This window comes from Dendrobates tinctorius, unplaced genomic scaffold (genome assembly GCF_039654945.1).
Source record: "Dendrobates tinctorius isolate UK_male_01 unplaced genomic scaffold, ASM3965494v1 ptg000030l, whole genome shotgun sequence".
Taxonomy (NCBI): domain Eukaryota; kingdom Metazoa; phylum Chordata; class Amphibia; order Anura; family Dendrobatidae; genus Dendrobates; species Dendrobates tinctorius.
In genome coordinates this window covers 9,370,414-9,658,771 of record NW_027361698.1, presented here as the reverse complement: position 1 = coordinate 9,658,771, position 288,358 = coordinate 9,370,414, and the positions used below count along the sequence as shown (strand labels likewise).

Genomic DNA, 288,358 nt, shown 5'->3' with positions numbered 1-288,358 from the left:
CCAAGGATTGTCTGTCTGCTGTCTCTAACATCATGTCCTCCCTCTATCTGAAACTAAATCTCTCCAAAACTGAACTTCTTGTGTTCCTCCCCTCTACTAACCTCACTCTACCTAACATCGAAATAACTCTGGAGAGTTCAACCATAACTCCCAAGCAGCATGCCCGCTGTCTTGGGGTCATATTCGACACCAAACTGTCCTTTACTCCCTATATCCGATCACTCACTCGCTCTTGTCACCTGCATCTTAGAAACATCTCCAGAATCTGACCTTTTCTCACCTTTGAAACTGCTAAGACTCTTATTGTCGCTCTTATTCATTCTCGTCTGGACTACTGCAGCTCTCTTCTGATCAGTCTCCCTCTTACCAAACTTTCAACTCTCCAATCCATCTTGAATGCGGCAGCCAGGGTCATATTTCTGTCCAGCCGCTTCACCGATGCCTCCATCTTGTGCCATTCATTACACTGGCTACCTATTCGCTACAGGGTCCAGTATAAACTCATCTCTCTCACCCACAAAGCTCTCCACTGTTCTGCACCACCTTATACCTCCTCTCTCATTTCTGTCTATCGCCCTACACGTGCCCTCAGTTCTACAAATGACCTAAGACTAACATCCCCCGTAATCTGAACCTCGCAACTCCGTCTCCAAGACTTCTCTCGTGCTGCGCCAGTTCTCAGGAATGCACTTCCCCAGATGATCAGATTGATACCTAGCCCCGACCTATTCAAGCGCGCTTTGAAAACCCATCTCTTCAAACAAGCCTACCACATCAACTACTCAGTAAACTAACTTTGCCCTGTTCCCTCCTTCCAAATATTATTCTGAATCTGCACACTACTATTCATCTGTCTCCACACCCTCCATGCACACGATAACTGCACTTGATACTTGACTATTGCACTTAAACACATGGGCTGATGACCAGATCATGCAGCTTTATATGACAATCCCTATTTATTATAATTGCCAGACCTGAAATAACAAGCACTTTTCACCTACTGTGTCCCCCCCATTTCCTTGTAGATTGTAAGCTTGCGAGCAGGGACCTCACTCCTAATGTCACTGTTTAAATTGTCTTAACTTGTATTGAATTTATTGTCTGTACATGTCCCCACTTAATTGTAAAGTGCTGCAGAATATATTGGCGCTATATAAATAAAAATTATTATTATTATTAGTCCAGGCAGAACAGCAAAAGAAGCCCACTCTCCTCAGGCATCTATCCAACCAGCAGCTTCTCTCCACCACTTTCATACAGTCCCTTTCTGACATGTCTCGACATTGACCTGAATTTTCAGCATGGAGATGCACGATTCACACAGGCACCAGCTCAAATGCCCAAGTGTCTCTTAAACATCCATATTTATAAAAAAATAAGCCACTCCTGCCATAAGCAGCACACTTAAATGACTTGAGAAGACTCTAACCTAGTCATGAAATCATAGTTCCTACACACAATCAACAGAACAAACCACACAACACAAATAATTAGATATGCTTGGACCTCTGGATATTCAGGTTCTGCGGGTTAACAAAAGTTAAAAAAAAGTTTGGGTTCGGGTACCAGAACGGTATCTAGACCTGAACATGGACCCCATTCACTTGAATGGAGGGCCTGAATATTGCATGACAGTGTGTCAAACACTGCTTCTGATAGGCGGTAAAATCATTACAGCCGGATAGACAGCCGCAGTTCCCACACTGTCAAATCAAGTGTGAGCTCAAAGCTGTGATCAGAGGTATAAAGTTTACCTCCCGTCACTGGTGTCAGCTAATGGGACTACTGCTCCCATCAGCCGACGCCTGCTGCCGCCAATAACAGTGAATGCAGGAGTGCCTGATGGGAGTATTCATCAGCCAGCGCCTGCTCTCTAAATAAATAATTAAAAAAAAAACGGCATGGGTTCCCCTGTATTTTTGATAACCAGTCAAGCAAAACTGACACCTGGGCCCGGAGCAGAATGCTGGACATGATGGGGCAGATTGCTGGACATGATGGCAGAATGCTGGACATGATGGGGCAGATTGCTGGACATGATGGGGCAGAATGCTGGACATGATGGGGCAGAATGCTGGACATGATGGGGCAGATTGCTGGACATGATGGGGCAGATTGCTGGACATAATGGAGGCAGAATGCTGGACATGATGGGGCAGATTGCTTGACATGATGGGGCAGAATGCTGGACATGATGGGGCAGATTGCTGGACATGATGGGGCAGATTTCTGGACATGATGGGGGCAGATTGCTGGACATGATGGGGCAGAATGCTGGACATGATGGGGGCAGAATGCTGGACATGATGGGGGTAGAATGCTGGACATGATGGGGGTAGAATGCTGGACATGATGGGGGTAGAATGCTGGACATGATGGGGGTAGAATGCTGGACATGATGGGGGTAGAATGCTGGACATGATGGGGGTAGAATGCTGGACATGATGGGGGCAGAATGCTGGACATGATGGGGGCAAAATGCTGGACATGATGGGGCAGAATGTGACAGTGAGACATAGGAGGGGCAGAATGGACACGGGGCAGAATGCGACAGTGAGACACAGGAGGTGGTAGAATGTGAGGCACTGGGGCAGAATGTGGCAGTAAGACACAGGAGGGGGTAGAATGTGGCAGTAAGACACAGGAAGGGTGCAGGATCATGGGGCAGGATGGATACAATGGAGACAGATGGGGAGATCATATGGGGCACAATGGATACTCATGAGGGCGGGATGGGAGAACATATGGCTGAAGCCAGGAATGAGACACACGGGAGCCAGGATGGGGAATATTATTACCATAGGGGCTAATTAAGGTATATTATTACTGCAGTGATGTCTTTATTTTATTTTTTGAGTATACTGTTTTAATTGGGGGGATGGTCCTGTTACTGTGTAGAGTGACACTATGTTGCCTTTTTTTCTTCATGTGATGTAATGTAGAAGTTGGGAAAAAAATAAATAATGTGTTCTGCAAGCAGAGCTCTAGATAACTGTGTTATTTCCTGCAGAGACGAGTCCTGGCTGGAAGACATGATGGCGGTCTGTGCTGGATGAAAGATGAAAAGCAAAGATGAAGGACTTCACCTAGATACATCACTGGTGAGTTAGTGTGTTACCTATACACTGACACTATATACTGTATACTATATACAGAGGTCCTGTGTATAATGTCACCAGTGATCACTGTATTACCTGTACATTATATACAGAGCTCCTGTGTATAATGTCATTGATCACTGTTTTACCTGTACACAGACACTGCATACTAAGTATAGATCTCCTGTGTATAATGGCACTTATGGTGATGGTATTGTGTTTTTTTATTACTGATCAGCATTGTAGTATTCAGTCACTATGTGGTGGTAATATGTGGTCTGGACATGGTGTTGTGGTATTTGCCCCCTGTATGTGCTATTATTTGTCACTTTTTGGTGGTAATATGTGGTCTGGTCATGGTGCGGTGGTATTTGTTCCTTGTATGTGATATTCTGTCACTATGGTAGTAAAATGTGGTCTGGTCATGGTGTGGTGGTATTTGTTCCTTGCATGTGGTATTATAGGTTGCTATGTGGTGGTAATATGTGGTCTGGACATGGAGCTTTTGTCCTTTATATTTGTCCTTTGTATGTGATATTATTGGTCATTTTAAAAATTTAAAAATAAATAAAAATATACTGTACCTAAATTGTATTGCATATTTTAACAGCTATTTAATAGGTTATAGTAGAGTAGGGCTCGGCCAAAAGAGTCTACAGTGTTGTGATGGCAGCTTAAAAAATCTTTTGTCCAAAGCAAAAGCTGCCGGCTATATGTGTGATCTGGTGATGGGAACAGTTAATGTGTGATTGGTGAGAAATGGAGTTTTTCCAAGAGAGAGGTGGGACTGTGGACAGTTTGAGGAGTGAAGGCGGGGCTGGGGAGGAGCCTGGGTGGAGTCTAAAGGGGTCCCGAAAATTTTGCCAGTATGGGGCCCCGAAATTCCAAGTGGCAACCCTGCTGAGGTCCAAAGCACACTTAACAGAATCCAAGAAAGAACATCATCTACATTTTGGAAAGTTCAGTGTCAAAAGTTGGAGAAGTACAGACTAAGGGAAAGGAATGAAGCTGGGGACCTTCTTGCACAGTTCTGTCATGTGAACAAGCTTAGAGTCATCAGCATCTTCACCCAGCAGACCCAGCACGTCTTCTAAACCTTTACATCTATTTATATAATTGCCTTGTAACGTTTTCATTTCATGTTCTGCCCAGATGTCACCGTATTCCAGAATTCCAAGCAGAGGAAGTTCACCGACCGCCATATTGGGACACCCAAGTGATGGGTGTCTCAATATGGAAACTGCTGCTGGTACCAACCTATTGCGCGGTACCACCAGCGGAACACAGTCGCACCACACACACACACTCTATACGCCATACGCACCACACACACACACACTCTCACACACATACTCACACACTCAGTTACACACTCACAGTCACACACTCAGTCACACACACTCACACTCATACTCACTCACATTCACGCACTCACACTGTCTCTTGCATGGTACCACCAGCAGAACACTGTGGCATTGCACCTGCACGAATTCCACGCAGGCGCAGTGAATCATTCAGCTGATCCCGGCGGCAATGCACGACGTGCCTACAGGCAGAGGAAGCCAGTCACATTAAATGGGTTTTCCCATGAACAAAAGTTCATTTTAAAAATTGTCTGTCTGACTGTGTACAGAGCATACCACATCTCCTGGGCAGGGGAGGAAGCAAAAGACAATACTGACATTACAGCAGGGGATTACAGAGGATTTATTTTGTGAGGTAAAATATTTCACTGATTGTTTTTAAACAATATTTTGCCTCACAAAATAAATCCTCTGCGATCTCCTGCTGTAATGTCAGTATTGTCAGACACAGACAATTTTTAAAATGAACTTTCGTTCATGGGAAAACCCCTTTAAATAGAAATTCCTCCTGACATGCTGTGCACTGACTGTATAGTGATGAGGTACACACGTCAAACAAAAGATGACATGAGAGGAGAAGACAGCAGATGGGGGAGAGAGAAAGCACACAGAGGTGAGACAGACAGAGCACAGGGGGAGACAGCTCAAACGGGACAGCACATGAGGGGAGAACACAGCATAGGAAGGAGAGAGACAGCAGACAAGGGGATAGCACCTGGGGTAGACAGGTCAAAGAAGAGAGCAGAGATGGAGAAGTCAGCACATGGGGAAAGAGAGAGTGGATAGGTGGGTGAGCACATGGGGGGGGATTCTCAACCCTGCAAAGCCTGCCCCCATCGTGACATTACCGCCCTATCGCAATGGGCCTCCATTCAGTACTAATATAATTGGGTGTTAATTTTGCTATTTTGCCTATTAGCACAATGCTAATATTTTTGGTCTAAGCATAAACTTATAAATTAGGTATGCCCTAGAGATACTATTAGACAATATCTAGAAAAATTTCATTTGTGTCAACAAAAAATGCCGATCTAAGCATGCCTAGCTATGCAAAGCTAGTGACCTATTTCTCTTCAAAGTTAAGAGCCTGAAGCAAACTCAGTGAGATCATTATTGTCATGTTATTTTACAATATCAATAAAGACTTGAGGGCGCTTATCAAATTTGTGTTCTACTTTTAATCTGATAATTATTTGGTATATAGGGAATGTGTTTGTATTTTCTATTATTCTGGATAATTTTGAAAGTTTTAACTTTGCAAAAAACATAAAAAATTTTAACAGCCAAAAACACTTCATACGCTGCTTCACTATTTAGGGCACACGTTTGATGTAAAGAAAATTTTTCGATTAAAATGACATAGTAAGATACTAATTAACATAGGAGAAGAATGCTAGGTCACCGTAGTAGCCTAATTTGGTCCATAACATAGCTGAGCGTTACTGCCGAGGACGGAGATAGCCGTAGAGTAATTTAAAGGAATCTAGTTTCACGGTTTTAAAATCTTCAACTCTATCAGTAAAATTATAATATAAATACTAATAAGTTAATTGGGTAAAAAAGATGTAGAAGGTAAATGTAAAAAGACAATGAAAAAGTGATTAATAAAAATTAATAGAATAAAATAGATTTCTTAATATGTAGTGACCCGGACCAGACTGGGTATGTCCCTTTAAGTAACCCTGGACTGTGAGTAGCTTTTGTACACTTCAGCTCACCCCTAAGTTATCCTTTTACTGTTATACGGTTTAAATGAATCTATTACTCACTAATCTCATATATTCATGATTTATATATTAATCTCACAATGTGAAGTCTGACACAAGAATTGTGAGTTATCCGATTGGTCGGTGACCCTGTCACCAAAGCTTAATGGAAGGAGCTACCTCCAGTCTCTGTAGAGACAAGACAGGGTTCTGGAAGGTTCCCTGATGAGTCTGGTTCAAGATGTAACCCAGAGCAGACCTCATGTGAGGGGTCTCCTGACCCCCTCCAGGCTACAAGCCTGGAAGATCATCTTACTCTTCATCTCAAGACTTACAGCCAGGCCTAACGACTTGGATCTTCCTCTGATTCCTACAGCCAAGATGGCTGAAGACTTTTAACCTTTATTTCAACCCTGGATCCCTGCTGTGCAGTTTAAGGCGTGTTTCTACAGCATTAGGTCGCACTAAATGTGTACAGAAGAACTTATTGCTCTGTGTGTTGAGGAAATTGAGAGTCCCCCACCTCACCGCAAATTATCCGCTATTTACTTCAAGTATATTTCTGCACGCACCGTGACCAGCTGAGAAAATGAATGCGAGATTTCAGGTCTGTACATATTGCCATATATTCCCTCTTCTGCCTTTATGCCACCAAGAGACTTTGAACCTCTTATAATTACCTGCAAGTACTGCTACTAACTAATACAGGTTCTTAAAGCTCCAGAACCTCAATTCTGTGTCAGAATCCAATCCTGAACTGTATTGGTCGTGGATTCCCCACGTGAACTGTTACCATAACTCCATGTTATATCTCTCCGTTCTGCTGAAGTAAAGCAGCTGTTATCCCCGAGACTAGTGTTGAGCATTCCGATACTGCAAATATCGCGTATCGGCCGATATTTGCGGTATCGGAGTTCCGATACTGAGTTCCGATATTTTTACAATATCGAATACCGGAATCGGAAGTTCCCATAATGCAATGAGCCAGTTGAGGATCCTAAGAAGTGTGGGCACATCCTGTTAGGCATGCTGAAATGATGTCATCATGATGCGTTATAATGGAGTGTGGGCGGTGCGTGGGCGGAGACTGCGTGTCTGTGTGTGCGGGCGGGTTCTGTGCGTGACCGTGGGGGGTCTGTATGGGCTTGCCGGGGGTCTGTGTGGGCTGCCGGGGGTCTGTGCACGCCTGCTGGGGGTCTGAACGGGCCTGCTGGGGGTCTGTGCAGGCCTGCCGGGGGACTGCACAGACCCCGGGCAAAATTGATTAATAAAAATTATTAGAATAAAATAGATTTCTTAAAACATGATTTGCATAAAAACAAAAAAATGCACATTTAGTATCACCAGGATAAACAATATAAGGGTATTCAAAAATATACATAGCAACAGAGAAATTGCCCCTTTAAAAATTAGTAAATCTTTATTAGGTAGACTCTTTAAAAACACCCAAAATAACACTATAAAACTAAAATTGAAATAATAATTAGAAATCAAGTATCATTTCCTTTCCAATTCACAAATAGTTGCTACTTTGTGTTGGTATATCACATAAAGTTCCAATATTACACATTGAAAAGTTTTAAGTGCAAGATGAAAAAATGTTGACGGGGTATGAATACGTTTTCAAGGCACTGTACCTCGATAATATCATAATATGAAAAGGAGCATATTTATGGCTTAGCCTATGTTAGGAGATGGCACCATTATGCAGTTTTAAGGTGCCAACCTTCATGGCTCAGAGTAGGGGCAGCTGGTATTAGAGACTTACCTGGATTCTGTAGCTGTTATTTCCCCTTCCTAACCTATTGTTTTTTGAGGGAATTCTTTTGTTTACCTTCTATATACATTTGAAACCAGAAGTTTACATACACTATATAAAAAAACACATATGCATGTTTTTCTCAATATTTGACATGAAATCAGAATAAAAATTTCCCATTTTAGGTCAATTAGGATTACCATAATCTATTAATACAGTATAATTACCTTGTAATGTCTTCACATCCTGTTCCGTCCAAATGTCTGCGGATCCCAGAATTCCAAGCGGCGGAAGTTCACCGACCGACCATACTGGGACACCCAAGTGATGGGTGTCTCAGTATGGAAACTGCTGGTGGTACCAGCCTCTTGCTCGGTACCACCAGCAGAACACCATCGCACCACACACACTCACACACACTGTATGTGCCGTGAGTAATGTATACTCTGCGATCTCCTGCTGTAATGTCAGTATTGTCTTTTGCTTCCTCCCCTGCCCAGGAGCTGGGGTATGTTCTGTACACAGTCAGACACAGACAATTTTTAAAATTAACTTTTTTAATATGGGGGAGGGGTGAGAGCACATAGGGAAGAGGACACACAGGGGGGAAACAGCTCAAACGACAGAACACTTGAGGGAAGAAGACAGCACAGTGGTAGAGAGACAGAGTACAGACAAGGGGAGAGCACATGGGGTACACAGGTCAAAGAAGAGATGACATGACAGGAGAAGACAGCAGATGGGGAAGAGAGAAAGTGCAAAGGGGTGAGAGAGACAGAGCACAGGGGGAGACAGCTCAACCAGCACATGAAGAGGGAACACAGCACAGGAAGGAGAGAGACAGCAGACAAGGGGGATAGCACATGGGGTAGACAGGTCAAAGAAGAGAGCATAGACAGGAGAAGTCAGCACATGGGGAAAGAGAGAGTGGATAGTTGGGTAAGCATATGGGGGGAGAGATTCTCAACGCTGCAAAGCCTGCCCCCATCATGACATTACCGCCCTCCCGATGCGAAAGCATCAGGCCTCCATCTAGTATCATCATAATGATCTGGCTTTTGCAAATATGTTTTCTGTTGAAAGAAAAAAAAATAGAATATGTTATAATGCCATTCACATAAAATTAATCGTAGCATCGACAGTTGTAAATAGGAAAATAATTCAAATCACTGCAAGGAGCATTACAACATGGACATAAACTTTTATGAGCCAGCCAGAGTTTTTATGACTAAAGGAAAGAGGTTATCTATAGACAATCCTATAAAATATCCTAAATATACTTTACTAGAAGTACATTTTGGAATTCATCCAGCTTTAACTTTTTCTGTAAACATACCAGTGCAGTGTCTCTGTGTGAGCCTTCCTGGCTGGTGTGAGAACAAGCACCATCAAAGATTCTAATCCTTTATGATCTTATAGATAAATGATATCCTGCTATATCATACTATAATACTATTTATTAAAAAAAAGGAACAAGGTTTTTGTTATAAATGTATAGTAAACATATAAACTGCTGAGTACTTACTGCAATATCCAGTAACAGTATAATTGTGTTGTAATTTGTCTTCTCTTAAACTGTTTTTATATAAGCGACGGTGTGTAAAATGAATGTGCACATATTTACCCAATATTGTGTTTGACTCCTCCCCAATAAGGCAATTTTTTTTAATTTTTGAGCTTTTGTTTTCTCTTCCCCTTTTCCCAAGAGCCATTATTTTTTTTCCTTGACATATAAGGACTTGTTTTTCCCTGGATGAGTTGTACGTTTGAATTAAGCCATTCATGGTATCATACGCATAACTGAAAAGCGAGGAAAAAACTTCAACTTCTATAATGGTTTTCTCCACCTCCTACATCAGGTCCTGTATCCCCTCCTCCTACTCCTCATCCTCCATCTCTGACGTGCTATCATAGGGCACACAATGAAGCAGCAACAGGCTCTAGTAAAGCCATTCTGTCTAGGAGGAAAAAAATGCACTCCACAGCACAGTTATTGAAAGGAATAACAGACCAGACAGGACAGATCTGTGGCTCTCACCACTGAACCTACAAACTGGCATGGTCGTGTGTGATAATGGGCGTAAATTGGTGGTGGCTGTGAAGCTTGGCAAACTCACACATGTGCCATGCTTAGTCCACGTGCTAAACTTGGTAGTTCAGCAGTTTCTGAAAATCTACCCAGATTTGCCAAAGCTTCTGGTAAAGGTACACCATGTCAGCGGCCATTTCTGCAAGTTAGCTACAGCTGCCGCCATTGTTGGCAAGGCAAGGCAAGTAGTGAAATACCAGCTTCAACACGCCTATCGGTATTCTGCTCAGCCTCCGCACATAACAACTGAAGAGTTGGCATGGATGTCTGACATTTGTGAAGTTCTCAAGCCTTGAGTACTCCACAAAGATGGTGAGCAGCGATGACGCCATCATCAGGGCAACGATCCCGCTTCTGTGCCTACTTAAACAGTCGCTGCTGACAATTAAACATGAAGATTTGACTGCGGACCAGGTGGAGATGGAGGAAGACATAAGACAGGGAGATACTACCCAGCCCAGTCTCATCTCATCTGCTTAGTGTGGATTGGATAACAATGAGGACATGAAGGCTGAAGACGAAGAGTAGGAACAGGAGCCACGAAACAGAGACTAGTACCCACACAGGCTTCATCTTGTCTCTCCTATGTGGATGTGCTCAGAAGGGTGATGAGGAGGAGATGGAGAGTAGTCCTCATGACAGAGACAGGGAAGTGTTGGTTGTCAGGACCTTGGCACATAAGGCAGACTTTATGTACCACTGACTTTCCGGTGACCCCCGAGATACATTCATTTTTGCCAAAAAAACAGTAATGGTTGTTCACCCTACAAGATCATGCTACGATTAGAACCTTGCATTTCTCCTTCCTGAAGTGAAGAGGTCTATACCAGAAGGCCATTGTGAAAAATATGTATGAAAACTTCCCATCTGACAATGCTAGTGTCAAGGGGCAAGCTTCCTCGCCCAACCAAGGTAGACTGGCGAAGGAGGCACACAGCAGAGGTAGGGGTACACTGTCAAAGGCCTGGTCCAATTTCATGACACCATCTCAGAGTCCAAAAAAAGAAAAAAAAAGTTTTTAAAGATGGTCAAGCAAATCCTGGAGAATAAAACCAGCAAACCATATGGATGTATATATTGTAAGCTTCTGAGTAGGGCCATCGCTTCTCTTAATATCTGTTGATCTATGTGATTATTGTTATTCTGTAATGTCTTTTATTGTCTGTACAAGTCCCCTCTAAAATGCAAAGTGTTGCGGTATATGTTGGTGCTATAAAACTAAAATTATTTTTATTTTAATTTTTATGGATGACCCCACTTGTAATTTTTGGCCGACTTTGCACTTAATACATAGCTTTATGAGTCTAGGAGTACCACTTCATGACAATTTGAACCAAATGTGCATGAGGCCCTCTAATACTGAGTGTATCTGAGTTCCTCTTCCATCACATTTTTGGCAGTTCTTGCTTTCTTCTTCTTCATAATAATAATAATAATAATAATAATAATAATTTTATTTCTATAGCGCCATCATATTCCACAGCACTTTACACTATAGAGGGGACTTCTACAGACAATAGACATTACAGCATAGCAATAAACACATAGATCAAAACAGGACCCAATAGGAATGAGGGCCCTGCTTGCAAGCTTACAATCTATAAGGGAAAAGAGGAGCCACGAAAGGTGGATGGTAACAATTGCTTTTATTGTTTGGACCATCCCTAGTGTAAGAATCGGGTGTTTCTGCATGAACCAGTTAACAGTCTAAATATGTAACAGTACAGACACAGAGGGCTATTAAATACAAAAAGCATGTGAGAACATGATGCGAGGAACCTGGATATGGTAAAAAAATTTGAAATGAGCCACACAGGGATATTTAGGTTAGTGCATTGAGGCCATAGGCCAGTCTGAATAAATACGTTTTTAAGGCATGCTTAAAAATGTGGGGATTGGGGGTTAATCGTATTTGCCTGGGTAGTGCATTCCAAAGAATCGGCGTGGCACGTGAAAAATCTTGGAGATGGGAGTGGGAGGTTCTGCTTAATGAAGATGTTAACCTCAGGTCATTAGCAGAACGGAGGGCACGGGTAGGGTGGTAGGCTGAGAAGAGGAAGGAGATGTAGGGTGGTGCTGAGCCATAGAGTGCTTTGTGGGTGAGGGTAATAAGTTTATGCTAAATTCTGGAGTGGATGGGTAGACAGTGTAAGGACTGGCACAAGATAGAGGCATCGGTATAATGATTGGTGAGGAATATGATCCTGGCTGCAGCATTCAGGACGGATTGGAGAGGGGAGAGCTTGGTAAGAGGGAGACCGATTAGTAGAGAGTTACAATAGTCCAGACAAGAATGAATAAGAGAAACAGTAAGAGTTTTTGCAGAGTCGAAAGAAAGGGTCGAATTCTAGAAAAATTTTTGAGGCGCAGATAACAAGAGTGAGCCAGTAATTGGATGTGGGGGGTGAATGAAAGCTCGGAATCAAGTATGATCCCAAGATAGTGGGCATGTTGCTGGGGAGTAATGGTGGAACCACACACAGAAATGGCAATGTCAGGCATAGGTAGGTTATTATAGAGGGAGGAAACACGAGGAGTTCAATTTTTGACAGGTTCAGTTTCAGATGTTAGAGACAGCGGTAAGACAATCACTGGTGTTTTCCAAAAAGGCAGGCATGATATCAGGAGAAGAAGTGTATAATTGAGTGTCATCAGCACAGAGATGGTACTGGAACAAAAATCTACTGATTGCTTGACCAATAGGGGCAGTATACAAAGAGAAGAGGAGGGGGCCTAGAACCGATCCTTGAGGAACCCCAACAGTAAGGGGAAGATGAGAGGAAGAGGAGCCAGCAAAAGATACAGTAAAGGAGCGGACAGAGAGATAGGAGGAGAAACAAGAGAGAATGGTGTCCTTGAGGCCAATGGAACGGAGCATAGTGAGGAGGACCTGATGATCCACAGTGTCGAATGCTGCGGAGAGATCCAAGAGAATTAGCATGGAGTAGTGACCATTAGATTTAACTGTTAGAAGATCATTAGAGACAATAGTGAGGGCAGTTTCAGTAGAGTGTAGAGAGCGGAAACCAGATTGTAGAGGGTCGAGGAGTTACCTGAGAGAAAGCGGATAAGACATGTGTGGACCAGGCGTTCCAGGAGTTTAGAGATGAAGGGAAGATTATAGACAGGTGTATAGTTAGCGGCACAGTTTTGGTCGAGAGATGGTTTTTTAAGTAATGTCTGTATGATGGCATACTTAAACAAGGAAGGAAAGATACCAGAAGAGAGAGAGGGAGGTTAAATATTTTAGTTAGGTGAGTGGTGACAGCAGGGGAAAGGGACAGGAGGAGATGTGATGTAATGGGGTCACTGGTGCAAGTGGTAGGGCGGGAAGATGCAATGAGCCTGATTGCTACTTCTGTTACTGGTTCAAAATCAGAGAGTGAGCTAGATGCAGTGGGGGAGGGAGGACAGTGCATGGTATGAGGGGATTGGGAGATAATTTCCTGTCGGATATGAAATAGTTAACCAGATCGTCAGCATGGAGATCCGCGGTTGGGGCCTGCACTCTTGGGTTAAGTAGGGAATGAAAAGTGTCAAAGAGACGTTTCGGGTTATTGGATAGTGAGGTGATGAGGGTGTTGAAATAGGTTTGTTTTGAGTAGAGTTGAGCGAAACGGGTCGGTCAAATTCAAAAGTCGCCGACTTTAGCTAAAGTCGGGTTTCGCCGATCGAAACCCGACCATAGCGTGAGGTCGGCCATGAGGTCGCCGACCCAAGAGCCAAAGTCGCATTTCAAATAATGCTTCCAGCGCCTTTTCTCAGCCAATGATGGAGGATGCACACTGTGGGCAACACGATGACATAGGCAGCGGCCACCACCATCTTAGAGAAGGGCATTGAAGTGATTGGCTGGCTTTGTGTGGCGTCACATTGGCTATAAAAGGCCGTGACCGCCGCCCGCCATCTTACTTCTGCCAATCTTAGAATAGGGAGAGGTGCTGCTGGTGAATCTGATTAGGCAGAGAATTAGGCAGAGAAGAAGAAAAAAAAATTGCTTCTGCTGATAGCGCTTTTCACTGTACAGTTAGTGTGCAGTGAAAGGGGAGGATTTTTGCTGTGTGCTGCAGCGCTTGTGGTGATTAGGCTGCTTTTTAAGGCTACCTGATAGCTGCATTGCTGTGTGCACACTACTGTTCAAACTGCTATTTTCAAAGCACTCCAACTTTTATTATTTTTTTCTGGTCAGTTACCGAGCGTTCATTTTTTCACACACCGTATAGCGGTGTACGCTCCTCACATGCTACTGGGTACCAGCTGGTATCACGGACAAATACAAGCTATCTGTGCGTGACTCTGGAAAAACAAAAAGAGGAGATTTTCCATTTTTCCAGACCTACACCGTATAGAGCTGTCCGCTTTTCAAACAGTTTCGTATATCTGCTGTTTGATAACGGTCAAAACTATACAGAGACAGCGTGTGTCACTCCGTATAAAAATAGACGGAGATTTAAAATTTTCCATACATACATCGTATAGCGGTGTACGCTCCTCACACACTACCGTGTACCGGCTGGTATCAAGGACAAATACAAGCTGTGTGTGACTCTGGAAAAACAAAAAGAGGAGATTTTCCATTTTTCCAGACCTACACCGTATAGAGCTGTCCGCTTTTCAAACAGTTTCGTATATTTGCTGTTTGATAACGGTCAAAACTATACAGAGACAGCGTGTGTCACTCCGTATAAAAATAGAGGGAGATTTACAATTTTCCATACAGACACCGTATAGAGCTGTCCTATTCTCAAACAGTATTGTATATCTGCCATTCGCATTACGGTCACATCTATACAGAGTCAGCGTGTGTGTGTGTGTGTGTGAGACACTCCGTAAATACATATATGGACATTTCCATTTCTCCATACACCGTATTGAGCTGTCCGATTCTCAAACAGTATTGTATATCTGCTGTTCGCATTACAGTCACATCTATACAGAGTCAGCGTGTGTGACACTCCGTAAATACATATACGGAGATTGTTATTTACACAAAAAACGAATACAGCTGTACACTTCTGATACAGTACTGTTGTGAGCTCATTTTTGGGTTTGCCTCTGGCTTCTGGTGAGGGTTATGGAACTGGCTGTGCTGACAGAGGAGTAGTGAGTTCTCTATCTGGACTCCCTCTGTTGGTGAAGGGAGGTAATGAAGCTGATCTAAATGGCAGAGACCGGCCACCTGAGGAAGAGGACTGCGATTGGACATCAGGAGTTTCTGATTGGATTTAAGGCAGCCGACTCCCTAGTTTCTTGCTGGTGATTTTTCCTGACTGTGGCTCCTGGTTTCCAGTTTGGTTCCTGCCTTCCTAAAGCTAGGTTTTCTCTGCTATTGTTCATATGAGATTTGTCTGGTTTACTTAGTTTTTATGTTCAGCCAGCCCTGGCTGGGACTGGGCTGAATCCCCATTTTGTCTCTGATCAGTTGATCTCTTTTGCTCTGTCTTCAGAATATACCTGAGTGCTGATATAGTGATTTGAAGTCTAGCGACATCAGTGCCTTTTTCTATCAGACGTGTTGGACATTTTTTTTGGCAGGGGTTTTTTGTGTGATTGCAGACAGCAGCTTTTCTTTCCTGTCCTTTCTAGTTAGCGAGGGCCCCATCGTTTGCTCAGCCTATCTTTCTATCTGTGTCTGTGTTTTCATCTTGTTTCACCGACAATACATGTTGGAGGCTGTCTATTGCTTTGGAGTCTGCTCTGGGGCAGTTTAGATTTTCTCTTTTTTTTACTCTTATTTAGTTCTCCGGCTGTGACGAGGCATCTAGGACCACTGTAGGCACGCTCCACGGCTACTGCTAGTTGTTGTGGATAGGATCAGGGGGTCTGCAATCCGCTAGTTACCAACCTCTCCGGTTTTCTGAGCTTAGCTTGCTTTTTGTTTTTTTCCTCCTCGGTGACTCATTCATAACACAGTACCGTATATCTGCTTGTTGGATTACGGTCAAATACATACTGGGAGAGCGTCTGTGACTAACAAAATATATATGTAGATTTAATTTTTTTAATACACCTTACACAGCTGGACGCTCCTCATACAGTACCATCTCTCTGCTGGTATTTTTGGTACATTTTCCCAAACATGAGGAAGTATGGTGGAAGAGGCCGCGGACGTGGGCAGGAGGCGCAGCTGGTACTGATGGTGGTGGTGCATCGGCTGGTTCTGGCAAAAGCACAATAGCAGCTAAGGCAGGAGGTGTTCAGCCTGCGTCATCATCTGGCACAAGAAGGCCTGTAAGGTTCCCTTTTCTTGGAGTAGGAAAACAGCTTTTAAAGCCGGAGAATCAGAAACAGGTTTACGCGTACATTGCCGAAACAGCCACCAGCTCTATTGCCTCCTCTTCTGAACGTTCAAAACCTGTAAGCACGGAGTCATCAGTGCAGGGTTCTGGTCAGAAGAAACACCTTTCCTTGTGTCCTTCACCCCCACCAAAAGTTAAGGATGCGGCAGGACACACTTCAGATTACTCTAAGGAGCTCTTTTCACATACCATGCCTGGGTTATCCAGTCAAATACTGAATTCCCCTGTTCAAGATGAATCTGACATGGAGTGCACTGATGCACAGCCACTGCTAGATGATTCTGCTGGTACATTGACCCAGAGCACTACATTGCCCTCGCAGTCTACTGAGCCAGAATCTGACCCTGATGAAACTCAGGTGCCCCTTCCCGCATACTATACCACCTTACACGGTGACACAGAGGAAAGTAAAGAGGAAGGTGCAGATGACTTTGAAGAGGAGGTGATGGATGACCCAGTTCTTCAACCGGATTGGCATCCATTGGGGGAGGAGGGTGCACTGGCAATAGTTCAGATAAGGAGAAGGATCCACAGCAGGCATTGACATAGCAACAGCAGCAGTTATCTGGCAGACTCGTAGCTGTACAAAAACGTGGACCAAAACCTAAGAGTTGCAGGACAGCTTGGCCAGACGGTCAACTTAGCACAGCGTGCAAGGTCAGAAAATGTATACCATAGTAGGAAGAATGCAGTGTGGCACTTCTTTGTCCAAAATCCTACTGATGAGGCAAAGGTTACCTGTAAGAAGTGCGGAAGAACCTTTAGCCGAGGTAAACAACTCAGAAATTTGAATACCAGTTGCATGCTTAGACATTTAATCAACATGCACTTACAAGCGTGGACAGACTACAAAACCTCAGGTAGCACATGTGCACCTGCTCCGACTGAAGGTAGCCAGCAACGCTCCATCGCTTCCCCCACTGTAAGACCACCGCCACCGTTAAGCACACCACCAGCACTAAATGTTGAGGTGTCGTCGCAAGGCCAAAGCACTCAGGGAAACACAATGGTTTTGCAACACAAGACTGAATCTAGGCCATCACCACCAATACCATCACCAACCCCCTCTCACTCCGTCTGGTCCACGGCTACTTCCCCCATATGCAGCTCTCCAGTCCAGCTCACCCAACCAGACACTCTGAGTAGGACAAGAAAGTACTCATCCTCTCATCCACGTACACTGTGTTTGAATGCCTACATTGCCAAATTAATCCCATTAGAGATGATGCCCTACCGTTTGGTTGAAAGCAAAGCTTTCCGTGAGCTCATGGCCTACGCAGTCCCACGCTATGACCTACCCAGTCGGCACTTTTTGCTCAAAAAGCCATCCCAGCCCTTCACTTGCAAGTGAAAGACCGCATTGTCCATGCACTGAAGCAATCAGTGAGAGGAAAGGTGCACCTCACAACAGATGCATGGTCCAGTAGGCATGGCCAGGGCCATTACGTGTCCATCACTGCGCACCGGGTTAATGTGGTGGATGCAGGCTCCACAGGGGACAGCGGCGGTGGAACAGTGCTGCCTAGCCCACGGTATAGGAAACAGTTGGCTGTAGGCTTTCGACCCTCCTCCTCCTCCATAAGCGAAAGCTCGTCCACAGAGCGCAGTCGCACGAGCAATCCATCCGCAGATGGCAGTGTTGCACACGAGATGTCCCACTATCGAACAGCTAGTGGTAAGCGTCAGCAGGCTGTGTTAAAGATGATGTCTTTGGGCGACAACAGACACACCGCGGAGGTACTAGCCGACTACTCGCAGCGACAAACTGATTCATGGCTGGGCAGTCTACATCTTGAGCCAGGAAAGGTAGTCAGTGATAACGGCCGTAATTTTGTGGCAGCCATAGCCCTTGCAAAACTCACACGCATACCTTGCCTGGCTCACACTTTGAACCTGATGGTGCAGTGCTTCCTTAAAAGGGTTGTCCGGGCTTTTCACATAATCTCAGTGCATATCTGGGCTGCTGAATGCTGACAATAAGTAATTTACCCTCTGTGGCTAGTCTGCACGGTTTCCAAGATATCACTCTCTTGCTTCTGAAAAACGTCTAAGGGGGGTGTGTTCTGGCATTGAAATGAGAACTGGTCATTTCCTCCTACTCTACTAAAAACATGCCCTCTATAGCAACAACCCCACCCTCCATAGCAACAGGCCCTCCCCGACCACATGAACAAGCCTATCCCTCCTCACACCGTAACAAATCCTCACGCTCTAGCAGCTTCAGTGCAGAGAACGGAACCACCCAGCTGCTCCTCCCCCAGACACACGCTGAACAGTGATCTATGGAAAGTGAAACTAGTGAGGAGGAAATGACCAGTTCTCATTTCAATGCCAGATAACACACCCCCGGACGTTTATCTTAGAAGCAAGAGATGATATCTTGGAAACCGTGCAGACTGGCCACAGAAGGTAAATTACTTATTGTCAGCATTCTGCAGCCCAGATATGCACTGAGATTATGTGAAAAACCCGGACAACCCCTTTAATAATTATCCGGAGTTAACATCCCTGCTCCATAAGGTGCGAAGACTGTGCTCGCACATCCATCGCTCAGCCGTACACTCCAGTCATATGCTGAAGCTGCAGCGATTGCTCCACTTCCCCAAGCACTGCCTAATCATAGACGTTGCAACAAGGTGGAACGCCACCCTGCACATGGTTGAGAGGCTGTGCGAACAGAGGCAGGCTGTAATGCATTTGTGGGAGGATACACAGGCAGGCAGTTTGAGGGAAGACATGGAATTGTCGGGTGTGCAGTGGTCAAAGCTGAAAGACCTCTGTAAAGTCCTTCATTGTTCTTAGGAATGCACATGGCTGGTAAGCGCAGACGACGCCATCATAAGCATGAGCATCCCACTAATGCGTCTGCTCATGCAAAGTTTGACGCACATTAAGGATCTGGCGTCTGCAGCAGAGGAGGAGAAACAGGAGGAGGAGGAGGGAACCCTTGCTGACAGTCAGCCATTGTTGATTATCTATCCTTCATTAAAATGAACCATGCATGGGTTTCAAAGGATTTTGTCCCACCTTCCCCTGATGACACATAGGTTGCCAGAAAACTGCCTCGCTTTTGTCCTCCTCTTCCTCGGACTTGCCCAATTCCACCATTTGCAGCTGCTGAATGTCCAGCCTACACATCAACATATGCCATTTTTTAAACCTCCCTAACTGGGCCGCCCACCCCCCCAAGGCTGGGGTCAACACCTGGCGCACCCGGGCAAGTGCCGTTGCTCTGAACAGGTGGATGGACCCACTGATGGCCAACAGCACTGGCACTGGGCCCCTCATAGTACAATACAGTGTCTCTGACGGTGGGGGGGCCTACTCGCCGTCAGACACAACAGCGTACTATGAGGAGCCCTGTGCCAATACTGTCGCCCATGAGTGTGCACCCCCTGCTTGGTCATGGCCACAGCACTTGCAAGTTGCAATACTTACCTCTCCATGCTCCACCGCTGTGTAGTCTGGACAGTTAAATCCTTCACAGGGACGGCCACTAGAAATTTGGTGTATTGATCAATGATGGTTAAGATGAAGCTATGGCCTGTCCTGCTGGTCTCTACCTTCAGATGATCAATGGCTACCATTTGTAATGGACGTCATCTTACAAGCGGATGCAGTGGTGCTTTATGATCACCTTTCACAGTTGTGATAGTCACAGACGTGTGACATTCCTGCCACCATTTTTCAAAGTCTCCTCTCATGCCACTCCAATAGAATCGCCTATAGCCTGTGGCTTCTGTCTTTTGCACTCCAAAATGACCAGACACATCATGATAGGCAGTGATGACTATGTCTACATCTCTTCCTGTGATCACAATTTGATGGAGGCGAGTAACGGTGATGTGATCCACGCTACTGCGATAAAGGAATCCTTTCTTCACAAAGAACCATTTTCGCTGTCTCCACAGACACAGTAATTGAGGGTCTGCATCGCCTCTGCAACATCTACCGGGAGGTTTTCTCGCAATGAGTAATTCCCAAATTTCTGCAAAACACCACTCGACCTTCCGTCTGTACTTGTATCCATGTAGTTTCCAGTAGCGGAGAGTCTGGACTGGCTTACTGAGATTGAAATATATACGAAGATTTAAAAGTACCACAACACTGCATACTGTGTATGCTTTGAATACCTTTCTATTTTTCTACTTTTTAAATTCTGGTGTAATACATACTTAGCCTGTGAGTGTCTGTGTCTGACTCCGGAAGTATAGACGGAAATTTACAATTACCCCTAGACTGGATACACCAGGTATGTGCTGATACAGTACCTTTGTCCAAAATTTGTTATTACGGTATCATCCTTAGTGAGAGAGCGTGTGTGATTTACGCCTTCTATATATACGGTGAATCGGAGATACCAATTTTTACCCTATACTCGATACAGCTTGTAACTTGTTATACAGTACCTTTGTTCGACATTTAGTATTACGGTCAAATCCATACTGGGCAAGCACCTAAGAGTGACTGCGGGACTATATATACGGGGATTTCAATTGTACCCTATAATATATATACTTGCTATCTTGTTATCCAGTACCTTTTTTACAACATTTTTTATTATGGTCAATCCCAGACTGAGTGAGCGTCTGAGGGTGACTCCGGAAATATATACCAAGATTTCAAATTTGGCCAACACTGTATACAGCTGTACGCTTCTGATACAGTAACCTTTTTTGCTATTTAGATTCTGGTGCAATCCGTAATGAGCCTGTGAACGTCTGTTTGTTACTCCGGAAATATATTTGGAGATTTAAGATTACCCTAACACTGTATACAGCTATACGTGTTGTGAGTTCATTTTTCCCTTCACCAGTGAGGTCTGATGAACTCCCTCTTCTGGCGAAGGAAGGTAGTGAGGCTGATTACCAAACAGCTGAGCAGGCAGATGATGACTGGGTAACAGGAACTGATGACTGGATATAAGGCAGCCGACGCCCTGCTGCCTTGCTGGTGATTTTCCTGCTGGATTCTTGGAGACCAGTCTGATTTCTGCTTCTCAAAGCTAAGTTTGCTCTGCTTTTTGTACACTTTGGTTCTGGTTTTGTTTGCCTTGTTGTTTGGAGTTCAGCCATCCACGGCCGGAGGTGAGCTGAATTCCATTTTTGTCTCTGATCTGTTGATCTCTGGCTCTGTCTTTAGAATATACCTGAGTGCTGATATAGTCTTTTTGAAGACTAGCGACTTCAGGGCCTGTTTTTCCTATCAGTCTGTTGGTACATTTTTGGATAGGGTTTTTGCGGATTGTAGACAGCAGCTTTTCTATCCTGTCCTATTTAGTTAGCTTGGGCCCCATCATTTGCTCAACCTATCTTTCTATCTGTGTTAGTGTTTTTCATCTTGCTTCACAGTCATTATATGTTGGGGGCTGCCTATTGCTTTGGGGTCTGCTCTGGGACAGTTTAGATTTCCCCTTTCTGTGTTTAGGCTAATTTAGTTCTCTGGCTGTGATCGAGGGGTCTAGGGCACTGTAGGAACCCCCACGGCTACTGCTAGTTGTTGTGGATAGGTTCAGGGGTCTGCAATCCGATAGCTGCCAACTTCTCTGGTTTTCTGGACTTAGCTATTATTTTTGTTTTTTCCTCCTTCGGTGACTCATCCATAACAGAATCACCAGCCATACCGCAGATCCTAGGGTACTCAATAGCAGGAAAGAATTGTAAAAAAGTAAAAAAAAAAAAAGGTGTCAGAATTTCTTTGTGTATATTTTTTCCTCTATATCTCTGGGGCCGTAGGGGAAATTTTTTCTCTCAATGGAGATGAAGCAATTGTCTGATCGTGTGGAGCAGCTCGCTGCGGAAGTTCGGGGAATTTCCGCCTATCTTACTCATTCACATGCTGCTGAACCAAAGATCCCTACTCCTGATGTGTTTTTTGGGGATCGGTCTAAATTTTTGAATTTCAAGAATAATTGTAAATTGTTTTTTGCCTTGAAGCCTAACTCGTCGGGGAGCTCCGCGCAGCGGGTTAAAATTGTCATCTCTTTGCTGCGCAGCGATCCCCAGGATTGGGCGTTTTCTTTAAAACCTGATGATCCTATTCTAAATCATGTGGATGCATTTTTTCAAGCCTTGGGGTTGTTGTATGATGAACCTAATGCTATTGATCAGGCTGAAAAGGCCCTGTTGGCATTGAGCCAAGGTCGGGATTCTGCAGAGTTGTACTGTCAAAAATTCCGAAAGCAGGCGGTCCTTACTACCTGGAATGATGATGCCTTGGCAGCTCTCTTTAGGATAGGAAAGGTTTGTCAGATACTGTAAAAGATAGTATGGTGGGATTTCCTGTTCCCTCTGGTCTTGACGAATCTATGTCATTAGCCATTCAGGTTGATCTGTGTTTGCGTGAACTCAAGACCGCACGAGAGGTGTTGCCACCTGTTGAACCTATGCAATGTGATAGAGTTTTGTCCAGGGCGCAACGTCAAGAGTTCAGAAGGCATAATAAGCTGTGTTTTTTTTTGTGGAGATGCCTCGCATATTATTTCTGTCTGCCCTAAACGAGAGAAACGTTGTGCTCACACGTTTTCTGTGGGTGGTGTTCAACCTAAGTTTCTTCTGGCAATTACTCTGATCTGCTCCCTGTCCTCATTTTCCGCCAAGGCTTTTGTGGATTCGGGAGCAGCTTTGAACCTGATGGACTTGGATTTTGTTAAACGTTGTGGATTTCCTATGACGCCTTTGCGGACGCCTATCCCTTTGAGGGGTATTGATGCGACTCCTTTGGCAAAAAATAAACCTCAGTTTTGGACCCAGGTGGTAATGCGGGTCGCCCCAGACCATCAAGAAAATTGCAGATTTTTGGTGTTGCATAATTTGCATGATACCATTGTTCTGGGGTTTCCCTGGTTGCAAATCCATAATCCAGTTTTGGATTGGAAATCTGTGTCTGTGGTGAGTTGGGGTTGTCAGTGTGCCCTTAGTGATGCTCCTGTTTTCTCCACCTCTCCCCAGTCGCATGATGTTCCTGACTATTTGGCTGACTTTTATGATGTATTTAGTGAGAATGATTCTGCGTCTTTGCCTCCTCATAGGAGTTATGACTGTGCAATTGAGCTGAGCCCGGGGTGTAAATTTCCCAAGGGTCGGCTTTTCAATTTATCTGTACCCGAGCACGAGGCTATGCGATCCTATATTAAGGAGTCGTTGGAGAAGGGTCATATTAGACCATCCTCTTCACCCTTAGGTGCTGGGGCTTTTTTCGTGGCTAAAAAAGATGGTTCATTAAGGCCTTGTATTGACTATCGTGCCCTCAACAAAATTACTGTTAAATATCAGTATCCGTTACCCCTGATTTCTGATCTATTCTCCAGAGTTAAAGGTGCTTGCTGGTTTACCAAGCTTGACCTCAGGGGGGCGTATAATTTTATTCGCATTAAGCATGGGGATGAATGGAAGACGGCGTTTAATACTCCGGAGGGACATTTTGAGTACCTGGTGATGCCTTTTGGGCTCACTAATGCCCCTTCTGTCTTCCAATCTTTCATGAACGATATTTTCCGAGACTTTGTGGATAAATTTTTGATTATCTATCTGGATGATATTTTGATCTTTTCCAAGGATTGGGACTCTCATGTGGAACATGTTCGGACTGTGTTCCGGATTTTGAGGGAGAATTCCCTGTATGTCAAGGGATCCAAATGCCTTTTTGGGGTACAGAGGATTTCATTTTTGGGATTCATTTTGTCTCCGTCAACTATTGAAATGGACCCGGCCAAGGTACAGGCCATTTATGATTGGGTTCAGCCCACTTCTTTGAAGGCCCTCCAGAAGTTTTTGGGTTTTGCTAATTTTTATCGGAAATTTATAGCTAATTTTTCTAGTATTGCCAAGCCATTGACTGATTTGACTAAGAAGGGTGCTGATGTGCTGAATGGGTCTCCGGAGGCTGTTTCTTCCTTTCAGGAGCTGAAGTGAAGATTCACTTCTGCTCCGGTTCTGCGGCAACCTGATGTCTCACTCCCGTTTCAGGTAGAGGTGGACGCCTCTGAGATTGGTGCAGGAGCTGTTTTGACCCAAAAAGATCATGTGACATCTAAAATGAATCCCTGTGCTTTCTTTTCCCGAAAGTTCTCCCCATCCGAACGTAACTATGATGTGGGGAATCGGGAACTGTTAGCCCTGAAATGGGCATTTGAGGAGTGGAGACATTGGTTGGAGGGAGCTAAACACCAGGTCATGGTCCTTATTGACCACAAGAATTTGATTTACCTGGAGTCGGCCAAACGCTTGAATCCTAGACAGGCTAGGTGGGCCTTGTTTTTCACACGTTTTGATTTTGTGGTCTCTTTTCTTCCTGGCACTAAGAATGTCAAGGCAGACGCCCTCTCTAGGAGTTTCTTTGCTGATTCTCCTGTTGTGACCAAGCCTACTACCATCTTAGGCGAGGGGGTAGTTCTTTCTGCCATCTCGCCCGATTTGAGACGTGCTCTGGAAGAGTTTCAGGAGGACAAACCTGAGCGTTGTCCCAGTGGAAAGTTGTATGTTCCTGACCAGTGGAGGAAGAGAGTGATGTCTGAAGTTCATTGCTCTGCATTGGCTGGTCATCCAGGTATTTTTGGTACTAGAGATCTGGTGAGTCTGTCTTTTTGGTGGCCCGCCTTGTCTCGTGATGTCAGGAATTTTGTTCAGTCCTGTGGGACTTGCTCCTGGTCTAAACCTTGTTCTCGCTCTAGTGGGTTGTTGATGCCTTTGCCGGTGCCCAAGAGGCCATGGACCCATATTTCAATGGATTTTATCTCTGATATGCCTGTCTCTCAGAGAATGACTGTTATTTGGGTGATTTGTGATAGATTCTCTAAGATGGTCCATCTTGTACCACTCCCTAAGTTGCCATCTTCCTCTGAGTTGGTGCCCTTGTTTTTGCAACAGGTAGTTCGCTTGCACGGGATTCCTGAGAACATTGTGTCTGACAGAGGAGTTCAGTTTGTGTCTAGATTTTGGAGGACTTTCTGTTCCAAGCTGGGAATTCAGTTGTCCTTCTCCTCTGTGTTTCACCCTCAGACCAATGGGCAGACGGAGAGAACAAACCAGACTTTGGAGTCATATTTGAGATGTTTTATTTCGGCTGATCAGGATGATTGGGTTTCATTTTTGCCCTTGGCCGAATTTGCTTTAAATAATAGAGCTAGTTCTGCCACTTTGAGGTCACCTTTTTTTTGTAACTTTGGGTTTCATCCTCGATTTTCTTCAGGGCAGGTGGAGCCTTCTGCCTGCCCAGGTGTTGACACTGTGGTGGAGAGAATGCACCAGATCTGGGACCAAGTGGTGGATAAGTTGTCTCTCTCCCAGGAAAAGGCCCAGCGGCTTTCCAACCGGCATTGGACCATTGGTCCCCAGTTTAAGGTGGGTGATATGGTTTGGTTGTCATCAAAAAATATCGCTATGAAGGTGGCTTCTCCTAAGTTTAAGCCTAGATTTATTGGACCTTACTAGATTTTGGAGATTATTAATCCAGTCTCTTTTCGGTTGGCTCTTCCTGTCACATTTAAGATTCATAATGTGTTCCATAAGTCCTTGTTGAAGAGGTTTTTTGAACCAGTAGTTCCTGGGGTGGCACCTCCTGACCCTGCATTGGTTGAAGGTAACATGGAATATGAGGTAGAGAAGATACTGGATTCCCATCTGGCTAGACGGAGACTCCAGTATTTGGTTAAGTGGAAGGGTTATGGTCAGAGGATAATTCCTGGGTCTCTGCCTCTGATATTCATGCCGAAAGATTTGTGCGTGCCTTTCATCGGGCTCACCCTGATCGCCCTGGTGGCATGGATGAGGGTTCTGTGACCCCTCCTCAAGGGGGAGGTACTGTTGTGAGTTCATTTTTCCCTTCACCAGTGAGGTCTGATGAACTCCCTCTTCTGGCGAAGGAAGGTAGTGAGGCTGATTACCAAACAGCTGAGCAGGTAGATGATGACTGGGTCACAGGAACTGATGACTGGATTTAAGGCAGCCGACGCCCTGCTGCCTTGCTGGTGATTTTCCTGCTGGATTCTTGGAGACCAGTCTGATTTCTGCTTCTCAAAGCTAAGTTTGCTCTGCTTTTTGTACACTTTGGTTCTGGTTTTGTTTGCCTTGTTTTTTGGAGTTCAGCCATCCCCGGCCGGGGGTGAGATGAATTCCATTTTTGTCTCTGATCTGTTGATCTCTGGCTCTGTCTTCAGAATAAACCTGAGTGCTCATATAGTCTTTTTGAAGCCTAGTGACTTCAGGGCCTGTTTTTCCTATCAGTCTGTTGGTACATTTTTGGATAGGGTTTTTGCGGATTGCAGACAGCAGCTTTTCTATCCTGTCCTATTTAGTTAGCTTGGGCCCCATCATTTGCTCAACCTATCTTTCTATCTGTGTTAGTGTTTTTCATCTTGCTTCACAGTCATTATATGTTGGGGGCTGCCTATTGCTTTGGGGTCTGCTCTGGGGCAGTTTAGATTTCCCCTTTCTGTCTTTAGGCTAATTTAGTTCTCCGGCTGTGATCGAGGGGTCTAGGGCACCGTAGGAACCCCCCACGGCTACTGCTAGTTGTTGTGGATAGGTTCAGGGGTCTGCAATCCAATAGCTGCCAACTTCTCTGGTTTTCTGGATTTAGCTATTATTTTTGTTTTTTCCTCCTTCGGTGACTCATCCATAACATGTACGCTTGTGTTTCATTACCCATTTACAGCTTTTCATTTTCTTGTGTAATCCATTCTGGGCCTGAGAGCATTTGCATCTGCCTCCTGAAATATATATGGAGATTCAGAATGTTTACACTATACTATATATACCTAGTATCTGGTGATACTGTACCTTTTTTCAACTTTTTATTTTATTGTGTAATCCATACTGAGCCTGTGAGCATCTGTGTATGACTCATGAAATATATACGGAGATTTACTGTTATCCGTAGACTGTATAGATCTGTACACTTCTGATACAGTACCATATATCTGCTGGTATTTTGGGTCAATTTTCTTAAACATGAGGAAGTATGGTGGAAGAGGACGCGGACATGGGCGTGGGGGGCCACCTGGTACTGATGGTGGTGGAGGTGCATCTGCTGGTAGTGCCAAAAACACAATACCAGCTAAGGCAGAAGGTGTTGAGCCTGCGTCATGGTGTAACTCCAGAAGGCCTGTAAGGCTTCCTTTTCTGGTAGTAGGTAGACTGCTTTTAAAGCTGGAGCATCAGGAACTGTTTTTGGTTTACATTGCTGAAACAGCCTCCAGCTCTATCGCCTCCTCTTCTGAAGTTTCAAAAAATGCAAGCACTGTGTCGTCAGTGCAGGCTTCTGGTCAGGAGCAACCCCTTTTCTTGTGTCCTTCACCCACACCAAAAGTGAAGGATGCAGCAGCACACACTTAAGATTACTCCATGGAGCTCTTTTCACATACCATGCCTGGGTTCATTAAAAATGGGGCCCATCATATACTGGAGCATTCCAAATGGGGGACATCAGACACTGGAGCAGCATTTACAGGGCCCATTATATACTGGAGCATTAGAAATGGAGCCCAATATATATGGAGCATTATTAGGGCCCATTATACACTAGAGCATCATCCATGAGGCCCATCATATACTGGAGCATTCCAAATGGGGGACATCAGACACTGGAGCAGCATTTACGGGGCCCATGATACACTGGAGCATTAGAAATGGTGCCCATTATATATGGAGCATTATTTGGGCCCATAAGACACTGGAGCATCGTCCATGGGGACCATCATATACTGGAGCATTCTAAATGGGGCAGATCAGACACTGGAGCAGCATCTATGCGGCACATTATACACTGGAGCATTAGAAATGGGGCCCATTATATATGGAGCAATATTTGGGTCCATAACACACTGGAGCATCGTCCATGGGGACCATCATATACTGTAGCATTATGCGGAGCTCATCATATACTGTACGGAACATTATATGTGACCAATAATTCTGTATGGAGAAATATACGGGGCTCATTATTCTGTATGGCGCACAATGTGGTGGCCATAATACTGTATGGAGTAATATACTGTCCTTTTTTTGAGCTATTGTACAATTTAAAATAGATCAGTCATGTCATGTAAGCAGTGAATTATTTGTCATTGTACTATACCTATATTTCTGTGCCGTATCTGAGCATCATGAGTTGTGGTATGGGTTAAAGGGGCGTACTGACACTCTTTGGCCCAGGGCACACAAAAACCTGGAGCCAGCCCAACCCCCCCCACAACTTTAGCCAAATAACCCCCAGTTTTCAATGCCTAACTATTATTATGAAGTAAATTAAGGTTGACAAGCTTCAGTAATAAGAATTGATGTTTTTGGCATTGAAATGGGCACTGTAGGTGTGTTTACTGTCCTCCACTCCCTGCTGACTTTGCTTCCCCATTGACTTGCATTGGGTTTCGTGTTTCAGTCGGCCTCCTACTTTTCCCTATAGTTGGCCGATTTCGTTCGACCCGACTTTTGCGAAAGTCGGGTTTCATGAAACCCGACTCGACCCTAAAAAAGGCAAAGTCTCTCATCTCTAGTTTTGAGAGGTGAAGGGCAGTGTTGTATGTTTTAAGCATGAACTTATAATGGATGAAATCTTTGGGTAGATTGGATTTTCTCCACAGACATTCGGCGCACCAGGAGCACCGCTGTAGGAAACGTGTTTGCAGCGTGTGCCAGGGTTGTCGCCATCTGTGCCTAGTTGATCTATGTATAGGAGGTGCAATTTCATCCAGGGCACTTTGAAGTGTTTCATTGTAATGCTTCAGTGCAGAATCAGGACATGAGAGAGAGGAGATGGGTGCCAATGATGACTGCAAGTTTTTCATAAGATTCTGGGTGTTAATGGCCTGTATGTTTCTAAAAGTGGGGAAAGAGGGGGTGACCAGGGCGGGATGGCAGTTCTTGATAGAGAATGATAGAAAGTTGTTGGTCAGAGAGTGAGAGAGGGGAGTTTGTGAAATCATCCACTGAGCAAAGCCGGGAGAAGTCGAGGGAGTTTCCGTCTTCATGCGTGGGGGAGTTAGTATGCTGCGAAAGGCCAAAAGAGGTTAGAGATAAAAGGTGAGAAGCAGATGGTGAGAGGGGAAGGGCAATGGGAACATTGAAGTCTTCCATGATGAGGGTGGGGATGTCACAGGAGAGATAGTGTGGAAGCCAGGTGGCAAAGTGATCCAGAAACTGATGGGAAGGGCCTGGAGGATGATACACCACTGCTACTCGCATGGAGAAGGGGACGTAGTCTGACAGCATGGACCTCGAAAGAAGGGAAGACAAGTGACTGTACTTGAGGGATAACCTGTAAGTTTTCAATTTTTTAGTACAAATATCAGTTTAGGTTTACGTAAATTTTTATTATATTTTAAATCCTTTTAAATTTAGCCTTATACACAGGTCATTATACAGGAAGGAATATTTCTTAACTTTTTTTCCTGTAAACTCCAATTTCTCGTTAATTTTGAATGTTTTATTTCCAGTCATTAAAGTGAAGTGTGTGACACTATTTTACTCAGCAGAGATCTGCCTCAGAAATGCTTTTAGGGGTCTTCCCCATGTTTTTCTCCTTCTGTTCAGCACTTTTTCCATTCATTTTAATATTTTCACTGCCCCCCAGACCTCCTCGTAGGGTGTGCTGGAAAATTGCTTGGATTTCCCATTGACTCCCATTATACTCGTTACTCAAAATGAGCATTAGGAATTGATCAGGTCGAGTAACGAGCATCCGAACATTTTCGTGCTCGCTCAGCTCTAGTAAATTTTATTAAAAAAATGATAAGTTGCTGCTACATTTTTAAACTTTATCACATTCTTACAAAATAAGACAATTTTTACAAATGGTGAAGATGTAAGGTTCACATAATGTACCCGTTTTCCTAAGAGGGGCCTGCAGACCCTCAAAATAAGATTTATCTTAATGTAAGGCATGAAAAGACCGGACCAACCTGATTGCATGAACATCAGACCCTGATATGCACATTCTCTTCTCTGTACCATAACCTTTCCAATGTACCATATATTGAAGAGACCGGCATATCAAGTGAGAATAGACAATCTTAGCTATCTGGAATTCTAGATTCCCATTAAAAATGACTGGGGATTGTGGTGGTGGAGATGATTTAGAGGAAGCAATATATTTTTTGGGAAGTGATCGGGGAAACACATTATGAATCTTGAAAGTGGGTGGCAAAGAAAGGAGAAATGCTACTGGATTGATGACAACAACTATCTTGTAGGAGCCGAAGAACCTGGGCTTCAGTTTCCAAGAAGGAATCTTCAACCCAAAAATAGGGACGTACCACTAGATTCATGACCAGTAGAGATGGGCGAACCCGAATGGTAAAGTTTGGGGTCTGTACCGGACACCTAGTGTCCATGCATGGATCACAAACAAGGACTTCTTCCAGACATCAATGTTATTGTTCAGGTTCAGCAACCCTAACAAAGTTTTATGAGAGGCTCCAGTGCAGCCAATTAACAAGTCCTTCCTGTGTGGGCTCAATAACAGCAATGTCAAGTATTGGCATGGCTGTGATTGGCCAGCGAGTCATGTAAAAAAGAAATAAATAATAATAAAAAAGTGACATGGGGCCTCCACTGTTCTTGATAACCAGCACAGGTAAAGCTGACAGCTGCGGAATGCAGCCTTCAGCTGTTAGCTTTATCTTGGCTTGTTATCAAAAATAGAGGGGACTCCATGCTGTTTTTTTAAAAAATTATTTAAAAAATAATTTAAAAAAAAGCCTGAGGTCATCCATTTTGGTTAACCAGCAAAGCTAAAGCAGACAGCTAGGGGGGTGGTATTCTCAGACTGGAGAGCCATGGATATTGGGCCTCACTAGCAGTAAAATAGCAGCCCACAGCCATCCCAGAAATTGTGCATCCATTAGATGCACCAATTCTGGCACTTTGCCCGAGTCTTCCCACTTGCCCTTATGCGGTGGCAAATTAGAAGACAAAACTGCAGACACAACTCCAAGTGCAGAGGGGACTGGGTATCAGTGGGGCCATGGCCATGCTACTGTAAATGTTATACCCAACATTGGCACAAGTGGTTTTGTTGACCCACTGTGCCACAGGGCAGGCCTGCCTAGGAAGAGGAGTAGCTAAGCGGCTATCAGGTGATCACTGGAGCTCCTGATGGTGAAGACAGACTTGGCTGAAGATAGCTGACAGGTACCACTGCAACAGGACCAGGGGACAACATTTAGGCATGGCTGCACTGGGACGAGGGAACTTTGGGAACAAGACTGGCTGTACCAGGACCAGGGGACAACATTTAGGCACTGGCTGCACTGGGACCTGGAAACTTTGGGAACAAGACTGGCTGCACCAGGACAAGAGGGCAATGTTCAGACAGTGGCTGCACTGGAACCAGGGGACTTCAGGAACAGGACTGGCTGCACCAGGACTAGGGGACAATATTCAGGCACTGGCTGTACCAGCACCAGGGATTTAAGTTCAGGACAATAGCCACACCTCATGAGTATCCATTCTGCCCCATATGTTCTCCTCATCCTGCCCCATCTGTCCCATGATCCTGCCCCATCTGTCTCCATCGTATCCATCCTGCCCCATGATCCTGCATGATCTGTCTCTATCCTGCCCCATGATCCTGCCCAATCTGTCTCTATCCTGCCCCATATTCCTGCCCCCATCTGTCTCCAATCCTGCCCCATGTGTCTCCAATCCTGCCCCCTGTGTCACCAATCCTGCCCCCTGTGTCACCAATCATGCTCCCTGTCTCCAATCCTGCCCCCTGTGTCTCCAATCCTGCCCCCTGTGTCTCCAATCCTGCCCCCTGTGTCTCCAATCCTGCCCCCTGTGTCTCCAATCCTGCCCCCTGTGTCTCCAATCCTGCCCCCTGTGTCTCCAATCCTGCCCCCGTGTCTCCAAACCTGCCCCCGTGTCTCCAATCCTTTCCCCTGTCTCCATTGTGCCCCCTGCCTCCATTCTGCCCACGGCAGGATGGACACATGTCTCCATTCTGCCGGCCTGCCGCTTTCAATAAAAATAAAAAAACCCTTTCTCCTTACCTTGTCACGCTCCTGCGGCAAGCTATCTTCTCTTCAGGCTGAGAGCGTGCACTCGCCGGTGAATGACAATGATGTCAAAAGGCAGCGACGTGCGCGCTGACTTCAGCTGCCAGCCTCCTATTGGCTGGTGGCTTTAACTAGTTCCTTACGGACTCGCACAGCAATAGAGTAACTAAACATGCGACTTGGACGTGGGTTCAGTTACTTGATCAGCAGAATCCTGCCACTGGGGCTGTGGGGCCCGATGGGCAGAAGTAACAAATATGAACCTAGCACTCAACTTAAAGGTATTTGTAAGGCGGTTTATTGTAGTACACGAAAAAAGACGTTTCGGTCAATGTGACCTTCTTCAGTTACGTGTGGTATATAGATTGTGTAGAGCTTATAGGCATCTATCAGAAAGGACGATGGTGCTTTAGGCATTGAGGAGAATGATCTCTCTAAGGTAATGAGCTTGTCAGTATATAGGAGAGGGGCAAATGTGCCTCCAGATGCGGTCGACAATAAACCGCCTTACAAATATCTTTAAGTTGAGTGCTAGGTTCATATTTGTTGCTTTAACGGATTGGAAACCTAACCTTAGCACCATCTTGAGTTGTGCTCACGGTGTTCTTTCTATACGATGGGCAGAAGTGACGGGGCCCGATGCAGGCCCTCTCTGCTGATTGGGCCCCAAATGCCAGTCAGGGCAATAATGCCCTGATGGCTGCCCTGAATAGATGCAGCTTTTTTGTAACCAGACACCGTGATCTTCTGGACCCTCTCTGTCACGGTATCCTCATGAATGTCTAACTAGCAGCACAAGGTTCCCTCACTGTTATAATCTTAGTCAGTCTGCAAATAAAGTTTAAAATACACAAAAGGGCAGAGTTTGGTGCATCTTATACAGTGTTCAGATGTCAATTATCATTTCCACCTGTCTTAACAGCTCGCAGGGCAGAGAATATGTTGTGCTTCTGACAGGACTAATGGAAAACAAATTTACATTCTAAATTATCACTTTTCAATTTGCTATAAAAACTAAGATCTTCAACATCTTTTACTTTTACTCGTCGAAAAACTGATTAAAGTAATTATACTCCCTGATGAATTATGAAAATACATTGGGCCAAACTGGATCTCGTACCATATTGAGTCAGTGCCTGTTTAATTACATTTGTTAACCAACCGGTAACCTGAAGATAGACCCATCTGCCACCATTAGAATACAGTTTGGTATAGAGCATTTAGGGAAAACAGACAATCTCTGACACCAACTTATTCAAAATGCAGCACTGATGACACAGCCATTTTATTATTTTTTTTTACTTTTAAATATATTAGCTTATCCTGCTAAGATTACAAATTAGTTTACAACATGCAATCATCCGCAGACACAAAATCTTCTATTATTACACACAACCCTGCTCAAAGATCTTAGGTTGGGGAAATGTTAGCAAATTGGCACAAGAGTACCGAAAAGGATTTTCTACCAGAAACATTTGGATGAGCTCCTGGTTCTCTCCGAGCATTGCAGCCTGTTTATGTGATCATCATATTTGTACTACGGTATATTTAAGGGGGGGTGTCCATGCCTGTAGCTGTATTACAGCAAAGTGTTTGAGATCTTCAATAAAAATATACAGTACCATATACTATTCCGATTTAAAAAGGAATCTGGTTTGTGCTATATAATCTGAAAGCAGCATAATATAGGGGCAGAGAGCTTGATTCCAGGGATGTGTCACTTACCAGGCTGTGTGTTGTAGTTTCAATACAATCAGTGTTTTATCAGCACATTATCAATGCAGACTAATCTGTGCATGCTAGCCCCAATCACTGATTGACTGCTAGCTGACAATCTACAATGGACAGAGAAAGTTGACGATCAGGCAACAAACAGCACAGTAAGTGATACATCGCTGAAATCCAACGCTTTGCCCCTGCATCATGCTATTCTCAGATTACACATCAAAAACCCGCTGACAGTTTAAATAGCATAGTTTCATGAGCAGACTCTATAGCATTTGGCACACACTCAGGATGCATTTAGGCCGGTTGCATGATGCGCTTCATGCTGGCGCATGTGAATTCCTGCAATCTGTGATTGGCAGTGGGATGTAGCTGGTTAATAGCCGTGGGCGACTGTTAAATTCACATGATGACTGATCAAAGGTGTGGGCTTAGCGTGAGAGCCTTCATCAAAGGCAGGGACATGACCTTTGATGTAAGTCTACGTCAAAGGTCATGAAGGGTTAAAAGTGATTTTTCCGTCTCTAACTACACCATCTAACTGCTTATCTTTTTTCACTTCATTTTTGATGACGCTTTGTTTGAGTACCCCAGCTTGCAACCAACATCAAGAAAAGTGTAGTTAGGGAACGATAGGGACGTTTTCATTCATGGATAGTAGAAAATAGTTTGATTATGGCACAAAATACATAGGGATTTAGGATGAAAATGACTTTGCACTTTGGACAACCCCTTTAGGAACATATACACTGCAGACTATGGCAACATCTGTACACTTCTAAGCTTACTTTACTGCAACAGCTATAAACTTTACAAAGTAACATTTCGGTATAGTTGCGATACGCTGTAGCCAAGCATAATAGAGAGGAAGTGATGGTCACAGCCGCTCATGTCACTGCGTGGGAAAAAATAAACACGTCCCCTCAAACAACAGCATGACTTGTTATTAAAGACAGCACGCCACTAATGCTATTGACCTTACGGGATAAAAAGTAGGAAACATCGGGATATGGTTCAAACGGTCACATGGATTACATGGCCTGGGTTTCGCATTGCATTACAAAGAACATCTTTTGCAATTCTGTGTGAAATAGTCTTATGTTTTAGTGCCATGAAGGGAACAGCCTTAAAATCAAGACTCTGCAAACACATAATTAAATGACTTTGACTAATGAGAAAATTTCTCTTTACACTGAAGCTATTAATGTCCATTATTACAGCTACTTTTCCCTTAGTTCACTGTTATACCTCTGCACCTATGTTTCTTTTTTGCTAGATTTCTACATCCTAACCAAAAATGCATCTAAATCAAATATAAAAAGTGCAGCAAATACCCGAGGAATATACTTAGCAGCTCCCTTGGAAGATACTATTCCTCTTTTATACTGCAACTCGGAATGTCAACAAGTGATTGTTTTTGAAAAGGACAAGCAGCCTCATGAAGACGGCATGGTATACTGAAATGTGTCTTACTAATGATAATAATAATAATAATAATAATAATTTTATTTCTATAGCACCGACATATTCTGCAGCACTTTACTACAGTGTGTATTACCATTAATCTCATTATTCATTTTTGGAGTTGTATATGACATCAATAGGTTCGACCAATGATCAGAGGAGAATTAAGAAACCATCAATTCTGCTTTTGGAATGCTGATCCTTTTCTTCTTCCTGTCAGAGATGTCTGGAAGTGGCTCTTTCATAGAATAGTTCTGTGTATGGTAGAGATGGCCAACAGCCATCTCAGATATATGGGGGGGCTTAAAAGTGTTGTCCAGTACTCAGACAACCCCTTCTCAATCCTTGTTTTCCCCCCAGTAAAATAGTAAATTATTCCCACTGCCGATGCCTTTCCAGTGGTCTTGGCACTGGCTCTCTTGTGGCTCGCAATCAGCGCTGGCTTCACTCTCCCCTTCTTCGCACAAATCAAAACATCTGGAGGACGTGAGAGTAGCCATAGCTCTCCCTTCATCCAGATGTCAATTACTAGCTGCCACCATCAACTGTTTATTACAGGCCTATTTTACTTACTGGCAACTTAGAACCTCATGACGCTTTAGCGGTGCGGTTTATAGAGCAAGAGGAACTAAGATATTACATTTTAGATATGTAATCCAACAATTAGGTAGTGCTTATAAAAACAAGCAAAATACGTTGAAAAGAATGTAGGACAATACAGTGTATATCTTTACATAGCAATAAAAGGAACATATAATGAACACTGTTGCAGAAGTCTGCACACATGTTCCAGGGAAACCAGTAGGTCCTAAAGTGTGTGGGGAGAGAGGCAGTGAGCGTACCTGTTGGTGTGAAGGACCTGAAGCACATGACCGCTGGGGGAGTGGCCGGGGCCAGACACCGAGTAGTGATGGTGACCAGCGAAGACAGAGAGTATTCAGGACATGCCAAAGTCAAGCCAGGAGGTCGGAGTAGTGCCAAAGGATCAGACACAAAGAGTTGTCAGGACGTAGCCAGAAGTCAGGGAACCAAAGATATCAGAGAAATACCAATGGGTCAGACAGGAGGTAGGTTAGAATATATAGCTGGGCTCAGAACCAGAAAACAGACGATCAGCACAGAATCACAAAGCAATACTCAGAATGGAAGGACGGATCGGGTCAAACACTTGAAGGCAGAAACAGAGAATGCAGTATGCAAGCACACCAGGGGTCAGCTACTCAGCCAGGAATGAATGTATCACTGACAAGGAACTCCTGGGAGGGCCGGTTTCTTATAGCCCTCCCGTAATCAAAGGGAGGCCACACAAAATTAACCCTCTAAGGATGGAAAAGGAGATCCCATCCTCAAACATGAGAGTACCCTCCTTAATGGGAGGCCACTAGACCCCCAGGCTTTCCAGGATGCCCGGCATGGAATGCTTGCACCAACCGATCGGCATGTACCAAATCGGCCAGGACCCAAGATCAATCCTCAGGCCCATACCCCTTCCAGTGAACCAGGTACTGCATCTTACGGCGCACCCACCGAGAATCCACAATGCGACCCACCTCATATTCCAAATGACCTTCCACCAACACTGGAGGGGCAATGGCCGAGGAATCCTCCTCAATGGCACCCAGCAGTTTAAAAAGGGACCTATGGAAAACATTGGAAATTTTGAAGGAGGCTGGAATCTGCAACCTGTAGGCTACCGGGTTAACCACCTCCAAAATTTCATATGGACCAATGAATTTAGGATCCAACTTGGCAGAGGTAATCTTGAGTTTAACATTGTGTGTAGACAACCACACCTTCTCCCCTACTTGGAAGGCAGGACCCGACACCCTCTTTTTGTCTGCAAAGAATTTATACCTAACCTGAGCCTTAGTGATGTTCCGTTGGACCTTCCCCCACAGGACCCTCAGACGCTGCACCGTACCTTCTGCCCCGGGCAGCCAGATTCAATTCATGAAAACTCCCCAAAGTGTGGGTTAAACCCATAGTAGACCAGAAAAGGAGACAATCCCGTGGACTGACTCACCTGACCATTGAAGGGAATTCCCCCAGAGGCAACGCATCACACCAGTTATCCTGTCTGGAAGATGCCAGACAGCGCAGAATTTGCTCCAGGGACTGGTTGGTACGTTCAGTCTGGCCATTAGACTCAGGGTGATATGCAGACAAAAAAGACAGTGTGATTCCCAATTTTTTACAGAATGCCCTCCAGAACTTAGCTACAAATTGCACTTCTCTGTTGGACACCACATTCAATGGCACACCATGCAAGTGGACCACATGCTGCACAAACAACTTAGCCAAAGTTTCAGCAGACGGCAGAGCGGGTAGAGGTATAAAATGAACATGCTTAGAGAACCTGTCCACCACCACTCATATCACAGAGTTACCCCTGGAAGGAGGGAGATTAGTGATAAAATCCATGGACAGGTGAATCCATGGTCTAGCCAGAATTTGGCAAAGGCACCAACTCCCTTGCTGGGCGGCAATGAGAACTTTTAGAACAGGCACAAACTCCACATGCAGACACAAACTTTCTGACATCCGAAACCAGAGAGGGCCACCAAAAAACCCTTGTAACTGCTTCCCGGGTGGCCCAGATTCCCGGATGAGCGCTCAGCACAGACTCATGAAACACCCGCAGAAGTCCAAGACGAAGTTGTTCTGGGGCAAACAATTTACCCGCAGGTTTATTATTAGGAGCCAGGGCCTGTGCCTCAAATATTTCTCTTTCCAAGTCTGAAGAAATCTCGGCCACCAGGTTGAAGAATGGAGGTTCAGGGGGAGACACCGGATCAAAACTTCGGGATAATGCATTTGTCTTAACATTCTTAGATCCCGGGTGGAACGTAATGGAAAATTGAAACCTGGAAAAAAAAAGCAACCACTGGGCCTGTCTGGGAGTCAATCTTTTGGCGGATTCAATATAAGCTAAATTCTTATGATCAGTGATCACGATGACAGGATGGACAGTCCCCTCCAAAAAATGCCTCCATTCCTCAAAGGACAATTTGACTGCCAGAAGCTCTCTATTACCCACGTCATAATTTCTCTCGGCAGAAGAGAACTTTCTGGAAAAAAAAGCACAAGGTCTGAGGTTGGTCAAAGTGGCGGGACCTTGAGACAACACTGCCCCCACTCCAACCTCAGAAGCATCAACTTCCCCAATAAAAGGTTTAGACGGATCAGGCTGAACCAATACCGGGGCGGAGATAAAACACTTCTTTAAAGTTAGAAAAGCATCCTTAGCGAAGTAGGCCAATTCTTAACGTCTGCACCTTTGATTGTGAGGTCAGTCAGAGGTTTGACTACCTGCGAAAATCCCCTGATAAATTTTCGATAATAGTTTACAAACCCTTTAAATCATGAGTTTGAACCCAATCAACAATGGCTTGAATTTTTTTAGGATCCATACAAAACCCCTCACAAGAAACAATCAAACCAAAAAAGACAATTCCTGAACAAAGCATGAACACTTCTCTAGCTTGGCTTACAGATGATTTTCTCTGAGTCTCAGGAGAACGGATCGTAGGTGATGTAAATGGGTATAAATATCAGGGGAGTACACCAGAATGTCATCAAGATAAATGACCACAAAGCGGCCAATAAGATCCGAAAACACAACATTGATAAAATTTTGAAAAACCGTGCGTGAATTAGTCAGACCAAAGAGCATGACTAGGTTTTCAAACAGTCCCTCTGAGGTGAGAAATGCCGTTTTCCACTCATCCCCCTCACGGACCCTTATAAGATTATAGGCCCCCCCGCAAATCAAGTTTGGAAAACCACTTGGCCCCAGAAAGGTTACACAGATCAGGAATGAGGGGGAGTAGGTATGTGTTTCTCACAGTGATCTTGTTAAGTTCCCAAAAGTCGAGGCATGGGCGCAAACCACCATCTTTTTTTAATGAAAAAAAATGGCAGCTACGGGCAAGACAGAAGGGCGAATATGCCCCCTACGGAGACTCTCCGCAATATATTCTTTCATGGCTTGATGCTCAGATCCCGACAAATTAAATAAACGAGCCTTGGGTAGCTTGGGCCTGGGAACTGTCAATGGTACAATCAGGAGGTCTATGTGGTGGTAAGGCTTCAGCCTCGCTTTCAGAAAACACATCTTCAAAGTCCTTTAGGTACTCCGGAATACCCTCCAGACTGACAGATGACACAGATATAGATTTCAACGGGGTGAGCAATGGCACAGAATTGCAACATACATTAGTACAGTTGGAACCCCATTGCACAATTTCCCCAGTTACCCAATCAATTGCAGGGTTATGGCATTGAAACCAAGGCATACCTAGAACCAGGCCCGCAGGCAAATTATTCAAAACAAAACAACTTATGTTTCCACATGAGCGGGGCCCACTCTTAGTGGGAAAACCTCGGTGACAAAACAGATGCCCTCTCGGGTGAGAGGGGAAGAGTCAATGGCCACCACCTTGACTGGAGATGCAAGCCCAACTGTCCCTATCTTATACAGAGTCACCACACTAGAGTCAATTAAATTTATAGTGGATCCACAATCAACAAAGGTGGTAGTCAAAAATGGGCCGCCAGTCACCTCCAAGTCCACCTGGAGGATTTTAGCAAAATAAGAAAATTGTACCTGGGGGTTTGGGCAACCTCCTCGATCACTACCCAGAACTAGAAGTTTTGTCGCCATCTTGGATGAGGAGGAACAGGAAAGACAGTCTTTTTTACCAGTGTCCCCAGGGCAACACAGTAAAAACACAGCTGATTATCTCTGCGGCGTCTTCTCTCACTTTGACCAAGACAGCTCCCACCTCCATGGGTTCGGTGGTTGAAGAAATATCCCCCATACTGGGGTATTAAGGGGTTTCTTGCTGCATCACCCCTCTGGCATGGAGCCTACGGTCCATACGGACAGCCTGGGTCATCGTTTCCGGGGGAGGATGCAAGGCCAGTGCATCCTGCAAATGATTGGACAGGCCTCTGCGGAACAACCCTCTCAAAGCAGCGTCGTTCCAGGATATCTCAGATGCCCATCGTCTGAACTCGGAACAAAACCACTACGCTGAGTGCTTCCCCTGTGTCACACTGTTTGAGCACGAGCACTTTATTAATTCATGTATTATGAATAGAATAAAGGTTAGATTTTAGATATTTGCACAGGGAGACCCTCCTAGCTAATCTCCAAATAATTCTGAGGATATAAATAGTTTTTAAAGGAATATTAGCATTATAGCTGTATTTGTAGGTTGTATTGCAGCCAATAGCACAGGGAACATTTCACTAGTAGAGAGAATGGATCCAATGAAATTTCAGCAATTTGTTGATGCAAACATAACACCATCTGTAAAAAAGCTGAAGTTGAAAAGGGGTTGGCTTCTACAAATGGATAATGATCCTAAACACAAGTCAACATCAGCAATAAACTACCTTAGAAGGCACAAGCTAAAGATTTTACAATGGCCCTCACAGTCCTCTGATCTGAGCATAATTGAAAATCTATGGCTAGACATCAAAATAGCAGTGCATACAAGAAAACCCAGGAATCTCACAAAACTGGAAGAATTTTCCAAGGTAGAATGGATGAAAATCCCTCAAGCAAAAAGCATTTAACTACAAATAGTATTTAAAAAGCTGTCTTTCTAAAAGGGGGTTCAACTAGGTACTAACAATGCAGGGTGCCCAAACGTTGCATTTTCCTTCCTGTAATTTTTAAAATGTAAAAGATGAAAATATATTTTCTTTGCCTAAAATACAAAGGAAATATGTAGTTTTTAATGTGAGCTGATTAACCTTATAGGGACCGAACTGACACTACTTGGATTGTCCTGTCCTCATAAAGCGTGCATATTGTTGGCAGCATATTGTGTTTGCACTTGGAGATTTGCTGTTGACAACAAAGGCCTATAGGTCTCCATGAACCATTCATATATCCAATGAACGAGACATTTAAAGAAGTAAAGGATCATTTCTATGCATTCTTCTTTGCCTTTAGATTCTTCCATCTGAATGAATGTCCTATCAATGAAGGACTGCCACACCAATACTAGGTGCATGAACTCCCTTTGTAATCACACTTTCTGGATCTACGTAGCTTAATGTAAACCTATTACCAATTGTAACATAACCTCATATAAACATAATAGACAGGGTCCCTCTTAACCAACCAAGTCCTAAGCAATGTTTGAAGATAAAGTCTCGCAGCAAAGCACCTGGAACACATCTCCTAAACACAACATCTGATTTACGTCCCCGTGTTTATAATAAAGCCCAGTCACTGGGTGGCCCGTTCCAGTTTGGAAGGTTTGCAGAGTTTGCTTCTGGCAGGAAAAATAATCCTCAATGGGTGTTTTTTTTTTTTTTTTTTTTAATGAAAATGTTGTAAAGATGTCAACAAGATAAAATAAATTCTTAAGGGCAATGTATATCTCATTGAAAATAGTGAAACTGCATAAAGGTAAATACAACAGCACTGTTAAGAAAATCCAAAGTTTACTAAAGCATATCAAAAGGCAAATCAGCCTGTATGATGGAGCAGTGAAAGCCATCCCAAATCAAAACTGCTTTATGTCAAGGACTTGGTGTTTAAGAGTATTTTCTCACTATTTTGATATGTTTGGGTCAGTTTGCTTTGGGTACAAAGTTTAAAGGGCACTAAGGCTTTACAAATGTATAATACATATTTTTAAAAATGTTGTTTTACTTTAGGCTGGTTGTAGGTTACCTCCAGTACTTAGAAGCATGATAATTTATTGAGTTTATTTATTCTGCAGCATCCCCATATGAACCCATTGTTGTGTGCCTGTGTTTAAAGGGATTGTATCACTGAGGCCAACTTCTGTATATGATGCTTGTGGGCATAACATCGCTCATTAAAGTTTCCCTCCCCTCTGGCCCCAGTATAAGTATTTTTCCCACTCAACTCATGGGAGACAAGGTATTTTTTTCATTTTCTTTGGTGTTAGGACTATAGGAAAATGCAAATGAAAAAAACGGTGTTATGTTTAATGCATAATCTGAGAGGGCAATTCATAGCACAGTGGTTCCCCTTCTGGTGTTCTTTACATCCCTATGTCCTTCATCACAATTATGCCCTAATACATAACACAATGGATTCTTTGCCCACGGTGTTAGTTTAGCTTCAGTCCTATGGGAACGCTTACTGCTACAGATGTTCCATACCTTTTTAAAGAACGATTTTATACTCTTAATAAATTGCAATCATCATGTCATATAGCACTGTGTAATTACAATTCCTCATTTTGATCTTCTACCCAGTTTATTTGTCTGATTTCCTTTAGGTCTATGACGATGTATGATTAAAAACTGACTAGCTGTATCCTTCTAAGGTCTATGTAGAGATAGAAAGTCAATTTTCCCTGAATGAGTCATCACTTCAAAAGCCCCTGGTGGGGAGGAGCGGAGCAGCGGGGTCAGGAGTTGAAGAGGGGAATGATTTTTGCAGGGAAAACAGACTTTCCGTTTCTACATGTAGCAGAGAAAATAGAAGAATTTACTTGGTAGAAAGGAGCAATTGTAAGTACACAGTGCTATATAATATGATGACTGCAATATATTAAGAGGATAAAAACTTTCGCGGGAGGGCCTCTTTAATCTAATGTACCAGATTGAGATACAATGAAAAGGAAGTTTTACTACTAATAATGCAATGTGTCCATGACTGAGTATTAGGGTGCTTGGGCTTTCTCGTTACTCAGCCCAGTATTGGAGGTGCTTGTTCCTCATGTTTGTCAGCTGATATACAGCCGATCAACATGTGGGGATTGCCTGCCATACACATTTAATGCAGTAACCATGTTGGCTACTGGGATTACTGTGATTGGTCGTCAGCAACACGTCATCGGGTCTATCTAAGATCCTGGGACCCGATGCTCAACCCACTGACCTCTGAAATCAGAGGATAAAATGAATATTCACTGCTTCCCCCAGCCCATCTCTCGATGCTGAGACATGTGCGAGTGAAGCAGTGAATATTTATTAATCATTTACTTCTGCTTAACTGTCAGAGTTATTTAAAAAAATTAAACACACATAAAAGGGTTTTATTTATAAAAAAAAAACTCCCCGATAATTCCCATCATTTACCAATTTATTAGGAAGTAAAGGTCTGGCGCAGGTCTGACATAGTCCACTGCATCATAATCATCGCTTTGACATCGTCACCTTATGAAGACTCATGCACAGAACGAAGTTGATATGTTGTAGCAGCTGCTGTCAGTTCTCACCCTGAGGGTAACATGAGAGCCGGATGCTGTGATGAGCGGTGACGTCAGGAAGGTTACTGCCAGTCACAGACACTGTGTGACAGCATGGAAAGCAGCATCTGAGACCGGCATTAACCTTAGTAAAATAACCGCCGGTCACATACACTGCTATCGCAGACCACTGTGAGATCCAGCCTATGAAGCCCTGTTTTCTGAATGGGGCTCATCATGGGGCAGCAATGTGGATTATGTCAAATCCATTGCACTACAGCAGTCCAGTGTGGGAATTTTGGGGGGAAATAAATTGGTGAAACAGGGTGTCTAGGTTTTTTTGTTAAAATAAAGGACTTTTCTGTGCGTTTGTGTGTGTGTTGATTTTTACTTACAGGGTTAGTAATGCTGATGTCTGAATGACACCTCTCCATTACTAACCCAAGGGCATGGTATCAGTGCCAGCTGCTGGCATCAACCCCTAATTCTATTACTCCAATTGCCTCCACTCCAGGGCAATCAGGAAAAGCTGAGACAGGGCATCAGAATTGACGCATCTAATATGATGTGTCAGTTCTGGGGTGGCTGAGGGCTGGTATTTTAGGCTAGGAAGGAGCCAATGATCATGGCCCTTCCTTGTCTAATAATATCAGCACACAGCTTTCTGCTTTGCCTTTGCTGGTTATTAAAAATAAGGGGGACTTTTTTTAATTTATTGATTCCTAGAAAGCTGCCATATATTTCTCTATCTCTCTGTATGTATCTATCTATATACATCTAATCTAATCTTACCTACAAGTGCTTCTCACTAAATTAGAATATCATATCAGCAAAAAGTTAATTCATTTCAGTTCTTCAATGCAAAAAGTGAAACTCATATTATATAGAGTCATTACAAACAAAGTGATCTATTTCAAGTGTTTATTTCTGTTAATGTTTATGATTATGGCTTACAGCCAATGAAAACCCAAAAGTAATTATCTCAGTAAATTAGAATAATTAACAAAAATACCTGCAAAAGGCATCCTAAGCATTTAAAAAGGTCCTTTAGTCTGTTTCAGTAGGCTCCACAATCATGGGGAAGACTGCTGACTTGACAGATGTCCAGATCGCAGTCATTGACACACTCCACAAGGAGGGTAAACCACAAAAGGTCATTATTATTATGCTTTTGCTTGCATAGCGCTAATTTTGCAATTTATTTTGAATCAAGCTCTCAGAGTCTGGAGAGCAAGCTGCTTGAGGTCTAGTATGTAGTTTCCACATTCAGTGATTGTTTGGGGAGCCATGTCTTCTGTTGGTGTAGGTCCACTGTGTTTTATCAAGACAAAAGTCAGCGCAGCCATCTACCAGGAAATTTTAGAGCACTCCATGCTTCTGCCTACTGACAAGGTTTTTGGAAATTGAAATTTAATTCTCCAGCAGGACTTGGCACCTGTCCACACTGCCAAAAGTACCAATACCTGGTTTACAAAAAACAGTATCACTGTTCTTGATTGGCCAGAAAGCTCGCCTGACCTTATTCCCATAGAGAATCTATGGGGTATTGTCAAGAGGAAGAAGAGAGACACCAGATCCAACAATGCAGACGAGCTGAAGGCTGCTATCAAAGCAACCTGGGCTTCCATAACACCTCAGCTATGCCACAGGCTGATTGCCTCCATGTCAGGCCGCATTGATGCAGTAATTGATGCAAAAGGAGCCCCAAACAAGTATTGAGTGCATTTACTAAACATATATTTCAGTAGGCCAACATTTCAGACTTTAAAATCATTTTTTAAGCTGGTGTTATAAAGTATTCTAATTTACTGAGATATTGACTTTTGGGTTTTCATTTGCTGTAAGTCATAATCATCAACACTAACAGAAATAAACACGTGAAATAGATCACTCTGTTTGTAATGACTCTATATAGTAAATGAGTCTCACTTTTTGTACTGAAGAACTGAAATAAATTAACTTTTTGATGATAATCTTATTTAGTGAGAAGCACTTGTATCTTTCTATTTATCCGTCCCTCTGTCTCTTTAATTAAACGTTTTTCCCTTTGTTTTTGCTTTAAACAGCATTTATTGCTGTACAAAAGCACAGGTAAAAAAACGCAATAAACAAAGCAGTAAAAACGCACACAGCTGTGAGACTTTAAGGTTAATGGATGTGCAGTGAATACGGGTGGAAGTTAATGAGCGGCCCAGGAAGCAGATGCGGCTGGGAGACAGCAGGACGGGAGGACACGTTGCTGGACAGGTAAGTATAATTATAATGTTTATTATTAATTTTCTGCTTTCTTTTACAGCCCCCCTGCCCCATCCCACATCTGTAAAGTCCGAGCTCAGGGTCCGGACGCAAGTTCGCGTCATCTGCGGCCCCGAACTCGAATTTTACAAAAAAATTTGGGCGAACCCACTGATCCCGAACATCGGGGGGTTTGCCCATCAATATTTATTACTTGAAATAAGCACCCGAGCATTCCAATATGCTCGATTTAAGTAATGAGCACCTGAATATTTCAGTGCTCGCCCATCACTAATCATTACCTGTCCCTTGTAAAAGAGAATTCATGGTGACAAAAATTAACCGTCTTCATTTTACCTGTCTATTCAGGTGCAGCTAAAGTCCTTTACATTCTTTTGTTTAAAAGTGATAGACCTGACTCTTCAAACGACTAACCCATTTTTACTTAGTTCAGATTTTATGATATTCAAATTTAGGCTGTCCAATAAGATATTTTGTTTCGAGGAACAGACAAATCAAGTTAACATCCAAAATGGATTTGTTGCAAAAGCTAATGTAAATAGAAGGATGGCAGCAGAGGGACCACATCGAGTACTGTCGGGACCGTCTGTGTTCCGTTATGTTTGGCTTGTTTTAATAACAGAAGAAAAAGTTTGACGCTTTTTTTTCCATTCTAAAAACTTTCCCATTACAGAATCCAGATGGAATCCATAATAATCAGTGGGGCTCCTCTGCTACAGTTTGCATCAGTTATAACTGATACAGTTTGGACATTAATGCCTTTTGTCTGTTCCTTAAAACAGAACAGTCAAACAGAATTTCCTATTTGAAATGTGAACATTGCCTTTCCTGAAGGCAGAATGTAGCCAAAGTTTATGTACGAGATAATGATGTCAGGCATAGCCGAGTGAGCTTTCCCATAATGCTTTGCATCTATCACATTACATAGTATAACACAGCCATTATAAAAGATGTGGGCAGACTAAGGAGTACTATTTTAGGATTTTACAGCTTAAAAATAGGAGGGCAAAATGCATTACATAGGAATAAAGGATTTAATCTCATTGTGATGTACTGATGCAGTGCTGAAATGCATTGAAAATGTGAATAATAATCCTAAAATACAAGTAATAGGGAGGTGCTGGACCGCAGTCTGGGTGACTGTGAATTGATTGATCTGTGATATATAGCAGTAACAACACTTTTATAACAGCCTTTTTTATTATATACACAGTGCAAACAAGAAGGGCAGTGAAAATAGCACGCTATCCTAATTTTGTTTCTGAAGAAAAATCCTGAAACCAAGGCTTGTGTGTCTGAGAAAGTGTGACTGTTGGCTTGTCTAAGCGAAAGGAAAAATCTCCACTTTCCAGAAATCCAAACACGTCTGTCCCACCTCCCAAAACTATTTTTTTGCAAACTTCTTTGCTGCAATAATCCAATATTAGAGCTGTACATACCCCACCTGTTAGGTAGGCATCTGCCCACAAAAAGAAATATTTTTTAGGCAATTTTAACAATTGAAGTAGTCTAAACAGTGTGATACTACAGTGTGTTGTTAAGTAGGCTGGTACCACCGGTATGTTGAGGTCACGTAGAGATTACTAAAACTGTGATTTCGTTATTGAGCTTAAAAAGGGTTCAATACAATACTAGGAGACTTCCAAGTGTTATCGAAGTCTTTCTCAGGGTAATTAGAGGTTTTGCAATATTAAGATTTATGGCAAATTTATTAGCTGCAAATCAGATTTTTGGGGAAATATGACAAAGCTAGTGAATTATAATTTCAAAACTACTAAATACTGATGGGCTTCTTTATTTCTGCTACTGTGCTGCAACACAAATAAGAAACACTATAAGACAATAAAACATGTTTTGAATAGGTACAAATTGACAGTATTTTTGTGTTTACCATTCCAGGAACATGACATTTACAAATTCTGTGCACAAGTCCTCTACAAATCTATCTTCTACAATTACATAATAACACCAAGGGTGTGCAGATTGCATCCCCCCGAGCTCCACATTCACAATTATTGAAATATCTATTTTTAGCCAGGAATCAATGGCATTTCCGAATGCAGGGTATCTGCTCTCTCACTGCTTGCAAATAAGAAACAGAAATTAAAGCTGAGTTTGGCTTGTAAGGAGCCAGCATACTTTACCTTGACATTTAGATCTTCTCTTTCTAACAAACTAGAAAAACTCCATCACAACCGAGCCAAATCTCGCATACCTTGTGTAATATGTTTACTTTATACAACTCATCACATCAAGGTTTGTTTGAAAAATGGATAAACTAAGGCCATTCATTTCCTTGTTATACAGCTTTTTTATTTTTAGGACTAAAGAATCAGTGTACTTTTGGTGAACCCTCACTAAAAAAATGAAAGTGGGTGAGATTGGAGATTTTTAAACTGATCGCAGAGGATCCTGCTGTTGCGAGTCCGCATGATCAGCTGCTATTTCTAGATGTTTTTCTGTATGATCAGCTGCTATTTCTAGATGTTTTTCTGTATGATCAGTTGTTATTTCTAGATATTTTTCTGTATCAACCTTTATTTCTATTTTTCTGTACAATCAACTTTTATTTCTAGATGTTTTTCTGTATGATCAGCTGTCATTTCTAGCATTTTCTGTTTGATCAGCTGTTATTTCTAGATATTTTTCTGTACGATCAGCTGCTATTTCTAGATATTTTTCTGTACGATCAGCTGTTATTTCTAGATATTTTTTCTGTACGATCAGCTTTTATTTCTAGATATTTTTCTGTACGATCAGCTTTTATTTCTAGATGTTTTTCTGTACGATCAGCTTTTATTTCTAGATGTTTTTCTGTATGATCAGCTGTCATTTCTAGCATTTTCTGTTTGATCAGCTGTTATTTCTAGATATTTTTCTGTACGATCAGCTGCTATTTCTAGATATTTTTCTGTACGATCAGCTTTTATTTCTAGATGTTTTTCTGTACGATCAGCTTTTATTTCTAGATGTTTTTCTGTACGATCAGCTTTTATTTCTAGATGTTTTTCTATACGATCAGCTTTTATTTCTAGATGTTTTTCTGTACGGTCAGCTTTTATTTCTAGATGTTTTTCTGTACGGTCAGCTTTTATTTCTAGATGTTTTTCTGTACGGTCAGCTGTCATTTCTAGATGGTTTTTTTGTATGATCAGCTGTTATTTCTAGATGCTTTTCTGATCATATTATCATTGCATTAAAACTGTTATGAACATAGATACTAATAAACTCAAAACTGTTCTGTGAGAGAGACTTAGTATTTAAGTGAACTGATCAACAGGCAGTGAAGAACAATGACATTTTTTGTAAGGTCTAGCAAACATGATTGTCATAAAGCCTTTGGTGGCATCTAGTGGACATTTAAAGATAATACAGCTGGCCTGTTTACTCTCACAAACCTTATTTCACTTGTGTCTTTGCATGTTTTTCCTGGTTTTGGAAAACCCTTGGCTAAGTATGTTTTAATTTTTTTTGCAATTTTCAAACTATTAATATTTATACTCTTGTTCTAAGTAGTTATGCTGCACATCAGTTAATTAATAACAATTACCATATGTCTACTTTACATCAGCATCAGTTTTCAGATGTCGTTTTGTTTTGCTGCATACACTATTTGTCAGAACACTATGTTTAATGAATACATGGATGCCAATATTGACCTCATTTTGGATGGTCTTTATCCCTAATGTCCTACCTCTCCATGTTCCAAGCTGGACCTCATGTCAACTGGGAAGGTAAAACTAAATCAGGCATAGATCTTAATTAAAATCTTGTTTGGAAAAGATGTGTGGACAAGGGTGCTTGGCCCTATAGGGGCTATATCCTCCAAAGTGTACTACAAAAAAGAAAAAAAAATAGGGCCCAAACACCTTTGGTGTTAAAATTTCGTACATGTGGTCAAATGCAATATATGAAATGTGTGTAGAGAACAAAGAAAAACTGTCTCTCAGCACGAGCTGCAGTAAAACAGTCATTTATTCCAGCATATGTGCCCATAGAAGCACAAGCTGTAGCACGGAACGGTTGTCATCCATTTTTCTCTCTCTCGCACACCACTCACCAACCGCTCCTCCAGGCACGTACAGTACAGACCAAAAGTTTGGACACACCTTCTCAAAGAGTTTTCTTTATTTTCAAGACTATGAGAATTCTAGATTCACTCTGAAGGCATCAAAACTATGAATTAACACATGAGGAATTTATATAATTAACAAAAAAGTGTGAAACAACTGAAAATATGTCTTATATTCTAGGTTCTTCAAAGTAGCCACCTTTTGCTTTGATTACTGCTTTGCACACTTTTGGCATTCCTAGTACTTTATCTCAATATCCATCACTATCAGAAAGGTGCCATCAAACACTGAGGCTCTGATGGACAATGGAAAAGCCATGCGGTATCCGCCATAGGAATTCAAGTGTAGGTACGTTCAATTCACCATAAAAACTACTGCTATTTAAAAGGGGTGGTCAGTGTTTTTTCTCTAGTCACCTTTAACAGTATATGGAGGTTGTCTCTTTGTCCTGATGGGGGACAGGAAACACAGAGAGGTTAAAAGGCCCTCCCACTTGCCAGTTTCTTTCCTGTTCCCCATGGGGCAGGGAGAGGTCCGTATACTGTGGTGGTCAGCAACTGCAGTAGCGTGGCAGGCTTGTTACCTGCATGAATGCCGGGCAGCTGGTGGTCTCGCTATGCCTCCTCCTGTAACGTTGCTCCCATTGTCCCCTCTGGCCTTCCCGCGCCCACGATAGGGCAAAGCAGGCCGGGGATCCCCAACCGGGGGCCTCCCGGAGCTCTCTGGTCTTCTCCTCCTCCATGCGCGGTGTCTGGGCATCCCGGAAGTGATGTCAGTGGAACGCACGCATCACTTCCGGTATCGGCGTTCCAGTTGGAGACCGCTGATTTCCGGCTATGCCGGGCCCTACAGCGCATGGTGCCTGCAACTATCGCCGGCACATGGACCCAGGAGGGGGAAAAACCGGAACGCTGGGGGCAGGTGCTGGCTCACCACAGCATAAAAATCCTGCCAAAGTCACATTGAGGCAAGACTGATCCCTCAACATGGATAGCACTTCAAGCCCTGCATCTGCAGAGCCCAACGCTGCCCCTGCCACAGTGAGTGTATGCAGGGAATGGGTCTGGGGGGGTGGTTATAATTAGGGGGCACCTTTCTCCTGACGTATCTCTCCCTCTCATAAACATGTAACATAAAATTGCCCTCATTATGGGATAAAAAAAACTCTGCCAGTCTTGCACCAACAAAGTAGTCAGAGCGGAGCAGCCATTCCTTTTAGAGGAAATCTGCTCACTGATGAGGCAAGAGGTGCAGTCTTCCCCTCCGCCGCCACCACCACCACCACCCCATTCTCCAGGGAAGAAAAAAAAAGATACAGGTTGAGGACTATGATTCCGAGTCCGATCTGTCTCATACATTGTCCTCTGGTAGATGGGAGGAACCCATATCGCCCAGGGCCTCCAAAATCCGGAAGTACCTCTTCTTCTCTGACTATATTGAGGAGCTGGTATCTGCAATATGCAGCACTATGGGGTTAGAAGAGGAATCAGAGCCTCAGTTCATTCAGGATCAAATGTTTGGCAGGCTAAAAATGGAAAAGCGTGTAGGGTTGCACGCCAACATACTTGATTTGATTTCGCAGGAGTGGGAACTGCCAGAAAAACGCCTCAGCACACCCTCAGAGATGAAACATAGATTTCCCCTGGAAGGTGATTCTGTGAAATGGGATATTCCCAAAGTCGACGTTCAGGTGGCAAGAGTCGCAAAAAGAACAGCGCTTACAATTGAAGGACCCTATGGACAGAAAAATAGTCTCCCAAAAAACATCTTGGGAGAAGTCTACCTCCACCTTGAAGGCTAATATCAACTCCACATGCATAGCTAGAGTTCTCTTCCATTGGCTTGAGGAATTAGAAACCCATATATCTCAGGGTACCTCCAGGGGTGTTATTAGACTCCCTACCCATTCTTCATAAAGCTACTGGGTTCTTAGATGCCTCCATGGAGTCTATTAGAGTTGCCGCTAGGTCTGTGGTGCAATCCAACTTCGCTAGGAGAGCACTCTGGCTCAAAATATGGAGCTGAGACATCACCTCCAAGGCCAGATTATGTTCCATACCCTTTAAGGGGGAATATGTTTTCGGACCAGCCCTAGATGAGATCCTAGAAAAGGTCACTGACAAGAAGAAAGCCCTCCCGGAACAAAAGCCTCCTAAAAAAAGGTTTTCTCGTGCCCCAGTCTCAAACTTCCCAAGCGAGAGGTAAGGGCAAGAAAGGGAGATGGAGCCACGCAAAAGGTAGAGGAAAAAATTTCTCATCCCACAGCAGCAGCAGGCCCAACTGGAGAAGCAATGACTCTGACCTGGTGGGGGGGGGGGGGAGACTCTCAAAATATGCACTTCAGTGGGAAAACATCACCAGTTCTCACTGGGTCCTCAATGTCATCAAGGAGGGCCTATTGATAGAGTTTATCTCCTCCCCTCCACAGGGTCTAAAATTCACTTGCCTTCCGGCTCCAAAAGATCAGACAACACTGCAATTAGGTCTCAGAGACCTTGTGGAGTCAAATGCAATCTCCCTGGTTCTGGAATCGGAGTGGGGTTGGGGCCATTACTCTCGGTTATTTCTGGTAACCAAACCATCAGGCGAGGCCCGTATTATTATAAATTTAAAGGCATTGAACCAGCACATAAAATATCGCAAGTTCAAGATGGAATCCGTAAGATCAGCCCCTGATCGGGCCACACTTCCTTATGTCGATGATCAACTAAAAGAATGCCTATTTTCATATTCCAATCCACCCAAGTCACAGAAAATACCTCAGGTTTGCGGTTCAGGGGAGTCATCAGGTGGGACACTATCAGTTCAACATCCTTCTGTTTGCCAACTCCTCAGCGCCAAGAGTTTTCTCCAAGATAATGGCAGAAGCAGTGTCATTCAACCGGAGTAAGGGCATCTGCATAGTGCCCTACCTGGATGACCTACTGATAATAGTTTCCACCGAGACAATCCTGGAAGCCCAGGTATCAAAGATGCTAGATACGTTGAGATCTCTGGGATGGATCCCAAATTTGAAAAAGTCTCAGTTGCGGCCCTCCAAGACCAGAAAAGTTCTGGGGGTACATTTGGACTATGTAAAATATTTGTCCTTCCTTCCAGACGACCACCGTCTTACCCTAGTATCAAAGATCAGGAAGTTCAGGGACATGAGGTCCCCTACAATTCGGGATGGCATGTCGGTCTTGGGCTCTATGACAGCGTCTATACAATCGGTAGCCTGAGCTCAAGCCCATTCCAGAGTCATTTTGCTACCCTGTAAAAATCCAGGAAGCCAGTAACCAACGCTATCTACAATAAAATTTGGAAATTTTCATCCTTCTGTCTACCTAACTTACCGGATCCGTTTAGCCCGAATGTCACAAATTCTGAATTTTTTACAAAAGGGCTTAGAGATCAGCCTTAGGCCTAGCACCCTGAAGGTCCAGGTCTCAGCTCTCATCTCTGTTTTTGACAAGGATCTAGCAGGTCACCGCTGGATCAAGAGGTTCATGACTTCGGCCATCAGAATGAACCCCAACAAACAGTTGATAGTTCCCCCATGGGATCTGAACTTGGTGCTCCAGGGACTCACGGGTCCACCCCTTGAACCATTATCTTCCTGCTCTCCTCAAATCCTCGCATACAAGGTAGCCTTCTTGGTAGCCATAACCACGGCTAGTAGAGTAGGAGAATTATAAGCCCTATCAATAAGAGAGCCTTATTTGCTTATTAGAGACGACTCAATAATCCTTCGTCTCTATCCTTCCTTCCTTCAAAAGGTAGTCTCTGAATTTCACCATTCCCAGGAAATCATCCTACCATCGTTTTGCCAAATTTCATACTCTCGACGTCCGACGCATTGTCCTGCATTACCTGGAGCAAACCAGTCCTTGCAGAGTTGATCACAACCTGTTTGTCCATCCATCAGGACAAAACAAAGGGAAAAAGGTGGCAAAGAGCACTATCGCCAATTGGACAAAAAAAAGCGATAGCGGAAGCATATACTGTATCGCTCAAAATATGTCACCCCCAGCTGGGGTCAAGGCTCATTCAACCAGGTCCACATCAGTGTCCTGGGCAGAAAAAGCAGGAGCATCCGCAGAGCAGATCTGCAGAGCAGCAACGTAGTCCTCACTGCATACTTTCTCTAAACATTATAGACTGGACGCATCATCCAGTAGGGATCTAGTCTTCGGCCGTAAAGTACTCCAGGCCGCTGTCCCTCCCTAGTATCAAATTAGTTGGAATTCCTCAGTATACCATCATGGAAGGTGACTAGCGAAAATAGGAACCGAATTACCGGTAAGTCTAATTCTAGGAACCTTCCATGACGACACTAATTCCCCCCTATACTCCTGGAAAAAATCTGGGAATCTGAAGGTAAACCGGTGCTATGGTCTGTTATAAGTCACTGGCAAGTGGGAGGGCCTTTTAACCTGTGTTTCCTGTCCCCCATCAGGGCAAAGAGGTAACCTCCGTATACCGTCGTGGAAGGTCCCTAGAAACCAAATTACCGGTAAGTCTAATTCTATTTTTTAAATGTTATTCTTTAACCCCTTACCTACAATTGACGTAATATTCCGTCCATGTGACCATAGACCCAATTACCATGGACGGAATATTACGTCATCGCGATCAGCGGCGCCCACGTGGTGAGCGCCGCTGATCGCGGCCGAGTGTCAGCTAATTATCATAGCTGACACCCCGCACAATGTGTCAGGGGCGGTCACGAACCGCCCCTGACACGTTAACCCCTTGCACACCGCGATCAAACACAATCGCGGTGTACCGGGGGTTAAAGGGAAGCATCGGCAGGGAGGGGGCTCCCTCCGTGCTTCCCTGAGCCCCCCACGGCAGCGCAATGTGCAGCGCTGCTGCCGGGGGCTCCTTTCCTGCAGGTCCCCGGATCCAATATGGCGACGGGGACCTTCGGGGGCCTGCAGGAAGCTGGCTTCCTCAGTGCCTGCAAAGCGCAGGCATGAGGAAGCCTGTGCCGTGCCTGTGACAGATCGCTGATCTGTCACAGTGATCTGTGATGTGACAGATCAGCGATCTGTCACAGGACAGTTATGTCCCCCCTGGGACATTGTAATAAAGTAAAAAAAATAAATAAATTAAAAAAAGTGTAAAAATAATTCAAAAAAAAAAATATCGCCAAATAAATTAAAAAAAAAAAAAAAAAAAATTATTCCCCAATAAATTTATTTTTTGGAAATAAAAAAAAAAAATAAAATAAAAGTACACATATTTGGTATCGCCGCGTCCGTAACGACCCGCCCTATAAAACTGTCCCAATAGTTAACCCCTTAAGCGAACCCCTTAAAAAATAAAAATAAAAAACGAAGCAAAAAATAATGATTTATTATCATAACGCCGAACAAAAAGTGTAATAACGTGCGATCAAAAAGACGCATATAAATATCCATGGTACCGCTGAAAACGTCATCTTGTCCTGCAAAAAACGAGCTGCCATACAGCATCATCAGCGAAAAAATAAAAAAAAGTTATAGCTCGCAGAATAAAGTGATGCAAAAATAATTATTTTTTATATAAAATTGTTTTCATTGCATAAAAGCGCCAAAACATTAAAAAACGACCTAAATGAGGTATCGCTGTAACCAGGGCTGTGGAGTCGGTAAGCCACAGTTGCGACTCCGACTCCTGGATTTTATCAGGCTCCGACTCCGACTCTTTCATAAATGGCCAATTCATAACAACAAATTTACTGTTGTAAAATATTAAACATCGTGCTTATTCAGTTTCTCACCATCATATAAGTAATCAGTCCACTTAGAGCAAAAACTTCATTTATTAGAATACAATTAGAATATAGCAAATAACTTTTATAAACTGTAAGTAATATGCAATAAACACTTTTATGCAGTTAATAAGAAGAAATCTATAAATTTGTCCTCAGAAAAAGTATTGCCTCTGTCAGATCCTCCTTCATGGATGCCCTCAAATCTGATCTAATTATTTTGAGAGCAGAGAACAACCTCTCTACACTAACTTGTGTTGGTGGCAAAGCAGTAACCACTCGGGCAACATCTCTGACAATGTCAGGATACAGAGGAATCGCTTGTTGCACTGTTATTTTTGATGAACGGTCAAATTTCTCAATTTCTTTTAGTGCACATGAAAAATTCTGCTGAAATGTACTGGCTGTGTTCCTTGATGGGGATGACTCTTCTTCTATGCGGGAACGCTTTGCATGGTCCTTGTGATCCAAATATTTTTCGAAATTAAATTCTTCATCAGTTGATGATGAGGGTGAAAATGTGGCAGGACGACCAAATTCTTCTTGTTCCTCCTGACTGTTCTGCAACCCTTTCATCCTTACTATTTCAAACAGAGCTTCTTTTCCTTTACTTAGCTGTTGATCATCTAGAAGAATCCGATGCATTGGGTCTACATAAACAGCTGCCAAAAGAATGTTATTTTGTAATAGTAGCTCCTCTCTCCATTTCATTGATGTAGCAATGCCACTTGCAATTAACCCTCCTCTTTGGGACAGGCGAAACATCAGGTTCTTCCACTCCTTTAAGAAAATACCTGGAGTTAAGTCCTCTGCTTGTAATTTTGTAGTCACTGTAAATGGGTGCTCTAGCAATTTTTCCAGCTCAGTCACCTGATTCCACTGACTTTCATTTAGCGTCAGTTGAGGGTTAGCCATGTCTACAAGAAAGGTTTTCAGTTCAACCAAGCGCTGAATCATTAAGTAAGTACTGCCCCATCGTGTGGCTTGATCAATAATTGCCCCTTTTCCAGCACGTCTCTTCAAAATTGAGTCAACTTTAGGGGTTCTGGCAACAGTAGCCAATTTTCTCACCTTGCCAATCAGTGCAGCAGCATGTCCTTCTTGCAGACTGTCTCTTATAGCCAGCTGTAGCGTATGCACAACACAGCGCATGTGATGAAAGAACATATTGACACAGTTTCAACAAGATCATCTAAACTATCATGTTGCTGTTCATCTGAAGCAACTTCAGTTTGCTCCTCAGTTACAATACTGTGTTCCTTTATTTCAAACATTTCTGTGTCTGTGGACCCAGAATGTTCTTCTAGCTGCTGGTCACCATCATTACTCTCATTCATTAGCTTAATAGTACTTATCATATTTGAAGCATTGTCAGTTACGACAGAAAGAACTTGCTCTTTTTTAAGTTCATAGTCTTGCAGAACCTTTTCCACCAAGACCTGGAGAAACTCACTGGTGTGATGAGCTTTGGTGTCTTTTACTGCCAATGTCTTGGTAACTATTTCATTTTTGTCACAAACAAATCGGACATTGATGGCAAAATAGTTCACTCTGTGACGTGTGCAGGCATCCATTTTAAGAAACAGAAAGCGTCCCTTGAGAGTTTTTTTAAGTTCTTCCTTTTGTTTAAAAGCTTCTTCGATTACTAATTTTCTAATACTCTCTCTCTCCAGAGAAACACCAAGCTTGCGGGCCATTTCCCCATTCAGACACATAAAAGCTGGTCGTGAAAATAATGAAATAGGCACACTATCCTTTACAACAAGCTCTATGATCTGTTTTTTAAATGTATCTACTGTCATTGTCACAGTAACTTTGTCACTGACAAAATATCTTGCAACTGATGGCTGCAAAGTTCTCTGCTCCTTTGTTTGGCTGGAAGAGCTGGGCACTGGTTCATTGGTTTGGATGCAGTCTTTCTCATCCACTGCTTTCAGTACTTCTGGATGAAAGCGCTGTAAATGTCTCTTTAGATTTTTTCCTAAAAACAATTGTACAAAATTATTGCCAGGTCGTACAACTGATATAGTGGTCAGTAATACTGTTATTATTCCTCATGTACTCACAGTTAACTGATGCAAAGTTTGTTGAAAGGATAATACTTCTTAGTCTTCCTCTTCTGAGTAGCAGGCAGCTGTGAGATGCTTGGAAGACGCACACCTAGTATGATCTAGTCTAGAGGAGGAGCTTTACTACTAAGAATTTGCAACACATTTTCACTTTCAGTTTCATACATTGTAAGTAGGGGGGTTGGGGCAGCATGAGGTTAACCAAGTATAAGATTAGATAAGGGCAGTGGAGAACAGTGACACACAAGAAGTAAGAAATGTCTATCTCCAGCAGAACTGCTTATCACTGTTGTTCATAGTTTGATAGAACATATATTTGAGTAACATTTATAAAATTCATATGAAAGTTCAATTATGAAATATTAATACATTTTTTTTAAAGCTGGAGTCAGAGTCGGTACATTTCTACCGACTCGGACCAAAACTAACTCCGACTCCGACTCCACGACTCCGACTCCACAGCCCTGGCTGTAACCGTACTGACCCGAAGAATAAAACCGCCTTATAAATTTTACCGCACCCGGAACGGCGTAAACGCACCACCCAAAAGAAAATCATGAAACGCTGGTTTTTGTAAATTCTGCGTCCCAAAAAACTAAATAAAAAGCGATCAAAAAATGTCACATGCCCGAGCATGATACCAATAAAAGCGTCAACTCGTCCCGCAAAAAATAAGACCTCACATGACTCGGTGGGTCAAAATATGGAAAAATTATAGCTCTCAATATGTGGTGATGCAAAAACTATTTTTACAATAAAAAAGCGTCTTTTAGCGTGCGACAGCCGCCAAACATAAAAACCGCCATAAATAGTAAATCAAACCCCCCGTTATCACCCCCTTAGTTAGGGAAAAATATTAAAATTAAAAAAATGTATTTATTTCCATTTTCCCATTAGGGTTAGGGTTAGGGTTAGAATTGGGGGTTTCCACTATTTGCGCACATCAGGTGCTCTCCAAACGCAACATGGCGTCTGATCTCAATTCCAGCCAATTCTGCGTTGAAAAAGTCAAATGGTGCTCCTTCCCTTCCAAGCTCTGCCATGCACCCAAACAGTGTTTTACCCCCTCATATGGGGTATCAGCCTACTCAGGACAATTTGCAAAACAACTTTTGGGGTCCTATTTCTCCTGTTGCCCTTAGGAAAATAAAAATTTTAGGGCAAAAATATCATTTTTGTGGAAAAAAATTTTTTTATTTTCACGCCCGGGCGTTAGAAACTTCTGTGAAGCACTGGGGGGTTCAAAGTTCTGACCACACATCTAGATAAGTTCCTTGGGGGGTCTAGTTTCCAAAATGGGGTCATTTGTGGGGGGTTTCCACTGTTTTGGTACATCAGGGGCTTTCCAAACGCGACATGGTGTCCGATCTCAATTCCAGCCAAAAAAGTCAAATGGTGCTGCTTCCCTTCCGAGCTCTGCCATGCGCCCAAATAGTCATTTACACCCACATATGGGGTATCAGCGTACTCAGGACAAATTGCACAATAACTTTTAGGGTCCTGTTACCCATGGGAAAATAAAAATTGGGGGTGAAAAGATCATTTTGTGGAAAAAATATGATTTTTTAATTGTACCGCTGTACATTATAAACTTCTGTGCAGCCCTTGTGGGTTCAAAGTTCTCACCACATATCTAGATAAGTTCCTTAGGGGGTCTAGTTTCAAAAATAGGGTTACTTGTGGGGGGTTTCCACTGTTTAGGTACATCAGGGGCTCTCCAAACGCGACATGGCGTCCGATCAGAATTCCAGCCAATTTTGCATTGAAAAAGTCAAACGGCGCTCCTTCCCTTCTGAGCTCTGCCATGCGCCGAAACAGTGGTTCCCCCCACATATCAGGTATCAGCGTGCTCAAGTCAAATTGCACAATAATTTTTGCAGTCCAATTTCTCCTGTTACACTTGGTAAAATAAAAAAAATTGAACCTGAAGTAATTTTTTTTGTGAAAAAAAGTTAAATGTTAATTTTTTTTAAATATTCAAAAAATTCCTGTGAAGCACCTGAAGGGTTAATAAACTCCTTGAATGTGGTTTTAAGCACCTTAAGGGGTGCAGTTTTTAGAATGGTGCCACGTTTGGGTATTTTCTATCATATAGACCCCTCAAAGTGGCTTCAAATGTGATGTGGTCCGTAAAAATAAAATGGTGTTGCAAAAATGAGAGATCGCTGGTCAACTTTTAACCCTTATATCTTACTAATAAAAATTTTGGTTCCAAAATTGTGCTGATGTAAAGTAAACATGTGGCAAATGTTACTTATTAACTTTTTTGTGTGCCATATCTCTGTGATTTAAGGGCATAAAAATTCAAAGTTGGAAAATTGCGGAATTTTCAAAATTTTCGCCAAATTTCCGTTTTTCTCACAAATAAACGCAAGATATATGAATGAAATTTTACCACTAACATGAAGTACAACATGTCACGAGAAAACATTGTCAGAATCACCGGGATCCATGGAAGCGTTTCAGAGTTATTACCTCATAAAGGGACAGTGGTCAGAATTGTAAAAATTGGCCCGGTAGTTAACGTGCAAACCACCCTTGGTAGTGAAGGGGTTAATACTGATTGATAGTTACAGATAGCATAGAATAAAATGTGTAATGTAGTTTAAAATAGGTATTAATTAAACCCATTATATTGGAATCATGAAAAATATTGTAATTGAAATCATAAAAAATACATAATATGGTAAAAAAAAATTTAGATATATTTATAAAAATGTATTTTGTTTAAAATGAATGGTTTTGATCCGTGATCAGATTATTAATAGAAATACTTCTGATATCCCGTTGAGTCCATGTGGTTTTAGAATATTTAGTCAGTACAACCAATATACTTCTTTTCTGTAAGTTTTTGTATGCAATTAGGTGTATCAGCAGAAATATGTTCTATAGCGCTAATTTTCAGTTTCTCATATTCTTTACTGTGTTCCAAAGTATAGTGTTTTGAAAGCCAATGTTGAAGGAAAACCCCTACGGATGTGGTATCTATGTGAATTTATTCTAATGTGAAGAGGTTAGGTGGTGCTGCCAACATATTGTTTATGGCATGCACATTCAATGACAAATTACAAACTCAGTAATACAATTCAGATATCGATTAATCGGCAATTTTTCAATACTAGAGGATGAGAAAATTGTCTACACCATGATTTATGGAGTGGCAGCATAAAGTTTCTTGAACCACATTTGAAAATCTCATTGGTTTATTAATCTGTGTACAGTTATTATTTGCTGGAAGTGATCTGAGATGGCTAGGAGCCAAAATATTTTTAATTGTGGAGGCTCTTCGAAAAGTAATTCCACAGTGGTGTTATTAAGTAGCAGGTGACAATGTTGTTGGAAGACATTGCGTGTTTCTCTATGGCTCGAATTAAATTGTGTGATAAAATTTAACTCATATTTATTATGTTTCTGATTTATCTTTTTTCTTTAATAGAGTTTCTTGGTTAGTTTTTATTGAATTGCAATACGCCCGTTTTATCAGTTCACTTGGGTATTTCTGAGCCAAGAATCTTTCTTGGAGGACATATGCCTGGGTCTTGAAATCATTGTCCAAGCTGCAGTTCAGAATTCTTTTAAACTGATTATTTGGAATATTGTTTAACTATTTAATGTAGGGTCTACTCTTAGGCTGTGTGCACACGATGCGGATATATAGCGGATCCGCAGCGGATTTTTCCGCACAGAAACGCTGCATATCCGCATTGTGATATACAGTAGCCTTAAATTCAATGAAAAAAAAAAAAAAACCCGCTGTGCAGACGCTGTGGATTTTTCCGCGCGGTTTTCCTGCGGTACAAAATCCGCAGCATGTTACTTCTTTTGTGCGGTTTTCCACCTCCCCTGTCTCCAAATCCACAGGGGGGAATCCGCAGTGGAAAACCACACAAAAACTGCAGGAAAACCGCATTAAAAATGTAAGAAATCCGCAGGAAAAATGCAGGTCATTTGACCTGCGGATTTCTTCCATTCTGCGCGGAAAAATCCGCAGGGCAAAAAGTCCGTCTGCACTCAGCCTTATAGTGTATTTAGCTGTCCGTGTCTGCCTTTTTGAAATAGGTTTTTGTGAGGATGGAGTTCTCCTTAATAAAAACAATGATGTCGAAAAAGTTGATACATATAGGGTTATGAAGGGGTGAAAAGGATAATCCCCAGTTATTTCCATTTATATGACTAAAAAAAGTTTCCGAGTTTTTTTTAGTATCATCCCAGATAAAAAATAGGTCATCTATAATTCTTTTATATAGGATTATGTGTTTATTCCGAGTACTATATAAGATGAAGATCTCCTCGAAGATACCCATAAAGAGATTTGCGTGCGCAGGTGTGACTTTGGAATTCATCGCCATATCTTTTGGTAGTGTGTCCCTTCAAAAGTGAAATAGTTATTTTCCAAAATAAGATAACCCTTTTTCCAAAAAGGTTTTCCATTCTAAAGACAATTTTTTGTCCGAGCATAGGTATTTTCCAAAACATATTAAACTGATTTCATGCGGTATATTAAAATAAAGTGACAATACATCCACTGTAAGGAAGGTGTAGTTAGTTTCCCAATTAACTTCTCGTAGGAGTTGAATGAGATGTGTTGAATTCTTTAGATGATTGGTTAATTTTGATACACGGTCCATCATTATCTTATCAATGTACTCCGATAAATTACTGGTCAAAGAGCTGATACCTGATATGATAAATTACTGGTCAAGGAGCTGATCCTTGATATGATGTCTTCCAGGTGGGTTTGTGGAGTCCTTGTGGATTTTTGGGAGATGTTAAAATAAAGCAATAGTGGGATTCTTAATTGACAAAAATTTATTTGCTAGTGTTAAGGATGTTTTCTTCCATTGCTTTCTTGATTAGATCTTTATATAGTGGTATTATTTGAGGTAGGGGGTCTGAACAGGTCTTTCTGTAGGATTCATTATCGAACAGAATTCTGTGTGCCTCAATACAGTAATCTGTGAGGTTTTGAATGACTATTCCTCTTCCTTTATCCGCAGCCTTAATGACTATTTCGGTGTTATTGGATAAAGAGTTTAGGGCTTCATTCTCCTTCAGTGATAAATTATTTTTAATTTTATGTTTTTGTTTCCTCTCTGTTTTAGTGGCGAGTTCCTTTGTTTGAGGACTATGTCATGAAAGGTGCTAATGTGATGTCCTTTACTCTCTAGGGGGTAAAAATTAGATTTAATGCTTACATTCAAGTGAAAAAACTTGTCAGGTGGTGGGGTTGTATGAGAGGACTTCTCATTGATAATAAAGTGTTTTTTTAGTGTAGTTTTTCTTGCAAAAACTTGTAAATCCAAGAAAAGATCAAAATCCTTAGTTTTAATGGTGGTACAAAATGACGATTCCTTTCCTCTGGTTGATTCTTTTTCCTGGGTTGGGTGAGAAATATGGAAAATGATGCAATAATAAGAAAATCCACGAAGTTACAACTGGATAGAGATGATTACTGGAACATGAAAAAGAAGGAAATAACAAACACACTCAGTAATTTTAAAGGACACCTCAATCCCACACACACTTGAACTAATAATAGTATTGAAACTCTAAATGATGAAAACAATAAGAAAAACTTTTGATGCTAAAAAGCATCAGGAAAACATTAGGATTCAAATAAACCGGATCAATGAAAGGAAAAAGGTCTCCATCTAATATATTCCTTATATACTCGAGTATAAGCCGACCCGAGTATAAGCCGAGGCCCCTAATTTTGCCATGGAAAACTGGGTAAGCTTATTGACCCGAGTATAAGCCGGGTATGCATTGTCTCCTCATCCCTGTCCTGCTCTGTGTGGCTCTCCCCCCTCCCAGTATGCATGGCTTGGCTCCCCCGTCCCATCCTTCTATGTATGGCTCAGCTCCTTGTCCTCCCCCGTCCTCCTCCATGCTTCCCTCATCCTGCTCCTTGCTCTTCTGTGCTCCACCAGACCTCTTCCGTGCCCTTCTGTGCTCCCCAGTCCCCCGAGCTCTTCTGTGCTCCTCCATCCTCCTACTTGCTCTTCTGTGCTCCCCGAGCTCCCCCAGTCCTCCTCCGAGCTCTTTTGTGCTCCCCAGTCCTCCGTGCTTCCCAGTCCTCCTCTTTCATACTCACCCTCCTGTGCCGTCGCTAAATGTCCCTGCACCCTCCATTGTCCCAAGGCTGTCAGCTTCTTCCTGTCTTCAGCGGCCACATGGTACCGCTCATTAAGGTCATGAATATGCTTCCACGCCCATAGGAGTGGAGTTGCGTCTATATTCATGACCTTAATGAGCGGTACCATGTGGCCGCTGAAGACAGGAAGAAGCTGTCAGCCCTGGGACAATGGAGGATGCAGGGGACATTCAGCGACGGCACAGGAGGGTGAGTATGTCGTCCCAGCCACCTTCTCCTGCCATCGCTCCCCCTCCCCCGCTGGCTTTCTTCACAATGACTCGTGTATAAGCCGAGGGGGCATTTTCAGCAGAAAAAAATGTGCTGAAAATCTCGGCTTATACACGAGTATATATGGTAATTGCCAATCGGCTCTGTCACCGTTTCCGGCGATTGTGTCGCTATCCCACAATCCACCGCGGCCGGAAGCTGTGACAAAAATGGCACCGCTATTCCGTCAGGAGATCAGCGGCACTTGGTTTGGCGGGGGATTCAAATCCCTCACGGCACCACTCATTGGCTCAGCCGGCGGGGCAGGGGATTACATACTTACCTGACCGGGAGGAGCATTGCCACGGCGCTTCTCTTCCCACCGGAGACCGGAGTAGGAGTGCGGTGTCGGAATCACGCATGCGCATAGTGCTGTCTGGCGCCATTTTACTGAAGACACATTTGCAGTGTGCCTTCAGCAATATGGGGACCATGCATACCAGGAAAGGGGGTGAGAGGACCATGCATACCAGGATAGGGGGTGAGAAGACCATACATACCAGGATGGGGGGTGAGAAGACCATACATACCAGGATGGGGGGTGAGAGGACCATGCATACTGCTCATTGGTTCAGCCGGCGGGGCGGGGGATTCAAATCCTCATTGGCTGAGCCGCCCACCGGCGGATGTTCATTTCACCGCACTCCCGATGCAATAATATCGGGCCTATTTCTAGTATACAATAAAATTGTCAGCTCTAGCGCCAATAAAATTGACACTACACCCATACTCCTCCCCATGTGCTGCACGTCACCCCCATAGAATAAACATGTGCTGCACGTCACCCCCATAAAATCCCCATGTGCTGCACGTCACCCAGATAAAATCCCCTTGTGCTGCACGTCACCCCCATAGAATGTCCATGTGCTGTCATCCCCATAGAATCCCCATGTGCTGTCACTCCCATAGAATCCCCATGTGCTGTCACTCCCATAGAATCCCCATGTGCTGTCACTCCCATAGAATCCCCATGTGCTGTCACTCCCATAGAATCCCCATGTGCTGTCACTCCCATAGAATCCCCATGTGCTGTCACTCCCATAGAATCCCCATGTTCACCCCCATAGAATTCCCATGTGCTGCATGTCACTCCCATAGAATCCCCATGCTCACCCCCATAGAATCCACATGTTGACCCCCATAGAAACTCCATGTTGACCCCCATAGACTCCCCATGTGCTGTCACCCCCATATAATCCCTATGTTCACCCCCATAAAATCCCCATGTGCTGCACGTCACCCCCATAGAATCCCCTTGTGCTGCACGTCACCCCCATAGAATCCCCATGTGCTGTCACCCCCATAGAATTCCCTTGTGCTGCATGTCCCTCCCATAGAATCCCCATGTTCACCCTCCCCATAGAATCACCATGTTCACTCACATAAAATCCCCATGTTGACCCCCATAGAAACTCCATGGTCACCTCCATAGACTCCCCATGTGCTGTCACCCCCATAGAATCCCCATGTTCAGCCCCATAGAATCCCCATGTTCACCCCCATATTCATACACATGAAAAAAAACAAAAAACCACCACATACTCACCTCGGTCCCGTTCCCAGGCATCCTGCTTCTGCCTCCGGTGCGCTGACTCTCCGGCGGTACACAGCTGACACGTTGACATGTCGTCATCGCGTCAGCTGTTTCACACGCTGATTGGTGGAAGTGGCCGGAGGCCCCTCCTCCAGCAATGCTGACAGCGGGAGATAGGGGGCGGGATTGCATGGTGTGGCCTGCGGACCTCAGGCTTCCAGCCCAACGGCAGTCATAGTCCACGGCCGGATGCAGACCCTCCCCCATTCCACTCAAACAGCGGTGGGCGCTCTCCTCCGAAGCCGGGATGTGAGTGTCCATGGCTATGCGTCCGTAGTGTTGCGTTAGATGGGGGAGTGGGCCAGTCATGTGGGACTCTGAGCCGCCTAACGTCACTCCCAGCTACTATGGAGCGAGCACCATTACATACTGCTGCCGCGGTGCCTTATGGGATTTGGGGACAGCGGCCACTGGTGATTATATATTTAGATAGCTACATAGTGGGCCACAAGAATGGTTTTCTGTGATAGGTACTTCAGTATGATGCTGCAGCTATATACTTCTGGGTCCTGATCTTCCCCACCTCCACCCTCCTCCATATCATTGGCCACAGCCAGCGCATGCTCTGTGAGCTCTAATCTCCTCTCCAGGATTGCAATGCTCCTGTGTTATGAATAGGTCACCGAGGAGGAACAACAAAAAGCTAAGTCCCAGAAAACCAGAGAGGTTGGTCACTATGCAGATTGCAGATTCCTGATCTTAACCACACAACTAACAGTAGCAGTGGAGCGTTCCTACGTTGTTCCTAGACGCCTCGTCAACACCGGAGGACTACATAAACCTAAAGCAAGAAAAGGGGAAAACTAACTGCCCCAGAGCAGACCCCAAAGGAAAAGACAGTGCCCACACATGTATTGACGGTGAAGCAAGATGAAAACACAAACACAGGCAGGAAAATAGGCTGAGCAAACGATGGGGCCCGACTAACTAGAAAGGACAGGAAAGGAAAGCCACTGTCTGCAATCTGCCAAAAAACCCTACCAAAAATAATGTCCAACACGTCTGATAGCAAAATTAACCCTGAAGTCACTAAACTTCTCCCACTATATCAGCACTCTGAAATATTATGAAACAGAGCAAAAAGAGGCCAATCTAATAAGGGACAAAAAGGCAAATTGGCAAATACAGATAAATAGGAGTGGAAGTTCAGCATAGCCCCAGCAGGGGCAAGCTGTCCACACAAGAAACTGAATTGACCAACAAGCGCAAGTGTGAACATTAGCAAAAAACAAACTTAAGAAAACTGGAAGGAGAACTCTCAACTGGAGGAGCAGAAAATGAGCTCATAACAGTACCCCCCCCTTGAGGAGGGGTCACCGAATCCTCATCCATGCCACCAGGCCGATCAGGATGGGCCCGGTGAAAAGCACAAACCAATTTATTGGCATGAATATCAGAGGCAGAGACCAAAGAATTATCCTCCTGGCCATAACCCTTCCATTTGACCAAATACTGGAGTCTCCGTCTAACCAAACGAGAATCCAATATTTTCTCTACCTCATATTCCACATTGCCTTTAACCAATACAGAGTCAGGAGGTGCCGCCACAGAAACTACTGGCTCAACAAACCTCTTCAACAGTGACTTGTGAAATATGTTATGGATTTTGAACGTAACTGGAAGAGCCAATCGAAAAGAAACAGGATTAAGAATCTCCAAAATCTTATAAGGTCCAATAAATCTGGGCTTAAATTTTGGAGAGGCAACCTTCATAGGAATATTCTTAGACGACAACCAAACCATATCACCCACTTTAAACGGGGGACCAATGGTCCTATGCCGGTTGGAAAAACGCTGGGCCTTTTCCTGAGAGAGTGACAACTTATCCACCACTTGGTCCCATATCTGCTGCAATCTCACAACCACAGTGTCCACGCCTGGGCAGGACGAAGATTCCACTTGCCCTGAAGAGAATCGAGGATGAAACCCAAAATTACAGAAAAAGGGTGACATCAAAGTGGCAGAACTAGCTCTACTGTTCAGCGCAAATTCGGCCAAGGGCAAAAATGAGACCCAATCATCTTGATCAGCAGATATAAAACATCTTAAATAAGACTCCAGGGTCTGGTTTGTTCTCTCAGTCTGCCCATTGGTCTGGGGATGAAACGCGGAGGAGAAGGATAACTGAATTCCCAGAATGGAACAAAAGGCTTTCCAGAATCTGGAAACCAACTGCACCCCTCTATCAGACACAATGTTCTCAGGAATCCCATGTAACCGAACCACCTGCTGTAAAAACAAGGGTACCAACTCAGCGGAAGATGGCAACTTTGGGAGTGGTACAAGATGGACCATCTTAGAAAATCTATCACAAATCACCCAGATAAGAGTCATTCTCTGAGAGACAGGAAGATCAGAAATAAAATCCATTGAGATATGGGTCCATGGCCTCTTGGGCACCGGCAGGGGCATCAGCAACCCAATAGAACGAGAACAGGGTTTAGACCGAGAACACGTCCCACAGGACTGTACAAAATTCCTGACATCACGAGATAAGGCAGGCCACCAAAACGACCGACTCACCAAATCTCTGGTACCAAAAATACCCGGATGACCAGCCAATGCGGAGCAATGGACTTCAGACATCACTCTCTTTCTCCACTGGTCAGGAACATACAATCTTCCAATAGGGCAACGCTCAGGTTTATCCTCCTGAAATTCCTCCAGGGCGCGTCTCAAATTGGGCGAAATGGCAGAAAGAACTACCCCCTCACCTAGGATAGTAGTAGGCTTGGTCACATTAAGAGAATCAGCAAAGAAACTCCTAGAAAGGGCGTCTGCCTTAACATTCTTAGTGCCCAGAAGAAAAGAGACCACAAAATTAAAACGCGTGAAAAACAAGGCCCATCTAGCCTGTCTAGGATTCAAGCGTTTGGCCGACTCCAGATAAATGAGATTCTTGTGATCGGTGAGGACCACAAATTGATGTCTAGCTCCCTCCAACCAATGTCTCCACTCCTCAAATGCCCATTTCATGGCCAACAATTCCCAATTCCCCACGTCATAGTTGCGTTCAGATGGGGAGAACTTTCGAGAAAAGAAGGCACAGGGATTCATCTTAGAAGTCACAGGGTCTTTTTGGGACAAAACAGCTCCTGCACCAATCTCAGAAGCGTCTACCTCCACTTGAAATGGAAGTGAGACATCAGGTTGCCGTAAAACTGGAGCTGAAGTAAATCTCCGCTTAAGCTCCTGAAATGCTGAGACAGCCTCAGGAGACCAATTCAGCACATCAGCTCCCTTCTTGGTTAGATCAGTCAGTGGTTTGACAATACTAGAAAAATTACCTATAAATTTACGATAGAAATTAGAAAAACCCAAAAACTTCTGGAGAGCCTTCAAAGAAGTAGGCTGAACCCAATCATAAATGGCCTGTACCTTGGCCGGGTCCATTTCAATAGTCGATGGAGACAAAATAAATCCCTAAAATGAAATCCTCTGTACACCAAAGAGGCACTTCGATCCCTTAACAAACAGGGATTTCTCCCTCAAAATCCGGAACACAGTCCGAACATGTTCCACATGGGAATCCCAATCACTAGAAAAGATCAAAATATCATCCAGATAGATGATCAAAAACTTATCCACAAAGTCTCGGAAAATATCATTCATAAAGGACTGGAAGACAGAAGGGGCATTAGAGAGCCCAAAAGGCATCACCAGGAATTCAAAATGTCCCTCCGGAGTATTAAACGCCGTCTTCCATTCATCCCTGTGCTTGATGCGAATATGGTTATACGCCCCCTGAGGTCAAGCTTAGTAAACCAGCAGGCACTCTTAACTCTGGAGAATAAATCAGACATCAGAGGTAACGGGTATTGATATTTAACCGTCATCTTGTTAAGGGAACGATAAACAATACACGGTCCTAATAAATCATCTTTCTTGGCCACAAAAAAAACCCCAGCACCTAAAGGTGACGAGAATGGTCTAATATGACCCTTCTCCAACGACTCCTTAATATAGGATCGCATAGCATCATGTTCGGGTACAGATAAGTTGAAAAGCCGACCCTTGGGAAATTTACACCCAGGCATCAAGTCAATTGCACAGTTATAACTCCTATGAGGAGGCAAAGACGCAGACTTACTCTCACTAAATACATCAGAGGAATCAGCCAGATAATCCGGAACATCATGAGACTGAGGAGAGGTGGAGAAAACAGGAACGTCCCTAAGAACACACTGACAACCCCAACTCACTACAGAGCCAGATTTCCAATCCAAAACTGGCTTATGAGTTTGCAACCAGGGGAACCCCAGAACAATAGTATTGTGCAAATTATGCAGTACCAAAAATTTACAATTTTCTTGGTGGTCTGGGGCAACTCGCATTATCACCTGGGTCCAAAACTGAGGTTTATTCTCTGCCAAAGGAGTGGCATCAATACCCCTCAAAGGAATAGGCGTCTGCAGAGGCGTCATGGACAAACCACAACGTTTAGCAAAGTCCAAATCCATCAGATTCAGAGCTGCTCCTGAACCCACAAAAGCCTTAGGCTAGTTTCACATTAGCGTTTTTTTGCGCAACGCATCGTGCGCATAAAAAACGCAAAGAAAAACGCACGCAAAACAATCGCGCGTTTTTTAGCGTCATGCGTACGCTGATGCGTCAAAAAACCGCAGCGTTGCTTGCGTTTTACATGCGTTTGCGTTTTTTATGCGCATGTGTTTTTAGTGTGACATTTTTTCCATTGTCTAGACCACATTCCAGACTTGTTTACCTCAAAAATGCATGTGCAAAAAAACGCAAGCGTGCGCAAGACCATGCGCACGCATGCGTTCCCATAGACTTCAATGTGTTGTTTTTGCACATTCCGTGCGCAAGCGTGCGCATTCGTTTTTTTGACGAGACAGAGCGGACCAAAAAATGCAACATGTTGCGTCTGGCGCGCCTGGCGCAAAAGACAAAAAAACGCATGCGCACGAAAACGCAAGTGTGCGCAAGACCATGCGCACGTCATGTTAAACATAGGTGCGCAGTGCGCATGCGCACAAAAGCGCTAATGTGAAACCAGCCTTAGTGGAAAATGTGGACAAGGAGCAGATCAGAGTAATTGCCAAAAGGAACTTACGTTGTATACTGCCCACAGCAAATGTGTGTGCAAAACGTTTCTCTCATTTAGGGCAGACAGAAATAGTATGAGAGGCGTCTCCACAGAAAAAACACAGCTTATTACGCCTTCTAAACTCCCAACGTTACGCCCTAGACAAAACCCCATCACATTGTATACGTTCAGACATTTGTTCAAAAGGTGGCAGCGCCTCCCGTGTAGTTTTACGTTCACGTAAACGCCGATCAACTTGAATTGCTAATGACATAGAGCCATCCAGACCAGAAGGAACAGGAAATCCCAACATAACATCTTTTGCGGTCTCTGACAAACCTTTCCGAAAGAGAGCCGCCAATGCACTATCATTCCATGTAGTAAGGACCGCCCACTTTCGGAATTTTTGACAGTACAACTCTGCAGGATCCTGACCCTGGTCTAATACCAACAGGGTTCTCTCAGCTTGATCAACAGCATTAGGTTCATCATACAACAACCCCAAGGCTTGAAAAAAATGCATCCACATTAGTCAAAATAGGATTTTCAGGTGTCAGAGAAAAAGCCCAATCCTGGGGATCGTCGCGCAGCAAGGAGATGACAATTTTAACAATTTTAACCTGCTGCACAGAGCTCCCCGATGAATTAGGCTTCAAGGCAAGAAATAATTTACAATTATTCTTAAAATTCAGAAATTTAGACCGATCCCCAGAAAACACATCAGGAGTAGGAATCTTAGGTTCAGCAGCATGTGACTGAATGAGGTAGGTAGAAATTCCCTGCACTTCAGCAGCAAGTTACTCCACACGATCAGACAATTGCTTAATCTCCATTAGAAAAAAAAATAAATCCTCCTACGGCCCCAGAAAAAAGAGAGGAAAAAAAAATTCTGACACTTTTTTTTTTCTTTTCCCTTAAACAATCTTTCCCTGCTTTTGAGTACCCTAGAATCTGCGGTATGGCTGGTGATTCTGTTATGAATAGGTCACCGAGGAGGAACAACAAAAAGCTAAGTCCCAGAAAACCAGAGAGGTTGGTCACTATGCAGATCCCTGATCTTAACCACACAACTAACAGTAGCAGTGGAGCGTTCCTACGTTGTTCCTAGACGCCTCGTCAACACCGGAGGACTACATAAACCTAAAGCAAGAAAAGGGAAAACTAACTGCCCCAGAGTAGACCCCAAAGGAAAAGAAAGCCCCCACACATGTATTGACGGTGAAGCAAGATGAAAACACAAACACAGGCAGGAAAATAGGCTGAGCAAACGATGGGGCCCGACTAACTAGAAAGGACAGGAAAGGAAAGCCACTGTCTGCAATCTGCCCAAAAAACCCTACCAAAAATAATGTCCAATACGTCTGATAGCAAAATTAACCCTGAAGTCACTAGACTTCTCCCACTATATCAGCACTCTGAAACAGAGCAAAAAGAGGCCAATCTAATAAGGGACAAAAAGGCAAATTGGCAAATACAGATTAATAGGAGTGGAAGTTCAGCATAGCCCCAGCATGGGCAAGCTGACCACACAAAAAACTGAATTGAACAACAAGCGCAAGTGTGAACATTAGCAAAAAACAAACTTAACTTAAGAAGACTGGAAGAGAGCTGAAGTCCAAGACCTGAGAAGCAGACTGAATCACCAGCAGCAGGATAGGGCGTCGGTTGTCTTATATCCAGTCTGATACTCCAGAGATCCAATCGTTATCCTTCTCATCAGGTGGCAGATCACTACCACTTAAACCAACCTCACTACCTCCTGTCACCACCAGAGGGAGAACGGAAGGAGAACTCTCAACTGGAGGAGCAGAATGAGAGCTCATAACACTCCTGAGTTTTACAAGCTGTATATTTAGATCCATTACTTGGGCTTCTAAATATGTAAGGCTACGCTCACATGTCCAGTAGTGATCAGCTACAATGGATTCAGCAGCAATCCATTGACAAAAAAGTTGTGCAAACACTACTTTTTAGTCCAGTTTTAAAAAACAGCTCTCTCCTTGATCCATTTTTTTTTTTTTTTTTAACATTGAAGTCTATGGAAAACGGGTCAAACACCCATCCGTTATTTGCTTAAAAAGTAGCGTCTGCACATCTTTTTGTCAACGGATTGCTGCTGGATCTGTTGTAAAGAATCATTACTGGACATGTGAACATAGCCTAAAGGCCCCGTCTCACACAGTGAGATCGCTGAAACGTGACAGATTTTGTGACGCAACAGTGTCCTTGCTATGTGTGACATATAGCGGCGACCGGGCCCCGCTGTGATCTCGCTGATCGTGCTCGAATGTCCTGGGCCATTTTTTGAGCGCTGGTGTCTGGCTGGCCAGAATGCATTTTTGTGTTTGACGCTGACGAGCGACTATCAGGCACGTGCAGCCATTAAACACAGCGCTCACTTGCTGTCAGGAAGACAGCCCCATCTCTCTCAGACGGGACCTTTCAAAACGGACCAACCGGGTCCCTGCATTCACTCTCTGTGACCTACCCTGGCCACCTTATATGGTCCGTAGCCACGCCCACCGGGTCACATGGCTATGACAGGTTCTTCAACCACTCATTCACACTTTACAATAGCGTTCTTAAACAGACCCCCTGGGTGGGTTTGTAGGTAACTGGCCCTGCCCGTCTCACCAGCTACCTGGAGACTTCTCCCTGACACAATGGAACAAAAGATCAGCTCTGCTGATCACCACATAAGCAAGCCTCCATCCCAAGGCCACCCACCTTGAGATACATAACGATCCTTTAGCACCCTGCTCCTGTTACCACTCTGGACAAGGCTGTTCGTCCTGGGACACCCACACAGCGCCCCCTAGCGGACAAAGGTCACTACACCACATACCTCCCCCCTCTGTTCAAACTTGTGGGGTTGAACACACAACATTACACCAGGATCTCGAGACCGGGCACTCATTACATCCTGCTCCACAGATCGAGAGAACGTCTCCATCTGTCATACGGCCTCATCCCTATGTTAGGCCTCCCCTGCCCCCAGCGGTCAGAATGTCGGTTGTCGTCTTTGACCCTCCAGTAACGGTCTGTCTGCGTCGTCAGACACTGTTTAGTCACCATCCTTTATCTAAGCGTCTTGTAACAAAAGGTACCCCACCACGTCTAAGTTTGCTTTTCAGTGCATTAACCTCACGGCTCATTGCACCTGCTGTCTCTGTAACATCCTCCAGTTCACACTGTAATCTACGGTGCAATGTATTGGCACGTTGAGCCTCTTTCTCTGCTTCTTCCACCTGGCGTTTCAGCTGTTTCAGACGCACATCATTTCCCTCCGCCAGATCTTTGTACTGCTCAGAACTAAGCCTTTCATCATCCATTTGCCTTAGTACAACCTTCAGTTTTTTCTCCGTACGACGTACTTGTTTGCTTGCAGATTGTCGCACTTTAATTTCCGCATCAAGCTGTTCCTCCAGTAGTGCAACCTTTGCTTCTAGCTCCTTATTCTGGCGAACTAATTGCTGACGGGCACTCTCATTCTACCGAGCATTACTACGTTCTGTCTTCAGATCAGCATTCATCTGGTCAACCTGAAGTGTGGCCTTTCTCAGCCTGTCATTGGCTAATTCAACGTTGCCGTGTTCTTCCTCCACTTCTTCAAGCTGAACAATGCGAGACTCTAACCGCCTTTTTTCTTCCAAAGCCAGAGCATCACATCAGCCAGTTCATCTCTTTCCTGCTGTGCTTGCTTTTTAGCATGCTCTGCTGCAGCAAGCTTCTCTTGCATATGGATCATCTCTGCTTCCATACTCTCCAGTTTCTTCTTGTCTTCACTCCGTTCATCACTCAGGCCTGGCCGCTGTAAGTCTTTGTCCCACTTCTCCCGCAGAAGACACCTTACAGTTTCTGTGAGTACTCCTACCTCTTTTCTGAGGGACTTATTCAGACCTTGCCACAATGCCAGGTGACCTTTGAGCTCGAACACTTCTTTCTCTAGCTCATCTAGTCTGTGCTCCCTCTCTCTCTCAAAGCCACAGTCACCCCTAGAGTCTGAGTCACGCCGATCAGCCAAGAGAACCCCCCAGTTACCCTCTGACCATGTGTCCACTCCAGTCGTCTCATCTCCCAGCCCACCATCCGTCATGTCACGAGACGTCAGGTCCGTAAGTTGGGCAGACGTACCCCTTCTTCCAGTCACTTCTACAACTGACCTGTCCAGCTTGGCAGGCGTCACCATGTCTGCTAACCCAACAGTAGGAACGTCTCCATCCTCCTGCCACATATCAAACAAGACAAAGTCCCGACCCCTCTCAAAGGGATGCACTAAGTTTGGTGGCATACTACCACCTTGACAGTTAATCCCCTTTGTCATGTCAATCAGGACTCTGTCCACCGTTTAATTCACAATGACCCCGTGGTCGCAGCGAACCCTGACGTTTTTCTCGGTCAGAGATAAAACGAGCGGAGTTCCTGTCAGAGTCACCTGACTCTTTGAGTCCAGCCTACCAGAGACTCCTTCTCAGTGCAGCATCACGGTACACACCTGTGGCCCATCGTTATCTGGAAAATTGCCGCACTCCTCAAAAGACATACACACTGCGGTTCCCCAGACTTTCCCACTGAGGTACCCAGTGCTGCCCCTTTTGCAAACTCGACCCCTTTCTGGACCACCATCCCAATTTGGGCCACCGCCTCCCTCTGGGACTCCACCCCTTTTTGAGTTACCACCCCAATTTGGGTCACCGCCCCCTTCTAGGACTCCACCCCCTTTTGGGCTACCACCCTGATTTGGGCCACCGCCCCCTTTCGGGATTTCCCGATGTCCATTTTACTGGTCTCCTTAGACCGCAGTTCACACAACACAGTTTATGTCTCTTACGATACCACACAAGTCCTTGCTGGCACCACCACAGCTCCTGCTGTCACCGATCACCGACACCACTGGCTGCCGTTCACACACAGCTACTGGTGTCACCTTCGTAACCCCGCTGAGTTACCGGAAGCCGCTTGTCCCCTTCGTAACCCCACCGAGTTACAGCAAGCCACTTGTCACCTTCGTAACCCCGCCGAGTTACAGCAAGCCACTTGTCACCTTCTTGACTCCCACTGAACCACTGCAGGCTGAGTTGAGAAAAGAAAACACCCCACATAACTCACGTGTCCTGTCTGTGTGCTATTCAGGACGCCCCGTCTCCACCTGAGACCGTCCAACACACAGGGCGCACCGGGTGCTATTCAGGGAGCCGACCCTCCTCCCAGGGTTTCCCAACACACCGGCCTCACCAGGTCCAGGGGCTCAGCGGGTGCTCTTCAGGACATCCGTCTCCGCCTGAGACTGCCCAACACTCACGCCTCACCAGGTCCAAGGTCATACCACGTGCTCCAGGGATCCGATTCTTCTCCCAGAACCTCCCAACACTGACCCTCCAGGACCTTGCTCACTAAACCCTCCAGGTACACAGTCTCTCACTGACCCAGGTCGGTACAACACGAACACGTGTCCATTACCTGTGTCGGCCACACAGGTCCTCGGGTACCTCATATCCGCAGAGGCACCCTAGCAATCACCAGTCTCTTTATCTGACCCTGGTCAGTACAACACGGCTTTCATGAGCGTCACCTGCTGGCCGTGCAGGTTCTTGGACCCCTCTACCGCAGAGGAGTCCCATAAGTTTTTTCCACTGACCCCGGTGAGCAGCACATCACATGGCTTTCAAGACCGTCAACCCTCCTGGCTCAGCGTTGCCAGCACTCCACCAATGTGCCTTTGAAAACCGTTGCCCTTAGCAACCGAATTTTGCAGTCCTCTTCCGTTGCTCCTAGCAACAAGGCTACAACGCTGCCCATAGCATTCTCCACCAATTGTAAGGTAGCGCTGTCATTCGGGTAGGGGATACTCGCTTGGCAGCCAAATAACCACATCCGGCACGGGTTTTCCATAAACCAATCACAGTCCATGTGGTTTATTTAGGCATAATAAACCATGACCGGCAACATAAAGTTCATATTAACAGCATAGCGTCCGTTACAGAGCTTCACTCTGTTATCCCTATAGTCACACAGGTTGTGCCATGTCCAGCACACAGGCTCTCTTAGCCTCACAGTTGTATCCCCTCTCTGGGTTTACCTCATGGCTGCTTCTCCATACTGCAGACATTCATTCCCTCCAGGGAACTATCAGGCACGTGCAGCCATTAATACAGCGTTCACTTGCTGTCAGGAAGACAGCCCCATCTCTCTCAGACGGGACCTTCCAAAACGGACCAACCGGGTCCCTGCATTCACTCTCTGTGACCTACCCTGGCCACCTTATATGGTCCGTAGCCACGCCCACGGGTCACATGGCTATGACCTCATCACAGGTCCTTCAACCACTCATTCACACTTTACAATAGCGTTCTTAAACAGACCCCCTGGGTGGGTTTGTAGGTAACTGGTTCTGCCCGTCTCACCAGCTACCTGGAGACTTCTCCCTGACACATTGGAACAAAAGATCAGCTCTGCTGATCAGCACATAAGCAAGCCTCCATCCTAAGGCCACCCACCTTGAGATACATAACGATCCTTTAGCACCCTGCTCCTGTTACCACTCTGGACAAGGCTATCCGTTCATCCTGGGACACCCACACAGCGCCCCCTAGCGGACACAGTGGTCATTACACCACACAGCTTACCAGCGACCATTTAGCGACATACCAGCGATCCTTACCACGTCGCATCGTTGTCGGGATCGCTGGTGCGTCGCTAAGTGTAACGGTACCATTACACTCACACAGATGTGTTCACCCTGAAACGGCATCACATCCCAGACGCACACCTGGTAGCATTGTCCACGGGGCACATGTTAAATGGGGATAAACAGCACAGATTAAAGCAGAAAAACACCAAACTATGCTTCAGTGTTATACTATAATATTGTATTTAACTCAGCCCTTATCTGCAGCCCCCGCTCCGCTCCCCTTAATTGGAGTCTCTGGGAGTTGTTGTGCATCAACCAGCAAGGAACAGGTGTGGCTACTAGCAAAGACTTAAATGTTCTTATAAAAAGGGAAATGGTGACGTATGATTTGTTACTTCTGTTTTGTCTGTGTGGTTCTATGATAGAACTGCGACAAAGGCAGGACAGAAAAATAAGTGGTTACAGAAGCGGGCAATACAAAACATTGTTCTACAAGAGTCTATTTTTTTAGCTCACAAATTATTTTTATCATTTCATTAATCTTTGGTTTATTATGATCACAGTCGCATTGACCTTGAGAAGAATATTCCCCGGTCTATTCCACAGCACCAAGAACACAGCAAACATGAACAAGTGAAAATCTCATATACATAGTGCTGGAAACGTAAGACAATGTGACTTTGTAACAAAGGGGAGGAGAAAAACCTACGAAAGAGCAAAAGCAAAAACTGGCCAGGTCTTCACAGGGTTAATATACCTCACGACTGATTTCACACTATCCAAGTTTCCTGACTACAATTAGTGTATTGGAGAGATGAATGTGGCGGGACAGTGACTCCTCACAGCAAGCAGCCGCCCGCCCGGACAGGGGAGCGTGACGCGGACCCGGGGGGCTGTGCTGAGTCTCCCACCCTCTCAGCTCGCGGACCACTTCCTGCAGCCGGCCGCCTGCCTGCGTGCTCACAATTGCCTCATTTCCGAGGCTTGGCGCAGGCGCACTACGGCCGCTCGGTAGCTGAGCTCCGGCACGACTGTGGGGGCGGAATCCTCGCAGACACGCCCCTGTCCTCGGGTAGCGCTGCTGGTGCCTGCATCCTGCTGCCGGTACCTGACGCGGCCTGAAGACGCCGAGCACCATGGAGATATCGGAGAACAGGAGCAAGAAGGTGAAGCTGAGCAGCAAGCTGCAGAACTGGGTGAGTGGCGGCCACGGACCGGGCTGTTTCCCCCGTAGTTTGGCCGCGGAGGACTCTGGGTGTCTGGTTACTTCTCCTGTGCCTTCATGTATGGAGTGCGGCGGCAGAGCAGCCAGGGTGACCCGGGAGGGCGGCACACGTACAGCCTCATTCATTGGCAGTGCCCCTGTGCAGACCCTCCATGTCTTATGCCACGTACCCTGTGACATTGGCTGATCTATATCTGGGGTCAGTACACATTCAGCCTCATTCATTGGCAGTGCCCCTGTGCAGACCCTCCATGTCTTATGCCACGTACCCTGTGGCATTGGCTGATCTATATCTGGGGTGAGTACACATTCAGCCTCATTCATTGGCAGTGCCCCTGTGCAGACCCTCCATGTCTTATGCCACGTACCCTGTGACATTGGCTGATCTATATCTGGGGTCAGTACACATTCAGCCTCATTCATTGGCAGTGCCCCTGTGCAGACCCTCCATGTCTTATGCCACGTACCCTGTGGCATTGGCTGATCTATATCTGGGGTGAGTACACATTCAGCCTCATTCATTGGCAGTGCCCCTGTGCAGACCCTCCATGTCTTATGCCACGTACCCTGTGGCATTGGCTGATCTATATCTGGGGTCAGTACACATTCAGTCTCATTCATTGGCAGTGCCCCTGTGCAGACCCTCCATGTCTTATGCCACGTACCCTGTGGCATTGGCTGATCTATATCTGGGGTCAGTACACATTCAGCCTCATTCATTGGCAGTGCCCCTGTGCAGACCCTCCATGTCTTATGCCACGTACCCTGTGGCATTGGCTGATCTATATCTGGGGTCAGTACACATTCAGCCTCATTCATTGGCAGTGCCCCTGTGCAGACCCTCCATGTCTTATGCCACGTACCCTGTGGCATTGGCTGATCTATATCTGGGGTCAGTACACATTCAGCCTCATTCATTGGCAGTGCCCCTGTGCAGACCCTCCATGTCTTATGCCACGTACCCTGTGACATTGGCTGATCTATATCTGGGGTCAGTACACATTCAGCCTCATTCATTGGCAGTGCCCCTGTGCAGACCCTCCATGTCTTATGCCACGTACCCTGTGGCATTGGCTGATCTATATCTGGGGTCAGTACACATTCAGTCTCATTCATTGGCAGTGCCCATGCTCAATCCACTCCTGTCTTATGCCACGTACCCTGTGCCACTGGCTGGTAGATACCCTGGGGGACTTATACAGCCTCATTCATTGGCAGTGCCCCTGTGCAGACCCTCCATGTCTTATGCCACGTACCGTGTGGCATTGGCTGATCTATATCTGGGGTCAGTACACATTCAGCCTCATTCATTGGCAGTGCCCATGCTCAGACCACTCCTGTCTTATGCCACGTACTGTGTGCCACTGGCTGGTAGATACCCTGGGGGACTTATACAGCCTCAATCATTGGCAGTGCCCCTGTGCAGACCCTCCATGTCTTATGCCACGTACCCTGTGACATTGGCTGATCTATATCTGGGGTCAGTACACATTCAGCCTCATTCATTGGCTGTGCCCCTGTGCAGACCCTCCATGTCTTATGCCACGTACCCTGTGACATTGGCTGATCTATATCTGGGGTCAGTACACATTCAGCCTCATTCATTGGCAGTGCCCCTGTGCAGACCCTCCATGTCTTATGCCACGTACCCTGTGACATTGGCTAATCTATATCTGGGGTCAGTACACATTCAGCCTCATTCATTGGCAGTGCCCCTGTGCAGACCCTCCATGTCTTATGCCACGTACCCTGTGACATTGGCTGATCTATATCTGGGGTCAGTACACATTCAGCCTCAATCATTGGCAGTGCCCCTGTGCAGACCCTCCATGTCTTATGCCACGTACCCTGTGACATTGGCTGATCTATATCTGGGGTCAGTACACATTCAGCCTCATTCATTGGCAGTGCCCATGCCCAGACCACTCCTGTCTTATGCCACGTACCCTGTGACATTGGCTGATCTATATCTGGGGTCAGTACACATTTAGCCTCATTCATTGGTAGTGCCCATGCCCAGACCACTCCTGTCTTATGCCACGTACCCTGTGGCATTGGCTGATCTATATCTGGGGTCAGTACACATTCAGCCTTATTCATTGGTAGTGCCCATGCCCAGACCACTCATGTCTTATGCCACGTTCCCCAAGAATCATATAGTAATGAAATGCGCTGTCAGTAATGGATAAAATCGATCTGTTTAGGGCCGAGAGTGGAGCTTTGATCTATGGGGCATTCAGGGGTGAACCTAGCCTATCTGCTGCCTGAGGCGAACAGCAAAATGACGCCCCCCCCCCCCCCCCACAAAGTAAATTTTCATATCTAGCCTGTAAAACTGAGTACAATAACGGACATTTTGATTTAGATAACTAGAGAAAAAAGGTGTCCAAACACAAAGATGTCAGCGGCATCGCAGGCACATAGAAGAACAACACAGAAGTATCCAGGACAAGGGTCAATAATGGCAATGGTAGGCCTGGCACAAAAATGCAGCCCTGCCACACAAACCCCACCAGCCCACAAACTATAGCACTCCTCACCCCGATCAGTGAATTTTTGCTATACTTTGTCATGCCCCTCACCACTCTCTTATAGGAGTTATTTGAAGAGCCACATGTGAATGGCACCACAGTGCTTATGACTGACCACAGCTCCATTTACATGGTGCTCTTCAAAACTACGTTTCCCAGGATCATGGGGGTCCCAGCGGTCAGATCCACAACAAACAGAAAGTCATCCCCTATCCCCACATAATGCTCCACACAGTATTATGGGCCCCATATATTACTGCATACAGTTTATTGGGCCCCAAATATTATTTCATACAGCATAATGGGCCCCATATATTACTTCATACAGTATAATGGGCCCAATATATTCATACAGTATTAATGGGCCCAATATATTACTTCATACAGTATAATGGGCCCAATATATTACTTTATACAGCATAATGGGCCCCATATATTACTTCATACAGTATAATGGGCCCAATATATTACTTCACATAGTATAATTGGCCCTATATATTACTTTATACAGTATAATGGGCCCAATATATTACTTTATACAGTATAATGGGCCCCATATATTACTTCATACAGTATAATGGGCCCCATATATTACTTCATACAGTATAATTGGCCCCATATATTACTTCATACAGTATAATGGGCCCCATATATTACTTCATACAGTATAATGGGCCCAATATATTACTTCATACAGTATAATGGGCCCAATATATTACTTCATACAGTATAATGGGCCCATTATATTACTTCATACAGTATAATGGGCCCCATATATTATGTCATACAGTATAATGGGCCCCATATATTACTTCATACAGTATAATGGGCCCAATATATTACTTCATACAGTATAATGGGCCCAATATATTCATACAGCATAATAGGCACCATATATGACTTCATACAGTATAATGGGCCCCATATATGACTTCATACAGTATAATGGGCCCAATATATTACTTCATCCAGTATAATGGGCCCAATATATTACTTAATACAGCATAATAGGCACCATATATTACTTAATACAGCATAATAGGCACCATATATTACTTCATACAGAATAATAGGCACCATATATTACTTCAAACTGAATAATGGGCACCATATATTACTTCGTACAGCATAATGGGCCCCATATATTACTGCGTACAGTATAATGGGCGCCATATATTAATAAAGTGTAATGGGCCCCATATATTACTTCATACAGTATAATGGGCCCCATGTATTACTTCGTACAGCATAATGGGCCCCATGTATTACTTCGTACAGCATAATGGGCCCCATGTATTACTTCATACAGTATAATGGGCCCCATATATTACTTCATACAGTATAATGGGCCCCATATATTACTTCATACAGTATAATGGGCCCCATATATTACTTCATACAGCATACCTCAGGACTGTTAGGGTATGTGTACATGATCCGGAACTGGCAGCGCTTTGGCTTGTGGGGTAGGATGGGGAGAAGCCGCCTCACCGGAGTTAGGTTTTTTCTTAAACACTGCTACATTTCAGAGTAAAACCTACCTGGCTGCAATTACGTGCACAGTTATCCAGGCTGCCTGTAGTGTGGTATTTAGCTGTATTTATGATATGATTTTTTTGTATGGGTGTAACGGGAAAAGTGGGAATTTGGTACTAGACAGAATTCTTCCATAAAGATACGTTAAACTTATCGAACATTGTGCAATGACTACACAGACAGAAGCAAATCAAACCTACAAAATTGCTCCTAATTTACCACCATAAACTGTCTCATAGCAAGACAGACTTTATGGCCAATGTTCCTTTTCTTGCAGTCAGAGATAAAGGGGTCTGGGAAAGCTAGGTGTGACGATCACAGTTACACATCCACAGAGATCTTCAAGTTTTAATTCCTGTTTATTTCTATGAATTATATATTACTTTTTGTGACCTATGAAATATATCCGGTATTTGCAATCTATACCTGTAATACACCCAGTTAATTCTAGTTATACAGTACTGTGCAAAAAATACTACAAAGTAAGAATGCTTTAAAAATAGAAGTGTTCATAGTTTCTTTTTATCAATTTATGCAATGGGAATGAAGAAAAGATAAATCAAAATCAAATCAATATTTGATGTGGCCACCCTTTGACTTCAACACAGCATCAAAGTATCATTTCTTCTAGATACATGGAGAACTAACCACTTATTTTCTGGGATGTAGGCTTTGTACAAATCCTTCTCTTCATTTTCTCCTAGAAAGAGTTGATGTTGACATCAGGGCTAGGAGGGGGCCATAGCATCTCTTCTAGAACGCCTTGTCCTCCTTTACGCTGAAGATGGTTCTTAATGACAATGCCTGTATGTTTGTATTTCCCAGCATTAAGGAATTAATTATTAAGCATTAATCCTGAGCCACATGCCCATCTCCTTTGTTAAAATGCAGCTCAGAACTTTCAAGGTCCCTCCATCATGCACCCTCATTATTGTTATCCTGCCCTTCAGTGAACTACTTTTCTTATGTTACAGCTAAATATTACACATTTTGACCCATTAGTCCAGAGTACCTGCTGTCATTTTTCTGCACCCCATAGCTTTTGGCTGCAATTCTTCCGTGAAGACCACCATAATGTGAATAGTACATGGGTGCTACTGGTTCCCCTTAGTTTCTGGTAGTTCTGAGCTGATAGGAGTGCAGGACGTCTTCCGATTTTTAAGGGTAGTAAAGCATGACTTGGCTTTAATTTACTGTGCTAAGTTTCCTTGATAAACTACTGTGTCTCTGCTCCACAATGTTGCTCATGTCTTGGTTCTTCTTCAAAAGAACTTGGAAAGTACATTTCTTTCAACGATAAAAAATAAACTGTTAGCACTTCTATTTCTGAAAGCACTCTTACTTTGCAAATTTTTTGCTCACCTGCCTAAAACTTTTGCACAGTACTCTATGTATAATATACTATCGTGTGTGTATATGTATACATCATAAAATTTACAAAGTGTAATTGTATACATTATTTATAGGTTCATACTGTACTTGTGAATTTTATATATAGGTCTGTTAATTTGTTTGTCTGTACAACTGCATCATCTTTGCCGGGTACTGTGCTTTTGTGTGCACCTAAGAAAATACAGACATTGCCTTAACAGAGGACAGAGTACAGATTGTTTCTGTCTGAATCCAAGGTATTTAGATGGAAACTGATGCAAGTAGTGAGCGTAGAGCGGTGTATGAATGCAACCTAAGGCGTTAATCTAGCTCAAATTTAGTGAAAACGTTGCAGCAGCTCATGATGGCTTTCTCATTCCCATCACTCGGTGTCTGGGCTCATGCACACATACAGTTTTCTTGTACGAACCCTGTCCGAATGTTGGATCAAAAATGGCAATGGGTCCGTGAAAAAAATTGGACCGAACTTGGATGACATCCGAGTGCGGTACGTTATTCGTGGACTGACATAATGGAGAACTACATCTAAGAAAAACTGATGCCACTCTGATCAAGCTCTGATAAGAATAATCGGACCATTGTTCTCGGATGTAGTGAAAACAGTCGTGCAGCTCTACCCTTAAAGGGAAGGTGCCGTCCAAAAATTTTTTTTTCAGCAATTGAAAAAATGTAAAGAAATAATGTTTACATTTTCTTAAAAAATATTATCGTTTGTTTTTAATTTTGCAAAATATGAAAAATAATTTTAATAAGTTTGGCATTTCCACTTGTTAACACTAGGGGGAGCAGCTACTGATATTTGGCACAAAAACCTAGTGTACAACTAGCTCACATTACTGCCCTGCAGTAATTATGGGCGGAATCTGCTGACATGGGTGTGGTGTCACTCCTCTCCTCCCCTTCTGGATGTTTGCTAAGGGAAAATAGAGGATGACATCTAGGAACACAGTGAGCTGCCATTTTGATGGGGCCTGCAAAGTTACTTACTGTCTTTGCATGCAAAGTCTGGATCAGAACAGGTCATCAATCAGCAGAAATGTGTCCTGGATTTCTGTGGAGCAGACAGTCTATCCATGTGTATAAAACACAGCACTCTATGTACAATCCCTGGCACCGAACAGGGTGCCCCCCATAGACCAGCACACTGCACTCCTAAAATACTCTGTGCTGCTGTCACCCTGCTCCTTCCACCATACATCAGGCTCCTGTCGCCTCGCTTTCACACATCGCCAGGACAGGCTCTGAGGAGAGGAATGGGGTCTTTGGTCACTGAGCATGGCAGGCAGCAAGGATTCTGGGAGCAGGGTGACAGCAGCACAGAGTATTTCAGGAGAGCAGTGTGCTGGTCTATGGGGGGCACAGAGGGAGATATATGGGGAGGAGCAGGGTGACAACACCACAGAAATCCAGGAAACATTTCTGCTGATTGATGGCCTGTTCTGATCCAGACTTTGCATGCAAAGACCACATTCCCCTCCTCAGATCCTGTTCTGGCGATGTGTGAAAGCGAGGCAATAGGCACAGTCTGGGGTGACGCTGGGAAGCAGGATGGGGGGAAATGTAGCCATTCAGTAGCGATAAAAATGAGACCCCTCTCTTCAGCTGCCTCACCAGCCCTCCCCTGACTGCACCTAACTATTACCCCTGACCCGTGTGCAGGTGCTCAGTCAGAACCACCCTAGAATGGGTCCCCTTTTAGCAGATAATACTGCCATAGTGTTCTCACATAATACCGCCATATAGATCATACACAATACCACCATGTAGATCACACATAAGACCAGCAGGGTGACAGCAGCACAGAGTATTTCAGGAGAGCAGAATCACACTGGATAGGATTAGATACACGGCTCAGCAGTCAGTATCACACGGGATAGGATTAGATACACGGCTCAGCAGACAGTATCACACGAGAGGACTAGATACACGGCTCAGCAGTCAGCATCACACAGGATAGGATTAGATACACGGATCAGCAGACAGTATCATACAGGAGAGGATTAGACACATGGCTCAGCAGTCAGTAACACACATGATAGGATTAGACACACGGCTCAGCAGTCAGTAACACACATGATAGGATTAGATACACGGCTCAGCAGTCAGTATCACACAGGAGAGGATTAGATACACGGCTCAGCAGTCAGTATCACACAGGATAGGATTAGATACACGGATCAGCAGACAGTATCACACAGGAGAGGATTAGACACATGGCTCAGCAGTCAGTATCACACAGGAGAGGATTAGACACATGGCTCAGCAGTCAGTAACACACATGATAGGATTAGATACACGGCTCAGCAGTCAGTATCACACAGGAGAGGATTAGATACACGGCTCAGCAGTCAGTATCACACAGGATAGGATTAGATACACGGATCAGCAGACAGTATCACACAGGAGAGGATTAGACACATGGCTCAGCAGTTAGTATCACACAGGATAGGATTAGATACACGGCTCAGCAGTCAGTATCACACAGGAGAGGATTAGATACACGGCTCAGCTGTCAGTATCATACATGATAGGATTAGATACACGGATCAGCAGACAGTATCACACAGGAGAGGATTAGATACACAGCTCAGCAATCAGTATCACACAGGAGAGGATTAGATGTCCAGCAGATGGCCAAGTGTTTTGAAACAGCAGGGAGAAGGTCCTCCTATGTTTTGCAGGGGCAGCAGCTGGTCAGGTGTTTTGGAAAGAGCAGCTCGGTCTCCAGCAGCTCGTCCTGGTTCTTCTGCAGCTGGTATGTGCAGAGTGAACATCCAAGCCGTTATGCTGGAATAGTACAGCATCCAGGGCTTGCAATGGAGTGTAAATGGAGCTAAAAGGAACGCACTGGGCTCTAATAAGATGGCACCTGGCCACACCTACAGCTGTGAATTGAGCTGCCCACAGAGGCGTGCCCAGTTCACTCCTGATGCTGCTGCAATGAAAGAGATAGGGTCGGGAGCCGGCTGTTATGTCTTATGCCCAGGGACTGCCGTAAATAAGCATGGAAAGTGTCGTTCAGCAGCCAGCAAGGTAAGATGGCAGCCCCCAGTGGCTGCATTAATACCGTACAAAAAACAAACCATACACACCACTGAGTCAAGCTTAGGGGACAATATCTTTTTATACTATTTTCTTTTTTACATTAAATTATGAAAAAACACGGCACCTTCCCTTTAAGCTGGAGTGACATATAGCGACTCATCAGCGATCCCGACAATGATATCAACGTGTTAGGATCGCTGGTGAGCTGTCAAACAGACAGCTTCACCAGTGATCAGCACAGCGACGCCGAGCGCGCGGCATCGCTGTGTACGTTAGTTACCAGCGCGCTGATGCAGGGAGCTGGTAGCTAAGGTACACATCGGGTATCTAAGGGACGTGCGAAACTTAGATACCCGATGTGTACCTTAGTTACCAGCTCCCTGCATCAGCGCGCTGGTAACTAACGTACACATCAGGTTTCTAAGGGACGCACGTCCCTTGGATACCCGATGTGTACATTAGTTACCAGCTGATCGCTGGTCTCCCGCCTGTCACGCGCAGCGATGCGTGCTGGCCAGCGGGAGACCAGCGATGGAAGAAATGTCCAGGGCTTTCCAAGAGCGATCAGCGATACCGGCAGGGGGGGCCGATCGCTGTCACACACAGCTATCTCGCTGGTGAGATCGCTGTTGTGTCACAAAACTTGTGACTCAGCAGTGATCTTGCTAGCGAGATCACTATGTGTGACGGGGCCTTTAGAGATGGGAGCAGGGAGGGTGAGGGTTTGTACACAGATATTCATGGCTTGGGCAGGGAAGACCGCAAACATGTACAGTGTCAGGGATGGCAGGCTGTAGAAAAGGAAGCTAGCATTTGAAAAGCAATGTAGATGTAGCAATGCAGTGTAGATGCTCCGCTGATATGGCCACCGCCATCAGGGGCTTATCTACAGTATTCTATAATGCTGTAGATAAGCCCCCGATGTAACCTGAAAGAGAAGAAAAACAAGTTATTTTATACTCACCCAGTAGCGGTGTCGCGGTCTGGGTCCGGCGCCTCCCATCTTCTAGAGATAACGTCCTCTTCTTGGCTTCCCGTCGTGAATCTGGCGCAGGCCCTGTTGAGGGCAGAGCAGAGTACTGCAGTGCGCAAGCGCCAGACCTCTCTGACCTTTCCCTGCGCACTGCAGTACTTTACTCTGCCCTCAACAGGGCAGAGAAAGTACGCCTGCACAGGAGCCGCGGCAGAAGTGAGGAGGACGTCATCCCTAGAAGATGGGAGGCGCCGGACTGGACCGCCACATCCACCACAGCGGACCGCACCCCAGTGAGTATAATCTAACTCGTTTTTCTTATCTTTCAGGTTACATCAGGGGCTTATCTACAGCATTACAGAATACTGTAGATAAGCCCCTGATGGCGGTGCCGGCAGCTTATAGCCCGAAAATGAGGTGACAGATTCCCTTTAAACTAGGAGTAGTTTACAAACTGCATATCATGGGATCTGGACATAAATGAAGGTATGAAAGTTCAGAATGAAACTGCAATTTCGGTTAACTAAAGGTGGTCAGTAACGTATGGAACTTCATTTTTTTTCCATGTCTGACATCTCAACATGTCACTTGCTTTCTCAATTGTAAAGTCCTGCCATAAGTCTGTTTCTAGTGAAGGTAATAAATTGTTATAAATACCTACTGTATATTGCGGTCTGTTGACACTGTGTATGTTATACAGGCAGGTCACTGTAACTTGCCATAGTGATTTCTTGTTTTTCTTTGGTTATGAGGCAGGTGACCTTGAGCATAAAGGTGGAGATGTAATGGTGCAGACCATGTTCCTTGCGCTTTCATAGCTATTTTGTGGTTCTGTTTGTCAGGTCAGTAGATAATTTATATATTTGGCGTTTCTCTATGAACAATCATTCTATTCATGAGTCTGGAATAATAAATCTGTAAAAGTTCAGTGCACTTGTGGGCATGACCTATTTAGTTCATTGCATAGTTGGCAATTGTTTTACTTCACAGTTGAATGGGTTATATCTTCTGATGATATTTTGTTCTTGACATATTTATATTCTCTTGTTTGCTACATGAAAAACTGATTTACAAATACTTGTTCATGGAAAGATAAGATATTGCTTTGAAATGAGGCTTAGCACATTGTTTGGAGCAAAAATTAATATAAGACCCTATCTAATTTTCGAGGAAACACATTATTAGCAGAACTATAAAGCTCACCACAAGTTCTACTGTAACACATACATGTAAACGGATTTCACTGTCTTTACACATAGAGATAACAAGGCATTTAACCCCTTCCGACCGTTGACGCCACATAGTCGTCATGAAAAGTTTTGCCAATACGACCCATGACGTGTGCCCAAACAGTGGTTCCCCCCACATATGGGGTACCAGCGTACTGAGGACAAACTGGACAACAACTTTTGGGGTCCAATTTCTCCTGTTACCCTTGTGAAAATAAAAAATAGCGGGCTGAAAAATCATTTTTGAGGAAAAAAATATTTTTTATTTTTATGGCTCTGCGTTATAAACTTCTGTGAAGCACTTGGGGGTTCAAAGTGCTCAATACATATCTAGATAAGCTCCTTGGGGGGTCTAGTTTCCAAAATGGGGTCACTTGTGGGGGGTTTCTACTGTTTAGGCACATCAGGGGCTCTGCAAACGCAACATGATGCCCGCAGAACATTCCATCAAAGTCTGCATTCCAAAATCGCGCTCCTTCCCTTCTGAGCTCTCCCATGCGCCCAAACAGTGGTCCCCCCCCCCCCCCCCCCACATATAGGGTATCAGCGTACTCTGGACAAATTGAACAACAACTTTTATGGTCCAGTTTCTCCTGTTAGCCTTGTGAAAATAAAAAATAGTAGGCTAAAAAAATCATTTTTGAGGGAAAAAAAACTTTTTTATTTTCACTGCTCTGCGTTATAAACTTCTGTGAAGCACTTGGGGGTTAAAAGTGCCCACCACACATCTTGATAAGTTCCTTGGGGGGTCTAGTTTCCAAAATGGGGTCACTTGTAGGGGAGCTCCAATGTTTAGGCACACAGGGGCTCTCCAAACGCTACATGGTGTCCGCTAACGATTGGAGCTAATTTTTCCATTCAAAAAGTCAAATGGTGCCCCTTTTCTTCGGGGCTCTGCTGTGCGCCCAAACAGTGGTTTATGAACACATATGAGGTATCGGTGTACTCAGGAGAAATTGCCCAACAAATTTTATGATCCATTTTATCCTGTTGCCCATGTGAAAAAGAAAAAACTGAGGCTAAAAGAAAATTTTTGTGAAAAAAAAAAAAAAAAAAAAAAGTACTTTTTTTTTTTTTACCGATCAATTTGTGAAGCACCTGGAGGTTCAAAGTGCTCACTATAAATCTAGATAAGTTCCTCAGAGGGTCTAGTTTCTAAAATGGGGTCATTTGTGGGGAAGCTCCAATGTTTAGGCACACAGGGACTCTCCAAACGCGACATGGCAACCGCTAAATATTCCAGCATATTTTCCATTGAAAAAGTCAAATGGCGCTCCTTCCCTTCTGAGCCCTGCCGTGCGCCCAAACAGTGGTTTATAACCACATATGAGGTATCGTTATACTCAGGAGAAATTGCCCAACAAATTTTATAATCCATTTTATCCTGTTACCCATGTGAAAATCAAAAAATTGATGCTAAAAGAAAATTTTAGTTGGAAAAATTAAAATGTCCATTTTTTCCTTCCACGTTGCTTTAGTTCCTGTGAAGCACCTGAAGGGTTAATCTTCTTGAATGTAGTTTTGAGTAGCTTGAGGGGTGCAGTTTTTAGAATGGTGTCACTTTTGGGTATTTTCTGCCATATAGACCCCTGAAAGTGACTTCAAATGTGACGTGGTCCCTAAAAAAATGGTTTTGTAAATTTTGTTGTAAAAATGAGAAATCGCTGGGCAACTTTTAACCCTTAACTTCCTAACAAAAACAAATTTTGTTTCCAAAATTGTGCTGATATAAAGTAGATGTGGGAAATGTTATTTATTAAATATTTCTTGTCACATAACTCTCTGGTTTAACAGAATAAAAATTCAAAATCTGAAAATTGCAAAATTTTCAAAATTTTCAACCTAATTTCCGTTGTTTTCACAAATAAACGCAAAAATTATTGGCCTAAATTTACCACTAACATTAAGCCCAATATGTCACGAAGAAACAGTCTCAGAATCACTAGGATGCATTGAAGCGTTCCAGAGTTATTACCTCATAAAGGGACACTGGTCAGAATTGCAAAAAATGGCCAGGTCATTTGGGTCAAAATAGGCTGGGTCATGAAGGGGTTAAACAAAATCATAGCTCAGTATGAGCCATGATTGGGAAACCTGCTTTAAAAGCAGCTGATGGTGGGGGTCATGATTTTGCAAGATTTATATCTGTAGCTTGTCACAAGTTGAGAGAGGGAGCATAAATGCTGTATAGAAATCAATAAGCTGGCTAGTATGATAGGAGTTAACTTATCACCTGGAATGTAACTACTGCACATACTTTACCAGGGTCTGTACAGACATTAGTGGCCAAGCTCCTTAGATAACAACTAGCTCTACACTATGAAAGATAAAAGTTCTCATTTCAGGAGAAATACAGTAGATAGAAAAAACAAGTCACTTGCAAACTTATTTTCATTCTAACTAAATAAAGCAATTTTAATAACTAGAGAATACTCTTTTAAGACCCAACAAAACCATGATATAAGTGGGTGTTGTGAAGGATGACACCAGCGAGATCATGCAGAATCCCTCCGCTCCCACCACATGTCACAAACCCACACCTCGCTACCCCACCTGATATCACTATTCAGCGAAATTACATGGTATGGTCTCTTCACTTGCACCAGTGTGATGTTCCGCACCCCCTGGGGACACGTAAGGTCAGCTTGTTGCAGTTTTATTCACACAGGTCCAGGGAGGAACAGGGAGTGAGAGTATGTGGCCCACACAGTCACTGACATGGTTCCACACTCACAACCCTGACAGGCTGAGAGGTCACATTTCACTAGCACCAGTGAAACAGAGCGCTGCCAGCCCGGTAGAACTGCCACCAGTTCCTTGTTAGATATAAGCCCGGTCCATTAACAGGATTATATTGGGCTAGAAATCAGCCCCGTTAGCATGGCATGTTAAACCCCGAAAAATTGATGTGTGGATTCTTGGATTGAGATAAGCGCAAGTTCGCAACCCAATATTAAATTATGTATTAAATCACCTTAAGGGCACGCTAGACAATACACTATATATGTGATGGTTACACATATACAATGGGCCGATATGCAAATACAGCTAGTGGTAGGGCAAAAGATATAAGCAGAATATCTGTCAATTACTGGGTGATGTTAGATTATGGGTGCGCTGAACCACATGTAGCATGTGATGGCAGCTGTCTCCTTGGGCTCTTCTTAACACGTTACTCGGTGCAGCCCCCCCTTCCAAAGTGGACCCCATGTATAAAAGAGAGAGCAACAACACGTCCTTACACTAGGCTTTTTTCCCTTTTGGTCATTTTCCTGCCCTGTGGGCTGAACCTAAATCCCTTCCTCTTGCCTCTGCAGCTAAAAAGCTACAAAACCTATGAAAGATCATGACTCTTTAATAAACAGTCCTAGGGAGCCTGTTTTGGCACCATTGGATGTGGCCGGGCCCCTACTATGCTTGAAGACCAAACACAGCTTTGCTATCTGGTTTCTTCAACTGGTTGTTCTATGTATCTCCATACCCCTTGGTGCTAGAACTGGGTCGAGCCGTAGCTAGGCGTTCACCTTGTTCTGGTGATCTCGGAAATAAACATTGTGAAGACACAGCATTGTATCTTAATTAACCAGACTACTATTATTTCAGTTGGCCCAGGGACATGAGCTAGAGTTCATGTGCGAATGACCATTGACCCTTATTAGTGATACTATTGAAGAGAAATAGCGCAATAGTGCATTATCCAGTGTAGGTATATCAATTTAAAAATAATACACTCACCAGATGGAGCTTGTAATAAGCATGGAGGATTTGCTGCTGCAGATCCACAAAGGACCGACGTAGAAAATGCAGGATAGGATAAAAAGGGGTCAGACAAACCGCTCTGCGTATCACTGTAAACGATTATTATTACAGTGGTCTTTATATAAAACTTTCCTGAGGAAGGAGTTCTGTGAAACTTCGAAATGCTTTGAATAAAGACCACTGTAATAATAATCGTTTATAGTGATTCGCAGCGCGGATTGTCTGACTACTTTTTTTCCTATCCTGCATCTTCTACGTTGACCCTTTTTGTCATTGATTTAATGTTCAAAAGCTGTCATTTGTTGACTGGCTGCTGATTAGCTATGGTATCTGTCCTTGTATTGCAGTCCTAGTTTTGTTCTACTATCTTTGGGAAACAAAGGCACAATGCTTCAATGTTTGTTAATATGTTGATGACCTATTCATTCTCTGCAATATGAAGGATAATCTATGCATGTTGTTTGAACGCTCCAGCAGTGAGGGATGGTCCCGTACCCCACCTTCCCCCAAGCCTGTGGTGGAATGCCTAAATGAAAAGTTGTGAACTATAAAAAGAAGCATCTGCTTGTGTTAAGAGAGACACAGAGAGAGAGACAGCCAGAGATTCTGCCAAGACATCCAAACATCCAGGGGACCCTACAGGACTGCTTTCAATACATCATGGCTCCATCACAATGAACACAGATCTATCATTCTACAGGAAACATCCTAGGGGACCCGGCCCCGTTTGGAAGAATACAGATCTGGTCCATTCGCCATCGCTGAACCATGTATACGTTTGGAGTAAGACAGGATTGGGACCCGCCGGTCACCTGGCTCCATGGAGATGTTCGGAGAAGTCAGGTTGTGGCCCTTGGGTCAACTGGCCTTGTACTTCAATGGACTGTCTTCTTTCTAAACTTGTCTTTACCTCCTCTGTGTTCGTGCCACAGGTGGGGTAATTAATCCTAGAAGATGAAGTCAGGTTGTGACCCTCCGGTCAACTGGCCCTTGTACCTGAATGGACTGTCATCTTCCTACACTTGTGCATGCCACAGGTGGGTTAATCGACCCTTGAAGCTCTGAAGTAACAGCTACCATTATCCAGGCGAGTCAGCGGAACAGTGAGACTATAATGTGCACCATCTTGGGGCATTTTGCTGGGACTTTTTTACATGTTATCTGCCTGTTTGTGATTCAATAAAGCATTGCCATGCTGTTTTACCCTCACCCTGTGTTGTTTGCAGGGTCGCCATCTGGGCATTACTGCCCTGACTGGCGTATTGGGGCCTGCATCGGGCCCGGTCTCCTCTGCTCACCGGGCCCCTACCGGCAGGTAAACCGGGCCCTTAGCGTGGCGCTGCGGGCGGCAGCTAAACGCTATTGACATGCGGGCCCGCCGGCCCGCACGTCAATTTTTTAACAGCCGCCAGTCAATCAGAGGCTGGCAGCTGACATCAGCCACAGCGCGCACCTCGCCAGCGTCTGACGTCAGTGTCAGTCGCCGGCTAGAGCGAACTTCAGCAGCTTGGAGGGACCGAGCCTTGCCCGCCGCTGGAGCGCGGCCAGGTAAAAGGAACATGTTTTTTTTGTTTGTTTTTTTTGACAGCTTCGATCCGGGGGGCCGGGGGCAGAATGCTGGGGGCCGGGGGCAGAATGCTGGAGGCCGGGGGCAGAATGCTGGAGGCCGATCGCACAGGATCATGGGGCAGGATGGATACGATGGAGATCATATGGGGAAGAATGGATACGATGGAGATCATATGGGGAAGAATGGATACGATGGAGATCATATGGGGAAGAATGGATACTCATGAAGGTGGGATGGGAGAACATATGGCTAAAGCCAGGAATGAGACACACGGGGGTCAGGATGGGGGATATTATTACCATAGGGGCTAATTAAGGAATATTATTACTGCAATGATGTATTTAATTTTTTGAGGATACTGTTTTAAATGGGGTGGCGGTCTTGTTACTGTGCAGAGCGACACTCGCCTTTTTTTCTTCATGTGGTGTAATGTAGAAGTTGGGAAAAAATAAGTAATGTGTTCTGCAAGCGGAGCTCCATATAACTGTGTTATTTCCTGCAGAGACTAGCCCTGCCTGGAAGACGTGATGACGGTCTGTGCTGGATGAATGAAAAACAAGGATGAAGACATCACTGGTGAGTTAGTGTGTTACCTGTACACTGACACTGTACATTGTATACTATATATACAGAGGTCCTGTGTATAATGTCACCAGTGATCACTGTGTTACCTGTACATTATATACAGAGCTCCTGTGTATAATGTCCTTGATCACTATATTACCTGTACACAGACACTGCATACTAAATACAAATCTCCTGTGTATAATGCCACTTATGGTGATAGTATTATGTTTTTTTTTTTATTAATGATCAGTATTGCAGTATTCAGTCACCAAGTGGTGGTAATATGTGGTCTGGGCATGGTGCAGTGGTATTTGTCCCTTGTATGTGCTATTATTTGGTCACTTTGTGGTGGTAATATTTGGTCTGGTCATGGTGCGGTGGTATTCCTTGTATGTGATATTATTCGGTCACTATGGTAGTAATATGTGGTCTGGTCATGATGTGGTTGTATTTGTTCCTTGTATATGGTATTATAGGTCACCATGTGGTGGTAATATGTGGTCTGGACATGGTGTAGCGGTATTTGTTCCTTGTTTGTGATATTATTGGTCATTTTAAAAATTGAAAAATAATTAAAAATATACCTAAAGTGTATTGCATATTTTAAGAAATATTTAATAGGTTACAGTAGAGTAGAGCTCGGGCAAAAGTGTCTACCCTGTTATGGTGGGGGCTTAAAAAAATCTTTTGTCCAAAGCAAAAGCTGCCGGCTATATGTGTGATCTGGTGATAGGAACTGTTAATGTGTGATAGGTGAGAAGTGGAGTTTTTCCAAGAGAGAGCGGTGGAACTGTGGACAGTTTGAGAGGTGGAGGTGGAGCAGGGTGGAGCCTGGGCGGAGTCTCAAGGGGGCCCCAAAAATTATGCCAGTATGGGGCCCCGAAATTCCTAGTGGCAGCCCTGGTTGTTTGAGTAGTGTTTTATCCACATTAAAGGGAGAGCAGGCGTTTGGGGGGACTATCCCTGGTCCATGCGGTTTCGGCTAGTGGACCTAGAGTGCCCGCTGACCTCTCCCCGTGTCTCCGCAAACACAGTGTACGGCTAGGGCGTGTAGTATCTCAATAACTCCTTATGGAATCATAGCGGACTCAACAAAGCAGTAAAGACCACATGGTATCCACATGGCAAGTCAGCCTTTTGTTCTGCTCTGAGCTGACTCAAGGTGTGAGATCTGTCACTCATAAGCCCCCGTTACACACTGCGATATCGCTAGCAATATTGCTGTAAAGTCACCGATTTTGTGACGTTGCAGCGATATTGCTAGCGATATCACTGCATGTGATACTTACCTCCGACCGGCTCCCCCGCTGGTAATCGCTGATCGCGCGAGAAGCTGCTGGACCATTCCTCGTCGGCCACTTCCTGCGGCGCTTCCTGCTGTGACGACGAGCGACGCGTGGAGCCGGGCGGGAGGACACAGGATCGCCGCGTCTGACAGGTAAGTAGCGATCCCCGTCCCCAGAGATGTCACTGGTGAGATCTGCCTGAGTGGTAGCTCACTAGCGACCACCTAGCGATGCACCAGCGATCCTGACCGCGTCATATCGCTAGTCTGGATCGCTGGTGCATCGCTAGGTGTAACTGTACCCATAGCCTTTGAGGCTTAACCACTCTGCTGAGCTAGCTGCACACTGAAGAGTGTTTTATAATCCCATGTCACATAGGATACAAACGATTAGCATGAAATTATGTCTCCAATATTCTTCGCAGGTGTCTTTTGTGGAACTCTTATCTAGTAATCACTGTACCCTAGTATAAAATGACTACACAATACAGTGTTCCTCTTTTTATTTGTTTTACTCATTTATATAGCGCCATTACACAGCGCTTTACAGACAATATTGGCACTGTCCCGGATGGGGCTCTCAATATAAATTCCCTATTGTCTTTGGAGTGTGGGAGGAAACCGGAGGAAACCCATGCAATCATGGGGAGAACATACAAACTCATGGCAGATTTATCCTTGGCGGGATTTGAACCCAGGACTCCAGTGCTGCAAGGCTGCACACCTAACCACTGAACCACCGTACCGCCCATCAGCTTTAAAGGGCTATTCTCATCATATTAAATGGTTAAAATGGCAAACTACTTGTAAAAACTAACAACTTTGCAATTTACTTGTTATTTAAAATAATCTCCATCCTCCAAAGGGGTTTACTATTATTTTTTTTACTGCTCATTGCCTATGTAACCTGCTACTACTGAAGTCTTAACAGCTGTGGTCAGCCTTTTAGGCAAGGACTGCAGCACTTACAAGTTCTTCGAATAGGGTTTTTGTAAATGCTGCTCTGAAGTACGTTGGATCTGTTCAGTGTCACAAGTGCTGCAGAGTAAGGCTATGTGCACACGATGCAGATTTCTGGATCCGCAGCGGATTTTTCCGCACAGAAACGCTGCAGATCCGCACTATGATTTACAGTACAATGTAAGTCAATGATAAAAAAAAAAACGCTGTGCACACGCTGCGGTTTTTTCTGCGCGTTTTTTGTGCGGTCCGAAAAAAGCAGCATGTCACTTCTTTTGTGCGGTTTTCCACCTGCTCCATTCTCCAAATACGCAGGGGGAAAACCGCACAAAAACCGCTGGAAAACCGCAATAAAAAAGTAAGAAATCCGCAGGAAAAATGCAGGTCATTTGACCTGCGGATTTCTTAAAATCTGCGCGGAAAAATCGGCAGGACGAAAATCTACGTGTGCACATAGCCTAAAGGAAACAGAGCAATATAGTTGATAGGGAGCCACTTGAATGCTGTGGCCAGTTATTTTTCTCTCACTATAATTTGTAAGTCAAGTTAACCATCAAATAGGAATTTTGCCTTTTCTGTACCAATAATATTTTCTTTTGGAGTTGTCAGAATGTAATAAGAATGGATTTAATTCAGTAATGCTAGTTTCCTCTTTCTTTAATTCATACTCTAAACTTATCTGGAAGCAAACATATACATATACCGTATTTTTCGGACTATGTAAGACAAACTTTTTCTCCTCCAAAAATGTGGAGGAAAATGGGAGATGCTGCATCTTATAGTCCATATGTACCTGCTCTGGATGGAGAGGTGGGGGAGTGGCAGAGGAGGTACAGTGGGTCAGAAGGAGACAGGAGCCGGCTGGTGCTGCTATCTCTTGTGCCCGCTGCTAAAGAGAAATTAATATTCAGTTCTGTCCACACCAGTGTGAGTGGAGAGCAGTAAATATTCATTCCCTTTAGTAGCGGGCACACGTGAATGCCCGGCAGCTGTAGGAAGCCGGAGGCTGCTGCTAACACATACTCGCTGCTCCCCATGCCGTGACTATTCCAGTATCTGTCCTCTGCTTGTAGGCAGCACACAATGTCAATGCCATGCCATTCTTACAAGCATAAATCAGCTGCTGGCATCGGAATAGGAAGCTGCAAGGGAGCAAAGGAAGGTAAGTAGAATGATTTATGTTCTTTTTAATGTTTTTCTGATGGGGGGCCTGGCATACCGGGATGGAGATGGGGGCCATGCCTACCAGGATGTGGATGAGGGGGCCATGCCTACCAGGATAAGGATGAGGAGGCCATGCCTACCAGGAAAAGGAGGAGGAGGCCATGCATACCCAGGATAAAGATGAGGGGAGGCCTTGCCTACTGGGATGAGGGGAGGCCGTGGTTACCGGGGTAAGGATGAGGGGAGGCTGTGCCTGCCGGGGTAAGGATGAGGGGAGGCCGTGCCTGCCGGGGTAAGGATGAGGGGAGGCCGTGCCTGCCGGGGTAAGGATGAGGGGAGGCCGTGCCTGCCGGGGTAAGGATGAGGGGAGGCCGTGCCTGCCGGGGTAAGGATGAGGGGAGGCCGTGCCTGCCGGGGTAAGGATGAGGGGAGGCCGTGCCTGCCGGGGTAAGGATGAGGGGAGGCCGTGCCTGCCGGGGTAAGGATGAGGGGAGGCCGTGCCTGCCGGGCTAAGGATGAGGGGAGGCCGTGCCTGCCGGGCTAAGGATGAGGGGAGGCCGTGCCTGCCGGGGTAAGGATGAGGGGAGGCCGTGCCTGCCGGGGTAAGGATGAGGGGAGGCCGTGCCTGCCGGGGTAAGGATGAGGGGAGGCCGTGCCTGCCGGGGTAAGGATGAGGGGAGGCCGTGCCTGCCGGGGTAAGGATGAGGGGAGGCCGTGCCTGCCGGGGTAAGGATGAGGGGAGGCCGTGCCTGCCGGGGTAAGGATGAGGGGAGGCCGTGCCTGCCGGGGTAAGGATGAGGGGAGGCCGTGCCTGCCGGGGTAAGGATGAGGGGAGGCCGTGCCTGCCGGGGTAAGGATGAGGGGAGGCCGTGTATACCTGGATTAGAGAGATATATATACCAGGAGAGGGGATATTTGTTCAGAATTTACCACATTTCTTGTTTCAACTTTTTTTTTTCTAATCTCCTCCAAATCCTAGGTGGCTCTTATAGTCCGAAAAATATGGTAATTACTAGGTAACATGAACTATATACTTCCTTTCCTTCATTAGGGGCCTGTGTTGAACTGCCTGGCTACCCATAGGTATGGTTTAGGAGTTGCTATGATTTACTTAACTTTCTCAGAATCAGGAACATGCTGTTTTTATGAAAATATGACTTCCTGAAATCTAATATGTGGGGGCCTAATACAGTGAAGCTTAGTATGGTGCAGTAAATTCTTTGTTTCATCCAAGCCAACAATTGGATGGAACGTTGCACCACTGGTACAAGTTAAAATTTTGAAGAGTGTCAGTGACAATAGGTTTAAAGAGGTATTCCTATATGAAATGTTGCAGATTATAGTGATACACCTTTTAGATAGTTGAAAACACAGTCAAAGTGAGGGGGGTTTGTGTTGTGGTTCCTTGATATTTCATTTAAGGATTTGTGTGAGTTCCTACAGTTTGACCCACCCCCCCCCAATGATCTGTCTGTAATGGCTTATCCAGGTCTCAGCATTGGGGTAAGTGAGATGTCTTGTGACTTGGTAAGACATCTAATTGCTTTCTGCTGCTGCAAATCAGAAGCAATTAGGCATTGAACTCATTTTTCCATTTGCTGTGTGTACTTATGCAATTTTCAGTTTGAGACCTATTTTTATTGGGCTAATTTAGCCCCTAGTTCATCAACATATCAGGGTCTGGAATAAGCCTTGTGCTGAAGCCCAAGTCTTTAATAAAGAGAACTAGGTACTCCATGAGGTAATTTGCATAATTAAATTCCCCGATCAGATGCCTGTCAGACAGCCAAACTAGATCCATACTTTGTACTGATGAGGGGCAGCACACCGAAATACCATGTCTCCAAAATGAGATTCTGGTTTGGCTTTTATCCGAAGTCATGTGGCAAGGGTCAATATTGACTTTTAGGATTACTACTTGTAATCGGTGGCACTAGAGTTCTAGTTGTCTTCCTCTCTGAAGAGGTCATTTGCATTCTCAATTTCCCAGAGGATCATTGTAAGGCTTAAGTCTCCTCACCTTGGCATGCCAGGCTTGACATGTCGCTCTCCACAAGGAGAAACGTTACCACTTGGCATGCGGTCAGACGCATCTCACCCAAAGTGAGATTCTGGTTGGGTTTTTATCTTAAGTCATGGGGCAAGGTTCATTAAAGGGTCGATATCTTTAACATTGCTACTTCCAATAGTTGGCACTAGAGTTCTAGTCCTCTTCTCTGAAGAGACAATTACATACTTATTGTGTCTATGTGGCAACACAGCGTAGCAGAGATACCTACCCCTAGAAATGTGTAATATAGAATCTGATAGAGCATGGCATCCCAGTGCTTACCTCTGCATTTGTCTTTTCCTAGACTGGAACAGGCAAAGGGAATTTATGTCCAAAATGGGTTAGTTGAGTGAGGCATATGAAAGTTGAAAATTATTATGGGATCTGTATGTTGTCAATTATTAAAACAAAAAAAAGCAGATCATGCCAAACTGTTTGCTTCTGCGCCAAACAGAAACTCGGATGGACCCCACAATAATTAAAGGGATGCTTCTGTTTGCATCAGCAACGCAACCATTTTGAACATTAAATTCTGCTTGTCTGTTCTTAGAATGATCAGACATAACGTTTTCCCGCATGTAGATATGAACCCCGCCTAAAGACATCCTTTAGGAACATGTAGCCATGAGGAGGCAGATTAAACCAACACAGACTTTTGTGGGAGCTGCAGCTCTGTTGCAGATGAGCCTTTTAAGGTAATTTACCACAAAACGATTATAAGTTGTCACATATAATAGTAAATGACACCCCATCTGCTTCTCCATATACAGAGACTCTAATGACAGGTGCGTCTACATATACTGCGATTGGGATTTCCAGCTGTCATGGTCTCCTAGTAGAATAGATTTATTGTTATCGTATCCGGATAAGTAATGAGGAAGTTTTGTTTCACAATTCAGGTTGTAGTTTCTGCTACACAGAGGAAACCTGATATAGAATCTTCCCCCAAACTGAAGTAAAGTGAAATCTTAAAAATGCAGAAAAATTAAATTTACAAATCACACTAAGGGTGTGTTCTTTTATTGCGTTTTTTTCCAGCCAAACCTGCAGCATTTTACTGTATCTGCAAAATGAATAACATTTCTGAAACCTAATGCAATTTCTGCAGATTTGAAGCAGTTGTAAATCTAGAACAACCAGTCAATTCTTTCAGCTTTTGTGCAGCGTTTTTCACCCATTCCAATGAAAATCGCATATTTTACAGTGTTTTTCATCACGTATTTTCAGCAGAAATGTCCATTTCTCTCAAATACTGAACGTGTGCACATAACATTATTCTTTAGGGACACAATGTTTTCTGGACCAAATAGATTTTAAAAAAACAAAACAAGCTTCCAGCAAACCTAATACACTGTCCCTGCCACCTATTCTGTAACCTCATATCTCCTTGTCCTGTTATATACACAAGACTTTAGGCCCCTTTCACATATCAGTTTTTGCCATCAGTCACAATCCGTCGTTTTTTGAAAAAAAAAAAAAAAAAAACGGATCCGGCGACTGATCCGTATTTTTTTCATAGACTTGTATTAGCAACGGATTGCCTCATGCTTCGTCCGTCAATCGCCAGATCCGTTGACATTTTTTTGTCCGGCGGCCAGATACAATGCACAAAGCAATGTTTTTTGTGTCCGTCGAAAAATCGGACAGCGAAGGATCTGTCGCTGTCCGCCGTTTGCTAGAATGAAAGCCTATGGGCGCACGATCCGCTGTCATTGAGACACATATGTATATATATTTATAGATCATAGAGTTCTACATAGCCTAATGGCCGCTAAATCAATTGCCGGCTTCAACTAAATTATTCCCGAACCCGGCATGATATGATACATGGTTTACCTATAGTAAACCATGTCATATCAAAATTATTTATGTATGTCATTGCTTAATCAATTTAGTAGTTTGTGTTATGAAAAATTTGGAACTCTAGGGGTTACATATAAAGCTAATTTCGCGGAAAAAAATTGCGTGGGTTCCCATGCAATTTTTCTGTGCCAGTGAGTGAGGGCAGATATTAAAAGCCTAGAGAGGGACCATTGTTTTTGGCCTCCCCTTGGCTAAAAAAATCTGCCCCCAGCCACCCCAGAAAAGTCCTATTTATAAGATGCGCCTTTTCTGGCACTTAGCCTCTCTATTCCCATGGACTTTAGCGGTGGCTCATGGGTTAATAATAATGGGTTAATGTCACCTTCCTATTGAAAGGTGACATTAAGCCGGGTTAATAATGGAAGTGTCAATAAGACACCTATCCATTATTAACCCTAGAATAGTAAAGGGTTAAAGACACACACACACACACACACACACACACACACACACACACACACATTAATTAAAAAATCTTTTAATGAAATACATACACAAAGTTTTTGACTAAATTTATTATTCTGCTAATCCAAAATAGCCCTTGTTCTGTAAAAAAAAAAATAAAAAAAACAATATATATATGGTACCTCTCCGCCGTTCAGTCAGGTCCCCCGCTGCAATCTATCACAAGGGGTTAACTAGTTTACAACGGGGACCGGTGTTAATGCTACCGGCCCCCCTGTAAACCACTGCAGAATGAATGAATTCATCTCCGTGCAGGTGCCCCGGGTGACCGGAGATGAACTTATTAGCATGGGAAAGTTTCTGAACTTTTTCCCATGCTGTCAGTTCACCTCAGGTCAGCCGGGAACTCCACGCAGCCTCTTTGACTACCGCTGACGTCACTGAGGCGGTGATCTGACAGCGTGGGAAAAAGTTCAGAAACTTACCCATGCTATCGTGTTCACTTCAGGTCAGCCAGGGACTCCGCGCAGCCTCACTGATGTCAGCGGTAGTCGGTGAGGCTGCGCGGAGTTCCCGGCTGACCTGAGGTGAACTGACAGCATGGGAAAAAGTTAAGAAACTTTCCCACGCTAATCAGTTCTGTTTAAGTATTCCCTTTACTAGCCGTTAATTCATTTGTTGGCTTCTGTAAAATCATTGTAGAACCCGACAGGATAGGAGACGTGGTTTACATACAGTAAACCATTGCATATCAGTTATATTTATATATGTTAGTCACTAATAATGTTAGTAGTATCTGTGTGTAAAATCTTGTAGGTGTTTAATAAAAGAATGTATTCACGGGACAAACTGGCGTGGGCTCCCGTGCAATTTTCTGTGCCAGAGAGGGATTTCGAGCCAGTTACTGAGGGCAGATAGTAATAGCCTAGAGAGGGTCCATGGTTATTGCCCCTCCCCCCTGGCTAAAAACTTCTGCCCCCAGCCACCCCAGAAAAGGCGCATTTAACCTCTCTCTTCCCACTGCCATGTAGTGGTGGCATATGGGGTAATAAGGTGTTAATGTCACCTTTGTATTGTAAGGTGACATTAAGCCCAGTTAATAGTGGAGAGGTGTCACCTGTCCATTATTAATCCAATAGTATGAAAGGGTTAAAAAAAAAAAAAAAAAAAGCACACACACACTCACTCACTCTAAGAATAAAGTCTTTCAATGAAAGAATTAAACACACAGGTTTTCCATCTTTATTAAACTCCCAATCCAAGTGAAGCCCTTGTTCTGCTTTAAAAATCAAAACATAAAGCAACAATATCCCATACCTGTCCGCCGTACAGTCAAGTCCCACGCTGCAATCCACCTCAAAGGGTTAAATAGTTTACAACCGGGAGCGGTGCTAATGCTACCACCCCGGCTGTAAACCACTGCGGCATGAATGAAAAGCTGCCTGTGCAGCCTCCCCGCCTGACCGTACATGAAATCTGTAGCATGGGAAAGTTTCTGAACTTTTTCCCACGCCGCCGAGTTCACCTCAGGTCAGGCAGGGCTGCTGCGCAGCCTCACTGACTACCGCTGAGGTCAATGTTAACTCTTTTTTTTTTTTCTCCTTCGTCTCATTGGGGGACACAGAGACTGTGGGTGTGTGCTTCTGCCGTCTGGAGGCCGACACTAAGTGTACAAAAAAAGAGTTAGCTCCTCCTCCGCCGCATACACCCTCGCCCCTAGGCCGGGCGTAACTCAGTTTTTGCTTAGTGTCTGATGGAGGCACACGCAGTCTGGAGCTCCAGACTAGATTTTTTTTTTTTTTTTTTTTCCCTTTTTTTCTATGAAGATAAGACAGGGGCGACGGATCCTATAGAGAGGATCCGATCTCCCCAAATCATCAACGGGCGACCACGTGTGAGTAACCCTCCACGTGTCCTCTCCCGCACCGAGGGACACATCTGGGACTTTTTGCCAGACAACTATTTTTTAAAAGAGGGGCAACGCGTCCTGATAAGAGGATTCGGTTTCCCCATAACTTCATCAGGCGAGCACGTGTGAGCAGAACCAGGGGTCAGCCTCCACGTTGTTCCTCTCCTACAACAACAATGTATGGAGGCCCCTTCCACCCCTTGGTAGTGAGTCCAGGGGCTGAATTGGAGGCGCAGGTGAGCCGATCTAGTTTGTGGACGTGGCGAGTACAGGGGGAAGAAACCGGTACCAGAAGTCCCCCCCCCCCCCCCTGCCGGGGATGGAGCCCACGGCGGATGGCCCTGCTCACCTTTAATATTTGGGGGATCCGCTCCTGGAGCGCACCGCAAGTTTGCCCCGGTGAGTAACGGTAGCCAGAGTGGCGTTGCACCCGGACGCCGCACACCGCGTGTACCGGAGTGCGGCCGGAAGCCCGCCGGCGGCCGCGGCCCCGCTGCAGGAGGAGGTCCGTGAGTATCGCGCGAGGCCGCGCGCCGACTTCCGGTGGTAGCCGGAAGTCCCGCCCACTGACGTCGGGGAGACACGCTGTATAGGAGCAGGAGGCCTGGAGGTCAAGGGGTGGAAAACGGCGGGCGCACAGGTCCCGGAGAGGAGACTTCCGCCCTACCACCTCGCGTCCACGCATCCGGAGCTTCCCGGGGTACTTCAAACAGGAGTGGGACCCTGCCGGTGGGTGAGTGTAACTCCGTTTGGAGAACCGCACTGGTTGTCAGGGAAGGGGTTACCCTCCTCCTCCTTCTACCCTGCCTTCAGCCTGTGCAAGTATGTCTGCCAAAGGGAAAGCTCACTCTTTCCTTTACGCGGTTTGCGTGTCCTGTGGGGTCAGGCTGCCAAAGGCACAGGCGGGTAAATATTGTGAAGCCTGCGAGTCGGAGCGCGCCCAGGAGCCCCCCACTGTTTCTGAACCCAGGGGTCAGGACCCCCCGGAATGGGCGGTGTCCTTATCGCATTCTATGCTGTCCCTTACAAGGGCAATTGAATCCCTTCAAGGCCCGGGTAGGAACAAGGATGGTGGTCTGCCAGCGGAAGAGAGCTCGTCCTCGTCTCAGGACCCTCCAACCATTAGAGGTCGCTCCAGTACCAGGCAAGCTCATATCAAAAGGGCTCGTTCCCCGTCGGCCGGGCCCTCCGGGGCTTCGGCGGCGGGTATTAGGGCATCCCGTTCCCCGTCGCTGAGCTCAGGGAGCGATCAGGATGAAGGAGAGGAGGAGGAGGCCTGGAATCTAGAAAGCCTGGGGTTCCAGGACTCGGTGGACAGTCTCATTGAGGCAGTCAACCAGACATTAGAGATCGAGGACGATGTGCCCACAGCCTCAGGTCACAAGGTCTCTTTCAAGAAATCCAGGCGACCACATAGGTTTGCCACGCATCCGGAGTTTGAGGAGCTAGTCCAGAAACATAGAGAACACCCGGATAAGCGTTTTGCAATGCAAAAAGCGCTGCAAGCAAAGTATCCGTTTCCTCCTGAGCTCCATAAGGGTTGGGTAGAGTCGCCAGTAGTGGACCCACCGGTATCACGTTTAGCATCAAGATCGCTATTGTCGATACCCAGTGTTTCTTCTATAAAGGACCCAACTGATCGCCTCATGGACGGGCTTGCCCGCTCGGTATATGAGGCAGCAGGGTCGGCTCTGGCCCCCTCCTTTGCGGCAACTTGGGTGGCTAAAGCCATGGTTTCGTGGGGGGACGCTCTGTATAAGGCCCTCCAAGACAGGGATCTGCCCGCGGAGGTCTTGGAGGTGGCAAATCAGATATCAGGAGCGAGTGATTATCTTGTCAGCGCCTCACTGGACGCGGCCGAGTGTTCGGCTGTGGCGGAAACGAATGCGATCGCCATTAGGCGTGCATTATGGCTGAGGCTGTGGAAAGCGGATTCTATCTCTAAAAAATCCTTAACCTCATTGCCTTTTCAGGGCAATCGGCTGTTCGGTGAGAAGCTGGATAGGCTTATCTCAGAAGCCACAGGGGGGAGAAGTAGTTTCCTCCCGCAGCAGAGAAGTTGCCCGGCATTCAGGCAAACGCAGAGGCGTTTTCGACCCTTTCGTAGCCCCTGGGGGGGGACTTCAGCCAGGGCATACTCCTCCGCAAACGATGGCCAGAGTAGGGAAAAGCAAGCCTCTTACAGGGCCAATCCGCTGGGTAGAGGCCGAGGCCGTTTGCCCAGAGCGAGGGGGGCCAGGTCCCAAAAACCTCCAGCTAAATGACTGGAGGCGCTCCGTACCTACGGACGACAGAGTGGGCGGACGCCTACTAGGGTTCAGCCACGTTTGGGTCGCAGTGACACGCGACACTTGGGTGGCAGAACTAATATCGTCCGGGTACAAGATAGAGTTTGTCGGACGGCCACCACAGCGATTCTTCCGTTCCCGACTTTCCAAGACAGATTCGCAGGCGGAAAGTTTGTTACAGGCTATAATGACGCTACAGCGCAAAGGGGTCATCGCCCCAGTGCCGCAGGGCGAAGAGTCGCAGGGGTTTTACTCCAATCTGTTTTCGGTCCCCAAAAAAGACGGGACTGTGAGGCCAGTACTGGATCTAAAGATCCTGAACAGATTCATCAGGGTCAGGCGATTCCGGATGGAGTCCCTCCGCTCGGTCATTGCAGCCATGGATCCAGGGGAATTCCTGGCCTCGATCGATGTGCAGGATGCATATCTGCATATTCCGATATTTCCCCCACACCAGAGGTTCCTGCGATTTGCGATCGGAGGACGTCATTTCCAATTTGTGGCTCTGCCCTTCGGCTTAGCCACTGCCCCCAGAGTCTTTACAAAGATAATGGCGGTGGTTATGGCCATCCTGCATGCACGGGGCATAACGGTGTTACCTTACCTGGACGACCTTTTGGTAAAGGGGCCGTCGTTTCAGGAGTGCCAGGACAATGTCAGTATCACTCTGGATACCCTGGCCCGTCTGGGCTGGTTGATCAATCGGAGCAAGTCGTCCTTGGTTCCAGCCCAAAGAATCGTGTTCCTAGGCATGATTTTCGACACCTCCCGGGGGCTGGTGATCCTCCCTCAGGACAAGGCGCAAAAAATCAAGCAAGGGGTACGGAACCTTCTACAGCCGGGCACCAGATCCATCCGGTACGGCATGAGTGTGTTGGGCAGAATGGTGGCGGCGATGGAAGCAATCCCGTTTGCCCAGTTCCATCTCCGTCCGCTTCAGCATGCGCTCTTGACAGCATGGGACCGGAGGCTGCTGTCTCTCAGTCATCGGTGCAAGTTGTCTCCGCTGGTACGAGGTTCACTCCGGTGGTGGACTCGCGACTCGTCTCTGGTCCAGGGGAAACCCTTTCCCCCGGAACAATGGTTGGTGGTGACGACCGATGCAAGCCTGCAAGGTTGGGGAGCAGTTTTCCAGAGTCACATAGCCCAGGGGCGGTGGTCCGTTCAGGAGATAGTTCTCCCGATCAACATTCTGGAGATACGGGCAATACGATTGGCCCTGCAACATTTCCAGTGTTTCCTGAGACACCGGCCGGTGCGCATCCAGTCGGACAATGCTACAGCAGTAGCATATGTCAACCATCAAGGGGGCACGCGCAGCCAGGCAGCCATGCGCGAGGTCGGACTGGTACTGCGTTGGGCAGAGAAAAACCGCGTGGTAATTTCAGCGGTGCACATTCCAGGAGTCGAAAACTGGGCGGCAGATTTTCTCAGCCGACAGGGGGTCGCGGCAGGGGAATGGTCCCTGCACCCCGAGATCTTTCAGCAGATCTGCCAACAGTGGGGGACACCAGACGTGGACCTTATGGCATCCAGAGAGAATGCCAAAGTACAAAGGTTTGTCGCTCGATCCCTCGATCCGCAGGCAATCGCAGCAGACGCTCTGGTGCTCCCGTGGAGCCAGTTTCGTCTCCCGTACTTGTTCCCCCCGCTGCCGCTGCTTCCAAGAGTTATCAGGAAAATAAGGAGAGAGAAGGTTCCAGCAATTCTGCTGGCCCCAGACTGGCCCCGGCGGGCCTGGTATGCAGATCTGGTCCAACTAGTGGTGGACGTACCCTGGCGTCTTCCAGATCGGCCGGACTTACTGTCCCAGGGGCCGATCTGCCATCCGAACTTAGGGGCCCTGTGTTTGACGGCATGGCCATTGAATCTTGGCTGTTAACACAGGCAGGATTCAGGCGCGATGTGGCGGCCACGATGGTGAGTGCCCGAAAGCCTTCCTCGGCGAGAGTATATCATCGAACTTGGGAAGTTTTTTTCCATTGGTGTAGGGATCGTGAAGTGGCTCCTCTGGTTTTTTCGATCCCCAACGTACTGGCTTTTCTACAGGCAGGGCTGGACGCAGGGTTGGCTCCGAGTTTGCTCAGAACGCAAATCTCGGCCCTGTCGGTGCTTTTCCAACGAAAAGTCGCTTCCGTCTGGCAGGTTAGGACGTTTATGCAAGGGGTCGCACATTTAGTACCCCCCTATAAGGCGCCGACGGAATCATGGGACCTGAACTTGGTGCTCAGGGCCCTTCAGGAGGCTCCTTTCGAACCATTGCAAGAGGTCTCCTTGCCTTACCTGTCCAGAAAGGTCGTTTTTCTAGTAGCTATAACGTCTATTAGGCGGGTTTCGGAATTGGCGGCCTTATCTTGTAAACCGCCGTTCCTGACCTTTTATAAAGATAAGGTAGTTTTAAGGCCAGCTCCTCCCTTCTTGCCGAAGGTTGTGTCTGCATTTCATATCAACGAAGACATTGTCTTACCCTCGTTTTGCCCGGCACCGGTGCACAGGGTAGAGAAGGCTTTGCACACCCTGGATCTGGTAAGAGCTCTTAGAAGGTATGTGACAAGGACAGCGCCATTCCGCCAGACAGACTCTCTATTCGTGGTTCCAGAGGGGCGGCGGAAGGGGCTCGCTGCGTCCAGAGCGACTTTGGCCAGATGGGTTCGCCTGACGGTCCAAGAAGCTTATCAAATCAGTGGCACGCCGGTTCCGGCAGGGATCAAGGCTCACTCGGCACGGGCAGTGGGTGCCTCATGGGCACTGCGACACCAGGCTTCAGCGGAGCAGGTATGCAAAGCAGCTACCTGGTCCAGTTTGCATACGTTTGTCAAACATTATAACGTACATACCCAGGCATCCTCGGATGCAAGCCTGGGAAGAAAGATTCTCCAGGCAGCAGTTGCGCACCTCTAATCAGGGGCGCAAATTAGCATGGATTGGATGAGCTAAGATCCCGCCCAGAGGACTGCTTTAGAACGTCCCACAGTCTCTGTGTCCCCCAATGAGACGAAGGAGAAACATGGATTTTTGTGAGTACTCACCGTAAAATCCTTTTCTCCGAGACGCTCATTGGGGGACACAGCACCCACCCTATCAGCCAGTTGGCATTTACTTATTTTGAGTTATACAAATCCTTGTACAAGGTTTAGGGTGGCCCCCTTTTTCAGACATATAGTTTCTTGCCTGAGTTTAAGGCGCGTTCTCCTACTGCTTATGCACTAAACTGAGTTACGCCCGGCCTAGGGGCGAGGGTGTATGCGGCGGAGGAGGAGCTAACTCTTTTTTTGTACACTTAGTGTCGGCCTCCAGACGGCAGAAGCACACACCCACAGTCTCTGTGTCCCCCAATGAGCGTCTCGGAGAAAAGGATTTTACGGTGAGTACTCACAAAAATCCATGTTTTTGCATTTTGTTTGTAGAATAGTTTGCTTTTATTTTTCACTTCCCATGTACAGTATACATAGTGGGCATCCTTTCTGAAACTTTTTTTCCCCTTTTATAGGGAATGCAGCGGGCAACCAATGTTACCTACCAAGCTCACCATGTCAGCAGGAACAAGAGAGGACAAGTTCTTGGAACAAGAAGTGGCTTTCGGGGTTGCACAGTGTGGCTAACCGGTACAGTATTAATTGGTTATACATTCTAAAGATGGGCAGTAGCTGTGACATCAATATGGACGACAATGCATGTTTATGAGCACTAAATGCTGATTATTGTATAGCATCTGCTAAATTAGTGGTAAAATGGAATTGGCTGTAAGTAGCAATAATTCAGGAATTTTTCTATCTACAACTAAAAGTACTGCTGTGAGCACACTACAGTATTGTGCTCTACAACAGATCTCTTATTAGATCCTCTAGCAGGAAATGAATAATATTCCATTGTGTGGATGTGTCCACCCTTACTTTTTCTTGAATTTAGTTAACAACTTTAGTTCCTCACAAAATAGTCCATACATTATCACCACATGACATAAAAAAATACTAGGATAACCCCTTCTTCATCTAAATGTTTGACCCTGATAAAATAAAAAAGCCTATACTCTTCTCCCATGCCCGTGCTGTTCCAGTGGTGTCGGCACTCGTGGTCCCGGCACTCTGCTGCGGTTCTTACGACATGTGGGCCTGGCGCCCAATCAGCGCTGGCGTCACTGTCCCCGCTTTTGCACATTGAAAATGAAGAGGAAGTTCGGGCTGTAGATGCTCTCTGACTTCTCTTCATGTTCAATTTACTTGACTTGAAGTCTCTGAAAATTAGAAACTCTCCTGCTTTCACCCCATATGGAATCAGTGCAGGCTCCTCTGTAGTCTGTTCCAGCCTCAGAACATGCCACTGCAGCCAGTGATTGGCTGCAGCGGAAAATTACTGGAATGAAAATTACTGGAATTAAACATTTTTTTTGTTTCAATTCTTATTTCTGGCTTCAAGCTATTGCATTAGTTGACACCAGAAAAATGAATAAAAGAATGATAATACACCCATTACTTTTTATCAGTGGCAAAAGCTGCGTAAACTTGCAAAAAAAATTTACACATTTCTGCATCAAATTTGTAATTTTTTGATACCACAGACTTGGCAGAAAAGCCTTGCTAAATTCCACCCTATGTGGAATAAAGTACAAAGATGCAACACGACTAAAACTTGTTATGCAGTCTTCCAAGTACAGTTTCTACCTTTCCTATAAGTTTTCACAGGCTGTTTCCAATACTTTCCTCTCTTCGTTGTGTTTGATATCGCAAGAAGTTCTACTGCCTATGTTCAAGGTCTAAAGCCTATGGGTAAGTTCACACTCTGCATTTTTTCAGCGTTTTTTCTTTTCTGCAGCAAAACCTGATCTCTTGGCAGGAAAGAAGCTGCAGATTAAAAGCATGTTTTCCTTGTTTTTTCTTTCGTTTTATTTTGCTGCGTTTTTTAAGTGTTTTTTTTTTTCACCACCCATTCATTTCAGTGGGTGGAAAATGCTGAAAAAACGCACCAAAAACGCTGAAAGAAGTGACATGCTCCATTGTGCAAAAAACCATGCAAAGCACAAAATCCTGATGAGAAAAAAACAAGCTGTGTGCATCAGATTTGTGAAATCTCATAGATTTTGCTGGTACTGTAGAATGCAGCTGAAAATTTGAATAAAAATAAACCACTGCAAGAATGCCTAGTGTGAACTTAGCTTAAGAGAGTGGCAGGTTGTATATATATATATCTCTGTATTATTACAGCGAGTAAGGCTAAGGGCTGTCTGGGATTGTTGTCTTTGGATTGCATGTAAAAAAAATTCTATTAAAATAGTTTTTATTGCTGTCAGTTTTACTATTGTCACCATTTTCCTTTGCTCCACATGCCTTTCAATTTGATATAATATTTCAGAAAATAGCTAATAAATCATAATGTCCCCAGCATTTTGTATTTTAATCAGCCTTTTTATTCTTCTTATGTTTTGTTCCCAGGCCTTTCTGGTGCTGGAAAGACCACAGTCAGCATGGCGCTGGAGGAGTATTTGGTGTGTCATGGCATTCCTTGCTATACTTTAGATGGAGACAACATACGTCATGGCCTGAGCAAAAATCTTGGTTTCACCCAAGAAGACAGAGAAGAAAACATCCGCCGCATTGCCGAGGTTGCCAAGCTGTTTGCTGATGCAGGCCTTGTGTGCATTACTAGTTTCATATCTCCATACGCAAAGGTACATATTTCCCAAATTTAGGACTGGGACCTCATGAAAAAAATTACTTGGCACAGAAAAATAATCTTAGATGTAGTAGTTTATTTCTCAGTTGCAGAAATGTTCCAACTTTTCGTTCTACTTTTGGGCCTTTATCAAGCTTTATCTACATTGTACTGTTGTAACATAAACAGAAATATTAAGATTAGTATACACCAAAGAAACCCCAAATATAAAAAACATGAAAGTACGGGCGGGGACCTATCATGTACATGAAAATCTTCTAATAAAGTGATTATAAATAAATTTCTCCAATCTGCAGCCCCAGTCCACTAACCAGCCTTCAAGTACTGCCAATATACAGCTCGGCAAAAAATTAAGAGAACACTGCAAAATTTCCAGTTTGTCTGATTTTTCTCTTTATAGGCATATTTTTGAGTAAAATGTAAATTGCACAACGTGTCTTCGAATTTCCAAGCACTAAATTTTATATTTATTTTCAGAAAATAAGAAATTCTCAAAAGAACAAAAAAATGCAGTGCTTGCAGACCTCAAATAATGCTAAGAAAACAAGCTTATAATCTTTTAGAAACAACAATACTAATGTTTTAACTAAGGAAGAGTTCAGAAATCAATATTTTGTGGAATAACCATGATTTTTAATCACAGCTTTCATGCGCCTTGGCATGCTTTCCACCAGTCTTTCACACTGCGTTCAGGTGACCTTATGCCACTCCTGGTACAAAAATTTAAGCAGTTCTTTGTTTGATGGCTTGTGACTATCCATCTTCCTCTTGATTATATTCCAGAGGTTTTCAATGGGGTTCAGGTCTGGAGATTGGGCAGGCCATGACAGGGATTTGATGTGGTGGTCCTTCATCCACACATTGATTGACCTTGTTGGTGTGGCATGGCACATTGTCCTTCTGGAATAACCAGTCCTCAAAGTTGGGGAACATTGCCTGAGCAGAAGGAATCAACTGTTTTTCCAGGATAACCTTGTATGCTGCTTGATTCATACGTCCTTTGCAAAGATCAACTTGCCCAATTCCAGCCTTGCTGAAGCATCCCCAGATCATCACCGATCCTCCACCAAAATTCACAGTGGGTGCAAGACACTGTGGCTTGTACGCCTCTCCAGGCCTCCGTCTAACCATTAAACAACCAGGTTTTGGGCAAAACTGAAAACTAGACTCATCAGAGAAGATTACCTTACTCCGTCCTCTATGGTCCAATCCTTATGGTCTGGTCTTTGGCAAACTTCGGCCTGGCTCTCCTTGGCTTCTCATTGATAGGCTTTTTTTTCTAGCTTTCCATGACTTGAGCCCTGTTTTGCATGTGACTTAAATATGACTGTCTGAGCAAAGGGTCTGAATTCTTATGATCATGTGATATTTCAGTTTTTCTTTTAAAAAATTTGCAAAAATTTCTACATTTCTGGTTTTTTTCCAGTCAAGGTGGGGAGCAGAGTGTACATTAATGAGACAAACAAAAACTGAACATTTTTAAATTTACCAAATGGCTGCAATGAAACAGAATGAAAAATTTAAAGGGGTCTGACTACTTTCCTTACCCACTGTAAGACAGGTTATTGGGCGGTAGTTGAATGGAATTGTTCAATTGTGCGGATACTTCAGCCCTGTTCTTTCTTGTGTTCTCCAAACTGGGTGATGACCTATCTCTAGCGGTTCATCTGTTTTGCCAGGCGTTCATATACCGCTGTTAATTTCTTTAACTAGTATGTGTGGATCATGACTGGGCCAGGTGCTGCCCAGCTCTTCATGTACTTGACAAACTGTTGGATGTCTGCTTCTGTAATGGTTCTTGTTCTAGGAGGTTACTGTCTTTCATTCTCTGGTCTTTCAGCCACCTTGCGCTGGTGTTGTACGTTTTTTCCTTCTCCCATATGTTCCTCCATTATTGTTCTGGCTCTGCTATTGATGGAGTTGCTGCCTTTATGCTGCTGCTTTACAGTTGGGAATACACCTTGGATGGTTCTTTGGAGAACAGGGCATTTATTTTCTTGGCCTCAACTTCTCAACTGAAATAGCACAAAAAGAGGACTTAAAAATCCTCCAATAATACAAGAAAACAGCAAAAAAGCAGAGAGGTTTGCCCGTCCAGGCCTTCAGACAAATGCAGTGGACCCATATATTTAAGATGGCAACACAGGTGCAAGAATACCGATGAGACAACTGCTCACAGCCTACCAATACATGGAGGGGGCGTTTGCCTGGTATATTAATGCACAATAAAAAAACTTGTATGTGGTGCTGTTCACACTAAGGCAATGCACAGCATCCAGGTTAACAGCCTAGTAGTGACACCCTTCTATTAGAATAGGCGGGCTGCGCAGCGCTATCAAAATGCATGCCATGTGAACAGACACCGCAGTTTACAAGACCAAATGTTCCCAACTGCACCCTGAATAAAAAGTGCAAAAGACACATAAAAAATGTGAGGTATTAGCTGATATTTTGTCCAAAATACATGAGCCCGTAACCTACACCAAAGGTCCCCACTTCCCCTTCTCAAGTATATCTCCTTAATCTTGCAGCAAGTGTGGCGAGCCTCTGTTTACCAGTCTCAAGGGCTTCAAGTGGAGTTAGGCCTTCATACTTGTCCAGTTTTTTCTTTATACCCTTCTGTACTTTTGTTAGTTGGCTAGTTTCTCTGTCACCTTGATCTTCTTTTCCAAGGGGGCACATGCTTCTGTTGTTTTTGTTGGTTGTATAGCCAAGCATTTCCAGGATCAATTCATTGAGTTATGACAGCGGTAGGCATTGATGCAAGGGCTCTATTGGCATCTTCTAGCATAATGCCGGATGATACCATCAGGCAGTCAGTCTCTGGGGTTGATGGTATTTAGTTTATCTAGATGCAGGGTTGGAGGAAGATTTTCAAGCGTTTGCACATGTTGTTTAATAAAAGAATAATTTAATAAAATTTTATTAGTGGTTCCCACTGTTTAGGCACATCAGGGCACAACCTGGTGTCCACTATTGAGTTCAGACAGTTGTGTGCTCCTTCCCATCCGAGCTCTACCGTGCACCCAGATAGTAGTATTCCACCACATACAGTGGGGGAAAAGTATTTGATCCCCTACCAACCATTAAAAGTTCTGGCTCCTACAGACCAGTGAGACGCTCCTAATCGTTACCTGAATTAAAGGCAGCTGTCTTAAGGCCCCTTTACACGTTGCATACCGTATATACTCGTGTATAAGCCGACCCATGTATAAGCAGACCCCCCTAATTTTGCCACAAAAAACTGGGAAAACTTATTGACTCGTGTTTAAGCCTAGGGTGGAAAATGCAGCAGCTACTGGTAAATTTCAAAAATAAAAATAGATACCAATAAAAGTAAAATTAATTGAGACATCAGTAGGTTAAATGTTTTTGAATATCCATATTGAATCAGGAGCCCCATATAATGCTCCATACAAAATACACCCCATATAATGCTGCACAAAGGTTAATAATGGCCCCATAAGATGCTCCATAGACTAATATGCCCCATAAGATGCTCCATAGATTATGCCCCCATAAGATGCTCCATAGATTATGCCCCCATAAAATGCTGCATAGATTTTGCCCCCATAAAATGCCCCATAGAATATGCCCCCATATGCTGCCCCATAGAATATGCCCCCATATGCTGCCCCATAGAATATGACCCCATATGCTGCTCCATAGAATATGCCCCTATATGCTCCTCCATAGTATATGCCCCCATATGCTGCTCCATAAATTATGCCCCCATATGCTGCCCCATAGACTATGCCCCATATGCTGCCCCATGGAGTGAGGGAACCACGCATACCACGAAAGGAGGGTGAGGGAACCACGCATACCACGAAAGGGGGGTTGAGGGGACCACGCATACCACGAAAGGGGGGTGAGGGGACCACGCATACCACGAAAGGGGGGTGAGGGGACCACGCATACCACGAAAGGGGGGTGAGGGGACCACGCATACCACGAAAGGGGGGGTGAGGGGACCACGCATACCACGAAAGGGGGGTGAGGGGACCACGCATACCACGAAAGGGGGGTGAGGGGACCACGCATACCACGAAAGTGGGGTGAGGGGACAACGCATACCAGGCTAGGGGGGTGAGGGGACCACGCATACCACGAAAGGGGAGTGAGGGGACCACGCATACCACGAAAGGGGAGTGAGGAGACCATGCATACCATGAAAGGAGGGTCAGGGGACCACGCATACCAGGAAAGGGGGGTGAGGGGACCAGACATACCACAAAAGGGGAGTGAGGGGACCAGGCGTACCACAAAAGGGGAGTGAGGGGACCAGGCGTACCACAAAAGGGGAGTGAGGGGACCAGGCGTACCACAAAAGGGGAGTGAGGGGACCAGGCGTACCACAAAAGGGGAGTGAGGGGACCAGGCGTACCACAAAAGGGGAGTGAGGGGACCAGGCGTACCACGAAAGGGGGGGGGGCGAGGGGACCAGGCGTACCACGAAAGGGGGGGGGGGCGAGGGGACCAGGCGTACCACGAAAGGGGGGGGGGGGGCGAGGGGACCAGGCGTACCACGAAAGGGGGGGGGGGGGGGCGAGGGGACCAGGCGTACCACGAAAGGGGGGGGGGGGGGCGAGGGGACCAGGCGTACCACGAAAGGGGGGGGGGGGGGCGAGGGGACCAGGCGTACCACGAAAGGGGGGGGGGGGGGGGGCGAGGGGACCAGGCGTACCACGAAAGGGGGGGGGGGGGGGGGCGAGGGGACCACGCGTACCACGAAAGGGGGGGGGGGGGCGAGGGGACCACGCGTACCACGAAAGGGGGGGGGGCGAGGGGACCACGCGTACCACGAAAGGGGGGGGGGCGAGGGGACCACGCGTACCACGAAAGGGGGGGGGGGGGCGAGGGGACCACGCGTACCACGAAAGGGGGGGGGGCGAGGGGACCATGCATACCATGATTGGGGGGTGAGGGGTAGCATGCATACCAGGATGGGAGACCATATACCAATAAAAATGCTCGCCACCCAGGCGTATAACGGGTTCATAGCTAGTATATTATGCCCCCATATGCTTCTGCTGCTGCTGCAAAAAAAGCCATACTCACCTCTCCTGCTCAGGACCCGGCACCTGTGATATTCACCTGTCCGGGGTCCATCGCTGCTCACCACTGTCTGCGCGTCCTCTGTCAGTGACTGTTCAGACAGCAGAGGGCACGGTGCGCACTAACCACGCCACCGCTCCCCCTGCTGGCTAAACATCACAGACACAGGAAGCAGCAGACGGCGGTGAGCAGCGTGGGAACGAGGACAGGTGAATATCGCTATACTCACCTGTACTGGAACGTCTCTGCAGCCTCGCTTCTCCACTGTCTCCCTTCCTGCCTTCAGCGGTCACATGATACCGCTCATTACCACTCATGAATATGCGCATATTTATGAGTTTAATGAGTCATTACGACTCATGAATAGTGTTGAGCATTCCGATACCGCAAGTATCGGAATTCCGATACCGACATCCGATATTTTTTCAATATCGGGCATCGGAATCGGAAGTTCAAAGTTGATTGACAGCCGAAATGACGTCATCATGATGCGCGGTGTGTGCGCATCATGATGCGCCGTCATTTCGGGCCTTCCGGGGGTCTCTGCCGGGGGGCTGTGTGGACTGCCCGGGGTCTGTACCGGCCTGCCGGGGGGCTGTGCCGGCCTGCCGGTGGTCTGTGCACCCTGTTGGGGGTCTGTACCGGCCTGCCGGGGGGCTGTGCCGGCCTGCCGGGGGGCTGTGCTGATGTCCGGGGGTCTGTGCAGGCATCGTCCGATGGGACTACAAGTCCCATCGGGCGATGCCTGCTACCATGACAGTGATTGACACATTAGCCAATGATGGGACAGTAGTAGTCCCATCATCCGGCTAATGTGTTAAATGTTAAAAAAAAAAAAAAAAAAATACTACATGCATGCTACATACATACTACATGCTACATACATACCACATATATACTACATGCATGCTACATGCTACATACATACTACATATATACTACATGCATGCTACATACATACTACATGCTGCATACATACTACATACATACTACATGCATGCTACATACATACTACATACATACTACATATATACTATATGCATGCTACATACATACTACATGCTACATACATGCTACATACATGCTACATACATACTACATACATACTACATACAGTGGGGCAAAAAAGTATTTAGTCAGTCAGCAATAGTGCTAGTTCCACCACTTAAAAAGATGAGAGGCGTCTGTAATTTACATCATAGGTAGACCTCAACTATGGGAGACAAACTGAGGAAAAAAAAATCCAGAAAATCACATTGTCTGTTTTTTTTTTTTCATTTTATTTGCATATTATGGTGGAAAATAAGTATTTGGTCAGAAACAAGCAATCAAGATTTCTGGCTCTCACAGACCTGTAACTTCTTCTTTAAGAGTCTCCTCTTTCCTCCACTCATTACCTGTAGTAATGGCACCTGTTTAAACTTGTTATCAGTATAAAAAGACACCTGTGCACACCCTCAAACAGTCTGACTCCAAACTCCACTATGGTGAAGACCAAAGAGCTGTCAAAGGACACCAGAAACAAAATTGTAGCCCTGCACCAGGCTGGGAAGACTGAATCTGCAATAGCCAACCAGCTTGGAGTGAAGAAATCAACTGTGGGAGCAATAATTAGAAAATGGAAGACATACAAGACCACTGATAATCTCCCTCGATCTGGTGCTCCACGCAAAATCCCACCCCGTGGGGTCAGAATGATCACAAGAACGGTGAGCAAAAATCCCAGAACCACGCGGGGGGACCTAGTGAATGAACTGCAGAGAGCTGGGACCAATGTAACAAGGCCTACCATAAGTAACACACTACGCCACCATGGACTCAGATCCTGCAGTGCCAGACGTGTCCCACAGCTTAAGCCTGTACATGTCCGGGCCCGTCTGAAGTTTGCTAGAGAGCATTTGGATGATCCAGAGGAGTTTTGGGAGAATGTCCTATGGTCTGATGAAACCAAACTGGAACTGTTTGGTAGAAACACAACTTGTCGTGTTTGGAGGAAAAAGAATACTGAGTTGCATCCATCAAACACCATACCTACTGTAAAGCATGGTGGTGGAAACATCATGCTTTGGGTCTGTTTCTCTGCAAAGGGGCCAGGACGACTGATCCGGGTACATGAAAGAATGAATGGGGCCATGTATCGTGAGATTTTGATTGCAAACCTCCTTCCATCAGCAAGGGCATTGATGATGAAACGTGGCTGGGTCTTTCAACATGACAATGATCCAAAGCACACCGCCAGGGCAACGAAGGAGTGGCTTCGTAAGAAGCATTTCAAGGTCCTGGAGTGGCCTAGCCAGTCTCCAGATCTCAACCCTTTAGAAAACCTTTGGAGGGAGTTGAAAGTCCGTGTTGCCAAGCGAAAAGCCAAAAACATCACTGCTCTAGAGGAGATCTGCATGGAGGAATGGGCCAACATACCAACAACAGTGTGTGGCAACCTTGTGAAGACTTACAGAAAACGTTTGACCTCTGTCATTGCCAACAAAGGATATATCACAAAGTATTGAGATGAAATTTTGTTTCTGACCAAATACTTATTTTCCACCATAATATGCAAATAAAATGAAAAAAAAACAGACAATGTGATTTTCTGGATTTTTTTTTCTCAGTTTGTCTCCCATAGTTGAGGTCTACCTATGATGTAAATTACAGACGCCTCTCATCTTTTTAAGTGGTGGAACTTGCACTATTGCTGACTGACTAAATACTTTTTTGCCCCACTGTATATACTACATGCATGCTACATACATACTACATGCTACATGCATGCTACATACATACTACATGCATGCTACATACATACTACATGCTACATACATACCATATATATACTACATGCATGCTACATGCTACATACATACCACATATATGCTACATGCATACTACATACATACTACATATATACTACATGCATGCTACATACATGCTACATGCTACATACATACTACATATATACTACATGCATGCTACATACATACTACATGCTACATACATACTACATGCTACATACATACTACATGCTACATACATACCATATATACTACATACATACCACATATATACTACATACATACCACATACATACCACATACATACTACATACATGCTACATACATGCTACATACATGCTACATACATGCTACATACATGCTACATACATGCTACATACATACTACATATACTACATGCATGCTACATACATACTACATGCTACATACATACTACATATATACTACATGCATGCTACATACATACTACATGCTACATATATACTACATGCTACATACATACTACATACTACATACATACTACATGCTACATACATACTACATGCTACATACATACCATATATACTACATACCACATATATACTACATACATGCTACATACATACCACATACATGCTACATACATGCTACATACATACTACATACATACTACATGCATGCTACATATATACTACATGCTACATACATACTACATACATGCTACATACATACATACTACATACATACTACATGCATGCTACATACAATACATTCATACAATACATACATAGACATACAGTACATATAACATAGAGTAACATACTTACCAATACTTGTCACATTGTTCCCCGAAGCCATTGTCTTTTACGGAATAAATATTAACATAACAAACCACAAAAATACTCACCCATGATCCGAAGCAGCCCACGAGTGTGTCCCACGACGATCTTGGGTAGAGAACTGCAGCATCAGCTGATGCTGCCGCTCTCTACGGGCTGCAGGAATCCAATGATGGAAGGTAGGTATCCTTCCGCACTGTATTCCTCCGCCACTTAAAAAAAAAAGTCCCTAGTCTCACTTTTGACATTGCTGTGTGAGAAAGTTCCCACGCAGCTTTTGCCATAAAGTGAGACTAGGGACTTTTTTTTTTTAAGTGGCGGAGGAATACAGTGCGGAAGGATACCTACCTTCCGTCATTGGATTCCTGCAGCCCGTAGAGAGCGGCAGCATCAGCTGATGCTGCAGTTCTCTACCCAAGATCGTCGTGGGACACACTCGTGGACTGCTTCGGATCATGGGTGAGTATTTTTGTGGTTTGTTATGTTAATATTTATTCCGTAAAAGACAATGGCTTCGGGGAACAATGTGACAAGTATTGGTAAGTATGTTACTCTATGTTATATGTACTGTATGTCTATGTATGTATTGTATGAATGTATTGTATGTAGCATGCATGTAGTATGTATGTAGCATGTAGTATGTATGTAGCATGTAGTATGTATGTAGCATGTAGTATGTATGTAGCATGCAGTATGTATGTAGCATGCATGTAGTATATATGTAGTATGTATGTAGCATGCATGTAGTATGTATGTAGCATGCATGTAGTATGTATGTAGTATGTATGTATGTAGCATGCATGTAGTATGTATGTGGTATGTATGTAGCATGCATGTAGTATATATATGGTATGTATGTAGCATGTAGTATGTAGCATGCATGTAGTATATATGTGGTATGTATGTAGCATGTAGCATGCATGTGGTATGTATGTGGTATGTATGTAGCATGTAGCATGCATGTAGTATATATGTGGTATGTATGTAGCATGTGGTATGTATGTAGCATGCATGTAGTATGTATGTAGCATGCATGTAGTATGTATGTAGCATGCATGTAGTATGTATGTAGTATGTATGTAGCATGCATGTAGTATATATGTAGTATGTATGTAGCATGTAGTATGTATGTAGCATGTAGTATGTATGTAGCATGCAGTATGTATGTAGCATGCATGTAGTATATATGTAGTATGTATGTAGCATGCATGTAGTATATATGTGGTATGTATGTAGCATGTAGTATGTATGTAGCATGCATGTAGTATGTATGTAGTTTTTTTTTTTAACATTTAACACATTAGCCGGATGATGGGACTACTACTGTCCCATCATTGGCTAATGTGTCAATCACTGTCATGGTAGCAGGCATCGCCAGATGGAATTGTAGTCCCATCGGACAAGTTTAAACAGGTGCCATTACTACAGGTAATGAGTGGAGGAAAGAGGAGACTCTTAAAGAAGAAGTTACAGGTCTGTGAGAGCCAGAAATCTTGATTGCTTGTTTCTGACCAAATACTTATTTTCCACCATAATATGCAAATAAAATGAAAAAAAAACAGACAATGTGATTTTCTGGATTTTTTTTTCTCAGTTTGTCTCCCATAGTTGAGGTCTACCTATGATGTAAATTACAGACGCCTCTCATCTTTTTAAGTGGTGGAACTTGCACTATTGCTGACTGACTAAATACTTTTTTGCCCCACTGTATATACTACATGCATGCTACATACATACTACATGCTACATGCATGCTACATACATACTACATGCATGCTACATACATACTACATGCTACATACATACCATATATATACTACATGCATGCTACATGCTACATACATACCACATATATGCTACATGCATACTACATACATACTACATATATACTACATGCATGCTACATACATGCTACATGCTACATACATACTACATATATACTACATGCATGCTACATACATACTACATGCTACATACATACTACATGCTACATACATACTACATGCTACATACATACCATATATACTACATACATACCACATATATACTACATACATACCACATACATACCACATACATACTACATACATGCTACATACATGCTACATACATGCTACATACATGCTACATACATGCTACATACATGCTACATACATGCTACATACATGCTACATACATGCTACATACATACTACATATACTACATGCATGCTACATACATACTACATGCTACATACATACTACATATATACTACATGCATGCTACATACATACTACATGCTACATACATACTACATGCTACATACATACCATATATACTACATACCACATATATACTACATACATGCTACATACATACCACATACATGCTACATACATGCTACATACATACTACATGCTACATACATACTACATGCTACATACATACTACATGCTACATACATACTACATGCTACATACATACTACATGCTACATACATACCATATATACTACATACATACCACATATATACTACATACATGCTACATACATGCTACATACATGCTACATACATGCTACATGCATGCTACATGCATGCTACATGCATGCTACATGCATGCTACATACATACTACATGCTACATACATACTACATATATACTACATGCATGCTACATACATACTACATGCTACATACATACTACATGCTACATACATACTACATGCTACATACATACTACATGCTACATACATACCATATATACTACATACCACATATATACTACATACATGCTACATACATACCACATACATGCTACATACATGCTACATACATACTACATACATACTACATGCATGCTACATATATACTACATGCTACATACATACTACATACATGCTACATACATACATACTACATACATACTACATGCATGCTACATACAATACATTCATACAATACATACATAGACATACAGTACATATAACATAGAGTAACATACTTACCAATACTTGTCACATTGTTCCCCGAAGCCATTGTCTTTTACGGAATAAATATTAACATAACAAACCACAAAAATACTCACCCATGATCCGAAGCAGCCCACGAGTGTGTCCCACGACGATCTTGGGTAGAGAACTGCAGCATCAGCTGATGCTGCCGCTCTCTACGGGCTGCAGGAATCCAATGATGGAAGGTAGGTATCCTTCCGCACTGTATTCCTCCGCCACTTAAAAAAAAAAGTCCCTAGTCTCACTTTTGACATTGCTGTGTGAGAAAGTTCCCACGCAGCTTTTGCCATAAAGTGAGACTAGGGACTTTTTTTTTTAAGTGGCGGAGGAATACAGTGCGGAAGGATACCTACCTTCCGTCATTGGATTCCTGCAGCCCGTAGAGAGCGGCAGCATCAGCTGATGCTGCAGTTCTCTACCCAAGATCGTCGTGGGACACACTCGTGGACTGCTTCGGATCATGGGTGAGTATTTTTGTGGTTTGTTATGTTAATATTTATTCCGTAAAAGACAATGGCTTCGGGGAACAATGTGACAAGTATTGGTAAGTATGTTACTCTATGTTATATGTACTGTATGTCTATGTATGTATTGTATGAATGTATTGTATGTAGCATGCATGTAGTATGTATGTAGCATGTAGTATGTATGTAGCATGTAGTATGTATGTAGCATGTAGTATGTATGTAGCATGCAGTATGTATGTAGCATGCATGTAGTATATATGTAGTATGTATGTAGCATGCATGTAGTATGTATGTAGCATGCATGTAGTATGTATGTAGCATGCATGTAGTATGTATGTAGTATGTATGTATGTAGCATGCATGTAGTATGTATGTGGTATGTATGTAGCATGCATGTAGTATATATATGGTATGTATGTAGCATGTAGTATGTAGCATGCATGTAGTATATATGTGGTATGTATGTAGCATGTAGCATGCATGTGGTATGTATGTGGTATGTATGTAGCATGTAGCATGCATGTAGTATATATGTGGTATGTATGTAGCATGTGGTATGTATGTAGCATGCATGTAGTATGTATGTAGCATGCATGTAGTATGTATGTAGCATGCATGTAGTATGTATGTAGTATGTATGTAGCATGCATGTAGTATATATGTAGTATGTATGTAGCATGTAGTATGTATGTAGCATGTAGTATGTATGTAGCATGCAGTATGTATGTAGCATGCATGTAGTATATATGTAGTATGTATGTAGCATGCATGTAGTATATATGTGGTATGTATGTAGCATGTAGTATGTATGTAGCATGCATGTAGTATGTATGTAGTTTTTTTTTTTAACATTTAACACATTAGCCGGATGATGGGACTACTACTGTCCCATCATTGGCTAATGTGTCAATCACTGTCATGGTAGCAGGCATCGCCAGATGGAATTGTAGTCCCATCGGACGATGCCTGCACAGACCCCCGGACATCAGCACAGCCCCCCGGCAGGCCGGTACAGACCCCCACAGGGTGCACAGCCCCCCGGCAGGCCGGCACAGCCCCCCGGCAGGCCGGCACAGCCCCCCGGCAGGCCGGCACAGCCCCCCGGCAGGCCGGCACAGCCCCCCGGCTGGCCGGCACAGCCCCCCGGCAGGCCGGCACAGCCCCCCCCACAGGGTGCACAGACCACCGGCAGGCCGGCACAGCCCCCCGGCAGGCCGGTACAGACCCCGGGCAGTCCGCACAGCCACACCGGCAGGCCGGCACAGCCCCCCGGTAGGCCGGCAGAGACCCCCGGAAGGCCCGTACAGACCCCCGAGAGGCTGTACAAGGGCAGGAAAGGGTTTTTCCAATTCCGATACCGGAAGTCTCATAGACTTGAATGGGACTTCCGGTATCGGCATCGGCGATACCGATACTATTTTTAAAGATCGGCCGATCCATTCCGATCCGATATTTTGAAGTATCGGACGGTATCGCTCAACTCTACTCATGAATATGCGCATATTTATGAGTTTAATGAGCGGTACCACGTGACCGCTGAAGGCAGGAAGGGAGACAGTGGAGAAGCGAGGGGGCTGCAGAGAGTGCCAGAACGGGTGAGTATGATCTGTGACACCCCCGCCCCCCCCTCCCTGCTGACCCCCAGGTATATGACTCGTGTATAAGCCGAGAGGGGGACTTTCAGCACAAAAAAATGGGCTGAAAATATCGGCTTATACACGAGTATATACGGTAGTAACCTTTATAAGAGACTCCTGTCCACAGACTCAGTTAATCAGTCTGACTAACCTCTACAACATGAGCAAGACGAAAGAGCTTTATAAGGATGTCAGGGATAAGAGCACAAAGCTGGAATGGGCTACAAAACCATAAGCAAGATGCTGGGTGAGAAAGAGACAACTGTTGGTGCAATAGTAAGAAAATGGAAGAAATACAAAATGACTGTCAATCGACATCGATTTGGGGCACCATGCAAAATCTCACCTTGTGGGGTATCCTTTATCATGAGAAAAGTGAGAGATTAACCTAAAACTACACGGGGGTAACTTGTTATTGATCTCAAGGCAGCTGGGACCACATTTGCCAAGAAAACCATTGGTAACACATTACACTGTAAAGGTTTAAAATCATGCAGTGCCCTCAAGGTCCCCCTGCTCAAGAAGGCACATGTGCAGGCCCGTCTGAAGTTTGTCAATTAACACCTGGATGATTCTGGGAGTGATTGGAAGAAGTTGTTGTGGTCAGATGAGACAAAAATTGAGCTCTTTTGCATTAACTCAACTCGCTGTGTTTGGAGGAAGAGAAATGCGTCCTATGACCCAAAGAATGCCGTCCCCACGGTCAAGCGTGGAGGTGGAAAAATTATGTTTTGGGGGTGTTTCTCTGCTAAGGATGGGAGAATGGATGGAGTTATGTACCTTAAAATCCTGAGTGACAACCTCCTTACCTCCGCCAAGACATTAAAGGGAATCTGCCACCCCATTTTCGGCCTATGAGCTGCAGCCACCGCCATCAGGAGCTTATCTACAGCATTCTGTAATGCTGTAGATAAGCCCCCAATGTAACCCGAAAGATAAGAAAAGCAAGTTAGATTATACTCACCGGGGGGTGTGGTCCGGTGCGGTGGGTGTTGCGGTCCAGTCGGGTGCGATGGGTGTCGCTGTCCGGTCCGGCGCCTCCCATCTTCTAGAGATGACGTCCTCCTTCTGCCGCGGCTCCTGCGCAGGCGTACTTTCTCTGCCCTGTTGAGGGCAGAGTAAAGTACTGCAGTGCGCAGGCGCCGGACCTCTCTGACCTTTCCCGGCGCCTGCGCACTGCAGTACTTTACTCTGCCCTCAACAGGGCAGAGAAAGTACGCCTGCGCAGGAGCCGCGGCAGAAGTAAGAAGGAGGACGTCATCTCTAGAAGATGGGTGGCGCCGGATCGGACAGCGACACCCATGGGACCGGACCCCCGGGTGAGTATAATCTTACTCGTTTTTCTTATCTTTCAGGTTACATTGGGGGCTTATCTACAGCATTACAGAATGCTGTAGATAAGCCCCTGATGGCGGTGGCCGCAGCTCATAGGCTGAAAATGGGGTGACAGATTGCCTTTAAAAATGGGTCGTGGCTTTGTCTTCCAGCAAGACAGTGACCCAAAACATACAGCCAATGCAACAAAGGAGTGGCTCAAAAAGAAGCACATTAAGGTCATGGAGTGGCCTAGCCAATCTCCAGACCTTAATCCCATAGAAAACTTATGAAGGGAGTTGAAGCTCTGAGTTGCCAAGCGACAGCCTCAAAATCTTAATGATTTAGAGTTGATCTGCAAAGAGGAGTGGACCAAAATTCCTCCTGACATGTGCGCAAACCTCATCATCAACTATGAGGGGCTTCTGATAAGTATTTGGCTTTATCCAGAAAGAAACGAGATAGGAAGATGAAACTTTACACTTATTACACACTTCTTGCATCGGTATTCCAAGTTCTGTAAGCCTTGCAAAAAGGAGGATTTCGGTTGTGCCTCAAACCACGCATCCGTAACAGCCATGACATCAGAAATGGTGTGAAATTTGGTACCTTTGAGGTGTTTCTTCAGGTTTAGAAACCGATGATAGTTGGAGGGAGCTAGATCTGGTGAATAAGGTGGGTAGTCAACCATCTGGAAGCCCAGCTCCGACAGTTTTGCCTTGGTCGCTTGTGCAGTGTAAGCAGAGGCGTTGTCTTGCAGGAAAAAGATTCCTTTAGACAGCGTGCCACGCCTTTTGGCTTTCAGAGCAGCCTTCAATTGGTCCAAAAGTTTAATCTAATAACTTGCATTGACGGTGGAACCCTTTTGAAGGTAATCCATTAGCAGCACACACTCCTTATCCCAGAACAGAGATGCGATCACCTTAGTGGTTGATTTTTGCACCCTGAACTTCTTTAGATGAGGAAGAACCACTGTGCCTCCATTCTTTTGACTGCTCCTTAGCTTCAGGGTCATAGAAATAAATCCAGGTCTCGTCCATAGTGACCAGTCGATCCTGGAAGTTCATATCAGTCTGGAAATGCTGTCAAATGGACTGGGAAGTTTTCACTCACATGCTTTTCTGATCTGATGTCAAACATTGGGAGACCCACTTTGCAGATAGCTTCTTCATGTCCAAATGTTCAAGGATAATTACACAAACACGTTCACGGGAAATCCCCATGATTTCGGCTGTTGCTTTAGCTAAAATTTGCTGATTCTCCACTATGTGCACAGCATCGACGATCTCCGGAACAACAACCACTCTCGGTTGTCCAGGACATTCCTCATTGTTGGTGCTGAAGTGGCCCATTTTAAATTTGGCAACACAGTTCTTAACTGTAGAATATGAAAGGCATTGATCCCCCAATGTCTTCGATGTATCACCATGAATATCCTTCACTGACTTTCTTTGCAGAAACAAGAATTTTATCACTCCTATGCTCTCATTTGCTGTGAAAATCACATTGGGCTCCGCCATTTTGTTTTCCCGCGTGCGTAGAACACTGTTGACATAAGCTAAAAACACAACATTTTGAAAACCTATATTAGACACACAAGGCTTTCATGTGATGTAACATTCGATACCATAGAAACAGAAAAGATCACAAAGCCAAAGACTTATCAGCAGCCCCTCGTACAAAACAAATGTCTGACTGCTGTGCTTGCCAACAAGGGTTTTGCCAGCAAGTATTAAGTCTTGTTTGCCAGTGGGGTCAAATACTTATTTCTCACTGCAAAATGCAAATTTATATTTATACAATGTGATTTTCTGGATTTTATTTTTGATATTCTCTCTCTCATTGTTGAAACTATCCTACCCTTAAAATTATAGACTGTTCATGTCTTTGTCACTGAGCAAACTTACAAAATCAGCCAGGGATCAAATACTTATTTTCCCCACTGTATAGGGTATCTGTGCACTCAGGAGAAATTGCACAGCAAATTTGTACAGTCCTTTTTTTTCCTATTTTGCATGAAAATGCAAAATTTGGGCTAAAGCAACATTTTTGTAGGAAAACATGTCATTTTTTCCCGTCTACATTGTTTTAATTTCAGTGATGCATCTGAAGGGTCAATACACCTCTTGAATGTGGTTTGAGCACTTTGAGGAGTGCACTTTTTAAAATGGTGTCACTTTTGGGTATTTTCTGTCACATAGGCCTCAGTCACTTCAGATGAGATGTGATTTTCACAAACACAAAAACATATCGGCTTAAATGTACCACTAGCATGAAGCACAATGTGTCACGAGAAAACCTTCTCAGAATCAATGGAATGTGTTCAAGCGCTCCAGAGTTATTACCTCATAACGTGACACTTGTCTGAATTAAACAACTTGACCTGGTCAGAAAGGTGAAAACATGTCCCCCCCCCTTCTTTGATTGACAGGTCTGGTTTCATAGAGCCAGAAAAGGGTGGAGACAGAGGGAAGACAAGCAGGTGGGCTGGGAAGGTGTATATAAATGATTGGCCCTGCCGTGAAGCACCGGGCGCTTGTACTTGATTTGACCAGTCATTCTGTGCTGACAGTCCCTTTAAGTGAAGATACTAGATTGATGATCATCACTTACTGGAAAAGGGCTTGTCAATTCAGTAAAAATTTATATTTGATTCAGTGCTGACATGTGTACACAGATGATCATAACGATGTAATTATTTAGAATCATAGAATCGTAGAGTTGGAAGGGACCTCCTGGGCCATCTGGTCCAACCCCCTGCTCAAAGCAGGATTTGCTAAATCATCCCAGTCAGATGTCTGTCCAGCCTCTGTTTGAAGACTTCCATTGAAGGAGAACTCACCACTTCTCGTGGCAGCTTGTTCCACTCATTGATCACTCTAACTGTCAAAAAGTTTTTTCTAATATCTAATCTGTGTCTCCTCCCATTCAGTTTCATCCCATTGCTTCTAGTCTTTCCTTGTGCAAATGAGAATAAAGTTGATCCTTCTACAATGTGACAGCCGTTTAGATATTTGTAGACAGCTATTAAGTCTCCTCTCAGTCTTCTCTTTTGCAAACTAAACAATCCCAAATCCTGCAACCTTTCCTCATAAGACAGGGTGTTCAAACCGGTCACCATTCTGGTTGCTCTTTTCTGAACTTGCTCCAGTTTGTTGATGTCTTTTTTTTAAAATGTGGTGCCCAAAACTGGACACAATATTCCAGATGAGGTCTGACCAAAGAGGAGTAGAGGGAAATAATGACTTCACGTGATCTAGACTGTATGCTTCTGTTAATACATCCTAGAATTGCATTTGCCTTTTTTGCGGCTGCATCACACTGTTGACTCATATTCAGTTTGTGATCTATTAGTATACCCAAGTCTTTTTCACATGTACTGTTGCTTAGGCCTATTCCTCCCATTCTGTATATGCTTTTTTCATTTTTATTGCCCAGATGTAGTACTTTGCATTTTTCCCTGTTAAAAACCATTCTGTTAGTTGCTGCCCACTTCTCCAGTTTATTTATATCTTTTTGAATCCTCTCTCTCTCTTCTCTAGTATTAGCTATCCCTCCTAGCTTTGTGTCATCAGCAAATTTAATCAGTTTACCCTCAATTCCTTCATCTAAATCATTGATAAAGATGTTGAACAATACAGGGCCCAGGACAGAGCCCTGTGGTACCCCACTTGAGACATTCTTCCAACTGGATGTGCAGCCATTTACAACCACTCTTTGGGTCCGATCACTAAGCCAGTTATGAATCCACCTAACAGTTGCCTTGTCCATTCCATACTTAGTCATTTTTTCAATTAGGATTGTATGAGATACTTTGTCAAATGCTTTGCTGAAGTCAAGATATACTATATATCTTGACTTTGGGATTAGTAAGTGCTCACTTTTGTTAGGACAAATTGCATTAAAGCAGACCTGGACAAGCTGCGGCCCAAGGGCCACATCCGGCTCTCTGGCTGTTGAAGTCTGACCTGTGGACAGAGACAGCCTAACGCCTGAAAACTGTGGCCCATGGGCCGCACTATCCCCTCCCCTGCCTATCATCCATTCGCCACCACCTGTTGTCACTGCTATCTGCATCCTGAGAATGCAAGCAGTGATGAATACATTGGTGGAGGACGCGGCCACTAGCTCCTTCCACTAAGTGTGTGAGACAGCAGATGCGATGACGTCATTTCATTGGGCTGCTGCTGAGGTTCAGTACACATGAGCAGAGCGTCGGGGGAACCAGAGTGAGGCGAGTATGTGTTTTGTTTTTGTTTTTTTCATGTGGGATATTTTGTATGTATATAGGAGGCTATGTGGGGCCCACACTTTATGTATGGAGCCTATGTGGGGAGTTCATACTCTATATAGGAGGCTAGGTGGGGGCTCATACTGTATATAGTGTGGTACATGCTTTATATAGGAGACTATGTGGTGCACATGATGTATAGCAGAGGCTATGTGGGGGCTCATACTGAATGTAGGAGGCAATGTGGGGCCTCATACTGTATATAGGAGGCTATGTGAGGCTTATAATGTATATAGGGGTTTTGTGTAGGCTTTTATTGTCTATAGGGGTTATACTTAATGCTGCTCAATATTAAGTGATAAAATTAATATGAATGCAAATAGTTGTAATTAATATGTTAATTTTAATATTGAGCAGAAATAATTTCAGCCTATTGGTTCGGCACTTCACAACAGTCACAGTCTTTTATATGGCCTCTTGGGAAAATTAATTGCCAACCCCTGCATTAAAGGCATTGCATGTTTTTTTTTTTTCTCTGTGTTGGAAGTCTTTAACAAAGCAAAGATTTCTTTATTTTTTTCTGTAACTTTGAAGGTCTGCCTGGTATTTATAAAGACCCCAATAGCTTATTAACTCTCTTGCTTGTTTTTGCTTTATTCAGGATCGAAACAATGCCCGGCAAATTCACGAGGCCGCTAGTCTGCCGTTTTATGAAGTGTTTGTGGATGCCCCTCTGTATGTATGTGAACAGCGAGATGTCAAAGGCCTATATAAAATGGCAAGAGCTGGGGAAATCAAAGGTAAAGCTTCATCTGGAAATCTTATAACTCCAGATTTCTTTTCAAGGATGTGATAGCATTACTGCCTCTTTTAGGAGCTTTAGAAATGCGCTGTGATTTATTAAGTAAAACATTTTTTTTCTTAACAAAATACTTCTTGTATAAACCAAGATGAAATAATCCTTATATCTATTAACTCAACCATTGCTACAAATTTCTGTTTAGCTTTTTCTGGTCCATTTGATGGATGTGTTATTTTGGTTAACCCTTTTCTAACATAGGACATACTAGTATGTCCGTTGTTCCTAGGTCTTCCCCCAAATGGACATACCGGTAGCTGGGCTCCGCACAATCACTGCAAAAGCTCGGATTAACCTTAACCAATAGCCTTTGCAGTAACAGCCAGGGCCGGTGCCAGTGCTGTCACTGTAAGTTTAACTTTATAAATGACACGATCATTTGTGAACCCAGTATTTAAAAGGTTGTGTAAGAGAGCGGGGAGGGGTTCTCCATCTGTACCACATTGACCCCTCCACCATGGCATGATCGTGATGTGTGATCCGGGTTGGCCTGCCATAAACAGGGTCTAACAAGCGTTGACAGTGTAAAACTGATAGGTCTAATAACCTGCAATATATACTGTATATACTTGTGTTTAAGCCGAGTTTTCCAGCACACTTTTTGTGCTAAAAACGCCCCCCCTCGGCTTATACACGAATCAATTGTCCCAGAAAGAAAGCGGGATAGCAGCGGGTTACAGAGGCAGGAGCCGACTGCTGTGGCTGAAGCCTGTGCCGCTCCTAAAGTGAAATGAATATTCATTTCTCTGTAATAGCGCACAGTGACAGCTACAGCCGCAGCCGCCGGCTTCCAGCACACGTCCTATTTACCATATCTTCCCTGCGCGTCCTCGCTGCATCTCGTTTGTTCCGGTGCCAGCAGCTTTTCGGCCAAGCGATCACGTGGCCCCGCTCATTAAGGTAATGAATATTCACGCCTCTCCACTCCCATAGGCATGGAGTGAATATTCATTACCTTAATGAGTGGGGCCACGTGAAAGCTCTGCAGGAAGAGCTGCTGGCACCGGAACGAGATGCAGCGAAGGAACACAGGCAAGGTAAGTAGGATCTTTTTTTTTTTTTTTTTTTTTTTTATAGTAACCATGCATGCAGGGTTAGGGGATAAGGAACAAGGACGGGAAGGGGGAGCCATGCATACGAGGACAGGGACGTGGGAGCCATGCATACCATAGGGATGAAGGGACAATGCATACCCGGCGTATACTCGAGTCAATAAGTCTGCCCAGTTTTTCATGGCAAAATTAGGTGCCTCGGCTTGAACTTGGGTTGACTTATACTCGAGTAAATATGGTATGTAGTGCATGGTATTAGAAGTGAAATCATACAATAAAATCTTCAAGTCCCATAAAGGGAACAAGTACAAAAATAAAATTGATAAAAATATAAAAACAAGAAAAATAACAGAACAATATTATGCATATAAAATCTCCTTTTTTTTCATATAAAAAATTACATATTTTGTATTGTCGCTCCTGGGATGATCCAAACTAATTTTACTGGTGTCACACTATTTAAAGTGAACACTAAGAAAAAAAAAAAAAAAAAATATACCGAAAGTCCTGTTTTTTCATCATACTGCTGCATAAAAAGTGGAGTAAAGCGTGATTAAAAAGTTGTATGTAAAGAACAAAATCGTTCTTAGTGTGCAAAAGTAGCAAGACCTTAAAAAATAGCTCTGTGTAGAAACAGGAGGTCAATTTAGCCTGTATGACTCATGAGTCACTGCAAAAGTTCCTGGAAGGTGGAGGAGCAGAGCAGGTGGGTCAGGAGTTGATGAGAAGAATGATTTCTGCAGGGACAAGACACTTTCTGTTTCTACATAGAGTGGAGAGAACAATTAGCTGGGTGGATAGGCAATATGAGCAATTGTCCGTACACAGTGCTGTATAATATGATAACTGCAATATAGTAAGAGGATACAAATTTTGATGGGATGAGAGCTTCTTTTAGATTACAAGATGTAGACTCGTTTCTCATATTCAGAAAAATATGCTTCATTTGTTTTTCTCTACATTCAATTTTAGGTTTTACAGGTATTGATGCTGAATATGAGAAGCCGGAAGCACCAGAGTTGGTATTAAAAACTGATTCATGTGACGTAAACGACTGCATTCAACAAGTTGTCGAGCTGCTGCAAGAAATGGTACATTTATGTGACTTGAAAATCAACATTGTGCAAGACCTCCGCATGGGTTGACACGTTGCATTTTGTATGGGGCATGTGAATAAACTTTTATCACTTTTCTATTTAACTGGGTGGTGAGCACAGCGGTCGTGCAGTTTACATCTGCAGTGCTTTGACCAGCTGCAATCTTTAACCTCTTACTAACATTTACAGTACTATTAAGGGCTCTGCACCTTTCCTGGCAGATGATGGTTGTATTGTGCAGCCATCATCTGCCCCCCAACATCAGTGAACAGAGCCAGGCTCTGCTCACGACTGTTAAACTCTTAAAGAGAACCTGTCCCCTTGAAGATGCAGTGTCCCATCTGTAGGCACCATGTTATAGAGCAGAGGGAGCTGAGCAGATTGATACATAGGTTTGTGAGAAAAGAGCAGTATAACTTTTGGCATTTAAACTTTGGTTCTTTCTGGGATTTTCAGTCCAATTGCCGGTTCTGGAAGTGACTGACAGCTTTATATGCATAATTGTACATACAGTGGTGGCTGTCAATCACTGGTAGGACCACCCACTGGACCGAAAACTCTAGAAAGAACAGAGGCTTTAATTATGGAAACATAGGTTATACTGAACTAACTAGATAGAAGTAAACGGTGTAACAAGAAAAATGAATCCATACTCCAGAATTGCTTAGTTTATTTTTTTTAAAATCACTGCAACGAAAAAAAAAAATCAATAAGAAGCAATCACATTGTCATATGTATACCTAAAATGGTGTTAATAAAAATGTCGACTCACCACACGATAAAAGAAGCCCTAACACAACTTCATCAACCAAAAGATAAAAATGACGACACAAGTGATTTTTTACAAATTTTTAAAAAATTTTTCTTGCTATGGTTATAATGGTACTGATCTGAAGAATCATATTGACAAACTACAAACAACTGCAGAATTGTGAGGGGGGGGGGGGGTTTCTTTTTGTTTTTTATTTTTGCAATTGCACTGCACTCAGACTTTTTTCCCAGTACATTGAATGATAGGTTGAACAGCACCATTCAATAATATATCTGGTACCCCTTTAATGTTCGATACTATGAGTCAGACCAAAGGGAAAAGCTATCAAAATGTAACCACACAACACACTACACTACCACCTCTGATGGGTGAGGTCCACACAACACACTACACTACCTCGTCTGATGGGTGAGGGCCACACAACACAGTGCACTACCACGTCTGATGGGTGAGGTCCACACCACACACTACACTACCACATCTGATGTGTGAGGGCCACAGAACACAGTGCACTACCACGTCTTATGGGTGAGGTCCACACGACACACTACACTACCACATCTGATGTGTGAGGGCCACAGAACACAGTGCACTACCACGTCTGATGGGTGAGGTCCACACGACACACTACACTACCACATCTGATGTGTGAGGGCCACAGAACACAGTGCGCTACCACGTCTGATGGATGAGGTCCGCACAACACACTACACTACCACGTCTGATGGGTGCGGTCCACACAACCCCATACACTACCACGTCTGATGGGTGAGGTCCACACAACCCCATACACTACCACGTCTGATGGGTGAGGTCCACACACCCCATACACTACCACGTCTGATGGGTGAGGTCCACACAACACACTACACTACCACGTTTGATGGGTGTGGTCCACACAATACACTACACTACCACGTCTGATGGGTGAGGTCCACACAACACACTACACTACCACGTCTGATGGGTGAGGTCCACACACCCCATACACTACCACCTCTGATGGGTGAAGTCCACCCAGCACACTACTATGATGGGTGAGATCCACACAGCCCCATACACTACTACGTCTGATGGGTGAGGTCCACACACCCCATTCAGTACCACGTCTGATGGGTGAGGTCCACACAACACAACACACTACACTACCACCTCTGATGGGTGAAGTCCATCCAGCACACTACTACGTCTGATGAATCATAGAATCGTAGAGTTGGAAGGGACCTCTTGGGCCATCTGGTCCAACCCCCTGCTCAAAGCAGGATTCGCTAAATCATCCCAGTCAGATGTCTGTCCAGCCTCTGTTTGAAGACATCCATTGAAGGAGAACTCACCACTTCTCGTGGCAGCTTGTTCCACTCATTGATCACTCTAACTGTCAAAAAGTTTTTTCTAATATCTAATCTGTGTCTCCTCCCATTCAGTTTCATCCCATTGCTTCTAGTCTTTCCTTGTGCAAATGAGAATAAAGATGATCCTTCTACAATGTGACAGCCCTTGAGATATTTGTAGACAGCTATTAAGTCTCCTCTCAGTCTTCTCTTTTGCAAACTAAACAATCCCAAATCCTGCAACCTTTCCTCATAAGACAGGGTTTGCAGACCGGTCACCATTCTGGTTGCTCTTTTCTGAACTTGCTCCAGTTTGTTGATGTCTTTATTAAAATGTGGTGCCCAAAACTGGACACAATATTCCAGATGAGGTCTGACCAAAGAGGAGTAGAGGGAAATAATGACTTCACGTGATCTAGACTGTATGCTTCTGTTAATACATCCTAGAATTGCATTTGCTTTTTTTGCTGCTGCATCACACTGTTGACTCATATTCAGTTTGTGATCTATTAGTATACCCAAGTCTTTTTCACATGTGCTGTTGCTTAGGCCTATTCCTCCCATTCTGTATATGCTTTTTTCATTTTTATTGCCCAGATGTAGTACTTTGCATTTGTCCCTGTTAAAAACCATTCTGTTAGTTGCTGCCCAGTTCTCCAGTTTATTTATATCTTTTTGAATCCTCTCTCTCTCTTCTCTAGTATTAGCTATCCCTCCTAGCTTTGTGTCATCAGCGAATTTAATCAGTTTACCCTCAATTCCTTCATCTAAATCGTTGATAAAGATGTTGAACAATACAGGGCCCAGGACAGAGCCCTGTGGTACCCCACTTGAGACATTCTTCCAACTGGATGTGCAGCCATTTACGACCACTCTTTGGGTCCGATCACTAAGCCAGTTATGAATCCACCTAACAGTTGCCTTGTCCATTCCATACTTAGTCATTTTTTCAATAAGGATTGTATGAGATACTTTGTCAAATGCTTTGCTGAAGTCAAGATATACTATATCTACAGCATTTCCTTGATCCACCCAATCAGTGATTCCGTCATAGAAGGAAATTAAGTTAGTCTGACATGACTTATTAGTTACAAACCCATGCTGACTCTGTTTAATCACTTCATTCTTATCCAGGTACTGACATACATGTTGTTTAATAATTTGTTCAAAGATCTTTCCTGGTATAGAAGTCAGACTCACCGGCCTATAGTTGCCTGGGTCCACCTTCTTCCCCTTTTTGAAGATAGGAATAACATTTGCTCTTCTCCAGTCTTCTGGGACTTCTCCTGTTCTCCAAGAATTTTCAAATATTATGGAGAGGGGTTCAAAAATTTCTTCTGCTTTCTCCTTCAGTACTCTGGGGTGTAATTCATCTGGACCTGGAGACTTGAATTCATTTAGGTTAGCTAAGTGTTTCCTCACTATCTTTCTGTTTATAGATATCCTGGATTCTTCTATACCCTTAATAGGACAGTGAAGAACAGTTGATGTCACATTTCCTTTCTGAGAGAAAACAGATGCAAAATAGGAATTTAAAAGTTTGGCCTTCTCAACATCCTGTCTTACCATTTCATCATTTTCATCCTGTAAAGATCCTATAGCATCTTTGACTTTTCTTTTACTTTTGACATATCCCCAAAATCCTTTAATATTGCTTTTGACATCTCTTGCAAGCCTCAATTCATTATCAGCTTTAGATAATCTGATTTGTGCCCTGCAGGTTCTACAGACAGCATTATATTTTTCTTTAGATATGCCTCCCTCTTTCCATTTTATAAACATTTTTTTCTTCCTTTTTAGCATGTGCTTAAGTTCTGTGTTCATCCATCCTGGCTTCCTTAAATGCTTCCTATTCTTCCCTCTTTTCGGAATTGTTAACAATTGTGCTTTGAGAATTTCATTTTTCAAGATTTCCCATCCTTCCTGGACATTTTTGTCTTTAAGGATATCCAGCCATTGGATCCCTCCAATTCTCTTTCTGAATCCCTTAAAATCTGCCTTTCTGAAATCTAACCTTGACGTCTGAGTCTTCACAGGTCTTCCTCCTCTAGTTATCCAAAATTCTAAAATAGCATGGTCGCTACCTCCTAGGGTCCCAGCCACTTTTACCTCCTCAACCATTTCCTCCCTGTTTATAAGGATTAGATCCAAGGTAGCAGTTCCCCTTGTTTTCTCCCGTACCTTTTGGAAGATAAAGTTGTCAGCAAGAGAGGATAAGAATTTCCTTGACCTGTTAGTTTTGCCTGAGAGAGATTCCCAACAAATGTCTGGATAGTTGAAATCTCCCATGACAACTATGTCATATTTTTGGGAGAACTTGGCCATTTGATGCATAAAGAGTTCATCCATATCTTCAGCTTGCACAGGTGGCCTGTAGTAAATGCCTACAATGGTGTCCTTTCCATTGTTCTGTCCTTGTATTCTTACCCAAACAGTTTCCACAGAACTCCCAGTCTCTGAAGCTTCTATCTCTGTGCAGATATACGCGTTTCTAACATACAATGCGACACCTCCTCCTCGTTTATCAAGTCTGTTTCTTGCAAATAAGTTGTATCCTTCTAGTCTTGTATTCCAATCATGTGTATTGTCCCACCAAGTTTCAGTGATTCCAATGACATCATATTTCTTTTCCTGCGTTAGTAGTTCCAATTCTCCTTGTTTGTTGCCCATGCTTTGTGCATTAGTATAGAAACATTTTAGTTTGTGATTGGTTTCTCTTTCTCCAATATTTTTATTAATTAGATTCTTTCGTCTTTGTTCTTCCTTTCCACTTCTAATAGCAGAGTTCTCAATAGCATTTGTTAGGTGTATGGCTTTTTCTAGTCTTTTGCTTCCATTCCCATGTTGTTCTAGTTTAAAGCTCTCCTTACAAGTGTAGCAAGACGACTTCCAAATACATGTTTTCCAGTCTTCGTAAGGTGCACCCCATCTCTAGCAAGTAGTCCATCGTAAAGGTACCTCACTCCGTGATCCAGAAATCCAAATCGTTGCTGACGGCACCATCGACGTAGCCAGTTGTTCACCTGCAGAATCTTATTCCACCTCCTTGTTCCATGGCCATCCACTGGGAGGATGGAAGAGAAGACCACCTGCGCTCCCAGTTCTTTCACTTTCTTGCCTAAGTCTTCAAAGTCTCTGCAGATGGTTTCCAGGTCGTTTCTTGCGGTGTCATTTGTCCCCACATGTAGTAGCAGGAATGGGTAGTCATCTGTAGATCTGAAGAGTCCTGATATCCTGTCAGACACATCTTTAATTTTTGCACCTGGAAGACAGCACATTTCTCTTGAAGTTATATCCGGTCTGGGTGAGGTACAAACAACACACTACACTACCACGTCTGATGGGTGAGGAATAAACCACACACTACACTACCACGTCTGATGGGTGAGCTCCACACAACACACTACACTACCACGTCTGATGGGTGAGCTCCACACAACACACTACGCTACCACCTTTGATGCGTGAAGTCCACACAGAACACTACTACGTCTGATGGGTGAGGTACAAACAACACACTACACTGCCACGTCTGATGGGTGAGGTCCACACACCCCATACACTACCAAGTCTGATGGTTGAGGTCCACACAACACTCTACGCTACCACCTCTGATGGGTGAGGTCCACACAGCACACTACTATGTCTGATGGGTGAGGTCCAGACAGCACACTACTCTACCACCTCTGATGTGTGAGCTCCACACAACACACTACGCTACCACCTCTGATGGGTGAGGTCTTATTTAATCACTGGTCTAAGGAGAGACAGAAAAGTTCTCCAAAATATCTCCATTGATGTCGTTTGTCACGTCTACATAGCTTCATGTATGGAGACATGGAGGGTTAGGTTGTTTCTCAAGTTTCCATATGTGGTGTTTTACGAAGAAACAATAGTGAAAAATTCCAAGGAAGAGAATCTACTCTAGTCTTGTCTTACATATGGGAAATATTCCCCTTGGTGTGGGATCAGTGGTCCAAGCTGGTCGTTTCTACTTTGTGTTCTCTGCTTTTGTCAGAAATTGGATAATTTTGAATCGATCCTTAAGGAAAAGATCTGTTACCAAATCTTTACTCATATTGTAATCGACACAAGGACTTGGCAAACTGTAGTTCCTAAGCTTTAATGTTATGTAGAACCATAAAGCGTCCTCTGCTGCAAATAATTGATGAGCCATAAAAGTGTCAGCCGAATTCTCTTGCACCTCATCAGCACATGGCTAATAAAGGCAATGCGAGCCCGAATCAGCCCCGTTTAGCCCCTTTTCCTGGTACGTGTGTGGAGGAAAACTGTTGTTTTCTACGCAAACAAGTTTCAGATCAAAATGTAAACCTTGACCGAATTTGGCTTTTATTACACTTTTTTGAAGTTTTGAATGCACCTAAAAAAACAAAACAAAAACCCCCCCTACACATTGTAAGGCCGGAAGGTATTTCACAGATGTTTTCTGTGCTTTATGTTTATCCTGGGAAATTCTGGCAATTTAATTTTTTAAAACATTTGAATTGAAATGTGAGGATCTTATAAGAATTGATGATAAAATGTAATTAAAATATCAGCTATTGGCGCCCATTTTATATCGTGTAAATCGATCAAGCGGACGCTAATGTCCAGCACTTTTTTTCTTTTTAAGCTTTTATCTGTAGGTGCAAATCTGTAGATGTCCACTAGGGGTCACATTCGCGCTGCATTAGCTACGAAAGTAATCGAAAAGTCAGGTTTCAATTTACTGGTAAATATTTCCATCATTGTTTACAACATAATTTAGCATCTAAGTGACCGAATGATGTCTCCTTTAGAAAATTGTCAAAATTCTAAGTCCTGCTTCTTGCTGTTATAGTGCGGTTTCTTTTCAGTAAGAGCCGGATTATTCGTTTTTTGTTTTTTTTTGGATTGTTGAAATAGTTCTTAATTTACAGCATCCCTTTACACAAAATGTGCAGAGGAGCTAATCCTTGTTGTCCTCATCTTTTAAATCTTAAAGGCATTGTCCACTACTTGGATAACCCTTTCTTTAATGCTGTAGGCCCCCCCCCCCCCCCCTGTTATGCTCACCTTCCCCATCGCAGCGACCATTGATGGACTGCAGTGCCCTCTTCATTCCCAGATGTCCGACAGAAGAGCGATCGAAGCGGTCCATTAGTGACCGTTGATTGGCAGCACTCATGTGAGTTGCCCATGGTACTGGAGACCCGATGCTGACGTTCCTGTAAGAGAGCTGGCGCAGGAACTGAGTATAGTTTCTTTTTTATTGTACTGGTTCTAGTGAACATACAGTATGTATCATATATCCAGAAACAATTCTAACGCTCATGCTCTGTAGCTTTCCAACCGGTTCTTTTTATTTGTTTAATTTTTTAGCTGACCGTTTCACTTTATCACTATTCTGCCAGCACTGTAGGTGTTGGAACTAACTTTCCTTTCCTGTCCAGCATGCATTGCACCTGCCATTGTCCAGTGGCTTGCCTGTACACAGGTTGACAGACAGAGGAGTTGAAGCAGAGAGGCACAAGTCTGTCCCCACTTCCTTTTGGGACCTGTGCTGCTAGAGACTGCACGTTAGATAGAACAGACACCTAGTGGCTGGCACTTCAAGGTGGTTGTTAATGGGTAAGACGACATTTTTAACCCCCTTTCCAATCGATTTTGTAAGATTTGTGCTTACATTTTTTCCTCCCCTTCTTCAAGGAGTGATATTTTTTATTTTTCTATCAACATAGCCATATATAACAGCTTATTTTTTGGGGGGGCATGAGTTGCAACTTTGTATGGCACTATTCATATTTTACCATTCCATGTACTGGAAAATAGGAAAAAAATTCCAAGATCAATGAACACGTGCATCAAAAACCATAATTGTTTTTTTCGTGTTTTTGTAGAGTCTTTTGTGCTGTAAATATGACCTGGAATCCTGATTCTACGGCTTGGTACGATTACACCCATACATTTTTTTGTTATGTCACTGTAGAATGTGCCATCATCTTTCCTCCCATTGTAACAGCCAGGTTTTGATGAGCCTTTGTTTCCATCTGTTTTAACCTTTTGATCGCCATAATCATTAGTAACCAATGACTAGACAAAGAGGGTCTACCCTTTTATTGGAGACTGAGGAACCTTTGTACAATTGGGACTTGGGACGAACCCAAGGGCTATTTGTAAAATAAGAACATGGTCAATATTGTGCGTGGATTGTGTACTAATTAATCAGTTTAATGTAGGACACGCTTCAGGCGTTTGTCCGCTTATCCGTCTAAATGCCGCTCTACTTCACCGCTCAGCATGCCTTTCGGCTGTATCATGCCCAATGTCTCATGGGTCATAAGTCCATTTTTGGAACTGTTGATCTAGGACAAGGCAGAACGAAGCCTAGCCTCTCTTCTCCTTACAGTCCGCTTGCTTCCTTGGATTGCTTATTGATGCGATCACTTGTAAGGCATCCAGTCTTGATTTTGACTTTTGCAGAAACGTTGCCATTACTTCATAGCTTGACGGCATCTTCTCCAGTCACGCTGAAACAAAGATTACAATTTTTGTCTGTTTTGTAAACCTAATAGATGCTGGGACATCTGTCAGACATGAGATTCTGTTGGTGCTTTAGTGGCTCCTAAAAAGAAATTTAGTTTTTTCTCATTTTAGCTCGAAGGGAGGCAGAAAAATGGGGGGAAAAAGCTAAAGTGACTCCATCCAGCTGCCAGTTGTGTTCCTGCCCGACATCGGAGGGCACGTTTCAATATGTATCAGAACACAGTGTTATTTAGTTTAACTTTTAAGAAAAACTCACTTATGTTAAACATAACACCTAGGTTGAAAATGGCGTAATATATATTGCGCGTCTGATGAACTTTACTGATTGATGCCCTTGATATTTAATGGACCGTTCATATAAGTGCTGCATAGATGGAGGTGGATCTGATGGCGGCTGATCGGCCTTGTGGGACTTGTAGTGCATCAGCAGCCCGTCCTTGTGCTAAAGGCCATTATTGTTGTTTTCGGCGATGCTCCACAGACCGAGTCTGCTCTTTATCACAGAACAGCAAGCAGGCTACAAAGAGCGCGTTCTTCTCATGAGCGTTTGATGTACGGTGCTGCAGCCGGCTTGTATCTGGAATTTCTAACTCATCCCTTGTACTAATCATTTTCAGTTTCCAATTACAAGCGGCATGTTTGGCCGGATCGGGAGCATACATCATTGGTGCCGGGGCGTGTCTGCTCGCTCTTTATGACAACGATTTCCACCCTTTCATGTGTAATATTTATTGTCCGCTAAAGCGACACTTGTATTTTTCTAAGCGTTTATTTTTTTTAAGGCGTTTTAAAGGGATATTACATCTGAAATGCATATTAAGAGATTTAAGACTGCAGTCACACACATTTCTCTGCTGCCGGATTGCACTATAGTGAGTAGGATTTTATAGAATCCATTTAAGGCTTCTTTTACACTTACCGCTGTTTTTGTGGCCCCTTTTTGCGGGCCGTATCGCCACAATTTTTACGGTCCGCCGCAATAACGGGCCGCAAAAAAGCTTGTGGATCGCCGTTTTTTAAATTTTCCAATACTATTGAAATAGTATTGGAATAAAAATTGGCGTTCCACAAAACCGGAAGTCACGGTGCACTGCGAAAACAAACTTCCGTTTGTTTTTGCGGCCCTATTGAATTACAATGGGGGCCGTGTCCGTACGCCGTGAAAAAGATCGCGCAAGCTCGATTTTTCATCACGGCCGCGCACACGGCGCACCGTGGATTTTTTTCAGCCCCATAGAAATCTATTGGGGCTGCAAAATCAGCCAGAAAAAACACAGTAAGTGTAAAACCAGCACTGTTGTTAGGAATTTGCATGGGTTTCAGAGAATGCTTTTCGAATTGAGATTGGTCCTAACTTCGGTGCATGTGGGCCATATTTACTGTATACCAGTTATCAGATATACTGGGGGGGGGGAGACAATGGTCCTAACTTTGCTTTACGGTGCATGTGTGCCATATTTACGGTATACCGGTTATCGAATATACTCGGGAGAGAGGGCAAGGGACAATGGTCCGAACTTTGTTTTACGGTGTATGTGCACCATATTTACTGTATACCGGTTATTATTTATTATTATAGCGCCATTTATTCCATGGTGCGTTACATGTCGGATATATTGGGGGAGCAATGGTCCTACATTTTTCTTTTACGTGCATGTGGGCCATATTTACTGTATACCGGTTATTGGATATACCGGGGTAACAATCTGCACGCACACAATGCTATCCTGTGTGTCTCAACCATCTGGACACAGATATGCTGATGTTCCTAGTGGCTGCTCACTGGCGGTTTCCATGTCAGACAGAAGAGTGGCACACTGTTGGAGTAACACTGGTCCACTAGGTACACATATGGAGCTTCTAACAGGATTTTAGATAGTTTCCCATTTAGCCAAAGAAGTGGGTTATTTTTTCGGGTGCCAAGTTTTTTTTCTGGCCACGTGAGTTTTTCAACATCAAGATGTTTAGTCTGTCTTTGTGGACCTTTCTTTATGTCCTGAGGCACAGTCATGCAGGAACAAGTGCAGCCATCTCCAGACTGTTCCCACAAGTTTTGAAGCACACAAAATGTCCAAAATCATTACCTTTTACAATTTGACCATGGGTGGGCACCTATTTCCTGAAATTCCAGACCCACAGTTCTCGTCCAAATATCACTCCCAGAAGCAGTTTACAACTATTGAGTAATGTAACAATGCCTAGGCAGTTTCTTTTGTGCCACATGCTTCAGCACTCGGCTGCCCAACTTGATATTCGTGGTGTAGGTCTTCATGCTGCCCAACTTGATATTCGTGGTGTAGGTCTTCATAGCTGAGCTACTGTTATTTCAAGATGCCTCCATTTCCTAAGAAGCACTTCCAGTTGTCCGGGGCAGATAAGAAGCAATGTATGACCTTGAGGGCTTGTGCACATGACCATATTTTCAGTCCAAGTGCAATCCGGCAAAACATTGGATCATACTCTCACCAATGTTGTTCTATGGGGCTGTGCACGTGTCCGATTTTTTGGTCCGAGTTAAAAAATCACAGCATGCCCGAGTTACATTGATTTGCATGACCGAGCATGCATCGGTGGAAAACATTGGGCTGCACTCTGATTACATCTATCTACTGTCCAATGTTCAGTGACTGACACAGTTGTGGAGATGGAAGAAAAAAATTCTCCATCTCCTCATCTGAGAGAATAAAAGCACACTATGATCAGCATTATTGGCCCGATTCTCTCGGATAAGAGAATATATGCTGGTGTGACCCTAGCCTTACTGCTATTGATGCATGTCTATGGCATGTGGCAGAAACACCCAATCTCAATAATTAGATGCGTTCACATAATTCTGCCCATTTAGGGGATGATATGGTTGGCCTGATCACCACATTAAGCCAAAAAGTGTAACTAATATGGGTGTTTTCCCTCATATTCCAATTGTGCTTTATTTTTTATATATATATATATATATTTTTTTTTTTTAAATAATTTTTAGATTTGGCGAAGGTGAATATTGCAGCCTAGTTTGTGTCAGTTTTTTTCTCCATTTTGCTCATTGTTTTGCTCTGTGCAAGCATCTGGCTACCTTTCCTTTCTTCATGTTGTGCATGCTAAGCTTCTCCAGGATGGTGCAGAATCTCCACTGCTAAACTCTGTAGACCCAGAATAGTTTTTTTTTCTTGTTTTTTTTTTAGTCCAGTACTTTATGAATTTCCCCTGGAGTCCTCTTCAGGTTCATTGGCCGGGCACAATAAAAATCTGTGTTCTTCCCATGATCCTAGCCACGGGCTCTGTCCAGAAAATATATTCACCTAAACCCACAGAACACTTGCACTTATTATTTTTTCCTCAAGATATTGCAAGAAATATTAAACTCCTGAGCCAGGAAAAAAAATCATTCCGAACTTTGATATTGCATGTTATTTTACCTCCCTTTTTTGATAAGCTCAATGCATCTGTCCAACAGCTGAATATACTAAGTCTTCTGGTTTCTTCCCGCTAATAGGATATTGTGCCGGTGGACGCATCTTATGAAGTCAAGGAGTTGTACGTACCAGAGAACAAGCTGGAGCTGGCAAAGACCGATGCCGATACGTTGCCGGCATTAGAGATCAATAAGGTGAATACAAAGTTCTGGAAATAAATTTAATTCCGTAAGGCACGTTGAACAACTGTTGGAAAAAAGGCCACGTATATTATGGCTCCATTATATGTAGTTTGAAAATCAAGTGGCTGTATAATGCAGAGCATTTCTGGGAATGTTAGATACAAGCATTATATGAGCTCTGGCTGGACTCCTAAAATGCTCTGTTTATTAGCAAGGAGATGCAGCCATTAGGGAGATTTTCAAAGTAAAGTCTTGGGTGTCCATTTTTTTTTTGTCGGATAGAATAGTGTCGGATTCTACACTGTTCTTGCCCTCAAAAAGCATTCGAACCTGGTGAAAAAGGAGTGGCTCAAGTGTGAAATATTCCCATCTCCTAAGGCGATGACATATCGCTGGGATATTCCATCATTTTGTGATTGGTGAAGGTCGAAATTCGAGCATGCCACTAATCCTTAGGATTCATGGGCAAAAGTCCTGCATGAAAATGCTCCGCAGCTGTGCAGGAGACTGCTTCTGGCCCCATTCTCTTGACCTGAGCCAAATGGGGCCAGTTTTCTAGCACTCCTTTACTAAATTTACTATTGAGCTATTTAAAAATGAATAAATGTAAGAAATATGTACTATTCCCTTCCATTGTGCAGGTTGATATGCAGTGGGTTCAGGTACTGGCAGAAGGCTGGGCTACACCTCTCAATGGCTTTATGAGGGAAAGAGAATACTTACAGTGCCTTCATTTTGATTGTTTGTTGGATGGTAAGCAAATCATGTTCTCTATTACTAAACCTATAATTATTACATTGTAAAATGATTAGTACCGTAATATGTAGTAATCATATTTTAGCCTTATCGAAAATAATGCATGTATGTCTCTTCACAATGTTAATCTCTTACAAGAAAGGATTGCTTACATCTTTCCATAAATTTACTGTGCATGGAAAGTACAGGTGTAGGGAGGGGTCCTCACCAGGCGTAGGGGTCCTCACCAGGCGTAGGAGTCCACATAGTCTGCAGCTTGTACCAGATGTATATTGCAGATGACTCCTATCCAACTGTTTTAGATCTTTGGATGCCTATGATCATTGCATGAAAGTTTTCCAAACCCACTGATTTCATAGTTACTGGCTGACTATATGATGTGTATGGGGGCCTCCTGACTCTCCCGACAGATGATATAGGGAATGACAAGGATCAGGCCATTGAAATTTAAACACCCAAAACTTTTGCTTTCAGGGAAGATAAGCCTTTGGCAGAGGAGTCTGCAGCTGCTTCTCATTTACAACATAGTATCGCTTGACCCGAGTTATGGGCAAGTCAGGAAAGTTGACTGTCAGGTGAACAGGCGTGTGTGACCAGCGTTAAACAAGTAGGGCGCTACCTCTGTCACCCCAGAATATAGCTGTTACACAAAACATCTTCTTGTGCTGAACTCTGCCATCATAAGAAATTGGATTAAAACAGAAATTGGAATAAAAAAAAAAGAGTGTAGTCTAAGGTTAATATCCCAATTTTTTGTTGTCCTCTGACATAAATAGATAAATGGCCTACATGGGAAAAATGTAAGTAGCCTGCTCATTACAGTGCAGGGTTTCCCCTAACATACTCGTTCCTTTATTCCTGGACTCATTAGCACTCTTTTGCTGCCTATGCAGTTGCTGTGGAGAGTAGTCAAGCACAGTTCTAATGGGTTCACATAGCCCCCTCTCTCCACAATCCACATATAAGCTACATGGTTTGCTTCTTTGGTATGTGTGACCTTGTTGATGGCTGGCTGAAGAGTTTCCGTTAATGTATTTCTGCACCTATAGTCTGTAGTATCACCTATTGTCTTTATATGCTGGTGTGTTAACTGTCTTGTAAAAAAAAAAAACGTTATTATCCTGTAGATATGGGGTTAATCTGCAGGTTAATGCTGTTTTTAAAGCTGCCTGATCTCTTCGCTGAAAACCCAGCTGCTTTGTGGAAATTACCTTTATTTCTCCTGGCGGCCTCTGGCTTTTAGTCATGAAGATGTGACCGGCGTGGCTTTAGGCTCTGTGCACACGGTGCAGATTTGGCCCTGCGGATTCGCAGCAGAACTGCATGTGATGTACAGTGCCATTCTTTTCTATGTAAAATAAAATCCGCTGTGCACATGGTGCGTTTTATTCCGCGTGGATTTGGTGCGGAATGAAAACTGCAGCATGTGACTAATTTTGTGCGGTTTTGCTGCAGTTTTCCACCTGCTCCATTCTAGAAATCAGCAGGTTGAAAACTGCAGAGGAAATCCGCACAAAAACTGCACTAATGCGTCCGTAGGCGGAGTTACCGGCGGAGGCGCGGCAGGGGGCGGGGCTTAGCTGCGGCCGTAAACGCTAATGTGAAACTGGCCTAAAACCGCACAAAAAAAGCACTAAATCCGCAGGAAAAATGCAGGTCATTTGACCTGCGGATTTAGTGAATTCTGCGCGGAAACTTCCTTAACAGAATACGCACCGGTGCACATAGCCTTAGTTACTTCTGAGTACATAGTTAGCGGCGGCTGTAACCACTCCCAGGCACTGACAGCCGGGTCTGCAACGATGCCTTACTAACTCGGCTATCAGTGCCAGGGCATGGTTACAGCCACCGCCCACTGTACTGACTTACCTGCAGGGTAATAGCGTTTTTTGACATGACAAGTTCCCTTTAACTATTTTTAACACTTTATCTCTGGAAATGACAGTATTTTGTAACATTTTCAATTTCCATGGGCATTCATTGTGACTGTATATAGTTTATAAATGCACTTCATACATGGCAAGGTCACAGTTTGAAGACCTAGGAGATGTTGAAGCAGATATAATTGCCTTGGACCTATGGTGAGTGAAGAGAAGTACTCCACTCACTACTCACTGATGCTGCCAAGCACTGGGGCCAGCTATGAGTATTTGATATATAAAGTGATCAACCACAAACTGTAAGAGTGGGGATTGGAATATGCCATTTATTCTGGGATTGTTTGAAGTTAAAGTGTGAAAGACTTGCTTGATGGCCTAATAGCTGTCTTAAATACGTGAGATGTAATCTGTGTGTGCAGTCTGTAAAGTACGTTACTTTGCCTCCACATGTGTTTCAGGATATTTGTCAGTATTGAGACAGATAAATGGCACATTGCTCATTGGAATACCTCCGTTATTTAGGCTGCATATTCTTTTCCGCTATACGTTTGCATTGTATCTACTAAACGTAATTTATGTCACTGTGAGAATATTGGAAACATACGCTCCTCAGCATTGACATCGCAGAACTAAGAATGGAAATCACAGGATGGGTAGATGTGTTAGTGATCTGCAAATCATAAGAAACCACATTTTTAAAACATCCCAATTTATTCAGCATTGAGTAGGAGCGCCACACGCAGAAATACAGGGCTACACACCTTGACATGTTATCAGTGGGGTTAATGGTTGATTGAGGAATGTTCTATCATGCTGAAAGCACAATGTGAGACAAATCCAGGGACGATGCGGGTCAAGATAGCATGATTAGGCAACATAGCCTGCTCACAGTAGCACGAGCAACATGGCTTTGTTGTGTTGAAGAACTGCTCCTGATGTACTTTTGGAGAAATAGCCGAACCACAGAATCTACAACCAAATTAATGTAATGCAGAGCTGTTAGTGTACCTGGAATGAAGACTAAGGGTACGTGCACACGCTGCGGAATTCGCTGCGGATTAATCCGCACGGATTTTGCAAAAACCGCAGATAATCCGCAGGTCCTAAGACCTGCGGATTATCTGCGGTTTTGCCTGCGGTTTGGTCCTGCGGATTCACTATCTCCACAATGGTGGAGATAGGAACCCGCAGCGGTTTCCGCAGAAAGAATTGACATGCAATTCTTTCTGCGGATTCAAAACCGCAGCAAATCCGCGCGTTTTTTTCCGCAGCGTCGGCACAGCGTTTTTTTTTTCCCATTCAAATGAATGGTACTGTACACCGCAGCTAAAACTGCTGCGTGTCCGCAGCGGCCAAAACCGCTGCGGAAACGCAGCGGAATCCGCAGCGTGTGCACACAGCCTAAAGGGGTCCAGCCACCATAAAATATACCACTCCATAATCCTGACAATAGGACTGTTGTGACATTACCTCATGAAGGCTGCTTCATGGCTTTACCCATATAGTCTTCAGACCAATCTCCAGCTATTGATTGCATCAAAGCAAAAGTGGGACTCATCGCTGAAGAGGCTAAACTTTCCTCAATTGCCATCTTCCTCTTAACCGTGATGGCCTTTGAGAATGAGTGAAAGGTTAGTAGAACACCTGTAGCTTGACATCTAGTGTGTCGTGGAAATGTCTTCCGATGGTTTGTGTAGACACTGTTTGACATTTTAGGTCTGTTATGACATACAGAATGGATCACTCGTGAATGCACTAATATGGTAATTTTTCCAAATATTCCAGGAGAGTGATTTTTCAACACAATTCCAGGCCGCATATTTCTTGTGCTACTGTGACCATCCTGCATGTTCATATTTTGCTACCATGCTATTCAGTGTCTCTGGACTTGTCTTCCTTCAAACTCATCTAGGACATCATTGGTCAGCAGTTGTTAAGGGTGCATGCCTGAGTTAATTCAGTGTGGCAGAATATTCCTGAGACAGCCATTCATAACCTCAATGATAACATGCCAAGTGTGTACTGTAAGTGTGATCGTTTTGGTGCTCCTATACGATACTGAATAAATGGAGCTGTTTTGAAAATTTTGCATCCATTTTTCTATTTTTGCATATCATTAGTGTGTCTATAGATCCTGTGTTTTCCATAACTTCATGGCTTTTTCTTCTTAATTCTGCAATTTCAATGCTGAGGAGTATCGTATATAGCAAAAGGGGAGAATACTGCTACATAAATGTAGGTGTATAGTGCTGACATGCCATGAGATTTATTTTCTTCAGAATAGCTCTGTTAGAAAAGAACGTCATGTTATCATAGTTGCATAATACAGTTGAGAAAAGACACGTCCTTCAAGTTCAATGAAGGATGGGAACGAGGGTGGGTTCATCCATAATGCATGTTCCAGTCCCTAGAGAGAGATTTTTTTTTTCCCTCCTGACCTTAGCGTCCATTGACTGAGTCAACGTTCAGAACAAGAATTTTACACAAATATTATTTTCTTTTTGAAAAGCATCTAAGCCCTTTTTGAACTCGTTGATGACTCCCTCTGTGACTAACTTTTGAGGTAGACTGTCATAAATTAATAGCTCCTATGGTAAAAAATCCTTGTCTCCTCTGGAAATTGAACCTGTCTTTCTCTAACTGAAGAGAATCTCCCCTTGACTCAGATGGTTTTGCAAAAAACTGCTTTTGACCAAATTTTTTGTATTGACCATTTACCATATGTCCCTCTTATTCGTATCTCCTCAAGACAAGATAAAATGTAGTTCTTTAATCTCTTCTTATTACGAAGATGCTCAATTATCAGACTTTTGGCTTTCCTTTGTACCTTTTCAAGCTCTCGTGCATACTTTTTTATGTACTGGTGCCCAGAACTAATCTTCATGTTTAAGATGTGATTGCACTGATGCTTTGTAAATTGGCAGTATTACGTCCCTATCCTGGGCATCCATTCCTCTTTTAATACATGACAACATTCTGTTGACCATAAATGCCACTGGTTGACATTGCATGCTGTTTACTCTGTAATCTACAAGTACACCTAGATCTTTCCCACGTGAAATCCGTAATCAAATGCTGATGCATCATCTATGTAGCACCTGTAAAAGAAGCTCCACTTAAAGGGTTTCTCTGAAAGCTGAGGTGGCTCATCTGTCAGATAAGCAGCATTGTGAACAAACATACCTGATCTCCTCACTCAACTGTGGTGCATGACTGTGAGGAAAATAAAAAAATCTCCGCTAAAAGAGCACAAAGGTTTTTTTTTTTTCAGCTTCCTCTGTGCTCATTTGTAAATTTGTTGTGGTGAATGTGTGACAGCTTTATAGCTTGGTACACTGAAACTGGAGAGAAAAAAACAGTTGTGCCTGGCTCCACTGCTGAGTGAGCAAGCTGGGTTTGTTTTTCACAATGCTGCTCTTTTGAGATGTCTCTAGCAGTGTTTCTTCAGGATACATCACTTGTAACACGACTAGGATGGGTTGCAGCTTGAAATATGTGACGGCAGCCATTTTGACCACATTCTTGGAGAAAGCCTTTAAACCAATATCCAGTATTTATTTTAGATTTAAAAATAGAGTTTATTCCATGCTAATATGATTAGTTTTTCATTATATCAGGTTCCTGCCATTAACGATGGCCAAGATGTGAATTGTCTTTGGGCATTTTTAAAATGAGAAATTAATGACTTTCACTACTAGGCAGTGTTCATTTAAATGACCACTATGATATGAAAAACCCTAAGGGTGAGTGCACACGCTGCGGATTCTGCTGCGGGTTTTTTCCCGCGGAAACGCAGGTAAAACCGCAGGTAAAGTGACCTGTGGTTTTGCTGCGGTTTGGCCTGCGGTTTTGCCCTGCGGTTTCACACCTCTACTATGTTAAAGGTGTGAAACCGCAGCAGAATCCGCAGAAACAATTGACATGCTGCGGAAAAAAAACCGCAGCTTTTCCGCAGGTAAAAAACCGCAGCGTGAGCACTACGGTTTTGAAAACCCATAGGCTAACATGGTAAAGTACCATGTCTGCGGAACTGCTGCAGTTCTGCAGGGCCAAAACCGCAGCAGAACCGCAGCAAAACCGCAGCGTGTGCACATACCCTAAATGATACTTTCTATAACCCACAGATCCCGATCACACATACCTGGTCCCCTTTAGTGTGTGCTTCCTGGTCCTGTCTTAGACACCCCAAAATGTCTGTAAAAGCCTGCTTGGTGAATCATTGACTGAGATCGGTCTCCATTGCAGTCGCTTATTAGCATAATAGACATTTTTGTCTCTTCATGGACCCGAACGGGAAGCACAGACCTGCACTGAACTTGTAGATAACAAGTACTGGTGAGTAATATGATTTTACATTTTTCATAAAAATTGTTTATATCTGTTAACTCCCAGACTCCAACGCCAGTCCAAAGTTTAAATGTACATTTGAGAAACGTTGGTTGGTGAATCCCACTAGTGCAGCCATTACTAGTGTTTTATTTTTTTATTTTTTTGTAAAGATGGCTTTTATTCAACAGTAGCAAACATACAGACCGAATACAGTAGATATAAAAAGTCTACACGCCCCTGGAAAAATGCCAGGTTTTTATCATTTAAAAAAATCATACCATGAATGATTTCAGAACTTTTTGCACTTTTAATGCCACCCATAGTCTGGACAATCCAACTTGAAATAATTTCAGGTTGAAAAAGGTAAAAAACAAAACAAAATGGTTTTGTTCAGATTATGGGTGACCTTAAAAGACGAAAAAAGTTCTGAAATAATTCTTCTCGGTATGATTTTTTTTTTTTTTACGTGACAGTAAACTGGTATTTTAATGGGTGTGTAGACTTTTTCTATTCACAACAGATGTGTGTATACATGCAGTCTACGGTGCTGGGGGAGTGCGCGGGCGTCTGTGAGCATATTACTCATGTGCCATATGACAGTCGCATGACCGTGGCTTCATCTACTCACTCATTGATTAAAGTGGAACCGAAGTTATTGCTCATTGCGGTGTGAACTGTGGCATATGTAGGCAGTGATGTCCTCTTCACATGGCGTACAGACAATACATATTTCGCTCTGTGGAGTTGGCAATTGTATCTTTCTACTCTGCACTTTCACTTGATGTTTCTCTTCTTTCTCTGGCTTTACAGTCACATCAAAAGAGACTGCGATCCTTGTAAAAGCCACTTTACAGTAAAAGTAAATGAGGTCAGATGCAAAGTGCTCACCCCTTCATGCTTCTACTATTCTTGCTCTGTAAAACTCCTCAGACACTTCATTCCTCCTTGTGATTATTCACGGCGCTGACTCCCCCTGATTCTTTGACATGACACATTAATGTTGTTTAGTATGTGTCATATTGTGATATCAAAGCATTTCGAAAATTGGAAACAGTTAAACCTTGTGACCGGCAGTTGGGGAAAGTTGACCGAATTTGTGGTCTTCATTAGAACAGCTGAAGATGCAGAATTGACTAAAATCAGTCTAGAATGTGAATTATTTGGCAGTGGTGGTGGTCAATAACTTCTTTCCTGTTTTTCTTGTACGTTTGGTACGTGGTATAACGACCCTTTAATTCCCTCTTTGAACTGACTTTGGGTTCTCTATTATTGGGTTTATTTCTGTTTCTTATATAGCACCAACTATTTCACAGCACTGTACAGATATCATCACTTCCACATTTGGGCTCACAATCTAAATTCCCTTTCAGTATTTTTTGTGTGTTTCCGATAGACTCCAGTTTCATACAAACTTAACACAGAGGTTGTCCATCCTAGTTCTGCAAAACTATAGACATAACCTCTAAGCCACCTTGCTGCCCACTCAGCCACCTCACCAAGCTTGCTGTTGATTAGTGCTTAGTGAACTATGAACATGTTTTTTTTTGTGGAAAGGCAGAGAGAAGAGGTACTAGCTGTGCCTACAAGTTTTATGGGAATAGTCAGGGAGCAGGATACTGGGTGTGATTATAAGTTTACAGGAATAGTCAGGGAGCGGGGTACTGGCTGGGCCTACATGTTTACAGGAATAATCAGGGAGCGAGGTACTGGCTGGGCCTACATGTTTACAGGAATAATCAGGGAGCGAGGTACTGGCTGGGCCTACATGTTTACAGGAATAATCAGGGAGGGCGGTACTGGCTGGGCCTACATGTTTACAGGAATAATCAGGGAGCGAGGTACTGGCTGGGCCTACATGTTTACAGGAATAATCAGGGAGCGGGGTATGGCTGGGCCTACATGTTTACAGGAATAATCAGGGAGGGCGGTACTGGCTGGGCCTACATGTTTACAGGAATAATCAGGGAGCGAGGTACTGGCTGGGCCTACATGTTTACAGGAATAATCAGGGAGCGAGGTACTGGCTGGGCCTACATGTTTACAGGAATAATCAGGGAGCGAGGTACTGGCTGGGCCTACATGTTTACAGGAATAATCAGGGAGCGAGGTACTGGCTGGGCCTACATGTTTACAGGAATAGTCAGGGAGCAGGATACTGGCTGTGATTATAAGTTTACAAGAATAGTCAGGGAGCGGGGTACTGGCTGGGCCTACATGTTTACAGGAATAGTGAGGGAGCGGGGTACTGGCTGGACCTACATGTTTACAGGAATAGTCAGGGAGCCGGTTACTGGCTGTGGCTATATGTTTACAGGAATAGTCAGGGCGCGTGGTACTGGCGGTGATTTACGTGTTTAGAGGAATAGTCAGGGAGCAGGTTACTAACTGTGCCTATAAGTTTACAGGAATAGTCAGGGAGCGGGGTACTAGCTGTGATTACATGTTTACAGGAATAGTCAAGGAGCAGGGTACTGGCTGTGATTACATGTTTCCAGGAATAGTCAGGGAGCAGGGTAATGGCTGTGATTACATATTTACAGGAATAGTCAGGGAGCAGGTTACTAGCTGTGACTATATGTTTACAGGAAAAGTCAAGTCAGCGGGGTACTGGCTGTGATTACATGGTTACAGGAATAGTGAGGTAGCGGTGTACTTGCTGTGATTACATAGTTACAGGACTAGTCAGGGAGCAATTTACTAGCTGAGCCTATATGTTTACAGGAATACAGTAGTCAAGGAGCCGGTTACTAGATGTGCCTGTATGTTTACAGGAATAGTCAGGGAGCAGGGTACTGGCTGTGATTACATGTTTACAGGAATAGTCAGGGAGCGAGGTACTGGCTGGGCCTACATGATTACAGGAACAGTCAGGGAGCAGGGTACTGCCTGTGCCTACATGATTACAGGAATAGTCAGGGAGCGGGGTACTGGCTGTGATTACATATTTACAGGAATAGTCAGGGAGCGGGGTACTGGCTGTGATTACATATTTACAGGAATAGTCAGGGAGCAGGTCACTAGCTGTGACTATATGTTTACAGGAATAGTCAGGGAGCGGGGTACTGGCTGTGATTACATGTTTACAGGAATAGTCAGGGAGCGGGGTACTGGCTGTGATTACATGTTTACAGGAATAGTCAGGGAGCGGGGTACTGCCTGTGCCTACATGATTACAGGAATAGTCAGGGAGCGGGGTACTGGCTGTGATTACATGTTTACAGGAATAGTCAGGGAGCGGGGTACTGGCTGTGATTACATGTTTACAGGAATAGTCAGGGAGCGGGGTACTGGCTGGGCCTACATGATTACAGGAATAGTCAGGGAGCAGGGTACTGCCTGTGCCTACATGATTACAGGAATAGTCAGGGAGCAGGGTACTGGCTGTGATTACATGTTTACAGGAATAGTCAGGGAGCAGGTTACTAGCTGTGACTATAGGTTTACAGGAATAGTCAGTGAGCGGGGTACTGGCTGTGATTACATGGTTACAGGAATAGTCAGGTAGCGGTGTACTTGCTGTGATTACATGGTTGCAGGACTAGTCAGGGAGCAAGTTACTAGCTGAGCCTACATGGTTACAGGAATACAGTAGTCAAGGAGCCGGTTACTAGCTGTGCCTATATGTTTACAGGAATAGTCAGGGAGTGGGGTACTGGCTGTGATTGACATGTTTACAGGAATAGTCAGGGAGCTGGGTACTGGCTGTGATTACATGTTTACAGGAATAGTCAGGGAGCGGGGTACTGGCTGTGATTACATGTTTACAGGAATAGTCAGGGAGCTGGGTACTGGCTGTGATTACATGTTTACAGGAATAGTCAGTGAGCAGGGTACTGGCTGTGATTACATGTTTACAGGAATAGTCAGGGAGCGGGGTACTGACTGTGTTTACATGTTTACAGGAATAGTCAGGGAGCGGGGTACTGGCTGTGTTTACATGTTTACAGGAATAGTCAGGGAGCAGGTTGCTAGCTGTGCCTACATGGTTACAGGAATACAGTAGTCAAGGAGCCGGTTACTAGCTGTGCCTATATGTTTACAGGAATAGTCAGGGAGCGGTGTACTGGCTGTGATTACATGGTTACAGGAATAGTCAGGGAGCGGGGTACTGGCTGTGATTACATGGTTACAGGAATAGTCAGGGAGCGGGGTACTGGCTGTGATTACATGTTTACAGGAATAGTCAGGGAGCAGGTTACTAGCTGTGACTATATGTTTACAGGAATAGTCAGGGAGCGGGGTACTGGCTGTGATTACATGTTTACAGGAATAGTCAGGGAGCGGGGTACTGGCTGTGATTACATGTTTACAGGAATAGTCAGGGAGCGGGGTACTGGCTGTGATTTACATGTTTATAGGAATAGACAGGGAGCAGGTTACTAGCTATGACTATATGTTTACAGGAATAGTCAGGGAGCGGGGTACTGGCTGTGATTACATGGTTACAGGAATAGTGAGGTAGCGGTTTACTTGCTGTGATTACATACTTACAGGACTAGTCAGGGAGCAAGTTACTAGCTGAGCCTATATGTTTACAGGAATAGTCAGGGAGCAGGTTGCTAGCTGTGCTGACATGGTTACAGGAATACAGTAGTCAAGGAGCCGGTTACTAGCTGTGCCTATATGTTTACAGGAATAGTCAGGGAGCGGAGTACTGGCTGTGATTACATGTTTACAGGAACAGTCAGGGAGCGGGGTACTGGCTGTGATTACATGGTTACAGGAATAGTCAGGGAGCAGGTTACTAGCTGTGACTATATGTTTACAGGAATAGTCAGGGAGCAGGTTACTAGCTGTGCCTACATGGTTACAGGAATACATTGGTCAAGGATCTGGTTACTAGCTGTGCCTATATGTTTACAGGAATAGTCAGGGAGCAGGGTACTGGCTGTGATTACATGTTTACAGGAATAGTCAGGGAGCGGGGTACTGGCTGTGATTACATGCTTACAGGAATAGTCAGGGAGCAAGTTACTAGCTGAGCCGAAATGTTTACAGGAATAGTCAGGGAGCGGGGTACTGGCTGTGATCACATGTTTACAGGATAGTCAGGGAGCGGGGTACTGGCTGTGATTACATGGTTACAGGAATAGTCAGGGAGCGGGGTACTGGCTGTGATTACATGGTTACAGGAATAGTCAGGGAGCGGGGTACTGGCTGTGATTACATGGTTACAGGATAGTCAGGGAGCGGGGTACTGGCTGTGATTACATGTTTACAGGAATAGTCAGGGAGCGGGGTACTGGCTGTGATTTAATTGGTTACAGAAATAGTCAGGGAGCGGGGGTACTGGCTGTGATTTACATGGTTACAGGAATAGTCAGGGAGCTGGTTACTGGCTGTGATTACATGTTTACAGGAATAGTCAGGGAGCGGGGTACTGGCTGTGATTTACATGGTTACAGGAATAGTCAGGGAGCAGGTTGCTAGCTGTGCCTACATGGTTACAGGAATACAGTAGTCAAGGAGCCGGTTACTAGCTGTGCCTATATGTTTACAGGAATAGTCAGGGAGCGGGGTACTGGCTGTGATTACATGTTTACAGGAATAGTCATGGAGCAGGGTACTGGCTGTGATTACATGGTTACAAGAATAGTCAGGGAGCGGTGTACTGGCTGTGATTACATGGTTACAGGAATAGTCAGGGAGCGGGGTACTGGCTGTGATTACATGGTTACAGGAATAGTCAGGGAGCGGGGTACTGGCTGTGATTACATGTTTACAGGAATAGTCAGGGAGCAGGTTACTAGCTGTGACTATATGTTTACAGGAATAGTCAGGGAGCGGGGTACTGGCTGTGATTACATGTTTACAGGAATAGTCAGGGAGCGGGGTACTGGCTGTGATTACATGTTTACAGGAATAGTCAGGGAGCGGGGTACTGGCTGTGATTTACATGTTTATAGGAATAGACAGGGAGCAGGTTACTAGCTATGACTATATGTTTACAGGAATAGTCAGGGAGCGGGGTACTGGCTGTGATTACATGGTTACAGGAATAGTGAGGTAGCGGTTTACTTGCTGTGATTACATACTTACAGGACTAGTCAGGGAGCAAGTTACTAGCTGAGCCTATATGTTTACAGGAATAGTCAGGGAGCAGGTTGCTAGCTGTGCTGACATGGTTACAGGAATACAGTAGTCAAGGAGCCGGTTACTAGCTGTGCCTATATGTTTACAGGAATAGTCAGGGAGCGGAGTACTGGCTGTGATTACATGTTTACAGGAACAGTCAGGGAGCGGGGTACTGGCTGTGATTACATGTTTACAGGAATAGTCAGGGAGCAGGTTACTAGCTGTGACTATATGTTTACAGGAATAGTCAGGGAGCAGGTTACTAGCTGTGCCTACATGGTTACAGGAATACATTGGTCAAGGATCTGGTTACTAGCTGTGCCTATATGTTTACAGGAATAGTCAGGGAGCAGGGTACTGGCTGTGATTACATGTTTACAGGAATAGTCAGGGAGCGGGGTACTGGCTGTGATTACATGCTTACAGGAATAGTCAGGGAGCAAGTTACTAGCTGAGCCGAAATGTTTACAGGAATAGTCAGGGAGCGAGGTACTGGCTGTGATTACATGGTTACAGGATAGTCAGGGAGCGGGGTACTGGCTGTGATTACATGGTTACAGGATAGTCAGGGAGCGGGGTACTGGCTGTGATTACATGGTTACAGGATAGTCAGGGAGCGGGGTACTGGCTGTGATTACATGGTTACAGGAATAGTCAGGGAGCGGGGTACTGGCTGTGATTACATGGTTACAGGAATAGTCAGGGAGCGGGGTACTGGCTGTGATTACATGGTTACAGGAATAGTCAGGGAGCGGGGTATGGCTGTGATTACATGGTTACAGGATAGTCAGGGAGCGAGGTACTGGCTGTGATTACATGGTTACAGGAATAGTCAGGGAGCGGGGTACTGGCTGTGATTACATGGTTACAGGAATAGTCAGGGAGCGGGGTACTGGCTGTGATTACATGGTTACAGGAATAGTCAGGGAGCGAGGTACTGGCTGTGATTACATGGTTACAGGATAGTCAGGGAGCGGGGTATGGCTGTGATTACATGGTTACAGGATAGTCAGGGAGCGGGGTATGGCTGTGATTACATGGTTACAGGAATAGTCAGGGAGCGGGGTACTGGCTGTGATTACATGGTTACAGGAATAGTCCGGGAGCGGGGTACTGGCTGTGATTACATGGTTACAGGATAGTCAGGGAGCGGGGTACTGGCTGTGATTACATGGTTACAGGATAGTCAGGGAGCGGGGTACTGGCTGTGATTACATGGTTACAGGATAGTCAGGGAGAGGGGTACTGGCTGTGATTACATGGTTACAGGAATAGTCAGTGAGCGAGGTACTGGCTGTGATTACATGGTTACAGGAATAGTCAGGGAGCGGGGTACTGGCTGTGATTACATGGTTACAGGAATAGTCAGGGAGCGGGGTACTGGCTGTGATTACATGGTTACAGGAATAGTCAGGGAGCGGGGTATGGCTGTGATTACATGGTTACAGGAATAGTCAGGGAGCGGGGTACTGGCTGTGATTACATGGTTACAGGAATAGTCAGGGAGCGGGGTATGGCTGTGATTACATGGTTACAGGAATAGTCAGGGAGCGGGGTACTGGCTGTGATTACATGGTTACAGGAATAGTCAGGGAGCGGGGTATGGCTGTGATTACATGGTTACAGGAATAGTCAGGGAGCGGGGTACTGGCTGTGATTACATGGTTACAGGAATAGTCAGGGAGCGGGGTATGGCTGTGATTACATGGTTACAGGAATAGTCAGGGAGCGGGGTACTGGCTGTGATTACATGGTTACAGGAATAGTCAGGGAGCGGGGTATGGCTGTGATTACATGGTTACAGGATAGTCAGGGAGCGAGGTACTGGCTGTGATTACATGGTTACAGGAATAGTCAGGGAGCGGGGTATGGCTGTGATTACATGGTTACCGGAATAGTCAGGGAGCAAGTTACTAGCTGAGCCTATATGTTTATAGGAATAGTCAGGGAGTGAGGTACTAGCTGTGATTACATGTTATGCGGAGAAAGACATTTACTAATGGAGATAAAGAGAAAGTACTAATTCTTAATATATCCTGCTAGTTTATAAAAATGTGGTATGCTGGATTTATCTGTTTTGTGACATATTATCTCTTCTTCCACAGGGGGTGTCATCAATTTGTCTGTACCCATTGTGCTTACTGCAACTAATGAGGAAAAGCAGAGACTCGATGGCTGCACAGCCTTTGTGCTCATTTATGAAGGAAGACGAGTGGCCATTTTACGTCATCCAGAGTTTTATGAGCACAGGAAAGAAGAACGATGTGCCAGACAATGGGGAACAACCTGTAAGGAGCACCCATATATTAAGGTCTGATTGACACATTTACTGTGGTTTAGTCATGAAGGAAAATCTCTGAAACTAACTAATGTATTTCCTTTTATTACCAATTTAACCTATTCAAAAGACGTCTAAGCATTTCATACACGTCAACAGTTAAACAATGTTTGCTGTTGAGCTGAGTTAGATTGACCAGCAGAGGGCGCCCTTGCAGTGTTTTTACCCATCTTACCTGCATGGCAGGCACTAAACTCAAGGGTCTGCATGTGTTTCATCATACTGATCTTACTAGATCAGGTCATAAGATCAGTTGCTGTTCAGGTCATTGCGGAAGCGTTTCTAGTCCAGAGATGTACAATCGCAGATTTATACAAGATTATAGCAGCATTGGTACAGCAGATGTAATAGACAATGATCATGAAATTGGTTTCTTTTGACCATTGTAAAGCATATATCCATGTACTCATCCATGCCTCACTGGGCACTGTTGATGTATTTTTATTTCTAAAATTACAGTTTTCCATGATATTATGGCTTTCAGCTTATCCCTTTTTTTTTCGCTTTTATTTTCGCCTACGTACACTCCAAAAGCCATGATATTTTTTATTTTTCTGCCTGTCGACATAGTTGTAATTTTGGATGACACCGTTCAATATTCTGTATAATGTACTGGAAAATGGGGGGAAAAATGTAAAGTGAAATAGCGAAAAAGAACAAAAGAAACTAAAAAAACTAAACTCTGCCATTTGTCCTTAGGTTATGTGTACTATGCTCATTTTGTGGTTAAAATGACCTCTCAGCATGATTCCAAGTCAGCACAATTACTGTAATGCTAAACATTTATTTTTTTTAATACTTAAAAATTATAAACATTGTGGTGAAAAAAAAAAACAATTGTCTTTCTGCCATGAGACCCTAGCTTTTTTTCTCTGTAAATGAACATGTATGAGAGCTTGCGTTTGCCTGCCTGGCTGTAGTTTAATGTGCTATTTAGTGGGACATAGAATGAATTGATCTCTTCCTACTGCATTTTTTTTTTTTTTTTTTGTGGTGGGGGGAGTGAAGGGGAGGAGGTTTAATGATCCAAGAAAAAAGGGAATTTTGCCTTTTAAAGGGAACCTGTCAGCAGGATTGTGCACAGTCTCCTACAGACAGTGTCAGGTTGGCGCCGTTATATTGATTAAAATGATACCTTGGGTGATGAAATATGTCTTATGGTTGTTGTGTAATCTTTATTTTTCCATTCTACATGACGGCACCACGAGAGAGGGGATCCGCCCAATGAGGACATGAAACCTTCAAGATAAAAGGGGCGGCTCCTCTCTCCGCATTAGTTGGTTTCCTGTCCTCGATGGGGAACCCTCAAGATGAAAACCTCTTGAATATTCTAGAAGAAAGAAGAGGATGCCTGGGTCGGGTGATTACTGGCAGGCACCGGTCTGCTACACCCGTCACCAGGTACCGGTAGTCGCCTCGGGGGGGCAATATATTCCTATGCCCCCCCCCCTGAGCGAGTGCATGGCCACAGCCCGTGAGGCAATTGCCCGGGTGAAGTTTGATGCCTTGGAGACCACATTGGGTGTACCCTCCCAGATGCCGACATACCCCATAGTAGTCCACGGAGGCCACTTTTGTGCTCCCTCCCTGTCGACGTATGATGGCCATGCAGCCTGTGAGGCACATCGGTGCCCGGGCAGAGGTAAGGCTCATCGGGGGACCCTCTCGGAATCCCTCCCTGTTGAGCCCAGGACGCAAGTCACCATTTGGGCCATTAAGAAGAAGCAGTACCTGCAGGAATCAGTGGTGGCCAGCGGCATGATCGCTCCCTCCAGGTAAAATCCAGCACAGGTATGGAGGAGGTGGAGGTGACCGGGCGACTTGGTAGCCAGGGGTGGTGCAGCATTATCGCCCCCTCCGGGCAGGTCCAGGTAGGGAGGGGGCAGCAGTGCCGGGTGTCATGGCGTCCGGGCGTCAGAAGAACGCCGGGAGCGCACGGGAAGTGACACGGGCGCACACCGGAAGTGACGCACCCGATAGTGGCAGGATAGAAACGCGCCCCAGGAAGTGGCCAGAAAGACACTTACGAGTGTAGAAAGGGAGCGCGCACCTGGGGGAAAGGCTGGCGCGCTCCGGGGTATGCACGGGGAGGAGATCAGCACACACCAGTAGTGGTTACTGGGGGTGCAAACAAGTCGGATGTAGTGCGCATGTGGATAACACCCAGGAAGCGCAGGTGACCGGCAGGTGCAGGATCAACCAGGTGATCAGTTAATTTAAAAAAAAAAAAAAAAAAAATGGGGTAATGCTGTCAGAAGTGCTGGCAGGGGTCACCAACCATTCTAGGGTGAATGTGACTGTTCTCATCTGAAAGCGGCAGCAGCTAACTTGTTAAGATTGAAAGCCTTTTTTGCCAGAGCACTTACAGCCGCGCCAGGAGGTGCAGGAGTGGCGGTCTCGCTCAGATGAGAGGAGCCAGATGCACAATAACTACAGTGGAAGCCGCTCGGACAGTGTACGGGAGGATCGTCATGGTGTTAACAAGGAGGGGTCCACAGTCCCAATGGGAGTCATGTGTACAGACCAGTCAGCCTCCAGATCCGGTACCCGTCTTGTGAAGCGTCCGAGTGGTGAGTGAGCTTCGAGAAAGTCCAGTACGATAATGTCTGTTCTCTTTCTCTCTCTCTCTTGTCTCCTCTCTTTTTACATACATTGGTGGGGTAGAGCATTAGAGGTCCCTAAAAAGGGGGTAAATTAAATGCTAGGAATAGGGAATATTCCTTATGTAAAAAAAAAAAAAGAAAAGTCCCTTAGAAATAAGGGGTTGTGTCAGACCTGTACTGTTAGAACAGTAGTGGAAGAGACACCCGCTCTGCTGAGAGCTGGAGATCCCTGATTGTCAAAAGTCTACAATCAGGAAGGGCTTTGCATTCAACAAACATGAATAGCAAAGCAAGGGATAGACCAACCCCTCATTGGTCTCTCAAGAAGACCATAGGAGAGCTCTGTTAAATCTCGCTACTGAGAAAGGAGCTCAGATGGAAAAGATACGTTCCTAGTAGAGGATACAGTACGGACAAGCTTATTAAAGCAGTCCGACCTACCATGGGGCTGGTAGATGCGAAAGCCAAGAACTCATGTTCGACAAGCTTGCTATAAGGAAAACGTAGAGCCTTCCCTATTAACTAACAGTTGCAAGGACTCATTAAAAGGGAATGGGAAAAACCAGTGAGGAAGTCCCAGATAATCAATTTCCTGTAAAGGAAGTACCCTTTTGAGGAAGAGACAGCCTTATCCTGGGATGAGGCTTCAAAATTGACGTAGCGATCTCAAAGGTTGCCAGAAAGTTCTTCCTGCTCCTTAAGGATTTTGGTTCCCTGAAAGAACCTCCAACAGAAAGACAGATAATTGTCTTAAAACAGCCTTGGTGCCCTCAGCTGAAACACTTAGATCGGCCATCGCAGCCACTGGTGTGGTTAGATCCCTTAAGAACCTGGAGGATCAGCTAGAGCAAAGAATCCTCAGGGAGACTATCCTAGAGGCTTTTACTTTAGCATGGGAGAGGCTTTTACTTTAGCATGCCCTCCAAAGACCCCAAAAAACCCTTCCAGTGACAGGCCTTCTCGTGTGCACTTCTTTCCAGCTTGGGAGAGGTTCTCGTTCAGCACCTGGATCTGGAAAATTGTGGGATCAGGTCTGGAGTTAAGGTTCCACCACTGGCTTCCACGAGGGCATAGGCAGTCCTCTCAAAGAAAGACGGTCTGGAAGGGGAAGCAACCTCACTCCTAGACAAACATGTCTTGGAAGAAATTTCGATAGGATAGAGTTTTACTCCCCCCTATTTAAAAAAAAAAAAAAACTCCCCAGATAGATTCCTGGAGGGCAATCATAATTCTGGAAAGACCTCAATAGGTATCTGATAATCCAGTCTTCCAAGATGGAGACGATAAGGCCAGCAGTAGAACTCCTCCTTCCTCAACTGTTATAGAACAATTCCGAGACCTCAAAGAACACTTATCACCAGATCCGGCAATAAGACCATATGTGTCTCAAAAGTGACAGTCCAGATGGGTCTCAGTAGCGTCACTTTCAATACAGGGACCTGGCCTGTGGAGTAGTGATAGCCCTCAAGTTTTTCAAAAGGCTGATCGCAAAAATCACAGCGCACCTCAGAGGGAAAGAGGGTTTCACCAGAGTATATCGGAACAACTTCTTGATAGTGGGAAGAGATCTCCCTTACTGTCAGGATCAAGTCAGAATAGTGATGAAAACACTATAGATGCTAAGATGGCAGCTGGACCTCAAAAAAAAAAAAATACTAGAACCAGCAATGATCTAGAAATTCTTGAGGTTAACAGTGGACTTGGTGGAGCAGGAGTATCACCTCCCAGAGGAAGACAAGGGGGATAAAAAAGCAGAAATAGTTCTGATAAAGGACCATGTTGATGTTGGGGTCCCTCACCTCTGACATACCAGCAGTGAAACGGGCCTAGTTCCACACAAGGGAACGGTAAGGGTGTGTGATACAGAACAACCGGGAACTTCAGGGACGGTTAGAGCAACAGCTCACCCTCCTGGACTCTGTACTCCAGTCACTCAGGTGGTGGTTACAGATAGTCCTCCCTGAGTACCCTGCGCGCGCGCGCGCACACACACACACACACACACACACACACACACACACACACACACACACACACACACACACACACACACACCCTCCAAGGTGGTCACAATGGACGCTAGTCCTTGGGGGTGGGGAGTCCACCTAAGCCACCGGCCCTTCTTGGATGAGCGTGACTGCTTCCAAAAGTAAACACATTATGGCTCCAGGATCCCTGGGCCCAGGAGGAAAGAAATCTATCCTCCAAACAATTGAGAACTAACAATCGAAAAAACGTCAGAGGAGTTGTTACCACACTTAAAGAGGACACCACGTGAGAGTCCCATCACACAAACAAGCAGTGGTTGCATATGTAAACCACCAGGGAGAAACCCGTTCTCTGTCCTGTATACAGATAGTCACCGGCCCTTTTTAGGCTGATGGTGACTGCTATTGTCAAAGGGCCTCCACTAAGCAGCTTGAGGACAGATCATGACTCTGGCAGAACACCAGTCCCTCTCATTACCGGCCCTGCATATCCGAAGTAGAGACAACCTGAAGGCAGACTGTCTGAGCAGGAACCACTTGAGGCAAGGAGAATGGTACCTAAAACAATCTATTTCTCAATGGATAGTGCACATTTGGGAAAACCCAGTATAGATCTCTCCGCCTCAAAAAAAGACAACAGGAAGGTTCAGAAATTCTGCGCCCAAAGTCCAGCAGACAGACCATGGACAGTAGACACCTTTAGGATAAAGTGGACATCAGGTCTCCTGTACGCCTTCCCTCCAATATGCCTCATACCAGTGGTTTTGAGGAAGATCAGGGAGGTCAGAGCCAGAGTGTTCATAATAGCTCCCTTTTTGGCCAAAAATAGTGATATCAGTGACAGAGGTCTAGGACCTTCCAACACAGCGTCCCTTCAATCACCCTCAGAGATCCAGGCTGCAGTTGACAACCTGAAATTTAAAAGGTCACTACTAGAGGAAAAGGGATTCTCAGCAGCATTAATATCCACCTTACTCAGTAGCAGAAAACCAGTGACTACAAAAATTTTTAGGAGGATATGTAAAAAATTCTTATTCCCTCAGACCCAATACGGGAAGGGAAAGTCCCGTTAGTGGCAATACTGGAATTTCTGCAGAAAGGTTTAGGATTGGGGTTAACTGTCAGTACCCTCAAAGTACATGTCTCAGCCCTGGCAGCCTTATTCAACTGCGACCAGGCAAACAATAGGTGGGTGGTCAGGTTTGTCCAGGCCTGTACTAAAGCTGACTCTGTCAGGTCCTCTACTCCTCCTCCTTGGGATCTAAATTTACTCCTGTCATCTCTGACAGAGTCTGTTTGAACCATCAAAACACAACATTAGATAAGGATTCTAACATTAAACAGCCTTATTAATGGTGCGCACATCGGCCAGTAGGTTGAGCATTTACTCGCATTATCAATAAGACCCTCCCTACACTCAGGCCATAGACGATAGAGTTGTGTTAAAATTAGATCCAGCATACCTTCCCAAGGTGATATCAAAATATCATAGGACTCAGGAGATAATCTTATCTCTTTTGTCCTGATCCTAACTAGCAGAAGGAGGAGAGGCTTCATTGCCTAGATATGAGGAGATGTCTCCTGCAGTATTTAGAGGTAATGAGACCTTGGAGAAAACAGAGGTCCTTAATTGTCTCATTCCAAGGGGCAAGGAAGAGCCTTAAAAGCCTCTAAACAGACTATAGCTAGATGAGTGGAAAAGGCCGTTATGCTAACATATAGCAGTGTAGGCAGGATTATTCCAGAAGGTATAAAGCCCACTCCACGAGGGCCATGATAACGCCCTGGACGGAGAGAGCAGACGCTCCCATAGACCAAACCTGTGAGGCGGCCTCTTGGTCCGCTTCGGCATTATAGGTTAAACCTATTTGCTACCTCTGACCTCACATTTGGGAGAAGTGTTACAAGCAGTGATCCCTCCCTAAGAGAATACAAATCTCTAACTCTCTCATGGTGCCGTCATGTAGAATGGAAAAACACGGGTATTACATACCTGGTAATGTGTTTTTTCATGAGACATGACGGCACCCTTATATTCCCTCCCTACTGATCACATCATTAGTTGGGTGCATTATTAGCATTATACACTCCCTTGAGTGTCAGAAATTTAGTAGTGTAAAGGATATATTATTTATATGTACACTAACCTGCGGAGTTCCTCTCGTGCTCTGTAAAACAACTGATGCGGAGAGAGGAGCTGCCCCTTTTATCTTGAAGGTTACCTGTCCTCATTGGGCGGATCCCCTCTCTCGTGGTGCCATCATGTCTCATGAAAAAACACATTACCAGGTATGTAATACCTGTGTTTTCAGTTTTGAGTTAAAGGGAACTTGTCACCACTTTTTTGGGCTACCAGGTAGAAATATCACTCAATTTAGTGTCACCAGTATTGCTCATGTGCCGGCATACGCAATTGCTTTCTATGTATCTGAAGTATACTTCTGGGCCATAGAATGCAATCGCGGATGCCGGTGCATGCGCCATACTACTTTTCTGTTTTGCACACAGTTTGCCAAAGCATACTGCGCATGCACCAAAACTCGAACGCAGAAATTCCCCGAAAGGAATGCGTAGAGCAAGCCCGGAGGGGGGAGAGATGGACAATAAGCAACGCCCGTCGGACCGGACCGAGCATATTTACATACAGAGCAGGGGGAATAAAAACCGTGTTTATGGAACATACGTGGGGAGTCAAGGGGTATCAAAAGTACTTGTGTAATGCATAGGTGACACTAAATTGAATGATATTTTTACCTGGTAGCCCAAAAATGTGGTGACAGGTTCCCTTTAATGAGATGCTCGTTGTCACGAACCAATTTGGTTAAGTCCAGTGGACCACACAGCATACACCAAACAACGGGATGGAATGGGGAGAGGAAGGCCCTCACCATAGGGAACAAGAGATGGGAACCTCCTGAGCTCCATCCTGTGCTTGTCCCTAAACTCCCCTAATGCCCTAAGCGGGTCCTCTTCCCCCCCACCCCCACCCCGCCTTCAAAATCTTTTGTCTAAACCCTGTTCGTCTCCTCGCTTTTCCCTGGCTAGTGCACTGGCCAGCAAGGACGCTAGCATCACCACTGCAAATGGTGAACAACATAGGGAGAAGGGACAACAACAAGACAGACATTAAAAGGGAAACTTAACAACTGTCTCTGCTACAAAGCACCACAGCAGAGGAAAGGCACAGGACCATGAATGCCACGAAACCAGCAGATTCACGAGTGCAACCAGAGAGCGCTTTTACTCCAGGCTTGGTCAACATAGATTGCTCTATCACTGACAGTCAGCTGATGCATCATGTGACTTTTTGAATGATGGTGGAAGTGTCACCACCTTATCAGCTGACTAGCAATCAAAGCAGCTGCCAGCAGGGAAACTGACATTTAACCCTAGCTGGCCTGAAAGGAAAAAAAGCTACATTTAAATTATAGCGGAACCAAAGCTGCTGCGAATCCAAAATGATTCGTGACACTCGTACTCCGGGGCAGCCTGTGGTGGGAGGGGGCTTCTGATTAGATATTCATAATGCAGACTGTTGACAGGACACTGATCCCTCACTGACCTGCCCCCTAGTTAACATAATGAATATTATACGTACATATTGGAAAAAAAGCAACAAAAAACCCTTCTGCAGGCAGGTACCAGCCATGGCACCAGTGTGGCAGCATAATCGCATGTGTAATGTGCGTATCATTATTATGGTTAAGGTTATCCTGATATTTAGAAAAAAAAAATCCATTTGAAAATGGCGCCCACCCACCTGTGCAGTAAATACATATAATAATCAGTATGTAAACTATGGGGCAGGTCAGCGCACCATATGAAGCCGCCCCGGGGCACGAGCATATAATTAAGGCCTGTTTCACACTTCAGTTATTTGACGTCAGTCAAAATCCGCCGTTTTTATGAAAAAAAAGGATCCGCATTTTTTTGGGCGGATCCATTTTTTTTAGACTTGCATTAGCAGCAGATTTTGACTGGTCGTCGGTTGCATCCGTTTTTTGACGGATCATTTTGAATTTTAGCGTCCGCCGGCTGGAGTAGGCGGACAATGTAATGTTTTTTCCCAGAGGCGGACCGCTATTTGAAACTGCACATGCCCGGAAGATTTCCCTTTCATGCAGTTTAACCCTCTGGAAGCGGCGAAAAAAGTCTCTCTCTCTCCCTCTCCCTCCCCCTCTCCCTCTCCCCCTCTCCCGCGGCTGCAGCGGATTCATCCAAGAAACGGATCCGTTGGCATCCTTTTGTTACAAAATGGAAACGGATCCGTTTTTTCACACTTTGGTGGTTTGCAACTGACGTCAAACAACTGAAGTGTGAAACAGGCCTAAAGGCCCCGTCTCACTAAGCGACTTACCAGCGATCCCGACACCGATATCAAGGTGTCAGGATCGCTAGTAAGTCGCTATGTGATCGCTGGTGAGCTGTCACACAGACAGCTTCACCAGCGATCAGCACAGCGATGCCGAGCGCCCGGCATCGCTGGCCATCCTGTAAAAAATAGAATCAAAATAAAAAATATTGTTATTCTCACCATCCGATGTCCCGCGCAGTCTTCCAGCCTCTCTCCACGCTCCGGTCCCAGTGATCCTTTGCACGAATGACCGCGAGATGTCACGGTCTCGCGGGATAACAAATTCTCGCGGTCATTCGTGCAAAGGATCACTGGGACCGGAGTGTGGAGAGAGGCGGGATGGCTGAACGGGACGTCGGAAGGTGAGAATAACTCTATTTTTTATTTTTTTTTAATATTTTTTACACCTGATCGCTGGTCTCCCGCTGTCACACACAGCGATGCGTGCTGGCCAGCGGGAGACCAGCGACAAAAGAAATGTCCAGAGATTTCTTGCAGCGATCAGCGATACCAGCAGGGGGGCCGCTCGCTGATCGCTGTCACACACAGCAATCTCGCTGGTGAGATCGCTGTTACGTCACAAAAGTTGTGACTCAGCAGCGATCTCGCTACCGAGATTGCTTAGTGAGACGGGGCCTTAACTCATAAATGAAAATACAGATTAAACAACAACCACAAGACGGATTTCACCAACCAATGTATCATTGTAAGCTGTAGAACGGCGCTGACCTAACTGTCTGTAAGTTACTGAGCACAATCCTGCTGACAGGTTCCTTATGAATTTGTTTTCTTTGCACTACTTCCTATATGGGTAATTTTTTTGGTTTTTTTTTAATCAGTTTATTTTTAACTGTGGAAAAAGTGGGGTGATTTTAGAATTGTTCTGTTTTTTTCCAGACTTATTTTTGATTTATACTTGTTTTTTTTTTTTTAATTTTTAGTCCTCTCGGGACTTGAACTTGCGATTGTGTGATTGCTTGAACTCCACACTACACGGTCACATGAATGGAGAAGCTAGCAGTATGGCACAATTTAAATGCTGGCACCGACATTTAAAAGGTTAAACAGCTAGCTTCGATGCTTGTCGTTAAAGCCAGGTGAAAGGCCGGTTTCACACTAGCGTTTTTTTATCGCGCAGCGCATCATGCGCTATCGGTCGCACGCACAATTGTCCCCTATCTTTAAAATGGCGGGCGCAGTGTCTAGCGATTGCACGCGTGCCTCAGCGTTTTCGTGCGCTGCGCATTTTCCAGGTGTGCAACCAGATGCACCGGACGCTACATGTTGCATTTTTTGTTCCGCCCAACATCGTTAAAGAATCGTGTGCGCACGCAATGCACAAAAAAAATAGCATTAGTCTATGGGGTCGCTGAGGTGCGCTGTGAAGTGCGCACATCAACGCTTTGTGAGCGTGCGCGATTTCAGAGTAAACAATGTCTAGACACTTGTTTAATCCACCCCCTAAACAAGCAACATTGTTTTGGAGGAGTGTACTTAAAAGGAGGGGTCTGTAGTGCCAGACCACACTCTACAGACAGTCTGCAAGAGATAAGAAGCCCTGCAAGTGAGAATACACCCACCCAGCAAGAGACAAGATTCAAGTTTGGATTACAGCTTCAGCAACTAAAATGTGAGTATTATAAAATCTATATATGTGTGCCTGTCCTTTAAAATATATTATGTACTAATGTTTTTTTTTTTTTTTTTTTTTTTTTTATTCCAGCATGTCTTCTGGATCCGAATATTTGCCTTCCCAAGAAGAACTGGCCCAAGCTGATCGGGAGGTGAGGATTTTGCTGCCTTTGTGTAAGTATAGCTGCCTCTACAAATGGGTAATAATTTGTGTTCTTTTACAGACCTCCGCATCGGAACCGGCAAGTGAGGCGGAACAGCGGGGGCAGGCTAGCTAAGTCACGGCGAGGAGACGCAATGTAAGTATCAAGTCTTTCAAGGACCCTTTTTTTTGAAAAAAAATGTTTCTATTCCTTTTTTTCTGTCCTGTTTCTTGTTTCTTCTGCTATATACTTCTTCTTTTCTGTTTCCTTTTTTTTCTATGTGATTCTCATCAATTTCCAAAATTATAATTTTTTTTTTTCTAGGTTCCACAACGGGATGAAGACATCTATCTCCACAACGAGCACCTGATTCGCCTTGTCCAGGAGCGTGTCCCGTTGTGGGACAGCCGTGACCAGCAGTACAAAGACAGTGTGGTGACCCGGCAGCTCTGGAATGAGGTGGCCGCAGCGTCGATAGAGTGCTGGGACAGCTCCTCTGCAGCTTCAAAAAAGGCGTTTAGTAGGTGTTTCCCTGCTGTTTGATGCCGCATTGACTTTTGTTCCTGAGGATACTGTTGTGTTTCCTGATGGATATATTCTATCAGTGAACATAAGTGTCCTCAGGAACAACAGTGACTGCATTGTATATTGTAATGCTGTATTGATCATGCTTTAACTCTTGATGCTGTTGATACTGGTGTGTTTCTTGCAAGATATATTCTTGCAGTAAACACACCAGTGTCATCAGGATCAACAGTGAATGCATTGTGTATTGTAATGGTTTATTGATCATGCTTTCACTCTTGATGCTGTTGATACTGGTGTGTTTCTTGCAAGATATATTCTTGCAGTAAACACACCAGTGTCATCAGGATCAACAGTGAATGCATTGTGCATTGTAATGCTTTATTAATCATGCTTTCACTCTTGATGCTGTTGATACTGGTGTGTTTCTTGCAAGATATATTCTTGCAGTAAACTCACCAGTGTCATCAGGATCAACAGTGAATGCATTGTGTATTGTAATGGTTTATTGATCATGCTTTCATTCTTGATGCTGTTGATACTGGTGTGTTTCTTGCAAGATATATTCTTGCAGTAAACACACCAGTGTCATCAGGATCAACAGTTAATGCATTGTGTATTGTAATGCTTTATTGATCATGCTTTCACTCTTAATGCTGTTGATACTGGTGTGTTTCTTGCAAGATATATTCTTGCAGTAAACTCACCAGTGTCATCAGGATCCACAGTGAATGCATTGTGTATTCAATTCTTTTGTGATGCCGCATTTAATGTTGCCACGTTCACTCAGGTGTGTGTGATGATACAGATGTTGCCATCAGTGCATTGTATAACGTTTTTTCTTTGTTTTTTCTACAGTGAACAAAGTCAGCACACGTTGGCGCTCAATGAAGGACCGCTTCAGCACTGATTTTCATGCTGAGGGACAGGTTCACAGTGGTTCTGCGGCAAGGACCAGAACAAAGTACCCATCTCGAGTTGGCATTCCTAAGACCGGTCCTTGCCACCAGAGCGTAAGTATTAATTTTTTTTTTTTTTTTTTTTTTTAATAACCCGTGCTTTTCTATTCCACAGCTGATGCTTCTAGTAAACGCATGATACTGTTTTACTTTTCTTTTCACAGCACCTAGAGCAGCACCCTGCAACCTGTCCCTGGAGCGGTCCTTTATCGATCGACCTCAGACCCGTCCCAGCCATCCGACAGGCAGGAAGCAACTTGGAAGTCGGCAACACGGACAGCTGGTGACCAGGAAGCTGGTCCATCAGGTGTTCCCCTGTCCCAGGTCTTTGCCATTGGTTATGCGGGCACTACCCGCCAGCGGCAGAGGGCCTCGGACAGGCCTGTCTTGCCCGAGTTCATGCACTTGAGCGAGGCCTTTCACGCCAGCCTCAAGTCGCTGTCCGACAGAGTGGAAAGCGTTTTTTCACTCATGGAACGCGGTTTTACCCACATGGAACACCGCTTCCACTCCGTCGACCAGCGCCTTGACCAGCTGGAGGCCGACCTCAACAGACCAGCGCACCATTTCTTTAGTAAAATTGAACAGGGCATGGCGGAACACCTTAGTCCTAAGCAACAGCTGAATGTGTTACAGGCCTGCAACACTGCTTTCTTACAGGATATGCAGCAGAATCAGTATGTGCAGCACTCAGTGGTGTCATTCCCACCTGTGCCACCACTGTCTCGCTTCACCACAGTACCGACTTCTGCTGCATACCACTGCACGGCCACCTGCATTCCTAGCCAAGCCGCACAACAATACACCACACCAATGCCGAGTGCTGCTGGACACTCCACCCCCGCCACCAGCATGGCAAGCGCTGGTCCTGTCTGGAGCACCACTACCGCCACCGTTCCACCATCTTGGCGCACCGCCACCGCACAACCATCTTGGGCCACCACCACCTATTCTCCTGGTCAGAGCACTGACACAACATCTCCGTCTAGGAGCACCGCCACCACTCCGCATCAGCATGGGAGCACCGCCACCACTCCTCATCATTCCAGGAGCACCGACACCACTCCTCATCATTCCAGGAGCACTGCCACCACTTCGCCTCATAGGAGCACCGCCAACACTCCTCATCATCGGAGCACCGCCATCACTTCGCCTCCTAGGAGCACCGCCACCACTTCTCCTCGTAGGAGCACCGACACCACCTATTCTCCTTCAAGGAGCACCGCCACCGTCACCACCGAGCAGCAGAGGGGTAACCCACATTACCTCTTTTTCTCATCACGGACACAGTCCACCATCTCCAGGCGGTCAAGCAATGTAAGGCGGTCACACGGTGTAGTCGGTCCAGGCAGGTGACTCTTGCCCCAAAGAAGAACAGGAAGCAAAAGACTTTGTCAGTCCCCCCTCGTCTTCTAATGTTTCTCAACCTGCCTCCGTTTCCATCCCTGAGCTCTCTTCCCCCACTACTTTAGTCACCCCTTCACCTAGAACCCCTTCCTCAACTTCCAGCCGTTCCTCGTCTCTCCACACCCCCAAAGTATCCCACTCTTCCCCCAAAAGGCCTTCAAAATAAAATTTATTTATTTTTTTTAAAAAATAAATGTGCAATTCTGCTTTCACAAAATACTGTTTCATTAATGTGTCTTTCGCCGCCTCCACACACTGCGCCATACACACACTTCGCCGTATAATAGTGTTTTTGCCACCACATAGCTCCATTACTGACACTTTTTTTGTGTCAGTCTTGGAGTTATGTGTAGTCAAAAACACAAATCTATATGACTTGTATTTTCCCCACCAGTCTGTTAAGTCAGCTAATATTACACAGACTGAATAGAGGATGTTGTTGCGTGCAAGGCGTCTCCATTGTTACCTTGCCAGGTATCATCAAAAGTTAATTGACTATGGTATGTTTTTACCATCATCATTTAACTTTTTGTGATACAAGGCAAGGTGATTCTAGATATACCTTGTAATTAACCACATCCTCTATTCAGTGTGTGTTGAGAAACTGAGGAGATGATGGGAAAATACATGCCGTATGTACAATACCCTGCCCTTGTGTCATAACTCTCACACCTGGGCAGGTGAACACACATGAGTTTTAACCTGCAGCGTCGCTTCAGTCTGCATATACCTCTTATGTGTATTCTGCCCATGTGTGATAACCTTCTGAAGTCTGGATGCGTTTGGCGTCCTCACTTCAGCATGACACCAGGCCTGGGGTATTGTATTAGTTGTATAAACTTTATTATGTCTACTGTCTGTGTTCAAACTGAAGCCACAGTGATGATACTACAAATATTTATAGTCATGGCGTTAGGTGTCATAAATGGTGAGGCATGCAACTGCAGTCCCAAATCACTATTGTTAACATCATGCCAGGTGACAAAAAAATTATTTGTATTATCTCCACTGTCGCAGCAAATTGAACTGAAAGTGTTGAGATGATAAAGATCATACAACTTGTGTGTATGTATAGTCACCTGTTCAGGAGTACTAGTAAATTCATGATGTACAAAACAGCATCATTAATTCACTGGTACACCGGGCCAGATGATTATTGTATTGAAGTGTATGAAGACAGAGTGCACTCGGTGCAGGTATCAACACAGGTTTTTTTATTAACATACACACAAAAGAAAACTTTGTTACACCATTTGATCTTACCATTCCACCCGTCCCACATCTGAGTTGAAGTAGACCGCAAATTGTTCACTCATTTAGCCAACTTCAACGGATGACCTGAGAGGGTGCTGCGTAAATTCAGGCAATGGGTTAGGAGCTGCATCATCGAGTTCAAAGTTCGGGTGCTCTCTAACATGACAAAATTATGTAGAACCACACAGGCCTTCACCACCTCATCCACTGTTTCCAGTTTCAGATTAATGGCTGTGCTGAGAATGCGCCATCTGAAGACAAGTATACCAAAGGCACACTCAACAGTTCTTCTGGCCCTGGTCAGCCTGTAATTAAAAATTATTTTGGTGTGGTCCAAGTCCTGGCTGGAGTAGGGCTTGAGCAGGTTTTGGCACATCTGGAATGCCTCATCCCCAACCATTACAAAGGGCTGTGGGGGACCTTCGGTGTTGGGAAGAGGCCGTGGCCTAGGGAAATTGAACTGGTTGCCATACAACCTCTGGCCCATATCAGAGTTCTTAAAAGCCTGGGAGTCATTCCCACGGCCAAATTCCCCAATGTCCACTGCAACAAACATACAGTCTGCATCCGAAATGGCCATGAGTACTGTAGAAAAGTACTTTTTATAGTTATAGTACTCAGAGCCTGTTCTTTTTGGTTTTATAATACGGATGTGTTTCCCATCAACGGCACCCAAACAGTTAGGGAAATTGCAGACTGTCCAGAATCTTTCAGCTGTTTCAAACCACTTTTCCACGGTGGGCAGGGGCATAAATTCGGGGCCGAGAATGTCCCACAAAGCCTGGCAGGTGTCTGCAACTGTTCCAGACAACGTGGATATTCCAATACGGTACTGGAAGTGCAGTGAAGAGAGGGTCTCCAGTAGCCAGGAATCTGTGAAACAGAGAAACAACAAAAATTAATATTGTTACAACAACAAAAAATACAATTTAACACAAGAAAAAAAAAATGGCATACAAATATATATGCAGCCTTTTCTTTACTACATGGCATAAAAAAAATACTGCAGCCTTTGTTTAACTACATGGTAGAACAATAATTCTGCCAGCTTTGGAATAGTCCATGTGAGAACAAAGAAAATTATGCAGGCGTTGTTTTTGCAATACTACGTACCGTAATGTGACCAGGAGAAGTTCCTCGGGAGGAATCGCACGATGGAGCGGTGTGTCCTGTCTCCAGATGGCATCTTGGACACGACCAAGCAAATCCGTGAAGCTTTGTTGGGACATCCGTGTGTAATCAGTAAATTTCTCCGGGTTGGCCTGTATCTCGCTGTAGAGGGTGTGGTACGCTCCACAGCTCTCACGGAGTTCAACAATCGGATGTATCCACAAACGCCGACACTGCCGTCTTTGCTTTCTCTCTCTCTCTCTCCCTTTGTTGATAGCAAGTAACTGCATAAGCCTGAGCCATCCTGATGGCCAGATCCAAGTTGAAGTGAAAACTCTTCCAGCGCAGATCGATGTTGTCAAGAGAAAATCCAAGCAAATGTGAAGAATTCAGCTGTAAACTGGGTCTATATAAAGAATTTCCATAACACAAGCCCACTGCTGTCCCTTTGGTGGAGTCTGTTGCAAGAATTTTTCAAGGATTTTCCTCCTGTGATTGTGACACTATGCGCATAAAAAATGCAAACGCATGGAAAAACGCATGAAACCGCATACAAACGCAGCGTTTTTTGTCGTAATGCGCACGATGATGCGACGAAAAAACGCAGCATTTGTAAGCGGTTTTTGCCTGCGTTTCATGTGCGCTCGAAATGCTGCGCAAAAAGGCACAAGTGTGAAAGTAGCCTATGCGGTATAAAACAGCTGTCACCTGCCATGTTGCATTCCTCCACTCCGGAGCTCTCATTGTACACCCCAACCCGCTACATGACTGACTGAGGTATACGCCATGTAGCTTGAAGGAGTTTGTTTCTTCTGTTGTAAGCTCTTGGGTATATTCGTATTCATCAGTGCATTTCTACCTTGTTTTATAACCCTTACAGGGACATGCTGTACATTAGTGGATCTGTGCTATGAACATACAACACTAGGGGGTGTAGTGAGCATATAGCGCCATTATCAGCAGATATTATGCTATATGCTGCAATCTGGTGTCAAGACTGTTACACATTGCCTCCAACTGGCTTCCAGCAAATAGTTATGTAGATAGGGCTGCTCTTCCCACTGAAACTAGGACCAAAACATCCTCTGTAACTGTGAGCTACTGTGCAGGGAAGAGAGGTACTGATGGGCACATACAATCTTTTTATAAGGATTGCCCGATGTCTTTCATCACCTGTGATGTGTGGTTTGAGAGTAGCAATGGGGAAAAACAGCTTGTCATACCCTCACTATTATGTGTCTGTGTGCCCCCCAAAGTGGTTGTCATGTGACTTTTGCTAGCATCGCATGTGGTTATATTGTATTATATTGTTAAAAAAATTAACGTGCTTAACACCTTCACCCCGAATACTGTGTTCACCTTCCTGACCAAGCCAATTTTTTCAATTCTGACCGCTGTCACTTTGAGGTGATAACTCTAATAACGCTTCAACGGCTCCCACTGATTCTGAGAATGTTTTTTCATGACATATTGTACTTCATGATAGTGGTAACATTTCTTCGATAAGACTTTGGTTTATTTGTGGAACAAATTGGAAATTTCACAAAAATTTTGAAAAATTAGCAAGTTTCAAATTTTTAATTTTCATGCTCTTAGATCAGAGTCATATCGCACAAACTAGTTAAATAACTTTTCCCACATGTCTACGTTACACCAGCACAATTGTTTGAAACATATTTTTTTTTGTTAGGAGGTTATAAGGGTTAAAAGCTGGCCAGCGATTTCTTATTTTTTCCAGCAAAATCTACAAAACCATTTTTTTTTAGACTATATATCACATTTGAAGTCACTTTGAGGGGTTTATATGATAGAAGATACCCAAAGGTGACACCATTCTAAAAACTTCACCCCTCAAGGTGCTCAAAACCACATTCAAGAATAAATAAACATTTTAACTTTTTTTCACAAAAATTTTCTTTTAGACCCAATTTTTTTTTTTTTTTATTTTCACAAGGGTAACTGGAGAAAATGGACCATAGAATTTGTTGTGCAATTTCTCCTGAGCACACAGTTACTCCATATGTGGGGGGAAAACTACTGTAATATACTGTAAATGCAAAGTAAAATTTGCTGGCATAATTAGCAGATGCCATTATTAGGATCCTGACAGCGCCGGCGTACAGCCTTCGCTGAGCAGGGACTCACCCGCACTGTAGGGACCCCTGGGGACCAGGATATCTAGAAAGTATAGGTGCACAGGACCTTAGTGATGAAGTTTAACAAGCCGGCACGGGACCTACGGTCATGTGACTGCCAAGGGGCAGGGCTTAGCGTCCTGCTTTCAGAGAAGACAGAAAACTCAGTCGGGCAAAACGGAGGTCATTCACAGTACGGACAGCGAGGTACAGGAGGGATAAACAAACGGGAGGTCAGACAAAACCAAAGGACATACACAAGAGGGCGACGCGGTACCAAGGGGACGAGCAGAGAGAAGTCGGGTCACAAGCAGAGAGTCATACACGAGAGGTAGCGCAGTACAAGAGGGACAGGCAGAACTCGTAACAGGGACAGAACCGGATCAAAACCAAACAAGCAAGCAAGATATCAGGCACAAGGCACACGTACGCACAAGGTCAACTAACTCAGCCGAGGGCAGGAGTATAACTGACACCGGACCTAGGTCCAGTGAGCATTAAATAGCCACCCTCTGCCAGGGAGAGGTGGAACAATTAACCCCCAATCAGACCAGGACAGGCCAAAGCGAAACCCCGTCCTGGATTATGACAGTACCCTCCTCTCAATGGGGGGCCATTGGACCCCCAGGTCTCTCAGGGTACTTGGCGTGAAAGGCCCGGACCAACCGATCCGCATGAACCGATCGAGCAGGAACCCACGAGCGTTCTTCAGGACAGTAGCCTTTCCAGTGTATCAGATATTGAAGGGCACGATGGACCAACCTGGAGTCGACAATTCGTTCCACCTCGTACTCCGACTGCCCGTCTACCAAAACCGGTGTTGGGGAAGCTGATGATCCTTCCCCAGCGGACCTCACAGGTTTCAAAAGGGCCTTATGAAAAACATTAGGGATCCGCAGAGATGGCGGGAGATGCAACCAAAAAGCCACCGGGTTAACTCCCTCGGTAATTTCATAAGGACCGATAAACTTGGGTCCAAGCTTCGCAGAGGGGACCTTGAGTCTTATATTCTTGGTGGACAACCATACCTTATCCCCAATCTGAAACACCGGTCCCGCGGATTGTTTTTTGTCCGCAAAAAAATTAAATTTGTCCTGGGCCTTCGTAATATTACTCTGGACCTCTCGCCATACCTCGCCCAACCGCTGGATCGTCTCATCCACCCCAGGACACCCAGAATTCAAACAGGAAAATTCTCCAAAATGAGGATGAAACCCATAATTGCAGAAAAAGGGAGATGTACCCGTAGACTGGTTAACGCGTTTGTTAAATGCAAACTCAGCCACCGGTAACACAGAACACCAATCATCTTGTCGGTCTGAGGTCAAGCAACGCAAAATTTGCTCCAGAGACTGATTGGTCCGCTCGGTGTGCCCATTAGTCTCTGGATGATAAGCGGATGAAAAGGACAGACCAATACCCAACCTTTTACAAAAAGCCCTCCAAAATCTGGAAACAAATTGCACTCCTCTATCAGACACCACATTCAAGGGTACCCCATGCAACCGCACCACATGCTCAACAAACAATCTGGACAATGTTTCCGCATTAGGTAGAGCTGCCAAAGGTACAAAGTGTGCCTGCTTACTAAACCTGTCCACCACAACCCAGACGACGGTATTACCCTTGGAGGGGGGAAGGTTGGTGATGAAATCCATGGACAAACGTGTCCATGGTCTTTCAGGAATTGGCAGTGGTACCAATTCCCCGGCCTGCCGGTTATGGGGGGTTTTTGCACGGGCACAAACATCACAAGCAGACACATATTCCCCAACATCAGAAGCTAAAGCAGACCACCAGAATACTCTAGCAATGGCCTTACGGGTAGCCGAGATCCCTGGATGTCCACCCAGAACTGAGTCATGGAACTCCCGGAGGACCTTAAGGCGAAGTTGAGCTGGCACAAAAAGTTTGTCCACCGGCTTAGCCGGCGGTGCAAGAGACTGGGCTTCCCGAATCTCTCATTCCAACATATTCGAAATACCTGCCACCACCACCCCAGGCTGAAGAATGGAGGATGGAGGTTCCGGGGGGGACACCGAATCTAGACTGCGTGACAAGGCATCTGCTCTGACATTTTTAGATCCTGGACGAAAAGTGATCGAGAAGTTGAATCGGGAAAAAAAAAGTGACCATCTAGCCTGTCTAGGAGTCAACCTCTTAGCTGACTCAATATAAGCTAGGTTTTTGTGGTCCGTAATTATGGTTATAGGATGGACAGCCCCCTCCAAAAAATGCCTCCATTCTTCAAAGGCCAACTTAACGGCCAGAAGTTCTCGATTTCCCACATCATAGTTTCTCTCCGCAGGAGAGAATTTCTTTGAGAAAAAGGCGCAAGGTCTTAAATTGGTCAAAGTGGCGGGTCCCTGGGACAATACCACCCCCACCTCTGAGGCATCTACCTCAACAATAAATGGTTCAGACAGGTCCGGTTGAACAAGAACCGGGGCCGACATGAAACATGTTTTCAAAAACTGAAATGCCGATACCGCTGCGGTTGACCAATTCTTGATATCGGCCCCCTTTTGAGTCATGTCTGTGAGGGGTTTAACCACCTGTGAGAACCCCTTTATAAATTTGCGATAGTAATTGGCGAATCCTAGGAAACGCTGCAGAGCCTTCAAATCACAAGATTGAACCCACTCGACAATGGCCTGCACCTTATTAGGATCCATGCGATACCCCTCAGCAGACACAATGAACCCCAGAAAAGACAGTTCCTGAACAAAAAAGCAAACATTTTTCCAGTTTAGCAAAGAAACAGTTCTCCCGGAGCCTTTGGAGAACTGCCCGAACATGACCAATGTGAGTCTGTTTATCAGGAGAATAGATCAATATGTCATCCAAATATACCACCAATAAATATCCAGTAAAATCAGAGAACACGTGATTTATGAAGTTTTGGAAGACTGCTGGAGCATTCGTCAAGCCGAAAGGCATGACCAGATTTTCAAACAACCCTTCAGTAGTGAGAAAAGCGGTTTTCCATTCATCTCCGTCTCGGACTCGGATAAGGTTATACGCTCCCCGTAGATCTAATTTTGAAAATCACTTTGCTCCGGACAATTGGTTGTATAAATCAGGAATAATTGGAAGGGGATACGTATTCCTCACAGTTATCTTATTTAACTCACGAAAATCGAGGCATGGGCGTAAACCACCGTCTTTTTTCTTTACAAAAAAGAACCCCGCCGCCACAGGAGAAACAGAAGGACGAATGTGTCCCTTAAGGAGGCTTTCGGAAATATACTCCTTCATCGCAGCCCGTTCTGGACCCGAAAGGTTATACAAGCGGGCCTTGGGCAATTTAGTACCTGGAACCAGGTCAATGGCACAATCAAATGGGCGGTGTGGTGGTAAAACCTCAGCCTCTTCTTCAGAGAAAACGTCCGTATAGTCTATCAGGCACTCTGGAATACCTTCCAGACCCACGGACGACACAGACACAGTATCAAGACATTTCTCAGAACAATAGGGACCCCATTTAACAATGTCCCGACATTCCCAATTAATTACAGAATTATGCAATTGTAACCAGGGGAACCCCAACACCAGTCCCGCAGGCAGGTTGTCCATCACAAAACATGAAATACGTTCCTAGTGCAAGGAACTCACTTTAAGGAGAAACTCTTCAGTACGAAACATAATGTCATTCTTTACCAGTGGTGTTTTGTCAATGGCCACAATGTGAATAGGAGTCTCCAACCTAACTGTCCCTAACTTACACCTGGATACCAAATCAGAGTCAATAAAGTTCAATGCTGATCCGCAATCCACGAAGGCAGAAGTGGATGTGGAGACACTCCCACAACAAAGTTCCACTTGCAACAACATTTTAGAGAAGGCAGAAAAATAATAATAATAATAAATTTTTATAGCGCCGACATATTCCGCAGCACTTTACATTTCAGAGGGGATTTGTACAGACAATAGACATTACAGCATAGCAATAATCACATACAGTAGATTATAACAAATACCAAGAGGAAAGAGGGCCCTGCTTGCAAGCTTACAGTCTATGAGGAAAGAGGTAGACACGAAAGGTGGGTGGTAACAGTTGCCCTGATTGTATGGACCAGCCATAATGTTAAGTGTGTGACAGTACAGACACAGAGGGCTAATGGATGCATAAAGCATGTGGGAACATGATGCGGGAAATCTGGTTATAGTAAAACTTTTGGCTGTGCCACACAGGGATAGATTAGGTTAATGTGTTGAGGCGATAGGCCAGTCTGAATAAATGTGTTTACAGGGCACGCTTAAAATTGTGGGGATTGGGGACTAATCGTATTGACCTGGGAAGTGCATTCCAAAGAATTGGCGCTGTAAAGTCTTGGAGACGGGAGTGGGAGGTTCTGACTATTGAGGATACTAACCTCAGGTCATCAGCAGAACGGAGGGCGCGGGTAGGGTGGTATACTGAAACAAGGGAGGAGATGTAGGGTGGTGCTGAGCCATGGAGGGCTTTGCGGGTGATGGTAATAAGTTTATACTGAATTCTGGAGTGGATGGGTAACCAGTGTAATGACTGGCACAAGGTAGAGGCATCGGTGTAACGATTGGTGAGGAATATGATCCTGGCTGCAGCATTCAAGACAGATTGGAGAGGGGAGAGTTTGATAAGAGGGAGACCGATTAGAAGAGAGTTACAATAGTCGAGACGAGAATGAATAAGAGAAACAGTAAGAGTTTTTGCAGAGTCAAAAGTAAGAAAAGGTCGAATTCTAGAAATGTTTTTGAGGTGCAGATGACAAGAGCGAGCCAGTGATCGAATGTGGGGGGCAAATGAAAGCTCGGAATCAAGTATGACCCCAAGACAGCGGGCCTGTTGCTGGGGAGTAATAGTGGAGCCACACACAGAAATAGCAATGTCGGGTATAGGTACATTAGTAGAGGGAGGAAACGCCAGGAGTTCAGTCTTTGACAGGTTCAGTTTCAGATATAGTGAGGGCATGATATTAGACACAGCGTTTAGACAATCGCCAGTGTTTTCTAGAAAGGCTGGCGTGATGTCAGGAGAAGAAGCGTATAATTGGGTGTCATCAACATAGAGATGGTACTGGAAACCAAATCTACTGATTGTACACTGCCCCTATTGGTCAAACAAGGAGAAGAGGAGGGGGCCTAGAACCGATCCTTGGGGGACCCCAACAGTAAGGGGAAGGTGAGAGGAGGAGGAACCGGCAAAAGATACAGTAAAGGAGCGGTCGGAGAGATAGGAGGAGAACCAGGAGAGAACGGTGTCCTTGAGGCCAATGGAACGGAGCATAGTGAGGAGGAGCTGATGATCCACAGTGTCAAATGCTGCAGAGAGATCCAAGAGAATTAGCATGGAGTAATGACCATTTGATTTAGCTGTTAGCAGATCATTAGAGACTTTAGTGAGGGCAGTTTCAGTGGAGTGTAAAGAGCGGAAACCGGATTGGAGAGGGTCGAGAACAGAGTTTTCTGAGAGATAGTGGATAAGACGGGAGTGGACCAGGCGTTCCAGGAGATTAGAGACAGGTCTATAGTTAGCGGCACAGTTTTGGTCGAGGGATGATTTTTTAAGTAGTGGATGTATGATGGCATGCTTAAATGAGGAGGGAAAAATACCAGAAGAGAGAGAGGTTAAATATTTTAGTTAGGTGAGGGGTGACAGCAGGGGAAAGGGACTGGAGGAGATGTGACGGAAATGGGTCACTGGTGCAAGTAGTTGGGCGAGAAGATGCAAGGAGCCTGCTTACTTCTTCTGTGACTGGTTCAAAATCAGAGAGTGAGCTAGATGCAGTGGGGGAGGGAGGACAGTGCATGGTATGAGGTGATTGGGAGATAATTTCCTGTCGAATCTGGTCAATTTTTTCTTTGAAGTAATTGGCCAGATCGTCAGCTCGGAGCTCCGTGGTTGGGGCCTGTACTCTTGGATGGAGTAGAGAATGAAAAGTGTCAGAGACGTTTCGGGTTATTGGACAGTGAGGTGATGAGGGTGTTGAAATAGGTTTGCTTGGAGATGTGAAGGGCAGTGTTGTATGTTCTAAGCATAAACTTAAAATGGATGAAATCTTTGTGTAGATTGGATTTTCTCCACAGACGTTCGGCGCACCTGGAGCACCGCTGCAGGAAACGTGTTTGCACCGTGTGCCAGGGTTGTCGCCGTCTGCATTGTGGTGTTCTATTTATAGGGGGTGCAAATTCATCCAGGGCACTTTGAAGTGTTTCATTGTAATGCTTCAATGCAGAATCAGGACATGAGAGGGAGGAGATAGGGGCCAATGAAGACTGCAAGTTCTTCATAAGTTTCTGGGTGTTAATGGCCTGTATGTTTCTATAAGTCTGGACAGTGGGGGTGACCTGAGCAGCCTGGCAGTTCTTTATAGAGAATGAAAGAAGATTGTGGTCAGAGAGCGGGAGAGGGGAGTTTGCAAAATCATCCACTGCACAAAGCCGAGAGAAGGCAAAGTCGAGGGAGTTTCCGTCTTCATGCGTTGGAGAATTAGTAAGCTGCGAAAGGCCAAATGAGGAGGTTAGAGATAAAAGGGGAGTAGCAGATGGTGAGAGCGGAAGAGCAATGGGGATGTTGAAATCTCCCATGATGAGGGTAGGGATGTCAGAGGAGAGAAAATGTGGAAGCCAAGTGGCAAAATGATCCAGGAACTGATGGGAGGGGCCGGGAGGACGATACACCACCGCCACTCGCATGGAGAAGGGGGTGTAGAGTCTGACGGCTTGGACCTCAAAAGAAGGGAAGACAAGTGAGGGTACTTGAGGGATAACCTGAAAGGTACATTTTGGTGATAGGAGCAGACCAACGCCTCCACCAGCTCTACTGTCTGATCTTGGGGTATGAGAGAAGTGTAGCCCCCCGTATGAAAGAGCAGCAGCAGCAGTAGTGTCTGACTGCTGGATCCAGGTTTCAGTAAGAGCCAGGAGGTTAAGAGAATTAGAAACGAAGAAGTCATGGATGAAGGAGAGTTTGTTACACACTGAGCGAGAATTCCAAAGTGCACAATTAAGAGAGACAGATGGCATGCAGGGAATATTAATAAGATTAGAGGGGTTTCTGAGTGTAGCAGTTAGGGGGTTTGACTTTCTATAACATGGGGGACCAGGGTTGGGAGCAATGTCTCGTGCGACTAGGAGAAGGAGGATAGAAAGAGTGAGCAGATGTTTAAGTGATTTGTGAGAGCGTCTCTTATGTTGAATGGTGGGACTGACTGGATCTGTGCAATTTAACAATGTGAAAAGAGCGTGAGTGCTATACATAGGAGTGGAAAGAAGCGAGGGGCCGATATGGATGGAGTGTAGAGAGTTAATGCCAGGGCGGTGGATGTGTGTGAATGCAGCGGCCAGGATAAAAATTACACAAATGCATATGGTATATATTTGTTGTATTCCAAATGTACAGGGAGTAGATGTATATAAATGTCTTACCTGTCTCCTGCCATGTTATAGCTGCCAGTAGTACTTTGATACTTGTACTTCGATTACATGTGCATAAATGCCACCCCTGCATAAATGCTCCCCTTAGCTAGGTCTGAATATATAGGAGGTTAAGGCTGTTTTTTTTTTTTTTTTTTTTTTTTGGCTCTCTTCTCGTTAATCAATCACACTAAATTGAGACACCAGGACCCAATAATATGTTGTGGTCAAATAAACACATGTCCAGCACTACATGGATCATAAAGCACTTTGAAAAGTTTCTTGACCTCACAACATAAGGGGACAAGCAGAGTAAGTTGAAAAAACTATATACCAGATATAAGCTTGCAGAGTTGAAAACACAGAGATAGCATTCAGGATTAACTGCTTGCTGACATTGAATGGAGACACAGGAGTGGATTCAGAGCAGAGATTGGAAAAGCTGGTACCTGTATGAAGAGAATAGAGATGCTCTCAGGTACCTGAGAGCCTGGGTGACCTCCACGACAATCACCCGGGCTCAGTCGCTTGGTTAGTGGATGGGAGGGGCACACCTTTCTCCAATGTCCAGAATCGCCACAGTGAAAACAGCCTTTTCCCACGCGCCGTTGTCTCCTTTAACTTTCCTTGAGGTCGATGGTTCCCATCTCCGCGATCTCCAATATAGGACTGGCTCCCCTTCCTTGGGAAAATAACGGTCTTTCACTTTGCATCACTCCCCTTGCCTGTGGCCGGCGATCGGACGGCCTGTGTCATAGCCTCTTCCAGGGAATCAGGCGGAGGGTGGAGAGCCAAAGCATCCTTCAGATATTCAGACAGGCCTCTACGGAACAAACCCCAGAGGGCGGCATCATTCCAGCAGACCTCAGCAGCCCAGCATCTGAATTCTGTACAAAACCACTCGGCTGAGTGCTTTCCCTGGCACACACTCATCACCATGTCCTCAGCCATACGCATACGATCAGGCTCATCTTAAATATGCCCCAGGGCCTTAAAAAATGCATCTACCGTCATACCCTCAGGGGCCGTGGTCGGAAGGGAGAAAGCCCAAGCTTGGGGGTCCCCCCTTAACAGAGACATAATGACCCCCACTCTCTGACTTTCATCCCCAGAAGAGTGTGGTCTCAATGAAAAAAAAGCTTACAGCCCTCCTTGAAAACTCTGAACTCTTTTTTTATTTCCAGAAAAGGTATCTGGTAACTTCACTGGAGACTCAGGGGAAATTAATGTAACATCCCGAGCCCCCGATGAAAAAACCCCCTGCACAGTGTCAGCGATCAGCTGCTGAGACTGAGCCAGGACTCGTTCTCCAAGAAGTTTCTGAGACATCTGGGCCAGGTGTTTAACCTGCTCAGAAAGAGCGTGCGTAGGATCCATCACATACACAGGAGAATGGGAGCAGAGAAAAAAAATGGTATTGGTCAGTTATAATATCAGGATCCTGACAGCGCCAGCGTACAGCCTCCGCTGAGCAGGGACTCACCTGCACTGTAGGGACCCCTGGGGACCAGGATAGCTAGAAAGTATAGGTGCACAGGACCTTAGTGATGAAGTTTAACAAGCCGGCACGGGACCTACAGTCATGTGACTGCCATGGGGCGGGGCTTAGCATCCTGCTTTCAGAGAAGACAGAGAACTCAGAGTCGGGCAAAACGGAGGTCATTCACAGTACGGACAGCGAGGTACAGGAGGGATAAACAAACGGGAGGTCAGACAAAACCAAAGGTCATACACAAGAGGGCGACGCGGTACCAAGGGGACGAGCAGAGAGAAGTCGGGTCACAAGCAGAGAGTCATACACGAGAGGTAGCGCAGTACAAGAGGGACAGGCAGAACTCGTAACAGGGTCAGAACCGGATCAAAACCAAACAAGCAAGCAAGATATCAGGCACAAGGCACACGTACGCACAAGGTCAACTAACTCAGCCGAGGGCAGGAGTATATCTGACACCGGACCTAGGTCCAGTGAGCATTAAATAGCCGCCCCCTCTGCAAGGGAGAGGCAGAACAATTAACCCCCAGTCAGACCAGGACGGGCCAAAGCGAAACCCCGTCCTGGATCATGACAGCCATGTTGTGTTTGGAGAGCCCCTGATGTGCCAAAACAGTGGAAATTCCTCACAAGTCATCTAGGGGTGCAGTGATCATATTGACACCACAGGGGGCGGTGAAGAAAAATTACATTTTTACCACCAGGATTTTGTGTTAACCCCAGATTTTACATTTTCATAACGAGAAATTGGTAAAAATAGCACCAAAATTTGTCCCACAATTTCTGCTGAATATACGGCGAGACTCTACTGCTTAGCCATACGACGAGACTCTACAGAGAGCGCTATTTGCCTCCTGGAGCACAGATTTTCCTAGAATAGTTTCTGGACTCCATGTACAGAGCTCTTAAGTGCTAGAAAAGCAGAATCCCCAATCAAGTGACCCCATTTTGGGAATTATACCCCTTTAGGAATTTATCTACAGCTGTCGTGACTATTTTGATTCCATGGGTGTTTTCCAGGAGCAATCAGCAGTGGATGTTGCAGAGTGAAAATTGCTTCTCTGCTATTGTAGTGCCCATACATTGTAATGCCTAGTATTTTGCAGTGACCAGTACGTTATGTCCAACTTATGCTTCTGGAAACACGCATCCGTAAATTAGGTGGGCTCTCATCCCTACAGAGATGTCAAACATGTGGACTCTATATGTGGTTTAGGCAAACTAGAGCTCAGAAAGGAGGGGGGACAATTTGGATTTGAGAGCGGAGAGTAACTGGATTTCTTCTGGGGGGGTCAGATGCCACAGCGCTTTTCCAGAGCCTTTGTACTACCAGTAACGTGGAAGTCCCCTGTAATTCCATTAACAGATGGCGGACCTGATCGGGCACTTGATTTTTTTTTTTGTGGATTGAGGTGAAGCTTTTATTGGGATCATTTTACATAACATTTAGGATCACATTTATCCGACTCTCTACGCTCAGCACTTACTTTGGAGTTATCATCTAAATCTCTGAGTGACGTGACAGATGAAACCCCTGAGGGATCCATTCACCATACGAAGGTAGCAGAACTACTCTGGACTACGTCTGGCCTCTGTTCAGCGTTGTCCTTCTTTACAGAAATGCACAAACTCTTGACTACACTTTTATGCACAACTTAAAAGACGGACCCAGTCAGATCACAGGTCCTATGGCATCCACAGTGCCTCCATCTGTCTCATTATAGGGAATCTTCCATCGGAAATTCTCTTCTGAATCACGTATTTCTCCTTTGTCTCATTGGGGGACACAGGTACTGTGGGTGTATGCTACTGCCGTCTGGAGGCTGACACTAAGTATACAAAAAAAGAGTTAGCTCCTCCTCCGCCGCATACACCCTCGCCCCGATTGCGGGCAGAAACCAGTTTTTTGCTTAGTGTCCTATGGAGGCACACACAGTCTGGATCTCTCCAGACTATTTTTTTTTTTCTTTTTTATTTTATGAAGATAAGACAGGGGCAACGCATCCTATTGAAAGGATCCGATTTCCCCAAACCATGAACGGGTGAGTACGTGCGAGTATCCCTCCATTATGCCAGACTTAGCCCTGTCCACCCATAGGTATTGAAACCATGGGCTTGCACAGAGGCACAAGACTAGTCTGTGCGGCCCCCACTGCTCCACCAACGCAAGATGGCGGTGCTGCATGGCGGCGGACGGAGCTAGGGTGCCTGCACCGTCCAAATGAATTACTCCATTTCTCTACCTAGTGGCTGGAGTCGCAGGTATGGATGGCTGGGGAGGGCCCTGGGCAGCATTTTGGGAGAGGCACCAGGTCAGCGGTGCGGCCAAAAACTGACCGGTTATGGGGCTAAGGCTGCAATTCGGTAGTCTCCATTCCCCTCCCTCCTTCCCCCCTTCTCCTATCCTTCTCGCCTCCTCTCCTCCATCCCTCCCTCCCTACTACCTGCATGTGGCTCATCAGGGCCGGGGATGCGGAAGACCGCCAGTGCGTGGGTGAGGAGAGCGGTTCATGGAGGTGCCGGCAGAATCGCCAGGATAGCGGGGCCGCCAGTGGGCGGGCGGTGAGTAATTTAGCCCGCGGCTTCGGCCTAGGCCGCGAGTGGAAGTTCCGCCCCTGGCGTGGTCATATCCGGCGCCGCCCCCCGTGGCTAGGGCGGGCGCCAGACAAATTGAGGCCCCGGCTTCAGTATAGGGTAGGCCACGACCAGGAGAGCACCTCGCTGCCTACCCAGAGATGAAGGAGCGCATCAGAGGCAGGAGCGCGGGGGGACACAGGAGCAGGATAAGTGCGACCCTGTCCCTGGAGCCACGCTACGTGTGATAGGGGGTTATCCTCCTTCTCCTCTCCCCTCAACTCTCATAGATTGAGCCTAAGCAGCAATATGTCCGGGAAAGGAAAAACGCACACGTTCCTTTATGCCGCATGCGTTTCCTATGGGGTTATGTTCCCACAAGCGCAGACTTTTAAGTTATGTGAGGCCTGTGACTCCGAACGCGCCCAGGAGCCCTCCCCTGCGACGGAGCCCAGAGGTCTGGATCCCCCGGAATGGGCGTTATCACTCTCGCGGTCTATGGCTTCGCTTACAAAGGCGATCGAGACCCTTCAGGCCCCGGATAGGGGCAGAGACGACGGCTCGCCTGTCTAGGGGGGGTTCATCCACCTCACAAGAGCCTCCGGCCTGCAGGGGCCGCACTCTCTCTAGGCAGACGCATAGGAAGAGAACCCACATTGCATCTCCGGGCCCCTCCGGTGCTTCGGCATCCATGAGTGCGGCGTCTCGTTCACATCACCATTTTCCGGTAGCGGACAGAGTTCAGATTATGACGCGGAGGAATCCCAGGACCTGGATACCCCGGGGTGTCGGAAGACGGTGGATAGTCTCATTGAAGCTGTCAATCAGACTTTGGGTATTGAGGAGGACGTCTCCCTAACCTCAGGTCATAAGGTGTCCTTTAAGAAGGCCAAGCGACTGCATAGGGTGTTTAGCACTCACCCAGAGTTCGAGGACATAGTGCAGCGTCACAGGGAATGTCCAGACAAGCGTTTTTCGGGCCAGAAAACGCTAGAAACGAGATATCCGTTTGCACCAGAGCTCTGTAAGAGATGGGCGGAATCTCCAGTTGTGGATCCCCCAGTGTCACGCTTGGCCTCAAAAACTTTATCGGTGCCTAGTGTTTCTTCCATTAAGACCCCAAGGATCGCCTCATAGAGAGCTTGACCCGCTCGTTATATGAAGCATCAGGATCAGGACTCTCTCCCACATTCGCAGCAACATGGGTAGCCAAGGCCATGATGTCGTGGTCAGAATCTTTAAATAAGGTCCTGCAGGATAGATACCTGCCGACGGACGTGTCTGAGATAGCAGGTCAGATCGCCATGGCGGGTGACTATTTAATCAATGCATCCTTAGATGCGGCTAATTGCGCAGCACTAGCGGCGGCGAATGTAGTCGCCATTAGGAGAGCCCTGTGGTTAAGGCTGTGGCGGGCTGATTCAATTTCCAAGAAATCCTTGACTTCCCTGCCTTATAAGGGTAGCCGCATATTTTGGGGAAAAATTAGACAAACTCATCTCAGATGCTACAGGGGGAAAAAGCAGTTTTCTCCCACAGCAGAAAATTAAACTGCCATTGCGTCAGCCTCAGGCACGCTTTCGGGCATTTCGCAGCTCCGGGTGGATGGCAGTGGCCAGTTCTTCCTCCCCAGCTCGCTACAACCAAGACAAGGATCATCAGGTCACGTATAGAGCCAACCCGCTGGGCAGGATGCAAGGCCGCCTGCCAAGGTCAAGGGGAGCCAGGTCCCAGAGACCCTCAGCTAAATGACTCGGGGCATCCGTTACCCGAAGACGGCAGAGTGGGCAGCCATCTACGCCGGTTCTGCCACGTCTGGGTCGCGGTAGCACGCGACGCATGGGTGCCAGAATTAGTGTCGTCCGGGTACAAAATAGAATGTCAGATACCCTCCAAGATGATTTTTTATTTCCCGGCTTCCCAAAGCGGAAGCCCGGGCAGAGGCATTGCTAGGGGCCATCGAGGTAATTCAGCGCAACGGGGTCATTGTTCCGGTACCAGAGTGCGAGAGAACTCAGGGTTTTTATTCCAACCTGTTCGCGGTCCCCAAGAAGGACGGGACAGTAAGGCCGGTTCTGGACCTAAAGCTCCTGAACAGGTTCATCAGAGTCAGACACTTTCGAATGGAATCCCTCCGTTCAGTTATATCAGCCATGGAGCAGGGAGAATACTTGAACTCGATCGACGTCAAGGATGCTTACTTGCACGTCCCTATTTTTACTCTGCATCAAAGTTTCCTACGTTTCACAATCGATGGTCGGCATTTCCAATTTGTAGCTCTGCCTTTCGGGTTGGCCTCCGCCCCCAGAGTGTTCACGAAGGTAATGGCGGTCGTCATGGCCATTCTACACTCTCGGGGCATAGTGGTCTTGCCGTACTTAGACGACCTCTTGGTGAAAGGTCCGTCTTTTCGGGCATGCGAGGAAAATGTCAACATCACGCTGGATACCCTATGCCGCCTAGGATGGTTGGTCAACGGGAAGAAGTCATCCCTTGTCCCAGCTCAGAGGAATTTGTTCCTAGGGATGATTTTCGACACCTCCCGAGGGTTGGTAGTTCTCCCTCCGGACAAGGCTTGAGCGCTCCGGCAGGGAGTTCGGAGGCTTCAACAACCAGGCCCTCACACCATTCGGTTCGGGATGAGAGTTCTAGGGAGGATGGTGGCGGCAATGGAAGCAATTCCGTTTGCCCAATTTCATCTTCTTCCCCAGCAGCACGCCCTCTTGTCATCTTGGGACAAGAGTCCATTCACGCTCGATCATCAGTGCAGGTTGTCTTCTCAGGTCAAGCGGTCACTGCAGTGGTGGACGCGCGACTCCTATCTTCAGGGGAAACCCTTCCCCCCAAATCAATGGTTGGTGATCACAACCGATGCGAGTCTCCTCGGTTGGGGAGCAGTTTTCCGCCATCACACGGCCCAGGGGCAATGGTCGCAACAGGAGGCACGCCTCCTGATCAACTTGTTGGAGATATGAGCGGTGTGGTTGGCACTGCAACATTTCCAGCACTTTCTAGCAGGACGTCCTGTCCGGATTCAATCGGACAACGCCACGGCGGTGGCGTACGTGAATCATCAGGGAGGCACGCGCAGCAGGGCAACCATGCGCGAGATAGAGCATGTACTACGCTGAGCTGAAGGGAACAACTCGATAATCTCAGCAGTCCACATACCAGGCATGGAAAATTGGGCAGCGGACTTCCTAAGTCGTGTCCAGGGAATGGTCCTGCACCCCGAGGTCTTCCAGCAGATTTGCCAATGGTGGGGGACACCGGATGTGGATCTGATGGCCTCCAGGGTAAACGCCAAAGTGGCCGCGTTTGTCGCTCGGTCTCGAGACCCGCGAGCGATCGCAGTGGATGCGTTGGTCCTACCATGGAACCAGTTTCGGCTCCCATACCGGTTTCCCCCGCTGCCGCTATTTCCGAGGGTCATCAGGAAAATCAAGACAGAGGGGGTTCCGGCAATTCTGCTGGACCCAGACTGGCCCCGTCGGGCATGGATCTAGTGCAGCTCCTCGCAGACGTTCCTTGGCGTCTGCCGGAATGACCAGGCCTACTATCTCAGGGGTCGATCTGCCACCCGAACTCAGGTGCCCTTTGTTTGACGGCATTGGCATTGAATCTTGGAATCTGACCCAGACAGGGTTTGGGCGTGAAGTAGTTGCTACAATGGTTAGCGCCCGGAAGCCTACCTTGGTGAGAATTTACCATCACTCTTGGAAGGTTTTCTTTGGTTGGTGTCGAGAGCACGGGGTTGCTCCACTGTCCTTCTCGGTTCCCAACATCCTGGCTTTTCTTCAGTCAGGCCTAGGTGCAGGGTTGGCCCCGAGTTCCCTTAGGAGACAGATATCGGCCTTGTCTGTCCTCTTCCAGCGAAGAATCACTACTAATATGCAGGTCAAGACGTTCATTCAAGGGGTCTCTCATTTGGTACCCCCCTATAGAGCACCCATAGACTCCTGGGACATTAACCTGGTCCTGAGTGTCCTGCAGGAGACTCCTTTCGACCCGTTACAAGAAATTTCATTGTCGTATCTTTCCAGGAAGGTCGCATTCTTGGTAGCCATAATCTCCATTAGGCGGGTCTTGGAGTTGGCAGCCCTATCTTGTAGGGCACCGTTTCTTACCTTTTACAAGGATAAGGTAGTTCTTAGACCCGCTCCCCCATTTCTGCCGAAGGTCGTGTCCTCATTTCACATTAATGAGGACATTGTTCTGCCTTCATTTTGTCCAGCGCCAGTACATCAGGTTGAAAAGGCGCTCCACACATTGGACCTGGGGGGAGCGCTCAGAAGGTACGTGTCGCGGACAGCACCTTTTCGCCAGACAGACTCACTGTTTGTGGTCCCTAAAGGGCGCAGGAAGGGACTCGCAGCTTGAAAGTCGACCATAGCCAAATGGATCCGTCTAACTATTCAAGAGGCTTACCATATTAGAGGTGCACCGATTCCAGCAGGGATAGGGGCGCACTCTACTCGGGCAGTGTGCGCCTCTTGGGCACCTCGGCACCAGGCTTCGGCAGAGCAGGTATGCAAGGCAGCAACCTGGTCCAGCCTGCACACTTTTTCTAAGCATTACAATGTGCATATTCAGGCTTTGTCAGATGCGAGCCTGGGTAGAAGAATTCTCCAAGCAGCAGTGGCGCACCTTTAGGCAGGAGGTGCATGTGGCTTGGATCGGTGAGTCAATCTCCCACCCAGGGACTGCTTTACGACGTCCCACAGTACCTGTGTCCCCCAATAAGACGAAGGAGAAACATGGATTTTTGTGAGTACTCACCGTAAAATCCTTTTCTCCGAGATGCTCATTGGGGGACACAGCACCCACCCTAGTAGCCAGTTGGCTCTTTATTTAATTAATATGGTTCCTTTTAAAATTAGGGTGGTCTGTTTTCAGACATATGGTATTCTGCTTTAAGGCTAAATTGGTTTTGTGTTCTCCTACTGTTGCACTAAACTGGTTTCCGCCCGCAATCGGGGCGAGGGTGTATGCGGCGGAGGAGGAGCTAACTCTTTTTTTGTATACTTAGTGTCAGCCTCCAGACGGCAGTAGCATACACCCAGAGTACCTGTGTCCCCCAATGAGTGTCACGGAGAAAAGGATTTTACAGTGAGTACTCACAAAAATCCATGTTTCAGAGATTTACATAGAAACCTCAGTGTTAACGCCCAGCGCAGGATAAATGTGAACTGAGCCTTACTCCGATCTTTGGGAGACAGAGTGAACAAATTAACAGCAAGTGAAGAATTGGTTTTATTTTTTTTTTTTTACACCGTTCCTCATTCGGTATAAGTGATTTGGCTACTTTACTCTTGAGGCCGGTGCGATAACAGATTTATATTGAGTTTTTATTTTTGGCCATTGTCACACTGAAATATGCTTTTTATTTCAAAAACTAGTTTTTGCATCCCCCCAGTCATGTGACCACTTTTTTTTTGCGGGACGAGTTGACTTTTTTTTTTTTATTATTGGTACCATTTTCAGGCACATGCCTTTTTTTATTGCTTTCTATTCCGATTTTTGGGACGCAGAATGAGCAAAAACAGCAATTCAGGAATTGTTTTTTGGAGTTTTTTTATACTGTTCTGTGTTTGGTAAAATTGATAAGGCAGCTTTATTCTTCGGGTCAGGACGATTACAGTGATGCCACATTTATATGATTTTCTTATGTTTGGCGCTTTTACACAATTGAAACTATTTTCTCGAAAAAATAATTATTTTTGCATTGCTTTATTTCTAGAGCTATACGTTTATTTTTCTGCTGACGGAGCTGCATGGCGGCTTGTTTTTAGCGGTACTATTTTTATCTTGATTGTGTTTTATTGCACTTTTGGTTGGCGGTATAATGATAAAGCATAGTTTTTTGCCTTGTGTGTTCACTGAAAGGGTTAATAAATTAATGTATTTATTAAATTAATATTTTTCATTTTTTTGTTTTGTTGTGATTTTTAAAATTTTTACAATTTTTATTAACTCTTTAAAACTTTTTTTTCCATCACTGTATACTAACAGGTCGCTGATCTGATACGCTGCAATGCTTCTGCACTGCAAGGCATCAGAGCTGCGACTGACAAGGCAGGGAAGGAGGCGTGACAGTTCCTGCTCTTAGCAGGTGCTCAAAGGCCACCTTCCCTGAAGGACCTCTCGGCCACCATCTTGCAGCCCAGAGTCACCATGGAGACCATCAGCACAACTCTATTTCATCATGTTGTGCCGATGGGAGCAGACAGGGTGCTCCATCCCTCTACGATGCTTCTCGGTGTCGCTGTCACTATTGACGGCATCAGAGGGGTTAAACATCCGCTTGGTGCTAGCAATTGTGGGTGCTAGCTCTTACATAGAGCTGGCAACCGCACCCAATTGCGGTGGCGCTTAGCGTGAGCCTGCGCGATTCCCGCGCTGTATGTGTGCAGCAGTTTGCAGGAATGCAGCTCCCACGGGGCCGTATAAATACGCTGCATGTCGGGAAGGGGTTAAAGTGTAACTATAATTTAATTTTTTTTTTTTTTTGATAAATCAATAGTACACATGAAAATAAGCAACTTTGGATTATTTCTTATCAGAAAAATACCTTATCAGACTTTGCTATTACTGAGATAGGAGATGGTAGTTGCTATGGATACAATTCTATGGAGGAGGGAGGAGATGGAGGCAGTAATGGGAAGGTCTTCACTGAATACAGATTTTACCTCTGAATTGATAATTTTGATAATGACTGATCAATTCTGGCAAAGAAAGAAACAGATTTCTCTAAGATACATTACAAAGTTTCTTATTTCATGTGTACTATTGATAAAAATTAAAATACCGGTTGCTATTAAAAGGGAACTTTATTAACCTGCAGATATTGGGTTAAGCTGCAGGTAAATAGCATTTCAATGCTGCCTGTGTTACTGAAAGTGCGGGCATTGGGAGAAAGTGAACTTACTTTCTCCAGGGAGCATCTGGATTTTAGTAATAGTTGCAGTGCAGGGAACAGCTACAGTCATCGCTCACTATATTATGAGCAGCAGCTCTAAGCATGACATCCTTGACATTTTGATTTACAGCTAACTCTGCATAGATGTGTTTAACAGCCGGCTATCAGTCAAAGTGAGAAATGATAAGCAAACGTCGCCTAGTAGGAAATTTTAATGCATGCATTTTATAATTTTTTATTGCAGATTTTCCCCTAGTACATAAGCCTCAGTTACAGGAGCATAGAATTTCAGTCTCCTGCCTGCATAGCAGAACTGACTTGGTCTCCTAGGACCAAGCAGCTCCTGCTCCTTTCCTACACCAAGTGGTCTGGGTCTGGAGGAGGAAGCACTGTCAGTGCTACTGCTTACTAATCTATATACACAAGTGCTGGTTTAGTGCTATGTATACAGAAGCCACAAAAGTAAACATGGTATTAAACCATAGTTATCATTTCTCTGGAAAGTCTGTCTGTGTCTGACATCTGGCTCCACAACACCACTGCGGCACAATCTTACACAAACTGCTTAAACTGCATTAACATTTTTGAACGTCTGTGCAGAGTTGTATGTGGACTAAGTGGTTGTTTCTAGTCTATGGACAGTCCAGAAGTAGTTTTAAAAAGTAACCAATGTTTTAATATATATTTCATAAATTAATAGTACACAAGAAAAAAAAGCAACTTTGTAATATATCTCTTCATAGAAATTGGCTTCTTTCTCCTGGTGGGTTGATCCTTCATTCTCCATTTATCGGTAAAATCTGCATTAAGTGAATACAGACTTTAATATTACAGAGATTGGAGATGATAGTTGGTCCTCATAAGATTCTATGTAAGAAGGAGCTAGATTAAGACACAGGAGACAGACATTCTGCTGCAAGTTCTCCTGAAATTACTGTTAGGCCGGGGTCACACTAACCGACGCAAAATACGGTCCGTATTTTACATGCGTAATATGGATGAATTACCCCTAAAGAGTGCTCCGTATGTCATCCGTAAGCAAGGTGTGGTCGCGTATTTTGCGCATGTCAGCATCCGTATGTAATCCGTATGGCATCCGTATGCTGAGATTTTCTCGCCGGCTTGCAAAATGGACATATAATGGAGCCATATGACAGGGTTTATAACAGAAACCAAAGAATAGATATAGACACATAGAATGCATATATATATATATATATATATATATATGTATTCTATGTGTCTATATCTATTCTTTCGTTTCTTTATTAAAACTGTCAGTGTGAGTTTACTGTATAGCTCACTGAATTGCCGGCTTTGCTAAAAGACACCGGGTGCGTATTTCTCGCAAGTCACATGTGTGGTCCGTGTGTAATCCGTACTTTTTGCGCACCCATAGACTTGCATTGGCGTACTACGGACGTAGTACGCTGACAATAGCAGCATGCTGCGATTGGCACGGAGCCTAGAATACGGATGAGTAATATACGCCTGGTGCGAGTGACCCCATAGAGAATCATTGGTCCGTGTCTCATGCGTGCTTTTAGCGCCTCTCACTCGGCCGTATTCCTCGCCAGTGTGACCCCGGCCTTACACTTTAACCAAATTCAAGAAAAGATAAGGTTGGACTTATCTCTATCTCAAATGTTCATCAGCAAATTATGTGACTATTTTAGCAAATTGATATATTGGTTTCCACTCACTTTCTGATAAGCTGTCTGAGTTTTTCTCATATGAATGATCTTTGTTGGTTTTCTGCAGATGGTGATGGAGAGTGGAGAATGGTTGGTGGGAGGAGACCTACAAGTCCTCGACCGCATTTATTGGGGTGATGGATTAGATCAGTACAGACTTACACCAGCTGAACTGAAGCAAAAGTTTAAGGATCTCAATGCGGGTAAGTTTGTTGTTTTATACCTTTTGTATTTTATACTATGCTAAGGAATGGATAGAAACATGTTTAGAATTATAGAATTGTTATCCCTATTATTCTGACTGTAGCGATAAAATAGATAATAGCTTCTAATGATGCCTTTCTGGCTGAGGGACATTTATGTTTTACCTCTTGTTAATCATCATTTTATGCATACTTGGCCAGTTTAACACACACAAAAGTTTGCATGGTCTTGGCTCACTTGAAACTCCTGTTACAAAAAACATGATATGACATAGACCTAGAATAGAATGATGAAGGTTCTGTGGAGATGCGAAGTTCCAGATTTAAAGAGAATCTGTCACCACTTTTTTTGAATATGAGCTGCCGACACCGACATCAGGGGCTTATCTACAGCATTCTGCAATGCTGTAGATAAGCCCCCGATGTAACCTGAAAGACAAGAAAAAAGAGATTATACTCACCCCGGCGTCTGTTCCAGTCCAATGGGTGTCGCCGTCCGGGGCCTCCCATCTTCATACGATGCCGTCCTCTTCTTTGCTGCCTGTTGTGGCTCCGACGCAGGCGCACTGCTCTGCTCTGTTGAGGGCAGAGCAGAGTCATAGAATCATAGTCTGCAGCACGCAGGCGCTGGGAGAGGTCCTGCACACTGCAGTATTCTGCTCTGTCCTGAACAGGGCAGAGCAGTGCGCCTGCGCCGGAGCCACGACAGGAAGGAAAGAAGAGGATGGCATGAAATGAAGATGGGAGGCGCCGGACTGCGACACCCATCAGACCGGAACAGACGCCGGGGTGAGTATAATCTCTTTTTTCTTATCTTTCAGGTTACATCGGAGGCTTATCTGCAGCATTACAGAATGCTGTAGATAAGCCCCTGATGTCGGTGCCGGCAGCTCATATTCGAAAAAAAGGGTGACAGATTCCCTTTAAAGAACTATAGTGTAGGACCTTTTAACAGTTGACACCAATCAAAAGCTGAAAAAGGGAACCTTTTGGTTTTTCTTCACGTTCTATAAAGCATTACTGGACCTCATTTACTAACAGGGCTGTGGAGTCTGATTTGGTGTCCATTTTGATGCAAGTCAGAATCAATATAAAATGGTCTAACTCCGACCCTAAAATATATAATAAATTTGGTACAGTAGTACAATGCAGTAAATGTTTTCATAAGAATTTGGGAAAGATATGAAATGTCCTACAAATGTCTGTTCTGTTCCTGGTCTAAAGATCTCATCTTTAAATTTAAATAAATCTGTGCTGCACTTTATGTACATGCTCAGTAGTGAGGCAGTGCTGTGGAGTTGGTCTGAAGTCAGGGAAAATGAGGAGTCCGAGTCAAAGGTTTGGCTTACCAACACCACAGCCCTGTCTACCAAACTGTTTTCTCGTGCTTAACCCCTTAATTTTGACTTTAATGACCAAGCCAAATTTTACATTTCTGACCACTGTCACTTTGAGATTATAGATCTGAAACGCTTCCATGGATCCCACATGTTAGCGATAAACTCAAGTCTTATCGAAGAAATGTTATTTTGCAATTTTCAAACTAAATTTAATTAAACTTAATTTAATTTTGTGCCCTGAAATCAGAGAATTATACCACACAAAATACACTGCTCAAAAAAGGGAACACTCAAATAAGACATCCTAGATCTGAATGAATGAAATATTCTCATTGAATACTTTATTCTGCACAAAGTTGAATGTGCTGACAACAAAATCACACAAAAATCATCAATGGAAATCAAATTTATTAATCAATGGAGGCCTGGAATTTGAGTCACACGCAAAATTAAAGTGTAATGTAATGTCCTTAAAACAAGTCAAAATGAGGCTCAGTATTGTGTGTGGCCTCCACGTGCTTGTATGACCTCCCTACTATACAACACCTGGGCATGCTCCTGATGAGGTGGCGGATGGTCTCCTGAGGGATCTCCTCCCAGACATGGACTAAAGCATCTGCCAACTCCTGGACAGTCTGTGGTGCAACGTGACATTGGTGGTTGGAGCGAGACATGATGTCCCAGATGTGCTCAATCGGATTCAGGTCTTGGGAACGGGCGGGCCAGTCCATAGCTTCAATGCTTTAATTTTGCAATTTTGCAGGAACTGCTGACACACTCCAGCCACATGAGGTCTGGCATTGTCCTGCATTAGGAGGAACCCAGGGCCAACCGCACCAGTATATGGTCTCACAAGGGGTCTGAGGATCTCATCTCGGTACCTAATGGCAGTCAGGCTACATCTGGCGAGCACATGGAGGGCTGTGTGGCGCTCCAAAGAAATTCCACCCCACACCATTACTGACCCACTGCCAAACCGGTCATGCTGAAGGTTGTTGCAGGCAGCAGATCGCTCTCCACGACGTCTCCAGACTCCGTCATATCTGTCACATGTGCTCAGTGTGAACCTGCTTTCATCTGTGAAGAGCACAGGGCGCCAGTGGCGAATTTGCCAATCCTGGTGTTCTGTGGTGCGGTGTTGGGCTGTGAGCACAACCCTCATCTGTGGACGTCGGGCCCTCATACCATTATTTATTATTATTATTATTATTATTATTATTCTGCATTTATATAGCGCCATTTATTCCATGGCGCTTTACATGTGAAAAGGGGAAATATAGACAAGTATAGTAAACATGTGTAAGACAAGGGACACACAAGTACATAAGGAGAGGGGACCCTGCCCGCGAGGGCTCACAGTCTACAGGGATGGGTGAGGATACAGTAGGAGAGGGTAGAGCAGGTCATGCTGTGGTTCAGTAGACCGAGGATCATTGCAAGCTGTAGGCTTGTCGGAACAGGTGGGTCTTCAGGTTCTTGAAGGTTTCCGTTGATGGTGAGAGTCTGATGTGTTGCGGCAGGGAGTTCCAGAGTATGGGGGAAGCACGGGAGAAGTCTTGTATGCGGTTGTGGGAAGAAGAGATAAGGGGGGAGTAGAGAAAGAGATCTTGAGATGATCGAAGGTTGCGTGCGGGTAGGTACCTAGAGACCATGTCACAGATGTATAGAGGAGACAGGTTGTGGATGACTTTGTATGTCATGGTTAGGGTTTTGAATTGGAGCCTCTGGGTGATAGGAAGCCAGTGAGGGGCCTTCCATAGGGGGGAGACAGGTGGATTAGTCGGGCAGCAGAGTGTAGGATGGACTGGAGCGGAGCCAGAGTGCTGGAGGGGAGGCCAGAGAGTAGGAGGTTGCAGTAGTCGAGGCGGGAGATGATAAGAGCATGCACTAGTGTTTTTGTGGTTTCATGGTTGAGAAATGAGCGGATCCGGGAAACATTTTTGAGTTTGAGGTGGCAGGAGGAGGCGAGGGCTTGGATATGTGGTTTGAAAGAGAGCGCAGAGTCGAGGATCACCCCAAGGCACCGAGCGTACGGGACTGGGGAAAGAGAGCAGCCGTTGACATTGATGGATAGGTCTGGTGGAGGGGTAGAGTGAGATGGGGGAAAGATGATGAATTCTGTTTTGTCCATGTTCAGTTTGAGAAAGCGAGCAGAGAAGAAGGCTGAGATAGCAGACAGACATTGCGGGATTTCAGTCAGTAAGGAGACGAGGTCGGGTCCAGATAGGTAGATCTGCGTGTCATCGGCATAGAGGTGATACTGAAAACCGTGGGATTCTATGAGCTGTCCCCAGCCGAAGGTATAGATGGAGAATAGTAGGGGTCCTAGGACAGAGCCTTGGGGAACACCGACAGACAGGGGGCGAGGTGAGGAGGTGGTGTGTGACAGGGAGACACTAAATGTTCGGTCTGTTAGGTATGATGAGATCCAGGATAGGGCCAGGTCTGTGATGCCAAGAGATGAGTCTGTAGCAGGAGGGAATGGTCTACGGTGTCGAAGGCAGAGGACAGGTCCAGGAGAAGGAGGACAGAGTAGTGTCGCTTGCTCTTGGCGGTTAGTAAGTCATTAGTGACTTTAGTTAGGGCAGTTTGAGTTGAGTGATGCGGTCGGAAGCCAGATTGTAACCGGTCAAAGAGGGAACAGGAGGAGAGGTGGGAGGACAGTTCAAGATATACATGCTGTTCCAGTAGTTTTGAGGCGTAAGGGAGAAGAGATATTGGGCGATAGTTAGACACAGAGGATTGGTCAAGGGAGGGCTTTTTGAGGATGGGTGTGATTGAGGCATGTTTGAAGGATGAGGGAAAGACACCATTTGTAAGTGAAAGGTTGAAAAGGTGTGTTAGAGATGGGATGAGGACTGTGGCCAAGTTAGGGATGAGGTGAGACGGGAGTGGGTCGAGGGCACAAGTGGTGAGGCGTGATCTTGACAGAAGGGTAGAGAGCTGATCTGTCATGGTGGAGAAGCTGGCTTTTGCAGAACAGGGCTGAGCAGCTAAGAGGGGCATTGAGGGCTGCGGGCCAAAGTTTTGTCTGATCGTGTCGATCTTCTGCTTAAAGAAGGAGGCAAAGTCTTCGGCAGAAATGAGAGGAGGGGGAGGAGGTGCTGTGGGACGGAGTAGAGAATTGAAAGTGTTAAAGAGCTGTTTAGAGTTGTGAGACAGGGAGGATATGAGAGATGCAAAGTAAGTTTGTTTTGCGGCAGAGAGCGTGGACTTAAAGCTGGCAAGGGACTGCTTGCATGCGTTGAAGTGCTCAGTAGAATGGGTTCTCTTCCATCTCCGCTCAGCGGCCCTGGAAACCTGTCTCAGTTCTTTGGTCAGGCTGGTGAGCCAGGGCTGCCTGTTGATTGTACGAGTTTTGCTCTGCGTGAGGGGGGCAGCCGAATCAAGTGTTGCTGTTATTGTGGTGTTATAAAAAGTGGCAGCAGCATCTGTGTCATGAAGGGAAGCTATGTCTGTAAGAGGGAGAAGGGATTCAGAGAGTGATTGTAAATGCAAGGGTGAGCGAGTTTATGGAGCGGGGGTTGCGCAGTAGGAGAGAGAAGAGAATGTCAGTAGGTTGTGGTCAGACAGGGGGAGGGGTGAGTTATTGAGATTAGTGAGGGAACAGAGTCGGGTGAAGATAAGGTCCAGCATGTGACCATCTTTGTGAGTGGCCGCAGAGGACCATCGAGTGAGTCTGAGGGAAGCTGTGAGTGATAGAAGTTTAGAGGCAGCCGGGGTGGAAGTGTCAGTGGGGTGTTGAAGTCGCACATGATGATGGTGGGGATGTCAGCAGAAAGGAAATGGAGTAGCCAGTTGGTGAAGTGGTCGAGAAAGGTGGAGATGGCTAGTTCTGGGGGGCGGTAGATGACAGCCAGTTGGAGCTTGGAGGGGGAATAGATGCGGATGGAGTGCACCTCGAATGAGGGAAGAGTAGTGGAGGGTGGCAAAGGAATTGGGGTAAAGGAGTAGGTATCAGACAGGAGCAAGCCAACTCCTCCACCACGTTTGTTGCTGGGGCGAGGGGTGTGAGAGAGATGGAATCCGCCATAGGAAAGTGCAGCTAGTGGAGAGGCTGTGTCAGAGGGAGTGAGCCAGGTTTCAGTGACGGCGAGGAAGGAGAGTTTGTTGGTGATGAAGAGGTCATGGATAAATGATAGCTTGTTGCAGACAGAGCGTGCGTTCCATAGGGCTACAGGTAAGGGGGGTGAGGGAGTGGGGGCTGGATGAATGGGTATGAGGTTATCATGGTTGCGAAGACATGTAGAGGATCGTGGCATGGTGGTGTTGAGGAGGGCCAGGATTTGGGGATACGTCGCTAGCAATAAGGAGTAGTAGACAGAGCATTAGAAGGTGGGAGCAGGATAAGACATGATGTGGCCGTGTGGGTCTGGAGAAAAAGGATTGTATGTGGAGGAACAGTTGTGACGAAGAAGTGAGATGGCTGGGAAGGATGGAGGGGGAAATGACAAGTTCCTTACTGGGTGGAGGGATTGGAGGAGTTAGGGATAAATAGAGTAGTATGGGGGTGATAGTAAAAAGAAGGCAAAACATTGTTGTGGTGTTATAGTCTGTTACTTTACAGTCAATTCCAGTCCAATTCAAGTCTAATTCAAAGTACTTAGAAATTAGTACTTTGAAATTGATGGAGCCGACTACATCTGGAGCAGACCCATGGTGGTGAATATATGTGCAGCTAAAGACAATCAGGTATGAGTGAAAGTGGGGTGTGACTGCCCAGGCCAAATGCACAGAGTTAAGCAGAGTTCATAAAAGGGGGAAGGGGTTATACAGACCACTTAGATATGTGGAAAAGATAACAAGATGGAGTACAATTATGGATACAAGAAGATGGGTAAGCTATGTATACCATATAAAATACAATGCAGTTCACATAGGGCATTCAGGAGCATGAGAAAGTGGTGAAAATTCAGCAATGCATACCATATAAAATACAATGCAGTAAACATAGGGCATTCAGGAGCATGAGAAAGTGGTGGAAACTCAGCAATGCATACCATATAAAATACAATGCAGTTCACGTAGGGCATTCAGGAGCATGAGAAAGTGGTGGAAATTCAGCAATGCATACCATATAAAATACAATGCAGTTCACATAGGGCTTTCAGGAGCATGAGAAAGTGGTGGAAATTCAGCAATGCATACCATCCCCATTGAGTCGGTTTCTAACCGTTTCTACAGACACATGCACATTGTCAGCTTTACATAAGCACAATTTTGGAAACATATTTTTTTTTGTTAGGAATTTGGAAAGGTTAAAAGTTGCCCAGCGATTTCTCATTTTTCCAACAAGATTTACAAAACCATTTTTTTAGGGACCACATCACATTTGAAGTGACTTTCAGGAGTCAATATGACAGAAAATACCAAAAGTAACACCATTCTAAAAACTGCACCCCTCAAGGTGCTCAAAACCACATTCAAGAAATTTATTAACCCTTCAGGTGCTTCACGAGAACTAAAGCAATGCGGAAGGAAAAAATGACCCAAGCTTTTTTATTTCCACAAGCGTATCAGGAGGAAATGGACCACAAAATTTGTCATGCAATTTTTTCTGAGTTCGCCGATAACCCGTATGTGGGAGAAAGCCACTATTTGGGAGCATGGCAGAACTCAGAAGTGAGGGACTTTTTGAACGCAAAATTGGCTGGAATCGATGGTGGGCACCATGTTGCGTGTGAGAACCCCCTGATGTTCCTAAACACTGGAAACCCCCAAATTCTAACCCTAACACAGCACTAACCTCAACACACCACTAATCCCACCCCTAACCTCAAGCAAAACCCTATCCCCAAGCACAACCAAAACCCTAACCTTAACTGCAAAGAATGGAATATATATATATATATATATATATATATATATATATATATATATATATATATATATATATATATATATTCAAACAATGTAAAAAACATATAGCCAGCTCACCATAAAGGAGTTCCTCTTAATGCAATAGTCGGTGTTCACCTTATATTCTGCACGGATCCATGCAGGGAGTATGCCCCAACAAATAAAAATATAAGAGAATTGGGATCCAGCAAAAAGATGAAAGTTCACCAGAATTACAAAATCTTCTTCTTTATTTATCCATTAAATCATATAAAAAATATATGAGGAACTCCAATCAATTGGTAACATTCCAGCAAGGGACTACATGTTTCAGCACTATGTGCCTTCTTCACGGTCCTATTTGAACTGAGCTCCAACACTGACAATATATCCTCCTTTGTGGAACATATTCAAATGACCCTTAATTAAAAGCAGTGAAACAAACCAGTTAAAAACACCTGAGTAGATGGTTAAAACTCAGTTCAAAAATATTGCTAGAAAAATACATATATTGAACATGTTTTATACATAGACCAATGATATAAACATTTGGTAATAAATCAACAGTGATATGGAATAACTGCCACAAAAAAAATATATAAACATATATGAAATATATGTAGTAGGCGCGATCTAAATATCAGAGACAATCACAAATATAACTCTCAAAAAGTATAATATATTGGAGTAGGTTTAAGATAGAGATATAATCTTTTAAAAACTAATATATGCACTCTATCTTTTCAAAAAAAAAAAAAAAAATTCTTCTCTTATTTTCTTACTTAATATTGTGTAATAAGATCCATTCTACTGTTCAATCCGTCAGGAACTCTAGTCTCTAATAAAAAGATCCACCTACTTTCTCTAGAGAGGATTTTACTTTTATAATCACCACCCCTACGTGGTTTTGTAACCACCTCTATTCCCCTAAAGGAAAAGCTTTTTAAATCTCCTTTATGCACATTAGCAAAGTGTTTGGAAACCGCAGAGGCTCCTGCAATAGGCAAATTAACTGCATCCGACAAATGTTTTCGCATACGCGGATCCGCAGCAGTTGTGCAGACAGTGTACAGTACCATGTAAGTCTATGGGATTTACAATCCGCTGTGCACATGCTGCAGTTTTTTCACTGTGGAAAAGCTGCGGTTTTGAATCCGCAGAAAGAATTGACATGTCAATTCTTTCTGCGGATTCCGCTGCGGTTTGCCACCTATTCCATTGTCCAGGTGGCAAACCACAGGGGAAAACCACTGGTCAATCCGCAGGTAATTTTACCTGCGGTTTTACCTGCGGATCTGCACAGAAAAATCCGTTGGCGAATCCGCAGCGTGTGCACATAGCCTAACTGTTTAGTGGCTGCCCCCAGAGCACTGCAGATCTGCTGCTATTCACTCCAATAGAAATCAGTACTTGACAATATTAAAAGCTGATTGGTGGAATTCAGACCTTCCCTCACCGATCTGATAATCATGACCTATATTAAAGATGGCCATACACAATAGATAGCTTTCAAACCATCATTTGGCTGACAGCTCCTCAATAAACGGTGTCATTTATGAGCAAGTGGTCTACCAGAATCCTCTTCCATCTGACAATTTGTTTTGGATCAGGTTGGAGTCTCCATACATATTAGATGGCCAGCCAATCTCGACAAAATTGGCACATTTTGCTGATTTTTATAATAATAATAATAATAATAAATTTTATTTTTATAGCGCCGACATATTCCGCAGCACTTTTTATATAATCTTATTTAATTTTTATCTGATGTCTATTGAGGCCTTAAATTTAATTATGAGTAAGATGTGACAGCTGATGACCTGAAATCAGTAGTTTAAAATCAGGTTCACACTTTGTGGCTGATTTATCAAACCATTTTCACCAGAATTCTCGAGTTAATAGTTTGAATTGTTGAAAAATTTTTGAACAACTAATAGTAAATGTTTTATTTTAAGTGGGCAGAACTTTTATCAAAGTGTGATTACCAGTCAGATTCATCAAGATTGCCATACAAATGGCAAAAATCATGGCAGAGATGTACATGCATTTATTGCAGTGGTGCATGACCACTGTAAAACATGCCGTATTTATTTAAATTGGGTTTTGTGTTTTGCCACATTTTTTGCAGCTTTTTTTCCCCATGATGGGGGTATAAACACAAGTTAAAATGTAATGCGGGTAGACATTTTCACTTTTTTTCTATACTCAAACATTCAAAGGGGTTGTTCACCACTTGACATTTTTACCAAGTGTTTACAATAGTATAAAATAACAGTGAGTGACTTTCACTTTCTCAGTCCCATGCAGCTCCATGGTTCCATGCCATTCACTGTATTCTGGCCTCCACAATGACATGACAACACCACTTACTTCAGTCTGTGTTGTAGTTTCATATGTCAGGTTTCAGACATTGCCAGGGAAACCAGTAGGGAACCAGCATGAGAGAATGATTAGGGGATCAGTAAGGTTAGGCAAGATCTCATTCAGACTTAAAAGTAGTTTTTTTCTCGTCTTTGGTGAAGAAAGAAAAGCTACCCAATTTTCATCGGTGTTTGGATCAGATTTTCATCAGTGTTTGGTGTCAGTTTTTACCATCAGTGATTTGCTTGTCTGCCCCCCTCAAAAAAAATTAAAAAGATTCTCTTACCCATTACCACTTTCAAAAAGGACAGCACCCAGGTGGCAACAGTATGACAAGAAAAATAACTTTTATTATACTCACCTGCGGGGTGGTCCAGTTCGAGGGGTGTCGCTCTTCTTGGTCCGGTGCCTCCCATCTTCTTGCAATACCACCCTCCTACTTGCTTCTTGTGGATGACTCATCCCTGCATCATCCACACAGTCTCCTCGGCAACGTGCTCCTGCGCAGAAACTTCTCTGCGCAGAGCAAAGTACTACAGGGCGCAGGCGTCGGGGCTCTTTGACCTTTTCCGGCACCTGCACACTGCAGTACTTTGCTCTGCCCTCAACAGGACAGAGAAGTACACCTGCGCAGGAGGGCAGTGTCAAGGATATTGTGTGGATGCATCATCCACATGAAACAATAAAAAGTTATTTTCCTTCTCTTGTAGATCGGGTTGGGGGCAGATATACAGCATTATAGAATGCTATATATCTGCCCCGAAAGGTGTTAGCTGTATCTCAAATTGGCCAAAACTACTGACAGGTTCACTTTAAGGTGTGAAGGAAGGCCAAAGAAGAAACCATTGCTGAAGAAAAGACATAAAAAGGAACAACTGATCTCTGCCAAAGAGTACTTTGGCAAACCACAATTCTTCTGGGAAAATGATCTATGGACAGATGAAACAAAAATAGAGCTTTTTGGCAATGCGAAGTTTATAAGAGAAAAAACCCCCTACCAACAGATAAACATGGTGAAGGATCAATAATGCTGTTACGTTGCTTTCCTACATGTGGTACAGGAGGCCTTTACCATATCACAGGAATCAAGAAATCTGGGAATTGTTAAGAGATTTTAGAACGAAATATCCTACAAAGTGTAAGAAAACTTGGTTTGACTTGAAGATCACAGGTCCTCCAGCAAGACAATGAGCCAAAGCACATATCCAAAAGTACACCAGAATGGTTGAAAGAGAAAAAATGGACTTCTAAAATAGCCATCAATGAGTCCTGATCTCAATCCCATTGAAAATCTTTGGAATGAGCTGAAATGTGCCATTAAGATAAAGAAGCCTGCAAACATTCAAGAGCTTGAACAAACTGCAAAGGAAGAGTGGGAGAAAATAACAGCTGAGGAGTGCAAGAAGCTTATAGATTGCTACAAGAAGCTTTTGGAGACTGTCATCAATGCTAAAGGGTGTGCAACCAAGTATTAACTAGGGGTGTCTTTATTGCTGTACATACTGTTTATTCTGTTTCTTTGAAATCGCAACATGTAAGTTGAAAAAACAATGTTTAATTGTTGTATTACTTTGCACCACTAATTAAAAAAATCCTGAGGATATAACTTTGGTACATTTTCATTTTATTTCTGAAGATATTGTACATTCTATGAAAAAAGGGGTGCTAATAATGGTAACCAGCACTGTATATCACCGCAGCGCCTTATAGATGTTATCATCGCTGTCCTCATTGGGGCTCACAATCTACATTGTCGATCAGTATGTTTATGGTGTGTACAATGAAATCAGGGTACTTGGAGGAAAACAACACCAACGTGGAGAGAACATACAAACTCATTGCAGATGTTAGACTCATAGAAACGTAGAGTTGGAAGGGACCTCCTGGGCCATCTGTTCCAACCCCCTGCTTAAAGCAGGATTCGCTAAATCATCCCAGTCAGATGTCTGTCCAGCCTCTGTTTGAAGACTTCCATTGAAGGAGAACTCACCACTTCTCGTGGCAGCTTGTTCCACTCATTGATCACTCTAACTGTCAAAAAGTTTTTTCTAATATCTAATCTGTGTCTCCTCCCATTCAGTTTCATTCCATTGCTTGTTATCCTTGGTGGGATATGAACCCAGGACTAGTGATGAGCGAATGTGCTCGGATGAAGTGTTGTGTTATCTGAGCATGCTTGGATCCTAACCGAGTGACTTTGGCATGCTTGTAGAATAATATGGTCAAGTCCCCGCACCTGCATGTCTCGCAGCCGTTCGACACAGGGCTGTGGAGTCGGTAAGCCACAGTTGCGACGGTAAGCCACAGTTGCGACTCCGACTCCTGGATTTTATCCGACTCCGGCTCCGACTCCGACTCCTTCATAAATGGCCAATTCATAACAACAAATTTACTGTTGTAAAATATTAAACATCGTGCTTATTCAGTTTCTCACCATCATATAAGTAATCAGACCACTTAGAGCAAAAACTACATTTATTAGAATACAATTAGAATATAGCAAATAACTTTTATAAACTTTTATAAACTGTAAGTAAATATGCAATAAACACTTTTATGCAGTTAATAAGAAGAAATCTATAAATTTGTCCTCAGAAAAAGTATTGCCTCTGTCAGATCCTCCTTCATGGATGCCCTCAAATCTGATCTAATTATTTTGAGAGCAGAGAACAACCTCTCTACACTAACTTGTGTTGGTGGCAAAGCAGTAACCACTCGGGCAACATCTCTGACAATGTCAGGATACAGAGGAATCGCTTGTTGCACTGTTATTTTTGATGAACGGTCAAATTTCTCAATTTCTTTTAGTGCACATGAAAAATTCTGCTGAAATGTACTGGCTATGTTCCTTGATGGGGATGACTACTCTTCTATGCGGGAACTCTTTGCACGGTCCTTGTGATCCAAATATTTTTCGAAATTAAATTCTTCATCAGTTGATGATGAGGGTGAAGATGTGGCAGGACGACCAAATTCTTCTTGTTCCTCCTGACTGTTCTGCAACCCTTTCATCCTTACTGCTATTTCAAACAGAGCTTCTTTTCCTTTACTTAGCTGTTGATCATCTAGAAGAATCCGATGCATTGGGTCTACATAAACAGCTGCCAAAAGAATGTTATTTTGTAATAGTAGCTCCTCTCTCCGTTTCATTGATGTAGCAATGCCACTTGCAATTAACCCTCCTCTTTGGGACAGGCGAAACATCAGGTTTTTCCACTCCTTTAAGAAAATACCTGGAGTTAAGTCCTCTGCTTGTAATTTTTTTAGTCACTGTAAATGGGTGCTCTAGCAATTTTTCCAGCTCAGTCACCTGATTCCACTGACTTTCATTTAGCGTCAGTTGAGGGTTAGCCATGTCTACAAGAAAGGTTTTCAGTTCAACCAGGCGCTGAATCATTAAGTAAGTACTGCCCCATCGTGTGGCTTGATCAATAATTGCCCCTTTTCCAGCACGTCTCTTCAAAATTGAGACAACTTTAGGGGTTCGGGCAACAGTAGCCAATTTTCTCACCTTGCCAATCAGTGCAGCAGCATGTCCTTCTTGCAGACTGTTTCTTATAGCCAGCTGTAGCGTATGCACAACACAGCGCATGTGATGAATGAAAGAACATATTGACACAGTTTCAACAAGATCATCTAAACCAGGGGTCCTCAAACTTTTTAAACAGGGGGCCAGATCACGGTCCCTCGGACCATTGGAGGGCCGGAATATAGTTTAAAAAAAATTATGAATAAATTCCTGTGCACACTGCACATATCTTATTTAGAGGTAATAAAACAAAAATAGGAACAAATACTATATTAAAAATGAAGTTAAATCATCAAACTTACCGATTTTTTGGGTTCTTCGAATATCCTACACTTCGAGTCAATTTTTTCTCTTTCTTGATATCATTGCTTCCTAGGGATTCAAAATTGCTATTAGTAAAATACCAACATATATACAGCGCTACCAAAACAATATACCAGCAATAAAACTGCCCACACAGAGACATACAGACTGCACTGCCCATCAATGCAGCCTGATCAGTGTCCATCAATGCAGCCTGATCAGTGCCCATCAATGCAGCCTGATCAGTGCCCATCAATGCAGCCTGATCAGTGCCCATCAATGCAGCCTGATCAGTGCCCATCAATGCAGCCTGATCAGTGCCCATCAGCGCAGCCTGATCAGTGCCCATCAGCGCAGCCTGATCAGTGCCCATCAGCGCAGCCTGATCAGTGCCCATCAGCGCAGCCTGATCAGTGCCCATCAATGCAGCCTGATCAGTGCCCTTCAGCGCAGCCTGATCAGTGCACATCAATGCAGCCTGATCAGTGCCCATCAATGCAGCCTGATCAGTGCCCTTCAGCGCAGCCTGATCAGTGCACATCAATGCAGCCTCACCAGTGCCCATATTGGTGGAACTCCACTTTTACCTCAGGCTCAGACTGGTGTGGTGCAAGAATCCCCAATAGGCAGCACAGGTCCCCAATAGACAGGTAAATGTCCCCAATAGGCAGCATAGGTCCCCAATAGGCAGGTAAATGTCCCCAATAGGCAGCACAGGTCCCCAATAGGCAGGTAAATGTCCCCAATAGGCAGCACAGGTCCCCAATAGGCAGGTAAATGTCCCCAATAGGCAGCACAGGTCCCCAATAGGCAGGTAAATGTCTCCAATAGGCAGCAAAGGTCCCCAATAGGCAGGTAAATGTCCCCAATAGGCAGGTAAATGTCCCCAATAGGCAGCACAGGTCCCCAATAGGCAGCACAGGTCCCCAATAGGCAGGTAAATGTCCCCAATAGGCAGCACAGGTCCCCAATAGGCAGGTAAATGTCCCCAATAGGCAGGTAAATGTCCCCATTAGGCAGGTAAATGTCCCCATTAGGCAGCAAAGGTCCCCAATAGGCAGGTAAATGTCCCCAATAGGCAGGTAAATGTCCCCAATAGGCAACACAGGTCCCCATTAGGCAGCACAGGTCCCCAATAGGCAGGTAAATGTCCCCATTAGGCAGCACAGGTCCCCATTAGGCAGCACAGGTCCCCATTAGGCAGGTAAATGTCCCCAATATGCAGCACAGGTCCCCATTAGGCAGCACAGGTCCCCAATTAGGCAGGTAAATGTCCCCATTAGGCAGGTAAATGTCCCCAATAGGCAGGTAAATGTCCCCAATAGGCAGGTAAATGTCTCCAATAGGCAGGTAAATGTCTCCAATAGGCAGCACAGGTCCCCATTAGGCAGCACAAGTCCCCAATAGGCAGGTAAATGTCCCCATTAGGCAGCACAGGTCCCCAATAGGCAGGTAAATGTCCCCATTAGGCAGCACTGGTCCCCATTAGGCAGGTAAATGTCCCCATTAGGCAGCACAGGTCCCCATTAGGCAGTTAAATGTCCCCATTAGGCAGGTAAATGTCCCCAATAGGCAGGTAAATGTCTCCAATAGGCAGCACAGGTCCCCATTAGGCAGCACAAGTCCCCAATAGGCAGGTAAATGTCCCCATTAGGCAGCACAGGTCCCCAATAGGCAGGTAAATGTCCCCATTAGGCAGCACAGGTCCCCATTAGGCAGCACAGGTCCCCATTAGGCAGCACAGGTCCCCATTAGGCAGCACAGGTCCCCAATAGGCAGCACAGGTCCCCAATAGGCAGCACAGGTCCCCAATAGGCAGGTAAATGTCCCCATTAGGCAGAACAGGTCCCCAATAGGCAGCACAGGTCCCCATTAGGCAGCACAGGTCCCCATTAGGCAGCACAGGTCCCCATTAGGCAGGTAAATGTCCCCATTAGGCAGGTAAATGTCCCCATTAGGCAGCACAGGTCCCCAATAGGCAGGTAAATGTCCCCATTAGGCAGCACAGGTCCCCAATAGGCAGGTAAATGTCCCCATTAGGCAGATAAATGTCCCCATTAGGCAGCACAGGTCCCCAATAGGCAGCACAGGTCCCCAATAGGCAGGTAAATGTCCCCATTAGGCATCACAGGTCCCCATTAGGCAGCACAGGTCCCCAATTGGCAGGTAAATATCCCCATTAGGCAGGTACATGTCCCCATTAGGCAGCACAGGTCCCCAATAGGCAGGTAAATGTCCCCATTAGGCAGCACAGGTCCCCATTAGGCAGGTAAATGTCCCCATTAGGCAGATAAATGTCCCCAATAGGCAGCACAGGTCCCCATTAGGCAGCACATGTCCCCATTAGACAGGTAAATGACCCCAATAGGACCCGGCGTTAAAAAAAAAAAAAAAGTACTCACCTATGTCCCCCGCTGCTCTGAAGAGGCGCCCGCTCATCTCAGTCTTCTTCCTGCACAGGCACACAGGCGGCGTGACGTCATCAGGCCGCGCAGGCGGCGTGATGATAATCAGGCCGTCTGTGTGCACTGTGCTCTGCTGCGTACGGAGGGCTGCGTAACGCCTTTCCTCGGCGCCTCGTCCCGCCCGCGATTACAGGGCCCGCCGGCATTGAACTGCAGTGCAGTTCATAAGTTCAATGTCAGCCTGGCGGGGGGCCGGATAAAAGTCCTTGGCGGGCCGCATGTGGCCCGCGGGACGTAGTTTGAGGACCCCTGATCTAAACTATCATGTTGCTGTTCATCTGAAGCAACTTCAGTTTGCTCCTCAGTTACAATACTGTGTTCCTCTATTTCAAACATTTCTGTGTCTGTGGACCCAGAATGTTCTTCTAGCTGCTGGTCACCATCATTACTCTCATTCATTAGCTTAATAGTACTTATCATATTTGAAGCATTGTCAGTTACGACAGAAAGAACTTGCTCTTTTTAAGTTCATAGTCTTGCAGAACCTTTTCCACCAAGACCTGGAGAAACTCACTGGTGTGATGAGCTTTGGTGTCTTTTACTGCCAATGTCTTGGTAACTATTTCATTTTTGTCACAAACAAATCGGACATTGATGGCAAAATAGTTCACTCTGTGACGTGTGCAGGCATCCATTTTAAGAAACAGAAAGCGTCCCTTGAGAGTTTTTTTAAGTTCTTCCTTTTGTTTAAAAGCTTCTTCGATTACTAATTTTCTAATACTCTCTCCAGAGAAGCACCAAGCTTACGGGCCATTTCCCCATTCAGACACATAAAAGCTGGTCGTGAAAATAATGAAATAGGCACACTATCCTTTACAACAAGCTCTATGATCTGTTTTTTAAATGTATCTACTGTCATTGTCACAGTAACTTTGTCACTGACAAAATATCTTGCAACTGATGGCTGCAAAGTTCTCTGCTCCTTTGTTTGGCTGGAAGAGCTGGGCACTGGTTCATTGGTTTGGATGCAGTCTTTCTCATCCACTGCTTTCAGTACTTCTGGATGAAAACGCTGTAAATGTCTCTTTAGATTAGAAGCTCTGGTAGGAGCATTTTTATCTTTGCCTGAATATGCACTCATCTTGGCTTCACAGCATTTGTTTTCATCTGGATCATTTGTCATACACTGACAGACATAATGTTTTCTATCTTGAGTGATGGTGAAATGTTCAAATACAGCTGATTTAATGTGATGCTTCTTTGACATTCTCAGGTTTTTAATTCTGCATTCACAATCCAAATGGCAATTGTTTTTCCTAAAAACAATTGTACAAAATTATTGCCAGGTCGTACAACTGATATAGTGGTCAGTAATACTGTTATTATTCCTCAAGTACTCACAGTTAACTGATGCAAAGTTTGTTGAAAGGATAATACTTCTTACAGTCTTCCTCTTCTGAGTAGCAGGCAGCTGTGAGATGCTTGGAAGACGCACACCTAGTATGATCTAGTCTAGAGGAGGAGCTTTACTACTAAGAATTTGCAACACATTTTCACTTTCAGTTTCATACATTGTAAGTAGGGGGGTTGGGGCAGCATGAGGTTAACCAAGTATAAGATTAGATAAGGGCAGTGGAGAACAGTGACACACAAGAAGTAAGAAATGTCTCTATCTCCAGCAGAACTGCTTATCACTGTTGTTCATAGTTTGATAGAACATATATATTTGAGTAACATTTATAAAATTCATATGAAAGTTCAATTATGAAATATTAATACATTTTTTTTAAAGCTGGAGTCGGTACATTTCTGCCGACTCCGACTCCAACCAAAACTAACTCCGACTCCACAGCCCTGGTTCGACAGCCACAACACATGCAGGGATTGCCTAACAAACAGGCAATACCTGCATGTGTTGCGGCTGTCTAACAGCTGTGAGACATGCAGCCGTGGGACTCGATCATATTATTCTACAAGCATGCCGAAGTCACTCGGGTTAGGATCCGAGCATGCTCAGATAACACCTTATCCGAGCATGTTCGCTCATCACTACCCAGGAACCCAGTGCTGTAAGGCTTTAAAGTGTTAAATTGTTAAAATTGTGAAGAATACTAAAGATGATGAAACAATTAGAAAACTTGATTTGACCTTGCTACTATAAATATTTCTACACTGTATTGTGTCGTTGTAAATGAAACTTTTACCACTTTATTGGGACCATTCCTTTAATCGCTGTTATGCTCCATGTTACCATCCAAACTATGTTTTTGTACTTATGTTTCCAGTTTGTCTATCACACCAACAATAGCTGTCCTATGGATAATTTAGAAGGACGGCACCTCTTATGTGTTTTTGTCAGCTTGGTATAAATTTTCTGGTTTATAAATTCTGCTTGTAAGAGGAAAAAAAAGATTTAAGTTGTCACTTCCTACTATCAGGTTTTCATTCCAAGTCTCCGAGGTTCATTAATCACAAACTCCAAAACACTTCTGAAGCTCAAATTTCATGAAACTTTGTTTTTTTCATGTGTTTGTATCCCAAACTAATTTACAGGAAAACTGAACAAAAAATTAGTGTTTTAGTCTTGTATACTTTTTTTGTTCTCAAGTTTGATTTTAGCATATTAGATGTTCCATGCAATGTTGAATTTCATAACTATAGAAGTATTTCCCAATTTTTTTCATTTATTTTATTTTAAGTTGGAGAAGCCACTAAGAAGTTAGCTACTTTTCCATTAAAACATCACAATGCAATTATTGCAACCACATTCTTGGGCAAACCCTGAACCATAATGGAAAGAACTTATTAGGCGTAACTTTTTATCGTAATTTTAAGTAGCTATTTATCATAGTGTTGCTAATCTTCGCCTTAAAGACAGGCTCAGAGCATCAATTCTTCTAGATGCACTTGTACAAAGTCAGGGATTTTGAAGAATTATCATCAGGTGTATGTGTGTAACCAATTATACCAAAGAGGTGACTAATTCAAATGTAGATTTAAACCCATATCAAAATGAGGAAATGGTTGCACTCCATTGCATTAAGGCATATCAATGTGAAATATATGAAGTGTGAATAGCGTAATGGCTTTTGAAGTTTAGGAAAACCACATGAGATGCTTAGCACAAAATTTGGCCCAAAATGTGAGCCCATTCACCAACGTCAAGGTAATCTCATGATCGAATGGGTCCCTAACCTCACTGCCAAGTGTGAACACTCACCTCTGGCTAATAATGTGGTCAAGCCCATATTTATAGGAAGGTCGGAACCAAATATGATTGGATATAATTAAAACCACACAGAGACGTAGCTAGGGTTTTGGTTCGGGGGGGGGGGCAAAACTTCTGAGTCGGCCCCTAACCAGAGAACCTAAGCAGATGACACCGCTGTTGCCAAAAATAATCTATATATAAAAAGACCAGTATTGATATTACCACCATATGGTCAGTGGTAGATACCAGTCCTACAGAACATATAATAGATTACAGCAGAGATAATGATAATGACTTACCGCTGACGTTCTTTCTGATCGAATCGTTCACTTATCCCGTCTTTTCCATTTGGCCATACCGGCATGCCGACTCCTCCAGCCAGAACTTTGCTGCAGAGAATACAACAAAGACACGTTTCACTTCTCATATTTTCAGCACTGTCACCAATTGGACTATTCTCAACCTGCACAAACTGCTCATCCTGCTGATACCCCAATACTGAGCCGCTGCTGCCATATGTGACCCTATTACTGCACCTATTGTGTGGTTCTGTGTGACCTCGAAATTCTAAAGCAACTCCGGTGGGCCCAGGCACTGACACCTGGCATATAGGGCCAGCTGCCTAGGGCCCCTGCTGCTCCAGCAGCTGCTATGGGGGCCCCTGGTGCCACCAGCTGCTATGGGGGCCCCCCGGTGCCAGCAGAGCAGCAGCGGGTGACAGGAATCCAAAGCTTGTTCCCGCTGCTAAAGTGAAATGAATATTCACGCTTCCCCACGGGCGTGGAGAGGAGTGAATATTAAGCGGGCAGTGTTTGCTGCAGGCTGCGGCTAACACTGCCCGCTATAAGGGCCCACAGACCAGGGCCCTTGCATCCCCCAGGGGCCCCCCCAGCCCATGGGGCCAAAAGACAGGGGCATGGAGAGGAGTGAATATTAAGCGGGCAGTGTTTGCCGCAGGCTACGGCTAACACTGCCCGCTATAAGGGCCCACAGACCAGGGCCCCCGCATCCCCCAGGGGCCCCCAGCCCATAGGGCTGAAAGACGAGGACGCGGCATCAGTGCGGCCCCCCAGTTCGCGCCGCAATAATGGAAGAGAGATCGTCACATGACGCTCCCTCTCCCATCATTACCCTCTTCCTCTGACACACAGCGGGTGCGCGATGACGTCACTTCATCTCGTCTTTGCTGTGTGTCGGTCTTACTGCAGCGCAGCTCCTGACATCGGAGCAGAGCCGCCGCCGAAATCGGCGTGGGAGCGAGGAGGAGAGGTGAGTAGTTTTTCATTCTTTTTTATTTATATAGTGAGTCCTGGTTGCCTGATTGATACCCCGTATGAGGGGGCAGCATGATACCCCTTATGATGGTGGGCAGCATGATTGCCCCATGACTGGGGCAGCATGATACCCTATGAGGGGGGCTGCATTATATTTTGAAGGGGCTACATTATATTCTTTGGGGGGGATGTATTATACCATATGAAGGGGGCTACATTATAGAGAAAGAAAGAACAGAGAGAGAGGAAAGAAAGAGAACAGAGAGAGAAAGAAAGAGGGGAAAGAAAGAACAGAGAGAGAAAGGAAGAGGGGAAAGAAAGAACAGAGAGAGAAAGGAAGAGGGGAAAGAAAGACCTGAGAGAGGAAAAATGAAAGATTAAAGAGAGAAAGAAAGAACAGAGAGGAAAAAAGAAACAAAGAAAGATTATATAAAGATGCTATAGCAGCCCGGCTCCCATTGTAGTGCCCACCTGAGCCTCCCAGTTCAGGACATATCATGATCCGCTCACATGGCCAACATCCCCGAGTCCAAGGCGATCCTGCTGTCCGCGCTGTCGGAGGAGGACACGGTGATGGATCTGAAGCATTCCCTGAAGTGCCTCCATGGTTCCGTCACAATCTCCTCCCGAAATTACCTCATTTCCGGTCATCTTCTAGCACGTCACTTTCGGTGGAACATCACGTGCGAATTTTAAAGTGCTCATCGGGGCGCCACCGTGTACTCCTGTGTCCGCAGGAAAAGTAAGCTCCCGGCCGGGGCAGTGGGGCAGACTCTCTCAAAATTGGGACTGTCCCGCTGGATCCAAGATGATTGGGAGGTATGAATGCTCCCCACCATACACCTTGTACACGCATGGCTCTGCACACCTCATACACTCACGGTTCCGCTTTCTATGCCTCGTACACACACAGCTCCGCTCCGTACACCTGGCACACACATGGCTCCACTCAGTGCACAAATGACTTCACTCCCTAAACCTCGTACACATGCGGCTCTGCTCCGTACACCTTGTACACACGCGGCCATGCTCTGTACACCTTGTACACACGGCTCCACTCCGTAAACCTTTTACACATGTGGCTTTGCTCCATACACCTCGTACACACGTGGCTCCGCTCCATACACATGCGGCTCCACTCCATACACCCCGTACACACACTGCTCAGCTCCGTACACTTTGTACACACAGGGCCCCGTTTTGTATGCCCCGTACACACGCGGCTCCGCTCCGTACAACCCATACACATGGCTCCACTCCGTACACCCCATACACACACGGCTCCGCTCCATACATGTCGCTCCACTCCGTATACCCCGTACACACAGGACTCCGCTCCGTACACACGGCTCCGCTCTGTACACATCGCTCGTACACACACATCTCCGCTCCGTACACGTCGTACACACACATCTCCGCTCCGTACACCTTGTACACACAGCTCTGCTACATCAACCCTGTAAACCCCTCCTGACCCCACACATAAACGTCCCCTCATCTAGCACGATGACAACCAGCACAGCAGAGTCCTACATACACTGAGGCCCCTGATCATGTGACCCCTGACTCCTCCCCTCCTGTGACCTCATCATAGGTCCTGTGTACACAGAAGAGAACATAGCGGCCGGGCGGCAGAGCAGGGAGATGATCAATTCTCTCTGCTCTGCCGCAGAATGTAACTATCGGCGCGCTGCGCATGCTGATACAGTTACAGTAGCGTAGCTCTGGGTGGGCCCCTCAGAGCGCCGGGGCCGGGGCCACCATCCCCTCTGCCCCCCTGGTAGCTACGCTACTAAAACCAAAGCTTGGTGAAGGTCGGAGTACTCAGCCTTAATGCAATTGAGTGCAACCATTTCCTCATTTTGATATGCAAGCTGTTTTTTGGTATGCACCTTTTCAGATTAGTTCTTGATGTGCCGTCAGTTTTCTGTAATTTGTATGCTAACTTTCTGACTGAAATTATTATTTCTTTATATGGCACCATTGATTCCATGGTGCTCTACATGAGAAGGGGTTACATACAAATTACAGGTATCACAGTAAACAAATTAATAGTGACAACTGATACAGAGGGGAGAGGACCCTGCCCTTTCGGGCTTACATTCTACAGAGAGAAATTAACTGAAACAGCTGTGTAGGAGGCTAATAAACTGGGTGAGGAACAGCCAAACTTTGTTTTCCACAACTTCACCTTTGTGATGGTCAATATGTGACTAGACACACCGCCTCCAGCAGGGCGAATTTCCATGGCACACGTGACCCTGGATACACCGCCTCCAGCAGGGCGAATTTAAATAATATAACGTGCAGCTGGATACACCGCCTCCAGCAGGCGAATTTCAGAATTACACGTATAACTGGATACACCGCCTCCAGCAGTGTAGCAGTGAAGCAGTAAAGGGAAACACCAGGGAAACTGATACAATGGAGGGCCCTGCGATAGAGAACGGGTACGTGGAGACCTCCTGCTTTCCTCTGAGTCAGTGTCTCTACACTCCTAACGATCCCTAGGCCGGTTCGGCATTGGGCGCCGATCAGGAACCTAAAAACCCTAGCTCGCCCTGCACCTAGCCCTTTCTAGTGAAATGGACGGTGCAGAAACTAATCCCACCACTGCACTGAAACACACATAAGGGAAGTCACAAAACAGGGGTAACACCACTTAGCTTTGCTCTGTTGCTCTTGCTCCCAGCAACAGAGTCCACCACCAGAATGCAGCTTTCCTCCAGAATAGCTGCTGCTTTACCAAGCTTTGTCAGAGCTGCAAGGAACTCTCTCTAGCTCCTTCCATGCCAGGGCTATGACTGAGCTGCCAGGAACTCTCTCTAGATCCTTCCTCTAACAAGGATGGTTAAAATGAGCAATATCACCAACCGTGATTGCAACCACCTGACACTCTTTTATAAGTAAGAGCCAGCAATCACACCTGCTTCATCATCAGGTGCACTAAACTAAAGTAACCAGAGTGCAATGACCCTAACGGCCACCAGGGGCAAAACTAGAACTGAAATCACCACAGTGCAATGACCCTAATGGTCACTGGGGGCAAAACTACCTTAAAGCCAAAGGCTTGAAGGAAAAAAAAGGTTACTAGTGCATTTCTCTGTCATAATCCAACCTGGATCATGACAACCTTGGCAGAAGTTATTTGTTTCCTGTCACAAGTCGTACACTAGAACACGACTCTTCACAAAAATAAGATACTAGGTCTCGCACAGGCAAACATTTCAAAGCAAATTGGGGTAAGATATGGGCAACGTTGAAGACTGTTATACACAGTGGTGGGCCAGGGAAACTTAGTGCAGCGGATGAAAGACAAATATTTACTTTGCTTCGAAATAAGATGTCCAGCAGTGCCATCATCTCAGAACTAGCAGCAAGTAGTGGGACTTACAGTAGCTACAACACTCTGTTTGGTGTGGTCTTCCCGGAAAAATTGCAGCCAAAAACCTATGTCTTCAAAATGGAAACAAGGACAAGCAACTCAATAAGGCACAAAAACATATACAGTGGGGAAAATAAGTATTTGATACACTGCAGATTTCGCAAGTTTTCCCACCTACAAAGAACGGAGAGGTCTGTAATTTTTATCGTAGGTACTCTTCACCTGTGAAAGATAGAAGAATCTTAAAAAAAAAAAAAAAAAATCAGGAAAATAACTTAGTATGAGTTTCACGTAATTAAATTGCATTTTGTTGCATGAAATAATAAGTATTTGATCACCTACCAGCCAGCAAGAATTCTGGCTTTCACGGACCTGTTAGTTTTTCTTAAGAATCCCTCCTACTCTGCACTCATTACCTGTATTAATTGCAGGTGTTTCAACTTGTTACCTGTAAAAAAAACACACCTGTCCCTTGGAGACTCCAATAAAATGCAATTTAATTATTTAAAAATCATACAATGTGATTTTCTGGTTTTTATTTTTAGATGCTGTCTCTCACAGTTGAAGTGTACCTATGATAAAAAATTACAGGCCTCTACATTCTTTGTAGGTGGGAAAACTTGCAAATTTGGCAGTGTATCAAATACTTATCTCCCCACTGTATCTTGAAAGCTGAATACTGGACTGAGTGAAATTTTTGGAGTACTTGGCTGTAACAGAAGGTAGTTTGTTTGCCGAACTGCTGAAGAATGGTACAATAATGAGTGTCAACAGTGAAGTATGGTGGATCTTCATTGCAAGTTTGGGGCTTTGGAATTGGGGATTTGGTCAAGATTCTTTAGGTCCTCAATGCTGAGAAATACAGGCACTTATTTAACCATTATGCAATAACAGCAGAGAGTCGCCTGATTGGCTGCAGATTTATTGTGCAGCAGGACAACCCAAATATACAGCTAATGGTATTAATATCTATCTTCGGCATAAGTAAAAGCAAGGAGTCCTCTAGGTGATGATCTGGCCTGCACAGAGCCCTTATCTCAAAGAGTCACTGATGTGAACAAGCGGATACTCACAGGATGTGTTTGTTCTGGAAGATGTTTGGAGCAATCTCCCTGTCAAGTTCCCTCAAAACTGTGTGCAAGAGCACCTAGAAGAACGGATGCTTTTTTGAAGGCAAAGGGTGATCACATCACATTAAACATTGATTTGATTCAGAGTTCTCTTCTGTTCATTCACTTTTCAGGTCGTTAACTGGTAAAATAGAACATTCATACTTCTATTTTTGAAAGCATTCTTGTTTTCCAGCATTTTTTCACACATGCCTAAAACTTTTGCACAAAACTGTAAAGTTTTCTTGTAAAAAATGAAAGTGAAAAGAACAAACACATTTTTGCTTTTCTGCCTTGGTATCTGATAACGATTTACGGCTTTAGGATGTACCTTTTGTTGAGTACAATCCTTTTACTGTTAAGCTGTAAAGTTTTCAGAAGTGATATTGAACATGTGGTCTAATAAGAACATGTGTTGGTATGTGGTTTGCTTCTTAAACACTAACATTCTTCATCACTTACTTTGTTAGGCTAGCTGTCCGTTTTCATTGTTGGGCTGTCTGTCCATTTACCTTATGTTGTCACTGTTTGAGTGACAGGTTTACATTTATATGTAATGCATATAGGACTGGAAATTACTTTTATAAGTACTGGCTCCAGAATATCCATGCTAAAATTAAGTGGTATTGAAAAGGATTTTACAATGGTAGCTGGTATTTAGCTCATGTCTGGAATACTGGAAACCACAAAGTGTTATCTGTGTCTTTATATTGAAGACTGCCAGACTAGCAGATCAATACTTGGAGTTTCAAAATTTGGCCACATTTGTGTGTTCAGTATTTGGTCAGTGTTTTACGTCCGTATTTGTGAGCCAAATCCAGGAGTGGGTGATAATACAGAAATGGTGACATGTTGCTATTAAACTTTTTCTCTGATTGTTCCACTCTTCATTTTGGTTTACAAATACTGATGTAAAATACTGATCGTGGCCTTAGAGTAATTTTGGGATTCAGATCTGGGGAGTTTCTGCGCCATGAACTCAAAATTTCACAGTTTTAATCACTGAGCCACTTAATTAAGTTTTCCCTTGTGACACCATGCTCAATCATTCTAGAAAAAGCATTGTTCATTACCAGATTGCTTCTAGATTGTTGGGAGAAGTTAGGCCGGGGTCACACTGCGTTTAGGCACACCACGGTGTAACCCAAGTCTGTTAACGCTGCCATTGAGCCCCATTGTCGGACGCATCACGACGCATGCCGTAAAGCAGCACGCGTTTGCGATGTGCCGTCATTCACTGACAGAGTCTCGGACGCGGCCTGCAGCGTCTCGGGCTCCGTCACCGCTAGCACAGATGATTCATCTGCACTAGCGGGTATTGCATAACGCGATCGCGTTATGCTATACCGTTAATGCAGGCCCTCAACGCTATGCGTTGAATGTGTGAACCCAGCCTTACTCTTGGAGGATGTTTAGATCCAATTCTTTATTCATGTCAGTGTTCTTAGGCAAAATTGTGTCTGAGCCCACTCCCTTGGATGAAAAGCAGCCTCACATATGAATGGTCTCAGGATGCTTTACTGTTGTCATGACACAAGATTCATGGCAGTGGTCATCTTTTCTTCTCCAACAATCATTCTTTCAGATGTCCCATATAGTCTGAAGGGGACTTCATCTGAGAAAGTAACTTTACCCCAGTCCTCTGTAGTCCAATCCATTTTTTCCTAATGAAGTGTCATTCTGTCCTTGATATTTTTCTTGAAGAGAAGTGTTTGCTTTGCTGCCCATCTTGACACCTGACCAGCGTCCAAAAGCCTTAGCCTCACTGTGCTTGGAGAGACATGAACACCTGCCCACTGCTATTCCTGAGTAAGCTCTGCACTGACGTTGAACCGATCCCGTAGCTGAACCCTATTTAGGACATGTTCCTGGCATTTGCTGGACTTTCTTTTGTGTCCTAAAGTCTTCTGTAAAGCAATTAAACGTTTCTCTGAATTTCTTCGTGATCCAATAAATGGTTGATTTAGGAGTAATCTTACAAGAGGTAATGTGCTTGTCAGTAAAACCCTTAGCAATGATGACTGTACATGTTTCCTTGTAGATAATCATTAGTAACAGAAGACCACCATGATTTCAAGCATCAACCCCATTGTAAAGCAACTAGTCTGTTCTTATCTATCTCTCATGCTGATTGAATTACATCAGCCATCTTGTCCATAACACTTTCTCTTGAGCTATCATGAAGATCACTGAAATTATGTAAGCGGGTCATTTTGTGATAGGGCTGAAATTAAGTGTAATTGGGGTATTGTGATAATTTTTATGGTAAGGAATGACTGCAGTATTTTGCAATACATCTGATTTACTCTTCATTACAATCTAAAATTAATGCAAATTGCCACTATAAAAACCGAAGAAGCTGGGTTGGGCAAAGTGAAGCCTTGTGCACATGACCGTAGCGATCCTGAAATTTGGGCTCTGCAACCCAGGAAATGGCTCTGCAAAGCCTCATCTTGAATGGAGTGGAGATCTGCATGCTTGACCCTGCGCTCCATTCATTGTCCATGGGACTGCTAGAAATATCCAAGCACTGCTGCTATCGCTATTAGACCGGGGTCACACTTGCAAGAAACTTGCATGAGTCTCGCATCTCAACACCCGGCACTGCCGCCGTCACTCGGAACCGGAGCGTACGGCTGCATGGATTTCAGACACCATCATATCACATGGCTAGACCTGGCTAGTCATTGCTTGCGTTGAGAAACATGTGATGGTGTCTCCGCGGCTTGTGTTTTGCATGTTTTTATATATTTCCCATAAGGGATGGGGGCATTGCTCTAGAATCACTGCGTTGAGAAACGTGATGGTGTCTCCGCAGTGTTGAATATTGATCTCCATGAGTTCATTCATCCTCATTTTTCACAGTCTTCTACTAGGCATTGCTGCTACTGGCCAGTTTCCTACTCCACACTGATGAGGGGCAATACCTCGAAACAGCTGTCTATGGATGGATACCATGTTTTGGAATAGGTGGTTTCCTTCATTGGAGACTGCCCTTCCCGTGGTTGTTCCTTCCCGGGGAAAGACCTGGCTAGTCATTGCTTGCGTTGAGAAACATGTGATTGTGTCTCCGAGGCTTGTGTTTTGCATGTTTTTACATATTTCCCATAAGGGATGGGGGCATTGCTCTAGAATCACTGCGTTGAGAAACATGTGATGGTGTCTCCGCAGTGTTGGATGTTGATCTCCATAAGTTCATTCATCCTCATTTTTCACATATTATCAAGTTTAGACATGTCTCTACACTTGCCTTTAAAAAAATAAATGAAATGTTGAACTCCATAAGGCTGTTACTAAATTGAATATTGAATACTGACATACCCATATTGATAACCATTTTTCTATTAGGAGATAAACTGCCTTGCTTTGCATATGCCTCATGTACATTTTTGTGAGGAAAAAGGTGGTATTTCCTGAAGAAGAGGTTGCAAAAAACCTTGAAACGCGTAGAATAAACCACTGTCAAACTTTATTAACCTTCTGGAATTTCATCATTTGGGCAGCGCGGACGAAATCCACGTATTCCTTTGCAGAGTCATGTACATTTTTGTAATACACTGGTATGGCGGCTATAATACGTTTTAGCAAGATTTTACTCTATGGAAAAATCTATACTACTTTGCTTGGACAAAGCAATGCTTTAACGATTTATGGACATTTTAGCCTATTAAAGCCGTCGTAATCTCAAATATTTCTTAACCATCTTTTCCAGCAGTGAATGCTTCATCATATTTCCTTTTTTAAATCTTTTTTTCATTTTTTTTTTTTTTTTTAGTGCATGTTTTTTTTTTGTTTCATCTGTCATACAAGAGCCGCATTGTCCTTTTTTTCTTGTTTTGCACACGTATATATGTAATGTTCCTTTGATAGAATGAACTATCATCATATATATATTCTGCCTTATTTTGTATATCCTGCAAATAATCTTTCTAATTTAAAATAAAAATAGCAGAGCTTGAATTATACTATAATTTAGTAGCAGGCGATGTTATATGATAGTTTAGCTTATTGTAACCTCACGAGACTAAACAGTAAAATGCTCCTTTAGTACCGTGCTCCCAATATAGATTCCTATGGACTTACATCTCTATGGCTGAGTGTGAGCTCTCACATATAATGCAAATTGTAAAGTAAATTTGAGCAGTGCTTTCATGTGAAGAAGGTACGCTGAAGGGTGACTTCTCTTCTTAGTGTATGGAGACTTACGTTATTACATTCTAACCATACTAATTAAGTACACAGCCAGTACAATAACTTCTTGTCCTCTTGGTTTGGTAAGAATGGTCCACAGCCACCCAAATGAAACACATTTTTTGCATTACGATCAGCCTCTACCTGCATATCAAAAATTATCTTCTATTCTTCAAAATTGACAGTTTTTCCAAGTTGGATGGAAATCAAACCCATAATGCAAAGAAACATATTTTCTCTTGTCTCTTGGACAGGAGTCAAGAGTTATCAAAGTGTTTCACATGAGTAAATAATCTACCCCATTTCTCAGTGAATTGTAGTTTGGCACCTTTTTGCATGACTGAATATTTCTTTGCAGCGTAGCCGTATCCTCCAGGGTGAAGATTTGGCTGGTCTACAGTTTTGAAGAGGATTTTCCTGTTCTGGAGTGCCTTAAGCATTCTGGCTTTGTTATACTACACCTTTCTGTATTGTGGTCTACGTTTCAGCAGAGGCAGGTTTATGTTATGTCAATTGTAGGGCTCCGTGCATGACAGTTTTTTGGCCCTAAAGCTCGAGTTTATAAATGTAGACTTTGCCTATCTTTATTGCTATTCAGTGTAGCAGGTATCCTTCGTTAGTTTATTAAACAGGTGAAGAATTGGTCACAAATAGTTTTGCTCTAGACAAACCTTACCAAGGCTAGAGTTGAGCGAATACGTTCAGAGTCGGTCGCCGAATCTGAATTTGCCATATTCGTGCCATATTGGTACCCTATTTGTGTCAAATTTATGCTTGATGATCGGTTAAAAACATATTCATTGATTTCTACTCCCATTGACTCCAGTGGCATTCGGCTGTGTTTTGTAAATATTGTAAAAACAATATTCGTCGCTGATCACAATTGGAACCAAATTTTGAAAAAATCGCTCAACTCTAGCCAAGACCACAAGGTAGGCTACAGTTACTTTGTTATAGTCCAGTGTAAATAAACATTAACATCTGGTAGTATAGAGTTTTCTCGGTCACTTCTTTGGGCGACACAGGAACGATGGATTATATGCTGCCACCTGAAGGCTAACACTAAGAATACGTATTCGAAAAAAGCTGACTCCTTCAAAACTGGTTAAGCCTGGGCAGCCAACATCCGGCAATTCAGTTTAGCTTAGTGTCATTCGGAGGCAGATATGGGTCTGAATTTGGAAGATCAGGCTAAGCTAGGGCGCCTCTGCCAGGGCACAGATCACTCTTCCTATGGATAGAAGCCTCCTGGGTCTTGCGCCTCCAGGACCCTATAGGTCCATTGGTTAGTCTTCAGCCCACATCTTTATGGAGCTCTTACCTTTGTGCCTAGGGATGCAAGTCTTAGCAGAAGAGTACTACAAGTGGCAGTTGCTCAGTTAGTCACCTGAGGGGTTTCTAGTCTTCCTTCAGCATTACTGGTATTCTCCCACCCCAGGGGCAGCTTTATGATATCTCTTGGTTCTTGTGTGCCTCAATGAAGCTTTTTGGTACTCGTCATAGAATCTCTTTCTCACAGCCTTCATTAGGGGACAGAGGCTGCGGCCTCTTCATCACCGACGACAGTGGACGCCATCTCGTCACGGTCGGTAGTTGAGGCCTACTCCCCGTCTGCAGAGGAACCCTTAGCGTAGGCCTGCCAACGGTCACTTCTGGAAACTGTGACACAACCTCTCTTTAGCACGGGAACCTGATAAAACTTTCTGCAAGGCCTACCCCGCTGTGTTTATAGGGGGTCATCTTCACAAAGGACTGCTCCAGGGCCTGTTGCGCCCCCAGCTGCAGGATTACTTCAGGGCCCGTTGCGCCCCCAGCTTCAGGATTACCCCACGACCTGTTGCACCCCAGGGCCTGTTGCGCCCCTTCGGCAAAGAACCTTCAGGGCCTGGTGTGGCCCCAGCTTCAGGAGTACTCCAGGGCCTGTTGCGCCCCAATGGCAAAGAACCTTCAGGGCTTGGTGTGCCCCCAGCTTCAGGAATACTCCAGGGCCTGTTGCGCCCCAACGGCACAGATCCTACAGGGCCTGGTGTGCCCCCAGCTGCAGAACCTTTAGGGCTTGTTGCGCCCCAACAGCAATGATCCTTTAGGGCCTGTTGTGCCCCAACTCCTCCTGGGTGCTGAGACGCCCAGGTCACGGCCGTTCTTCAGTAGCTGAACTTAGCGGCATCAAGGCAGCCACATCCGCGACGCTGAAGCAGACACACCAGCGACACCGAAGAGCGTCCGGAAGGATAAGTTGACTTTAGGATATAAGGACCCATTGGCAGCCGTTGTGAGCCCCATAATAGCCGGCTTTGCCGGGTTAGTCGCATTCTTGATAAGAAAAGTATTGTTATTGTTGTTGAGTCCCTGCATGGACAATTGTTGTTATCCCTTTTTGGTTGCTCAGCATAGCCCTAGCGGCTTCAGTTCATAAACGTTACTTTCCAAAATCACACTCAGTTTCGTGTCTCGTTATTGCATCCTGAGAACCTGCTGGTACCTACAACATCACCCTCCCTTGTTTGGGAGCTCTTGGTTTTAATCTTCCTTGTGTGCACTAACTGAATAGCTGGGTGTCAGATGCCCAGGTTGTAGCTGTTGGGAAAGGAGTCTTTTTCTAAGATGTATTGTAAGTGTCAGCCTCCATGTGGCAGCATAAAAGCCATGATTCCTCTATATACCAATAAAGGCTACAAGAGAGATTTTACGGCGAGTGCCAAAAATCTTCATTTGGCTATGTTTATCTATATTTTCACAAAGCTCCTAATGCTAAATACGCTAAATGTGTCCATGGGGCTCTATTTACGCAATAAATGCCAAAAGTGTAGCATATTCTCCATAATATGTATTGTCTGTAATAGTAAAGTTTCTCCTTAACAATTTTATGTCTACAGCAATTTGTGCGTCCCTGACTTACACTGTATCGTAATATCCTATTAAGTGGCCTTTCTTCTTTTGTGCTTTTAGATGCAGTCTTTGCCTTTCAGTTGCGTAACCCAGTTCATAATGGACATGCACTATTAATGCAAGATACCCACAAGCAGCTGCTGGAAAGGGGTTACCGACGACCAGTGCTTCTACTTCACCCATTAGGAGGATGGACAAAAGATGATGATGTGCCCTTGATGTGGCGCATGAAACAGCATGCTGCTGTCCTTGAAGAAGATGTGCTTGACCCTGAGACAACAGTGGTTGCTATCTTTCCATCACCAATGATGTATGCTGGTCCAACAGAGGTGTGTTGAGTAATCATTCCTTATCACCATACTTACATATACCTGTAGTATGTGTTCCCTGTTATTAGAGTAGGGTAGTAGGTTGACACTTTTATACATGGGTTTGAGTGATTACCATCACTAATGCTGAAATGTCACTTTTCCTTTAGAGTGGAAAAAATAGTAGTAAGCTGCCTGCAAGCTTTATTTTTTATGACTTTAAGGTCACTTGCAACTGTGTTCCCCCATTGAGGAATACTGAATTACGAGGGCTAATTGGCACCACTAACACTCATTCTGACTCCCTTAGTAACTTTTCTCGTAGTGGATCAGTAACACCTGAGTATAGTTTCTTTAGCTCCTTAGTCAATTGCCAGTTAAAGGCAAAGATTTGAAAGCAGTTATAGCCTAATTTCCCTGCGTCATCTTTGGAGAAAAGTAATGAAAAACATAATCTCACTATGCTAGCTGTTTTTTCCAATGACTTCAGACAAAGTCTTGCCAACATAGTCTCTCTTTTTGCCAAAAAATAACAATAATATAAAACCCATCCCTCGCTTTAATCATTTTCTTTGGGTCACAGAAAAGACATTATGCCATTTTTCTATAAAAGAAAATTATTTACAGGCTGTGTTTTTTTTTTTTTTTTTTTTCCTGTTCCTCAACTTTGACTTTCTTAAACAGTACTACATCGTTAGTGTAGCGTATTTTATCCTGATTATAGACCTAGGAGACATTAGTTTAATATGTGGAGCCCTTGTATACTTTGTCCATCACAGCTGTTCCTGATGCGAGCATCTGTAATGACCAAGGCAGGCATGGGAAATGTCGATTCTTCATAGCTTTCTTGCGGCTCATGAAAGGTCTAACCAGGGGTGTCCAACCTGCGGGCTACATGTAGCCCAGAAAGCCTATGAATGAAGCCTAACACAAGGTTGTAGACATACTCTCGCATTGTCACCTAAAACACACGCTCTCGCTACTTGTAAAACAAAAACAGAATCTGCAGTGATAATGCCAGTTCTGCATAATCAGTGCAGTTTCCAAGGGAAGAAGGACCTTTGGTGACCAAAGATCCTTGTGTGAACCAAGACCATTCCTTTTCCACAGTGGCCTTGAGGCACCAAATGTTTGGACACCCTCAGGGTACTGTTACACTTAGCGACGCACCAGCGATCCCGACAACGATACGGCCTGGTAAGGATCGCTGGTGCGTCGCTAAATGGTCGCTAGTAAGCTGCCAAGCCAACGACGCAGCAACGATCCAGCAATCCGTATGACGATCTCGGCGGTCGTTAGGACCTTGTCACACAGCAGCGATTTTGAAGACTCCCGCATGCGTCCATGATTTCTGAGTCGCTAACGAGGTCGCTTGTCGGTGTCAAACACAGCAATGCGCACTGGCCAGCGGGACACCAGCGATCAGAAAATGGCCGAGGACATTCGAGCACAATCGGCGACATCACAGCGGGGGCCTGGTCGCCGCTATGTGTCACACGTAACGAGATCGCTGGAGAGGTTGCTGTTGCGTCACAAAATCGGTGACGCTTCAGCGATCTCGCTATGTGAGACGGGACCTTTAGGCGACACATTTTCTGTTAATGGTGTCTTAGAACAACAATCGGGAGGTTTTTTTTTCCTTAGGCTGGTTTCACATTTGCGTTTTTTTTCGCGGTAATTTAGCGCTAAATAGCGCATGCGTTTTTTTTTCCTATACTTTGCATGGGATGCGCTTATGTGCGCATACACATGCGTTTGTACGCGTTTTACCGCACATGCGTTTTTTTGCGGGAAAAACGCGCTGCAAAAAAAAGCAAGTGTGAAACAGGCCTTACAGCTGCTATGTTCTCTTTCCAGATTTTAACTATGGCGTTAATAAACGATACTGGTGCACGGAGTTGTCTCTAGTGTCATTTTATTCAGTCCCTTTTGTATCACACCAAGATTTCCCTAGCTTCTATTTTTGTTGCTGTTGTCAAATTACTAATGGTCATATTAAATGCCAGATACCCAGTCGTTTTAAGTTCTACATTGTGACTTTAGCTTTGTTCAGAAGTTACCTTTCACACAGTATGTGCATTTCTAGCCAAAGAAATAGGCGTTCCTGAGATTTAGATCTATGGAACATACTGCGCCACATAGATTAAAGTTCTTGCGCAATTTAATTGTATTGTATTGATATGATTTTTGGCAATAGTCAGCTGGGCAAATTGTTTATACAGCCTAAATAAATGTCTATTAAGATTATTCTCTAAAGCCAAACTGGAAGGCTCTCCTGTGCCCCATCTCAGTCTGAGGACAAGAGGCGTTAACAAGATGAATATAACGTCGGATTTTCCAGCCAAATGCTGAAATGCACATACATGCCGTAAAAGACTTTCATATTCCATTGTATATACTGGGCATACTTAGCCTTAGATTAGGACTACAGTAAACTATATAATTTCCTCTGTTGGTGGGGGCATGGTAGACTTTTTTTTTTTTATAATTTAAGATATTCTTATGTAGTCAGTATTATTATGTCGGTATTTTCTCTATTCAGTAATGTGATATGTAGTATTTTTAAAACAGACGCGGAGATGTTTGAGGTCTGGATGTTATGTAGTATGATTTAAATTGGTTTTCCATTTAACGCATGTTCACATATACAGGCTGGAAACTGCTGATGGTTTGCTAAAATTGTATATGATCAGCTGTGAATGGCCCTTTTGGCCTCTTGATAGGTTGTTATAATACACCGCAGAAGATAAAATTCATCAGCCTTAAGTCCTCGCTATTCATCTCAGATAATTACTCAAACTGAATATGAAAGTCCCCACCTTCTCATCTGTAGAGGGTATTAAAAGGTTATACAGGACTATTTCATTTTTTTTTTTTTTTTTTTTACTTGGGCCTAAGACTAACAGCCAGATAATTGCTACCTATAGATGCCTGTTGTGCTGGCTTTCAATCAGCATGACGTCAGCAGTCATGCCCCAGCGACAGAGCTGCCTGGACAAGTTCCTCTGTTGACATGGAGCACCTTTGATACGGTGCCAGGTAGAACAGGCAGGTAGTTGCGTCTGTTAACAACTACCTGTCTTAGATTTTAGTCCCGTAGTAAAAAAATAAAATCGTTCTGGACAACCCCTTTAAGTCTACAAACCGGGAAATAAATAAGAAAAGGATTGTCCACCATTTGTCCTATGAACCTGGCATATTAGCGAAAATTGTTTTTCCGCAGCACACTACCTTTCTGTATTAAATATTTGGAAAGGATTCTTAGAATAAATTGGAATATATTTTTTGATCAGAGGCTTACAAAGCCTATGACCATTTGTAACCTTATTTGATGTCATTATCTAAGACCTATCATAGCCATGATACAACAATTGATGCTTTTCCAATGATTTGGGGAAATTGTTGTTGTTTTTTAAATCTTCCTGTACCCTTTCATTTCAAAGTTGCGCCCCAATTGCAAAGTTGCAAGTTCTCAACCATCTGGGCATATCCCAGAACTTCTCTGTGGCGTTTGCCATTTCTCTCCTATAATGGAAGTTCTGTGGTATACAGTATGCCAGTTAATTGAAGGGAAAACCAGAATAACTATAACTAAGGTTGTTTGATCCCCGACACAGACAATGCGCCCTTATACAGCAGCTTAAACAGTAGTAACAAATATGAATAGTCTAGCCAATACCAATAATAACTTTTTCACTATTTTATTTAAGCAGTATTTTAGAAAGTCCAAAAACAAAATACATATAAAAAGTGTTACGGAAGAAAATCACTGCATTAACCAACAAGCTTTGGACATATACTTGTCCTTTCTTATAGTATGTGTAGACTGCAACCAAAATCCCTCCTACAAAACAAGTAGTCCCTACCTCTTTAAGGCTTTATGCAACAATTGATTAAATGTAGTTTAACTATTATGTTGCCAGACCAAACACAGTAATTGACAGTGGAATATTTAGGGAGACCAATTGTGCACTATACCAGTAAACTGTTTCTATCCAATTCCGCATAGTAATATAGTGAATAAAAGCATCTTTGGACCAAAAGGGCAAAAAAAAAGAAAAACTGTTGTATAATTAGTGGTTATTCACACAATTGGATACTCCAAAAAATTATTTTTGACTCCAAAATATGGTATAAGAATTGTTTTATTATTTATTAAACAACATATTAAAAATATATATTAATACATTAATGAAAAAGGGAAGGTACATCTAAAATGAGGAACTAACAGAAGCCATAGGTTTATCCAAAAAAACCACCATAATTCAATATTAATGATATTAACATATGCTCCTAGACCAATATGGTGCAATGCAAGCAATCATATAGATTTGTAACAGCCTAAGGCTAAAGCGGCTATAATTACTATGGACTTCAGTGCAATACTCAGAAAGCTACCAGTTAAGCCCTCTTAACCGCCACTTAGTGCACTAAAAAGAGGATTAGACGCTGATCTTATAAATACATGTATAAGGCTGCCAAACCGACATGCCACAACTAGTACTAATGTAACAGCATACTATCCTCCCCAATCGAGCACCAGCCTTAAGCACAGTGTCCTTAAATAAGCATACCTAATGGTGTGTGGAATCCCCCGGGCGTTCCTCTGCCCCGACGCGCGTTTCGCTACCGCTTCTTCGGGAAGAAGAAGCTGTAGCGAAATGCGCGTCGGGGCAGAGGAACGCCCGGGGGATTCCACACACCATTAGATATGCTTATTTAAGGACACTGTGCTTAAGGCTGGTGCTCGATTGGGGAGGATAGTATGCTGTTACATTAGTACTAGTTGTGGCATGTCGGTTTGGCAGCCTTATACATGTATTTATAAGATCAGCGTCTAATCCTCTTTTTAGTGCACTAAGTGGCGGTTAAGAGGGCTTAACTGGTAGCTTTCTGAGTATTGCACTGAAGTCCATAGTAATTATAGCCGCTTTAGCCTTAGGCTGTTACAAATCTATATGATTGCTTGCATTGCACCATATTGGTCTAGGAGCATATGTTAATATCATTAATATTGAATTATGGTGTTTTTTGTGGATAAACCTATGGTTTCTGTTCCTCATTTTAGATGTACCTTCCCTTTTTCATTAATGTATTAATATATATTTTTAATATGTTGTTTAATAAATAATAAAACAATTCTTATACCATATTTTGGAGTCAAAAATAATTTTTTGGAGTATCCAATTGTGTGAATAATGTCTATATAGTTATGGTATATATCAGACTGGTTAAATATACATGTATGGGCAAATTTGTGAATAAATTGTATAATTAGTGGGCCTGAGGCAATGGGACGAGGTACTCGGTATAAATAGAAAAAAATCCAGTGAAGGGTCCTTTTTAAAGTTAAAAACATGCTATAGATTCAGGGGCTCAGCACTTTGTGAAGACCTCACATATGGTTTAAACATTGTATATTTTGTAAGCTGCTGATGGATAAAATTGAAATATATTTTCTCAAGAATCCCTGGGATGCTGTCACATCTTTTTAACTTTAAACTGGCATATTCGAGATGGTCACAAGATCATGTGATATACGCAAGGTTTCAGATGATAACTGGACTAGGGTTGAAAAAAAATTATGACTTATCACATTTTTCAGGAGAGGTAAGAATCAGTTGTTGTGGACAACTATTTAATATGTTTAGGGTTTTCAGCCTCTGGATGTAGAACAAGGATGTTGTCATCCGCTAAAATCAAAGAAAGATACAGAGGGATCAAAACTACTGCAAACTCTCTGTTGTCCCTACTATGTGTACAGCTATAGTAGGTGATGTCTATCATGAATTCTCATTTAATGTTAGCAGTTGAATTGTACATGTAACAGAACTTATTGTCTGTGAAACTTTCAGGTCCAGTGGCACTGCAGAGCTCGTATGGTGGCAGGTGCTAATTTCTACATTGTCGGTAGAGATCCTGCCGGAATGCCTCATCCAGCAACCGGAAAGGATCTGTATGAACCTACGCATGGTGCTAAAGTACTCACCATGGCCCCTGGCCTGATCTCCCTGGAAATTGTCCCATTCCGCGTGGCTGCCTATAACAAGAAGAAAAAGTGCATGGATTACTTTGAATCTGCACAGTAAGTTACTCTCTGTGTGTCAAAGACAGACCGAAAAACTGCATTTTGGATCAGGGTGGTCTCAGTGGTGACCTTTGTAAAAATTCATCAACATTTTGTGCCTTTCTTACCTAAATCTTCTCTAGTTTGGCAAAGTGTGATTTCTGATGATACCGATGTGAAAGCCATTGCACATTATGGCAGAAAAGTTTCTGTTCCCCCCCCCTCCATTTTGCATGTGCTGACGTAATAAAATCCTGTTATGTTGTATCTCGGTGTCTGGGGCAATACATTCCATCCCTCGGCCTGTGGAACGAATGGAGGCACACCCAATGCTTTGCCTGCTATCCTCTTACCTTAACATAGTTGGCTTTACCATAAAAGCATGTTTGGGAGCATTTAGGTAAATGGATAGTAACATAATGCAGTTTGCAACCCTGATATTCCATGTTGGGCTTGTAAATTATAGTTGAAGCTACAGAAGACATTCCAGAAATGTGTGGTGACAGATATATTATGAAGAAGAATGAGGTAACAGCATAACTGATCTGGCTCCCATTTTCTTTAATCTAAAAAGCCTTTGCACAATCATCCAGGAAAATAGCCTTTCATGTGGGAGAGCCTATTTCCAGTTCATGTGGTCAGACCACCATTACTGAGATTTGGACAGCATTCCTTGTTCCTCCCATTGTTTCACTTACATATAGTCTATAGTCTTGTTTCAGGAATTTTTCAGCGCCCACGTTAAACAGGTGCTTTAGCTACTTTTAACATGAATGTTTGTCTCTGAACCGCCAGACTCCTCCGAGGATTACGTAGATTTAGTGCTGTATCTGCCTGAACAACTTGGTAACTTGATTAGGAGGAAGTAGATCTGAGGCAATTTGGAAATTGTGAATTTGCTTCTGATGTACCAGTGGTATTAAACATTAATTGTCTGTGGTTTGACCCAAATTTTATTTTATGTTTTTTATTTTTCATTTGGAGCCATTGTACACTACATGTTAGAGAGTGCCCCAGATTGGTTTCTTGTACAAGCAGGAACTAGCACGGCAATAGGGTAGACCAGTAAAATGATTAATTTCTACCCCACTAGTGACCAGTGTTTTCTGTGAACCTTGGGTAAGTAGAGTTGAACTGTTAAAATGTGCACAATTCCTATTATTTCTACATGATTATAAATGGCTTTTACATCCTATGTACAATGCCAGGGTATCTCTATCTCTACTACACAAATCTCTGTCAATATAAAGAGGACAATTTGAGCAGTAAATGTGGGTCGGGTCCTCAGGCATGCGTTAGACAAGCTTTAGTTATACTTAAAAGTGGTTTTAAAGGGAGTCTGTCAGCATTTTCATGCTGCTTAAACTACAAGCAGAAAGAAATTCATACACGTTCCTCTGTTACATAGTTATATTTTCCACTGTACCTCTATAGTACATCACCAATTTTGAGTAAATATATTTCTAAAGGTGCTATTGACATGAAATTCTCATCAGATGTTGATAACCGCCCATAAAATCCACACAGGCAAAGATATCAAACCATAGATAAATTGTGTAATAATGAGAAATCACACTTGGAAAAAGTATTGAAAGAGGTGCAAAAAGCCATGGAAGGTCATGAGAACAGCTGAAATCTATCAGTAATTAGAAAGCAATTGGAAAGCAATCTGCCCCTTATGAAAAATACCAGCTGGTTCAATTGATGGCCTATAAAAAGGTTCCTCATTACCAAGGTGCCACACAAGAAACCGCTCATGATAGGTAAAACCAGTGAGCTGTCTTAAGACCTGCGTAACCTTATTATTACAAAATATACTGACTGCATTGTTTACAGAAGAATTTCTAAACTACTGAATGTTCCAGTGTGCACTGTTGGGGCCATAATCTGGAAGTGTAAGAACATCATTTCACTATAAACCGGCATCAGCCATGTGCTCCGTACAAGATTTCAGACATATGAGTGAAAATAATTATCAGAAGAGTTGTCCAAGAGGCAAGGACCGCCTGTGGAGAGCTACAGAAAGACAAAGAATCAGCAGGTACAGTTGTTTCAAAGAAGACTATAACTAATGCACTCAACCTTCATGACCTGTATGCAACCTCTCCACGTAAGGCTCTATTGAAGATCAAGAAACATGTTAAAGCACATTTAAAGTTTGCTCAATAACATTTAGACAAAGTCTGTGAAATACTAGGAGAATACAGACTGGTCAGATGAGACGAAAATTGAACTCTTTGGATGCCATAGCACACACCATGTTTGGAAGCCAAAAGGCACTTTATATCGCCTCAAAAACACCATACTAATATTGAAGTTTGGAGGTGGGATCATTGTGTGAGGCTGTTAATCAGCATACACCATTGGCAAACATCATATACAGTGGGGGAAAAAGTATTTAGTCAGCCAACAATTGTGCAAGTTCTCCTACTTAAAAAGATGAGAGGTCTGTAATTGACATCCTAGGTAGACCACAACTTTGAGAGTCAAAATGAGAAAATAAATCCAGAAAATCACCTTGTCTGATTTGGCAAGATTTATTATGGTGGGAAATAAGTATTTGGTCACCTAGAAACATGCAAGATTTCTGGCTCTCAGACTTGTAACTTCTTCTTTACTAGGCTTCTCCTCCACTCATTACCTGTAGTAATGGCAACTGTTTCAGCTTATCAGTATAAAAGACACCTGTCCACAACCTCAAACAGTCACACTCCAAACTCCACTATGGTGAAGACCAAAGAGCTGTCGAAAAACACCAGAAACAAAATTGTAGCCCTTCACCAGGCTGGGAAGACTGAATCTGCAATAGGCAAGCAGCTTGGTGTGAGGAAATCAACTGTGGGAGCAATAAAAAGAAAATGGAAGACATACAAGACCACTGATAATCTCCCTCGATCTGGGGCTCCACACAAGATCTCATACCGTGGGGTCAAAATGATTACAAGAATGGTGAGCAAAAAGCCCAGAACCCCACGGGGGGACCTAATGAATGACCTGCATAGAGGTGAGACCACTGTAACAAAGGCTGCCAGGGACTCCGATCCTGCAGTCCAGACGTGTCCCCCTGCTTAAGCCAGTACATGTCCGGGCCCGTCTGAAGTTTGCTATAGAACATTTGGATTATCCAGAAGAGTATTGGGAGAATGTCATATGGTCTGATGAAACCAAAGTAGAACTGTTTGGTAGAAACAAAACTCGTCGTGTTTAGAGGAGACAGAATGCTGAGTTGCATCCAAAGAGCACCATACTTCTGCGAAGCATGGGGGTGGCAACATCATGCTTTGGGGCTGTTTCTCTGCAAAGGGATCAGGACGACTGATCCGTGTACATGAAGTGAAAGAATGAATTGGGCCATGTATTGTGAGATTTTGAGTGCCAACCTCCTTCCATCACCAAGGGCATTGAAAATGAAATGTGGATGGGTCTTTCAGCATGATAATGATCCCAAGCACACCGCCAGGGCAAAAAGGAGTGGCTTCGTAAGAAGGATATGAAGGTCGTGGAGTGGCCTAGCCTGTCTCCAGATCTCAACCCCATAGAAAACCTTTGCAGGGATTTGAAAGTTTTTGTTGACCAGCGACATGCCCTAATCATCACTGCTCTAGAGAAGATCTGCATGGAGGAATGGACCAACATACCACCAACAGTGTGTGCTAACCTTGTGAAGACTTACAGAAAACGTTTGACCTCTGTCATTGCCAAAAAAGGATATATACCAAAATATTGAGATGAACTTTTGTTAATGACCAAATACTTATTTTCCACCATAATTTGTGAGATAAATCTTGCCAAATCAGACAAGGTGATTTTCTGGGTTTGTATTCTCATTTTAACTTAGTTGTGGTCTACCAATGATGTCAATTACAGGCCTCTCTCATCTTTTTAAGTGGCAGAACTTGCACAATGGACAAAAGTGCAGAGACATTCTTGATAAAAATCTGCTGCCATCTACCAGGATGTGAATATGAAATGAGGGTGAGCATTTCAGCAAGACAATGATCTTGAACACCACAGCCAAGGAAACTCTCAATTGATTTTGGTAAAAGAAAGAAAATTAAGCTTCTAGAATGGCCCAGGTTATCTAACCTGAATCCAGTAGAAAATTTTTGGAAGGAACTAAAGTTCAGCAATCATAGGAGTCCACAGAACTTTCAGGATTTGAAGAGTGTTTGTGTGGAAGAATGGACCACAATGACATCCAAGCTATGCATGCGACTAGTTTCTCCATACAGGAGGCTTCTTTAAGCTGTCATCAACAACAAAGGCTTTTGTAAAAAGTGTTAAATATATTTCAGTTATCGTGTTCAATACTTTTTCCGTGTTATTTTTCAATTTTAAAAACACAATTTATGGTCATCTATGGTTGTATCTTTGTCTGTGTAGATTTGGATGGATTCTTACTGATATTGTGTGAGAATTTCATGTTAATTGCACCGATGTTTACTTAGAAAATTGATGAACTCTTCAATACTTTTCACCTGCTGTATGTGTATGTAATATATTTTTAGTCTGTTTATGGGTATATATGTATATGTGTGTATGTATTAAATATATATTTATTTTATATGTTTAAGATCGTCCAAACTGGGGGGAAACTGCTCAGTTGACTGTTGTATTACCCAGATAATTTTCAATACTTTTCATTGTATGAGAGAGGAAGGTAGCCCTATGGAAACATGGCTCTTTATAATGAATAAGTTTGTATGAATTTCATGCTGCCTGTGGTTTGGGCAATATTAAACTGACAGATTGCCATTATGTTTACTAATGATTGGTGTGTCAGTAGAAAATGCATATTTCTGTCCATAGTTGGTATTTATTTATTTTATTTTTTTTTTATTTCCCCAGTGCTGAGGACTATGAATTCATATCTGGAACTCGAATGCGTAGACTGGCTCGAGAGGGACAAAATCCACCTGATGGTTTCATGGCACTAAAGGCATGGGCTGTGCTGAAGGAATACTACAAATCTTTAGAAAAGGCTTAACTTTATCGTTTTTCATATTACACTTTTCATGGACCACAATTATGCTGTTCTTTTTCATGGCTTCCACCAGATTTTGTCACAGAAGACCAGAATTTGTTCTACTTTAACGTATGCTTAGTTTTTCAATTGATCTCTCATTTAATCAACTGATATTTCAGTTAGTCAGCAAGCCTTCTAATGCTGAGCGTAGTCTTACACCATCAGTTTCACTAACGCATCACTGGGTCGCTGGCGACTAATACATTAACGCATGGATGTTACTTAGTTTTTTTCATAGTATGTTCTAAAAGAATGGAGTCCAATTAAAACTGCTGTTCCATCATTCCTATTACAATTACTTCCCGATTTCTAGACTCTCCGCTTTATTTAGTCATGATGCTGCTCAAAGTCTTTGTTATAAATATACATCATGGTTGTTAATTTTATACTATGGGACATACATTAAGTGTTACAGTATGTCTTAAAGTGAACCTTTCAGATGTATTAACCCTCCTAAGCTTTAATATGTGCATGCAGGTCATGGAAAGTCGAATATCTTGATATCTGCAATCCAATGACTTTTTTTACAGAGAATTCCACATTTTTCTCTTAATATGTAAATGAAGCATTAAGATCTCTGGGCTGGACAGGTTGCATTTTAAAAGTCTACCTACAGAGCTTATTTTTTTGCTTGACTGTCTCCTTGTGTAAATTGATCCTCTTGCTGCATATGTGACGTCCAAATCTGTTCACAAACGCTAGGGAGTAAGCACATCGCCCAGGTCCTTGCTTCTGTACAGTATTCTCCTCCTCTATGAGCAATGGCTTAATCTGCGCAGATGGAAGTTAAAGCCAGTGCCTATAGAAAGTTAAAAGCAAGGACTGTGGCATCACACATGCAGCCAAGGGATCAATTTATAAACAAAGGCATCACTAAGCATTACAATACACTCTGGAGGCAGACTCTAGGGAATATATCTGTCTTGCCCAGAGATCTTAACACCTCATTTACATACCTTGATATCTGAGCTCTGTAAGATAGTTTGTTTTTTTTCTAAACTTTGTTGATCCTTTTGACAGATTCCCTGTAAAATCAGAATTTGAAAAAAAAAATCTCAAAGCAATTCTAATTTAGGCTTCCATTTAATACTCTTAGCTTGGTATGGATTAATGTCCTCTGTATAAGCATAAAACGTCAATCTGTGGTTTAGTTACAAAATGTTAATTAACTAAAAAAATTATTACATGCATTTAAATAGAATCTTCTACAGACACTGTTGCTTATAACTTGTTCTGAGATGCTCCTAAACTTGGCTACCACAGCCACTAATGTGATGCCTTCTAGTGATACGTCTTCTAACTAAATGTATCCACAGACAAGGTATGGTGGTGAATTTGGGACCACACATTTTTCAATAACCAGCTTGTAATGATACCGGTGGTGTCACTGGTGAAGCCTAGGGGGCACGTGACCGAGCGCAGGGAGTGGAGGAACAAGGCACGCAGTGTGCAAGGACCTGAGACTGAGCAGTGTGACCTGAGACTAAGTAGTGTGCACAGGACCTGGGACTTAGCAGTCACGTGATAATGGGGGGGTGGAGTCACCACGTTTGAGGACAGGGAAAGCAGCCGAGAGCGTTGAGTACAGGACACAGAACGTTAACGTAGTCAATGGAGAGCCGAGAGTCAAAAGCCAAGCGAGAGCATGGTACCTAGGGATAAGACAGAGAGTAAACCGAGATGAGCTAAGTGGTCAGATAACCTGGAAGGACAGGGCAGTACAATGCAGGATACAGAGGCAAAGGTCAGGGGACAAATCGGGTCATACACAGCAAAGCTCACACGCACAGAGACACAACGATTACAGACGAGTAATCTGGGTCAGCAACCACAAACTGAATATACGGAGGTATCACCGACACCAAACCCAGGAACTACCAACATTATTTAGCCACCCCAGAACCAAAGAGAGGCAAACTAGAATTAACCTTGACCTGACCAGGATGGAGGCGGAACTATCCTGTCCAGAGTCATGACACAGCTACAGTCCTACAAAATGGCAGTTATTGTTATGTTTTTTTTGTAGCTCTACAATTATCGCAGAGTGTGTGTAGCTGGCATAGCAGAAAGTCCATATGGGACTGTCGCCAAAAACTTTTATTTACAACAACGGTCAAAACTACCCATGGGTCAATAAAATTATTAGACAGCTGCGTTACTTTATTGCACACAGTTTCTCTTCTGTAGTGAGACCGTCTTGACCCCCAATCAGACAGTGTCAGTTTACAGTAAATATGTATTTCATGAATATTCAGTGTTTTATCTCTAGTGGTAACCATTGCTTTGCCATTCTCTTTTAGCAAATCTATTGGAAGTGTTTTGTTTCAGCTTGGAGTAAAGGCCCCGTCTCACTAAGCGATCTCGGTAGCGAGATCGCTGCTGAGTCACAACTTTTGTGACGTAACAGCGATCTCACCAGCGAGATTGCTGTGTGTAACAGCGATCAGCGAGCGGCCCCCCTGCCGGTATCGCTGATCGCTGGAAGAAACCTCTGGACATTTCTTTGGTCGCTGGTCTCCCGCTGGCCAGCACGCATCGCTGCGTGTGACAGGCGGGAGACCAGCGATCAGGTGTAAAAAATAAAAAATATAGTTATTCTCACCTTCCGACGTCCCGTTCAGCCATCCTGCCTCTCTCCACGCTCCGGTCCCAGTGATCCTTTGCACGAATGACCGCGAGATTTTGTTATCCCTCGAGACCGTGACATCTCGCGGTCATTCGTGCAAAGGATCACTGGGACCGGAGCGTGGAGAGAGGCAGGATGACTGAACGGGACGTCGGAAGGTGAGAATAACAATATTTTTTATTTTGATTCTATTTTTTTACAGCGATGGCAAGCGATGCCGGGCGCTCGGCATCGCTGTGCTGATCGCTGGTGAAGCTGTCTGTGTGACAGCTCACCAGCGATCACATAGCGACTTACTAGCGATCCTGACACCTTGATATCGGTGTCGGGATCGCTGGTAAGTCGCTTAGTGTGACGGGGCCTTAAGAATTTTATCAGTATAATCTCACAAAAACTTTCTACTAAGGCTCTGTTTATATCTGCATCACAGGCCCCCTTTTAGAGCTTCCGTTTCAGATTACTGGAAAAAAAATCGCAGCATAATGTTCAATTTTGTCCAGTAATCTATAACCGAGCATGAAAATGGAATCAATAATGCAGATGTGAACCTTGTTTTATCTTTTATTATTAACTACTTATTTTAAAGTATTCTCTTTTTAAAACTTTTTTCCCTCAAGCTTTTGCTATGATTAATTGCTTTCTATTTTGTCAAAATGATTGCAAGCTCATTGCCTGTTTCCATACTGTTGTAATAAAGTTCTGAACATGCTTTAAATTTTTGAATTAAATGCTTATTTACTCTAAAGTTGTATTTATTTGAATATTACTGATATTCCCATTTTGTATGGCAGCATACCATACAGACATAAGCACAAGTAAAAACTAAGAGTGTATGTATAAACATGTATAATATACGTGCTCACACATGGACAGAATTGATGGTAACTTTCTATAAACCCACAATGGCCGCTGAAATAACTTGAAACTGACAAACGTATTTTTCTATTTAAATGTACTGAATATCAACTAATGAAATTCAGACTTTCTTCTTAAATTGTGGTTAAAAAATAAAGAAAACGGCCTAAATAAAAATTAGGTGCCCCTAGAAAAGATAGAAAATAATTTAGCCATAAGGACATGTTAAAGGAAACCTTTCACCAGTTTTTTCATGTCTGAACTAAAGGCCCTTTTACATTTAGCGATGCACCAGCGATAAGACCCGGTCAGGATCGCTGGTGCATCGCTAAATGATCGCTAGTGAGCTTTCATACAGAAAGATCTCACAGCGATGCAGCAGCGACGCAGCGCGCGATACTCACCTTTCACACACAGCGATGAAGACGTCCACCCGCCCGCCTCCACGCGTCGATCGTCTCACACAGCAGGAAGCCCAGCAGGAAGCGCCCGACGAGAAATAGAGCCGGACATTCTCGCGCGATCAGCGATGGACAGCGGGGGAGCCGGTCGTTGGTAAGTATCACACATAGCGATATCGCTAGCAATATCGCTGCTACGTCACAAAACCGGTGACGTTTTAGCGATATTGCTAGCGATATCGCTTAGTGTAAAACCCCCTTAAGACTAGCACCTGGCCTGTGCTGCATTCCAGAAATAACCCCCTGTCTTGCCATGTGCATCCCCCAAAAACCTTTTGAAATTCTCCCTCTCTCTAAGTAAATCCTATCGGCATGGTCACAGATAGGCATCCTTGCTGAGGAATGCCCCCAGCTTCTGGTCACCGTCCTGCTCTGATTGACATGGATGATTCCTTCCTATGTCAACCATATAGCAGGGCAAAATCTCTTGTCTGCACAGAGACATTGCTGACTCGCACTTGTGCACTTTGCTCTGCCCTACTGCTTGCGCAGCCTAAAAAAAAGTGCACATGTGCCATACTAGAGGCAGATCCTAAGACATAAGTCCACATGCACACTTACATTTTAGGCTCTACTCACTGTAAAGCAGAGCAAAGTGCGCAAGCCGGTGATGTCTCCGCAGTCGTGAGATTTCGCCCGGCTATGTGTATGACACGGAAGGCGTCATTCACGTCAATCAGAGCAGGAGGACGGCGATCAGCAGCTGGGAGGAGGGATAGACGCCTCAGCAAGGATGCCTATCGGACTGGCAGAATTTACATAGAAAGCTGGAGAATTTCAGAAGGTTTTTGGGTATACAAAGGAAGTCTTGGGGTTATATATCCCTTTTATAGAATGCAGCACAGTCGCTGGTTAAGGGGAGTCTTAGTTCAGACATAAAAATCTGGTAACAAGTTACCTTTAACCCCCTTAGCCCCCCCCCCCCAGCATGTTTGCACCTTCATGACAAGGACAAGTTTTACAATTCTAACCAGTGTCACTTTGTTTTTAATAACTCTAACGCTTCAACGGATCCCACTGATTCTGAGATTTTTTTTGTAGACATATTGTAGTTCATGATAGTGGTAAGATTTCTTTGTTATGACTTGCGTTTATTTGTGAAAAAAAATCAGTAATTTGGTGAACATTTTTGCAATTTTCAAACTTTGAATTTTTATGCCCTTAAATCAGAGTTATATCGCACAAAATAGTTAATAACATTTCCCACATGTCTACTTTACATCAGCACAATTGTGTGAAACATTTTTTTTGTTAGGAAATTATAAGGGTTAAAAATTGAGCAGCCATTTTTCCAACAAAATCTACAAAACTATATTTTTAGGGACCACATCACATTTCAATTGACTTTGAAAGGCACATATGACAGAAAATGCCCAAAAAGTGTCACTATTCTAAAAACTGGACCCCTCAAGGTGTTCAAAACTACATTCCAGAAGTTTATTAAGCCTTCAGGTGCTTCCCAGGAATTATTGTAATGTGTAAAGAAAAAACTAAACATTTAAAAAAAGTTTCACAAAATTTTTACTTTTAAACCCCAATTTTTTATTTTTGCAAGGGTAACAGGAAAAGATTTGTTGTATAATTTCTCCTGGGGGGCGTGGCCTAGCACTCGTGAGCAGACGACTCCTGTGACCTTTCTGCTGTATATCTTCATTTATCCTGTTCAAAGTCCCTCTGGAGTGCTGATAACGATCCCAGCTGGTGGAGGAGGGGAGTGAAGGCAGACCCTGACACGCTGTGTTTTGGTGACCCGAGGTCATGGGAAAAAGACGGCAGCAAGATGCCAGGACAGGAGCTGGGCTGGAGCGGACAGCGTGGAGGCTGATGGAAAGGCAGATGAAGCAAATGCCTCCTATGCATGGAGACTCGAGATAGCAGCCAAATTGGAGAAGTTTGCGAGGCTGGAAGGAACAGCAAAGGTGATGTTTGAAGGGAGAGAAGAGGAGAAAGAGAAGGAAGACTCAGAGGCTGATTCGGTACAGGAGGGGTTAATGGGTGAGGATGAACGGCAGGAAAAAGTGTGGAGCAGGAAGACATGGAGGAGACTGTTATAGGGGAGCCCACATTGAAGGATGTATATGACTTGGTTAGATTCTGTAAGACTGCACTAACAACTCTTACACAGAGAGTTGATGGGGTTAAAGAAGAAATGTCCAGCATGAAGGCAGCCATAAATAAAGTTGATGCCAGGGTGGGGGCAGTGGAGGAGAGAGTGAGTGTGCTGGAAGATCAACGTTCTAAAATGCAGAAATCTCACACAATGTTTGCAGAGATGTGCTGTTCTGGCTGATAAAAATGATGACTTGGAAAACCGCTCAAGGCGGAATAATGTGAGATTAGTGGGCATCCCCGAGAAGGCAGAAGGAACTGATCCTACAGCATTTATTGAGGACTGGCTCCGCACTAAAATTGGCGCCGATAACTTGACCAAACTTTATGCGGTGGAGAGAGCGCACCGGGTCCCCATGAGACCCCTCCTGCCAGGATCCCCCCGTACTAACCTTGCTAGGATCCTTAATTATAGAGACAGATGATATACTAAGGAAAGCAAGAACTGCCAAAGATATGTGCTTTAATGGCCAAAAGATTTCCATTTATCCTGATTACTCAGCCGAGGTGCAAAGGCAGAGGATGCAATAAGGTGCAGTGAAGAACAGACTGAGAGACTTGGCTTTGGCTTACTCTACCTTATATCTGGCAAAGCTCAGGGTTGTGGCCCTGGGAACAGTGCATTTTTTCCAAACACTGGAGGAGGCCGTGAAATAGCTTGACTTAAACAACAAGCGGCTTCAGGCGGATAAGGACGGAGGGAAGTGAGCGGAGTGAACTGCCGCACTGTCATGTCGTTTTTTGATAAGGAGAAGCTAAAAGATGGTGCTGTTATATGGAGGTTTCTGGTTCCTGCATATTAATTGATTTGAACTATAGAGGGACTGATAATAATATCTATATGCATATGCGGAGGAGGTGTGGGAGAGTTTTAGATAGATAGTGGTTCAGACGTAACATTTATAGGGTAGCTAGATGTTGAAGTACCCACTCTCTGGTAAGAGAGTGAAAAATACAACGGGAGAACTGTTATGGTTTGTTGGGTTACTGTATATGGGGGGAGGAGGGTGGGGAGGGGTTAATTGTTTAGGGAAGAGTTTTATTGCATACGGAGAGCTGCAAGATATTTTCAAGGGTCGGAAACTTGTACAGTCATATGTTAAAGTTTGGGCACCCCTATTAATGTTAACCTTTTTTCTTTATAACAATTTTAGTTTTTGCAACAGCTATTTCAGTTTCATATATCTAATAACTGATGGACTCAGTTATATTTCTGGATTCAAATGAGGTTTATTGTACTAACAGAAAATGTGCAATCTGCATTTAAACAAAATTTGACCGGTGCAAAAGTATGGGCACCCATATCATTTTCTTGATTTGAACACTCCTAACTACTTTTTACTGAGTTCCTGAAGCACTAAATTGGTTTTGTAACCTCATTGAGCTATGAACTTCATAGCCAGGTGTATCAAATCATGAGAAAAGGTATTTAAGGTGGCCACTTGCAAGTAGTTCTCCTATTTGATTCTCCTATGAAGAGTGGCATCATGGGCTCCTCAAAACAACTCTCAAATGATCTGAAAACAAAGATTATTCAACATAGCTTTTCAGGGGAAGGATACAAAAAGTTGTCTCAGAGATTTAACCTGTCAGTTTCCACTGTGAGGAACATAGTAAGGAAATGGAAGAACACAGGTACACAGTTCTTGTTAAGCCCAGAAGTGGCAGGCCAAGAAAAATATCAGAAAGGCAGAGAAGAAGAATGGTGAGAACAGTCAAGGACAATCCACAGACCACCTCCAAAGACCTGCAGCATCATCTTGCTGCAGATGGTGTCACTGTGCATCGGTCAACAATACAGCGCACTTTGCACAAGGAGAAGCTGTATGGGAGAGTGATGCGAAGAAGATGTTTCTGCAAGCACGCCACAAAAAGAGTCGCCTGAGGTATGCAAAAGCACATTTGGACAAGCCAGTTACATTTTGGAAGAAGGTCCTGTGGACTGATGAAGCAAAGATTGAGTTGTTTCGTCATACCAAAAGGCGTTATGCATGGAGGCTAAAAAACACAGCATTCCAAGAAAAACACTTGCTACCCACAGTAAAATTTGGTGGAGGTTCCATCATGCTTTGGGGCTGTGTGGCCAATGCCGGCACCGGGAATCTTGTTAAAGTTGAGGGCCGCATGGATTCAACACAGTATCAGCAGATTCTTGACAATAATGTGCAAGAATCAGTGACGAAGTTGAAGTTACGCAGGGGATGGATATGTCAGCAAGACAATGATCCAAAACACCGCTCCAAATCTACTCAGGCATTCATGCAGAGGAACAATTACAATGTTCTGGAATGGCCATCCCAGTCCCCAGACCTGAATATCATTGAAGGGGAAGAAGGTGGACCCAGGCAACTATAGGCCGGTGAGTCTGACTTCTATACCAGGAAAGATCTTTGAACAAATTATTAAACAACATGTATGTCAGTACCTGGATAAGAATGAAGTGATTAAACAGAGTCAGCATGGGTTTGTAACTAATAAGTAATGTCAGACTAACTTAATTTCCTTCTATGACGGAATCACTGATTGGGTAGATCAAGGAAATGCTGTAGATATAGTATATCTTGACTTCAGCAAAGCATTTGACAAAGTATCTCATACAATCCTTATTGAAAAAATGACTAAGTATGGAATGGACAAGGCAACTGTTAGGTGGATTCATAACTGGCTTAGTGATCGGACGGCTGCACATCCAGTTGGAAGAATGTCTCAAGTGGGGTACCACAGGGCTCTGTCCTGGGCCCTGTATTGTTCAACATCTTTATCAACGATTTGATGAAGGAATTGAGGGTAAACTGATTAAATTTGCTGATGACACAAAGCTAGGAGGGATAGCTAATACTAGAGAAGAGAGGATTAAAATGCAGAGTACTACATCTGGGCAATAAAAATGAAAAAAGCATATACAGAATGGGAGGAATAGGGCTAAGCAACAGCACATGTGAAAAAGACTTGGGTATACTAATAGATCACAGACTGAATATGAGTCAACAGTGTGATGCAGCAGGAAAAAAGGCAAATGCAATTCTAGGATGTATTAACCCCTTCATGACCCAGCCTATTTTGACCTTAATGACCTGGCCATTTTTTGCAATTCTGACCAGTGTCCCTTTATGAGGGAATAACTCAGGAACACTTCAACGGATCCTAGCGATTCTGAGATTGCTTTTTCGTGACATATTGGGCTTCATGTTAGTGGTAAATTTAGGTCGATAATTTTTGCGTTTATTTGTGAAAAAATCAGAAGTTTGGTAAAAATTTAGAAAATTTTGCAATTTTCACATTTTGAATTTTTATTCTGTTAAACCAGAGCTATGTGACACAAAGTGGTTACTAAATAACATTTCCCACATGTGTACTTTACATCAGCACAATTTTGGAAACAATTTTTTTTTGTTAGGAAGTTATAAGGGTTAAAAGTTGACCAGCGATTTCTCATTTTTACAACAAAATTTGCAAAACCATTTTTTTTAGGGACCACCTCACATTTGAAGTCACTTTGAGGGGTCTACATGGCAGAAAATGCCCAAAAGTGACACCATTCTAAAAACTGCACCCCTCAAGCTACTCAAAACTACATTCTAGAAGATTATTAACCCTTCAGGTGTTTCGCAGGAACTAAAGCACCGTGGAAAGAAAAAATGGACATTTTAATTTTTACAACAAAAATTTTCTTTTAGCATCAATTTTTTCATTTTTACATGGGCAACAGGATAAAATGGATCATAAAATTTGTTTTGCAATTTCTCATGAGTACACCGATACCTCATATGTGGTTATAAACCACTGTTTAGGCGTACGGCAGGGCTCAGAAGGGAAGGAGCGCCATTTGACTTGAATGGAAAACATGCTGGAATATTTAGCAGACACCATGTCGCGTTTGGAGAGCCCCTGTGTGCCTAAACATTGGAGTTCCCCACAAGTGACCCCATTTTGGAAACAAGACCCCCCAAGGAACTTAGCTACATGCAAAGTGATCACTTTGAACCCCCTGGTGCTTCACAAATTGATCGGTAAAAAAAAAGTACTTTTTCACAAAAATTTTCTTTTAGCCTTAACTTTTTCATTTTCACACGGGCAACAGGATAAAATGGATCCTAAAATTTGTTGAGCAACTTCTCCTGAATACATCGATACCTCATATGTCGTCATAAACCACTGTTTGGGCGCACGACAGGGTCCGTAAGTGAAGGAGCGCTATTTGACTTTTTGAATGGAAAAGTAGCTCCAATCGTTATCAGACACCATGTTGCATTTGGAGAGCCCCTGTGTGCCTAAACAGTGAAGACCCTACAAGTGACCTCATTTTGGAAACTAGACCCCTTATGGATCTTACCTAGATGTGTAGTGAGCACTTTGAACCTCCAGGTGCTTCACAGAAGTTTATTACGCAGAGCAATGAAAATAAATCATTTTTTTCCTCAAAAATTATGTTTTAGCACGCTATTTTTTATTTTCGCAAGGGTAACAGGAGAAATTGGACCACAAAAGTTGTTGTGCAATGTGTTCTGAGTACACCGATACCCCACATGTGGGGGGGAACCACTGTTTGGGCGCACGACAGGGCTCAGAAGGGAAGGAGCGCTATTTGACTTTTTGAAATTAAAATTACCTCTAATCGTTAGCGGACACCATGTCGTGTTTGGAGAGCCCCTGTGTGCCTAAACATTGGAGCTCCCCCACAAATAACCCAATTTTGGAAGCTAGACCCCCTAAGGAACTTTTCTAGATGCATAGTGAGCACTTTGAATCCCCAAGTGCTTCACAAAAGTTTATAACGCAGTTCCGTGAAAATAAAAAATATTTTTTTTAACTCAAATTATTTTTTACCTCACAATTTTTTTTTTTCACAAGGGTAACAGGATAAATTGGACCCCAAAAGTTCTTGTCCAGTTTGTCCTGAGTATGATGATACCCCATATGTGGGTGGGGACCACTGTTTGGGCACACGTCGTGGCTCAGAAGTGAAGTAGTGGCATTATGAAATGCTGACTTTGATGGAATGGTCTGTGGGCGTCATGTTACATTTGAAGAGCCCCTGGTGTGCCTAAACTGTGGAACCCCCTCACAAGTGACCCCATTTTGAAAATTAGACCCCCCAAGGAACTTATCTAGATGTGTGGTGAGCACTTTGAATGCCCAAGTGCTTCACAGAAGTTTATAACGCAAAGCTGTGAAAATAAAAAATCTTTTTTCCTCAAAAAATGATTTTTTAGCTCACAAATTTTTATTTTCCCAAGGGTAACAGGAGAAATTGGAGCCCAAAAGTTGTTGTCCAGTTTGTCCTGAGTACGCTGATACCCCATATGTGGGGAGGAACCATTGTTTGGGCGCATGTAAGGGCTGAGAATGGAAGTAGTGACGTTTTGAAATGCAGACTTTGATGGAAAGGTCTGCGGTCATCGTTACGTTTGCAGAGACCCTGATGTGCCTAAACAGTAGAAACCCCCACAAGTGACCCCATTTTGGAAACTAGACCTTCCAAGGAACTTATCTAGATGTCTGGTGAGCACTTGGAACCCCCAAGTGCTTCACAGACGTTTATAACGCAGAGACGTGAAAATAAAAAAATCATTTCTTTTCCAAAAAATAATTTTTTAGCCCCCAATTTTTTATTTTCCCAAGGGTAACAGGAGAAATTAGACCACCAACGTTGTTGTGCAATTTTTCCTGAGTACGCTGATACCCCATATGTTGGGGTAAATCACTGTTTGGGCACACGTCGGGGCTTGGAAAGGAGGGAGCACCGTTTGACTTTTTGAACGCAAAATTGGCTGGTATCAATGGTTGCACCATGTCGCGTTTAGAGACCCTCTGATGTGCCTAAACAGTGGAAACCCCTCAATTCTAACTCCAACCCTAACCCCAACACACCCCTAACCCCAACACATCCCTAATCCCAACCCTAACCATAACCCTTACCCCAACACACTCCTAACCCTATCCGTAACCCTAATTCCAACCCTAACCCCAATTCCAACCCTAACCCTAATTCCAACCCTAATTCCATCCCTAACCCTAATTCCAACCCTAATTCCATCCCTAACCCTAATTCCAACCCTAACCCTAATTCCAACCCTAACCCTATTTCCAACCCTCTTTCCAACCCTAACCCTCTTTCCAACCCTAACCCTAACCTTCTTTCCAACCCTAATGGAAAAATAAAAATAATTTCTTTATTAGTTGATCCTGCCTATGGGGGTGATATACGGGAGATTTATTTACTTTTTATTCTATTTTGATCACTGTGAGAGTTTATCACAGTGATCAAAATGAATGAATGAATCTGCAGCCGGCGGGCGCACTGCGCATGCGCCTGCCATTATCCAAGATGCCGGCGCCCATGAAGCAGGACCGCGGGACACCGGGAGGCGGAGAGGGACATCGGAGGTACCGGGGGGTCGGAAGGTGGGGGAGCACAGAGAAGAGGGAGGGGAGCCGATGATGACGGCGGCACATTGCCGCCGTCAGTCGGTATCGGGGGCCGATCGGCCCCGTGAGCCGGTGGGGGGGTAGGATCACGGTCTCCAGCCATGTCCGATGCTACTGCAGCATCGGCCATGGCTGGATTGTAATATTTCATCAATTTTCATTTTTGAAATATTACTATCGCTCTGATTGGCTGTTTCACTTTTAACAGCCAATCAGAGCGATCGTAGCCACGTGGGGGTGAAGCCACGCCCCCTTTGGTGAAGAACAAAGCCCCCTGTATCTGCGGGTCGGGTGACCTTTCAGTGACTTAGGTCACCCAACCCGCAGGGGGGCTTTAAAGTCATGACGCCACATAGGCGTCATGGGTCGTTCTGCACGACTTTTCATGATGCCACATTTTAAAAAACATCAACAAACGAGCAAGTTCAGAAAAGAGCGACCAGAATGGTGACCGGTCTGCAAACCTTGTCTTATGAGGAAAGGTTGCAGGATTTGGGAATGTTTAGTTTGCAAAAGAGAAGACTGAGAGGAGACTTAGTAGCTGTCTACAAATATCTCAACGGCTGTCACATTGTAGAAGGATCAACTTTATTCTCATTTGCACAAGGAAAGACTAGAAGCAATGGGATGAAACTGAATGGGAGGAGACACAGATTAGATATAAGAAAAAACTTTTTGACAGAGTGATCAATGAGTGGAACAGGCTGCCACGAGAAGTGGTGAGTTCTCCTTCAATGGAAGTCTTCAAACAGGCTGGACAGACATCTGACTGGGATGATTTAGCGAATCCTGCTTTGAGCAGGGGGTTGGACCAGATGGCCCAGGAGGTCCCTTCCAACTCTACGATTCTATGATTCTATGAACATCTGTGGGATAATTTGAAGCGGGCTGTCCATGCTCGGTGACCATCAAACTGAACTGGAATTGTTTTGTAAACAGGAATGGTCACAAATACCTTCATCCAGGAACTCATTAATAGCTACAGGAAGCGACTAGAGGCTGTTATTTTTGCAAAAGGAGGATCTAAAAAATATTAATGTCACTTTTATGTTGAGGTGCCCATACTTTTGCACCGGTCAAATTTTGTTTAAATGCAGATTGCACATTTTCTGTTAGTACAATAAACCTCATTTGAATCCAGAAATATAACGGAGTCCATCAGTTATTAGATATATGAAACTGAAATAGCTGTTGCAAAAACCAAAATTGTTATAAAGAAAAAAGGTTAACATTAATAGGGGTGCCCAAACTTTAACATATGACTGTATTTGCCTCCTGCAGCGCAGATTTGCCTATAGTTAGTGGACTCAGACCCCATTTTGAAAATTATTCTCCTTTGGGAATTTGTGCGTGTAGTGAAGATTTTGACTCCATGGGTGTTTTCCAGAAACAGAAGCAGTGACTAAAGATGAGCCTTTTTGATCGGGTCAGGGATTATTCGGCAAGCTATAGCGCTTACCGAATATGCTGCAGAGGGAACCTGGCTTCCTGGATCGCTCTGGCTGATCGGCTCCATAGCTGCATGTATCGCAGCTATGTGACAGTCACGTCACATGCATGGAGATCCCAACAAACATTAATGTGTCGTGACTGTCACACAGCCGCGACACGTGCAGTTGCGTAGCCGAACAGCTGATCAGACAGATCGATCCAGGAAGCCGGGTTCCCTCTGCAGCTTATTCGGTAAGCGCTATAGCTTGCAAAATAAGCCCTGACCTGATCAAATTAGCTCATCTTTAGTCACTACAACATACTAGTCACTACAACATTCTTTGGGATACAATGGCAGTTTGCAATTTTCACTCAATATCCACTGCTTCTTTTTCTGGAAAACCCCCATTGAGTCAAAATCTTCACTACATCTAGTGACCAACTCATGATTCTGGGGACATGCACATGTAAATTAGGCAAGCTAATATTGCTACAGAAATGCTAAATATGTGAGCGTTAAATGTGGTTAGGCACACTAGGACTCAGAAGGGAGGGGGCATTGGGATTTGAGAGCACAAATTTTGCTGAATTTATTTTGGGGGATGAGAAGCCATTTTGCTTTTCTAGAGCCTTTGTACTACCAGTAACATGGAAGCCCCCTATGTTTCCGATAACAGATGATAGAGCTGGTTGGGGACTTCCTTTTTTTTTGGATTGACTTGTAAATTTTTTTGGGAGCATTTTACATAACATTTAGGATCACATTTATCCTGCACCTTATGCTGAGCACTTACTTTGGTGTTTCCATCTAAATCTCCAAGTGAAGCGACTCAGATGAAACCCATGAGGGATCCATTCACTATAATGAGGCAGCAGAATTACTCTGGCCCCTGTTCAACGTTGTTCTTTTCAGAAGTACAGAAAACTGGCGGACAGTGCTTTTATGCAGACCTAAACAGACGGACACCACCGGATCATAGGCGGTCAGACAGCATTCACTGTGTCTCCATCTGCCTCATTATAGGGAATCTTCTGACGGGGGTTCTGTCTGAATCGTATATTTCAGAGATTTACACGGAAACCCTTGTATAAGCGCTCAGTGTAGTGCAGAATAAATGTGCGCCGTGCCTTACTGCGATCTTTGGGAGGTATAAAATTCAACAGCTGAAGAAGAGTTTTATTTATTTTTTTTATGCCATTCCTCATGCAGTATAAGTGATTAGACAACTTTATTCTTCAGGTTGGTGCAATTCCAGCGATTCTAGATTTATATAGTTTTTTTATTTCTATTTGGCTGCTCTCGCACACTAAAAAATGCTTTTTATTTCATCGCCATATTTTGAGAGCTATGATTTTTCTATATTTCTGCCAACAGTTACGTGAAGGCTTGTTTATTTTGCGGAACAAGTTGACGTTTTTATTGGTACCATTTTTGGGCACATTAAATTTTTTAATCACTTTCTATTCAGATTTTTTGGGAGACAGCATGAACAAAAAGTACACTAAATACCCATCGATAGGAAAACTAGGAATTTGGCCACCTCAAACTCATATATTGGACCAAAAAAAATAAACCCAACGAGTATATAACCCATAAATAACACCTTTATTTTAATTCATTAATTAAACAAGCGTAATGTAAAAAAAGGCATGCAGGAACAGAGGCTGTCAAGCAATGCTGCAGGGATCAGAACAAAATATGACACAATCATGGATTGCTGTAGTGAGATATGCCTCTTTAGTAATTATAAAGTGCTATAGGTAAGCTACTCCTTGAGTGAGTCAATAAAGAGTACATACAATAGTTAAATAACGAAGTAAACTTACTAAGTAAGACTGTGTAGTTGATCCCTGCCTCCCCAATGCACGTTTCGTGGCAACTTCTGCGGGAGGCGCGTCACTAAACTAAAAAGACACATCTCCCTGCATACACAAGTTAGATAGATCTAACTATCTTGATAGCGCCTGGAGACCCGGATGTCGTCATGACGACATCACATCACCATGGCAACGATGTGGGGGCTCTGATCAGAGGACAGAGATACCTGCCTTTTAAATGCGATTGATATTGATCACAGCATTTAAGGGATTAAAGTGCCAGCGGCAGAGATCAAGAGCCACAGCCCCTGGTCATGAAGGGGTTAAACTAAGGTATGTCCTGTAATAGGAATCACAGCTAGAAACCTGTAACCATCCAGTCTGTCTAGTTATAGGGTAAACAGTAGTTATTGTGCTGTTTGGTATTATGATGTGAACAACACTGTACATGGTCCAAAGAAAGAAGAGAGTTGTCTCAGGAGATTAGGAAGAAAATGATAGACAAACATATTCATGGTAAAGGGCTATATAACCATCTCCAAACAGCTGGATGTTCCTATTACTACAGTTGCACATATTATTCCGAAGTTTAAGTTCTTGACTTGGTTGCAAGAGGATAATTGATTACAAATGAGCATAATACAATGGTAAGCCCAGAAAAAACTTCCAAAGGTATTTGTGGTGAATTTGAAGTTCAAGGTCAGAGTGCACCATTAGTAACTGCTTTGGCAAAGTGGATTTCATAGAAGACAGCCGAAGAGGAAATCACTGTTGAAAGCAAATCATAAAAAAAGAGACTGGAATTTAACAAAATGCATATTGACAAGCCACAAAGTTTCTGGTTGAATGTCCATTGGACTGATGAAACAAAACTGAAGCTTTTTGGCAAGTCATGCCATGTCATAGGTTCAGAGATGCAAAACTAATGTATAAAAAGAAAAGAACATTGTGCTTACTGTGAAGTGTAGAGGAGGCTCAGTTATGTTTTGAGGCTGCTTCTGACACAGAGGTTGTTATCAAGACATTCTGGAGATAAATGTCAGAAAGCTTTATCTAAAGGGGGTTTTACACATAGCGATATCATTAAAACGTCACTGATTTTGTGACGTTATAGCGATATTGCTAGCGATTTCGCTATGTGTGATACTTACCTCCGACCGGCTCCCCCGCTGTCTGTCGCTCATCGCGCGGCTCCATTTCTCGTCGTCTGCTTCCTGCTGGGCTTCCTGCTGTGTGAGACGAGAGACGCTGGATGCGGGCGGGAGGACGTCTGGATCACTGTGTGTGAAAGGTAAGTATCGTGCGCTGCGTCGCTGCTGCATCGCTGTGAGGTCTTTCTGTATGAAAGCTCACTAGCGATCATTTAGCGATGCACCAGCGATCCTGACCGGGTCTTATCGCTGGTCGGATCGCTGGTGCATCGCTAAATGTAAAAGGGCCTTAAGTCGCAGGTCATGGGTCCTATAGGATAATAACCACAAGAATACAGCTAAAATATCAAAGAATGACTAAACGCAAAGCATTGGATTATTCTGAAAATTGTTTTCTATGAGCTCTGATCTAAATCCTATAAAACATTTATGGAAGGAGCTGAAACATGCAGTCTGTAGAAGGCACCTTTTACACTTGATACATTGGGCCAAAATAGCTGGGGACAGGTGCAGGATTCTCACTGAGGGTTTTATAGAAAAGTTGTGCAAGAAAATATATTACGTTAAGGGTACCATCATATTTGTCCAGGCAATTTTTTTTTTTTCTTTTTTTTTTTAGTATTTTTCTGTTGCGCCACTACTCAAAAGCAAGGTCTGATTTTCATTAGTTGACTTTCAGTATATTAAAATTGAAAATTACTTTTGGCGGCTTCAAGTTATTGAGTGTGTGTGTATGTATGTATATATATATACATAGATACAGTCATGGTCAAAAGTGTTGGCACCCTTGAAATTGTTCCAGAAAATTGTTGCAATTACATGTTGTTATGCACGTTTATTTTCTTTGTGTGTTTTGGAACAACACAAAATAATCAGAAAAAATGAAAGCTGAACATAACTTTACACAAAAAGCCCATAAGTGGGTTGTACAAATTTGTTGTCATGCTTCCATAATTATGGGTTAACAACTTTGCTTCAGGCATATGATCTTCTTTCAAACTCACCTGTGGCAAGTAACATAAGCAATATGAAAATCACATTTCAAACCAAATAAGAAAAGGAAAAGTTATCTCAATCTTTGCATTAAGTGTCTGTTGCCAAATGTACATGAGTAAGCAAAAATCCTTCTGGGAAAGTATCTTGTGGACAGATGAGACCAAGATAGAGCTTTTTGGTAAAACACATCTGTCACTGTCAATTTTTGGAGCCATGGCAGAATGTGGATTCTTATTGAAACCTTTTTCCCCTGGTGGCCACTGGGGTTTACTACAACTGTAGTTGTTTTGGTGCTGGTTTTGCCCTGGGTGGCCGCTGAGGTTACTACACGTTTGAATTAATCAACAGGTGATGACTACTCCCCCCTCCTTCCTATAAAAGGTCGTCATGTGCAGTAAATCACTGTTGGTAATATTGTTCATTTGTTATCCAACTGTGGTGAAGACTGGACCTACCTGGTGGAGAGGGGGTTCAGCTTATCTGGAGCAGTGGAGTTGCTTAGTACCTACAATCAAATATGATGGAGGTACAAAAATGTTTTGGGGTTGTTCTGCTGCCTCTGGCACTGGGTGCCTTGAACTGTGTTCAAGGCATCATGAAATCTAGATTACCAAAGGATTTTGGATCACAATGCAGTGTCCTGTGTCCGAAAGTTAGGCTTGTGTCCTAAGCCATGGGTCTTCCAGCAGGACAATGACCTCAAACATACTTCAAGAAGCACCCAGAAATGGATGGCAACAAATCGCTAGAGAGTTCTGAAGTTACCAGTGATTAGTCTAGATCTAAATCCCATTGAACACCTTTGGAGAGATCTTAAAATTGCTGTTTAGAGAATGCACCTTTCAATTATGAAAGACCTGGAGCAGTTTGCAAAAGAATGCTAGTCCAGAATTCCAGTTGACAATTGTAAGAAGCTTGTCTTTCCATGACATGTTGGAAATTGCCCATGATAGGCGCTCTAGATTGTATTGGATATAGAGGGGTTGGCGAATCTGTAGGGATGTGGTTTGTCATGGTAGGTTGTATCATTGTCATCATGAAGACAAACCACGTCTCTACAGAATCCCCAGCCTCACTTTTTAGCCAATACAATCTGGAGTGCCTGTTATGAACAATTTCCAACATGTCATGGAAAGAGACTTAATGCATCTAGTCTCTACTAAGAGAAATTTTGCTTCTACCATTTCTTCCAGACACAAATATGGACAAAGGCGGTTCAATTGTTATTCTCAGCAAAATGTTATACCATAAAATAGTTATTGGACCTTTATCAGACATGACAACCTATGGCATACTTTCATGCGATCCTACAAGTCGCATCAAAGACATGGCACTCCTGTTGGGAGAGGGTGTTTTCAAAGATTTTCTGTCAACTAAGGAGAAAGAACATTTTTAGTGAATATACCAGTGTGTCCTATTTTCCATGCTTTACCCAATACTCACAATACTGGGTTCCATTGAGACCTATTGTGGTTGGAATCCAATCACTTACAGAACATCTATCTGGTTGGATAATTCATTACAACCTTTAGTAATGTTGATCAGAAGTCATATCAAGGACAGCAAATATCTATCTAGCATGAATAAACTGTCTTAGCTTACAACTTACAATTGAGTCACCTGTGATTATAGTATTATATTCCAGCATACCACATAAAGCTATGGATGCTTTATCTTTTTCATTTTCACAAATGCAGTGGATATTCTATACTGTTCATTGACTATATCTTAGAAGTTGCCTTATTTTTGCTCACTGATAACTTAATTTTATTTTTAACAATACTTTCTATTTACAGATTCTAGGTTGCCCAGAGTAGGCTCACTTTCTGGGTAACATGCTGTGAAGGACCTAGGAACCAGCTGGCAGCCTATGCCACCTGCGGCCCAGCACGCACATGCTTTAGCATCAACCCAGTAATTGACAAGAGCCATCTTCTTATATCTTTTGTACTACCACAATTTGTATCTGCATATCTGACCATTGTATATGTATAACCGTTGTGTATATAGTGTAGTGTGCCCTTAAGGCAATTAAATCTATAATTTAACCTTAGGCTGCTCTTTTATCTCGATCTACAAATCCATACGTCCATTTCTTGACTTCACTTTACATGCTACTGCGGCTGGTTTCTGCCCTGATATAATTCAGTTAATGGACCGGGCTTATATCTAAAGAAGAACAGGTGTCAGTCCTACTGGGCTTACCAGGCGCTGTTTCACCGGTGTTAGTGAAAGAGGCCTCTCAGCCTGTCAGGGTTGTGACAAGTGTGGTGCCAGGTCAGTGACGGCATGGGCCATATCCTCTCATTCCCCATACCACCCTGGGTCCATGTGGACAGGGAATGTCTGTGTAAAACTGTGCTAAGCTGACCATACATATCCCCAAGGGGTGCGGAATGTCATGTTGGTGAAAGTGGGGAGACCACATTACGTGATCTCTCTGACATAATATTGACATCAGGGATGTTGGCATGGTGTGAGTTTGTCGCATGTGGCAGCGGTGGGATCAAGATAATAGTGTGCGTGAGTTTGGGAACCATGCTTCCAGATATTAGAGACTATCAGCAGTAGTTTTTTGTCTTAAGAGCAGCTCAGCACTAGACTAGAGTGCAAATACTGTAAGGTGTGTGGGTGCATCAGGTTGAAGATGTGTCAGTAACCAAAGATTGCAAGGATAGCCATGGGACCAGAGGAAGAGCCAGGAAGATGGCTAATACTATGGATGGTGGGGAGGAGATGGAAGACAATATTGCTCAAGCTTAGAGGGAGTCCAGCCCAGGATCCCCAAGAATCCAGTCTCAGGTGGTCGATCCGTCAGTGGGTCGCTCCCCACCTGCCCTTCCCCCAACCAGGCAGGCTTGGATATACTCCTACATCCTGTAATCTGGTCTGGCCAGACTGAAGGAATGAGACAAGGCCTTCTAGAAACCCTCATAACATCAGCAGGTGCGCAAGCATCAGAAACAAATGCATCAGCTCCAACTCAAGTTCCAGCTGCAGACCCCAGCCAGTCACAAGTCCTCTGAGATTCAAGTCCCGAATCTACTGGCAGATAACGTCACATAGGTGAAGTGAGTTCATTGGCTGTGAACTAACAGGACCTGTCTGATGGCACTGTGAGCAGGAGAACTTTCTCACGCTCATGGTGCCCTCAGACAGGGAATAGGAGTTCACAGGGAGACACTGAGCACATGCTGCTCAGTATCTCTGCTGGATGGCAGGCTGCATTGTCACATCATGCAACCATGCAGCCTGCCATCTAGCTGTAGCAGAGTTAGGCCTGTCATGGTACACATGGAGTATCATCATCTCTGCGGAAAGGTGAGGAATATGGCTGTTTTTTTTTTTTTACTTTTTTGCAGATGACAATGACATCAGTGGAATGGGCGAGGTCGTAAGTATGGTTTAATTAAGATTTATTAAAGGAGTCTGTGTCATTCTTTCAAGTAAAGGACTTTTTTCTGTGTGTGTGTGTGTGTGTGTGTGTGTTTTTATACAACATGACCATGAGGTTAGTAATGCGGGCATCTTATAGACGCTTCTCCATTATTAACCAACCTCGCTGCTTGATGTCACTTGACAATACAAAGGTGGCATCAACCTCCAATAACTATCATAACACTTGCTCTCGCTACAGGTCAAGTGGGAAGATCAAGGCTAAGTGCCAGAATTGGTACATCTTATAGATGAGTCTTTTCTGGGGTGGCTGAGAGCTGATGTTTTTAACCTGGGGAGAGCAGTATCCATGGTTCCTTCCTAGGCTATTAATATCAGGCAGCAGTTGCCTGTATAGCCTTTGCTGGTTATTAATAATAGAGGGACCCTACATCATTTTTTTAGGGTCCCTCATTTTAATAGCCAGCAAAAGCTCAGTATACAGCTGTAAGCTGATACTAAAAGCTTGGGAAGCTCAATGGGTATTACCCCCTCCCCAGGCTATTAACATCGACCCCCAGGCATCAGCTTTCACTCTGCTGGTTAAGAAAATTACGCTGGAGCCCACACTATTTTTTTTCAGAAAAATATTTTATTGATTAAATACATGTACAGTAAGCTGCACACACACTGTACTAATTGTATTTGTCACTGACATCTGTACATCTACCTATTCTATGTGTATTTACTATATGTAATCCATTTATTCTATCCTGTTGGCTCCTGCTGTGATTTTATAGTACACGGTTGCTGAATTGCCAGCTTTTCTATAATACATATATGTGTGTGTCACTAACATCTATATATCTATGTTTTCTACGTGTATATATCTATTCTATCCTAACCTGTCACTCTGTGATTTTACTCTTCGCTGCACATAAATTCCCAGCGTTTATTCTATCTATCTATATGTGTGTTTTGAAGAATATTTTCTTTGAAAATGCTGTGTAAGGCTGGTTTCACATTTGCGTTTTTTTTCGCGGTAATTTAGCGCTAAATAGCGCATGCGTTTTTTTTTCCTATACTTTGCATGGGATGCGCTTATGTGCGCATACACATGCGTTTGTATGCGTTTTACCGCGCATGCGTTTTTTTGCGGTATGCGCTCGGGCGCACAAAATGCAACTTGTTGCATTTTTTGTGCGTCCGATTTGCCTCAAAAAAACGCATGCACGCGCAATGCGTTTTTTTACAGCAAGACACCCAATATAAGTCTATGGGTGTGCATATGTGCACATTGGCATGCTTATGTATGCGTTTTTTTGCACATGCGTTTTTTTTTGTTAACCATGGAATTTAGGGGTTTGGGTTAGAGTTAGGGTTAGTTAAGGGGGTTTAGGGTTATTGTTAGGGTTAGGGTTAGGGTCAGGGTTAGGGTTAAGTATGGTTTGGTTAAGGGTTAGGGTCAGGGTTAGGGTCAGGGTTAGGGTTAGGGTTAAGTATGGTTTGGTTAGGGTTAGGGTCAGGGTCAGGGTTAGGGTTAAGTATGGTTTGGTTAAGGGTTAGGGTCAGGGTTAGGGTTAGGGTTAAGGTTAGTTAGGGTTTGGGTTAGGGTTAAGTATGGTTTGGTTAAGGGTTAGGGTCAGGGTTAGGGTTAAGTATGGTTTGGTTAAGGGTCAGGGTTAGGGTTAGGGTCAGGGTTAGGGTTAAGTATGGTTTGGTTAAGGGTTAGGGTCAGGGTTAGGGTCAGGGTTAGGGTTAAGTATGGTTTGGTTAAGGGTTAGGGTCAGGGTTAGGGTTAGGGTCAGGGTTAGGGTTAAGTATGGTTTGGTTAAGGGTTAGGGTCAGGGTTAGGGTTAGGGTTGGGGTTAAGGTTAGTTAGGGTTTGGGTTAGGGTTAAGTATGGTTTGGTTAAGGGTTAGGGTCAGGGTTAGGGTTAGGGTTAAGGTTAGTTAGGGTTTGGGTTAGGGTTAAGTATGGTTTGGTTAAGGGTTAGGGTCAGGGTTAGGGTTAAGTATGGTTTGGTTAAGGGTTAGGGTTAGGGTCACGGTTAGGGTCAGGGTTAGGGTTAGTAAAGTCATGGTTTGGGTTAGTGTGAGGGGCCACCTAATGTTGGAAAAAAACGCAAACGCGGTAAAAACGCACTAAAAACGCATACAAACGCATAAAAACGCTGCGTTTTTTTCATGCATGCTCATAAAAATGCTTGAAAAAAACGCAGCAGTTGTATGCTTTTGTATGCGTTTTTCAATGCGTTTTTTTGCGGGAAAAACGCGCTGCAAAAAAAAGCAAGTGTGAAACAGGCCTTAATGACAGAGAATTTCTCTAAAAGCTCATGTTAAAATCGCATTGCAGTCAGATAGCAATCACACTGCATATGGAAGTAAATCGGATGCAAAGTGTAGTGATGAGCGAGTATATTAGTTACTGTTCGCTATTAACATGGATAGCACGGTATTCGGTTTACTTGTTACATTGCGAGTATTTATGTACTCGCCTTGCTATATTTGGATGTCCCGCCCAGCAGTTTTGGCTCCTCGTTTGCAGCTACTAAACATACTGGGCTTCTTAACCAATCACAGTAATGCCACAGACATCTTGGTTGTGGCATTACTGTGTTTGGCTGGCCGCCCAGCGTCATAGGGTTTATTTAAGCCCTGCCATCGCCATTTTGCACACATTGCATCTACAAGCATAGGGAGAGATCACTCAGCTGCTAGGGAGAGTCTTTAGGCCTCTAGATAACACAATAGCCCTGACAGCCCTTTTCAGGGCTACCTGCAGTTTATACTAGGTCAGTGTAGAGTAGGGAGAGAGAGATACTTGAACAGGGACAGTTTAAAGGAGCCGGTCACTAGCTCCATAATACCATCAAAATATAGCTCTTTTCAGAGCTGAAGACACACAGCAAAGTCAGAGTACAGGGAGGAAGAGGTTAAAGTGTTCTTCCAGTGTCCATCTTAAAACAGCTCTTGTTAGAGGCAAAGCAATATTTTTCCAGCACACAGAGTGCAAGCAATTTGTGCTGCCTTTTTTTTTTTAAAGCACCAGTCTATTTTCCCCTCTGTTTCTGGGTTAGTGCCCTACACAAAGAAGTAGTCCAAACATTTCCTACTGCCTGTTACCAAACACGCACCAGGCCATTTTCCCCACTGTTTTTGTGGTCACAGCCTGCTTTCTGCTGTCCACATTTGTCCATTGAAAAAGGTGTTTAGTGCCCTACGCAAAGCAGTAGTTTAGTTTAAGCATTATCAGAGCTGTGGCAAGCTTTAAAACAACAGACCGATCTCCCCGCTGCACCTCCAATCTGGTCTCGTCATCTGCAATAATGGGCGTAACCTGGTGGTGCCTTTAAAGGTTGGCAAGCTGGTACACGTGCCATGCATAGCTCACGTGCTGAACATAGTTGTTCAGAAATTTCTGAAAAGTTACCCTGCACTGCCAAAGCGCTTGAATTTGCCAAGTCACTGACTCATTTGCAACCTGCCGATGTGGTGAAACTCAACCTATCATATGTTGGTGAGGATTAGTGAGCAGCAGAGGGCAGTAGCTGAATACCAGAGTGGGTGTGGATCGCTGACATTTGTGAGGTTCTTGAGAACTTTGAGTACTGCACCAAGCTCGTGAGTGGTGATCAGGCTATTATCAGGGTAACCGTCCCGCTGCTGTGTCTCTTGAAATAATCACTGCATAATCTCAAAGAGAAAGTTTTGAGTGCCCATCTTGTTGGTATGGAGACAGATTTCACAATGGGTGATACTTCCCAGCCCAGCCAATATTTTGAGGCAACATTGGGTAATGAGGAGGAAGATGTTTTTCTGTGCTATCGAAGGGACTCCTAATGCTACAGAGGGGACACCTAACCCAAGTTTCATGTCTGTGCAGCCTGGATGGGCTGGAGAAGAGGAGGAGGAGGAGAAGGAGGCAAGTCAGCATGAGGAGAGGATGGGTACTGTTCCTACTGTTGGGGACACAGAACATTTGCCTTTTTGCAGCTAGGCTCACATGGCACAGTTCATGTGTAAGTGTCTGTGGTAAGACCTCGTGTGATACACATTTTATCCAATAACCAATACTGGTTGGCCACCTTTCTCAATCCACAATACAAGGAGAAATTTCCATCTCTCATTTTGGAGTCACCAAAGAGTTTTACAATGGAATCGTTCAAGAGGGCCATTGTAGATCAGTTTCTGAAAATATCACCCTCAGACAATGTTGTTGGCAGAGGTAGCGGCTGTTTTCAATGCCAAGGCATAATGGGGAGAGACATGAACACCAGGTCAAACAAAGGTGGGGGTAAAATGTGCACAAATTGGGCAGTTTTTAAAAAACCAGCAGAACATCAAGGGCTATCTGTGCCTGTAACAATGCCAAGAACGGAGAAGTTGCAGAACATGGTCAAGGGGTACTTATGTGACTATACATGCGTCCTTTCTGACACTTCAGTTCCCTTTAATTATTGGGTGTCCAAGATGAACACTTGGCTCAACCTCTCCTTATATGCCTTGGAGGTGCTGGCCTGCCCGGCTGCTAGTGTGATGTCAAAGCGTGTTTTCAGTTTTGCTGGGTCAATCATCACTGATAGGCGCACACGCCTCTCTATGGAAAATGCAGACAGACTTACTTTGATTAAATTCAACAAGGACTGGATATCTCCACAGTTTGCAATCCCTCTGGATGACAGCAAGCCAACCTAAATTCACCAAAAATGTTGATTCATGCTACTGCTGTTAATGGCAACCCTTCCCATAAAAACTCTTTTCCTTCCTTTGTCAAACATGACTCAGCCCATAGGGCTAATTTTTACAAACCCTATGCACAATTGTGCAGTGGGCAAACCAGGACAGTATTCCTACTCCAGCCTAATTACTATTTGTGATTGGAGGCCCTTGGGATGGTGGCTCCCTGCGTCAACCATTACTCAGCCCATAGAGTTAATTTTTACAAACCTATGCACATTGTGCAGTGGAGAAACCAGGACAGTATTCCTACTCCAGCCTAACTACTATTTGTGATTGGAGATCTTTGTGAAATCTAGGTTTGGTAGTTGTTCTTGTGTACCAGTAAATGTGGCGTAATACTGCGACAAACGTATTCCCAGAAACCATATGTGAGTCAGAAATGCATGCAGGCATATTCTTCAGGCTCTTCCCATTCTGTTTCTTCACTTTCTCATCCATTTCAGCCTTTTCCTCAGGCCCCCAGACCCCTTTGTAGGGTCCAGCAGAAAAATTACTTGAAATTTCCCATTGACTTGCATTGTACTCGCTATTCAGAACGAATACGCGATTTGTACAAAGTACTTGTTTTCAGTATAGCGATTAAGAATATTATGGTACTCACTCCTCACTAGCTAGGTGTGAAAAATCCGATTCTAGTCACATGACACTCAAATAACACTTACATTACACTCGTATGACTCTGGGCAGGGAGACTTGGACAGATTTTTCATACATTTAGTGTGACTCTGGCCTTAGAGTGTGGCCAGCTGGCACGCTGGAACCAATTGTCCTGTGAGGTTTTCAGGGAAGGGACAGACAGGGGTTAGACAGCTGCGGAAGAAAGCATGCAATTGAGGGCGTGGGTGTTTTCCTTGGACAGGTAGGGCTTCCATGTAAGGCCTAGGTGCAGGGTTCTTCCACAAACAGGATGTCCAAGGGCCAGGTTAGTCAGTCTGGACGGGAGATTTGGTCAGAAGCAGAAGAGAAGCGAGCACTACCCGAGGTTGCAGAGGCCATATGCTACTGTCACGCGCAGTGGCAGCTCCTGGGGGTCCGACGGCTTCCCCCTCCTTCCGACTAAGTGGCTGCTAGGTCAGATGTCAGGAGATAGGTCTCTGGGAACTGACAGAAGATGTGGCAGTCTAATCTATTCTGTCCACTTTAAATCAGGGGTTTCAGGCAACGTTAGAAACTGACAAAAGCCTGAAAGCTTTCAAAAAGCAGGCGGCATAGCCTCCCTCGAACTCAGACACTGAGCAGGTGATCTGGGACCAAGGATGGCTGTACCAGGTAATGGTCTAGTAGGGTTCACCAGAGGCATGGCTTAGGATCTGACAGTTGGTGATACCCTATCCGTTCAGAGCGGAGTTGTGAACTGCACATGAGATTCCGATGGCCAGACATCTAAGGATTACTAAGACAAAGGGTAGCCTAACCAAGCATTTCTACTGGACAAGGATTGGGGCCAATGTGGTTGCTTACTGCCATTCGTGTGAAACCTGTCAGAAGGTGGGGATGGTCGGGTGGTGCAGTCTCACGGTGCAGAAATGAGAAATTTCTCCCGGTGATCTCTATGAGGTCAGCGCAGCACCGTGATACTTTTTCTCACTGTGCTAGCGGTGATGTCATTGAGGTCACCACAGTTCATTGGCCTAGTTGAGAATACAGCCTCAGTGACTAGCGGTGACATCATCAAGGTTACCACTAATCACTGAGGCTGAGCACGCAGTAGCTCATTCCTTAGTAGTTCTCAGCCTGGACGGTCGCATCATGGCACCGTCCATGTTGAAAACTGTTTATTCCCAGGCATGGATTACGGCATGGGACAGAACGACGGACAGGTGAGGGGTGTGGTTTTTTTTTTACAGTGGGTACGGAAAGTATTCAGACCCAATTAAATTTTTCACTCTGTTTCATTGCAGTCATTTGGTAAATTCAAAAAAGTTAATTTTTATCATAAATGTACACTCTGCACCCCATCTTGACTGAAAAAAAAACAGAAATTTAGAAATTTTTGCAAGTTTATTAAATAAGAAAAACTGAAATATCACATGGTCATAAGTATTAAGAACCTTTGCTCAGACACTCATATTTAAGCTACATGCTATCCATTTCCTTGTGATCTTCCTTGAGATGGTTCAACCCCTTCATTGGAGTCCAGATGTGTTTAATTAAACTGATAGCACTTGATTTGTAAAGGCATTCACCTGTCTATATAAGAGCTCACAGTGCATGTCTGACCAAATGAGAATCATGAAGTCAAATGAACTGGCCAAGGTGGTTCCAAACTTCTTCCATTAAAGGATTATGGAGGCCACTGTGCTCTTAGGAAACTTGAGTACTGCAGAAATTCTTTTGTTATCTTGGCCGGATGTGTGCCATGCCACAATTCTGCCTCTGAGCTCCTTGGCCAGTTCCTTTGACCTCATTATTCTCATTTGGTTGGACATGCACTGTGAGCTGTGAGGTCTTATAAATGTGGGGAGGACTCCCAGACAGTGACCGGGCCAGTACCCAGGGGACCGCCATCAGGGTTCCTGAGGGAACAATACTGGTAGAACAGTAAAGGGAGAGACATGACCGGAGTTATCAGGGAAACAGGGGGCAGGGCGAAGATAAAAGGTGCAGGGGGCGCGTTGAGTTGGCAGTTGGGAGAGAGTGTGACAGGAGGCAGGAAGCCGGGTGACTGGAGGGGACACCGACAGGAGGCTGTGAGGAGGAGACTGCGCACTCACCGACAAGTGAGACGTGAGAGACTTTTACCGGAGGCCGCTTCCCGCCCACTTTCTCAGAGAGCCACGCCCACCTTCCCCCGCCTTTGTGGGAGAGATCCTTTACCTCAGGTCACAGCTGTGACTACAGATAAAACGGCCACAGAGGCCTGGACACTGCCCCCCCGGCCTTCTCCCACTGCAGCGACCCCGTCATCACTGGCCTCAGGGGACGCCACTTCGCCATAGGCGACGTTAGAGGCGCATGTCCCGGTTATGGAGGGACCCTTAGCGGAGGACGGCCACCGGCCATTTGGGGGAATTGCATCATTACCGCGCCCCACCAGCATCGCTTCTTCAGGGCCTGTTGCGCCCCACCAGCACCATTTCTTCAGGGCCTGTTGCGCCCCACCGGCACTGTTTCTTCAGGGCCTGTTATGCCCCACCGGCACCGTTTCTTTAGGGCCTGTTGCGCCCCACCAGCATTGTTTCTTTAGGGCCTGTTGCGCCCCACTGGCACCGTTTCTTTAGGGCCTGTTGCGCCCCACCGGCTTCGTTCCTTCAGGGCCTGTTGCGCCCCACCGGCATCGTTTCTTCAGGGCCTGTTGCGCCCCCACCGGCACCGTTTCTTCAGGGCCTGTTGTGCCCCACCGGCATCATTTCTTTAGGGGGCCTGTTGCGCCCCACTGGCACCGTTTCTTCAGGGCCCGTCGAGCCTAAATCTTCCCGGAATATCGTGGCGTCAAGACCGCCGCATCAACGTACTCCAAGCTGCCACATCTGTGATCCCGAGTGACGCATGGAGGGATAAGTGGACTATAGCAATAGGTACCATAGTTTGGCCATATTCCGGCCTTCGACACCTGGACTAGCCGGGTTACTCCCAGTTACTGAGAAAAGTATTGTTTATTTTATTGAGTCCCTGCGAGGACAGATTTGTGTTACCCCTTTTTGCCTGTTCAGCATAGCCCTAGTGGCTCCAATTTATAAAAGTTTAATTTGCAAGTCATACCCTGTCTCGTGTCTCGTCACTGCATCCTGAGGACCTGCTCGACCCTACACTTGGCGTAGTCGGCAGGATGCAGTCTCCGAGTGCGGACAGTGGTGCCCCCAACCCAGGTGGAGCGGTCGGCTCTACAAATAATGAGGGGCCCCGCTCTAGCATTTCATTGGGGGCCATGCTGAACAACCTGCCTAGATTTTCCAGCTCCAATACTATGTTATGGAGCTGGACAGAGCGGATGCGGGGGCTCTTTTGGATGCACCCAATGAGCCCTGATCTGGAAGTCGAGGTGGCCCTCATGGCACTGGATGGGGAGGTCAGTGATGTTGAAACCTCCGGGGCACCGCAACACTTTTGAAAAAGTGTTACAGATAGTAGAGCAGACCCATGGGGACCCTACTAATCTAATGATCACAGTGTTTATGAATGTCCTCCAAGAATTGCATACAGCTACTGAAAGAAAGGACGGGGTAGTGGTAGGACCTGTTGACATTACCCTACGTGACCTATTGGTGACTGGTTTGCGGGATCCATTAGTCAAACAGGCACTGCGGGAGCAGATCAGAATGAATCCCCGAATAGACTTTTCAGAGGTGGGAAGTCAGGCACGTGCTCGAGAGCAGGAGCAGGGGATGGCGGTCCCTCTGGGGAAAATCCGAGGTGTGGAGGCCTCCGTGAATGCAGTCGAGGAGCCTCAGTGGGTGGAGGAGATGAAGCAAGAGCTGAAAAATATTAAGGGCGAGTTGGCTGAAGTAAAGAGAAGAACCGAGACCGGGACTAGACGACCTAGCTTTAACCCTGACTCCTGGGGATCCCACTCCCCGCAGGGTGGTGAGCCTACACAGGCTCAGTGTTTTGAGTGTGGAGAACCAGGCCACTTCGCCCGAGAGTGTCCGCGGCGTGGGAGATACCCACCCTGGCGGCCATTAAACTAAAGGGCTCCGGGCTGGGGGGACGCCGCTCGGAGACAAAAACCACAACTAGGGGTGGTGGAAGTCCCAAAGATTTGGTAGCAAAGTGTTCGGTGGCTTGGGCAGAAGTGGAGGGCCGGGCCGTCCGGTGTCTGGTAGATACGGGGTCACAAGTGACCACCATGCCTGCCACGCACTTTCAACAAAACTTCCCGGAGGCAGCAAGACCCCAGTGGGGGCCCATGATTAGACTAACAGCCGCCAATCAATTGCTGGTCCCGGTTGCCGGGGTGGTGTGGGTGCAGGTGACGTTGTGCGGTAAATCCCTTGGTCGCAGAGGGGTGGTGCTAACTCAAGGAGAAACTGATCGACGCCACCCCGTCACCCTAGGCATGAATATTTTATGAGAGTTCGGCAACTTACTACTAAATGATCCCACACAGAAGATTCTGAAGCAGTGGGGTTCTCGCACAGCCCAGGGACAGGTATTCCAGCAGCTGATGCGAGGTGCAAGGGTGCATCAGGACTGTCAGGAGGGCGAGGCTCTAGGCAAGGTTATCGCGTCAGCAGCTCCCCTGCTTGTGCTACCTCCTGGACAGACAGTAGTGGCCCTGCCAATTCGAGCCCCGATACCTTTGGAGAGCATGGAGGTGCAGGTGGAGCCGTGTCCCTCAGAGCGCTTACCTCCTGGCATACTGTGGCCCGTTCCCTGGCTACGGTGCAAAAAGGAACCGTCCTGGTACGCTGCGTTAACCTTGAAGGCCGAGACACCGTTCTGAAAGCACGGACTGTACTGGCCAAACTAGTAAAGCCTTTAGAAGAAGTGCTGCCAGGTCCTGCGATTCAATTATGAGTACACCCCGAGGATCCTTGGGAAGTAACAATACGAACCTTACAGGCCCACGAAGTCTCGGCACAAGAGAAGGGCCGAAATATTTTGGAGCAGATGCAGGCCGAGCTTTCTGGATTAACTGCAGCCCAACTCTCGCAGATAAAAACATTGCTCGGACAGTACCATGAAGTATTGCTAGCCATGAGGACGATTTTGGGTGTACCACCGCCATCACTCATGAAATCCCCACAGCAGGAGCGGCCCCTATCCGGGAATGATATCGACAGATTCCGCCACAACTCTATCAGGAGGTGAAAACTTTGCTGGCCCAAATGCTGCGAAAAGGGGTAATACGGGAAAGTCAAAGCCCCTGGGTGGCCCTAATTGTGTTGGTCCGGAAGAAAGATGGTACACTACGATTCTGTGTGGATTATCGTAAACTGAATGCTTGCACTATTAAAGATTCATACCCACTACCCCGCATAGAAGAATCCCTGTCCGCCCTGGGGAAGGCAACATATTTCTCGACCCTGGACTTGGCCAGTGGGTACTGGCAGGTGCCCATGTCAGAAGAAGATAGAGCCAAGACAGCGTTCATATTGCCCATGGGACTGTTTGAGTTTAATCAGATGCCATTTGGGCTGGCCAACGTTCCCGGGACCTTTCAGCGATTGATGGAGCGGTGTCAGGGAGATCTCAATTTCTAGGCCACGTTGATCTATCTGGATGACATCATCGTCTATGCCGCCACCTTCGAGGACCACCTGAAGCGGTTGGGACAGGTACTCTGCCGGTTGCAAAAGTACTGGTTGAAGGTGAAGCCTCAGAAATGCCACCTATTTCGCTCCCAGATTGAGTATCTGGGTCATGTCGCTTCGGCAGAGGGTGTGAGGCCATCCCGGGAGAAGGTTGCTGCTATCTAGGAATGGCCTACCCCCGAGATGGTGAAAGATGTGCGGGCATTTCTGGGGTTGGCCGGATATTACCGTCATTTCGTGAAGAACTTTGCATGTCGAGCTCGAGCCCTGCACGACCTGCTAAAGGGGGCTCCTGCTGGGGCCAATGGATGAAAAATCCAGTGGCAACAACCTCAGGAAGAGGCCTTCCGAGACCTCAATGCTGCGCTTTTGGATGCCCCAGTGTTGGCTTACGCGGATTTCTCACAACCGTTCATCTTGCACACTGACGGGAGTCTTCACGGGTTGGGGGCTGTATTGTCACAGGTTCAGGATAGCTGGGAGAGGGTGGAAGCCACTCACTCCATGACTCCGAGCATAACCCTGACAATTACAGCTCCTTTAAACTTGAGCTCCTCGCAGTGGTGAGGGCCATGACGGAGAGATTCGCAGAGTACCTAGTGGGCTCTGAGGTGGTGGTGCGAACTGACAACAACCCGCTGGCTCATTTGGAAAACGCCAAATTGGGGGCTCTGGAACAGCAATGGGTGGCCTGGATGTCGAAGTACAATTATAAGATTATCTACAAAAGAGGGGCCGAGAATGTCCATGCAGATGCCCTCTCCAGGATTCGACATACAACTCCAGGACAGAATCGAGACGGAGAATTAGAAGGAGAGGAAATACTGTTCTCTCTCACGGTTGCCGTGCTCACAACTGACAATAAAAAAAAATCTTCCTCTGAGACCCCAAAGGACATACTGGAACAATCCTGGGATAAGTGGATACAACAGCAACAAGAAGACGAAGACGTTGGCCTCCTCAGAGCGTGGGTTGCCGCTGGGCAATTACCCACTGACCCTCAACGACAAAATTTGACTCAAGACCTGTTGCTTATGCTGCGACAATGGGAGAGGTTGGTTATCCGAAAGGGACTATTGCATCGTAAAATAACATCACAAACACCCTCAATGACGGTTTGTCAGGTGGTTACGCCAGGAGCCCAACTTCACGTATTAGCTCGGGAGGCTCACGAAAAAGGGGCCCACTTCGGAAAAAAAACAACTCTGCAATGGTTGCAACAGAAAGCTTACCACCCGCGCTTGCCGGCTGTTGTGGATGAAATTTGCCAGACCTGCCGCTTATGCGAGTTAGCCAAACCACCCGGTCAGCGAGCTACAACACAGACTATTGTGACTTCAGCGCCCCTTGAGCTCTTGACGGTGGACTATCTGACCATTGGGCCCGCATTTCAGGGATACGAACACTGTCTCGTCATGGTAGATTATTTCACCAAGTTCGCTGTGGTCACCGCCACTCGTGATCAGACAGCAGAGTCAGCCGCCTCCGCAATTTGTAGAAACTTTATACAAGTAAACGGCTGTCCTCAACGAATACATTCTGATCAGGGAGCATGTTTTTTGGGAAAAGTCATGGAAGAACTACATCACCTCTATGGGATTGACAAATCCTGGACCACATCGTATCACCCGCAAGGGAATGGGGCTTGTGAACGATTTAATCGGACATTGATTCAGATGTTGCGCACTCTGGAGAGTGACAAGAAGGCCCGTTGGCCCGAATATGCTTCTGAATTAGTTTGGGTCTATAACAATAGGGTACATCGAGTGACTGGCTATACCCCTTACTCCATCCGCCATCAGGGTTCCTGAGGGAACAATACTGGGAGAACAGTAAAGGGAGAGACATGACCAGAGTTGTCAGGGAAACAGGGGGCAGGCCGAGGATAAAAGGAGCAGGGGGTGTGCTGAGTTGGCAGTTGGGAGAGAGTGTGACAGGAGGCAGGAAGCCGGGTGACTGGAGGGGACACCGACAGGAGCCTGTGAGGAGGAGACTGCGCACTCACCGACAAGTGAGACGTGAGAGACTTTTACCGGAGGCCGCTTCCCGCCCACTTTCTCAGAGAGCCATGCCCACCTTCCCCTGCCTTTGTGGGAGAGATCCTTTACCTCAGGTCGCAGCTGTGACTACAGATAAAACAGCCACAGAGGCCTGGACACTGCCCCCCGGCCTTCTCCCACCGCGGCGACCCCGTCATCACCGGCCTCAGGGGACGCCACTTCGCCATAGGCGACGTTAAAGGCGCATGTCCCGGTTACGGAGGGACCCTTAGCGGAGGACGGCCACGGCCATTTGGGGGAACTGCGTCATTACCGCGCCCCACCAGCATCGCTTTTTCAGGGCCTGTTGCGCCCCACCTGCACCGTTTCTTCAGGGCCTGTGGCGCCCCACCGGCACAGTTTCTTCAGGGCCTGTTGTGCCCCACCGGCATCACTTCTACAAGGCCTGTTGTGCCCCACCGGCATTGTTTCTTCAGAGCCTATTGCGCCCCACTGGCACCGTTTCTTTAGGGCCTGTTGCGCCCCACCGGCTTCGTTCCTTCAGGGCCTGTTGCGCCCCACCGGCATAGTTTCTTCAGCCCTGGCAGTTTGCCCCCGGATGTTTCACCCCCGGCAGTTCGCCCCCGGATGTTTCGCCCCCAGCAGTTCGCCCCCGGCAGTTTGCCCCCGGATTTTCGCCCCCAGCAGTTCGCCCCTGGCAGTTTGCCCCCGGATGTTTCACCCCCAGCAGTTCGCCCCTGGATGTTTCGCCCCCAGCAGTTCGCCCCCGGCAGTTTGCCCCCGGATTGTCGCCCCCAGCAGTTCGCCCCTGGCAGTTTGCCCCCGGATGTTTCACCCCCAGCAGTTCGCCCCCGGATGTTTCTCCCCCCGCAGTTTCGCCCCCAGCAGTTTGCCCCCAGATGTTTCACCCTCAGCAGTTCGCCCCTGGATGTTTCGCCCCGGGATTTTTCACCCCCAGCAGTTTGCCCCCAGATGTTTTACCCCAGAAGTTCGCCCCCAGATTTTTCACCCCCAGCAGTTTGACCCCCGGATGTTTCGCCCCCAGCAGTTCGCCTCCGGATGTTTCGCCACTGGATTTTTTGCCCCCGAATGTTTCGCCCCCAGCAGTTCGCCCCTGGATTTTTCGCCCCCAGCAGATCGCCCCCGGATGTCTCGCCCCCAGCAGTTTGCCCCCCGGATGTTTTGCCCCTGGATTTTTCACTCCCAGCAGTTCGCCCCCGGATGTTTGGCCCCCAGCAGTTCGCCCCCGGATATTTCGCCCCCAGATTTTTCACCCCCAGCAGTTCGCCCCTGGATATTTCACCCCCAGCAGTTCGCCCACGGATTTTTTGCCCCCAGATTTTTCACCCCCGGCTGTTCTCCCCCAGATTTTTCGCCCCAGCAGTTCACCTCCGGTAGTTTGCCCGCGGATGTGTGTACCCTGTTTTGCCCCCAGAATTTGGTGTTTGTATGTTTCGCCAGTTTGTCTTTGTGGCTCATGAATTCCCGTCCGTCATCAATTCACATGTCACAAAAGTACTGTACAGAGTGCTGCACTTTTGTGACATTTTAAATCAACTGTTTCCATCTGTAAACCTCACAACTGATTGCATTATAGTGTCAGAGCATTTTGCCCGCAATTTTAACAAGACATTTTCCAAAACGTTTCTAAATCGTTTTTGTGTTACAAAAACATACCACGAAAAAAATAAACGGATTCAAAAAATGCAGTGTGAATGAGGCCTGATTTAGGTGGGGAATGTAAACCACTCTAAAATCAAAACATTTTGTGAACTTTTACCTGACCCAGCACTGAGCTGCTTTTTTGCAAGTTTTGTTGCAGATGTAACAATTTTCATGTCAGGTGTCCTGCAAGTTACATTAGACTAGCTCTTATTCCATCTTTACATCAGAATATAGCAGTGTCTAAAATCTCTACAAAGAGAGAGGTGTACTAGCACAAAACATCAGTCAGCTTCCACAGCAATTCACTTTCTACAAGTATGAATTCAGTTCTATCCAAATGTGGGAAGAAGTTGGTCTACGAGAATCACATTTACGTATTTTCCAAACGAACGGCTGACGATATCTATTCCATCTGGGTGTGTGAAAAATGGTCGACTTGCAAGTAACCAATCCCCACAACCACGCAGCACAAGCAGCAAGACCTGAAGCAATCCTTATCAATGATGCGGTCACTAGGACAAGGACAACACAGGAGACACCACCACAGATTCTCACAGAAGTCATTTCAGGAGCCCATTCTAATGTTGTAGCACTTCTCCCAAGGAAAGCATCACTGAAGAGAACAATACGATTATCAAGGCAACTTGGCAATATTTCAAGGTTGCCCCAAACCCTTGATCAACTTGTTATTCCCCAGGAGTTCCAGGGGAGCAATGTTGATGGTATCCAGCAGCAGTTCCTTCTGCATGACTCTGGTAAGCATTTAACATTTCCATTATATAGAATTATTGCAAAGTTTATGTTTATGTTTCCTTAAATGGAAACTTTGAGGATAGTGTAATGTAGGGTGAGGCCTACTGATTCCAACTATGCCTCACTTGTTTAGTTGCAGTCTGATTCTCTGCTCAGCTTCAAAGTAGAAGTCCTGCCTTTGAGATACAGTGGCCTGCCATGTTCATAAGCAGAGTGGTAACCTAGTCCACCAACCATGATTTGCAGGTATCCAGCCATTGTCAATCACAGCCAGAGGACAAGGTTGTCGCATCAAATCCGCATCACTAGATGTCAATTTTAGTGTAGAATTTTCTGCTATAAATTAGCTGCAGATTGTCTGCTGCAACTCCTTAGTGCATGTGAATGGACCTTAAGGATTCATTAACATGTCTCCTAACCTCTGCCCTGCCCCTTTAGCCATGCTCCCTGCCAACAGCCTGAAATGAAGTTCCAATGCTGAATTAGTGCTGGGAAGAGGGTACTCCATGCCCCGGTAGGTGCTGGTCACTTACCGGAGCATGGCAGAGGGTTAATTAATATTCACCACCTGCTGCCACACGCTGCTTTGATACAGGACCTGGAATGATGTATGCAATCATGTGATCGCTGACGTCTCAGGATCTGCATCAAAGCAGAGTGAGGAAAGCAGCGTAGCAGCAGGCGGTATTAGTTTATCCTTGCCATGCTCCAGGAGGAGACAGGCACCTACCAGAGCATGATTGATCCAGGGGGTCCGCTGTTCATGGTTGCATTACACCCATAGGCGGCAGTCCCCTGACGGCCCCGGGGGCAGTGGCGTCCCCTGCCTACATGGTAGGTACGCCACTGCTGCACTGCATGTCTTTTTTTTTTAACAGTGCATTTTTTCATGAGCATGTGGATGGGATTTAGACATTTACGCTGCATATGACCCCGACCTAATGAACCGTTGAGTTAGTATGCTTTTTTTCACAAATACTTCTTACATGTTTGCTCGTTTTTCCTGATGTAAACCTTTTATTATCATGGAATTCTGCATTTTGCTAGTTTCTGCTGCCATTATTCCTTTCACGACTTTGAAAATGTGACATTTTTGAATCTTGGAGGCATTTTTAAAGAGGAATATATCATTTTCCACTGGGACAATACATGTCGTAGAAAAACTATTGTTTAGCACCTTCACACCAGATTTTGCTTCAATTTAACGTTTCTTTTATAAAATCAGAAAATCTAAAGCAAAATGTGAGTTTTTAATGTGACATATGAACAACGGATGCTTCTGATTAGGAAAATTTATTGTGAATTCATCCCAAAATTCTCTGTCGCGCATCCGCCATTTTTGCGCTGCACCGAGCGCACAAAAATGCAACACAGTGTGTATTGAGCACGTCGGCGCAGCGCAAAAAGGGCGGATGCGCGGGCAAAAGTGTACCAGCGCACGACCAGCGTACCGAATGCTAAGTATAGGGTATGCTGATCGCATGCAGCGCCATGCGATCGGAGGAGGAGCTGACCGGAGGAGGTACGGCCGGGGCGGAGCTTAGCGGCAGCCCTGCGCTGCGCCCAGTAACGCTAGTGTGAAACTAGCCTAAGTTTCCAAGAAAAAATATGCAACTCCAGGTAGAGAAAAGTTAATCCATGTGGCAGAAATGACCAGAGTACATATTAGAGATTTGAAAGCTAAGGTAGAAGGAAGATATATAAAAGAAAAAGTGTTGCTACATTACCTTAAGTAGTGGCGGAACCCCATGGCGCGTTTCGCATTTGCTTTTTCAAGGGGAGTGTGTTTTTTAATAAAATCAGGTAAAATTACCTTTGGGTATCTTTTATACAGGGTGCAGCTACTTCCTTGACTAGCGCGTCCACCCCGACACACGTTTCAGCTCCTTTCTCAAGGGGCCTACTACCAACCATGTGTCTCCATTATTTATATCTCCCAGCCGCAGCGTGGTATACCGCGCAACCAGAAGTGATGCTCACCACCCGGATTTGACACGTCACTTCCGGGTGGTGAGCGTTACTTCCAGTCGCGCAGACCAGAAGTAACCATGGTTATCTGATTATATTTGTGGAGTATTATTGTAATTATGGGTATGAGGGTTATTGCCAGGCAAGCGGCATTGTTTTATGGTTGACATCTAGATCATAATCTGTGATGTGGCCTATACAGCTTGCGATATAATTATGGCTATATTAATATTTGTAGTAGTTTATTATTAGGGCTTTTTCAGTTCTGCCCCTTGTAGCTGCAATATATTGCTGGCAGTCCCTATGTCTACCTGTTTTCGTGGTAGTTGTCTCTTTCTGGATTTGCACGTTTAATGAGTGACTGTGAGCAGAGTGTATCTGTACTCTCCTACTTCCCCAGTTTTGGCAGTATGGTTTTAATGACTTTGTTTCAATAAAAATTATATTTTTATACACACAAATAATTGCCTTGTGATCATCCTTTTTCCTATGGTTCTATGAGGTACCGACAGACGCAGAGGGTCCTCTTCAATCCTCTTCCATGCACTTCCACATTGTGTGAATATGTCATCGTTCCCGAGGGAATCCCTTTCATTATTCCTAGCTAGGGATTCCCTTGATCAAGAAGACTCTCCACACAGGTAGGGACCTCGGCAAAGGGGAGAGAAGCGATTTTTATTTTCTGATGAGCAAACTCCAAACATTGCCTGTTTTGGGTCGGTGTGGTTGAACTTTCCAGATCGGGTTTGCTCATCACTAGATATAGTATGATATGTAATGGATGACAAAAAGAAGCCATTAAGTGTAACACCACTAGTACATGACAGTAAAATGATGGTCACTTGTCTTAGACCAGGGGTGTCAAACTCATATTCACCAAGGGCCACACCAATTTATTGGTTGTCCCCAAAGGGCCGTTTGTTACTGAAAGACCAGATGCACACAATCGAGTCCCGTCCAGAACATGCATTTCTCTGCACAGAGCAGTGCAGGCCCCTGTATAAGGCATGTCACGGTGGATCAGCTCTTTACCAAGCGCTGTCACATCTTCCCAGGATCTCACTGAAATCATGGAGAGCTATGGCTGCAGCTTCCAGTCACTTGTCCTTGTCGTTGGTGCTAAAAGCTGCTGATAAACAGCTGGTTCAATGCAGAATACAACTGGACCCTATTCTTGGCCTAATCTGAGAAATGGGCATCAACAGAAAAAGGGATCCTGAAGTGAGAATACCACTTTTATCTGCTGCCCCATTCTTTGGTGTACTGGCAGAGTGTTCTATGAGGGCTAATCCCAAAACCCCCTTCTGAAGACCTGATAAAGAGGTTTTGTAAAAGCAGGTTAACCACCACTTTAGTTCAGCAAAGCCAGTATCTCAGTTCTGCAGAGATAGTTGGTGGGATTAACCCTGTAGTCAGTCAACAGTCCCCCTGCTTCCACACATAGCCTGCATTAAAGGGGTATTCTCATGCCGAACAGCAAAATAAGGCAGCATGCTTTCAGCAATCATATTGTGGTAAGCATGCTGCCGATCTTCCCCTCCTGGTACTTACCTAGAGGTCTTCTGCTCATCTTTGCCTGATCTTCTCCTGACTGTGTGGGCTGGCGATCACCATGCTGGATCCGGAGGCCACCACGAGTCCTCTCCTTCTTCCCAGCGTCCTCTTCTTCTGCTTGATCTCATCGCGGCACTGCGCATGTGCAGCAGTGTTTGAATGACACAAGAGGCATCCTGCCTCCTGGATTGACTGATGAATGGGGCAGGAGTGATGTCATGTCAGTGAGCGGCCAGGAGACATTTGGCCTCACTGCCACGGCATTCTTCATGCTTCATGGATCAGTGATCCAGGCAAGATGAAAAGACAGCCAGAAGCAGGAGAAGACGTCACGGTGAACCGCTAGACTGCACTCCTGGATCCAAGAGCTGCAGCTGCGACAGGTAAGTATGTCAGTTTTTTTGTGTTCTAGGGTGATAATACTCCTTTAAGGCCAGCCAATAGAGCTGTTGAAAAGGCAGCCACAAGAATCTCCAGCAATTGGGGTCCTGTATATTTTACCCCAGGTATGTTCAGCCCTAGATGTTTTGTTCCCTGTTTGTTGACCCCAAAAGCTGAGGGTGAAACATCTGGGGTCAAAATGCAAGGGGCAAAACATTAGATGATGACACTAACAGGGACAAAATGCTGTAGGTGAAACATTCGGGGGCAAACAGCTGGGGGTGAAAAATCCAGGCGCGAAACATCCGGGGGGCAAAATATCGGGGGGTGGACTGCTGGGGCGAAACATCCGGGAGCAAACTGCCAGGGGCGAAAAATCCAGGGGCGAAACATCCGGTGTCGAACTGCTGGGGGCGAAACATCTGGGGGCGAACTGCTGGGGGCGAAACATCCAGGGGCGAACTGCTAGAGGCGAAACATCTGGGGGCAAACTGCTGGAGGCGAAACATCCGGGGGCAAACTGCCAGGGGCGAAACATCCGGGGGCAAACTGCCAGGGGCGAAACATCCGGGGGCGAACTGCCAAGGGCAAACTGCTGGGGGCGAAACATCCGGGAGCGAACTGCCAGGGGTGAAAAATCCAGGGGCGAAACATCCGGTGTCGAACTGCTGGGGGCGAAACATCTGGGGGCGAACTGCTGGGGGGCGAAACATCCGGGGGCAAACATCCAGGGGCAAACTGCTGGGGGCGAAACATCCGGGGACAAACTGCCAGGGGCGAAACATCCGGGGGCGAACTGCCAAGGCCAAACTGCTGGGGGCGAAACATCCGGGGGCGAACTGCTGGGGGCGAAACATCCGGGGGGCGAACTGCTCGGGGCGAAACATCCGGGGGCGAACTGCTGGGGGGCGAAACATCCGGGGGCAAACATCCAGGGGAGAACTGCTGGGGGCGAAACATCCGGGGGCAAACTGCCAGGGGCGAAACATCCGGGGGCAAACTGCTGGGGGCGAAACATCCGGGGGCGAACTGCCAAGGCCAAACTGCTGGGGGCGAAACATCCGGGGGCGAAACATCCGGGGGGCGAACTGCTCGGGGCGAAACATCCAGGGGCGAACTGCTGGGGGGCGAAACATCCGGGGGCAAACATCCAGGGGAGAACTGCTGGGGGCGAAACATCCGGGGGCAAACTGCTGGGGGCGAAACATCCGGGGGCGAACTGCTGGGGGGCGAAACATCCGGGGGCGAACTGCTGGGGGGCGAAACATCCGGGGGCGAACTGCTGGGGGGCGAAACATCCGGGGGCGAACTGCTGGGGGGCGAAACATCCGGGGGCGAACTGCTGGGGGGCGAAACATCCGGGGGCAAACTGCCAGGGGCGAAACATCCGGGGCGAACTCCTGGGGGTGAAACATCCAGGGGCGAACAGCTGGGGGCGAAATATCCAGGGGTGAAACCTCCTGGGGGCCAAATGCTGGGGACGAAATGTGCGGGGGCAAAATGTACCCGGGGGTGAACTGCTGGGGGCGAACTGCTGGGGGCGAAACATCCAAATCCCCGTCACTGCACCCTGAGGACCTGCTCGACCCTACATATAGACAGGTGTGTACCTTTACAAATCAAGTCCTATCAGTTTAATTAAACACAACTGGACTCCAATGTAGGAGTAGAACCATCTCAAGGAAGATCACAAGGAAATGGTCAGCAAAGGGTCTGAATACTTAGTTTTTGTGCAGAGTATACATTAATGAGAAAAAATTTTACATTTTTGAATTTATAAAATGGCTGCAAGGAAACAGAGTGAAAAATTTAAAGTCTGAATACTTTCCATACGCACTGTACATATGTACATAGATATACATATTTTGACTTACAGTATTTATAATTCATAGGTTGTACATATTAACATGCTTTTTTTCTGTGATTCATTAACATGTACTCACCTTGCTAATCTCTATTCTTTTTTCATTAGTGCTGATTATTCCATGGTATGTTGATTTACTTCACTTCCTTCCTATTGGTGTTCACCTTCCCCTACTTCTCTACAAATGTTTGGAACTTGAACACACAATGTCAGGACTAAGAGCCTTAAGGTACTGTCACACTTAGCGATGTACCAGCGATCCCGACCAGCGATATGACGCGGTCAGGATCGCTGGTGCATCGCTAAGTGGTCGCTAGTGAGCTGCCACACAGGCAGATCTCACCAGCGACATCGCAGGGGCCAGGGGTCGCTACTTACCTGTCACACCAGGCGATCCTGCGTCCTCCCGCCCGGCTCCACGCGTCGCTCGTCGTCACAGCAGGAAGCGCCGCAGGAAGCTGACGACGAGAAACAGTCCTGGACATTCTCGCGCGATCAGCGATAACCAGCGGGGGAGCCGATCAGAGGTAAGTATCAGACAAAGCGATATCGCTAGCAATATCACTATAACGTCACAAGTTATAGCGATATCGCTTAGTGTGACATGCCCTTAAGAGCTGAGAGCTCGAAATGTGTAGACCTGTGTTTCCTGGCTCCACCCACTCTTTTTTTTATCAATTGTTTTAATGTCAAAATAAAAGCCATGTTTTAATTATCCAAACCTCATGCTGGATTTTTTCCTACTTCACTGTGATTACTGACACCTTTGTCTGAAATCTGTACAGAAAGGAGGATCAGTAAAGCAGAAGTGAAAGTGCTATGAGAGGAAGAGAGTCCATAGAGTAGTTGTTAATGTGACACAGTTAATCTCTGCTGTGCTGACCCTCCCCACACTGACTGCTAAAAGATGAAGGCTAAAAACTGTCAGTAATCCCTTATGTCTTTGGTGCTTTTAGTATCTTATAGCTCTGCAGAGACAGCAACCTGAAGGAAGCTATGGTGGCAGAGTGTTCTACTTTTCCCTGAGTGTTGCTGCCTGCTTATGATTCGTCAACATTACTGTATATAGGAGGAAGAGGTACACACCCCATGTGAAAACACCCTGATAATGCCTGCTTGGACTTAAAAAGTAACTAATTGATTACCAAATACTTTCATTGCTAATATCTCTATAACAGGGAGATAAAATAAGAAACATTAAAGGAAAATACTTTTTATTATGCTCTGCAGCCACCACAACATCATGTGTCCAATTAAACAAGAAAACTTTGGTGAAAGGTCCTCTTTAACCGCTTCAGGTATCCAAAGCACTAGGTTAAAAGAAGTGTCCTAATCATTTTTTCATGCACTTTTCACTCTGAAGACAAATTTTTGAGCTTTTTGCCAATAGTATTGCTTCAAAAACTGCCATTAGTCTCTTCATTGTTGAATGGTGTAAAAAAGAAAATGACAAAAGATGTCAGTAAGAAGGACACTGCCAACACAATAGGAAAACAGTCAGAAATATTGAAAAAGCCCTCGGGAAAGTACCA

At 44.6% G+C, this 288,358-nt stretch overlaps 1 protein-coding gene across 2 annotated transcripts; it reads left to right on the top strand.

Moving 5' to 3' along the window:
• The first annotated feature begins 78,487 nt into the window (after positions 1-78,487).
• PAPSS1 (3'-phosphoadenosine 5'-phosphosulfate synthase 1) lies at positions 78,488-247,795 on the top strand. 2 transcript variants are annotated; one of them, XM_073571844.1, is made up of 13 exons: positions 78,555-78,693; positions 95,260-95,333; positions 110,739-110,853; positions 112,678-112,913; positions 132,884-133,022; positions 135,106-135,224; positions 147,349-147,462; positions 148,092-148,203; positions 162,596-162,801; positions 201,083-201,218; positions 233,114-233,382; positions 239,217-239,446; positions 244,277-247,795. In XM_073571844.1, the coding sequence occupies exons 2-13, from the start codon at positions 95,319-95,321 to the stop codon at positions 244,413-244,415; spliced, it is 1,830 nt and encodes a 609-aa protein (XP_073427945.1). In that variant the 5' UTR covers positions 78,555-78,693; positions 95,260-95,318; the 3' UTR covers positions 244,416-247,795. The 2 variants fall into 2 exon arrangements, with proteins under 2 accessions (XP_073427944.1, XP_073427945.1); XM_073571843.1 differs by lacking the exon at positions 95,260-95,333 and having other exon boundaries at positions 78,488-78,693.
• Positions 247,796-288,358: the final 40,563 nt, after the last annotated feature.

Excerpts from the sequence above, each read along its gene's own strand:
- PAPSS1 (XM_073571843.1), top strand. The coding sequence starts at position 78,634 with ATGGAGATATCGGAGAACAGGAGCAAGAAGGTGAAGCTGAGCAGCAAG. Across the intron at positions 78,694-110,738 it reads GCAGCAAGCTGCAGAACTGG|GGAATGCAGCGGGCAACCAA; the intron begins GTGAGTGGCGGC and ends CCCCTTTTATAG. Across the intron at positions 147,463-148,091 it reads CGGCATTAGAGATCAATAAG|GTTGATATGCAGTGGGTTCA; the intron begins GTGAATACAAAG and ends TCCATTGTGCAG.